This window comes from Agelaius tricolor, unplaced genomic scaffold (assembly GCF_023055355.1).
Source record: "Agelaius tricolor isolate 1412-34295 unplaced genomic scaffold, bAgeTri1.0.p SCAF_8, whole genome shotgun sequence".
Classification (NCBI taxonomy): domain Eukaryota; kingdom Metazoa; phylum Chordata; class Aves; order Passeriformes; family Icteridae; genus Agelaius; species Agelaius tricolor.
In genome coordinates, this window is record NW_027269268.1 from 6,029,012 (window position 1) to 6,317,369 (window position 288,358).

At 38.9% G+C, this 288,358-nt stretch overlaps 4 protein-coding genes across 11 annotated transcripts; 1 reads left to right on the forward strand and 3 right to left on the reverse strand.

Annotated features, from left to right (window-relative positions):
- Positions 1–548: 548 nt before the first annotated feature.
- ARHGAP10 (Rho GTPase activating protein 10) lies at positions 549–138,263 on the reverse strand. Of its 2 annotated transcripts, XR_011679894.1 has the most exons (24): positions 137,911–138,263; positions 97,157–97,252; positions 97,006–97,067; positions 84,886–84,957; positions 81,551–81,652; positions 78,496–78,606; positions 76,378–76,482; positions 72,630–72,759; positions 71,225–71,331; positions 69,451–69,545; positions 66,653–66,734; positions 65,551–65,593; positions 64,175–64,240; positions 57,825–57,899; positions 52,822–52,909; positions 51,572–51,630; positions 48,966–49,071; positions 48,180–48,339; positions 34,439–34,589; positions 19,542–19,704; positions 9,361–9,492; positions 8,352–8,443; positions 6,004–6,146; positions 549–814 (listed from the first exon to the last, which is right to left on the reverse strand). XR_011679894.1 is itself a non-coding variant. In XM_071431479.1 (23 exons), the coding sequence occupies exons 1-23, from the start codon at positions 138,062–138,064 to the stop codon at positions 726–728; spliced, it is 2,340 nt and encodes a 779-aa protein (XP_071287580.1). In that variant the 5' UTR covers positions 138,065–138,263; the 3' UTR covers positions 549–725. The 2 variants fall into 2 exon arrangements, 1 of the variants encoding a protein (XP_071287580.1); XM_071431479.1 differs by lacking the exon at positions 6,004–6,146.
- A 5,485-nt stretch (positions 138,264–143,748) lies between these two features.
- Positions 143,749–160,093, forward strand: PRMT9 (protein arginine methyltransferase 9). Of its 5 annotated transcripts, none has more exons than XM_071431475.1 (14): positions 143,749–143,905; positions 144,116–144,219; positions 144,771–144,983; positions 145,392–145,540; positions 146,415–146,651; positions 147,979–148,146; positions 149,156–149,258; positions 150,302–150,408; positions 152,338–152,530; positions 156,201–156,384; positions 157,521–158,232; positions 158,920–159,073; positions 159,482–159,604; positions 159,784–160,093. In XM_071431475.1, exons 3-14 carry the CDS (start codon positions 144,798–144,800, stop codon positions 159,997–159,999), a joined length of 2,532 nt encoding a protein of 843 aa, XP_071287576.1. In that variant the 5' UTR covers positions 143,749–143,905; positions 144,116–144,219; positions 144,771–144,797; the 3' UTR covers positions 160,000–160,093. The 5 variants fall into 5 exon arrangements, with proteins under 5 accessions (XP_071287576.1, XP_071287575.1, XP_071287577.1 ...); XM_071431474.1 differs by having other exon boundaries at positions 143,753–144,024; XM_071431476.1 differs by lacking the exon at positions 144,116–144,219 and having other exon boundaries at positions 143,753–144,024.
- Positions 160,094–162,411: 2,318 nt separating this feature from the next.
- TMEM184C (transmembrane protein 184C) lies at positions 162,412–172,135 on the reverse strand. Its single transcript, XM_071431481.1, has 10 exons — positions 171,839–172,135; positions 169,964–170,094; positions 169,830–169,866; positions 168,898–169,103; positions 167,923–167,997; positions 167,060–167,153; positions 165,995–166,107; positions 165,230–165,329; positions 164,614–164,785; positions 162,412–164,213 (listed from the first exon to the last, which is right to left on the reverse strand). Exons 1-10 carry the CDS (start codon positions 171,953–171,955, stop codon positions 163,921–163,923), a joined length of 1,338 nt encoding a protein of 445 aa, XP_071287582.1. The 5' UTR covers positions 171,956–172,135; the 3' UTR covers positions 162,412–163,920.
- Positions 172,136–188,339: 16,204 nt separating this feature from the next.
- EDNRA (endothelin receptor type A) lies at positions 188,340–221,199 on the reverse strand. 3 transcript variants are annotated; one of them, XM_071431483.1, is made up of 8 exons: positions 221,015–221,199; positions 217,713–218,201; positions 203,729–203,856; positions 198,079–198,277; positions 194,149–194,301; positions 192,204–192,337; positions 191,717–191,825; positions 188,340–190,375 (listed from the first exon to the last, which is right to left on the reverse strand). In XM_071431483.1, the coding sequence occupies exons 2-8, from the start codon at positions 218,112–218,114 to the stop codon at positions 190,235–190,237; spliced, it is 1,266 nt and encodes a 421-aa protein (XP_071287584.1). In that variant the 5' UTR covers positions 218,115–218,201; positions 221,015–221,199; the 3' UTR covers positions 188,340–190,234. The 3 variants fall into 3 exon arrangements, with proteins under 3 accessions (XP_071287584.1, XP_071287583.1, XP_071287585.1); XM_071431482.1 differs by having other exon boundaries at positions 217,713–218,214; XM_071431484.1 differs by having other exon boundaries at positions 221,094–221,191.
- Between the last annotated feature and the right edge of the window lie 67,159 nt (positions 221,200–288,358).

Below are 288,358 nucleotides of genomic sequence, written 5' to 3' on the forward strand. Positions count from 1 at the left end.
TGCTCTTTGAAGACATTTGAAAAATGTCATGTCTTGATAACTATTATTTTTACTTACTGATGTCTGTTCTGCACTGGCTATTCCACTCTGAAATATAATTTAATTGTCAGCATGATAGCTTTTTTTATCCATCAGTATTTTCCAAACCTAAAATGATCATAGAATCATAGAATGGATTGGGTAGGGAGGGACCTTAAAGACCATTTTGGTTTCAATCCCCTGCCATGGGCAGGGACACCTTCCACTAGACCAGGTTGCTCAGAGCCCCATCCAACCTGGCTTTGAACAGTTCCAGGGACGAAGCAGCCACAGCTTCTCTGGGCAACTTGTGCCTCACATTCTGTTAAAAATGGTGGCTATCAAAGCATGATCTCCAGGACACTAAGCTGAGTCACAGATCAACCAAGTACTTGACTTCAAAAGCTATTTATCTTGCAAACAAACATACTACTACTGCTCTTTACAACTGAAAAAAACAAGCCCCCTATTAAAAAATTAACCTATCCCTCCATCCCTATTCCCCCCCACCCCCCCATTCCAACCCTCAAAGAATCATTTTTTTCTAATTCATATTTGGCAACACTTAATGTCTTTATACAGATTAGGATCTTCAGTCCATAGTCCAGCTCTTCACTGATTAAAAGCAGTCACAAAAGTAGAGACAAGTGACTAGAACAAAAATCCATGGATACCATGTACACCTTCTTGGCGTTCAATGCACAAAGCTATAAAAACTGAACATAATTTTGTGGAATAAGTCCTCTCTTGCCATCTAACGTGCCTTCTAGCCATCCTGGCTCTCTGGAAAATTGCACTGCAAAAGAAAAGGAGAGAAAATTACTGCATCTTTTTATGTTTGAATTAGTACTTTTCAGCTTTAGCTCCATGACACCAGGCAAAGCATCCATAAAAACTTCCCTTCATCTGCAATCACCAGTTTAAGAATCTGGCTAGGAAAGATAAAGAGGATTATTAACTTGACTTAAATTCTTTACAATATACTTCTGCAAAGCCTACATGGTGAAATAGCTTTTAGGTGCAGGAGACTTCATTAAGGAAATGGTTAATGGAGCTTCGGACAGATTATAAAATAGAAAAATTTGTGCCTTAGGGAAAAAGTCTGAATTCATATCAAACAGTGGAAAACACTTTCAGTAGTTGGGGCAAAACAGGAGCAAAAACCTGTCTTGAGGAGAAGTGATGAATCTGGAAGCTCAGAACCACAGAAGCACAGCACAGGACCTTACTTGGCATGAAAAGTAAGCATGGAAAGGATTGTAGGGGAAATAGAAATGATCCAGATGTCACTCCAAGTATCATCTCTTCAGAATAGAGCAGCTATTAGAAGTGACCAGTGGACAAAATCTGAATCATTCTTCTGATTAAATCCTCTCTCTGAAATTCAAATACATAGTGCAAATCACAAAACACAAAGCAAAGGCTTGCAAGCTCCTTGTGCCATCCTAAGTGTTTACCACTGCGAATCCCAAAGTTCATGCAAGAGTATCCATTAATATAAAATAAGAAATATTTCAGCTTGGACTCTCAATGCCCCAGAAGTTACTCTGTGAGCAAGAGAACTAATGAAATCTGACTTCCTGAATATATGTATGTTGACCACATTTGACAGGAAGTTAAGAAAGAAGCATAAGCCTCCTTTCTTTGGAAAACAGACTAAAAAGGCCTCAAATTCCCCTCTGAGGTGTCTTTTAAGGATACAATACAGATACCTATTTACCTATGTAACTGTAAAATCCCACACTTTTTAGCAACCTACGGCACTCTCTCCCATCCTAATTTATCCTCACAGTGCTTCTGAGACAGACAGTATTTAGGGAAGACATCAGACAAATGCTGAAACGTGCTGCCAGCCATGTCAGTGCTTTATTTAAAACACATTAACACATGGGGAAATGTGATATTTGTAGCCTTCCACATATCAGGGAAATAACAGTTGAGAGAGAGCAACATGTTAAGTCTCACTTCCAAAAGCATTGTAAGGCTCTTAATTTGAGGACTTAAAAACATACTTTCCCTGGTTTTTTCCTTGTGTCCTATTATTGTTAGACAGCTGTGCTCAGAAATCACACTTTAAACAACAGCTGTAACTCCAAAGAACCCAGAAAACGAAACTGCTTTCAAATGATACTGATAGTTTAGATTCAGCACGAAATGCTGGGCTTATCTTTGTAATAAATGTGTTCAGCAAAAAGATTCCAAAGGAAAAACATGCATAGACAATTACCTTTTAGGATCTGTGCTCACACAGTAACTTACATTACTATTAGTAATTAGCAGGCCCTCCTCTCCCTTTGTCCTTTCTGTTCCACAATTACAGAGTACACAGGCATTTGAAACTGCATGGCTGACACCACCACAAACCTCCCTCCAGAAGCTGTAATTCTGCATTTCCAGCAAATGCACCAGCAGCCAAATCCCTCCTTGAGGTCTCCCATACCTACGGAGCACATCTGTATTACAGGAAACAAACTCCCCATAAAATGAGAGATTAGGAAGAAAAGCAACTAGAAAACCTAGAAGTAGGAAATTTCTACCTGTCCTCTGGTACTTAACCTTAATTTCCATTAGAAAGAGGGTAGGTACCACTGGCATGTGAGAGTCTATAAATCCAAGGCCTGTTCAAGCTGAGGGGAGCCCTCATCTGAGGGGATCACACTGAAATTATAATTTACCTAAAATTTACACAGAGGAGGAAATGCTCAAGCTAAGCTGAATCACATCACTCAACACAAGAGCAAACTTCCAAAGAAATATTTTCCAAGCAAGTTTGATAAGATGATGGTGAACTCTGCTCATTACAGCACCTTCATGGCCCAGCAGCTGGGTTTGAGTGGCAAACACCATTTTCACCCCAGCAGATGAGACCTAGCTGGAACAACTGAGCTCTGGGCTTAGGAAATGAAATATTGCCCATGTACATTACACAGCTCAGGGCCTCACTTGTTGGCAGACAGTTCTTTTAGACTCTAGGAAGACTGAAGAAGGAATTATCACTCAATTACACCTAAGGCCACCATTTCTAGAGATCTTTGCTTTAAAAAAAAAAGTAATAAAAACTAATAAAAAAAAAGTAAAGAAGCAAAAAGTAATTCTTAATGTTCAGCAGCTGCAGTGGCTGTCACAGCAGGGAAGGTTTCTGCCCCCACTCCAATCACCTTGTGCCAGAAGGGGTAAGATAGTTGTGTACATCACTGACTGCTTCTGTAGGCAAAAGATATTAATGAAGGTGCCATCCAAAAGTAAAGCTGCTTTAAGCTCCAGTGATCCTATTTACTTTGCTAATCCATTTCTGAAGTACAGTGTACAACAGCATGCATACCTTTAAAATCAAAACCACTTAACCACATAAACTCCATTCCTCTCTCATGCACAGCTCTTCTTAAACCCAGGACACAGCCTATTCCTGAAAAAATACCCCGCTCAACAGAAGACATCTGTAGTGGCCCCTTTCTGTCATTTCTTCTCAGTCAACAACAATTACAGTTCTTAGCACTTTCTCAGGCCTGCCTCATTTAAAAATACCTTGATGCAGAAACTACACACTTGGCCTTAAAACTCATTACTAGAGCAATCATCCCACAGGACTAAGGCTCATACTGGCACAGGACAGGAGGGGAAAACACTCATAGTATAAAGGATACAGAGCAGAGAACTAAACAGTAAATATTTTCAGCAAGGTGTAAGGAGTGTATAGCAAGGCTGCGCAACAAGATCAAGCACAGAACCACCACTAAAAACCCTTGCCTCTTAGGACAGTGCAAATAGCAGCCAAGCTGAGAGCTCAGAGGGGCACAGTGACCCCCTCAGTACCTGCTGCAAGGCCTTTTCAGCAGTCTCACTCATGCAGGCAAGGTGCAGGGAAGGAAGATGTCTGAGCATCAGTACGACAGCAAGGGCTATGGAACAATCACCCCAGCTCAAATGGGCCAGCAAAATCTACAGACTTGGAACTTGAAGTGAGATCTGATTTCTTCTAAACAAGAAACACCCTTAGGTCAACTTGGCATTTGCAGCATTGCCTCTTACTTTTCTATATTCTTCAGAGGAAATAGCTTTGATATTGCCAGTGTTATTATTTATTAGCAAATACATAAAATTCACAGGCAGCTCTTCCCAGAGACCCAATGCCATAAGCAGACTTTGCTTTGCTCTGGCAGCTCAAATGTTTCACAAGTCTCAACCACAATGAGAGCAGGACTTACTTCCTCAGCAGTATTAGTTCATTGGCTGGGTGCCACTAACTTCAGCAAGACTGAATCAGCCACTGATTCACACTGATTTCCATGTCTTTGTGGAAACTGGCTGTTTTGGGAGCAAATCTAACCTGCATGGTGTCTGGCAGAAGAGGGCCTCCCTTCCTCATGGACTGTCAGAGTAAAAACCTCAAAAAGCAACATAAATGAGGATTACTGAGAGCAACAGAAATCTCACTGCTAAAACCACTACAGCACTAGAACTCATTTCCATAGAACTCAATGATGCTGGCCAATTTTTCATCAGGAAATTCAATTTAAGCAACCAAATGTTCTTGCAAGCCCTCTGTGTTTAGAAAACCCTTTGGGTTTTTGAAACAATCCCTGTGGGTTGAGTTGATAGCAGAAATGCAGAAATATTTATCATGCTTAGGGTTAGCCTGGAATTTGAAATTTCAAAACTTGCTGTTTCCCTTAATGATGCTGTGAGAAGCAGAATTATCTTGTGGACAGAACACAGGACTAGGAGTCAGGGGTCTTCTCCCCATGAATGTTTCCAAGTGCTCTGAACTACACAGATGAAAGGTGCACCAAGAAGTAGCTCTATCTCCATTTTTACCCCAACAAAAGAACCATTTGCACATACAGTGCAATGCATTATTTTGGGAGCACCACTTCTCTTTGATGCAAATCCTGGATTGGTCAGGACCATGAAGACAGTCCACAAGCCACAGCGTGAATGAGAGGGCAGAGAGTGCCTTGGAGTCAAAACCAGGAACATTAACTGAGGCTGGCACTTTGTTACAGTGGGAGAGAGAGATGGGGATGACAAGGCCTGTGTGAATGTGGCTTTTTGTGCTCCTTTTATACTTGGTGGGGATGATGGGTGCCCCACTTTTCCTTAGGAAAAAAAAAAAAAAACACTCTCAGTTTTCCTCATGTTTTCTCTCCCCTAAAATCGGATTTTAAAAATTGTAAAAAGCCTTGATAAGAGCTATCTTGACAAGTTTTCAGGAAGCCTTCCTGCTAGCAGTTCTGCCAAGGAATTTTTATTGTGTAAACACCATTTAACCTATCTGAAACACTTCTCCAGAGTGAAATTCCCATTTACTGACTTTAAAGCAGTCTCTTTCAAGAACAAGAAATTTAATAACACTTGGCTCCAAGACTGGCAAAATTCCAGTGCCAGGCAGTCTGATTATTCTTCCCCTGATTATTGGGAATATCTGCCTCAACAACAACAGACATGCACAGCCAGCATATGTCTCTCAATCTCAGATTCTGCTCTGCTCCTTCCCTTATGTGCCCTTATCCAGCTGCAAACTCTCCAAGCTTTGCTTCCAACCACTTGAATTATATTGTTATGTGCTGTCAATAATATAGCCTGTAACAACTGGGAAATAAAAATATTGGCACAGCCTAAGGCAAATTGAATAGAAGATTTAAAAAAAAATCTAGTGGATATTGTTCAGATTACGTTATTCATTTTCCTACACAATTCAATTAAATAGAAAACTTTGCCTTTTCTTTTTAACTTACCAGATGGTGCCTTAGCATTTATATTCAATGGCACTTTAATGGAAAGACTGTGGGATTTGGGGAAGCACAATGTACATGCAGTACTGAAAACACCTGAATGTGAAAATGCCAAGGTTCTATACAGATTCCTATCAGGTGATGCAAAGCTTAACTTAGAATATTAGCAAATCTAACCTTGGCAGACTGAGACAGATTTTTTTTCCCCTGTTTAGAAACAGGAAATGGAGATGGGAGCAAAGGTTAAACTCACCTTCTTGCACCAATATTACATTTAGTAGCTATGACAGGTGCAAGACTGCTTCCCTAAATGCCATTATCCTGTCTGAGGCTGGAGCAGCCAGAAAGATTCATCCAGTGTAATGACAGGTGGGAGAGAACCTCTGCAATCAACATCTATGGACCAAGAGAGACAAACCAAGAACGGGGAAGAAAACAGGAAAAAGAAAACAAAGCAGAAAAGAGAGGAAAGAAAAAGGAAGAAAAAAAAAAAGAGGATTAGAAAGTGAGAGAGGCCGGGTGGAGAAAGGAGAGACTGATAAAACCTTCACTAATGGAAGCAGCACTTTTTAGTAGACATTAATTTAACAGTTACTTTAATGGTTGATACTAGCTGTATGTCAACTTGATTGATGCTTTGTCACTTTGATAGTTAAGGTTATTGGTAGAGCTGCAGAATTGATGTATTATTACTTTAATTCTTCATTTGGGGGCTTTATTAGGGCATATGGGAATTTAAATTGAGTAACTAAAGAACCTGAATTGATTCACTGCAATCTGATTTCAGCACAGACACAGGGGTGCCTGATACAGAAAGAAAAGGCCCATGTCGAGGCATTTCAGAGGTTTCAAATGTGGAGACAGGTCTGCACTTGGCAGGAAAGAGCCATCCATGACATAACATACTGGGAAAAGTTATGAAATTACCATTACATACAGTTACTGCCTTATTACTTGCATGCTCTCCCCATTTTTTCTGCCAATCCACAGCCTACCTGAGGGTGAGAGCCCTGCAGGGCAAGGACAACACCTGTGAAATAACCAGGATACAGCAGAACAAATTGAAACTAATGTGTTGAAGGAAATGTGAGCTTTGCCATCAGAAATCTGCAATTGGGTTTTCCAAATGCAATCCATGCAACCTTTTTTCCCAGTTTTGGACCTTATTTGTCTGGTGACGTGGAAAAAGTCACAGTTGAAACATTTCTCCACAGATGCCAGAGTCAAATTCCATACTTGTTTTGGGGCAATCCAACTCTCCAGTTGAAAAACTCAACCAAGGCTGCAATGCACCAAATCATGGGGGCTTTGTCACCACTTCCTGAGTTCTCATAGCAGGAGAGAATCTTAACATTGCTCTCACACAAAAACATGACACACAAGGAACTACTTCTTGGAAGACTTCCTTACCCCAAGCTAACACAACCCTTGCTGTTCTGCAGCAGAAATGCCTCTCCCAGACATCAAATCTTTTCCACCGTGCACTAGATTTTCTTTCCTGTACACAGTTTGATGTCTGCTGAAGAGCCCTATCAGTCATGTTTTAAAAAACTTAAATTAAAATAAGTGGTGTTAAGGACTTTAAAAAGAGCAATCACTCAGCTAATTCATCTTTAAAAGGTTTCCCACCTAACTTGATTCAGACATGATTTGCCTGCAAGGCAGCTCTAATAGGAAACATCAAAAATGATTTTGTAAAGTGGGTGCTGGTAGGGAAGAACCTAGTGGGGACCCCAGACCACTTTATGTTGAAAAAAAAAAAAAAAACAGAACTGAAGACTGGACCAGGCTTGCTGTTTACTTGTTTGGGGGGAGACAGAGGACAGGAATATCCTATTTTACATACCATTAAAAAAAAAATAAAATCCTGAGCTTCCCATTCTCCATTTTCAGAATTTGTATTACAGTAGTCACTAGCATAAGGTTTAAAAACTAAAACCTTTCCTATCAGTTTGAAGTTCCTTTGCATTTGCTGATGGGTAGATCCATGGAAGCTCACTGAGAACAGGAATCACCTTCTGGATGCTCACATGTAATGCTATATTTGGATCCATAGATATCATTAAACACAGGCCTTCATTCCACACCTCAGTGAATATTCCATTTTCTACCAGTACATGCACACGCTAATGCAGACCTTGATCTAAATCAGTAAAAACTCTCTTTTTTCCTTCATTGTTCACCTGATTTACCTGGCACTCTGCTTCAAAATCCTGAAACAGATTTTTTTTTTCTTTAAAGGAAAACCCCTGTGTTATTTTACAACAAGAGTTCACATTTTAAAAAATTCAGTTTCACAGACCAAGGTGTTCTCTTCTATTACTGAATAACCTTTTTTTTGGTACTACAACACATCTAAATGACGCTGGAAAATTATACCAGCTGGAAGAGTCTATTCACCCAAAAATCAAAAGCACTGCCTCACAGTGCTAAGGATATGTTAAGTAGCTTCTTCATACCAGAAAATATCTCCATCACCAACTGTGTGCCATCAGCAATGTTGGCAGAATAGCAGTCAGGCTTGTATTTTTATCCAAAGCCATTTTAGCAGTTTTGTCAATTTGTTTTTCATTGCTTTATATTTACTCAAGCAGTACTTACCATCTTCAAATATTGCTCCTATCTGAAATGACAATTCAGAGCTGTGTTCTGCTTCACATGGATAAACTGCTCTTGCTTTTCGGTGGGCAACACTGAAAAATGAAATGATGAATTATAGCAACTTTTTACTATTATGAAGACACTGTCTCAACCATTCTCTCTCCATTCACATTTGGAGATGACTAAAACTTTAAACACAATCTCACATGCATCATTACAGGGTTATAATTCATACACACAGCCAAAGCTGAAGCTTCACAGCTTACTGTTGGCATTTCTGAATACCATACTCCCAACTTTCTGCACACTATTTTTATGACAAACTCGACTTTCAACTACAGTTAAATTTTTTTCATGTGCTAGTCAGCAATGAACTCAATAGCAGGCAAAGTATAATATACTTAAAAAATTCCAGCAGAAGTAAGAAATAGGATTTTTTTTATCAAGGGTTGGGAAGAATTTGTGAATATACCTACTACTTGAACGACTTAATTAGAAAGACATATATTACTAAATTTGAAGGGAAAAGCTAAGATGGTGAAGACCTTCAAAGAAAAAACTCAAAATACTTCAAAACATGGAAAACAACATGGAAAGAAGCAGAAACAGGATGGAAGGAAAGCTGGACAAAAGAGTGAAAGAAAAGAATGAAACCAAAGAGAAAGGAAGAAAGTCTAGGATGAGAATCTTAAATCTGGCAAAGGTGGAAGAATCTGCATTTTAAAAGACTCTAAGAGAAACACTGCAGGAGAGAGACACTATGAATTGCCCACCCATTGTTAATACAGCCTTCCTGACCACTGGCTCAGGGGACTGTGTGGCACACCAAGGCAGGTGTTCAAAGGAAAAGTAAGATGAAGTAGACAGGTATTTCATTCTGTTAAAATTGCCGCCAGGTTGCATTTCCTGGTTTGAGATAATCATTCACATGCCACGGGAGACTGTTTTTTAAGGATACTGAAAAAGGAGGCAAATAAAGAGCCAGCAAAAGTTGAAGTGCATACCATACCTTTCCACTGCTCTGTCAGTGCCAGTGGCAGGGCTGGGGAAGATGAAATTGGGTAGTGCAGCATCTGTGGCAGCTGGGGTAGCAGATGGAATGTTCATCCATGAGACCATCGACGGGCGGCTTTGAGCAGGACTAAGAGGAAATACATTCAAGGCAGAATTAACAACATGAATAAAGTTTCTTATCCTACCAAAATATTTGAATCTTTATAACTGGACAACCTGTGAGATTTTCAAATTCAAACCAAATCATATTGTCAAGCTGATTTTGCAGAAATGGCCACCATATGATTCTGCACTCCTCCTTGGAATTCTTTTCCTACATGCCCTACATCCTAAGCTAAGGAGAATTACCTGAGATGCATGACATAAGCAATAAAAGGGCAAAATTCCCCATTCCTTATCTAATAAAGACAGACAAAGTGAAATTGCATCGAGCAGGCTATTATTTGAGCTGCCACTCTGCCTTTACAAGTTTTGATGAATCTATTTAAAAATCTCCTCAGTACTGTACAACTGAGAAGATTTCTAAAGAGGCTGCAGCTATTCCAGCACTGGGATCACGATGCTGGCTCTGGATTGAGATCTTCATGGAGCTGTGCAAACACTGTCTCAGTGGCTGCCCCCACCAATGTTATCAAGTTAATGGCTGAACACAAAGATGCCACAAGAGGAGAAGAAATAGCAGGCAAAATTTAAAAGTTGCATTAGTAAACACACAAAGTTGCCCCCAACAAAAAGAACATTTCTAATTTTACGCCTTAAAAGAACTCAAGTGTTCCAGCACTGGAAGGCTTTCCTTCATTGCATGGACAAAACAACAAATAGTCCAAAACCAGGCTGTCAGCATGTCTTTGGAACAACAAGCTGGACTCCAAGCAGTTTCAAAGCAGAAACAGTATTAAAATCATTTGCACACAGCAATTGTTCCCTCAGAAGCAGAGACTTCCCAATACAGCATTTATGACTTTGTCTTACTCCAAGATTAATCTCTTAGACAGCATTGATATGAAAAGCACCATCAAAATCTAAGAACTCAGTCAAGAAGGTTTTAGTAGGAGTCTAAATGCACACTGATCAAAATGGAGTGAACACAAGCAAAAAGAGGAATCAAGAATCAGCCCTGTTATAATTGTAGATTACTAGAAGAAAGCAGGAAATCTAACTTAGATAGCTAATTTTTATCTTATTGTACACTGGCATATTTAATTTCTAGAAGAAATTATCATTATTTGTTGGTTTGCATAGCATGATTTACAATCAAATTCAACTTTTACAAACTCATATATCATAGTCACTCTAGCAGTTACATAGTTAAGCAGGCATTTATTTTGAATATTTTTTTTTTAATTTAGTACATTATAATGTGAATTTCATATTCCTTATTACAAGACAATGGCTTTTCCTTTGGAAATGTATCAGATGGCATGTGAATAAAAACTGGAATTCACAGTTTATAAAACAGCATTCTATAGTTAATTCTACTAGTAAAAATGAAACTTAAATATGTTGGAATCATAACCAGAAGGGTTTATCAAAACATGCTCTGCTTTTAAAAATTATCACATTTACCAAATAAGGAAAGGAATCATGTGGATTAAACTGAATGATGAGCAGGATCATGGTGTCTAGAAACATATTTTATGCTTAACTTTGGGATGAGAATATCCAGTCATCTTTTCTGCCTCGGAATCTTCCACGGCACCATTTTTTACATCTTCCAACAATTACATACATTTAGGAGCAGCACCTATAGAATTTTAGGGTTTTCTTTTGCTTCAACTTGTCTCCTTCCTCCCATTTTTACCTAATAATGGAAAAATTTTCCTCAAATAAAAGAAAAACCTTCAGCTAAAAGTGACTTCATTCATACAAACCAAAAAAATGAACACCAGCATTTGGATCATTTTCTCTAAATACTGAGAATAAAGCAATTCTCAGTGGTACTGTAAAGTTTATAAAGTTTGTCAGAAAGTAAATAATTTCTTCATCATTCCTCACTCACAATGTCTACATGCAGAATTAATTTTAACTCAGCAGGTGAACACAACAACAACATTTTTCAAAAGTGAATTTAAAAGAAGTATCCTACTTGCACAGACTAAACTCTTCTACTTAAAACAGTCCTGAGACTTAGAGAAAAAATATTTTCCTTGCTATTTATTCAATTCAAATCAATCTCTTGGCAGGGGGGTTGGAAGGATATGATCTTTAAGGTCCCTTCCAACCTAAGCCATTCCCCGATTCTGTGATAAGGATTGGTGTTAGGCTCATTTCTGAAACCTGTAAAACTACTGAAAACAGAAAAATAACACTCCAAGTATATTGCCAAAGGAGTATTAAAATGTCTCTAATGCAAAGTATTCACAATTCAAGAATATTCTACCAAGTGGCCTTTTGTAGTGCAACCTCAGATGTGTGGTTTGATTTTCAACAAATGAATATTAAAACTTGCATTTATTAAATATTTCATTGATGGATGCATCATGTTAATCTCTGCAATTTACTCAATCAGCTCTAGAACAACACACACCACCTGCACCTCACACAGAATTAATGACTTCAAAGCAATGCTCAGAACAGAGAGAGCACAAAAGGAATCCTCTGACCTAGGGAAGCATTGGTCATTCATAAGAATACTTGGAATAAACACCAGATGGTTTCTTGCTGAGACTTGGAGAGGAAAGAAAGAGGGAGGGGAAAAAAAAAAAAAGAAAGAGGTGTGCACATAAAGGAACAGAAGATGAAATGAAATGTTCAGCTCCATGCTATGGCATGTTAATTTCTCAAGTTACAGAGACTCAACAAGAATTGCAATCTATCACCAAGTGAGACTACACTGTCCTTTACCAGACAGGATTATATAGAAGCATGTTAAAATTGGCAGGTTTTCTACAAATTCTGAGCCACTCCAACACTTGTAGTGGAAAAACACTCCAGAAGTACAGGTATGTGGAGTGCTGGGCTGCTCCCTCCCCCACTTTTTTGATGAATTCCCTTAATACTTTAGAGCTGTAGGGAAAACACTGCAGCAGAATTTGCCTGTCACTTCAGGCTCCTGGTTACCCGGCAAGAGATCATGCTCTACCATCCAGCAGGAGACAAAAAACCCCACACATTTTTCAATAGCAATAGCTTCACCACAGTAAGAAGAATGAAAGAAAGAAAAAAGAGAGTTGATAGCTTTAACTGTGAAGCACGTCCTAGAATTTACGGATTTGGTTGTGAGGTTGTTTTTTTTTTTTTATTTATTGTACTTGGTTACCTCAGGAACCACTTAATTCTTGTTACTGAAACAAGGTTTTACTCAATGAGAAAAATAATTTCCAATGTTGTGGTGTGTAAGCAACAAAAGGTTAGATTTTATTGTTTTTTCCTTGAAAAGGCTCTTGTCACAGCCTGGCTGCCTTGCTATAAAGATTTGCATACCTTGTTTATCAAGATGATGCTACATTAGAAAGTATTGCACGTGTTATCACACAGCATCTCAACTTTAAGAAGGTATGTGGAAGAAATCCTAAGGCTAAAATGAAGGCAATGCATTTTCTGTGGGTAGGAAAAAAACTCAAAAAGGCTGACATAACCATCTCTCTTTGAGGAAAAAATGCTATTGTCTAGCATAGTGAACGATGGGAAAAGGGAGGAGGGGGGAATGGCTTTACTGAAAATAAGCTAGAGATTTTGTACTGATATTCAGCAAGAAATTTCTGAAAACAAGATTTTATTGGATGTTTATCTGGCTGGTTCCTAAGGTAACACAGCTAAAGAGCAGCCTCTTATCTTGAGAGCAAGGAAGAGAGTCTGTGAAAAGAATCTACACTGCAACTCCTGAGAAAAAAAAGGGTTGTTTCAGACAAGTTTGGCAGCGCCACGGCTGTCGTATCACAGTGTCTGGCTGACAAACTCAATGAAAGCTTTCTGAAAGGTTTCATTACAAGATGACAGTGTGTATCAAAGGCTGTTGGCTATTGCTGATTCTTTATGCAATCCAGTAGTGACCACCACCACGTCTTCCTGCATCTTAAAATCCCCTGTGCCCTGGGGAGTGGGGAGCAGAAAAATATCTGGCCAAAATTCTAGAAATTGTCATTGCTGCAGCAAAGCTGGAGACAAACAGAAGGCCAGAATTTCCCCATCTGTGTTCCCCCTGGAAAGAAACTGCATCCTCAAAATTTCAAGTATGTGACATGCACACAGCTTTCCTGAACCCTCATTTATACAGAGCACATCAGTCAGCACTGAAATAGAGGGGTTTTTAACTTGGATTGTGAAGTCTCAGTGAGGCAGCTAACACATTAGTGAAATGATCTTTCACACCAGTCTGGTAAATCCAAAGCTAATGTCTACAGCAGCTGTCCCAAGTAAAAGCATTTTTAAATGATAATTCAGACAAAGCAAAAGTGAAATATGTACATCTATAGGCTTATAGCTCACCACTGCTCCTTTCAGGGAAAAAAACAATGAGGGGGCTGTGTTACCCTGGAGGAATGCAAAGAAAAGAAAATAATAATAAATTTTAAAAATTTAAAAAGGGAACTTTAGCTCATGTCAGTGATTGCATGCACACCCCTCCCTGCCCTGAGCACACACACCATTTACCCTGTGCTCACACAGCAGTGCTGCTGTCAAGCTCCCTGGCAGCCAAGGAGATGGCAAGGTCTGTTTTGTACGAGCCACATGACTAAGTTATATTATGCCTGTCTCAAAGAAGCTGCAAAATGAGGGCTCTTGCTCTGCTTGCATAACGAAAGGGTACAAAAAGAAGTGCCTGCTCCGCTAAACCCGCTCTCAAAGTGCTGAATCACTGAAGAGGTGGCAGCTGAAACAAAAACAAACTGCAGAATAAGCACAATGACCCAACAGCAGCTAGAGCACCTTCTTTCAGTAAAACAGGATGGTGACATTAGATATTATAAAAAGTTTTCAAGACAGTGAAACCGAAGTCACTCATCATTTGTGTAAAACTGCAAATTCACAGCACTGCCAGAAAGTACCAAAAAGAAAGTATTGCCATTTTAAGGGGACCAGACATGCCGTCTACTGATGTAGATATAACAAGGCTGATGGGAATTCACGCAGCAGTCAAACAAAATTAATAACTATCTCCAAGGCTTCTGTTATGTGCAGAACACCACTATCTCTGCCTGCCCTTGCCATCTGATGGCTCTTTTAACATCAGGTTGCTCACCAGCAATTTGAACAGCTTGAGATTTCATGAAGAATGAGTAACATCTTCCCAGCATGGTCAAAAAGACCCTCGATGCTGCACAGCACAGATCTTGTCACCATTTTGCATATTAAAAACCCCAAAACTAGATCCACAGTGTAGCACTTACATACCATTGAACTGGGTAACAGAATATTTTACTGTTGGGAGAACCAATTAAGAAAAATTCATAAGAAATGAGAAAAAAAAAAGACTTAATTATTTCATCTTCCATTAGTCCCTTGCACGTTCCTGAAAATCCATTTATATCGGTGCTTCCATTTCTCCTCTGGGCCTTGAACACTTTGGTATTTGGACTATCAGGACTGTACCTTGCATGCTCCTACAGAAGCATCCAAGGTGAGATTCAGTTTGGAAACCATGAATCTTAGCATTCTTAGCCCAGAAATGTAATTGCTTTAACAAGCCCTGCACCCACCTACACTACTGAAAATGTTTGAGGGACAGGAATGCTTTCCATCCCCTTGAACTGCAAAATCCCAAAGGCTTAGAGAGGGAAACAAAAACAAGCAAGGTAAACAGATGCTCAGTATCATCTTGAGGAAGGCTATTCCATATCCTGCATCATAACTCCATCCAGAACAACCATCAAAAGTCACCATGTTCCAGCCCCCTGGAAAACCCAGACACCCTGCAGTCTCAGATCCCAAGAATACACTCTCCAGCTGAGAAACAAGGCATTAGTTTTCATGATTTGAATGAAGAAGTGATCATGCAGTAAGTGTAGGATACTTCCAACAAAAAAAGGAAGACTGACCCAATTCTGAAAACCCAGCTCTGTGAGGGGTAAGTCTGTAAGGTCTGTAGATAAGCCCTGGCACAGGGCATTGTACTGTAAGCACAAAGAAATCTTGTGACAACAAGGGGCCAGTTACAGCAACAAATCTTTCCTTATCAGAAAAAGGTCCTCAGAAAGATTAATTACAACACCTAGCAAGTCCAGAGAATACCAAGTGTTCAGCTTCTTTGATCCATTCTGAGGTCAAGTGAAAAAAGACATAAGGCAGTCCACGGTATTTTAGGACATGACTTGTAATCCACCTTTTGACAAATCAGTCATTGCAATGAGGGAAACCTGTACTAATCCATCAGAGGTGAGCTGCCATTACAGCCAGAGCTCTGTAAAGGCTGAACAGGACAGGATCATCAATAAATGATTCTGTAAGTAAATTCTATGACCAAACCACAGCAGCTGCAAAAAAAGTTTCCCTCGCCCTGTTTTAATTTAATTACACCACTCCACATCTGATACTGAAACTTTGGCAATACCACCTCCTTCCCTATTAAGAGGACTTTAAATTTTTGGACTTTGTCTTTACTTGCTTAGGTATATTTATTAGACACTGAAGTGTATACCCAGTTTAGCTATCACTGTTATCTTCTGCATGTGCAAAGCCATAGTGCAATAGGGTGAAATTCAAATTTTGTATCACTAACTTTCAACTGCAGGTAAAAGGGAGGATTGACTACAGCTTCACAGTTCAAATGCAATTTAACAGCTACCCCTAACTACTTCTAATCCATATCTCCAAGCTCAAGACCATCACTACCATCAAAACAGTCTGGGGACTAGCTGAGAAAGGCTATCCAGCCCTTTAGTAGCTGAAATCCTGAACTCCTCTTAAGAAACTACATGTGTTGAACTATTAAAAAATTCACCACAGGAATAAAAATCTGAGTGATTAGGGTGCACTATTTTTCAGTGCCAATTAGGAAGGGTCACATCCTCCAGCAAGCCTCTTGAAGAAAAGATGTGGCAGATTTACTTACTTTTTGGGCAAATGCAATAGAAAAATCAGAAACTGTGTAGGAGAGTCTGTATGGACAGTTAGAGAGGAAAAAAGGAAGAGTGCAAATGCTGTTAATTAAACTGAGATTGCTGTTGCTGCTCTACCTTGAAGGGAAAAAATGTCCACACTAGTGGAGAGCAATCCTTTACTCAGCTCACAACTCTAATTATGAATTTATTATGTTTGAAATCACCATGTGCAAAGCATCCTTGGATAGAAGGTATTTTCAAACAGTACATGTTTATGACATAGTGCTCCATCAAGTAGAAGTGGTAATTCACCCATCCTAGCTATCTGGAGTTTGAATCCTGTGTCTACAAAAACCTCTGTGTAACTTGGTGATTGACGGGGAAAAAGAAACTCCTATGTTCTACCATAGAGTGTATGTAAAAATAAAACGTATTTATTTTTAGTATTTGGCTCTAGATGGAAGTGTGATGTTAAAAATAACTTCAGGAAAAAGGTTAAAGAAAGTTTAGGGTGCATGATAGTCTTAAAGCAGCAAACTCAGGTCTCCACTGAGAACCACCCCTGCCAAGCATCACCCAAGTCTCTACTCACCCCTGCAGGAGCACGTGACAACACAGGACATATGTCTGATCCACACAGAGCTTTCAGAGAAAATCTAGCATCAGGCAGACACACACACTTACAGACATGAAAACCAACAGCTTAACGGGGATTCAGAATGGCACATATGTGAAACATCACCTTCAAGTTACACCGTATGCACAGCACATCTCTAAATACTGATGTGACAATTGAGCAGTCGGGGCTTTGTGAGATATTTCACATTGGTGGCAAAGCCCTTGCTCTCTCAGCTTCTTTCACCACTCTGGACACAGAGCCCCTCCTAGAGCCCATCAAGAGGTGAGGGTAGCTCTTGCTTTGTTAGGTGGGACAAGGAAAGGGCATGCATCACAAAAATCTCTGCCCAGAAACATCATGGTGACAACAGCTATCATTCTGGAAAAAAAACCAAGCTTCTTCTTTGTTGAAAACAAATACCACAAAAAGTATTCTCGCTACCCATCACGTACTCTTGCTTAAAGCAAGCTACTGGCGTAAACCAGCTCTTGAAATATCTGACACATCTTGACCCACAATGCAACATGCCTCCCCTGGGAAAAGCTGCAAGCAACTCTTCTGCCACAAAGAAGTCACCATCACCTTGTTGACTGCATAACTCCGGAGTGATCGATCTCTGACACGGAACACCCATGTGTTACAAACATCAGCAGGAACCCGAGGAACTGGATCCTCTGGTATAATTCCATCTCCCCTAGACTCACTAGGGCATGTGCTGCAGCTCAGTGAACACCTGCAATACCATTTGAGAAATGATACTGTGGATTTAAGTAAGGGTTGATTTTGTCCCAGTTTGGCTCAAAATACAAAACATTTTGAAATCCTGCACAAACAGAAAGGTTTGCTCTTCACCTAACTCTAAGGGTTGGTCCATCTTATGAGAATAGTCTACAGCCAACAGCCAGTGCTACATTTCCTGGAGCTGTGAGAGCTACCAGAGCTACATATATTTTGGTTTGGGTTTTATTTATTAAGGCAGGGCCCTCTGAGTCATGTGAACTAGAAGGGGAAGAGAAGCCAATTTGAGGTGAGAAAGCAGAGGAAAGAAAGAATGTAACGTTCACAGACTATTCTGTCACTGTCCAGGCTTGTTACAGAGGTAGCTCTTAAGCAGACTTCACAGACAGGCGAGTGGAAGAAAGAAACTACTTTTGACAAATTATCTAAATGCACATACCATGCACCTTTATTTTTTTCCTTCCAAAGAGAACTCTAAGTACTGTTTCCAACTGAGAAGAAAACCTCAAGCCATCAAGTCAGGTTTCCAAAACACCAGTGCAATATAATTTTTGATGAAAATTAACAAACAAAAAAAAATTGCATTTTTTTTTGTTAATTTTCATCAAAAATTAACAAACACCTGAAGTTCCCAAATTCTCTGGATAAAACCAACACTCCCCCTTTTATTCTCTGAAGTGACATTATCAGTGTCCTGCTAAACCTGTGTTCCTTAATTAGCTTTCACTGACAGTCCACTTTTATACCAACTACAGCATCTTTTCCACACATGCACCTCTCTTTGGTAAGTACAATTTGTTGCTAACTCTACTCACTTCTAGAGGATAGTACAAGATTAAACCTCTACTGAAGAAACAATATTTATGGAAAATACCTATAAATCTGGAATTCTTTCAATACAGATGAGAGAAAAAAATTGTTCCAGTTAATAAACACTCAAGTCAGCAGTTTATAATTAATAATTACTCTATGACTATCTATATATTCTCATGTGTTATGTACATCTACACATACATTTTACTCTTGTTTCATCACCAGAGCTGGCTACTCAGAATGCCATTATGGAAAATATTTGTAAAAGATCTTTTCTCCAGACCTGCTCCTTCCACTGTTCTTGGCACTAAAGGCTGGAAAAGTTTGTCTTGATAGTGGTTAAAGTCTGAATGAATAACAAACCAGAGAATTCAATTCAAGTTCAACTCTGATTTAAAAACAAGTTATGGTCAGCTTTTTGTGTATCAAACCTGAACACGTATTAGAGAGTCAGAACTTACATTTCGACGTCAATTTTTGCTAAATTTAAGTCACGCTCAAAAACAGAACACTTACAGCATCCACTGACGTGACACACTGCACTTCCATTGGAAACCAGGCACTTAATTTGGTAAGAAGAGATTAAAAATAATAATGTTCTTAGACAATAGCATCTGAGCACACACTCATTGCAGTGTGTTTATCCAATCCCAAAGCTGGGCCCAAAATCTTAGCAGTATGGCATCTAAATGTATCTTAATATTTTCTTGAAATAAAACTAGGGTAAATATCATATAGAGGAATAAATTATATATTTACTGCTTAATTAAAAAAAATTAAAACCATTTAAAATGTTATAACAGGTAACAGGAAAATGAAGTAGATTTCAACAGAACATTTTTTCCTACAAGCATTCAAGTAGGCTCTAAGCTCCACCACAACACATAAACACATATTTTTGTAGCAGAAGAAAACAAACACAATTATATGCAATTTCTAAAAATCACTCCTCACCAAACTGCAAAGGAAAATGTGTTTCACAATCATACCAGTGGAAACATCCTTAACTAATATTCAGTTACTTACAGATTTGTTGTCCAGCCTGCAAGATCTCCACTGTCCATGATAAGGTGATTTTCATCCAAGAGCCCAAGGGGGCTGCTGGAGAATGCAGGTGTTGGAGACTGGGAAGAAAGAGAATCCATGCTCCCAGTTGGGGTGTCTTCTCTGGGAGAGCTGTGACTGTCAGCTAGGAAAGAGAGAACAAGTCAGGACAGTCAAAGAATTATCTCATAAAGCCAAATAGTCTGCCTTGGAGATAATGTCCTGAAATATGTAAGAGAAGAAACTTCTGTTCCATCTCCACTGGGTGTTTTGGAGGACAAGAAATCTCCCTGTATTTCCCCAAAAGGTATCATTGCACAATTTCCCCCACTATTCTCACCAGGCTTTCTTCACATACAACGTATTCCCAGTCCCTTTTCAGTTGTGTTTTATGTGAATGAAATGCTAAATTTTGGGGAGGTGTTTTTAGACAAAGGCAACACTTCTGATAAGAAAACAGTTTAGGCTATGTGCATTTGTCTCCCTAAAAACACAGTCTCTAAAGATAATTTAACACACATTTGAGGAAATGAGTGCTCTCAAATACAATAAGCACAGTCTTCTCAAACATGAAACAATGACATTTAGAAAGGTCAGAATAAGCAAGAGATCTCTAACAAACACCCAATACCCAAAAATGTTACTTTTATTACTCCTTTCTAATGGTGTTACTTTTAAGAGAGTTCACTGTATTCTGATCTATTTGTTTTCTTAGGCTACTCTTAGGATATCACTTGAGAGGCAACATATTCAAATATGATTGATTAGGAAAACATTAAAGGAATAGCATTCCTATCCCAAGGACCATGAGGTTAAGTTACTAATGTGTCACAGCGGTCACTGCAAACCATGCTGACACATCATGCCAAACAGCACATTCTTCACTGACAAACTAACCTTCACCCACATAGGCTTTTCCTTTCATTCTTTATTTTTTAACATCAGCGGGACATTTCAGAAATTCTAAAAGAGGTGCATGAAATGAGGATGTTTGCAAGCATTAAAGTATCCAGCACAGCTAAGCCAGCAGTCTCAAATGGGGCCTGTAGCTGTTTTCAATATATTAATATTTAACAGTAATAAGGATCAATTCCAGCCACTCTTTACAAGGCTCCCTGCATCCCTTCCTCCATCCATCCTACTCCCAGTAGCACTCATGAACACAACCCACAAGCCTGCCAAATAACACCAGCAGAAATGTCTAGAGTGGATTAGATACCATTGTCTTCACCATCTTTGTAAAAGAGTTCTGCTCTTTTGGGCCCAAAAGATTTTGGGGAAAAAAAATTAACAACTATGTCCTAACCCAGCATCAAAATAATACAATCAAAAGCTGTTCAAATATTGTGCTGTCTTGACAAGTTATATCTCCCATAAATAGTAATATACAAGATGAAGTCCTGTACAACATTACTTTCTATTTCTAAATTAACTAGCATCTGCTCAGGGAACAACTGAGCTTAACTCTATTTCATCAAGCTAAGCACTACTCTTGCAATGATTTCATTTATGATTTTTTTCTTAATTAATGAAAAGTGCAACATCACAACAATGAAATGTGGACAATGAAAAGCCACCCTTGATGGAAAAAAATCCTTCTCCTAACTCTATCACAGCCTCAATTTCTTCTGCTACAATAGCTCAGAGTTAGCAAAGCCCTCAGCTGCTTCCCCAGCCATCTCATCCTCACCCCCTCCCAGCAGCTCTGAGAGAACAACTTCCCTAGAGAGTAAAATGACATACAACTGAAAACAGTGAAATGATAAAAGTGATCATCTGGAAATTTCTCCCCAAGTAGCTGCTAATTTAAGGATCTAAATTAGCCTGTAGCACCAAAGTGTGATATGCTCTGAGGAGGAGAACATTACCTGGGAAAATGAGTCACTTGCACTGTGGCAATCCTGCTCACCTGGCACCTCCCCACTGCACCAAGGCCATGGTGCTGCTGCTTCACATTTACATAACATGAGAATCACAGGAGTGTCAGGTAAAATCTAATTAATTACATCTCATTTGCAGATGTATGTGTCACAGTGATAAACATCTGAGAGATCAGACATTGCAACCTTACTTCATGAATTCCTTAGAACTAGAGTTAAACCCTTTTAATCCATCCCAATTTCCTTTCAAAGCAGTAGTAGTAGCACAGTCTAGATTATCAAACCACATATACCTTATTAGAAGGTCACATTTACCTCAACCATTCACTCAGCATTACTAAAACACATTTGAAAGGAATATTAATCTGGTTCTTAATATTACAAATATGACCAGCTCACAGCACCTCCCTATAGAAAGCAGAGGATATCTGTTGAATTGTTTCCCAGAACACAAAGAAGTTAAACCCCAAAACACTGAACACTTGAGTCACGCACAACAGAGTCAACACTGGAGACTGTAGTATACAGGCAATTATGTTTGACATTATCTTAAATTAAACTATGTGTTAAATCTTTCCTCAAATTTTACTTCTTCCTTCCTGAGCCAGTATTTTCTCACAGTCTGTACTGCACTGAACTCCCAAAACTAAGACTGGGTTTTGCACAGTAAAAACAAATCAGGTATTTAAACAGGAAAACGCCTGCAAAATTCTATGGGATTAAGTAAAAACCCTCTAAAAACATGTTCAAAGACACTTTACATTTCTGATGTCTTCAGTTATCTCCTTTTGTAAAGTAAAACAATATTTTTATTCAGGAAGAGGCAATTCTGTATAACGGCAAATACAGATGACTAATGACCATCTAGCACATATTCATGATTAAAAACAATATATGCTCCAAACCTAAATCCTCAGAATATAGGGTCATTGCTATGATTGCAACAGCACAAAGACCTCACCCTGTATTGTCAGTGCCAGAAGTTCTGCTAACTTCAGAAATTATAGTACCTCCTGTGCATGGCAGAGGTAACAGAACTGTGCCTCATTATCTCTTCATTCAGCTTAATAACCTGCTTTTGATTAATGCCCATCTCACATTGGGGTCAAACTACATCTTTCAAATAGTCATTGTCCGAAAACATCAGCAGATGATAAAGGGAATGAAGAATCAATTGGTTACTAATTAACAGACTTGCCAATCAATGCATGCACCTTCACTTTGTTAGGCTTTATTTTCAGGCATGACAATAATAAGCACTACTAATTATTATATTACCTCTCATATCAGGTTTCTGTGCTGTGTATTTCAATGATCTCCTTTTTAAGTTTTACACCAAATCTCTTACTGGGAGGGATTTTGCAGCTCTGCAACCCCGTACCTGTTTTATAAAGCTGTTACAATTTCCCAGCAATCTCTCTGAAGAGGCTACATCAGATGTGATTCTATGGGGTTTTGCTGTGGTTCCATCAGAATGACATTAAGCATTAATTCCACTGCTTACCCCTACTCATCAGTCCTATTTGTACATCCAGGGCTGGCACTTGTTTTAGCCATTAATGTAAATTAATAATAGGATGAGTTGATTAGCCTCTGTGACCAACAGACTTAGCAAAGTCATTGTTTCTAAGGATGTGCTCCCTTCTGTAATTCTGGGCTACGTTTTCCCTCTAAAATCTGTACATTTGTTTCTCAATACAACCGCACTTATTTTGTTTGAATGGGTGCAGCTTAGCACACAACCACAACTCCTACTGCCTGTCATTATTTGCAATTCTCCTAACTTTGTCCCATGTGCAAATATATTGTCAAATATTTGTATTTACCTCTCTAAATACTGCTACATCAACAGCATTCCTCCAGTTGCTTCAAACATCTTCAGCAAGCTACAAGATGTTTTAAAAATTAACATTGCCAAGCTACAGAACCCCATGACCAGAGACCTTTTTTCAGACAACTTAGGTGACTTTGCATTATTCAAAATATTCACCTAGCAACAGACCTACCTGTGAACATCTCTGCTTGATTACACATTGATTATCATAACGAAGTTCTTCTTGACACTTCTTCAGAACTTGTAACATACATGGACTTCTAGCTATTTCCCCTTTTTCCACCCCCCTGCCCTTTTCCTGCAGTTTGTTTTGTAGAACCAGTAAAGACCCTAAGCTGCTGGAGATGTGTCTTTTAAGTTTTGACGTGTTTTGTTTCTTTAAGTGCATGTTAAGGACATTGCTGGAACTGAATCAGCTTTATGGGTTTCCTTTTACCTCAGAAGTCAGGGGCTCCTAATGTTGATAGTCCAGTATTTTTTACTATTTCTCTCCTCTCACTCCTCTTTACCTCCAGCATTGTTCTCCAGTGAGCAGCATTGTCAGGTCTCCCACTCCTATGAAAAAGCTGACTGCCACATTGGACTGACAGGTCCTTTCAAAGAGGAGCTCCAGAAACTTCCTACTCTTCTTTCCAACCACCTGAATTCTAATAAGCTCTTACCTTCTAAAACATGCAAGATGTGACTGCCTTTAAAGCTCATTTATATTATTCTTTGAGCATACAGTCTGGTGTTCTTGGTGCCTTCACCTTCTCCTTCTAAAAATGTCAATCCCCCTCCTTTTTCTCTCATATTACACTCATTTTTGGGTGCCAAAGAGAGCCTGAACAGATGAAGGACATGAGGGTTCTCAGTACAAAAGCAGTAAGTCTGTATGACATCTCACAAATTTCTGTCAACATTCCAGCCATCAACTCTTCACCTTCCCTTCGTCATATTTGTGGGAAGGCTCTGAGTGCCTTCAGCTTGGCCATTTTTCTAGAGCTGCCATCAAGCTGCTTCTACAATTCATGTCCCCATCCTACACAAATAGGTGTAAGATCCAATTTTACTATCAAGATAGTTAAAACTTGTTTCACATTCTCATCACCTTTTGCATACTATTTAAATTTTTTGACTGCCTGGATCCTTTTAAACTGTCATGTAAATGAATTTCTTGTTTCACTGATCTAATCACAACACTCATCCAAGCCTTTGAGCTTTCACTGTGCCTCTGCAACAGACACCCTCTGCTCTGCCTTTATGGCTGTTCATGGTTCAGACCAGCTCCATCCAGAAAATAATAAATATCTTAGGCTGATCCTAAAAATTTACTGGTGTGTCTAGCTGCTACTACTAATCCCTCAGTTTCTAACCCAAATATCCTTCCTCCTTCCCCCCTTCCCTGCCTCATGTCACCCTTTCTCATAATCACAGATACCCCCAAAGCACCAGCACAGACTAACACCTACCTCATATCCAGCAAATACATAAAACCCTCAATTCCTTCTGCTTTTTATCTGAAGGAGCCTCAGATAGTAAAAGCTCTCAGACCCTCCTTACCACAGATCTGAACTAAGCTTCTACCTAACTGAGCATGACATGTCTCCCCGCTGCCTTTTTTTCTCCTTTTTCCATCTGGCTAGTCTAAGAATATTTTTTGTTGGCATCCAAAGTTGAAAAAAAAACCCCGAAATACTTTGGCAGTGTCAATAATCAGATCCTTACTTTACTCTGAGAATTCTAAATAAGAAAAAAGCATTTGTATTAAGGACCATGAAAAGCAGAGTTAACACTATCAGTTACTTGCTTAAGAGACAGTTTGCTTCCAACTTCAGCTTAAGTAAACTGATGAATTACATGTTTTAATGTTAAAAGCAAGACTAATCTTTAATGTCAACAGTACAACCAATGTCTACAGTTTAAGGGTAACCAGAGAATGAATATAGTTTATGAAAGAGAATTTTTCTGGAGTAAATGAGGAATATGTAACTGTTTCTATTGAGATAGACAGAATACACCAAAAAGCACTGTCATATGTGTTTTAAGTGGTCATTGCATGGATAGATCATGGTAAAATAAGAGGATAAAATCTATCTCAACTTTGACACAAACAGAGTCATAGACAAGGGATGATGGGGACAATTACTGAGGAGATAGGTTAAAGATGAGGGAAAATCCCTGTTGCCACCTTCAAGTCTGCAATTTTCTGCATCAGGAGGTGGGGAAGCAGCAGCTGCACTGCTGTGCAGCCACCCGTCCCCCCCATCAGCACCACAGCTGCATCCCGCTCTGAGACAGCAAACATTCCTTCCCCATAAATAGCTCATGTCCCACAATAATCCAGAAGTTCAACCAAGTAGAAAGTAGTTTTGCTCTTACACTTATTTATGGGTATGTACCATATTTTCATTTTAATAGGAATCTCAGATCGGGGACAGAAAAAAATATTGGTATCATAAATATCCTTGATCAAGTAAGTACTTAATTCCAGGTGTTAGATCTTCAGCATCTACAGAAAACAGACACAAAAAGCATAACCAAAGTTTCTTCACACAGTTAATAAATCTTTAAATGATCCCATGAAATGATGTACCAACTAGTCTGGAAAGGATTCAGCCATTCCTGGAAAGCTAGAAGTAAGTCCATTGGAGAAAGTTTTCTGTGATAGTTATCAGAGGAATCTGCAGCCAAGAAGAGCCTTTTCTAGATGCAGGGCTGCCCCCTTTATTCACTGTTTACTGTACTGCTCATCCTGTAGTAAATCAAACCAAACACCAGGGGAACTCAGATATTCTTCTACTTCTTCAAACTTTAAAAAAGTTTTCAGAATTAATGAAGCCAAGTCATCTGTTTCTCAGTAAATTAAGAAGCTGTGTACTTTCATTTGTCATGTTACTAAAACTGGTCAATTGTTTAGTACCTCCAGACCACAGAATCTGCTTTTTCAAACAAGCAGTTTCCAAATTAAGGTGAAAGCGTGATTGCAAACTAATAGTGACCTACAATTTGGTTAAAAAAGTTATGGTTAAAACCATAGTGAATGCTAAAACTAAACAAGAGAATTATTTCAGCGCTCCTGAATAATGGCTATTTTGGAGGTCAGATTCCTGTAAAAACTCAGAAAAATAGATTTGTACTACCACATTCCATTATCCAAAAGTACCCATTAATAACCCCAGAGTGTAGCAAACCCTATACAATGCAGCCCTGCCCTGGTATGCAGTTAGTTCTTACATAAATTCAGACATCAGAGACTCATCCAGCCTCAAGCCAGCAGAGCAAATGGACAGCAGACAACCCACATTCCCATCAGTTTCATGCTGTCACACAGAGCACATGCAGCAAGAATCAGATCCCTGCTCCAGCTACTTTTTTCTCTCAGACAAAATAATTAACACAATTATTTGAACTGACTACAGTTTTTCCTAGATAAAGACCAACTTTGATATATTTTTCAAATGTGTGCATGTAGTAGCAGGCATATATTAGGCACAAAGTAGCTTTCCTACAGCAAGGTTGTTTTCCCCAACTCCATAATGGTTCAGATACATCAGGGAAAAGGAGGAAGCTGTGCTAGACAGAATTTGCCTCAAGACTGGATGATGCAACTCAAGAATTGCAGCCAAAAGGGCCACAAGGTGTTTGAGTTGGGGTTAGGAAAGGGAAAGAAATGTGCTCATCTGCAAGTTAATTAGAGGCAAGTGGAGTTTGGGGACCATCATCCTGTCCTGGCCTCCTCCTTTTTGATTTTTTTGTCCATTTTCAAAATGCAAAGTTCAATTTTTAACAAGCATCTTTCTAGAGATACACTTAACCGGTATCATTAAACAATTAACCTGTAAAAATTTAGCAATTATTTTAATGAATAACCCCCTTACTGCAGGCCATCTTTCAAAATCAGAAGAAATACTGCTTGAATTATTTTACCTCAATAAAATCCAAAGGACACATAGCCTTTCACTGAGCAAGCTAAAATTAAAATGGGTAAAGAATCCCCATTCATTCCTCAAGCTGTGGAAAAACAGTTCAAGACAGTCACAGATACAATGTTGGGATGTTAATTAATTCACATAATTAAATAGTGAAACAACAGAAATCAGATACAAGCCTGCAGAGGGGTTCCTCTTTTGATTTGTGCACACCATGATAACAAGAGCAGTATCTAAACTCAACAATTACTCATTTTTACCAGAGCTGGCTTGGCAGGAAACCACACATGATCTCCAGCCTTACCAGTCTGGCCAGATGCCAACCAATTTCATGGCTGAGGAATGCAACGATGAACTGAAGCTACTTCCCAAAAATTCTGACAAATAGTAAGATAAACAGACTGTCCCACTTCTTCCATAGCTTTTTTGGTAGCACTGAGTTTGGGTTTCCACCAGTCCAGGCAACATTTACCTATGGTGCAGGTCTGTACTGAAACATACAAGGGAACAGCTCTAGTTTAATCCATGAGAATGAGAACTGTGAAAAACCAGAGCAGCTCAAGAAGGGGTACAATCACCAGGCCAAAAAGTTCCCTAAGTCAGAAGCACTTCGTAAATACCATCAAAAACTCCAAGTCCATGAAAATATTACTCCATTTCCTTTTCTGTTTGGCACCAAGAAGCTGGAAGATGTGTCTGTAAGGGTGCTTCCACCCCCAAAAGGTAAGGTGTTCAAAAGCTCTTTCCCTGAGCTGTCAAACAGGGATAACATCATGCTGTTGTCTCCTTTTCTCTTGCTATTAAGCTTGCTTCACATGCAGTCACTTCCTATGACTTCTTAAAACAAGTTTCTCACCAATAATTCCACAACCTGGCCAATGACAAGGACTAACTCCTACCACATTGTGTCTCTCACAAGAAAGCCGTCACTGTGCTGCTGACACTTGGCTGTGCCTCCTTCCTCATCTCCTTTTGCCATAAGAGTGACTTCAGTAGAGGAATGGATCAAGCAGGATACCTATGGCTTGTTAAAAAAACTAGAGAAAACAAGATAAGCAGCCCTTAGGGGAAGTTTTGTCAGTTGTTTCAATTGAACATCCAGGTGACAGGTTTGTTGATCCCCCCTAAGAACACCTTCAATCTCCCTGTTGGTTCAGCAAAACAGCTGGGAAGGAAAGAAGTGACAGCAATGTAATTCACCTTGCACTAAGTGCAACTTTCAAAAGAAGAAAACAGAAAATTAGAGAGAAAAAGAAGAGCAAATAGGACAAAAACTTCCAGAAGCTAACAGGCAAACAAGAAGACATTTTTTTCTGACTGAATCAAAAACACTGATAGAGTGGGAGCAAAACAAGAAGAGGAATATTTTCTAACTTGCATATCAGCCCTATAAAAAGTTCACCAGCTCTCCCCTGCAAGATCTCTGCTATTCTTGTCACCAGTGAAGAGAAGCAAGAGCACATGAGGAAACCCCTAATTCAGTGCAATGCATGTTCTCATCCATGGGAAGGTGACTGAAGAGCTGAAGTCTTTGTTCTACTTACACTCTTGTGTGCTGGGTGAAAGAATTTACTTTTACCAATAGATGTTGGCCAGGGCACAGCTGGCATGTAGTAAAGATTTGTCAGTGACTTCCATGCCCAGGATTAATGGCTTTTAGCATGCCAAATTAGCCTTCTCACAGCATTATCTGCCCCTGTGTGTCTGTGTGCAGAAGGTAGAGAATTAAAGAGATGAAGGATTATTACAGGAGGTCAGAGATTTTTAATAATGTCTGGCCTCAAGGAAAGACTGACCCATTCTGCTGAACTCTCCCTGTTCCTTCTTTCAATTCAGATTGCAGTTTTAAGTCTATTCAAGTTCCCTTTCCCTGCCCCCTGAGTCCTGTTCTATGCATGTGTGTGAACACGTGGATGTGTTTACTTTGAACATTTCTACAGCCTCTAGATTTCATACACTGAAAACAGACAAGCACTGGCAATGAAACTAAGGCAATTCTCACACCAACCATGAAGATCTGATACACCTCATTCAACGAGATGAAAAAGTTAGGAGATGTTTACTACATCATGACACAAATTTGATTTTTGCTAGCAGCACAGCAAGTAGACTGCAGCAAAAAGATTACTCGAAGGGATAAAATGGCCAGTTAATGTATATTGTGCATGCAAAGTATGGACCAAAATTATTCTGTATCTCTTACAAACAAGAAAAAAAGAAAAAAAGACCTTCTATGGACCCAAAGCTCTCCAAGCAGAAGTCAACTCTCTGATAGGAAAGTAGGACCCACAATTACAAGAAAAAGGAAAAGCTTTACCTTCACTGGCAGTAGCTCAAAAAGACTTTTAAGTTTGTATAGCACACATCCTACTTGGAGCCATCAGGTGGGAAAAGCTGTGATGAATCACATAGAATTGCAGGAGCTACTCTTGCAGCAAGATGAAATACAAACTGTCAGAAATTCCACATGGCAAACAGCAGTCATCCTGATCTTCCCCTCATGACTAACATTGGTGCATTTATTTTGTGACAGCATAGCTGTGTTCTGCTCAGCTGTTAACAATAGCTTTGTAAGCAAGTGTTGCAGGGCCTTATGGCTTTTTGATATGCCTATGTAGCTGCTTTTCTTTCCATTTCCCCTACTATGTGCCAGGTTACAGAAACACTTCCAAGCAGCAAATTCAGAAATAGAAAGAGTTCAAGGTCAGGTTTCACACCTGCAACCTTGCAGTTCTGGGCTGTTTCAGCCCTGAAGACCAGTCTCATTGTAAAGTCCAAGGCTTCCTCTAACATACAGGTTTTCTGTTCAGTAATTCCAAATAAAGTTTATGATTTTTTACTTGTGTTTGGGATGGTGAGGGGGGGAAGTGTAGGGAGAGGGAATATTGCTATGTAGCCATTACACGTATCACATTTTATTCTGATAAAGTAATTTAATTGAATGACACAGTAATTCATGGAAATTAATTTATCACCCAAATTAAGACACTGTCTCACTCCAATCCCCAAAAACAAATCAAGACCAGCAACTTCTATTCAACACTAACATACCATTCATAACTGTGTCCTGAAATACTTCAAAGGGCAATATAAGTTAGCAAAAAGTTTTGAAGGGTTAAGTAGCAGTTCTAATTTCTATTTCTTTTCAAATTCTGCAGAAGTATCTGTTTTCTAAATCACTATAAATATAGTATTTAATTTACAGCAGCAGCAGGCTATCAAAAACACCCCATATGATTCCAGAGTGGGGGGATAGGACACAAATGCCCTAAAAAAAGAACAGTGCAGCCTACCTTTGACACTAATGTGCTATGTCCATGTATGTGCCAAGGAGAAATTTTGGCACCTAGAGAGTATTCAAAGAGAATAAGGCATCAGCAGGCCCTGTGGTTTAAGATGTATATTCAGATTCGTTTAGAAAAGAAGTTGTTCTGTTGTTGGACAAAGTGCCACGCATGACCCATTTCTTGACTCCAGGTGTGACTTATGCAACTTGTGCTGATTCTCTGCTCATCCTGGATGGACTGCATTACACAGTCTACTTAAACAGGTCTTTTCTTCCCATATTGCTCTAACAGCCCTGCAAAAATTGTTTAATAATCTCTAAGTCTCTGGCACTAAAAAAAACAAGAAAAAGAATGCAACAAACAAACAAGAGAAATCCCAAACCTGTTGCATTTGCTACAAGACAAGAAAGGTACATTAAAATTTAAATAAAATTGTAAGGGAACTAAATTTTAAATCTGCATTGCCCTCTAGGAGAAATGTAAACAGCAATCTCCTCTGATATATGCCGACTGCCCAAATGGAAAATAAAGACCCCATGACATGTTTAGAACAGGATAAACAACTTCCAGATCTAGCTAAGAGTCTTTCTCTGTCTGCATAGAGAGACAGAGGCAATGAAAAGTCATTTATACATAGCTGAGACTGTAAGTCACAGGAGTTTCTGCACTGCTATTCACTATAAAGTTTATTCAGATAGTGAGGGGGAAAGAAGAAAGCAATTTCCATAGATTAAAAAAACCAAACCCCAACAAAATAAAAAAAAAAATTAAAGAGCCATTAAAAACCCAAAACCAAACCAAACCAAACAAACCAAAACCAAAACCAACCCACCACCAAAAAACAAATCCCAAATCTTCATTTAGAAGGCTAAAAAACTCAGGAAATGGTCTTAATGTAAATCTCAGACAAATCTCCATTTTGCTGAAACAAGAACTTTGGGTCTGGGCCACATATGAAAGTAGCTCAGAGTTCCCCATTAGGTCAAGTTCTACTTAAGAAAAGAAACTAGGATGTCAAAAAACTTCAGAGTGAAAATTTAGTACATGGCTTACCACAGAGCAAAGAAGAAAGAAGTTGAAAGAAAAACAGACAGCATCATCTGTGATTCAAGTTGATCTTTCAGGAAACAAAGATCCTCATGGTAGTAAATATAATCCTTGAATTGTTTGCAAATGGGTTTAATCATCTAATTGCCATGTACAAGGAAGGAAAATCTATGCACTATCAGAATTCAGTACAGCTAATTACCAGAAGGCAAAATAAAGATTTTTATCAAACGGAGCGTGTGTTCTTCAGCTATTATATCTATCAATATTTATATATCTTACAGCCCTTTCTGGGTGGTTGCTGCATACATTTTCTGTGCAGTCAAGAAGCTTCTCGACTGCAAACGTGCTTTTAAAAAGAAACCTGGCCCGAACCCTGCATTTCCAATTCAAGCAGTGGATTCTGAAGCCTGTTAACTCCCTGGAGCAGCTGATAGCTAAAGACTTGTTTCCGCTTTTCTAACAATTTCCTGGTTTGCATAACAATCCTAAAAGAAACACACTCAAGAAGTTTTCCAGCACAGAGAGATTTTGTCTCCGACATAGCTCTAGTTTCAAGGCATAGAGAATATTTATATACAATTACCATAACTTTAGAGATATATTTGTCTACAAATATATTTACATATAAATATGTATCAGCTGCTTGTTTAAAACAAGATTATGATAATTTTGCCATATCCAGGAAATACAAAACACTGGCTTGTGCCTGGTGCTTAACTCATGCCATTGTGAATAAGGGGGGGCGGGGGGGAGGGAAGGGGTTTAATGTTTAATTTCCTGTTAAAAACACACACAGGATAAAATCTTCCAAAGAGCAGTTATAAAACATGCATTTGTTAGCCAAGAAACTAGGTAAATATGGAATGAAGCCCAGGATCACTTCTATTCCTTCACCCCCTCTCCAAAGAAGAAAGCAACCGAAGGCCACAGAGTGTGTTTGCAGGCACTGAGCTCTACTCAGGACTAGATAATTCATGAGCCTGGCTGATCCACAGAGCCTGCAGCCACTGGGGCAGTGGCTCAGAGTGTGCACAGCTGGGCTCCAGGCACTGCAGCACTGCATGTGCATGGCACACGTGCCCAAGAGCCATTGTCCCAACTACATTGTCCTGACACAGCGGGCTGGCTGAACAAGGAAAAGAGCCATTAGCACGTGACCAGCAGCTACCAACAGCCTGAGCATCCTGCTGCCTTTGGTAGTGGCTTTACAGACCACAGAGGGTATTTTTTCAGCAGTTACAAGGGGAAATATTATTGCCAGATGCCACTGAAATTTCACCTGCAGCAGTTCAGCCCTCACTATGGTTTTAATGTGTACCATGATGTATTAGGCTATTCTGCAGTTCACAGCCCACTACAACTCCCAGACAAGCACCGAGGTTCTGCATGAAATATAACTATTACAGCCTTTAACAATCCCAGCTCTTTGCCAAGATGCCCAAATTAGACAAGAATATGGACTGCATTTTGGCAAAATAGAATCTATATAACAGTTTTCAACAGTAACACTGCATTTTTGGCTCTCAGAATAAAAACAACCCACCAAGTGCTTTTTGTCTGCAGTGTTTGGGTCAAAGTCAACTCCTCGGTGTGCACCTTGCTCCATGGAGTTTGAGAAGCTGTGGTACTTCTTGGGTCCTGCTAGGATTCACATTCAAAATAAGATGTGAGCAGCTCTGTGAGTGGCTTCAGTTTACCTTTGTTTTTCAGATGAGGATAAATTTATTATTCCAGATGCAGCTCAAGTGTTTTCTTAGCTTTTGGGAGCATATTATTCAAATTAACACATCTTAAGCTTTTTAAGCAGATATCCCTAAATATCTTCTAGTCAAGGCATTTAGTTTCACATTTGATGCAAGAAGAGACAGACACAGATTTTGTATCTCTCTGGTGAATCAAATCTGATGGCAGGAATGCTGAATTTCTTGCTGACTCTTTGCAAAACTGGCTTTGAAACTATAAACAGTCCTGAGTTTATTTCTAAAAGTTGCACTTAACAGCTGTCATAAGTATTTGTCTTATCTTATGAAACCAACCACTGTTAAATACTAATTTAGTGACAGTTCACCAGTGAATCTCTTACTACTGCATGATTCCAAAACCTTCCTGTTTATTTTCACTTGTTGTAACTGGACTTTGTGCCCTGATCCCAGGGCTCTTCATGTGAAAAGACAATTGGCAAAAAACATTAGGAGAGAGAAAAGGAGTAGGGTGGAGGAACACTGTAATACAAAATGAGCCCTGACTTGCCTCCTCAGTACTGTACATACCCCCAAGCAATGAAATTTCAGGAAAATGATTTTGGTTCTGGCCAACAGTCAGAATACATAAGATGTTATTATACACCCTTTGCCTCACTGTATGTTGCTACTGCAGACTCCACACAAAAGGAAGACTTTTTTTTTTTTTTCATTGCTTTTTAGTGGTAAGGCAAGTTGACAAGTATTTACTGCTAGTTACAGCAAGGTATTAAAGATTCAAGTGAAGTAGTGGTATTCTCCAGTGCAGTGATGACCTGAGCCTTTAATCCAGATGAATTTAACTGTAAAGTGCATTAGCTCTTCTCATAAAAGATTTGCTTTAATTTTAGTTCTCTCTCCATTTATCTTATGGCTGTGTAATCTTCAGTAGAGGTCAAAGAGATTTCCCCAAAGAAACAGGAGCTGCTTCTTTTTTAGAGGAGAAAAGCATATTTAAGACAGTCCGTCCTACTTTTAACCAGAAGTCACAGGACAGTACTCCCTGCTGTCCTCTCTCTGTAGCTCTCCTTGCTGCTTTGCATGTTCCAAAGCAATTAAAGCAGCGTGCATGTGCATCCACACATGTATACAAATGAAACATGAAATGAAAACACCTCCTGGAGATAGGATACACAGCCCATCTGATGCAAGGACTGAAATTATTACTAACATCTTACCATCATCCAACTCCAGGCAGAGATTGTAAACAGCCAGAGGCCTCTTAATACGCTGTCCTTGTCTTCTTGACTGCCTTGGTGGGGCATTTGGAGGAGATACTGACATAGAGATTGGCTCAGGGAAAGAAGCATCAGGCAGGGTTTTGAAAATCTGCAATCAAGAACACAAAGGGTGTTAATTATTTATCATGACGAGCAACCTGTGCAATGCAACTGTAAACCATTATCAAACAACATTTGTTTTGGATTTCATTCAAAGCAGACAGGAGCCAAAAAATCCATTCCTTCAAGTTTGGGAGTATGCCGTGGGTTTTTAATGAGTGCTTTAAAAATAAATAAATAAATAAATAAATAGATAAATAGAATATGGAAATAACCAATAGCACTGTCTACCCATTAACCAAGCTGCCAATCAGTTAATTCAAACACAAAACATTTGCAGCCACACTTACCAGCTAGGATGGAGGGGAAGGAGAAAATGAAAGATACTAACTTAGGAACCAGTAACCAAAATGCTTTATAGCTTTAGCTAGAACCTGTAATTTTTCCAGAATACGATTTTAATTTTCAAAGCTTGTGATATCATTATATCAGCCATTTTAATTAAAGAAACACCACACTCTTGAAGAAAGCAAGGGGAAAATTTTGTGGGCAGGGGTTTTTAATGAGAAATACCATAGTAACAAACCACGTGAGAATTTATTCTGTTAACTATTACATATTGAGACAATTTTATATTAAATACTGACATTCACAAAGATGCATATAAAAAGGACTGCATTTGCTGTCATCCTTTTATCTTTTGAGTCACGACCATCAGCATATCCCCACTCCACACAGAACACCACGTCATTTCTCTCTGAATTAACTAACAACATAGATTCACTGTACCTGATAGCACTTCAACTGTCACACAAAGGGGACAGTCCAACAGTGCTGATTTACTACTAGAAATTATCACTGTGCTGGCATGCAATTTGCCAGCAGCCTTCTACAAGTGATCATGGCATGAACAAATTGGCTTCATATGTATTTTAGCAAAGACAAAGCAGCAGATAAACACAAACAGGAACTGTGTAAGAAAACTCCTGTGTCTGTTCAGTACACCTCACAGCAATGCAACACAGTGATATAACAAGATGTAATGAAACAGTGTATGATGTTCCTGTGCTCTGCAACTTTATAATATTTACTACAAGGACAAGTGGCAGAGGACAGCTGTAATCAATATTTCAGGGGAAGCTTTTTATAAAGTAGAAATTCATGCAGAAACTATAAAGGGACAACACAGATAACACATTTCTGGATAATAACAGCAGGTGTCAGGTTCAGGATGACACTAAAAGTCAGACAGGTGAGAAATAATGCCATAAGCATCCTGTAGTAAGGCACTCAAAACACCATGTTAAAAGTACTAAAGACCCTAAATGCCATCATATCCTGGCCTGCTAACCCTGAATATTAATGTGTGGGAAGAAGATGACCGAAGATCCCAGGTATGCATTGACTTACAGACATGTAATCATCACTTTTGTACTGGCAGGTAAAAGACTGTGCTGGTACAAAATAATCAAGAAAGGACACATTCCATGAAAACAGTGAAGAAATTATCATATTCCCAAAACTGGGCAGCAGTGCATGTATGGTGTGCACAGAAAACCTTCAGTGGAAACATTACCTTCCTTTCCAGTAAGTGAATGTTGCCATGGGGGAGGTAAAACTGCTCTAATTTGAAGTTCCCCATCTCAGCATAAGGAAAACTGTCTCCCCCTCCTTCACATGCCTACGAACAAGGGACTACGAGAGAGCGCCAAAACAGCACCTCTCTAAAAACAAAATGTTTACAAAGAAGAGAGGAAGCTGTCCAACCTGGTTCTCCCCAGTACAGACACAGCAGCACTCTCAGGCAGTGACAAAGCTCTAGTTGTGCTGAGTTCTAAAGCCATTTCTTAAAACATGATGCAATATATAATAGTGAAATCTGATGTGCACCTCCATGGCACTTGGCTAACAGTACCACACTGCCCCCTTATGTGTAAATACAGGGCTAGATTGAGCAGGTTTAGGGATAAATATTTGCTTCTGAAAAATTCAAAGGTACCAAAACTCGAAATGCCATCTTTTCCATGGACTAAGCATTGCATTTGGGCTCCCTGGCAAACAACTCTCTGCCAAGAGGTTTCAGCATGTTGTTTGCTATGCCACATTCCACAGCTGTGTTTATTTCTACAGCCGTATCCACGGATCTCTGCTGAAATTAGTGATGGTGAGAAGAACAAGTATTTCCCAGGAGTACTTCATAAGAGATGAACTTTCTCGTATGCTTCTAGGTGACTTGCTCTGGTGGCAGTGAATTTCTTCCTTGGTTTTTACTTGTCTCTCACAAATATTGTAATATACTCTTTTAAAACTATTATCATGAGAAATTAGGAGTCACAAAGGCAAAAGACAAAAAGACTTTTTGCTCTTTAAAGCAGCTCATAGTTGTGTTCATCCCTACTTTGGTCTCTTTAGGTCTTTTTATTAGGAAAACAAAATCCAGCCCAGCCCTAACTAGACATTTTTCAGCAGCAGCAATCTCTTTCTGTTGCAGGCCAAAGCCTCAGCTCATACTACAGTTTTGCAAAGGAGAGCATCTGAAAAGCAAGCAGAACATCAACCTCTGCTTTCAGAAGTGCACATACAGCATTCAGCTATCTTTCTTGCTTTATTTTCACTTAGATAGACAAGTGTCCTTCATCCTGGCTTGGACATTTGTCTGCTGCACTGACAGAAGCACTGCTAGGTCTGCCTGAGAATGAGGGGATGGAGAGCTGCTTTATTTAAGCTGTGGGGAGAAAAGTTGGTTTTGGTTTTATTCAAATTTGCTTCTAATCTTATTAACTATTTAAACATCACTGAAGATAAATGTTTCATGACTAATAAAAGATGCCAGCTCTGAGTGACCTGTTGTCAGACGCCCAATGCATGCACACAGAGGACTGAATTCAACATCACACATACACACACACAGTATGATGACCTGAAATGGCCCCAGCAGTGCTGTGTGCTGGCTGACTTGCACAAAGCAAGTCCTGGGACCACAGGTGAGCAAGTTTAGGAGTACTGTCCAAGCAGCTGCTATCAGATGCATGGCAAGGCAATCTGATATACAGTTGGAGGGAAACTCTCCCAAGGAAGAACAGATTGGACTTTGCTATTTAAGAGATTATTGTTTTGCTGCTCAAAAAACCACACCCTCTGAAGGTCAGATCTACCACTATCACTCATCTGGACTGCAGAAGTCACCACAGCTTAGACTAATTCCTGTAATAAAGACAAGAGTCAGGTGTGCTCATTGTATTACATCATTCTAGATGAGATAAAAATATACTAAGCCAACCTCAAAGTTTAAAGACTTCACAGTCACGTCCAGTGTTAACATGGTTTTTGACACTGTGGTCAAACTGCATGAGATTTATAGACTGTCAGTTCTCTACAATTTAGTTCTCAAAAGCACTGGCATCCTGCTATTGACCTACCTGGGAGTAAACTCTGAAGCTAAATGTAACAATTTACACTTGGGAGAAGACTAATATACGTAGCACTCAAAATTTTAATCCAGCAACAAATCCCTCTGTTAGCCAGTCCCAGTTAGCCCACTGTTGTAAATGCTTCTTTAGGTCTGATCTTATATGAAAGCAAAATTTCAAAGTGCACAACGAATGAACCAGAGGATGAATCTCCGAGCCTGCAGCGTAAAAGTTACAACAAAAAAGATGAAACTCTGGTGGATCAATTTAAAACTCTGGTAAGTCTGACCTATTTCTCTCTCTATGTAGGAGCATAAAATGGATGCTTTACAAGCCTAAACAAACCACAAACCATCTTGGGCATACAGCACTAATAACAGCTCTGTCTAGAGCAGTGAGCCCAAGATCATCCCTACATAGAACCATTCCAATTCCTAAATCTGTGTCCCACAGTGTCTATGGCAGCATTTCTTCAGAGTAATGAGCCAAATTCAACATATTATCATACTGTATTCTACCAGCAGATCCACATGGCAGCAGCCCAAGCAATTTTGCCAGATTCCCCTAATCTGCAACAACAGTGTTGGACTCTAGACCCTGAGCTCTTACGAGAGCTGATTTTAGATACTGAAAAAACCCACAACTTGGGAGGATTTACCTTGGCTTATTCCACAAGTTTATGACTAGATGTATAGCTGTACATGGAAATGTAGATTAGATTCTGCTGCTACAAGAGAATACTGATCTGTTCGTTCTGGTCTCAAGCAGAACTAATTAATGAATTTCAGTATGTTTGCCAGGAATTACTTGAGGAAAAGACCCAGACATCAGGTCATCTCTGTCTGCTTTGTTTCACTGGGGTAATTAAAATTTCCTCTAAAAATCAGTGGGAAGCAAACAGCAAGGACAGAGCGGGGTGAAAAAGAGCGGAGAAAAAACTAGAGGCTTAGTAATAGAATTAATGAAGATAAACTTATAAGAAATCAGTGAGATTTCTTATAAGAAAGCAGTCCCATGGTTTTGTTTCAAGAAAAAAACCCTATCAGTCTCATAACACCAAGCACCCAGAATATGCATCTATATCCTTTGAATACACAAAGACAAACCAGAGCATCAGAAGTCACTGTGTAATACAAAAGCTAGAACATTCAAGGTTATTCCAAATTCTTTGGAATTTCACTAGTGGAATTCATACATACATACATACATACATTCATATGTTGTGGAGAAGAGTATTGCTCATGACAAGAATAACATACGTTTCTATTTGGGCAATTTCCCTATGATACCAATTTGATTTGCCATTGTTAAATAAAAGATACAAACACAGACACTTCCACTAATGTTCATTGAATAATATAAAACATTATCTAGCTATGGCACATGTACTGCTCTCCCCTTACACATTTTATCCCTATGGTACTCCTTGCATTTCCATGACAACTGGCTATCATATATGCTGATCAAAGAATATTTTATACATTAGCAGTTAATGGGATAGTGCAAGAGGAGCTTATCACCATGGTCTTTCCTTGACTTAGCTTCTTTTCAATGTAAGGAAAGCCCAATTCAGGTTAAACCCAGCAATCTGCACAAAACCAAAAATCATATATTTATATTACAGACAAAAACACTAAAAAAATGGCAACTGTCTTTGTGGTTCACAGTGTGCTCTTACTCAGATTAATTTTCAACATTTTTTTCCTCTTAGGATAATGAAGACAGTGGTCATACCCTGCTTTTTGCCATTTTCTGAAACCAAAGCAATGATGTCTTTTATGTCAAATTACAATTTTACTGTAGATGTAAGCATTTCAGAAATTTCAAGGTGAAAATAAGCATCCTAAAACACTACTACAATAGTTCAGCCACTAATTATAACCACTAATTGCACACTAATTGTAATCCATTTTTTAACAGTAAAAACCACATTCAATAAAATGAAAAGTTCTAGGGTTTTTATTCCCTATTTGAAGGGATTACAGAAGCTAATTGGAGTTATTAAAAGTTTAATCGTAATAGAAGTTACAAAATATCAACTTCTAGAGTGCTAGGACAACAGTTTTATTTCAAAACTGATTTCTGCACCAATTCTAACAATTTGATAAAACTTCCAGAGTACTGAAATCTGGAAATCTGGAAATCTTTTAAAAAATATCCTTTGTTATTGTAGTTTCTTACTGGTTCATGTTTTTACTTTACTATGGACGATGTTAGATCAACATGTTACATTCCTGGTTTTGGTGAAAATATTTATTTCTTTTTCTTGTTCACAAACACAATTCAATAAATAAAAACTACATGCACTAGGAATTCTTGACATCAAAACAGAATATGTGTTCAGGGTGCAAAATGTCATTAAAGTTGATTACTTCTAAAATTCACTTTCAATATTTTTTAAATGTTTACAAAATTCTCCAAGAAAAATTATCAGCAGCTTCATCAGAATTCTTAAATAAGTTAGCTCCCAGATGTTACCATCATGTCCACTCCAATACAAGTGTGCCTGCCTCAAAATAGCTATCCTGTCTTTTGCACTTCAACACTTACATACTGTGAAGTATGATTTGCTGTGCACTGCTTTCTGTGAGATTGAAGAAGATGCAGGTTTTCTGAGGCTTTGGATTTGGAGGCTTGAACGCCACTACAAACCACAAAATACATTTATATATTATTCACAGCCATTATATTGGGAGGTGGGGGGGTAGAATCAGATCCAGAGCTGACAACTACCTGTGGCTCAGTCTCTAGAGGGCCACCAACAGAGACCATCAATAATGCCCTTGATGCTGCCTGGCACACACTGTTGAATTGCAGTGCAACAGTGGATGCAGCCTGGAAAGTAACCAGGTGTAAGTCAAAACAAGAAACAGGAATCATCCTTGGCTGTGAGCCAAACCACAAAGCTCTCTAAATAAATAAATTAAAATTGAATCCATCCAAGGCAAGCCTTTTCTTCATTGCAAAGATATCATTTGCTGAGCCCATCTGCCTGGCAGCTGGGCCACCCCTAACTAAATGAAACATTGCTTATAGGGATTTGTGGACACTCTGAACCTCAATCTCCTTCTGACTGGAGTACCTGCTATCTCCTCTTCTTATACAAAAACAACTATAGATCTGGACAATCTGCAGACTACAAGAGTGACAAAAGAACCTAGGGAAGTTTCAGACAGACTTGATGTATCAGTAGACTCTAACAGTCACTCATCTGCTGTGATTCCCTTGAACTGTGTAGTTCAAGTTTTGGGATGTAAGGAAGAACCCAAAAGGCCTGCAAACACAACATTACAGTCTAGAGGACAGCTGCAAAGGAAGGGGAAAAAAAAAAGAAACCCATACCAAGGTTAAGAACGCACGTCCTTTGATGGCTGGCGAATTCTGAGTTTGTTGAGTCAGCCTTTCTAAAAGTAGCACTCCTGATACAAAGACTGCAGCTCCACTGTATCACATCACACTCCACCTTTAACAATTCATGAGAAGAACGCTCTTGATGCAGCCCATTCACTGCTATCAACCACTCCATTTCAGCCATCAAGGGAAATGAGAGAGTTAAACACATACCAGGCTGGGAATACCTCCACATTTGTCCACTGCACCAGCAGGAACAGCAGGTTCACCTTCTCTTCTGTGCTCACCCTACTCTAACTCACACCAAGGAGAGTATTCTAAAAAGGTTATCTTTCCCTGTTACACATAATAGCTATGTGAGTCTTGTTTAGATACAGGAACTACTTAAAATAGCAGAGAAATGCCTTAAAATAAAAGATTGAATAGACAGTCTAATTACCTTGATTCCTAAAACATTAAAACATTACACACTTCTCAAAGGAAAATAATGCAGAAGGAGAATGTTCGCATGTATTTTCTTTTACAAAGAGTGTGAGAAGTCCTAAGAAGATGAAAGATGGCACTTGGAAACCTAAGTCAAGACCCAGCAAAAACAACTATGGCCAAACACAGCACAGGTATCTCCCCTTCATTTGTAATAAATATATGTATGTAAAAACATATATATACATGTGCATATACAAACAAAACCATCATATCTATATATACACATCTATTTTACTGCAGATTTTATGAACAGATAATTGAGTATAAAAACCCACATTTTACCCCCTACCACACTGTCACCAAGCAAATCATCAGAATGAAATGACAAGATCTTCAAGACTATTGCAAATGACACGGTTCCAACTGCAGCCAACCTTGCAGCCTCACCAGCATTTTCTTTTTCACAGATATCCTTGCTGCCATTACAAGGATTTTTACATCATTGCTTTTTCAAGTATTTTTTGCTCATTGTTTTTGTTAAAATACATTTTTTACCTTGCATTATGACTATAGGTTCTTTGGAGATAAAGAACGTGCTTTTCTATTGTATGTCCAAATGAAATATTGATGCTTTATTAGTGCAAGAAGCATGCACTTGAAAATATTGGAAATAAAAGTATTATCAGCTGACTGCCATGTACTTTCAATACAAAAATGTTTAATGGTTTGAAATACACTAATCCTTCTGGTAAGGCAAAAGCTTACTAGAATTCCAAAGAGTACATGCAAAACACATTATGTCACACAGTTTCTGCATAAGAATTTACTTTTTAAACTTTTCAGAAGCACAACAACTTTTCCCCTCTTCATGTCCCTTGCAATATTTTACAGAATATTTTCTTTTACTAACAAGATTTTATTTAAGAACATCCATTTTGGCAGTCTCCATAAGGACTTCTCCCTTGCTGCCTCCTCCATACATGCAAGTACAACACCCTGACCATCAAGACTGAAGTAAATATTAGTCACTTGAATTCCACTCCTTCATCATCCTGTCTCTTTACTTACTTAGGAACATTGCTTGTGGGCAGCACAAGATGACCTCTCTATCACTTTGAAATTCTGTATGAAGTAAAGGGACGTTCCCCCAAATTAACTGTAAATAAGGTAGGCAAAACAAGAAGTCAGAAATCTATATACTATTTCTATGTGCCATGTATTTGTAGTACAGCATTTCAGCAGGTCTCTTCGACCCCTGAGATCATGACTTTTGTTTTGATTTTCTTTATTAATATAATATGATTTCTCACAGTGCATGTTTTGTTTCTTTTGGACCAGTCTAGCAGCATACCAATCCAGGTATTGATCCAGACTGCCTCTAATATCATAAATTGCAGTCACAAACGTGAGTAGAGATTTGATAGTCAGTCTTCTTACTATGCATAGACCACATTTAGAAAACTGGAGTCTTTTAAACAACAACAACAAAAATATTTGCAGTCCATTAACCACCACACGTATGTGTCTTACATGGAAGGGCTTTATGCTATCTACAGGGCAGAGAAAGGATTTAAAGAGTTTGCTCACACTACAGTGGAACAAAAGAGCTGCTCTGATTCCTACTAGAACTTCTTTGTTGCGTCTGTTGCCCTTTCTGCTTGAGACTCAGCCAATGATTAAGGCATGCAATTAAAATTAAGTTCACTAACAGTTTCAATGACACTTCTGATGAGTTACATGCTTCAAGTTCAGCATGTGTTGAATACCCTCCTGAATACCCTCACGTGTTTTTACCACAAACTCTGTGCTAATGGAGATATTTTAATGTCATTTTTCCCCCCTCCAAGTCCAACGTTTGTTGACTTGAGAAACATTCAGCTTGTGGAGGTTTCAAATTGCTGCTCCACAGCGAACCACTATAATTGCACTGCATTGCTTCTTGGTCCCCCTTTGCAGCCAAAGCAACAGGAAAGCTGAAACAAACCTTCTTCAGTAACTCTCATGTGTCCCTTCAAAAGATCTGCTCTGTTCCAAAAAACAGTCTTAAGTTTATCTGGTGGCGTGGCATTCCACCCTGAAGCATTTACCTGCAACAGAGCTGCTGGATTGCCAAGGGGAGACTGTGCTGCTTCATGCTCTAAAACAAACTGACTTCACCGCTTCCATTCCTTCTGTCTCACGAATATTGCATGCATTATGCACTGTAATATGTTTTAAGACAAGATTTTTCAAGGATTACTACATGAAGTTGATGTTGGCTTAAGAGCTCAGTAGTATTAAATTCTTCTCTTCCTTTTCTAGTTTAAAAAAGAAATCATGAAAGTGCCCAAAGTATGAAAAAAAAAGCATTTCATTTAAAAAATTCACCTTAAAACTAATTTCAACATATCAAAGCTAAGCCAAAGACATTTTGTCTAAAATATGTAAAATCTTTCCCCTTTATAGAAAGATTGATAGAGAAAAGGTATCTGCCCTATATTTAGGAAATACTGAGCTTTTCAGCTTGAGTGTCTTGGAGATAATTGTGCCCATAGGTTGTTTGGATTTAAGAAAAAGGTATCTTTTACATAAGCCTATTCCCTTTCCTCAGATTCTGGTCTTCCAGTCTCCAGAAGGAGCTTCTAGGTCTAGCCCCTCGCTTTTTTCCTTCTAATTTTCTTTCACCGTAATCTTAATCTTCTTTCTGTTTTTATAATCTTGCTATTTGTACTCACTATTCTTTCCTCCCCCATATGCTGGTTTAAATATTCCAGTCCCACTGAGATTTTTATTCCAACCTCCTCCCTCATCTTCTTTCATTTCTTAGACTTTTTTTTATTCTGGTGCCTTTTTTGTCCTTCTTAAAATAATATTCAGGGAATTGAGAAACCAAAATGGTTCACATTACCACTGAGGCATCTCTAAATGGCAAATAAACAAGCCCTTTGAATAGTGACATTCACTCCAATAACATACACTATAAACTCTACAACAAACAGCAAGATAAATGTGTGCATGCTCTTCATGCTGCCATGGCATGGACCAACCTTCTTCCTCACCACAAGAAAGAGAAAAGACCAGAAGAACTAAAATGTCCAAAATTTCCAATCTGTTAAGCCCATGGGAAGAAAAACTAATTGAAACCCTAGAAACTCATTTGGAGGAGGCAAAGAGAAATCAAAACCATTTTTGGGGGCCAAGTTGACTAACTTTTCATTAGAAGATTACCTAAAGGCCAAGATTGCTCCAGGCACTGTACAAGCACAGCTGCAGTCAGCTCCTGAGCTTGTTACCTCAAAGCAAAACAAACATAATGATGGGACACAAACATGAATTCCTTGATGCTTCTTTAGTGAAGGGGAAAATACAGGACACAAAATCTGGCTGTCCTTCCCCTATAGCCTTAGGACAGAAGCAAAGCAAGATATTTTATGGGTCTAATTATCCTCTGGATTGTCCCTTGCTTCCACAGCAGGTGGTTCTGACAGTCCTGAGCAAAATATCTCAGCTTGGGTCTAGTTTTTGTCTTTTTCTTACAAAGCAGAGATCTGCTTGTGTAGCTCACCTTCTAAGTGGGCACTGTGAAATACTCTGCCTGACAGAGACCCGCCTAGAACTGACAAAAGCTAAACAGTTCCCTCCCTGATGCTCTTCTATCCCTTCCTACTCTTAATCATTGTGCAATTTAATGCCATTTAAGCAACACATCAGGCTGAATGGCCTAGCTTCAGTGTTCCAATCTCAGCATTTTGCAAAACATCCCCTCCTCAACACACTGTAACTGGTTCACAGACATGAATTGGATGTACATATGCAGCCTGTAAACAAGGGGGAAGTGGCACTGACTGGTTTCTAGCCAGGAGGATGCACATACCGACAAAGCTTAACAACAAAAAAGCAAAAAAACCCAAGCAAACAAACAAAACAAAACAAAAAAAAACCACCCAAAAAAACCCCACCAAAAAAAAAATTTAAAAAAATCCAAAAATAAACAACAAAACCAGCTTATACTCTTATCTTAGGGTAAGTGATTGTGTTCAGGTTTCCACACATTCATTGCACAGAAATTCTCTAATTAGAACAAAAAGTGATGATACTGGAATGACTGCACCAGGATTTCAAAGCCAGTAACCCAATTATGTCTCCTAAAAATGAACAGTGGTTCTCGTTCAATAAAGCTATCCACAGAACACATAATGGGAATTGATGGAATTTAAAAATCCTAACCATTTTTTACTGTTCTGCCTACCAGGTTTCCATATTTATATCAGAAACGCTGATGGCTCCTGCTTCTACAGTTGGAAAGTTTGTTGGTCATTTCCTTGGCTACAGGGGAAAAGAAATGCCTCTCTGCAGAGTACCAGAGCTGGAAATTACATGTGCACCGAGTGTGAAGGGTCAGTGCACCTCCATCTTGACTCCATCACTCTCCTACAATTCCAAACTTTGCTCCTGTCAGCAGAAGCTGCTAAAAGTTAGCTGAGTCGGAGTAGTGGCTGAACAAAATATTAAAATATTTTAACCCACAGCCAGTGACATTTCCTAGGACTTCACCTGGGCTATAAATAAAAATATTTAATGCAAGACTCTCAGAAAGTCTGAAATGCATAGAAATTTAAAATAACAACATAAAATGAACATTAGACTGGCAATGACCTTGCTTGCCTTTAAAAGTAGGTCCTTGGTCTGCCTTAAACGAAGAAATGTCACTTGTAAAATCAGTGTACTCAGTTTGACTATAAAATTTTTGTAATGCCTCAACACACCTCTCCATCGCCTTTGTTATAAACACACAGAGGTCACACTTGGGGCTGCTTTCCATTTTGGAAGCAGGTCTAGAATGGGAGAGGTTGCTGCAGGCAGACCACTGATGACAAGTTCACTGTTAGAATTGGCAGTGAAATGACAGAAATCCCTTAAAAAAATTATACCCTTCTAGTTCTAAAGAAGGCATAAAACCAAGAAATTATGGAAAATTATGCAGTATTATACTGATGTACTTTCCATTCCTCACTTCTCCACATTTTCAGAGGAGCAAGAAAGGCCACTAATGTTTCAAAAGTAAAACTAGTGTCCAGTTTTAAGAGACATGTGACTGAGCTGGCATAAGAATAGGATGGTGTTAATCTGTGGTGATTTGAATAAACACAACTCAACCTCCACATGTTATTAAAACATCCTGGCTCTGCTTGCTCTCTCTCAACTTCCTTTAATTTGTGTGGTCACCTCAATAGCATTAAAATCATGAGCTCAACTGCAAGGTTTACTTTCATTTCTAAGATCCAAAATTAATACCATGTCTTACAGCTCTTGGAATATTTATTGCTTAGAACTTGAGCCACATGTGCAGCCCAGTTTTTTCCAACAGAACAATGCCATATCTGCTCAGTGTGCGTGTGAGGACAGCATTACACTCCTAAGTCAACTAAGCCAACAAAAGCCACCATGTGGACACAGCTATGCCAACAGCAGCTTTGCCCAGCCTGTATCAATCAGGGAGGGAGCATAATTACATTGTCAGAAAAGCCTGAAACATATATTATTTAGAGTAGATAACACTTGACTTAAAGAGCCAATTTCAACACCGTTAACCTTTAAAGGAAATAACAATTTCAATGCTCCGAGTGCTTAAGAAAGGAGAGAGGAAGAAGCACATCTTGGGATTTTTCCAAAGCACTTTTGTTTTTTTTGACAGTAAGAATTAGGGAGATGCTGTCCATCTCTCAGTACAAAGTACCTTAAACATCCAGTTAGAGAAGTCAACCTAGACACAAGGGACTCCCAAAAGAGTACACAAATAAGGAGACAAGTGAATTACTTTCTTACTATTTTTATTTTTAATTTCCGATCCCAGATTACATGCAGTAATGTCCTGGACAGTACCTTGTACATGTGAGGCACTCTAGTAACTGGCAACTTTAGTAACAGCAGCAACAACAATTTCTATTTTCAGTACTACCTCAAATACAAAGGCTTAAAATAACACACATTCAGCTGAAAACAAAGGAAGTGTTAATACCTGGCTCTCTCGTGCTTTTTACATAAAATTTAGAGTACAGTAGTGTCTTCTTTTTTATTTTGAGGTAAAATGGAAACATAAAACAATGAACTCAGACCCTGGTCAAAGTACTTGATGGAAGAGCCAGAAACTGAACCCAGGCTCTTTTCTCATTTTGCATCACTTTTGCTCAGAAAAAAAGCAAATGCAAAAATCCCAATGCAAATCTACTGGTGTACTATGCACACAGAAGCACTACCACTGCCACGAAACATGCATTCTGAAATGTCAGTTCAGCTATGAACAGGAATGATTATCAAGGATAAATAACCAAAAGCGTACTGTGTATAGAGAATATTCTTTAGAAGTAAATTCTATTCACTTAATGGCATGCCTAATTCCATGCTTAACCCCATTAAGGCTAGCAGATTGTTTCAGACAATGCCCAGAAATATGAAAACATAGCAAAACTTACCTTCTCGTGATTTTCTATCAGGATTTCAACGACAATATTCTGAAACTTCAGGTCCATGATGGCTGCTACAGTTTCCTCCTGTGGCCTCATTAAGGTTGGTCCAAATACTACCCCTAGGTTTGCCACAGTCATTAGATTCTTCTTGGCATGCTTTGAAACACTTTTTGAAAAGAATTGAAGGAAAAAACAGGAAATGGGTTATGAAAAATTTCCATTACTGCTGGAAATGGCAGTCTACGAATGAAAACACTGCATTTCCTTAATCTATGTTTTAGAAGTTTGTTTTGTGCAAAGTTTCTTCAAATAAAGTCTTACTAAATTCTGGAAAACTGAAAAGCCCTTCTTCCAGTGGCAACTTAAAAACAAAACCAGTCTCTTACTGAACTTAAATATATAAAATGCGCTTAGCCTTGGACCAGGGCAAGTGTGAAACCAACTTAAATTTGCTAACAGATCTCCACTATTCCCTCTGCCAGAATTTGCGAAAAGAAAGTATAATGTTCCCTTTCTCACTTCAATCAAACCCTCAGCTGCTGGCAGGACTGCTAAAGTAAATACTTCTATGGCTTCATTAACGGCTTAGATTTCTGCCTTTCCCGCCAAAATATGCACAGCGTGAGTCAAATGTCTTGTCTGCTTTTGCACGTTTGGTTCTTGGGGCTGAGGATGACAGCATCAAAATGGGCTTTAGCTCCAGCCACACTTCACTAAAGCCCTTTGTAGTCAAAGAATAGTAAAGACAAGAATTCTGACAAGGTAGGTAGGAAAGCAGGTCATAGCACTCACTTTGCTAAATGTTTCACCAGAATTTCCAGCATCTCTTTGTTCTTTTCTGGGAGCTTGTGGACCAAGAAGTGAACAGCATTGACTCGAGATTCTGGACTCCCACTTTCTATGGGATACAGAAATAAATATCTCAAAAAAAATTAAAATAAAATAAGATCCACGGCAACATAAACCTTCTCCCACCCCTGCATGGAAACATACTGCACACACTTCACTTCACCACTTATGTATCTCCAAACATAGCAACACTGAACATATGTGCTTGTTTTCACAAGTAATATTGTTCTAGAATTATCATCTTATTTACTTATTTTGAGAACTTGTCTTTCACTCCACCTGCAAAAGGATGCCTTTGTCCATCTATTTTTAAAGTCTGACAGGTGCAGTTATTGTTTTGCTGCATTGGACCCATGTGCTTAGAAATACACTGCAAGGTGAGCAGCAATGTTACTGGGTGCCACAGAGAGGAACAGTGGAAGGCACTGCCTTCCACTTTAGCATCATTAACTGATTGTCCTCATGATTAGAATTCAGTTTTGTTGGTACTGTGCACCTAATGATACTGCATTTAGGCTACCTTGCATTGGAAACTGCAAGCAGATCCAAATCCTTAGAAAACTTAATGACCTCTGAAGACACAGAAGAATAAACATGCAAAAAAACCTACAGAGAATACTATGACAAAGGTTCTGAATAACAATGGCATCTCTAGTACAGTACAGAAATACAGATAAGCAAAGAGCTTTTATTTTTGTCTGTTGCGTGTCAAATCGAATAATTTCGGCCTCTACAGGTTTCATTGTACACAGATGAAAACAAGAACCTGTAAAAGATGAAAATAAACCATCTTCCTACTTCAAGTTGCATTAAATCACAAAATTACATCTCTGTAGTGGTTATAATGAGAGGAATGGAAGCATTTCTATTGCCTATAATAATACTTACTAGAAAGTGCAGGATGAGAAAAATTTAGACATTCTGAATGCAAGAAATTTTGACATGAGGACCACTGATCAGGTCCCATTTTTCTCTAAGGCAACTGTGATTGCTAAGTGTATTTTCCATAAAATACCACCATTTCTTCAGATTCATCCATGCATATTGCTTCAGATTTTAGGGCTGTATTTCATTCTTTTGCAGTGAATACACCTGCACAGATTGCAAGAAAAAAGGCTACCAAAAAGCAAAATCTTTAATTTCTAGTGAGCTACTCAAAATTCTCATGGAAAAATTAGGTCTTCTTTAAAGTGAGACTATTTTGTGTATATGTGAGATTACAAATTCTAATTAAAGAATGTCTAAACAATTTAATTACAAGATAGAGTCAAAGCTCATACAACTTCAATCTATACTGATATGCATAAAGAGAACAGAATTGAAGGAAAACCTTTTAATTTTGGCTCCTCCTGCAATAGTTTCAGGGAAAAGGACACTCCATGCTATTTCCAGTGTTGGTTTTTTTATAGCCAACCTAGGAAACAACACTGACTACCTATTTTTGAGCATACTGTAACTCAGATCTGCAATGTTGACCAAATTTCCCTCCCCAGAACCAACTCCTTTACTAAGCTGTTTACTACTTATGAACACTGTACTGTCTCAAACATGTAACTTAAACTGAATTCCTTTACTGAAGGAGACTATAATATAAAGAAAAATAAAGTGAGGAAACTTCTGGCAAAACTTCAGAAGGAGAGAAATTATTTTAACACTTTCCAATACAAACGTGAAGACTCACCACATAGGTAAGGATGTCAACTTTTGTTTAAGCACATGCCTGCTAGCATGTGCTTTGGCAATGAATTGCCTGAGCTAATTCTCATTTTGAATTAAGGACCAGAAGAAAACACATTCTGCAGTGCTGGAAAGTCATTATAGCAATCTGAAGATGATAAAGCAATTGTCTCAAAGTTTATTTTAATTTTGCTTTCCACAGTTTGCCAGACGTGCTACAGGCTGGAAAGAAAATCAGCTAAATATCTGTGTGATACTTTGCCAAAAATTTTCTTACACAGTTTCCCTCTATCCTCTTCCAAAAAAATTCCGTGTACACTAGATACCATACAACTGAGCTACAAATGCTGTTGTGTCTTCTCCAAGTCTGTATTTGAACTGCCACAGTGTAATCTGGCCCGCTCTTTCCTTTCTTCTAATACATGAGGAACATTCAAGCCAGCCTACACACAGAGCTAGCAAGGCACTGAAAACAAGGGTCAGGCAGCTGTGCTTTAAGGACTCCAATGAGCTCAAATGACGGTATTTTCTTTTGCTAAGCTTCATACTCTTTATAAATGGAAGGCAAAAAAAATCACAGATTAAGTAGATGCTTATCATTATGCAATTAAGATAATAAGAATAAATGTTTACACTGGCTATCCAAAAGTTTTTCCATAAAAGTAAAAACTGTGCTAGGCAGTCATATTATATGTGACACACACTGGAACTAAATACTGATTAGAACATATTCTTAAATCATTTATTATTTCCTGTTCCTGTATTTTTACTAGAATGAAGCATTTTTCTGGAATTGCATTTGCAGAGTGCTCCTGAGGTCACAACAGCACAACAACAAAAGATTTCTATTTGAACTACAGTCATGTATTTACTGGCAGGAACGATGAATTCTCCATGCAACTCGTATGTCATCAGTGGCTCTGGAAGGCTTCTGCAAAACAAGGATGATATAATAAATTTAACTGTATTTTCTTCCAGCTGCATTCACTCTAATCAGGAAGCCTTTTTAGCACTCAGTAGCATAATCCTCCTACTGGAAGCAACCATTGTTACAAAGGCCCTTGAATTCAGTGATTTCTAGAACAAAAGGAAAACTCGGTATTATAAGGAAAATAAGACTAAATGCATCCATTCACCTTCCATGAGCTGAAGTGATGCCTCTATCATAGGATACCTTTCCAGTTTCAAAACAAGATTGTGCACAAATACTGTGCAATTCATTCCTTATTAGCACTTTTCAAATGCTAAGAATGACAAGTCAGTGGCTTACTGGAAAGACACTAATGTCCTAACAACAAGCACCACCACTAGAGTTAAAACCATTTATTATATTGACTTTACTGATGCTCATGAAATATTGCATATCTGAGTAAACATTCAGATGGAAAATACTGTAGGGGAGAAATAATTTATTGTGTATGCTTCGGGGGTTTTTTTAATACTTTTCTATACTATGTAAGAGTTGTATCCTTAAGATACTTCTGCAGCACTCATACGTAGTGGTTGTAATAAAATTTTATTTAATAAAAATAGCAGATTAAAAGTACAGTGTGTTACACTGGAGATGCACAAAAGTGTGACATTTTATGTTCTTAGGCAATTTAGTAAAATAGCTTTATTAGGAATTGGCAAAGCCATTTGAATAGCAAACATATTTTAAATTCTTATTTAAAAATTTTGACACTCAAAATATTATTACTATTGCACACAGAACATCAGAGCAAGGGTCAGAGGAAAAGAGGAAAATTTTAAAAATTTTACAGCCTTCTCCCTTTTCATTCCACCACACAAACACAAAAAGGAAACAAATTTTAACAATCTTAGCCAACTTTCAGTAACGATTCTCAGCAAATTAGTAACACTTCAGGTTTCTGAACCATCAGTGAAATGCTTCTGTGTCTAACACCAAGTGTTTGGGGGCTAGTCTCATATGAACATGAGTATTAGTGCTGATGAAGTATTTTGCTTCCCCCAAAACAAATAACAAATATGGTATTTGTACAAAATGAGCTCCTATTCCAAAACATAGCAAAATTAACTAGTGCAGCTTAACATACTGCATAGGAGAACTAAAATAAGAACTTATAGTCTAAAAAACCAAATAAACAAGAGACAGCCTTACCGCAGATACTGCTTCATAGCACTAGTAATTGTCTTCACTTCCCAATCTACAGAGTTTTCCAGATCAACTTCATTGCAGGTTTTACAATCTAGAAAATAACCAGAAAGAGAAAAGGGACATGAAAAAAAGGAATTCTAAATCAGTATGAGTTACATGAACAGCAACACATTGACTTTCAACACTACGTGTTTGCTCACACGAGCATAGAAGCAACGTCCTTTTTATTAATATTCAGTGATATGAAGACGACCAAATATCCAAATCTGTTTATAAATTCCATTTTCATATTTCATTTTTTAAACTATTTACTGATTTTTTTTTCTTTAATGAAGGATTAAAAACCACCCTCATGTAAAAAGATCTCTATAGCAATTGAAATTTTCACACCTCTAATTAAACAGAGAGATGTTCACAAACACAGAAAGATGTACAAAAACAGTTTAGGGAAAAAAGAAGAAGAATTTCTCTTTTACTCTTTTTCTTTCTTATTTAAAGTGATAGTTTTTTTCCATAGTTTTTTTGTAAACTGTTGATGAGAACAGTTAAAGTGCAGCATGACCCTCGGCACTGTGCGAGAACATTTAAGAGGTGCTTCCAAAGTAGGAAAAAGAGTCTTTGCTGAATGTTTGCCTTACTTGATCCGTTTTAGCCACTGGACAAGAAATACTTGTTTGTTTGACCATTTGTCAGGACCACAGAACTCCCACCTTCTCCTAGGTTAGTTGGGAGAGCCTTGGAACAAGACAGATCAAACCAAAAGGTTTGTCTGATTGACCCATCCGGTTGAAGACTTTTTGACAGATTGAAAACAACACAGCACACTGGAATTTTCTGCAATCAAAAAAACTCCTTTTGGCCTCAAAACAGGAAGCCATAGCTAGCTGACACAAGAAGAGAGCACATGTATATGGCCAGCCTAGCCCTGTGTGTTTGCTGGCTTTCCTGTGATTATTTACTGCTACATGTTTCCCTCAGTCACTGCAGTGGCTGATGCAGATTATGTGTGGACCCGTTCATACAATTCAGAACTCATTTGTTACTTGGCTTGTCAGACAAATGACAGACACATTTAAAAAATCAAATTAGGATCCCTGATTAAAGGTGCAGTCCTTTTACTGGGACTAAATAATTTTGTTCTAAAAGCTGTGCCAAGCAATTATTTCTGTAACTGAATATTCTCCCTCATTATATCAATTATTTAAATCTCATTTTAAAATACAGGTCAGATAACATTTTCTAGCAAACTGTTACTAGCCAACCACCACCCAAAATACTCAGGATTGTCTCAAATATAAGGTTCTTTTTTTTTTTTTCATTTTACTATGCTAGCTGTTTCCATGTTCAAATCCTCTTTTTCAAGAAGAAAATGTGTCTCCTGAATTAATTAAATAAAAAACTGCCATCACATCAGAAGCTACAAAATCTATGGGGGTTTTGTTACTAAATCACTATGCAATATCCAGTTTTTAAATAGCTGCTTCATAATCATCAACCTCCTTTACATTCAAAGTATGCACTCTGTTCATTGAAATTTGTTGATGAATTTTGGGAGGAAAACAATGGGCGTCTGAATTCCAAAGCAAGCCTCTTAAAATAAAAAATAGAAAGTATTGTTGAAACATTTCATTATCTCTTGGAGAGAAAAAAAAAAAAAAAAAAAAGAAACAGCCCTGCTACAAACCCCTGGTTTGATAGTAGAAGCCATTAAGATTTAAAGACATTTTCTTCATTTTTGGTTTGGCATTTGCTTTACATTGCTCTGTGCCCTTCTACCCAATAGATTTTGCTATTCCTGCTCCATTCTCCCCCTCTACTTCAAACATCCCTTTTCAGTAAGAACTGGAACTTCAACCAGATTTTAAGAAATTATTAGTCTAGCTTTTTTCATGCTACTTGTTCATGTAACAGCCACGGTGCACTCAAGGGCAACTTTATGCTTGTAAAACTAACTGTGCATGTTTAAGGAACAGCTTTTGACAAATCAGCTCTAAATTTTATGCAAATCTTTCTGACAATAAGGGAGCCAGAGCTTATAAAAACTGTCCAGTTCACTAAGTTGTTTAGGAGGAGACTCTCTCTGCTTTCATATGCAATATGCCCACTGTAGTGCATGTATACTGTCATCTACTGTACAGAAATTAACAAGGAATTCCATGCCATTGTTTTGAAACCTGCTAGTCCTGGGAAGGCAGAAGTACCCAAAAGCTTCTTGCTACATGTAATATCTGGTATTTTTCACACCAGACAGCATCAGAAATCAAACCTGAACTCATCAGCAGAAACTGCAACTGCTCAGCAGTCCCCTCCCACAGGCAATGGTCCATGTGAAAGCTGATCCATGCAGTGGCTTGTACAAAATCTATGGAACAGCGTGTAGGGAATGAGGCACCTCAGATCTATAATGCTGATCATCGATGAAACAGGAACTGGGCCCTGATGCACTTCCAGAGCTGAGGTGTCTGACAACTCACACTGCAGTGCTTGGAACACATTTCCAGAATATTGGAAGTTCTAGCTTTCTGTTTACAGTGAGGTATTTGGTTAATTTAACGTTTTCCCTTAAAAGGTAGAAAAGTGCTTTCCTCACCAGATGCCTCCCTTTAAATTTAAACAAGATCATTGTTGCAAAATAGCACAGTACCAGTTACAGGTATCTTCATGGACAAAGTTAATTGTAATTTTTTTTTCTAAATAGAATTATGTATTTGATTGCTAAGCCTTATTTTGCAGAGACTTAGCTCCACTAGATTTTTGCATTACAGCTGAAAATCTGCACATTCATAGTACTAGAAAAGCCTATGTTGGTCTTCTCATACTCTTTTAACTCTCAGTCTACTTTCCAAAAATCTACAGAAAATAATATGAAAAAGAGACAAAACTACAAAAAAAAAAAAAAAAAAAACATCCCTGGCTACCATTTGGAAGACTTTTTTCACACAAGGCCTTTCCAACTGTGAACTTCATGGTCACTGATAGGTAGCTTAAAATACTTTGAAATCTTATCAAACATTTTAAAATACAGAAAGTTAATATGAGTTTTTTATGATTCTGAAAAATCTTTCATATAAAAGGGTATCTAAGAGTATGTCCAGAGACAAAGGATTAAAGATTAATCAGTCATTTTAAATTCTCTGTACCACTGTATATCAAAAAGGAACCCTCTTTGTTCTCCTCTGAGCACAGATAGATAAAGAGCAGAGATAGAATCACTTTCAACAAATCATCAGAAAAGAGCACCTGCTTGCACCCTAACTTTTTCCTGTTCAGTATTTTGCCTCATCTTGATACCACTGTATTCTTCCTTTGTCAAATAAATATATGAAACTTGGGAATGACAAAAAATGTTCCTGATTTTAAAAAGTAACTAAAAGCAGATGCTGGAATCCCCAGTAAACTCTTCCAGCTGCTACTGAGCCACTGGCAACCTGAGTCTATTTAATTTGGATACCAATAATGGCAGCAAGGAAAATCTGCCTGCCAGACCTGCACGCCCAAGCTAAGCCAGCAAGAACAAAACTGAAAAGCATCTTGTGATATCAAACACATTAAATTAAGGCTCTCTGAGTGACAGCACGTCATTCTTCCCATGGTCAATGGCTAAAGATGGCTATTGCTTACTGAGGCTAACTCCAACACAGATAAACAACTATGAAAATCTGTTATAGATCAGTCATTTTTATTAATCCCAGTTTGTATTTCCAAAAAGAGACTTTTTTCTGTAATACTTTAAAGGTTTACTAATGGAGTACTTCAGGGTGCTGTTAATATTGATTAAAGTAAGACATCATAAATTAATATTTAGCAAGGTCATTATGACAGATTGATATGACATGCAGGTCCTCAAGTCTCAAGATGCCTTATCGTTTTTGAGGAGACAGGCTGTTTGAAAAAATAAAGGAAGGAAAAGAAAAGTCTTACAGGTGGCACTGAACTGACAGCAGCATATAATATAAAAGCGCTTTGTCATTCACATAATGTCTGGGGTAATGAAATGAATTCACTTTCTGGCTTCCTTCAGTTTGCAGTGCCAAAGAACACTGTGTTATCAGCACAGATGGAGCATGCATGGTTCTGGAGAAAAGCCTGGTGCAAACTGCAAACAAGCTTCTTTGCATACCAATGAATCCCTGAGAATCAGACCTTTGCTGTCAAGTGACAGGTTTGGAAGCTCTATAAAAATGAACTAATCCCAGTGGTCTTGTCTGACTGCATGTACTGTCAGTGCTCAGGACAAGAAATGGGGGAACATGGCACATTTTGCAGTCATGGCTACTACTTTGGTGAGAGATGAGGGACTTCATCCAGGCGCCAATATTTCTCTCTTTTTCCCTCCCCCAGGGACAGCAGAGTGGCAAGAGAACTCCAGTCACTGGAATTAAAGATGCATCAAAATTTCCAGAAAGAAAAGGGAGAAAAAATTTTCTGCAAATTATTTTAGCTAACTGGGTATAAAAGAGCCTAAGATGTTTAAGTTTACAAAACCAAATCCTTTCTCCATCTGTCTCCTGCCCCAACACACAGTTATTATTAATACATATATCATATCCCTCCTCCTAAACCAAACAGCTCTTTAACAGTAGGCTTAAACTAACTGTCTTATTTTGCACAGTGATTAATTACAGATACATGGGTGTGTACACTGGTACGTTCCAGACATGGGAGAAGGAAGGTGGAAACTTCAAACAATGAAGCAACCAGCTTCAAACATCCCTGACTTTGGTATTTTGAATTTTTTGATCAGATCCTTCAACTTAGGCTGCTTTAATCCCACTTCCATCAACCTTGCACAAAGCACAATCTTTTCTCCTCATGTCTCATAGCAGTTCTTAATTTATTTATACCAACTAGTCCAGGTCTTTCTAAAGTAGGGAAATTTACAATGACGTGATGATTATTTGCATGGACTAGAGCAAACTACTGTAAGGTGCTTAAAAAACTAAATATTGACAGTAAAACAACATGAAATAAAATATTGAAAAAATATTTGTAAAATAGAGGCATACCCATCAACAAACTCAGAAGTCTCTGGACCTTTGAACTCACCCCCACAACTCTGTACAATCCTTGGTCATTTATACCTATTATGTAAAAAAAAAAAAAAAAATCATGAGATCAACCACAGTCAAATTTAGCATTAAAATTTTTGCCCCAGGCAAGAAATGATCTTCAAAGACAGAGAGACTACATAGTATTAACAGTTCCAAGAACAACATTGTAAATGAAGAATCCTTTTGTTACTCTGTTTTTAAGGTAACTTCATGTTATATTTCGATAAAGATTTCATGTACCTCAATTCTACTTCTGAAACTGAGAGGAGAAGCAAACAGGGACAAAGCTTTACTTGGAAATAAATAAATAAATAAACCACTGACTAATTTCAAATCTTTTCAATTGCATTTTGGGTACATCAACAGCCACATTGTAATAATGTAGGAACTGAACAAACAAATGCTAAATTAAGATTTCTTCAGTAACTTTAACATTTCTTTCCCCCCCCCCAGTATGTGGTGATTTAAACATGAAGAAAAACCTAAGCCTATTCCCAGTCCTCAAAATCAGCACTTTTTCAAGTTTATAAATGCTTTCCATTTAAGATACAAGGCCTCATTCCAACCCACTGTGGTCCAAATAGGAGTTACATCCAGAAGCACCACCAAAAGCTACTGAAGAGTTTTTCTTGGGATGAATAGAGGAGCCATAACCAACACAGTATTTTCAGTCCCCTACTCCCATTCTATATGGACACTGGACCCCTTTCCTGGCATTCCTCTGTGCCCTTCCATCATCTCACATACCATTCACTTCTCTACCCCTTTTCTTCCCCTGCTTTTGCTTTCCATTACATTAGCCAGTTTTATCCCCAGGGAAGTAAAATTGTGAATATAAATTGAAAAAAAAATGGGAGGGAGAGAAGGGGCAGGGAAGAAAAAGGGAAAAATAAGGTAGTCCATGTCTTCTGCATTGTTTCAGAGCCTAGACAGTGGGAGGTAAAATACTACAGTACACAGATGTTTGAGAGGCCTCATAATAAGCAGCCATCTACAAACACAATCTACCTTCATAATCACACTGGCCTGGAAGAGTAGAAATGCCACAAAATAGCTGTGTTTCTACTCCAAGGAAATCTTTTCAAACAACAGATTATGTGGTATTCTTATTCAAAATATGCTTCAACAAAGGAAGAATTGTGGAGAATTCCCAGCTTCAATACCAAGCTGTTCCAACAGAGAGAAGGAAAATTAAAACCAGTCATATGAGAAAAAGTTTCTTCCCAAATAAATATTAGATGAAGTATGTAAAAATCATTAGCCTTTTAATGAATTACTGTCAGACAGAGCCATAATACACAGCAATAATTCTCAATATGGTAGAGAGAACTTGGCATTTTCTACCTCCTCCTCCTCCTGCCCAGCCTTGCTGCATCTTTTCTCTCTTCTCTGACGCCTTCCTCTTCCTCACACAGTCTGCAGCCTCCTTGGCCATCCCAGATTCCTGAGCCTGCTGAACTCCTCCCTGCCAGCACTGCTCCTTCCCCTGTCCCAGGGCTGCAGCTGCTCCTTCCCTTGCTTGCTCCACCTGGGTAAAACTGGCCCTTTTCCCTCCCCAGGATGCAGGCACTGCTGGAATGGTGCTGAGCCTTAAGCTAGATGCCAGGTTCAGAACTGGTTCAAATTAGCAGAATAAGCTAGATCTCCTTTATTTTATCTGTGCTCATCCAAACACACAACTCAGGAGTATAGTTGCAGTTCCACTGTGCACAAGAGAATGACCTAAATAAAACCAAAAGAGCTATGGGGCCACAACACTGTTTTTCTCAAAATAGGAAGTTATCAACCCAACCAAGTTTTCCAATGATCCCTAGAACAAGTATGATAGCATGCTATGCACCACTTGAAGACACTAAAAAAAATCTCAACAATACAGTCCTTGATACACTCCAAACAAGAATGCACTACAAATCTGTCCTGAAAGCAGCAAATAGTTTTGCTTCCAACTTCTCAGAGGTGTCCAGGAAAATTCTGGTACCAAACTAACACCAAGCTTTGCCAAAATGCATCACACTTCTTTATATGTCTTCTTCTACTTTCAGTACCACAGAACAAGCCTTCTGCATCATATGCAAGATAAAAAAAGCTGAAGAAATACTATCACACTGAGCTTTTGCTTATCTCAGAAGTTGATTTGTGATTTCCTGTGGTTCTGACATTAAAACTGGGGGGAACCAACTGTGCTGACCCCAAACATACCTTTACAGGCTTCAGTATAATCAAGGTCAAACCACAAAACCTATTCCTCAGTATTAAAACAGACATGATAATGCAGAAGTCTCTGGAAAATGGCAGTATTGAAACTATGACAATCCTCCAGCAATAATCATGAGTCTATGATAGAGATTATCAGATAATTGATCAGTTTCAAATTCATCAACCTGAAAAAAGCATAGCTAATTGCTAGCAGACATCAAGGAGTGCAAAGAGGCATTAATATTTCAACATAGTTTGAGATGATACCTTTAACCATACTTTCAAATGATGTTTTATTTAAAATATACAAACCTGGTTTGAAACAGTCCTAGTTCTGATTTAATCTGCACATTTCAGATCTTCAGCACATCCAACACTGATAATGCTTGGCATTTACAGAACACAATTGACAGGATGACTCACTGCAAGGAACAGCTCCCCACTGCCTGAAAAGCTGAAGGGTTCAGACGCTGTGTCTGCCGGCTCAACCACTATTGGCAGCCTGGAACGGTAGAGCCCCGCAGCACAACTTCCTTCATATTTACATTATCTCAAGATGTTTGGCTGCCTGATACAGAATTTGGCACAGGGACACAGCTTGTGAGGCATGCTTAGAAATATAAGGTATTGAAAGCAAGATAGTAATTTATCCTATTGTAAGCAAGGTACAGTATAGGAAAGTTTATTTTGAGAGTGGCATTGTACATGAGGCTGACACAGACTTGCAATATAGCTGCAAATAATAATTTTTATACCAAAATCCATGGCACAGAAACAGCCATACAAGTGACACTCTAAATTCAAGGTAATGACAGAGGGTTTTATGTCACTTGCAAAGGTTTTCTACTCCCTCTTCACCATGTACTTTCTGCCTGAGGAGCAGCCAGCCTGGTCATGCAGCTCAATGCTGCCATCTCTCTCTGCAGCTCAGATTGGCAGCTCCACCAGTACTAAGCTCAAGACAAATACTGCTCTGGCAAACTTTACCCATCACATCCCCTCAGAAGGTACAACCAGCTACTCGCACACAAAAACATGCACAGAATCTTTACTAGTGGAGCATGCAGCTCTTTGATGTTTCAATAAACACCTAGCCCATTCTATCATTCTCAGTAGAGAATAATAAATGAAATACTCCAAAGAGAATCCCAAAACGCTCTCTCCAAGACAAAACACAGAGGCACATCCAACCAGCACGGTGCTCAGTATGTGAGAGATGGGATGCATATCCTGTTGCCTCAGCATGTCCTACCAGTGAAGCATAGCCAATCACTTGTAAGGCAATGCTGAATCAGAAGCTCACATGCATTTTAACCAAGACACTGATTTTTGTGCTTCTATTCATTCAGAGCAAATAATTCCCTTCTTGGCTTTATAAAAGGGAACATAACTGAGAAAAAAAAAATGATCCAGCCATTGACAAGTTTATGTTCAATATCTCCGTTATGCTCTTCTCTCTCTGAATACCAGACTACTTCTGCTGTGACATGACAAGACTATTCTCAGTTTCCACCCACACTAGACTGTCCTCTCTTCCCACCCACGCCAACCTCACACCCATTATGATTAAAAGAGATAAAAACATGGCACACAAGCACAGTCTCTGAAGAAGCATCTGTCCTGTTTTCTCCTGCTGAATATAACTTGCTTTTGATGTGTTATCATTAAAGTAAAATAACCAAGTAAAAATGGTTTTCAAGGAAAAGTACAGGTAGAAAATTCTGCCACTTGGAAGACGGATTTTCTTCATCATACAACTATTTGTCCAAACTCTTTTGAGACAAACAACTGAATGGTCTCCTGGCCCTCCATTTGTTTAGCTCAGCAGACATCAGCAGAAGGTCCTTTAGAGGTTTTTTTGTTTTGTTTTGGAGTTTTTACTTGTTTTGTTTTTTAAATGCAGTTGATGTTAAGTTCAGAATCAGCAAACAGATAATCATCAACGACTGCTTAAAATGTAATGGAAAAATCAAGTGGATTGAAACCAAACTAAGTGGATTGTTGAGTTCCTGGGAGGTAGCATCTCCCCTAAATATATCAGTGGAACCCCAAGACGAGAAATATTAATTGAAAACTGATTTATTTTCTTTCTTGAGTACTCTCTGAAACAAAATTAATAGACCCAAGTCTTTTTCATTGGTAGTAACTACCACAAAGCAGTGTACTGACTGCACATCTTAGAGAGGCTGTGTACATAGGACAGGAAAGGTGCAAAGTCTGCATAGACTTGGGGAACTTTACTTCTTCCCCAAGTATGTTTCAGGGCAGACCCCACTATGGGGAGAAATGCTGCTACCCCATGAAAGCTCATAATTTCTCTTGAACAAGCGAGTCACACAAATACTTTGCACCTTCTTACAAGGTGCATAAATCAAGGCATAAAGGACAGAGTGAACGTAAACCTCCATTCAGTTTAACCTATCCACCCACAGCCCTGAGGGGAAAAAAAAAAAGGCAACAAAAACCATTTTTCCAAATAGTCATTTCATGAAGAAAGTGTTCGCATCTTTTCCACAGTTGTGTTCTTGTTTCACTTTTCTTATAGGGTATCAAAAAAAGAAAAAAATAATCAGTCCACAACTTAAAGAAAACTATTTGAACACAGTTAGAAATAATAAATCAAAATATAGAAATATAGTATACTCCACACTGTTTATAGTAAGGAGAATTCATGAGGTATTGTAAGGTAGCCTGTAACTGTACTACAGGCCAAAACTAGTCTTTCATTACATGAGCACATGCCACCCTTCTTATTAAATCTGCTTCCTTTACTGTAAAGAGAAGATCCAGACTATATTGAGACAGGGTTTTGCAGTGAAGACAACTTATCTGTAGGATGCCAGCTTTATCTGCAGTGTTTCCCAGCTCAAATATTCAGATTGTAAATGCCAGTAACTGAAATTTAAAAGTGATGAGACAGGCAAACTTATCTGAAAAAATATTCAAAAGAACAGAATGAACAAATATAACACCAGATAGAATATGGCCTAATCTGGAATAACATCTTTAATGCATCAGACAGGACTGATACAAAAAGGTCTAAGAGAAAAAGGACTTCAGATACCTCTTGCTGTTTAAATGCAAAACTTTAAGTATCACAAAGGCTGCTTATGTTCCTAACAATATTGTATAGTAAGTGTATGCATGGAAGACACTGTTTTTCAGTAAGATGCTGCACTGACAGCAAGCATTAACCTGCTCTTCTGTTCATTTTATTTAAGCTGGACTGTGATACGCAGAAAAATGTAAGTATTTTGCCCTGTGCAATGTCAGACCTCCAGAAAAAAAGATCTAGTTTGCGAAAAATTCTAAATGTCTCCTTTGGGAGTAGGAGGGAAAGTCGACAATTTAAGAGAAACCCAAAATCCACATAGAAATTACAACATCTCTTTTAACAAACTGAGAAATATACTGTAACCTCACCTACTTTCAGGCCTTCACCTCTTTTCTTAAAAAAATACAACCAAACAAGCTGTTTCTCCACACCATGCCATGTACAACGCAGTGAGCCTCAGAGTGGCTGGTCAACACACACTTCAGCAGAGCGTCTCCAAAATCAATCCCAAATACCTCTTGAATACTGTCTGCACACTGACCTCTCCTCCATCTCCAATTCTGGAAGTACAACAATGAGCATATGCAACAATAAATCCTGACAGCATCTTTGTCCCTGGGGTGAAACTAACTCCATGAAAAGTACGTCAACACTTTTTGTTAATCACCTGCCTGCTCAGCTCCTCTTCTTCTGCCCTAAGAGACTGAACAGAAATGAAACACTGAAATAAATTACTCTGTTTGAACAGCAAAGCAAAGGTGCAGGCAACGCCTACAAAACACAACAGGTTTCTCTTAGGTTTTGTGCACAAAAACTGGCTCCCTTTGTCAAGAGAGGTGCCATTCCCCACTTGTGAGCACTTCTGGCAAACACATTTCTTGAAAGAAAGCCATGCATAAGGGACAGACTGGACAGACTCCTGTCTTGGTCAGTGTAATCAGTGAAATGTCTTCCATGGTAAAGTCTTTTCCAGAGATCTACAGGAGACTTTGCCACCTTCTTCAGCAGACCAGCTGCTTCACCCTCTTCACAAACAGGTTGGGCTGATCATTACCTCGTGTTTCAACAGCACTGATGCACTTTTTGATGATGGTGAACCCTATCTTATCCAACTGTGCACCTACAAAAAAAAATAAAAAGAGTTGAACAGTTTAAAAGCACCATTACAATTATGTCTTTCACTGAAAATAAGGCTGGACTTAATCATAAAGCTTGTACTTCTGAGGCAAAACTATAAATATTCTGAAACTGGAAGAATACATCACTTTTTATAGAGAAATGCTGCTTTTCTCCTTCACGAGCCTGCCTAGCTGAAGGAAAAGCTTGTTCTGGTGATAGTGGCTTCAGTGAATCTGTTCACAGCAGCATCCTTTGAAGAATGGGATCTCTGATTAGTTACACATGTTGGCAGATGCAAGATGGAATTTAACAGTACTTACTGCAACATCGACAACATCTGAGAGAGTTCACCAAATGGGACAAGGAAGTACTTATGATGAAAAAACATAATTATCAACAGCAGGGCTTTTACTGAGTCCTACCCTCAGCCAAAGAAATTCCCACACTAAAGATACAGGACACATGTATATCATTTCACAGCAGTTAATGATCTGACTACATGAAAGCAGATGCATGAACAGGACAACAGCTGAGCTCCAGCATTCCTTTGTTGTTCCTATCTTACTCTTTTTCTTCACATCAAAACTTCATTTAAAAGCTTATGTTGCAAAGCTGCCCTTCCCCCAAACATCTGGCCTTCTTGCTCCTGGGGACCTGGTCTTGTACCATGAAAAGACAAATCCGAGAAAAACTTTCTATTAATAACACCAGCATCCAGCTTGAATCAGCGATTTCAGGTTTTTAAAAAAGCAAGCATAAATTGCCTCATAATCAAAGAAGGATACCTGTTTTCACTCTTACACTTCACCAACATAAGAAAGCTCATGTTGTGTAAAGAGAGCCATCTCTTCTACTTCCAGATTTTAGTTTATATTTTAAATGCACAAATTCAGCTTTTTTGCTGATCTTGATCTTCAGCTGCAATTGCTTTTAAAACCATACCTTCACATTCTAACAGAAATGTACACACAATCTGGATTAAGAAATTGTGATGCATTTACATACAAATTCACACTTGAATCAATTTCAGGCATGAAGTAAACTGGCAAAAACAATCAAAAGACTGCTTCTCCAGCTTATGTCCAGTCCTATAAAATATGTACTGAGTTAGTATGAAAACCCATTAATTATAAAATTAATTAATTACTTGTAATTACAAAAATTACAAGTAATATTCAAACCTCAAGATTTAAAAGCAAAATAATTAAGGGGGAAAAAAGTTCCAGAGGGGAAAAAAAACCAAATTACCTTTGTCTTTCTCAATTTTAAAATATTAACAAAATCAGCCTTAATGCTAATTCAAATACTTACTTCCCTCTTGTTTTGCATTCGCTTTATTCAAGTTGATGAGAAGCTAACACAAAAAGAGTAAAAAGGACAAATTATTTTAAAGACTTTCATGAAACCAGAAAAAGAAGATACACTCACTCTTAATGCTCAGTAGGCACAAATGCAGGTGATTACAGCCAGAGCATAGCCCCACCAGCAGCTCCAACAGCAGGACCAGAGGTCTGTGCCCCCCAGAACAGATACAGCCACTGAACTGGCTGTAGCCAGTTAACAGGGATTTATGTGCTCCATGTTCCTATGTTTGTCTGCAGGTTAAATTACCGCAGTTTCAAGGTCATTTAAATTATTAAGAATGTGATGATTCCTGGGACTTATGTTCCAATTTAGGTTTCCCAGAAGTTTTCAACTTATTGGGGAGTCCAGCTCAGCCAACCTGTCATGGTAATAAACACCTCTGCAAATGAAACCAGATCAGTGTAACAATGAGGTCAATCAAACAACTACTGGGGCAGACACGTGACTGTGTCTTTGTCTAGAAAACCCCATCATTCCTGGCCCACAAGACCAATACATTTATCATTGTAAGAATAAATAGTGTGTTTCAATTCAACATTTCAAACCTGTTTCCTGATTAGAGGCAGAAATTAAGCAAATTCATGTACAACCTCAGTCCCATTAATAAGAACTTTTTGATCTGATTTTAAAGAATAAAATAATAACACCATAAATAATAACATAATAAAATAATAATAAAATAGTAACTCACTCATGCAAGTTTTGCCACTGGAATGCAGCATGTCAGCATAAGACTAAGTGAACATGCTTATACTAGACATTTTCTACAACACCAACATTATCATTGGCATGGGAAACCATTTATAAAAATTGATGCTGTCATTACAATGAAAAATTCTCATATCAGCATTAGCAGTTATCTACACTGAGCTTTACCAAGTTACTCATCTCTCCTGAGTTTTATTTCACTTTTATCCTTTATTCATTGAATCTATCATTTTGCAAACTACATAATGCCAGTTTATTAAAGTATAAATGGGATCAGAAAGCAGAGGGTGAGAGAATTCCCCACTACACTATAAAAGAATATTTTTAAAATTATGCTTACAGCTTCTTTTCCATCCAAGGCTTCCATCCACAGCCTCCTGTCTTCCTCAGAAAATGCCTGCATGGTGACAGGAACTCCAGGCCTGCAAATGTACCAACAACACAAGGTAACTGCATTCATCAACAAGTAAAAAATGCTTGTCAAATTCTATTTCCAACTACAAGCAAAAGCCCATTGTCCTAAAAGTCAGGGCTCATTTTCTTTTGCTTAATAACTGAACACCACTGATCTTGAAAATAAAAGATATAGAAGTGATACATGCAGTAAGAAATAGGGAAAACAGGAGGAAAAAGGAAAATTAATGTAAGTCAAACTATTTGAAATAGCTCATTGTTGATCACCTGCTGATTCCTACACTTGCTGGAGTTACTGAATTTTGTGAATTGTAAATAAACTTGGACTTGCACTGTTGTTAGATGAAAAATGGGATTTGTTAACTCAATATATAATCATCTTTAAAGCAGCAACAATGATCATAGTTTGCAACCATTCAGTTCTTTTCACTAAATTACAGTTGTCAAGGTATCAGAGGATCAACCTAGAAGCAATACATCAAACTCAATATGTGCTGCATGAAATATCATTTATATGTCTTCAAAATAAAGTCAAAGGAAACAAAAGCTTCTCTCATTGTCCTGTATTGGAAAAAAATTAAATCTAGGTAGTATTTCAGAAGGATAATGCTCTTTATCAATAAAGTAACTTTTTCCTATCCTAGAAGACCTCTGCTCTTTCCTTAAGATTTAAATTTCCCTACACTTGCTTCAAGTCAACATGATGGAGTACTAGAAACAGAAAAAAGTATCACTTCCCAGAGATTTAACCAGAATCTTAGCACCCTGAGAGCCATAAATATCAGAATTTAAAGAAAACACGGCCATCTCAGCATTCCTGTTGAAAGAAAAATGTGTAAATTTTAGCTAGCTCAAAATTATTTTAGCTAGCTCAAAGTTATGCTTAAGTCACACACAAGATTGAATGTTTGCTACTTAAAAGTCTTCCCTAAAATTTTACAACCTTGCCTCCTCTCAAAGCATAGTACTGGAGAAAATCCCATGCCCAGCTGTCAATCCCTGTGCTATTTTTTAACTTGGACAAGCTGAAGGATAAGTGTGCCCTGAACTGATACCAAGGAAACAAGCTAATGGCCTGCAGCACAGAACCAATCTCCATGGGAACATCTCAGCACTACACACATATATTATTAAAAGAAAAATGTCTGATATCAAGGTCACAGCAGATCAAATTGTGTCTATTATATCAAGAGAGAAAGAGGAACTAGATTTTTCCCCCTTTTACCAGAGAAGAGAATGAAAAAGTGTTTTGCAGGATCAAGGAAACCCAGCTCTCCATCCACCTCTGTATAAACTCCAGATACCCCACTGAGCAGATGACACACAGAGGCGGACAGACTGACATTTCTCACGCTACTTTTCAGCAGTTTTATCAGACTCAGTTTGAAATCTGTTATCCCTACTGACCAATCAATACACTGACCCAAGAGGAGCTGATGCCTGGAGTGTAAATCTTTATTTCATTTCATACTGTTGGGACACAGCGTTAGAATAGCTAAACCACATCCTCCTCAACTCAAAATGCAAGTTCAAACCATGCTGTAGAGTGACAAAAAACATCAACTGAGCTGTAAAAGAGCATCTTTGCATCTGCCATGTGGACTAGAAGTTTTCTGATGCAGTGGGAGTTTCACATCCCTTTACCCATTGCTTGTTGTAGGAATGAACATACCTCTGGCCAGTCTGACTGGTCACACAACCTCAGCACAGATGCTGATTAGAGTTTGAGCACATAATCACAAACATATCTGCAGACCATGAGCCATCACAGGACAGGGGGGCCTGAGAGCATTGACCCTGCTGCTTTTGAAGTGAAAAACACTAAGAATCTGATGCAAAAAAAAAACCCAAAAGCCAATAAAACTTGAAGACCTACTATATAATAAGTTAGCATGTAGTTAATTGGTGTAAAAAAGGAGCAAACATATAGATTAAAATCAGCTTAGAGGGGGTGGATGCAAAAACTCAGCAGCAATTCACTAATTTTTATCTAACATTTAATTCCAGATACAATCCATTTCTGCACCAAAAGAATGTAGCATTACCATGGCCTAATTTATTTGGAGTACCTTATGAAGCTGGATACCCTCACCTTCATAAATGAAGGAAGACTAGAACACTGTTGAAAGACAATGTTTATCAAATTTTGAGGTCCTTTAGAGAAAAAGATGAGCAAGTCTTTTCTTTAGAAATAGAGCAAACAAGTGATGCTTCAAAAAGACAGTGGCAACAACGTTCAAGATGCAGTGGATGATTATACCAGGCACAAGAAGCCTCAAAATCCAAATACCCTTATTTCAATCTGAAAATGCTGCATATCTCCTCAGCAGCCTATTATTTTGGAACACAGGAGTGACAATGTGGTCATGACTACGTAAATTATTACTGCAATCAGTCTTTCACCATAGCTGTATGTACTTCAATTTAAGCCATGTTTCTTCACTATGATAGCTCTTAACAGCTCCTCTTAACTCTGTCTGTGCTTTTCTTTAATGTGAGCTCAGGCAATGTCTACATTTCAGTTCAGTTCCTCTCTGCTTTTGCTACACACAGGTGAGGTAAAACCCAGTGAGCCATGGCAGTGCTTGCCTGCTCCTCAAGTGACCATTCCCATTGGATCTCTCACTGAGGATTGAAGAAATCAGAAGAAAAGACAACAGTAATTTTGCAGTAGTTTTAATTATACCTGAAAAGAGTTCTTCCTAGGGTGCTTCACAAGCTTACCTGTCTGAAGCTTCTAAGTCAAAACAGAATCGCCTGTCTATTGTATCTGCATTTCTTTTGGTACAATATGTAAGGACAAAGAGTTCTGCATCACCCTGTGAAAAGAAAGTTTTTATAAGCTTGACCCAGTTCTTGAAAGTTTTATAAGCTCCAGCAAGCCAGCTGTACAAGGCAAGTAAGGTAAATTCATATTGAATGGCAAAAGCTGTACTGAAAACTGACACTTGCAAAAGAATCCGCCCATGTTTGCAGTTCACTTTTCTACTCAATAACATAAATTCTATGGTCATTTCTGGGACATAAATCTAAAAATATTGAGTCCATTTCAGCTGGTACTTTACAGAATGACTCAACACCACAGTAAGTTAAACTAACAAAAATATTTTGCACTGGTTACAATATAAACACTCAAAGAGACTTCTCCCATTTTATGTCAGCCACAGTGATTTCCATAGTAAAGGCCATAGTAAAGGCTACACCAAAGAGAACAAAGGAAGTGTTCTTTACTGTCTGTAACATGTCTTACAGAACCAACTCTCCTTCTTCTAAACCAACACCAGGATCTTATTTTAGCCAGGAATCACAAACTCATCTGTGAATGCTGCCTGAGTTGTACCAGATTAAATCAGGATTAACTGCACATTTTAATTATTTCTTGTCTTATTCAGCATCTCCAGACATAGAAGGCTGTCACTGAAGGAGTAACTGCAGGAATTTCCAAGTAGGAGGTCTTTTAATACAGCAGAAATGGCTTCACAGGTGTTTTAGAATGCTGAATGCTCAGCCACATATACTATATACTCTACTAACTAAAATGGCTTATTACAACTAGAGCAAATTAAGATAAAAAATTCAGAGATGTACTGAAGTGATTAAGGAAATCAATTACTACTAATTTTCAGTACATCAGGTTTTCCAAAGCTTTTGAAAGATTCTTCCAAATTCAATATATTCGTAAATACACAGAGTCCTCAAAATTATGTAAGTCATCTCCCCTCTGCTGAAACTAATAGGATATAATAACTTGATAAAATTCCAACAACATGATCTCCTAACCAAATCTGAAGACAGGGCAGGGTGCTGCATTTACAGGCATATTGACTCAAGCCTCAGTTTCCAGATTCAGATATCCTTTTTCTTTGCAACAAAACACATTTTTTCCCATCAATATAGGGATACAATATAAAATTGTATCCCTACAAATACATTCATTTAATGTGTCATCTTTAAAGGTAATCAATTCTCAACTATTTCAGTAGTTTAGCCATTTAAACATAAACAAAGTCTTGGGTCTTGAATATTTCAGATGCTTTTAAAGATAGCTGAAATTACATTCAGTTATCAGTGCAAACTATATTCCTATCCACTTTTCTAGTTCCACTTCTAGCATTTAAATCTCCAAAGAAAACTCTGAATCATTTAAGAAAGAAATTTCAAGGTCTGTTATATTTTCCTGATTTATATTTTAGAAAGTTAAAGACCTCATAAACAAGATTCTAAATGGTGAAACATTGCATGTTATCTGTGCCAGGTCCTCTGCTCTCCTGAAAGGATGCAACTGCAAAGTCTGGAGAATTCTTATCTATTAATAACTTAATAGAAAGTTAATGTCCTTTGGGTTAATGTCCTTTAATGGCAAACTGAATTGCATAAGGAAAGATGAGAAAAGGGGCGAGGTGGGTAGAGGGGGAAAGTACTTGAGAAATCTTATCTGACACATTCTCTGATCTTAATACAGGACAAGTGTAAGAGTAGAATACATAAATATACATACAACTTTGCCTCCTGATCTGTGTTCAAATGGGATCATGGAAAACTTCTTTGTCTCTTTCCTGTACATGCAATAGTGCTTCACCCAACTGGAACCAAAGGGAGCAGGCCCTACATAACACAAAAGCAATAAATAGTATGTACTTTTTCCACTTTTTGCATTCTCCTCTCCTGCTTTCTAAAATGATACTTAAGAGTCCTAGTTAATTCCTAATAATGCAGTATTTAAAGCAAAGGTACAAATTAAGAATATTATACAACATCATACTAATGTTAACCACTGCTTATATTCTAAAACACAATCCATGTTGTACTTCACCCTTATGCTTAATGACAAATGGAAAGAATTATTAATGTATCTTTCTCTCTCTGTTACAGACAAAATAATTTTTCCCTATAAAGTAAATACCCCCTTGAGACTTTATTTAGAAGAACACAGAAAGCTAGGTTTATACTTGGTAATTTGGTTTATACTTGGTAATCTGAATAACCACAGATTACCACACCTCTGTTACAAGTTCTAAACAATCTCATGATTAAGGTCTGATCACACCAGAAGTCTCTCCTATTAATCAGTGCATACCCTAGACAGAAGACACTCCCTTTAGAGCCCAGCTTACTGCAAAGAGTATTGCTGAGATTTGCACCATAATGCCAAGTGTTCAAACTTGGATTCTGACCCTTTCTATCTCTGCACTTCTATTACTTAGCTTTTCCTAAAAAACAGGTCTGCAAATGAATCTTTTCACTCTATAAGGGCAAACATCTCAAAAACATGATTTATGCAAAATGTTTTAAAATAAATAATAAATTACAATAAATTGTCATTCCTTGAGCAACAAGAGCTCTGCATCTTGTTTGGCTTTTTTACTAGTGTGAGAAAGATTTATAATTGTTTGAAGTGTTGACAGGATATGATTTATGCAACATGCACCTTCACAGCAAGAATTTTAACACCAGCTACCTAACATATAGTCTGCTTTATTTGACCCTATCATCACAATTAGGTAATGAAAGTGTATCAATGAATCAAGGAAATGACACTCAATTTCATCATATTCAACAAGCCAAATTTTCAGAGGCTAACTTGACAACTCATCTTGCTGGCTGAGAACAAATGTTTGACAGTTCTAGAGGGGGTCATCAGTAAGGGATTAAAAATAAGATCAAATCCATTCTTTCGTCAAACAAAACTTCCCTGAATTCAGTCATTTTTACTAAAACCTGTCACATTCTCAGCTCAATATTCTTTTTATGAGCCAGAGTAACAATGCTGTTAAAAACTTTGAAAATATACTTAGATGACTCTTTAATCAACAGTAAATTCTTTGGATCATCGTGTTACCTGTAGAGACAAGACTTGCCCATATGCCCAATATGTGCACTGTGGAATACAAAATACACCTTACTTTTTTCCTGGACATAGAGGTAGCCTTCCATCGTGAAGTGATTTGCTCTTTTATGTTCCTGAGGATTTCTTCTGATCTTGTTCATGAGCTCCTCTACCTCTGACCTTGTTCCTTCAAAACGATTTCGTGTCTAAAACGAGACAGCAAAAACTCTTTGGTAAGGAGAGTGGAAGAAAGACTTTTCCTGGCTGATAGGAGTCATGTACTGGGTTTGCACAGCAAGGCTACAGAGAGGGCTTCTGTGAGAAGGTGATAGAAGCTTCCTCCCTGTCCCAGGGAGACAGTGCCAGACAGCTCCAAGACAGAGCAGCCATTGGCCAAGGCTGAGCCCATCAGTGACCATGGTAGAGCCTCTGGGATAATGTATTTAAGAGGGAAGAACCACACAATGCCAAATGCAGCCAGGGAATGGAGTGAGAGTATGTGAGAGGAACTCTCACATACTCTCACTCTGTCAGCTCTGCAGACCCCAAGGTCAGTGCAGAAGGAGGGGCAGGAGATGCTCCAGGTGCCAGAGCTGAGATTCCCCTTAAGTACCTGTGGACATTGGATAAGTCCATGGAGGGCTGTCTCAAGTGGGAGAGACCCCATGCTGGAGCAGGGGAAGAGTGTCAGGAGTCTTCCCCCTGAGGTGGAAGTAGCAGTAGAGGCATCGTGTGCTGAACTGACCATAATCCTCATTCTCCTGCACCACTGAGGGAGAAGGGAGGGCTGATACAAAGGTGTGTTTAAGATTTGGGTTTTCCTACTCCAATGTGGTAATGAATTAAACTGAATTCTCCCAGTCAAGTCTGTTTTGCCTCTAATAGGTCTGTAGTTGGTTACCCTGTCCTGTTCTTGATCCACAAACTCTCCAGCTAAGGAGGGCAGTGAAAGAGCAGGTTTAGAGAGGGCAGAGATAGAGCAGCAGGCCTCTGGCATCCAGCCAGGGCCAACCCACCACAAATAACTGCAAAAAGAGACAATGATACAGGCCATTTTAGGACATTTAGTCTTAAAGCATAATTCCCATATATGTGTTCACTCTCCAAGTTTTCTGATATTCTTCAAAAGTGAGGTTTAGATATCAGCTGCTGTGACTGTGGAAAACACACTAAGACTGACAGAGTAGGTTTTGAAACAATGCACTGACCTGTTCAGAGAGAAGTGAAATACTGAGTGCAAAATGAATTTGAATATTGAAATTTCCTTAGAAAAATATCACTACATATATTGGCTTAATTCGTGAGACTCCTACTTGTTGTCAGGAAGTAGAGGATTTTCTGTGGTAATTGAGGAAAAACTGTCAGGAAGGTCATCAACAGTGTATACAGACTGAGACTATATATGTGCCAAATGTTTGGACCACACATAAGCAGAAGCATGCAAAAACAACCTAAAAAAACTTGAAAGTCCAGTTGATTATTATTCCTGAATATTCCTGAATTATTCCAAAGTCTGCAAGCAGCAGGAAGAGAAATATTTATCAGAATATTAGCAAAAACAACCAGAAAGTAACCATGCCACCCACAAATTATATGACAGGACTACACGAAACAACAGAGTAGCTCACAATCTGACACAGGAAACTCTTTGGTTTGGTCTGAAAAACACTGGTAATTGGTAAATGAGCAAATAAAACAACAACAATCATGGTAATAAGTGGTTTTCTCTACATATGCATCTGTCCAAGCTGAAAACACTGAAAAACACTTTAAAATCCAAGCTGGTACACATGTTTTGAGGAAAGCACATAGTTCCAGATGCATGCTTATGTGCCTTTTTGCTTTCTGAAAGCATCTTTATTTTTCTGAAAATTCGGCCTCATCTGTTTTATCTTTTCCCCAGGACAAGCATACAAGATAGCACAACTTTTGGAAGAACCAGCTTTCTAGAGCTTGGGCTACAAGGCTGGGGTCAGTCTTTTACTTTCTTTCATTTGAGGGGAGGAGATGGGCAGAGAGGAAGGCAGGGTTTGTGGTAGGGTGGGGAGAGGAAATTCAAAGGATAATTCTCACATTAAAGACAACCTGAATAAAAGGAAAGGCAACTACTACAGCTATACTGGCAACTCTTTAATCACTTCCATATCCAGCTAGGCTGTCTGTACTGGATCTTGTACCCTTCAATTTCTAACCCATCAATCCAGTGTTCTGCCAGCAGCTCAGCTGTACCACAGACCCCAGTTCTTTTTTTCTTTGGGGTGTCTTGCTGGTCTTCAGCACAGAGGAGAACATGTCATCACCTTTTCAAATGCTTCCTTCTGTTCTCCTTTTACCTTGGATAGTTGTTGAGCCTTGTTCTGCCTTCTCTCTACAGCCTCTGTCTGTCCATAAAACTCGAGCTGCAAAGCCCAAGCTCTTCAGAATCTGGTGGGGCACAGTGTGCTGCCATTCAGTCAATTGAAAATGCAGCTGCTGAGATTAGCTTACTTTATTACTGCTCATCACTTCTTCAGATCACTCCACTGGCTCTTTTCCATCTGCATTCTGAAACCCAGCTCTTCAAAACTGTACCAGAGTTTCCCTCTCATGTTTCAGCTGGCATCAGTTCCCCTCTAAGCTGCTCCTCACTCTGTCAAGCACACAGAAGAAGCAAGTCTGGTCTGACATTTTCCCCACAAGCACTGACTTCTGCTACAAAAGTCTGCTTACAAAGTTACCACTAACCAGTTCTCTTTCTCAAACCAAACAACAGCTCAAAAGGAAACTTGAAACTTGAACATACAGGAAGAAAATGAAAGGAATGGTATGGACACTGGACACGTAAATCATGTCACTATGCATTACAACAGCTGTAATCCTCCCTTCCACCTCGCTGCTAGTTAAGCCATTTCTAAAAACAGACTGTCCTCTCCAAGAAGTAGTTTCTGTGTCTTAATTCCAGGTGCCCTCAGAGGTCAACAAAACAAATGCACCACCAGGAACTGATTGTTTGCAGTAAGGTGTGTGGTGTGCTTCCTACCAAGAGGCCTCTAGCACACCCAAGTTCCTCTGAGCAAGATTTATTCTTCATAAATCTCAAGGAAGCAAACAGACCATCTGACTAGTAACTTTCAGTCCCACTGCTCCAGCCTTCACCTTGTTTCCTGCTCTCCCAGTCCAGATCACACTGGGAGATTTGGGATGAGGGCACACTAAACTAGTGGTGGCCCCATTTGCCTGTCCTTGAAGGAACAGATCATTTTGTCAAATAGGCAATGGGTGCCAACACAAGTCTCCTTACACAGTTCTGCACCCCAAACCAACAGGGATGTTCTTGTTTGAAAGGGCTGCTGCAAGACAAACTCCACACTGCTGTGACCAGCTGGTTTTCTTCCCTTTTCTTAGTTATGGGTAATGTAACCCTACAGGGAAATGACTCTCAGGCATGACCACCACATACTCAATTTCAAAGCACACCCAAAACACTGAGAAGTTAATCTTTCATTAGCCATACTCTCAATTATCCAGTGTTTTATGCATTTTTAACAGACTTCATTCATTTTAAATAATCCTTGCATACTTTCTATCTCCAAAAAAAAGTAAAAAAGGAGTGGAGGCCTTTTACTTCATGCTTGTTTTTTACAGTATTACTAGAAATTACAAAGGACTCACTAGAATTAGTGTTGTTTTGTTCAGTGATGTGGTTGGTTATCCAGGAGATGGCACTATATCCCCAAAATTCACAGGCAATGCACTCACATGGAACTCTAAGGGTTGGCAATACAGAACTGCACATGCAGCAACTTCACCAAGTGATTTTACTCACAAAAGTAGACTCAACTTACATTTTGTATATTCATCTGCAAGGCCGTTTTGTAATGGCTGAAGTCTTTAGCAAGTTCATATCCCTGGTGATAGAAAGTGAACAAACCCTGAAAAAATGATAGCATCTGAAATAGAAAAAAAAAGGACTCGTTAGAACAAAAAACTCCATTTTCTTCAATACAATTGCTGCACATAGGCTTTTTTGAAGGACAAATTACAAAATTATTATTTTAAAATAAATTTCCACTAATGCCTATACATTATGATTATCTATGTATACAGACATTTTGGATGGTCCTGTCTTTGGAATTTCACAATTGATCTCTACTTTCCATTTGACCATAGGAAATGTATATCCCATGTTCCCAAACTTTCCTATGTAACTTTTTCCTCCAACTGCTCTGATACCAATGATGTCTGGAACACATATTTGTGCACAAGGAGGTAATGAGCATTCTGTCCTTTCGTCACCATTTCCCTGGTCATTCCTCTCTCTGCTCACAACCACTTGGAGATGACTGTCACATCAGTCATCTGTCACATCTGCTTTGCTGCAAGAAGGAAGCTTTGCCCATTGCTGCTTTTTGTGCACAGATCTGACCTTCTGTCGGAGCCAGCAAGTGACCCATTTAGCATATGCTGACTTTAGTATTTCAATTTAAAACAGCAAACAAGTTGTACTACACTGGAAGCAGCATGAGGTGTAGTCCTGCCTACCTCTCCTGTTTAGTCCAGGTTGCTGGAACAAAGCAAGTGAGACATTAAAGAACAACCCTCCAAAGAGAGCAAGCCAAAGAATGTATTTAATAAAAGTCTAAAGTCATATAGCAAAAAAAGTATTTTCAACAAATGCAAAAAAAAGCATAAATTTTAAGTATTAGGGGAAAGGGAAGTGAGAATTTGGTACAAAACTTTCTAGTGTAGTGTAAACTTCAATTAAAAATTAGGCAACATAAAGTACAGCCGCATCCAGAAGGAGCTTTCAGAAATGAGAAAGGGACACGTTGCAAGAACATAATTTGAAGATTCATTTTTCTAGTCTGGCTCTGAGGAAACTTCAAACAGTCTGAAACACAATAACCAAATGCAAAACTATTAAGGGTTAGAAATATATTTTTTAAAAAAAGAAAAAGCCAACATATCTACACCAGAAAAACGCCACACAACCTCTATTTTCACATCCTTTTGCCTTTCAATGCTAATAGAATTGCAGCAATTTATTCCCCCTTAAGTATTTTAGCTTTTTTTTTCATACAGGAATGATCTCTATTAGAATAGACAGTTCTTAATAACTGCATAATGACCAGCTATTTTGATTAGGGTCATTTGATATTTTTCTTTCATTATTACATTAAAGTAATTGTATCAGAATAAAAGGACAAACTTGGCCCAAAAGCACAGACTTCAGAGCATGAGAGAATGGAAGCTGCTTCCTCAATCCATCCTCCATTTATTCTCAGTTTATTACACTTACTGTTCTCCTGTTGTTTGATAAATTTGTATTTAAAATACCAAGCTACTGTACATTTCAGAAAACTTTTATAATAAGTTCTTCTCATAGATTTAAGAAAGTCTCATCAGGGCATGCAGCATTTCCACCAAAATTAAATTAAACTCCTTGATTTCTGCATAGATTCAACTGCAAGTGAAATTAAACATATCAGGCTACCCAGGAACAGGCAGCACCCTCCTAATTGATTTATATCTGCAATTCTTTACTAGCAGGACTCTGAGCCCAACCTTCATAATCAAAATTAGATTCCTTGTATTAGTCAGCAATAACATTTCATTGATAGAAAACTGAAGGCAAGAATCTTGACACCATCATCTTCTTGACTCCTCTATTCTATCTCACAATGTGCATTGAGGTTTTTAGAGTACCACAAAAGGTTTCACACATTTTCTGAAAATCAACATCAGTGGGGCCAAATCAGTTCTTATTACTGAGGTAAGATTTGACATGCCTGGTTAAATTTATCTGCACTAGGAATCTGTACAGATGTAACAGGTTAGTTCAAATTCTGTTAAGTCACTCAATTGGTTGTGTTTTCCAGAAAGCAAAGCTTGGCTTTTGCCCAAATGCATTCTTTCTCCATCCCCTATGAAAGGAAGAGTAGGCTGAATTCCCTGATACTCACAGGCTCCACACACTCAAATTTCTTCCGCTCCTGGATCTCCTGCAGCTTGCACACATACTCAAGGGACAGCTCATAGAAGTGTTTTCTGTTCTGCTCCACTTGGTTATCTGCCTGCACACAGAGCACACCTCATGAAGTTTCACAGACACTGTGCAGACAGCTTCAGGATAACACACACAAAGAAGTGGCAAGCAGATAATTTTTACCATATTTGAGGGATTTGTTACAACATAGATCATTCATTGACTTTTAAACAGCAGCAGCAATTCCCTTTCAGTAGGTAACATATGTTGCTTTGAATCATAAGGCTAGATTTTTTAGAAAAATTCCAGCAACACCTCTTTAAGCTTCTTTTCTAGGGAATCCAACTTTTAACAGCATTGCAAAGGTACCTGTCCAAACAGAGAGTGGGAGCTAAGAGCATTATCCATTGGAAAAGGGGGAAATCATCTCTCCAATCAAATTAAGGAAGAAAATGTTATTTTTGAAAACTACAGTGCTGGTGCTGTAAATTTTACCCTATAACCCAAATAACTGCTGTTAAATAGCCAGAATGCTGCTGTACCCATCCCACACCTGTGTTCACTCTCATTGGCAAGAAATGCAATAAAAAAAAAGTTCACTTATTGGTATAACACTCCACAAGTTTCCCCAGAGCATCCAGTGTCTAAAAATGCAGCCTTTCTACCTGCAGCTGATATTTAGCACAGCTTTGCAGAAATGCCAACACCACACTGATGCTGAATAGCTACATTTCAGCTAACATCCATCTGCATATAAATATTTCACTTTCTAGCATCTACCTATTTTTTAATGAAGTGGTTATTTAAGGTACATGTAAGATTCATTCAAATTAATCTTAAAATTTAGTAATAGAAACTGTTATTTTAATAACATTAAAGGAAAGGTAACTCTAAGTAACTAACACTTAGTCTTTGCCCACAAAGATAATACAAAATGCATCTACAGTGAATTGCCAAAGGAAGTGGAAAAAGGGTTAGGTGAAAGGACAAGACTTACTATCAGACTCTCTCTTAAATACTGGGACTACATCCTTCAGGCAGAACAGTGACTGCTGTGCTTTAAGAGGATAAACCAAATTAGCTTTAAGACAGTTTTGCCTTAAGACGTGCTTGGCTTTACTGCTCTGTGCTGGAGAACTCTCAGCAGTTAAAGGGGCATAACCACAAATGCCATTAAATAAATTAAGCCCTGATAAGTATTTCAGTAAGCAAATGTTTCAACAAGCCATGCCATTTTGATGCATCCCATAAACTGTGGAATTGTTTGAGTTGTCTGCCTACAAACACAGGACTTGTTTGAGTTGTCAGCTAAGCTTCTAATTATATACACATGAAGGGTACCACAACACCCTAGAAAGAGACTCTGAAGTGGATCTTTGAGGACATCTGGCCCACCACACAGTCCAGAATACTTTATCACACCTCTCAGTTTTTTGAGGCATGAGCCTCCCCATGCACCCAGCAAGCTGCATTGTAGTTTGTGTACTGCTGAAGGAAGACAGAAGTGAGAAACACACCGTGCCTCAGTAAAATTACAGGAATATCCCAGAACCAGGAGAATTAAAAATTGTGTTTCTGTTAAGACACACTCCACAACATGGCACTTTTTTCATCAAATTTTTGTCAAATTTATCCCTGCACTATTTACTCCAGTCAGGAACTGACACAACTAAACATGGATAAAACTAAATTATATACATTATAATGCAACTATATATACCTGTTCTCTAAGTTTGTGCAAGAAATTGGTTCCGATCTCCTCTGACAACATGCCCCAAGGGCCTTTTTTCTTATACAGTTGTACTCCAAAATTAAACACATAAATGTGAGAGCCTGATTGAAGAATTTCAGAATTTTTGCTCATGAAACTTTGAAGGACATTTAAAACAAATCTATTTGCTCATTCTAGATTTTACACATGCTCTAAAGCTTCAGGCTATATTTGAGACAGCTTCAAAATGCCTCTTAGAGTCATTATGTATTTTTCCATTGAAGTTAGGTCTCATTTCAGATTTGATATCAAGAACCCATATTTCATCAAGCGATCATAATCAGCCCTTTATCATTTTGTCTGCGTCAAGTTGTTTGGCAGCTGATCAATTTGACAAAAGTACAGGTCCTGACACATGAGCCATGCCCAATAACTTCACTGGGACAGCTCAACTCCCCAAAAGACATTTCTTTACACATTTGAGGGTCTATGTTGCAAGTGCAGCATGGTGAAGTGACATCTTAGTGAAACTCAAGAGTAGAGAAATTCCAGGGTAAATTTGCCAGTAATAGTAACCATTTTTATGAAAAATGGCATAGAATGTTTGGGGTGGGGTAGAGGGCAGGGACAGGAGTTACCTCTGAGGAAAACATTAAGGTTTTTTATAGTCTAAGCATTAATAATTCTGACATAATTACATTTATCTGGGAAAAAAAGTCCTTTTGGCTACAGCAAGTCTCTACAAGATTTCCCAGCAGTCTTCTCACATACTATTTGCCATTGCTCCAGAAATAAAAACTATTACAAATAAGTTGATGATGATAATAAACCCAGAGGGAACCAGAAGGAATGCCAGGCAAAACAAATCTATCAAATTGTCAACAAATTTTTTATAGCACTACTCAAAAAAACCCCAAAACAAATCTTCAAAACGTGAGAAAAAGCAACGGCACAAACCCACTTTATTTGGGAATAAAAGTCTTGCTGTCCTCTGCTGTAAGTGCTAGCACAGGACATTCAGTCAATACTCATAATGCAATGCAAATTACATGAATGGTAAAGCCTTGTAAGAAATTCAGTGTTTTTCACAGTATGTTTGCACTTCCCTCTTCCCCAATTATATATGAAAAATGACATGAGACTCAGTGCTTCATACACACAAAACCCTTGATTCAGAAAATGGTGGAGGTACTAAGTTCAGCAAATATTGGTTTTCTCACAAACCTTTCCAGATGAGAAAATTGGTTTGTTTTACCACTGAGAATGCTGTTTCTGCATTCCAAAGCCTTTGGCCTGCATTAAAAAAGAGAGGCAACAATACCTCTTGTAATTGTAGCTCTTTCTTCTTAGCTGATAAATTCAAATGTTTTTCTAACAAACTGTAGTTCTTCTCTGTCTCCTTATCAAACTTCTTCTTTTCCTCCTAGATACAGAAAAAAAGTAGCAACCATGTCAATACAGAAGTGTACTATTTTTCTTCTTTTAAAATTCTAGTTCATCAGGAACAAAGAGAAAAAAATCATAGCTCCAGAAAGCAGAGAAAAATACGCTTCATCTCATTTAAGAATTAATTTAAAGGCTAACTTGAAATGAAATCCCATTGCATCATTATGGTGTAGCTTATCACACAGATGCTTACATCTTCTAAGTCAAAAAAGAAAAAAATCTGGCCTCTTCGTGATTTATTGCATTTTTCATTACTTTCAGGCATCATCCACACCACCTTGTTTTTGAATAAAAGGCATTACATGGAAATATCAGTTTCACTGAAAAAATAACTTTTTAAAATTGACAAGGGAGAAGTTCCAACAGCTCGAAACCCAAAGGAAATACACCTCTATATTCCATAGGATTTCTTCATTTTAATGCTATACAACAACCCCAGTGCTGAATTCCTATTTCTACCAGAGTTTTATTGTGCCCATGACAAAAACTCAAGAAAAAATATCCATAAAACTTAATATCATAGTATGAAAAGAAAAACTCTCACTGACATGTAGGAATATCATTTGAACAATGCAAAACCGTTTCTCTGACCACCAAAAACAATGTATTAGAAGAAGGACAGTCATTACTTTTTTTAGGAAATCTAAGTTTCTGAATCTAATTTAGTAGAAGATATTGAAAAGCAAATTGATTCCTCAGTTCCACTGTATTAAGGCAAAAATCAGTATTCATGAATTCAACCAACCAGTTTTGAAGCTATTTTTAGCATATCTAATTGCAGTTGAAAATAACCTCAAATAAATAAAATCAAGTATTTAATTACATATTCAAGAACTGGCAGATTTAATAATCAGAAATATACTAGTTCAATTAAAATATTTTTCCTCATCCATAGATTTGAAATCACATTTAAATGTATTCTAACCAAACCCCTGGTTAAATTCTACAGACATAATTGCTCTTTTTTTCTCCTCTTAACCTTTCATTTTGAACACTACTATATGTACTGTATTAGAAGAGACATACATCTTTGCTCTCTGAACCATTCGATTCTGAAAATGGCATTACATTAAAAAGGCTGTTTAGGATTGCTTCTCAGCAAGGACTTCTACCAGAATTTTTTTCCCCCACTCTGACAGTCAAAATTTCCTTTAAAAAATGAGTCCTAAAAAATATTTGTTATCTACTGAGAAACATGAACATATGCATATAGTATCAGGGTGATTAGAGATAACATATTAGCAACATGGGTAATTATGACCAAAGTGCAGGGAAATAGGTGAATCTTTGTGTTTATATTAGTAAAATTTCCATTGATGTGGTGAACATTTGAGTGCTCCAAAAAAAAAAAAAAAAATAGAATTCTCTTAACTTCTTAACAGGCAAAGTCAGAAACTTTACACACATAGCTTGGGATTAGTGCAGCAACACTTTTCAATAAGGGGTAATTCAATAATTGTCTCAGCTTCCAGTTTTATGAAGGTAAACTTTCCTCCCCTTCCTTTTTTTAAGCTTAACTCAGACCATTTCATCAGCAAAGGGATGCAAGATGCAGAAAAAATCTGAGGCAGCAGATTCAACTTTTATTTTGTAATGGTAGAGAATAAATCTTTCCTGAAGCAAATACTACACAATGTTGCAGATATATTTCATCACTAGATGCCATAGGCTGGTTTTCAGAGCTAAGCAGAGTTATATTTCCAATGTCAGTGTTTAGATTATATTGAATAAATATTCAGTTAAGAATATTCCAAGAGCTAAATATTTTTAGAGGGTTTTTATTTAGACATTATATAGTTATGTAAGACTTCTATTTAAAGGTTTAAATGCCCTTTTTGACAAAATTCTGTAAAAAAAACTTTAGATCAGAAATAAAAGCTACAGCTTCACAGAAATAGTATGCAGGGACACAAGGAAAGAAACATCCATCCAAAAAAAAATGGGAGATGTAGGCTTTGTGAACATAGTTTGTGTTAGAAGCATCGGGAAGAGAATTCTAACTAGGAAATGAGTGAAGATATGAGATAACTCAAAGCATTAGGAGTTCTCACCCCAAAACCAGCAATATTTTTTAACAACAAAAATACTGCTGAAATAATGCATTCATTGCACAGCTGCTTCTATGACAATCAGTTACATTCAGAACAAATTCTCTCTTTCCTTGGAAGACTGGCTATATTACAGACCAAGTTTTTATTGTGCGTTGGTTGGGTCACCTAATATACTTCTCTCAAGTCCATAAAATTGCACAAAGCTCATTGTACCATTGAGCTGAAAGGATTTATGTTCAACAGAGCATTTTCAGTTCATGAACACTGAAATCATATGCAGACATATTAATCATGCCTGCCAAAGTCAAAATGCATAGTGCTCTCATAAGTGAAACATTGTCTTAGCATCACTAAATATCACTGGTGATGAAGACATGAAATTGTAAAATAACCCATATGAAGGTATTTTGAAAATGTATTGAGTTTTACAACAGTAAATTTTAATAAAATGCTAGTTTCTTTCTTTTCTACTTTTTTTAATAAACACTAAAATTTCTCTTCCTTCTGCAAGGAAGGCAGAGAGACACAAATTTGTCCTTGTTACTTTTATCCAAATCTAGTCTGTACTTAATACATGAATTTCACTTAGTTTTTTTAAAAAAAAATTCACAACTTAATGACAATCTTAAAAAAAAATGACGAAATGCTTTTATCAAAAATACTTTCTATGAGATCTTGCCCTCAGCCTCTTCATCCCTATTATTCCCATGCATCCAGAGCCAGTGAGTTATTTATTCAAAACAAAAAAATAAATAAAGGCAGTTCTCCCTTGCAGGTGGCAAAAATGTAGTTAAAAGCATATGGATGAGTGAGCTCCTTCAGGTAGTTAATATTTTTCAGCCCTTGATTGTGCAACTGCAGGCAAATACAAAGCAGAACAGGGTTACCCATTGGAAAGGGGGGGGCAGGCTGTTAGCAGAATTCTTGCTATTCCAGACAGAGGAGGTAAGGGTGGTGGAGAGAAGGAAGGGAGAGGACACATTATTCGCTTCTTGACACATTCCATTTGTTTCTGAAGCAAGTTCTCAAAGTAGAAACAAAAAAAGTGTGAACACAGGAAGCATAAACAATAATATGTTCCTGCCAATTACATGTCATTATTAAAATGCAATCCAAGTAGAGAAACAAAACAAACTTATAAAGGAAAAGAGAGACAAACCTTTACAGCTCCTAGCTGCTCTTTCCTAAATCTTTCCAAAGGTTTGATCAGAGTTTCAGTAACACTGAGTGCCTAAAGAAAACAAAGGATGAGTTAGGTTTCTGTAGCCAGATTGATGAGTCATGTCAGCATCCACAATAAAAAGTAAAAAGCAAGGAAGCTCTGGGGTAAAATAATAGAAGCATGCAAGTTAGAACTTCTAACTCAAAAAAAAAAATCACATCAGAGCTCATTCAAGCTTACAAAATTTCTTAATTCAATCCAATATCAGAAAAATTAAATTAAAACAAATGCAAAAATTTCAGAAATTTCCAGGTTGCACCCAAAATTGCAACTGCTTCATTTGTGGCACTCTTGCAGATCATGTTGAAGGCCTCAATGACTGAACACCAGGATGACACAGAGGACAAATGAGCTTCATTAGGGGGATGCAAAGATTTCTGCCACAAGAAGCACTACAGACAACTGTGTAATAGACCAGTGAGTAGCAAACAATAATCTTTTAAGACAGTTAAAGCCACTAGGCATTCATATAAATCTCCAAATATTAACACACTTAAGTACATTAATAAGACCTTAAGCTAAATTATAAAATCAAAGAGGTGCAAAGTCAATAAAGAAGAGGTTGAGATGACTGGGAGAGCGTCCACCTGTGCACGTATGATAAAAAGTCTCATGGTCATTGCAAAAAGAAAAAAAGGAGGACACAATATTCCATCATAAGACAGAAAACTGTAGCTTATTAAATCTGCACAGCTACTAATTCACATGAAATTTCCCTGAAGATAGAGCAGGGCTCCATTTGGGGCAAACAAGACTTCTAATTTTAAAAATATTTGAAATTTCAGGAAAGGCTGGATCTTCTTGAACACAGCAGCAGCATGGAAAAGATGGCAAGAGTATTGCAGGTGAAGGAGAGTGGGGGGAGCAGACCTTTTGGTCTGTCCTAAGGCAGATCCACAGAATAAATCATGCCCAGCACTGGGCTTAGCACAGCCACTGGTCTGGGAGGCCAAGAGTTCAGGCAGAGCTCCCTGGAATCCCCCTAACATAAAACAGAAACCTTTCTCTCTCTTTCCTCCCCTTTCCCCTCCCTTTATAGTGAAAATCTTCAGATAAAACATCACAGGCTTAAACCAGCCTCCTGGAACACTTCTGAAAATTGTTATCATAAAACACACACGGGATGTACCCGAGACCTGGCACAACACAAATCTGAGCTGCTCCCACCCATCCCCGCAGCCATGAGGGATTACTGTGGGAGTCATCCTGCCAATCCACTGTAACCACAGCAACCCACATTTCTGCAGGGCCAGCACAGCACACCAACCTGCAGCTAACTGGAAACCCAAAGGGCTGGCAAGTCTGGGCCAAACTGGGTGCTGCACAGTCATCCACATACCAGCTATATCCTAACTTCAGAGCACGTTTTCTCAGCACAAACCTTCCCTCTGCATCCAGTTCATGACTTTGCCAAAAACATCTTAAAGCACCCTTCAGTGCACCCTTGGGAGGAAGAACTCTCAAGTCAGAGTGGTGAGCCTGGAAACCTCACAATCAGTCCTTCTATAGTGGAAAACTTCAAATTGTTCTCTGTTCTAACAAAGTGAAGGAGAAAACTCAGAGAGGATGGCACAAGCTTCCACGAGGTAGAGCACCACACTTCCTGGAATCTTTTCAAAGCATTTAAAGGTAACAACTGAGAACTCACATGGTTAGAGGGTTAAAAATAATTAACAAATGACAAGTTGCTTATTAGTTTTTTGAACATTTACACAAAAAAGTGTAAGGTTAACATGCATTGAATGTATGCTGAACACAAAGTCCAAATCAAAGAAAACCATAGCACCTTGATGTAACAAATGAAAAAATACCAAAAAAAGGAAAACATATGCATAAAAGGCTGTGCTTCATTAAACAGCAGGGCTGTAAATCACTTGTCCTGCTACTCCTATGCAGTATTAACCATGGGAACCACTACAGGAATTTGTTTGAAGCAGAAAATAATCTTTAAATCAAAATGGGATGTTCTCCTCAGCGACTGCCAAGAAGCAGATTCCACTGCTGCCAGAGGGATGATATGCCAGTAATTCTTTCATTAAAAGAAAAACAAGCTTCCCCTCCTTCCAAAAAAGACATTTCTCATTTTGCACAACTTAAACTTTTGTTAACAGATGTATCCCCAGGTGCCTGCCATGAAGGTACTTTTGATTTGTCACCCTCTTTGCTTTCTGTGCCTGGGTTAAGTAACAGAACTCTTGATTACTTCTGGGTGGAGTGAGGTTTTGCAGAGCTTTGGTCATTCTCACAGAGCTTCATACCAGGCCATATATAAGAATGCAAGATGGTAAATTCAACAGTGAATTACAGAGATGTTCTTCTGACTGACCAAGCTCATAATTAAAATACCTCCAATACAAGATTAAATAGAGACTCATTCCTACTGTTTTCCAGTACGCAGAATCCAGTGCTTGTCATGAAAAATTACAAAAAGATGTATTATTATTTATAGAAAAAAATTATTTACACTGCTATTCATTCTTAGCTTATTTATAACTCGGAAACTTAAAACGACTCTTTAGATAACAAATTAGCATATAAACAAAGGATTACCTAAATATATTTGTAATTATCACTTGTACTTGTCTTCAGAACTAGAATCATGCTAAAATGGAAAATTTCCAGCAAAAGTTAAACTAGGCATTTAAGTTGATTAATATGAAACTAGATGTTCCTTCCTTTTTCAACTTCTGTCTTGACTCTTAGATTCATTTTCATCCCTCTTCTTCTCTAATCCTGACAGATTATGACAGAAATGTACTATTTGAAATGACATTTTAAAATCCCTTTTTTTACATCTCTCATCTATCCAAACCTACATGAAACAAATATATATTCAATTATATCTGGCAGGCAAACTGTGGCACGCAAGTCATAAGTGAACCAATCTAACAAGGTCATGTCTCAGGTAACAGAATTTTAACCAGTCTTGTGAATGTCAGACTCTCAGGAATGCCCAGAAATGTTTAACCCAACGTGCGCACGTGTCCCGGGCAGACAGTCCCAGACTGCTCACACTTGTCCTGCTCTGCTTACAGCACCTACAGAAACGTCAAAGAATTAACTGAACTTGAACATAAACCTGGCAACAGCAGCAATAAAGTCATCAGAGCCATCACCACCTCAGAAGATCACTCTATCCAACATTTCCCACATCCTGAAGCATGCTGTCAGCTTTGTGTGTATCTATTTCAGATGCCTTTACAGAACTCCAATTGCTCAGCAGAGAAATTGTACAGATCATAGATTATAGGGCCCCAACCTCTCTTTCCAACTGCAGCCCTCAAAGGCACAGGCTAAATCCATTAGCAAGCTCATTCACAGCTGCTGGATACTTCCTCATTCAGGTCAGCAGGACCCAACAGGTCACTGAGCAGCCAGTGGCACTCCACAAGATGACTCCATTTAGACTGTCACTTCTTCCCTTCCCAGAAAAGGCGGGAGTAGAGGTGTTTAAGGACAAATTACTTCCACCAACACCTCCTCCTGTGCACTGTTATCTGACAGAGAAGATCAGGCACCAGCATTCAATGCTCCTCTTGCCTTCTCCTGCAGTAGGCAGGAGCAGGTTTTCTAAGTTCCCACTCCCTTTCCAGGCACAACCAGGCTTATACTGCAGAGGAGGAAAGCTGCTTGCATGACCTGTGAAGGAGTAGCAACCCACAAGAGCTCTCCTCAAAGTTCAGTGGCTAAAAAGGTTAAACCAACCTAAGTTAATCCAAGTTTGTTATTAGACAAATGCAGCACTGGCCTCCCAGCCTTCATCCTAAAAACATTCTTAGAGCTCAGCCTTTACTGGAAGCACTGGAAATTGCACACTGCTCATCAACAACTCTAGTGGTGAGGTAAATACATATCCTGACTCTGCTCCAGTCTGAATTGACACATTCTTCCATAAAACAAAACAGGTTTACTGAGAAAGAAGAAAAATTAAGCCATAAACAAACACCTTCCTGCAGACTGTACTGCAACATAGGAGTGCTGAGTTCCCAATTCCATCTCAGGAACTGGAATGCAGATTGGATGCCTTGCATAAAGGAGGGGTTTTAGTTTCTGAGCATACCAACTCGACAGATTTATTTGTAGTCAGGAGCAGGATTGTTGGTTGTCCCTCAACAAAGCTATGAGGGAGGCCAACATGTCAGTAAGGCAAAGCCCATGAAACTGAGCAAGTGTCAATGAAACCAGATCTGGGAAGGAAGCTTTGCCTTAGTGAGTGCAACAGAGAAGGCAGAAAGGAAGACATACCTAGCAGTGACTGAATAACAAAATAGTTGACAGTGCTGCTAGATAAAGAAGTTCACTTTCCAATAAAGATATTTACCACTACAGCTCCTCTTCTACTTACAGAGGATACAGTTGCGTCTTTCCTAAGAAAATGCACAATTCAGCCTAATAAAAAAAAAAAAAAAAAGCCAATTCTGATACCTCCAATGTTGGAAGAGAGAGAAATATAAGGATTATTATTTTCCCCAAAAAGCTTTCCTACTTCATATAGTGATTTGCTACTGAAATTTCTCAAAGCATTAAGTCATATGTCTGAAACCCTGTACAATTAAAATTTGCAGATACAATTCCACTACTGAAAACATTAGATGTTATTTGCAAAGTCTGAATCTCTATTCTTTCTTTTTCCATAAGAATATGATTTGCTCTTACACATGCCCCCAGATAGCTGCACAGCCAACCCCCCTGCCAGCCCTACAGACAGAGGTCTCTCTCTATAACCACACCTCAGCACTGGTTTTGCATTTATCTGGAGCACTGATGACTGCAGACAGTGCAAACCACCCCCAAGGCTCATTATTTTGTTTTCAAATCAAGTTTTCTTCTAATAAACATGTCTGGATTTTCTCCCTGCTCTAGAGCTTTCCCTGTAGCTTTACAATCTTAGATACTGAAAGGGCCTCAGGCACACATTGAGAATACAAACATAGGAGTTTTTTGGTTTTTAGAAGGCCTGCAGTACATAGACTAAAGGATTTTTAAGGAGGTCTCACAGCACATTAATACTTGTGTGTCTTTGCATGTGTGCAGAGGCTATAAAAAAGAAGTGACATCCATTACTGTGGATTCATTTGCTGTGGAGGAAACCATCTGGTAACAAGAGAGCCAGGGGGACCAGTGACACACCTCACCTAGAGACAACATATTTTGTTGAAGCACCAGGAGGCATCTGTAACAAAACACATCACCTCCCTCTTAGGTGTTCCAGAGAAATACTCCTCAGGGTTTGGCAGGAAGACAAGAAGTTTCTCAAACTGTTCCAAGGGGAATTTCCTAGACCATTGAGCCACTGCCTCACAAGCCTCAATACAGGCAGAATCCTGTGCTCTGCACTTCCTAATTCCTTCACAAGCAGCAGCCTTGCCTTACAGGAAATGCAACTGCTGGACTCATGAGTTCACCCTTCAACAGAAAAGTTGTTTCCTGTTCATCTCCTGGAAGTTCATGACTCACCTTAAGGACAGACAGCTAAAAGGGCCTCCTATGATCCATCTGCTATGCTGTGCCCTACTCTGAAATGCTGCCCTCATTGATTCCCTTGTCATGAAACTGATGGCCTCTAAAATCAGATAGGTATCATAAGGAAACAATACATAATTTCCTTTTTAAAAAAAAATTAAATAGACAGTGGGTATTAGTAAAGATTATTTACTGAAAGCTATTTAATAGTCCTGTCTTCTGAGTAAGTTTATTCTTAGCAATACATTCCACTATAAAGCCATACAAAGCCATAATCATAACAAACAAGAAAACAAAATAACGAGAAACAGACTTTCACACACTGCAACAAATCAGCTTTCCCCATCTGCAGTGAAGGAAAGCTGGGGATAACTCCTCTAAGAAAGACCTCACCTTAGCAAACAGCAACACACCAGAATATGGTCTGGTTTCAATACCATAGACCTTGTATGTCCTGACCAAGCAAAGAAGGCTGCTCAGAAAAGAAAAATGCATAATTCCCAGTTTCTTGATGCATGGCAAAGCTCATCACTGAGCAAAAGGATGCCTCTGAAAGTCAAGGAATCCAGCAGCAAACAACGGCATCAGTATTCAGTCAAGAATGAATTGCTCAATTGTCAGCGCTTCCTCCAGAAGAAACAGTGCTGTTATTAACAACCAGCAAAATCCAAACTGGTGACAGCTTTACAATGCAAATTCCAAACATTTCCCAATGATGAACTAACAGAATGAAAATTCTCTAGTGAATGATATTGATGCATGTGAGACCACAGAGTTATCTGGAAGAGGAAGCCAGTGGTAACAGGACTTGTCAGCTGTGTTCACTCAGAGGTGGGAGGAACACACCCAGATCTGGTTTTGAACTTTTTTTCTATTGTACAGGCAAGTCATCTTTGGTTTATAGACTGATGTGGGCAACTTCATATGTAACCCACAAAACTATTTCAGAAGACTGTAAATGACATTCAAAACCCAACAAATAAATGAAACATTCAATGTCAATAGCCACCAAATCAGAGTAAGATGTGGCTGAAATACTCATAGTTGTACCTTCGTGTTCCATATTTTGATAATTACAGGATTGTCATCTGGTCTCATGCCCAGCAGAGGAAAAGGGGGAGGCTGGGCAATGAGATATGGCAGCAGTTTTTTTGCTTGTTTCTAAAACTGGAAAATGTTCTATTAAATTAAAAAAAAAATTGCACAGAAAAGACTGTAGATGCTTCAATTAAGGTACTCAAATGCTGTTCCTGAGACATGCTGTGCCTCTCTATCTGCATCTGAAATATTCAATGTACTGTTGGCAGCCTAATTTTTCAGAAGTGGTCAACAATTATGTCCTTTCCATTGTCTTGGCAGACATATTTAGCAGTTTGCACTGTCAGCAAACTTAAAAGCATCTGAACATATGGAGCACTACATAATGCCTTGAACTCCTGTTGAACAGATCTTGAATGCATCACACATCTAAGACTACTGGGTACTCTTTTACTCCAGATCAGTGAGTCAACTGATTGCTCCTTCACATAGATTTCTTCAGATTACTGTCAAGAGAGATTAAGATTTACAAACCCCTAAATACCACACGAAGAGTGCCAAAGAAAAGATTAGAAAAATTAATACCACCATCTTCACAGCAGAGTCAGCTGCTGAATGGGATCCAGATACAAAAGTCACAGACAAAAGGTAACAGAGTTAGCTATGCAGGAACACTGTGTGTTAAGTGAGCACTTCACCTATGAAATAAATACTCATGCACTTCCATATCTTATCACAAGAGGTAGTTTAAGTAAGAATAAATAAGTAAATGTACATACGTGTACAGATTATTTAAAGTATATCTTTAAACTTTTGAGTGTACACCTTTGAATGCTAACAACATCTTTTAATTTGTGAAAGCACTGAGAAACTGAGAAGCCCTCTCTCCTCCTTTTTTTTTTTAAGAAGTAATAAAAGAAAGACTAAAAGAGTGACTTCACGGGGATATTTCTTTAAAAATCCATAGAGAAACCATTTCTTGTGCTCCCGATATATACCAGGGAATAACTCTGCTTTCCAGAAATGTTAATCTGGATTTGATTCTGCCACTGGCAAAACTGACAAAGAATGCAAAAGAATTTTTTCAGAGGCCAAAATTGCAAAGATACCCATGGCAAAAGAACAAGCCCTTTTTTTGCTAAAAAAAATAAAAAGGAGGAAAAAGACTTTAAAATACAGCTGCATAGTACCTTTCCTCTCAGGACATCTGAAGGGATAGAAATGTGTGAAAAACGTAACAGGAAACAAAAGAGAATGTATCAAAGTAAAACAGCTTGCTTATATTGCCTTGGGAAATCACAGGGAATATAAGGTGAATATAGTTGTATCAGAAATCCTATACAAAGAGAAATGTAATGGAGTGAAAAGAAAATAGACAAGTTTGTAGGGGAAAAATTAGAAAGAAGGTAAAAAAAATTTTATTTGGCAACAGCAAAAAAAAAACTCTAAGGAAAAGACGTTCTTCCTATGTTTCTGAAAAAAGAGAGGAAGGAAGCTATAAAATAATTATTGAACTGAAATGAGTGTCAAATCAATGACGGTGTACAAGACAACAGATTTTAATTATCTCCAGAAAGGAAAAAACCCTCAGTTAAATTATATCTATCTAACAAAGGGGGGAAAACAGGTCTTAAGGGGAGAAAGCACTCCTTAAGAGCCATTAGATGTATTCCTACATTACACAACAGAAGTAGTAACTGCATTCAAGTCAGAAGGGGCTTTGCTTCAGAATAGTTTAGGAAATCAGCAAAGCAAACTAAAGGGAGAGGCAAGCAAGGTCCCAGAGGATAGTAGAAGAGCAAATATAGCAGCAACTTAAAAGCAAGAAGAGGAGGAGAAAGCAGTAATTCTAACATAAAAGACAGAAGGTCTAAACACAGTGTAATTAAATTGAACAAGGAAAAATACAGATGTAAAAGACCACTTAGAAAGGGTAACCATAAAAATACTACCATGAAGGAAAAGTGATCAGTTTTATTCCATGACTACTGCAGAAAAATTTTTAAAAATTTCCCAGCTTAACTTGTAGTAAAGGAGACTCAGTGTGAACATGAGGTGAAAGAAATGAAGACTAAATAGCAGAATAAAGAGAAATCCATGTTCCTGGAACTTTTTTAAGAACAGGTTAGACCAGCTCTTGACAAGAATCATGTGAACTCCAGAAGCAGGTAAACTCCAAGGAGGACAGAGGAACTCCAAGGAGGGAAAGCACTCAAAGCCAGCACACCAAGGTGACCACAGCAGGAGTGCCAAGCACTGCCAAGATAACTGAGGGAACAATACAAGAGCTATCACATTTGGTTATGACTTAGCAAGACTGGAACCAACAGGGAAAACTAATTAGGGGCAAGCTGGTTGTTTAGGAGTAGCCTGAAATGGAGAAAGGGAGGTGTGAAGGAAAGGACCAAGAGCCACAGGCTAACCAGGTAACGCTTCTCTGCTCACCACCACAGCTCAAATGGGGGCAGACAGTGAAACCTGCTGTTCTCAGTCCCTCACAAGAATCAAAGCTCCCTTCTGCTGCCAGGAAAAGTGGGGCTGGGAGGGAGGGTTTGGTGCTCTCCCTGGCAACCAGGGGAACAGCTGGGTACTGAGACAGAGCATCACCATGCTGGGCCTCGCTCACCCCACCTTTTCCTACCACCTTGCCAAGTTCCCTGTCATCCCTGAACTCCCACAGCACTTCTGCAGTGCCAAAGGAGCAGAATCTAAGTCCTACAACTCCATTCATCCTCAACATCTAAAAATAATTTCCAGAATATTCTCAGGGACAGTGATCCATTTCTGACCTGGGGAGTTTCACCAACCTACAGTGCTACGGAAAGATGTAATTTGGTTTTTTATTGACCACTCTGTAATAATTTCAGTGAAATGTTTGAATTGTTGCCAACTTCTCTTGTCATATCCAACTAAATCCTTTGACACCTGGGATGTAATTTCGGCAACCTTTGAAGGAGATGGGAGAAATGGTAAAACCATGAAGTACAAGATTCCATCTGAATGAAATTATATCCACCAAATAAATATGCACCAGATAAATTTACCTTTCTGGTCATCATTCATTGTAAACACTGACAGCAAGTTTTATGGACTCTGGATTCACTAAAATTTCAGAAAACCATGAGAAGAGGAGATGATGAGCATTTACTTTGAGTCTAGAATGTATTTTAAGTGCAGATTTGTTTCATTTACAAAGCAGTTCTGAAAAAAATAACCCTTTTCTCAAGTATCTAAAAAACCAAAATGCACAGCAGTGTCTGAAATGCCTTTTGTCCTGTAATTATTCATTGATTTCTTTAATATTACTTTATGGGCCTGAAATTTGCCTATCTATTCAACTATGCAATGCCACTGAAGACAGCAGTCCAAAATCCTCTGGTCATTTTCAAAATAGTAAGGGGGGAAATACTCAAAATAGTAAGGGGGGAAATACTCAACTCTTAACAAAGACTGAGTGCTTTTGAAAAAAAATGCTGCTATATACTTTGCATCTTAATGGAAAGTCTTTGGATCCCTGACCTCATTGCAAACATCTGTGAATGCAACATGTCCTAATATTCTCCATGGGAGTATCTCTAGAGCTCATGCCACTGTTAAAACATCCACTGAGAAGTCAAAAAAAAAAAAAAATAGCCAGAGGAGCAGATGCTGGAAATTATCTTTTCCAGTCACCATACAATCATCTTCTTAGAGACTTACAGCCATTGTTACATAAGCTCACTCCAGAAACGATACATAACATTTGCTAGACTACAGATGAAATAAAAAGGTCACACATCTGGTAACTCAGAGAATATATTCTGTTTCCATTTGGTAATAAATATTTTCCCCATTACAATTTATACTCCCTGTTTTTCATCAGTCACAGTTCTAACAAAAACTGCATTTCATCCTTTTCCTATCGAGAAACTGACACAAGTTAGCTTTCAGTATGATAGCACCTTCTGTGTAAGCATGGGCACCACACCAACAAAGTAAGTTAACACAGTTTCATGGCATTCAGTTTGAACAATGGAAGTGTTTCACAATCCAGACAGACAGCACTGGATTCTGCACAGCCTGCTGTGGTGGTGATCTATCCCTGCTGAAGAGCTGTTGATACAGTCACTGAAATGTGCCATGGAATTGTTAAGTCATCCCTCAAAAGCCTGACATCAAAATAATGTGGTAGCTCATTAAGTATTTTTCACTATAAAATTTCATTAAGATTTTCATTAATTAGATTTGTGCAATTCATTAAAATAAAATACAGTTATGGATGACAGGAAAAAGCAAAGTAAAGACTATACTGTAGTATTATGAAAAGCAAAAGAAGTATTGAAACATACTTGAGCCAATCTCTACGATTTGGCAAAACAGCTCAAAACACTGAAAAATTGTCTCTCCTATGCAAAGACTGTTTTTAGCAAAGTGTGAAGAACCACACTGACCCTAATTCAGACCTTAATGTGGTTCCAGATCAGAACAGCATACCAGAACAGAACACAACACTTACAAGGAACCATGAATATTACTGGGATCAGGACTGGAAAGAGAAACATGGAAAAAAAGAATTTTTCACAAGTTCTTTTATCACTTATTTACATATCCCTGCACTGCAGGCACAGCTTCTGGCAGAATGAAACAAGGAAGACAGCAGATTAGTCTCAGCTTCCTCTCAGTGATGCCAAGAGATCACTGATTTCCAGGAAGGCAAAGATATAACCACATGTCAAATACCAAGAAATGCAATTGCTATCATGTCAGATCTAAGGACATGTCCCAGATGGAGAGTCTGGCCTGACTCAGAAGAAAACTGGGTACACAGCAGCTGCTCTATGAATCACTGCTCTGAAACAAAAGCTGGGCACACAGCTGCTGAGAAGAACCAAAAAGAAACCATCCAGAAGGAAACCCCCATCTTCTGAAAAGTCAGGAAACCCAGGTAGCAAGGTGTTTGGCAGAGCTCTCAGGCCCTGCCCTGTGTGCAGCCAACATGAGCCATATTTCACTAATTACACCCCAAGCAATCACAGGCAACAGAACAGAGAACTTTTACACAACAGAGCAACTGTCTGCAGCTCCAACCTCTCACTGAAGCTCAAATACAAGGTAAAGGTTTCTAAGTCTGCTACTTCATAAATACAACAGATTGCATCCCAGATCCACATAAGCATTGAAGCCAGAGCTACAGAGATTCTGGATCCAAAGTTGGCCAATTGCCAGAACTTGAGTGTCCCCTGCTGCAGCATTAACTCTTTCATTTGGCTTTTTACTGGAACTGGTAAACAAACTTAGGGTGGTTCTCCCATTCACCCTAGCCATGATTAACCTGGGCATGACTATTTTAAACCAACTCATATTTATCCATCCCTACCATACAGATTTCTTCTTTAATGAGAAAAAGGTGTTGTCTGCACTCTAGACTACAGAACCAGAGGCTGCACAATGAGAGCTCCCACTTAAAAGTCAGTGATATCAACACCTTGGTGGTTAACAAAGCAATAAAAGCAATTTCACCTAATGTTGATCTCTTTGCTATGTGCACAGCTTTTTAAATCATTTATTTCAACTCACCAAAATTTCTCTTTGTTCTTCAAGATTTTTTAAAAAGTTTGAAAACTCATGAAATGATGCATCTGTAATATAAAATAATACAAAGAAAGTTTAATCATGTTGCAGGATGGCATTGACAAAATATATCCACTCATAGTCACTTCTTACCTACCTATGTATCTTTCATCATCAGTCTCTGCATCACCAATGAATTCAAATTTAAAGTCTCTCAGAGAATGGGCAAATTTTCTCTGGGCTGCTGAAAGGTCTGCAAGAAAAAGAGCACAGGCTGAAGGGTAAGCAGTCATTTTATGTAGGCCAGAAGATCTTTCTATACCTAGAATAACCAACTTTTACAAGAAACTCTTAACACAGGTCTGTCTAAGGACATTACAGGACATCCAGTGTTGCCTAACCCTCTTCTGATAAGGCATTTTTCACACAGATTTCTTGATGCAAAGCTATACAGTAGAAAGCACATGTGATCATGTGTATAGTGTTGTGTCTATCCTTACAGTGCACTTCAATTTAGGGCACATGAAAACAAATCTGTAATTACAGAAGTCAAGGGCACAACACTGTAAGTTGTACAAGTTGTCTTGCTCTGCTAACCTAAATTCACTCATATATTCATCAGCACAAATACACATCTTGGAATTTTCTAGGCACTATATATAGATAACTCTACTAGTGAAACCTTTATACATAAATATACATAAACCCAATACAATAGAATTGTTGCACTTGAACTAGAAATTCCATGGAGTTAAACTCTGCCAAAAGCTAAGTTAAATGCACAGCATTAAAATTAATTTTATATAATAACTGTTTTGCAATAGCTATAAAACATTCCCAGCAATCCAAATTTAACCCATTAACATTTGACAATTTCAGGTCAGAGGCTGCACTCTTGCACTTCTCAGGATGTAATTAGACTCCATATTCAGTCACAATACCACCATGATAAACCCTCCCTGAAATTCATAAAGCTGTAAATAAACACTGTGCACACACTTTTCTGTTGTGCTGACATGTGCATGTTGGGAATGTCACAAGTTCTGGAAGGATTCAATTGTTCAGGAGGGAAAAAAAAAAAAAAAAGGATGCATGTCCTGGTACACTTCTACCCAATTGTGAAGGTTTTACTCACATTTTTGTTGTCAGCCAAAGTTAAGGACAACCTAAAGTACTTAGTTAATCTATAATCTTTTTCTTATCACATGCAGTTCTGAAGGGTTAAGAAGAACTCTTTTAACAGGCCACCTAATCATTTTGTTCTTTAATATTAACAGGCACTAAAAGATTACCAGCTTGGTCTTTTTTGTTCTAGTTTTAGGAGGGAGGTAATTTGGTTTGGGTTTTTTTTCCTTTTAGTTTGGGGTTTTTTGTTTGTTTGTTTTACCAATAACAAACAAAAAATCGCCTAATTTTATTACCAGTCCTGCATCTGACACATCATGTATTTTATCACATGTCATAGTACAACCCCTTATACTGGACCACTTAAAATGTTAAGTCAAATACTCTAAAAACAGCAAAACAGTCTAAAATGAAAAAAAAAAAAAAAAAAAGCTTTTTGTTCCTTTTCCTTTCTTTTCACCCATTTCTCATTAGCCCTCTCCTCAGCCATTGTGTAACAGAGCTGTTCCCTCCTAAACCTGTGCATGTACCCTCCAACACATGATGTAGCAGGATGCTGCACAGGGTTGAAATAACAAGGATAAGAAGGTTGAAGGAAGCAGTAACCTAACTCCCATGAGAAAGGAAACATGGGTGTTTTAATTCAAATGTCTTGTGGGCTGAACAGCTGTTCATAAAGCAAACAGTGAAAGAAACAAGTTCTGTTGGCTGTGAAAGGCTTAAATACGGAAAATAACAAGGTTCTTAACCATCTAATATTACACTTATTTGTGAGCCAGGTCACAGCACAAGGCTGAAAAGAATTTATTTATGGGAGAATGGTTCCAACAACACTCACTCTCCCAAACTTATTAAATTTTCTTGAATCCAATAATCCCCTCCCAAAGCCCTGTCATATGAGAGTCAGTGCCACGCTAGAGGAAGGAATTGTTTATTATGTTTCTCCTACTTGTAGAGGTGAAGCATTCAAATCATGTTGAGCAAGGTAGATGCCAAGAGACTCATGCAGCACCACACACACACAGCACCCCCATTTCCCTTCATGGACTGAACAGGTACAATATTAGTGACTTTATGAGCCTTTCTCGACTGCTGTCAAACTTTCACCTCTCTCGTGACAGCGACAGCAAACAAAACTTATGGCCACACCCAGATTCTTTCAGTGCAAAGTCCAACATCTACAATCAGCCTGAGAATGGGCTGAATTAAAACATTCAGCTTCTCACAGGATCAGAAACCCACATTCCTGTATTCCTCATTACTGAACCTGCTCAGGGATTGGAAATTACTGACCCAAGGACTGACGACATTGTTGGAAGGAATAACCTTTTCACACATCAAAGCTATATTTGCAGAGTTCCTCATTAAAACCATGAAGATACATAAAATTTTTGTAACATATTTCCACAAATAATTTCTGAAATGTTTAAGAACCATTACAGAAAAATTTGGAAACCATCGGCGAGTGGGAGGGACTTGGGGATTTGGGTCACAGAATAACAGCCTGATGGGTCAAGAGAAGCTGCAGATACTTGACTATTGAATCAACACCTGGAAGAAAACAAGAAGAGATTTTCTGGATTTTAAGGACTTAGCACTTTCAACAAAAGAAGTCACTGGAGCAAAATCAAGTATCAAGTAGCAATGGAGGAAAACTTTCTCAGGTCAGAGCAAGAATACTGATTTCTTTTTTGTTAAGGCACAGGAAAAATTACAAGGATGGTGGCTGGAAACAAACAAAAAAGGAAGATAGCATAACTTTGTGGTGGATTTTCTTGCCACCTGACAAACCACAGCCAGAGTGAGATACCTGAGACTACTTGCAGTCAAGCCTTCCATTGTGGGACAAACACCATCAAACTGCTCTGATAAATTCCAAATGTCCTACAGTACACACACATAAGTTCACCCAACTATAAGCATTTATAAAAACAAACTAGATGCTGATATCACTGTAAGTACTATAGTGTCTGACTATTGTGCTACAATTTAAATGCTGAGCATTGTTGCTTGAATTAGAAATTTCATAAACATAACTTGGCCTTCTTCCATAATGTGTCAGAAGACCTTTACTAGAGCAAAATGATTTGTCTGGCACTGACAGATACATCCCAGCATTGTTGCAGACCGGCATGAGAGCCTGCAGGACCAGTGTGTGTTATTTAGCAGACTGTAAACCCGAATGGATTCCAGCTACAAACACTAGAATAAGACAGCAGTTGAGTACAATTAGGTATCAAACAGCATGAGCAGTTAACTGGTTATGTGAATATTGCTGTGGCCTACTGAAGAGTAACTACTTTTTCCCTTTAATCTCCATATTTACAAAGTAACACCAAACTGAAAGATAAAAGAAGCAGCAATGGGGTTGTTGCTTGTTACAAGCTGTGGTTATCACTGAAAAAGGAGGAACAGGGCATTAAAGATCAAAGAGTGCTTTAAATATCAACCAAACACTAACACTGCTGAATACAATGGAATCCCAGCAAACCCATAAGGCAGAGTCATTTCAAAGATTCACCTTCTAAAACACTAAAAGAAACTAAGCATCTGCTAAATGTTTTGACCAAAAGGCTGAAGACAGATTTCCAAGGAGAGAAGGGAGGGGACCCAAGGACACCAGGGCTTTTAATTTTTTTTTCTTTGGCATTATTCATATCAGTACAGCTTTTCATTTTTTCTTTGGCATTGTTCATATCACTACACTGTACTTCCTCATGTTCAATGCAACTATTTAAAAATAGAGCAGAAGAAACAGGAGCAGCTGCCTGCTTCCTCACCTTGCTCTGAAACACCTTGGTAACAAGTGTTCCTGTGAGTTTGTCCAGTGACAGATGCACTGCCAGTAGCCTACACAAAAACCTCGATATTTTTTCAATTTGGATTTGAAAGAAAATACTTTTGTTCCTTTTCTGAGTCGAGCTGAGCCAACATGACACCATTAGTTGCTGGGTGGTGGCCAAGCCTCACTTAACAGCACCAGAATCCAATGACTCCCTTTAAGATCAGTACTAATCTCAGTGCTAGCCACACAAACCAGAAGTCTTGCACAAAGCCTGACAATATTGCTTTCTAAAGCTATTCTGGATCTCTTTTGGAAAGCAGAAGAACTACACCCATTCATATGAGTGTTAATATTTTTCTACAACAATAGAATATTCTACATTCTATTCTACAACAATAGAACTACACCCATTCATATGAGTGTTAATATTTTTCTACAACATTTCTGCATCAAGCTTTTAAGAAGGACTGGAATTACATCACCATTCCTCAATCCTAACTTCAAGTTTCACTGACTCTTAACAGATACACTCTGGGAATGAGAGATCTCCAGCAGCTTTATTTAACATGGATTAAAACTGCTCTGGCTTCATTGAACAACATCCTCCCTAAAAAGCTAGAATGTTAACAAACATTTAGATTTAACTACCAAGATCATCTTCAAGCTATTTTAAGCTTAATTAAGCTAATATTAGATTTCTCAAGGTATTTTCTTTGCAGTAGGCCAAGATGAGGCAAGCCACACACCATTGTGAAAAAGGCAAGAACAAGCTGAGCTGAGCTGGCCTCTCCCCTCTTCTTCCCAGGCATCCATCTCCTACAAGAGCCAACAAAGCAGCTTCAGAGGAATAGAGCACTTAGAATAGTTTGTCCAATAGCTGCAGTACAGATTCATATGACATTTTATACAAAAAATGCACCATCTCAACACTTTAAAAGCAACTCTGTGTTCCTTTTCTGTGTCCCCTTTCACAAGGTGAAAAATGAATCTAATATAATCCATGACACTGAGAACATGAACAGGATTTAGTCACTACCTTAGCAAGGTGGATAAACAGGATTGATTTAGTAACTTAGCAGATGCAGGCCATGTGGCAGAATTCCTAAGAGCAGTGGCACATTCCAACTCCCTAAAACTAAATAAACTTTTTACTCCTCATTTTTATCTGATAAATATATTGAAAGAGCCATCAAAACAAGAAAATTTACAATGAAGCTAAAACACAAAGTTACTCATTCCCATCCAAAACCTGAATGGAAATCAAGTTCAAAGTCTAAGAGGTTTCTGGAGTCCCATTTTAATCATGTCACATCACCCATGGCAGCTCACAGGTTTCTGAAAGCTTAGCAATTTTGGCTATGAGGATTAAAAAGTAACGTATTACTGACTTGTCAAGTGACTCAACTTCCCTCCCCCCCTGCCTCCCCTGCATAATACAGTGCATTTGGTCAATCCCACACCTTTAAAACAAATAAGTAAAAGTTCAACCTCTCACCATTTCAGTTTAATCCAAGTAGCATCCTGCTCATGCTGGCCCCAAAGGCCCCTCTCCAGCTGTCAACAACTTCACACCCTCCTCATTCATATGCTCAGGTCTGAGGCAGCTCCACATTAAGTGTACCAAAGTTACAAATTGTTTTACTATTTTGGAAAATCCCGCAGAAATTTTTCCAGGCACGTAAGTGAGAGTTTAAATTTTCAAAATGCAACAAAAAAGAGGGATGGCAGCAGCAATGTTTTAGGAAAAGTCTTTCAAAGTTTAACTGGGAAAGGGTTTTTTCAAGGTGAAAAAAAAAAAAAAAAACAAAACAGATGCAACCAAACACTTTGCATCAAACAGAAAAAAAGAAATTGCAAGAGTAAAATGAAAAACAAACATCTCTAAGGTAATTTATATGTAAAAACTTGAGATCAATAAGAATTTGAGCAATCTTAATCACTAATGGAATTTTTCTTCTTGACATAGATAAGAACCAATGTCATTCTTCTACTACAGTAAAGTTCAGATTTTGTCACGACTCTCCAAACAACAACAAAGAAGCCAAAAACAAAACCATATTTTTAGTGTTCAATCTAATAAAAAGAGAACTACTAATATCATGGCAATGAATACCTTTCTTCCAAACAGTGCCTCATTTAGCAACCTACTGCTCCCCAATGTTTCTTCTACAGTGCTGAACATGCCCTATTACCAGTTTTACCGCATGCTGGGGTCATTAACTGTGGTGTAATTTTGGGACAAGTAAAATCAGGCTATTTAGTCTGAACAAGTCACATTGTGTAGCACAACTTTTATCAGTGAAAACAGACTTGACTCATTTCTCCTCTCTCTACCGTTCGAACTACAAGGGTACAAACTTCATAATCCTTCACATCACAAAACATGTAATTAACATGTTAATTACCACATATGAAATAAAGTAGCATCTTAGGAGAGTATGGGAAAAGTGCCAGGTCCTGCTGGTATTGTCCCTCAGCTGCACCACACCTTCTTGGGCTCTGGTTATTTGCCTTTTTAGTTGGATCTTTGAAATCTGCCAGCAGCCCTACTCTACCCTGCCAAGGGCATTTTCCTCTTTGCATCAGAGGCATTAGGCAAAAAAGCACATTTAGTATCTCAGCAATGATTAAGGTTTTTCTAAAGCATCTCCAAGAAGCTCTTACAAAAAAATCTTCCCACCCCTCTGCCAGCTCAGATGGTGACTACATCTTTCAGTTCTGCTTTTCAGGAACAGCATAAGTTACATTATGAAAGCAAAAGAGAAGCTCCATTCCTGGTCCTACAATCCTGCAGATAAATTCTCTGCTTCAGTGGTAAAGGAATATTCCTGCAATCACGTTGACATAAGACTTGTATCCCAAAGTCTATGCTGAAGAGCCTTACAACTCTGAGGGAAGTTCCTGTGAAGCACCACAAAGATAATCTGTCTTCAAAGGAATCAGAACCATCTTCCTGATCCCTACAAACTCTGAGCCTCTAACAATGAAATAGAATGAAAGAAATAATAAATTAGAAAGCAAAGAATAAGGAAAAACGGATTTGCAATGCACGAAACTATGAGAGCATTCCACCAAATTCACATGGTTCCTGAAGATAAAAACCAGGAGTTCAGGATTTGCTGCAAAGGTTTCACTTTGCCATACTGCACCAAATGGCAGCAAGAGGGACACCACTGTTCTACAGTCTGTTCCCAAGAGAAAACTCTTCATCCATCCAGAAGCAATGCTGGAACACACAATATCAAGTACTTATACAATCAAAAGTTTCCCTGGCAAAGCTTCCTACAATATCTGCAAGTCTTCAAGTAGCCCAGACCTGTAAATTGCGTTCCAAAAGTGACTGCATTAGACAATGTGAAATGAAAAAATTCTTTTCAGAGATCAAGATTTTACTGTTATTAATGTGAAGATATATGAATTCAGAATGTGAGATTACACCACTAGTAACAAATTCTGAAATGGAAATTTAAAACTGATAGAATTTATAAAACAACTCTGATCACTAAGTAGATCACAGATTTCCAGATGTTTTATTCTTCAATTTAAATTCTTGACAAACACCACAGATTTAAGGGCCTTCATGCATTACTGCTGTTCAGTAGGAAGTAAATCAGAAGACCAGACTACTTAAGGATGAAAAATTGTGCTAGTTAACTGAAAACATTTTCAACTGGGAAACTCCATAAAGCACTTAGAAGAAAAAAATTTGTTTATTCTACAGATACTTATCCAACATCAGCATTCTGAATGTTTAAATTCTGGATAATTGCTTTCATTCCCAGACTGAGTTCCCAGACAACGACAATGTTTACATAAAAAAGAATATATTGTGCTGAAATACTGTTTTGATTGCAAAAGAAAAACAGGAATTGACTGTTGGTCAGATGTTAAATTTTGCCATTATAGTCTGCAAATTATAAAAGAAGTTTGTGGTCCAGGAACAACCCCACATAATCCAATCCACACTGTGAAAATGGGCAACGAAGCATTAACCCCACACAACTCATCTTAAGTGAAATAATCACTGAATTCAAAGCACTTTTCTAAACCCAAATAACTGACAGGACACGTCTACTTTCTTCAGTCAGCAAAATTTGCTCATGGCAGTCAGGTCAAGTTGTGACATCAAACCAGCAGACATCCTGACCCACCACCAAGTCACAGAGATTCCTCCTTCCAAGAAACAGGACTGACTTCATTACTTGAAGTCTCTTCTTGTAGAAAGCACATGTGACCGAAACTTCATGTGGTTGGGAAAGCTGGAAGAGAAGTCCAGCTCAGCCTGGAACAGGAAGGTCACAACAAACACACCAGCTTGCAGGGTTTTCATGTGCCACATCTGCTGCCACTGGGCAGACATCATCTCAGAGTCCACATCCAAGAAATATTTCCAGCAAGACCTTTTTTTTGCAGAAATGTCAACATTAAATATTAAGTACCTTTGCAGGAAAAAATATCATTCATATGTTTTTCCCTCTAAAATGGCAGATATCTCAAAACTTTGTCACTTGTATGGAATTACTACCTAAATATTTGCATACGTAGAGAAAAACCAAGAAGGAGATCAAACTTGCATGATACTGTGATTTCTCCACAAGAAAACACGTCCAAACATGCATCCAGCACAACTGCACACCTATAATTAGGGTGTTAAATCAAATGGCTACCAAATACTTCATCATCAGTAAGCCCATACAAGGCTCAGAAAAGGAAAGTTCTATTTTCACCAATTCCTCTGCTTATGAGTCATGAACGTCTAGCAAAACTCTTCCAGTATGCAAAGACTTGAGACAACACAGCTTCATTTTCCCAAGTGTAACAGGATTCAAGTGGGAGAGGAGAGAGGAAAACACAACAAGAAATCAGATAAATTTGAGCAGCTGAGATCTATAATTCAACACATAATGACCAAGTGCCCAATCCTTGGGCTATTTATTTCCTTATTTATTAAAAGATTAATCTTCAGCATCAAGAAGGACAGAATGACCACAACAGACCCTCATGGTAGAGTTCAGGAATAACCTTGCTGCAGCTTGACACAGAAGTGAAATTAATCCAAGTTTAGACAGAGAAAACAGCTGGCAGCAACTGTGGTACAGAGGACAGCCTGTACTTCTGTCATATACAGTTTCCAGAAAAAGCAGCAGACAGCATAGCAATGGGTAACTTAACACGATTTTTTTAAAATTTGGGTAAATTAAAAGAAAAAAAAAAAAAAAAGCCTTATTCCACACCTTTCCAAAACTGTCAGATAGGGACTTAAAGTGCAAAGTGACACAACAGTTGTGTGTCAAAAAAAACTTTCCTGACAGCTCTAATATGAGCTGTTTCTGACTAAAACATACTAAAAATGAAGCTTCTGATTAGGTCAGACCAAAGCCTTACATGAACATAACAGAATATTTCAACATCTTTATTGTGAGTACAAGGTTCCTTTAAGTAAAAAAAAAGTTACAGGAAGCACCAAAATACATGAAACTTTACTTTAAAGGATGAGTTTTATATTCCCCTTTCCCTGCTCTCACTGTTGTTCTTTTAAAAAATTTATTGCTAGAGAAAGCCCAGATGTCCCAGTCTCATTTCACCTGCCAGCTTCTCCAATTATTGCAATTTATTTGTCTGAGCAAAGAATAAAATTATTGCTTCTACCACCAATAACTGCTAAGAAAGCTTAGCAGGAAATACTGATTTAAATAGTCAATAATGCAGTGTGTTACATGCCAAAGGAGAAACTTCACTCAGCTTTGGTCCAGATGGTTGTGTAAGAGTTGGATTCTGTGCAAAGAAATCCTGTAATCCTTCTGACACTTCCAGATTAGAAATTTTACAAGAGGCCAATGAATCAAATGTAGGCTGATAATGTGCATTTCAAAAGTGACACACAGTAAAACTCACTGACTCTGACTGGGAAAAAACTTTTGACCTTAAAGCTTCTGGCACACAAGCATGTGAAAGCCTCACGCTTTGGGTTTTCAGTACATTTCTCAAAAATGAGTTTCCAAGCCCAGATATCAGGGCACTTGGTTCCTGAATCAAAGATCACTAAATGATCAAAAAATAAAATAACTGAGCAAAAGCAATTAAAGATAGGCAAGAGCAACCACCACATCCTCATGAGAAGCACAAGGCATGAAAAAGAAACATCTTGCAATCCTACACAGTAGGAAGCAAAAAATGTTTCCATCTTCTAATGCAATTCCATATTTCATTCTGTTTTCAAACAAAAAGAACACTTACAGTATATAATACAGTGAGACTCTTTTTTATATTATTTATATGCTCCATGCTTTGACACAAGAATTACCTTAAGTCTACTATTATGGTTTTGGGGAAAAGTCAAGCTTTTTGTTTCTAAATAAGCATAACATACAAAATTTCTGAGTGAAAGCCCAAGCCTAAGTAACTTTTTGATTTTTCCCTCACTTAATTGTTCCAGCTGCATTACTAGGTACTGTGCATTTTGCCATAAGACGTTCTCATGAGAGCAGATAAAGCGGTTTCTTACCCAAGACAAGCAATACCATGAAAGAATTCACAACCTCCCTCAGAAACTCTAGTGTGTATCTCCTGCAGTGGATGTGACTATTCTCCCCACTCTGATGATATGAGGAAGACTTCCTAAAACAGAGTAGAAATACAGAAGTTCAGGACTTGGTTCAGTCATGTTGGAGTTGCATTGGTGGAAGCTGAGGGAAAAGGAGCGAGCCAGCATTTCCAAATAGAAAGATGTTTTCTAAAGTGCTTTCATTGCCATTTCTGGAGTTGAGGCATTATTAAGCTTGAGATAACTTGTTTATAAAACAGAAAGAATTTCTTTTTCCTTTGTCTCTCTTCTCTGCATCCTGTAAACAACAGTTCATATTCAAATACTGTTCCTGCTTATCATCACCTTAAGGATCCACAACCCTGCCCTTGTAGCCCAGACACACTTGAACACACTTGAAGCTTTAACTACACATCACAACAAGTGAGAAGCAGACAAAACCAGAGCAGAGACCAAAGCAACCCATGGCTTCCAACAAATGTTGTCAGCTTAATTTAGACATGTGGCCCTGTGGCACTTGTTAAAAGAAAGATGCAGGACACACTTTTTCATGGACCAAACCAGAAGATCACGGTTTATTCCCACATCTCTTTATCCAGAGTTTTTAAAGAACATCCCCTGTCTGTCCCAAACTGGTCAGTAACAAGTGGTTACCCTGTATAGATTGGTCACTCAATCCCCCGGTGTGTACATGCAGAATGGGCTGTTTGTGACATAACGTTTTAATTTTTCTACCTAATGGTGTAAAAACAGTTTCTACGGGTGCCTAGTGTTTCTCACAGTCCTAGAGTTCTTTCTCAGGGAAAGCAGGTTGTTTTCCACAGTCCTAGAGTTTCTCAAGGAAAACAAGTTGTTTTTCACTGCTGCAGGACTGTTCTCTACTGAGAGCTGTCAGTTTTCTCATGGCTTCTGTCAGCTCAAGTCAAGATTCAGTTTGTAAGGCCTCTGGCCTGCTATTTCAGCACCACATACGTGGGTTCCCTTCTCTAGAACGCGAAAAAAATGAAGAAAAAAAAACCCCAAAAACATTTTGCCAGGCTAAAAGTTGGAATGAGAAGCTGCTTGGATTGTGACAATATCATTTTGGTTGGAAAAGATTGAGTCCAACCTAACACTTCCAAGTCCACCACTCAACATGTTCCTGAGTGCCAAATCTACACAACTTTTAAATACCCCCAGGGATGGTGACTCCACCACTTCCCTGGGCAGCCTCTTCCAATGCTTGACAACCCTTTCAGTGAAGATTTTTTTCCTAATATCCAACCTACCCTTCCCCTGGCTCAACCTGAGCTTCTTCTTGCCCTGTTGTATGTTCCTTGGGTGAAGAGACCAATCCCTACCTGGCTATAGCCTCCTTTGAGAGAGTTATAACAAGGGACAAGCTCTCCCCTGAGCCTCCTTTTCTCTAGTCTAAAAAACCCCGGCTCCTCCTCATAGGTCTGAAGCAGAAATTCTTTCTCTTGCCCTTCTCTGGACATGCTCCAGCCCATCAATGTCCTTCTTGTCAGGAAGGGCCCCAAACTTAACAGAGGATTTGAGGTGCAGCCTCACCAGAACAGGGGGACAATCCCTGCCTGGGTCCCACTGGCCACACTACTGCTGGTCCAGGCCAGGCTGTCACCGGCCTTCTTGGCCACCTGGGCACACTGTTAAAGGTCCTATACTCACAGAAGTGCCCCAGATTCTGAATTTGGGAAATGATAAATATATCAAATTATCTATACAAAGACAGGACAATAAATTACACAACAATCTGAAGGAAAAGCTCCAGCTTTCAGCAGTGAGAGCACTGCATCTGTACAACCCAGGGAAGGGACATGTACATCTACCTACTCTGAACTGTCCTGCAAGGACAAACCCCTCTGCCTTCTGCACTCCAGCTGCACTGGCTCTATAGCTCAGCTTCAGCACTCTCCGGTACAAACTGTCCTGTCTGCTCACAGAACCTGAAATGCACATGCCTTTTCTATCTGATTATTTATTCACAGATCAAGCTTGGAAGCAAGCAGAAAACAATTGGGATGATGGAAGAAAACAAAGTATTTAAATAATACAAACACCAAACGAAACAAAAATTTGAACAAGTCATCACATGCCAATGATCATGACAACTGCAGGGTATAATTGCTTGACTAGGTCTAGATTTTATCAAATTGATAGGGAAGTTGTCCTCTGCTTGTCCCACCCTCTGCCACAACACACATTACCATAAAAAAAGAAAAACTTGAAAAGATTAGCAGTTAAAGTTATCATCCAACTTGTCCAACTGCCATGTGGTTAAGTTTATACATTTAGAGTACAAATCAACAAGAAAGCAATTTGCTTGGCTGACATTCCAGTGAAAAGGGTTCTTTTGTAAACTGCCCTTAAAATAATAACCAGACTTAACCAGGTTTCTGTGGATTGCATTAAAGAGGTGGTGCTTAAATACTGTCTGATCTCTGGTTTGGAGCTAAAGAAAGGACTCAGTCTCAAGTGACCAAGCCTGTGTCTTTGGGACAGAAGATGACAAGACTGCTACATGGAAACTCCTGATCTCTGAAGAAAAAAAAATCATAGGCTGTTAGGAAAAGTACGCTCTTAAGTTTCGTTTTTATAAATCTTTCTTCTGGAAACCACAGGCCTTTAGAAAAACAAACACTTTGTTTATTTGAAATAAACTAGGCATTACTCTGGACCCTTTCCTTTCTCCTTTTTTTAAAGCACTCTAACAGGTGACAGGAATGGTCACAGAAGAAAAGAAGGGTATTTTTCATCTATTCCTGAAAACATGCAAAAGTACTTTAGGAAGGCTGGGCAATATTGCACAGAGTTACTTACAAAAATTAAAAAGAACCTGACCTTGATGACTGGTAAGAGGGGAAGGGAGGATTTTATTTATTTTTTTTAGTCCTCTCCCTTCTCTTTGACCTTTTCCTTTAAGAAAACAAAGCCATGTCTTCCCTAATATAATACCTCTTGCTTTCTTACAAGTTTGACATTACATTTATTTCAGCTGCAAAACAGAAACCTTTAACAAATACTTATCAAAACATACAAATTAACTGTGAGATAAGAGTCACTCAAGCAGCAAAAAAACACCCTGAAAGTAACCTAAGTAATAAAATGGAGCTCCACATTTCAACAGATTTGGGAGTGGCAGAGTTGTTAGACAATGTAACATACATATTTCCCAAAATTACACCTTCCCATCTGGCTCCTTCAGCAGTCTGTTTCTTCCCACACTCAAGGGACAAAGAAAACCTATAGCTTAGGCTAACATGAAAGAGACACAAGCTTTCCATAAATTTGAAGTCATAAGCTGAAAGCAAGAGAGGGAAAGACAGACAGACTGACCGCCAGTGCAGTGATTACTCAGCTAAGGCAGTCACAGGACAGCATGGGTTTTACCTACAATTTAGTATTTACCTCCACTTAAGCACCTAAAATAGTATTAAGAGAGACATACTGTCAAAAGCATCTTGTTCTAGAGAACTGAAATAATTTTCTTCTCCTCCTTTCCTCCCTCAGAAAGATTAAAATCCAAGAGAAAGCATTACAAGAACTACTTGAACAAATTCTGTCCATAGCTAGGGAAACAGCAACAGTAACACCAGACATAAAAGTGTCCCCTCAGGTTTTGGTCTCTGGTCTCACCACAACCATGCTCAGTCTTGCTCAGCTACAGGGATTTAATCCCCCCCTGCCTTTCCAAGTGCCACTGTAATCTAAAGACCTTGGTTTTAAATACAGGAGAGACACACACGCTGATGTACAGCAGCACAGTTATTCTCCTTGGACATTCAGCCATGCTTTCTACATCAAAAACAAAGCCCAAAAGGAAAGCAAACAAACAAACAAACAAAACACTAGGAGAGCAAACATTTCACAGCTGGCTTCCTTAATGTGAGATATCCATCTATTGGCATACTTGAAAAGTCTCTTCTTTCCCCTGAAGAACCACCATGAATGATCACAGTATCCTTGGATCCAGCTGCAACTCATGGCAGGCTCTTTAACTGGCAAAGCCTGGTCCTGAAATTCTGCTACTGCTTCTCACAGGTAGCTTCCTATGGATAACTAGAAGAATCCATGGAGATTTTTTTAGTTTTGTGAACAGTTTACTTCGTGTATCTGGAGCACTACCTTTATGAGAAAACTTCCAAGCACCTGGAAAAACAGCTATACATTGTTGTTCCAGAGCAGTGACAGATGCTCTGACATGTCAAATTCAATCCTGCAACAACAGCATGCTCAAGAACTACTCAACACACAAGTATTTAGAAAGCAAACATAATTAGAGAGGTATTGTGAAGCAGTTATCATATGGTAAGCTTCTGAAAGGTTGTCAGTAGTTTTCTGATTAAAGAGAAGAGCCTGTCACAAGACAAATCAAGTATACTTTCATTTGCTCAAACCTTATTTTGGATAATTCCCAGCTCATCTGCCACACAGACCAGAAGGAAGGAGTCAGGAATCCCAGTCTTGTATCTCATTTGTGCTGCACTGCTGGTTTGTAATTGCAGGACTACAATATCAATGAAATATCCACAAAACAAACCCCAAACCTTAAATGTCAATAAAACCTCTCTACACCAAAGGAACTGGTCTCATTCAATCTACCACATCTGAAAATAAGGCAGCAAAACACTGGGAACCCTGAAGTGTTCAGTGAATGCATTGTCAATGACAGCTGGAAAAAACATTTGCTGATTTCTGTAGGACACAGGGGATTCTGAATGAGTCTAGTGATGTAAACCAGAACAGTTTCTAACAATTCTGGTCTGTGGCAGACTGCACAGACAAAAGTGGTCTGTCCACACGTGGTCCTCAGAACCACAGGGAATGAATGACCTAGTGAGTGTACTGTACTGGCACCAGCAACTCTCCTACCCATCTCATCATATAAACACAACATTTTTAGGTTGGGATTAGTGGCATAAGTATTGAAGACCAAGTGTCAGTTCAAATCTTCATGCTTTTTTTTCTGCTCCTCACAAGCAACAGCTCTTCAGGATTGTTGCAAAACTCTGCAAGATGTGTGAAAGATCCCTTGGCCAACTAAGGCATATGCCTTAAAATTCTTCCTTAATCTCATTTTCAAGTCCCAGTTAGCACCAATAGATAAGTCCTACACTGAAAGTTCCTAAATGCATTTCTTTCTTCATTTACATTTCTTCTCATGTCCCAGTTTAGAATAAAATTATTGCTGAAGCAGGTGAAAAGAAACCCCATTTTAACACATCAGCTCTGGTATTTTAAACTTAATTGGTTTTTTTAAGCATTAGTCTCTACATTGATGAGTCAAAATCAGGCTGTAATTTTCTACTTTGCCCATTTAAACCAGTGCTTTGCCGTGCTTTACAGGAAGATGCAAACATGCACACTACAAACTCAGTGAAAAGCAGCTGCTCAAGGCCCAGGCTGCTGTTCTGAGTATGTGCAGCACAAAACAGTATCAAAGTCACAGACCACAGCAATCAATTAGCACCTTCCAGACTCTGGGGAGGGAGGTGAGGAGGGAGGGAGAAGCAGATGAAGCAGCTCAGTGGTGCTCAGCTGCACAGGCCAGACCACAGGTACAGTCATGGTAGGTTTGTACTCCCTCCTACAATCACCATGATTTAGGACTACCTGCATGTTAAAAACATTGCAGTATCATGGCAGTATTGTTTCTTACTGCCCTGAACAGATGAAGGCCACACTGGCACAAAATCTCAGACAGGATCAGTCAGAAGCTACGTAACAAAGAACATTAAGCCTTTAAAGATGATTAGCTCCAACAAGTAAGGCTGCTGTACTTTTGAATTGGCACTTTCAGTCACAATTCACCCTGCTGCCAAAGCTTTAGAGCTCTATGTTTGTGACCCTCCAAATGCAGTCCCCTGGACTCTAGTAACCTGCAAAACCTGTTAAATGTGGTTCAATTGCAACTCCTCTGCCTTTCTACCCAAAAGACCCAAGTCCGTGAGAAACTTTGAGGGGTGACACCAGCCAAAACAAATGTGGGGAGGTTTTCAGTGGTTGCATATGGTACAAACACCACAGGAAAAAAAAATTAAAAAAAAATTTTAAAACCATGCACAGAAAAAAAATCTAACAAAGCAACTCAGCATGTGCAAACCTGTAAGTGCCACTTTATCTTATGACAGAGGTATTTGGCAATGCTAATTTAAGAGCAGGAATGCCCAACTAAGAGAAATGCAACAGACTCACTGACTTATTTATCTTTCTTCTTATTTTTGTTGACTGAGAGACAGACAAGAAAATCCAGAAAATCCACATGACTGCTGGAGAACAGATATCAAGGAACTTTGCTGGTCAGTAGTAACACTTCCCACACCAGCATTACAACTGTAACTCTCCATAAGTAATAGATTTATTGAGAAAAAAAGACTGTAAATCATTGTATTTGTTGGGTTTTTTACCAAATCTTTCTACCAATGCCAGCATACTTGCAACTACAGCAGAAATGTTAGTTGGATGCATAGCTAAGACACAGATATTTTGTTTACAATTTGCTTACATGGCCACAAGCATTTTCTAGTTATCAACAAAGAGAGTCAAGACAAAAGCCTTTCACTGAACAGAAAATTGGTCCTGTCTTTTTTGGACTACTGAAGAAATTTCAATTTAATACCAGAGGAATAGGGAAGAATAAGGAAAAGCAAAGGCAGGACACAAGCACAAATTGAGAGCACAGTGATCTGACTCCACATGTAGATGGCTAATTTTAATGATTTATAAAAATGTACTGCTGCATACACAGTGTAGTCTATTCAAAATATAAACATGCTCAAATCAGACCTTTAGGGCCAAGTTGAAATAATCAATTAGTAAACTCACTTCTTCCAATTCTATAATCTTTGTTTCATCATGTACTCTAGAGCATTGCAAGAAGTCATACTTTAGTCACTATCACATATTCCATAGAATGATAGAATGATTTGGGTTGGATGGGACCCTAAAGATCATCTAGTTCAAAACCCCTTCCACAGGCAGGAACACCTTCCAGTAGACCAGGTTGCTAAGAGCTCCATCCAGTCTGGCACTGAACATTTACAGGGATGGGGCATCTAAAACTTCTCTGGGCAACCTGTTCCATTGCCTCACCACCCCCACAGTAAAGAATTATTTTCTAAAATACAATCTAAACCTACTGTCTCTCCATTGGAAGCCATTCCCCCTTGTCCTGTCACTACATGCCCTTGTTAATGCTCTCTCCCCATCTCTCTCATAGGCTCCCTTCAGGTACTGGAAGGCTGCAATTAGGTCACCCTGAAGCCTTCACTCTTCCAGGCTGAATAATCCCAGTTCTCTCAGCTTTTCCTCATAGGAGAGATGCTCCATTCCTTTGATGATCTTGGCATCCCCCTCCTCTGGACTTGTTCCAACAGGTCCATGACCTTCCTGTGCTGGGAGCCCAGAGCTGGACGCAGCACTGCAGATGGGATCACACCAGAGCAGAGAGGCAGAATCCCCTTCCTCCCCTGCTGCCCATAGTGCTTCCAATGCCCAGGATACTCCAATAATAAGCACGCAGCCCAACAAAGTCCCTGTGACCCAAAGAAAGGAAACTTTATTTTTCCCTCTTATTTTCATGGCACTGGAAGATGCCACCTAGCCACGATACAAACATGAGAACCACTTACACAAGGCATCCAAAATTTACTGCACAGTGCTGCACTGAACAGCATCTTGAACTACACCTGCACCACTAAACATCAGAGACCACGAAGCTCCTCCCGACCTTCCTCCACCACTTCATCCAGCTGGAAGCAGCCCAGCAGTGTTGCAGCAACACAGCAGCTCTGAAGAAGAGCAGAACACAGAAGTCCAGGCAGATCCCTTGCTTCCACATTATGAAGAAACAGGAAATACACTTCCCCTCCCACAGCCAGTTTCCACTTCAGAAACCAACACTGATGACCTGTAGTTTCATTAAGTGTTGTCATGTTGATCCTGGAGCATTTATCACATCCAAAAGCCTGAACAAAGTTCAAACCAGGATGATAACCCCCACACATGTGACTGCTGGGTGTTTGAGCTGGGAAAAGGCCAACACACAGCCAACACTCTGCCCTGGTTCACCAAGTATTTCCAGAAGCAGATCAGGGAAAACAAAATAGTGCATTTAGTACAAACAAAAAAAAGCCAATTGGAAACACAGAATTCACTTCCCAAGGAGCAGAAATGCATGCAGAAGAGCTGATAGCAACTAAAGCTAATCTTTTCTAAGGCATCTCAAAGTTTCTGTATACATCACTTCCAACCCTGCAACCCTGATGGTGGGGGAAATACATTTTTAAAAGCCCAAAAGAACAACTTTTTTTATTTTTTGAAACACCAACTGAGACACTATTTTGGGACATAGTATCAGTCGGATTTATTTTCCAAGAAAGACCATGTATTAGAACCAGTGAGCTGGTAATTTGATCCAATTGCACGTTCAACAGACATCACTGAAATCCCTGATCAATAACAGCACTACCTTTATTTCTGCTACCCCAGCACGTGCAAATATAATTTCACAACTAAATGTGAGACCAAGATGAAAATACCCATTGCTGGGCTTGTGCAGATCCTGCAGCCATGGGAAAAGGACCACCAAGTACACTGAACACATGGAGGAAGCACATCACACATCACACTCATCTTTTTAAGAACCACAAGGACAAACTGATGGCCAGTATTGCAAGGAAAAGTGGATTCAAACATGAAGCAAGTCTGACCTGCTGCTGGCTGAAGCCAAGTCATGAACCCAGAGCAAGACACAGACAGAGCGTGACTCTGATGATATCATTTATAGCAGCCCAGCAGCTGGCAAATGCCACACACATCCGTGTTCTCTGCACACATCAGCCTGGCCACAGCACTGGAAACACACCTCCTTCCCAAATCAAACTGGCATCTGCATGTTTGCAAACTCCAAGCTGCAAACTATTTGCCTAGCTCCATATACCTGCCACTGTTTGAGCATCCCAAGCTCAAAACAGCTGTAGTTAGGCAGGAATTCTGAAGGAGCAGGGGGCAATGATTTCACACTAATGAAATGCCCTGAGAAAATAAACAAACAAACAAATAAATGTAATGTATGTCTGCCAGTACTCAAGTGACTTGGCATAAATTCTGTTTAAAAGTAGAAATAAATACATTGAATTAGGAAAACTGGCTTCATGCACAAAACAATAGAACCAGGCTCAAGAGACTTTGTTTCATGTTCCAGCCCATGAATAGACTTTGATAAAGTCACTGACTCATGCTGTGCCCCAGCTATTACACAGGAAGGTACCTCAGCCTCTTATCAGCAGGATAAAATCTATTAGTGAACAATACACTCAGCAATTCAGGTCACCACATCTCCCTCTCACCACTTCTGCTACAGGTGCACTGGTATTGAAACAGGGTACAGCTATATCACTAGAATACCTATGAATCTTAAAATACTTGGGTTTTAAAACAGTGGGCTGAACTTACACTGATTATATGTTAAAGGGAGCATTAGCTATTCTTCAGGAAAAAAAAGATGCATAAATCCACAATTAAAACCTTTGAAAAGACACCTGTATAATGAAAAACAGTACTTTTGGAACTGAGGAATCTATCTTTTCAGGCAAATCAATCTAGAGGCACTGTATATTTCCATCTTCAGGTTGCATAATCCCAATGCAACCTGAAGATGGAAATATAACAAATATTTAATCAAATCTTCCAATACATGAATAGACAGCCACTGTAAATCTTAACCTTGATGACTCTATCCAGCATGTCTAAAGAAGCAATAGCTTCAACTACATACAAAAAATTAGTATTCTCATCACTAGTCTTCACTCTTTTTAAAAGCTGAATGACCCAAACATAACCTCAGAGTAAGCCAAGCGTCTTCATGTAGAATTTTCCTTTCTTACCTTTCTTAGCTGTATTTCACAGTAATTTAAGTTCTCTTTAATACTACAAGCAAAGAAAAAGGGATGATGCTGCAACTTTACACTTGTACATAATGTTTGACAAATGCTGTAATTTACAGTGAAGGTCCACTGCAAGCTAATTGTCAACAAGTTGGGGGTTCATTATCCAGATCACCAGATTCATATCTGACCTAGATCACAAGCAACTAGATGGTTTAATCCTCTAGCTGCCAAATTCTTCATCATGCTATGAAGACATGCCCATCAAGTCACATTTCACACCGTCCAAGTATGCGAGACAAATCAGTAAATATTTATTAAAAACTTTAACAAGTTAGCAATTAAGGAGTTATTTTAGGAGCTTAGGACTCATGGAAGCTAGAAACAGTTTAATTTGCTTAGAGCCACACCTGAGCTTCCTCCAGCATTTCTAGGTGTTAGTCCCTAGCCAGAGACAGAAGTTGCCGCAGTTTGTCCCTTGCAGTACTGACACAATCCAGCTAATTGAGGGAAGGGAAATCTCACCAGGGATAAGGCAATAAGTTTCCCCATCCATTCTGCACACACACAGTTTAGCTAAGTATGAACTGAGAAACCCAGAAGGCATTATAGCACTTCTCAGGATATCTAGGCATCTTCAGGGAAAAAAAAAAAAAAAGGGTTGAAGTCTGTATAAATAATAGTCTAAGTTTTTTATAGCACTAATTCTCTCATGGATCATATCTTCATTTTCATAAAGTAGGAAACTCCTATCCTTGGTTAAAAAAAAGTCTAACAACACCACAGAAATCGGAGAGAAACAAAAGGACCACAAAAGGAAAAAACAAGAGAGCTAGTAATACACTGGTGGGGGCAAGGGGAATAACATCACTACCAACTCCAGTGACACAGCTTACCAACTCCAGTGATACAGCCAAACAGACCAAATAAGAATAAGATACAAACATTTGTTCCAGATTATCTTCTATTTATTTGAAAAAGCAATGGGGTTAATGACTCCATAAACTAGAATTATCACTTCTTCAGGGAAGCTCAGCTCTAACCTCCCATGGACTGGACCAAAGGACACTCTGGCTGCTGCACAGCACTGCACCAAAGCAATCCAGCAGCCGGATTTGTATAATAAAGAACAGGGTGTGACAAAGCCAGGCTATCAGCTGGAAATTGCTTTAGACAGCTGCAAACTTAGGTTTGCTTTGGCTTTCTTCATGCTTTCAAAGAGGCTTCAGTCACAGACACTCAAGTCCTCTCTGTGTCCAAGGCCTGACAGTGCTAGAGAAAATTGGAAACACAACCCCCCGCCAAAACCTACAGATAACACAAGCCACAAGCTCACCACATTGTTTTTATGCTCTGTATATTTGAAGTTTCATTTGATTCCAGGAATTTCATAATCCACTCTGTGGCTCCAAGCAAAACATCAATAGGCAAAGTTGTTTTGCTCAATTGGTGCAACTCCTGCTACCTGCAGAAACGCGCATTTCAGAAAAACACCACTAACTGCTCCAATTTATTCTTTCCTTGAATTGTGAACTTTCTTTTGGAGCTAGAAGAAAAAAATAAAAAGGTGCAGCCAACCAAATTAAGAAGCAGAGGAAAGAATTATGAAGGCAATTGAGCAACTGGCCACATTTCGTTGAAAGCAACCACAACTATTTCTGACTATAACCATTTAGCCTGTTTGCCGCAGTAACCCAGAAAGACTTTTCCTCTGATACTAGGAAATTGAAATTAAGAAAATCTTAAAGCTAGAAAGCAACAAAACACACTCATCCAAAGCTCTTTTAAGGGAAAGAAGAGAAGACCTTTTACTTCATGTTGCATCATGTCCTTACCTTCCCTGTCCCTCTCTTAGGAATTTGCCTATGATATGAATAATTTCTGAATTACTTTAAAGCAGCTCTCTTTCATTTATCAGCAAGCTAAATATATTTTCATTTCTTAATATAAATGAGCAAATTTTGATCTGAAGAACACAGAAAGGCATTAAGGGAACAGAAAATAATTGTTTATGCTTTTCCTTAAACTCAGGAGCCAGCATTTGCACTTTGTGTATTTATTCTGCAGAAAGAATGTCCATAGAGATCCCAGGTTGCTTAAAGGATTCTTCCAATAGTTAGATGATCTTGGTCATGTTATCTGCAATTTCAGCAATCAAAGGGACACTTCTGCACACTCATGTTTTAGTTGCTTTCTTTTTCTAAATTGCATCCCTCCCCAGTCATTAAAGAAAGCAACAGCAGCACCTAATACATTGCATGACAGCCTCACTTAATCCAACATTATAATCCATTAAAAAAAAGGGAGACAGGAGACGTGAGGTCAGTATTAAACTAAAGAGATAGATGGTTAAATGTTGCTGTTCCTCAGCACTAGGAAGGATTGACAAGCTCATCCTGGGACTTTCAGATACTCAGAATTACAACGTTTGAAGTGTTTCACAATGTCTGCACATCTCCCAATCTCCTCTTATCAAACAAGGAAAGTTTTTATCCTTTAATTAAATATATAATTTATACATTTGGCATAGCAAAACTATAGCCTTTTATTTTAGCACAGAATGGACGAAGCATCTACACATTTTTTTCTAGATGTTCTTTCTGCAATGCTCCCTTCCCAGAAAAAACACTGGCAAACCAAAACAAACACATTCACTGCTGACAGGCCATGATTTGGCCACATGACTGTCCTGCCTGTATTTCAGGTATTAGCTGTGTCAAATCTAATTATCAGAGACAGCTTGACAAGGTCTTTCAAATTATTCAGGAAAGGCTCACTAGCCAGAACCCTAGTGGAGGCCATGGCATATAAAAAAAATCTCACCCAGCTCAACTGAGGCTTGCAGTTCTGCCGACAGTTTTGCCCAATAAATCACTTCACATAAATAATCTCAGTCTAGCAATCCTCTGTGAGTACTGTGAGGAATTTAGTGACCCATAATGTGTAAGAAATACTGCCCTCAATGTTTACAGTCAAATGAATGAGGTTTTCTTCCTACATGATGACTGCAACAGAAATTACACTGGTATTAATTGTACAAATTATAAAAGCTTCTGCGTTAGTACGACAGAGTGCTTCAGGCTATTCTGCCCTCAACTTCAAATCCTGCAATTCAAATAACAACCCTGTCTAGCAAGGGACAGCATATCAAAGAAGGTGTAAGGACTGAATTACAAGTTTGTCTAGTTAGTGGGTGTTTCTTTCCTTCATTTCCTGTCATGGGTGAACAGTACACAGACACCAGGATGCCACACATGAGCACACATACAAGTATCTGGAGTTCATGGGAACACAACATAAACATAACCACGATTACCACGATTTTCCTGCAGAAATACCCATCCAAAGCAATTAAATGTTCAGGCAGTGTTTCAAGCAGAAATGTCTAACTTAGGAAGATAAGGAAAATTACCCAAAGGGAAGCATATTGGCACATCTGATTAAGGAAGTGTCCAGTATAGTGGAAAGCAAGAAAGGAAAGTACAATATCCACTTTCCTCAGAGACCCTACAATAAAAGTTCAGCAATAATTTATACTTCAACTCCTTCGGTTCTGTGTACAGAAATTATACAATTAATTGTTTAGATAGAAATGACAGCTCCATCTTCCAGGGGTAGAAGCAGAGCAGGCAGGGAAAGCAAATGCTCTGCAAGGGCACAGGAGAGCTAACAAGAGGGAGTTGCAGTGCCTGAGACTTTGCACCAAAAGCTCCAGCACAGGACAAAGTCTCTCACAGACAGCTTCTGGCCCTTACAGAAGTTGTATTAACCAGGGAGGGAGGTTGCACTGGCAGCAAGAGATAATATCAAACTCCAGCCCCAGTACTGCAAAGCATCAGTAGCTTCCCCTCTAGAAGCTCAGCAGGGCCTCTTTATTTTCTACCATCACAGCTTTGCACTGGGTGTGTGCAAGACCCTGAATATAAGCTTGCACCCAGGTGGACATGGGCCCTCAGTACTGTCAAGTATTTGTTTGTTTTTCATCTTCTTTAGAGGCACATTTAAATCTGGAAGTGCAATTTGTACTAACATATGTTATTGACCACAAGAATGCTCACCAAGTACTGTGTAATTGTGGGGTGATGCAAGAGAAAGAAGAGATGCCCTGGGATGTCAAGAGACAGAGTCTGATAAGAAGGGAACCTTTAAAGAAAAACAAAAACAAGATCAGATTCACTCCTTTCAGAAGACCTCTCTCTGCTCCTGCGGCCAAAACCCACAGCAAAACATTATGGCTTTCTTCCAGCCCAGTCCACTCTTTCAAAACTAGTGATTTGGTCTCAAACTTATTTAGAGTGTAGAGTTAGCAGTAACAGGCACTTAATAAAAACAAACATGAGTATCATAAGCTGATCCTCCCTATTTCTACATTGCAGCAACTTATACCAAAATAAAGTAAAACATACCAAAGACCAGTGTAGGATTCCCAGACAAAGATAGTACAGTAAGTTTTGAACGGTGCTCACAGTTGCACAGATTATATAGAATTGAGGGCAGAAAATGGATGATGATTTCCTAATTACAGCCCAGTAAATGAAGAGATTTTTCCCCAAAAAAATTAATTTCTCACAGTAAAAGATCTATAAAATCATCATTTAATCCTTCTGTATTTAAAACTTTATTTACAGTGTCATAAAGACAGATGAGACAAATGGTTCACATACAATCAGCTATATGGATACAAAGGGAAAGGAAAACCACTCATGTTTTCTTTCTCATGTATGGTTGTGGGAAGGAGGAGGGGAATCTTCCCCTGATATGTCTCAATCCCACAGCAGGCATCTGCAAATGGGAACCTCTGCTTAAACAGTCTTCTTGTATTCTTGGTCTGATGTCAACTCAAAGCACAACCATCCTCTTGCCCTTATTAGTAACAGAGATTAAGAAATACTTTATAAGGCAAGTAAAATTACTAATACAAAAATAGCTTAAAAATTGAAAACTTTATGACTATTGGCAATGTACAATTAAGCTGGCTTGCTGTTGCCCATTGAAACCCCAAATCCTGCCTGATTCTCAATTTGTTATCTTCTTTCCCATTGGTGGAAATAAAAGGCAGACTGGCTTTACATACATTCTATATCTTTACTCCTGGTTTCCAGAGATTCACACTACTCTAAGACACTTATCCATACATAATCAATATAAAACAATGGAACCAAGTAAGATTTAGTTCATGCCTCATTTAGCAGTTCAGTGGGAGCCACCTGCTTTGTGTTAGGGCAAGACTTGAGCTAGGATTCACTTGCAAGGCTCTCAGATTTTTTTTATTTTGTTATTAGTTACCACTGTCAACAGACAGACAGAGAAGGATCCAAAAATTCAGTCAATTACTCTTAGGGCTGGGTAGCAGCCAGCAGGAATGCTCATTGCTGGGTTCAGCAGAGGTTTGCCAGATGATGAGAGATGTTAGAATCAGCAGGGAAAATTTCCTTTCTTGGCTTGTATCTGCTAAAGGCTACAATCACCAAATTAGGACTAAGGATGGGTTCAGAAGAAAAAATTTAGAGCTAAATTTAGGACTGGTGTCAGTAGTAACCATCTGTAAGGGCAGAGACTACGTTGGGTAGGGTCACTGATAGGAAAAGGAGAAAACAGAGTCAAAACTGGCAGTGAGCTCCAAAGGCTCTGGCTCCGTGTAAGACAGACTGAAGCAAGGAGCAGCAGAGAGGCAGCACTGAGCCAAGGGACACTGCAGGGGCTCAGGGTGGCACAGCCAGCTGCACCTTCAGCCTGAGTGAGCTGCTCAAGGTGAGGTTTGGACAAGCCAAAGGCACTGTACTGTAACTAGTGCAGTGTGTGTAGATTGTTGCCTGACTGCATGTAGCTCTGGAACCAATTGCTGGAGTTGGGGTACATTTCCAACCAGCACAAGCCAAAACATTCAAAATTCTCTCAGAGCACCAAGGTAAGAACAGTCCCATGTCCTCCATATTCCAGAAAGTACCAAGAATCAGACAGATGGCTTCACCACCTCACTGGAACATTTAACATGACTGCACAATAAAACTGAGCATTTAAAATACAACACTCTCTTTGAATCTGCAAGAATCTACACCAAAACAGTTCTGATCACTGGTTAGGGAATTCAATGGGCAGTCCGAAACTCTCACAATTTACACCACAATCCCAATGTCTCCAGGCTGTCTGACAAAACAAAATATGCCAATGCATGGGTAAAAAGGTTAAATGTCAGGGCCTCCTAATAACTAACTCTATCTCCAGTGAGGGCTTGATGTGCAATCCTATCTAATCACTTGGCCTCTCCCTTCAGCCATGTGTAAACAGAGCCACAGCCCAACCTAGTGCACAGGATGTTGAAAGGTTCCCATCTAAAATGCTTTAAGCACTTTGGATTTTTAAGTGCTATATAGGTTAAGAGCTTTGTTTGTTTATTTTTAAGAATAAATCTCATATTAATGTGCTTTAATGTGTACATGCTTCACCTGACCAAAAAAAACACAGTACTACAAATAGAACACAGGAAGCCATTAGCAAGACTTTAAAACGGGTTGTGACTTGGCTGATCATAAGTAAATAAACTCACCTTTAATTCTTCTGATGACATTTTCTGCATATAAATCCTTCTACTGGGTTTTTCTAGTGGCACCCCCAAATAAGGAGCTTCATGCTATCAAGAATCCCAACCACACCAAGCTGCTCATTGCAGGAGTATAGGGCAAAGCAAGGAATTTCCCTCTGACTTGGATTCCTAAGTATCTGGTATCACTAAGAGTATGCAGAAGAATTAGTCTTTGCCAGACAGACGTGCTTCGTTTTGCTGGGACACAAAACAACAACTCTCAATTCCCTCTATTCACATTCATTACCCACTTACAGCTGTAACTATGTATCTTCTTGAAATGAAAACAAACATTAAACCAGCTCACAGACAAACATCATTATAACTTAAGAAAACAAACATTAATGGAACTGTTTACGACACCAAGGAATTCTCAGCTCCCTATACTGCACATACCACTAAAACATTCCCATGGGCTTTGATCCAAAAACCACGAGAAGTCCATGAAGTATCAAAAGGCAACTTGAGAAAAGTGACTGCCAGCAATCAAATTCAACATGTTTAAGCAAACAAAAAACACAAGGGAAAATGAAAACAAATTCACTCAATGATGCTCAATAAATGAATGCTATCATTCAATATTATTAAATATTATAATGTTATACAAAACAGTATCTTTTTTTACTTTTTCCCCCTGAAAAAGGTTAATCACCTGAAAAGGCTGAGGCAAAACTGCACTAGAAAGCAGTATAAAGGGTCCCTCTCTGGAAGCAAAGCAACTGGTTATAAGCAAGTGTCTTAAAGACAGCAAGTAAAAAAGAAACCCCACCACACCCCTCCCCAGAAGAGAACTGACGTGCTCTCTTCCTTTGACATTACTAAATACTGACATCAATTTTTAGAGAGCTACAAAAGAAATGTCCTTCCCCCTTTTAATTGTTCTGCTGTGACGAAAAATTCAGCTGTCATTGGCCACCCTGGTTTGAGGTTATCTTTTCCAAAGCCTAGCAAGGAACTAGAGGTACACTCTTCAAAGAAGATTTGATTCAGCCGTTGTTCTCTCCTACAGCTCTATCCCAAAACCTCTTAGGAAGCATGAGCATGTCTCCATGGTAGCATGTGCTAAATCCCATGCTATAGACCTTTGCTGCTCATCCCTAATACTTCAACTTGAACATTCACCAGAGTTTGCTCTATAAATGTTCACCAGAAAAGCAGCTAAAGACATCAAATGAGGTGAAGAAGGCAGCAATTTCTGCCAACTACAGAAGGAATCTGAAAAGTTACATTACTCAGACCTCTCAGAGGGAAGACACAGAAAGAAGAGACAGAATCACCAACCACTGAGATCATGTCTGTCAACTGTTTTCCAATCAAAATTCCTTCCTGGCATCCCCTAGTGCCTCTGCTTGTCACTGGGAATGCCTCCCCAACACACCCATCCAGGCACTCAGAACAAAACTCAGCAGCTGCTCCTATCTCTCTCAGCTACTACACTAATAATAGGGTCTAGGAAGCAATGTTCCAATAAGGCTGTTCAATAATGTCCTCATGATACATGAGATCACCTCCAGACCACTATTAAATATGGAAATATTCTATATTTAAAATAGAAACTGAGAGAAGGAATTTTCTTTTCCTGAAGCCCTATGAAAAACAGCATCCTTATTCAAAGATAACACTCCTTAAAGATAAATTCTCTTAGCAAGGCTTTGCTATCAAACCTGACACATCAAAAGCATACAATCCCTTTCATCTGCTCACAAGTCTTCAAGATCCTAAAAGCAAGCAAACCATAGCTATCACTACAGGAACAGAAAGCACATGCATAAAGCTTTATGTACAAAAGGACTGAAATTGAAATAAACGTTGATAGAATTATTTGGGAGTTATTTGACATTTTTGTGGTATCAGAAGCTTTTGTTTCAGGAGGGTCTTTGATTACTTGTTTCGGTTATGTGTGGCTTACAAACACAGTTAAGTTCCACTGAAAGAAACCTTTCTCTGTACCAGAGAGAAGTGGTGGAGGAGGCACTATCAGATTACTTGCCTGTGTGGTCCAGTTGCTTCCCCCATCCAAAAAAAAAAAATTGCTACTTTTCCTGCCTGACATCTTAGTTCCTAATTCCATTTTTAAATGCGTCGATGGTAATTATGCCAAGCTAATTTCCAAGAAGGTATTAAAGCCAGCTTCCTTCTAAACACTTTCATTTCAACAACAACAAAAAAACATACAAGAGGGAAAAAAACCCTCCTCAATGAAGCAAGCTTAGCAATAACTTTACCAACCTGAATTAGTACATCGATGAAGTGTTATAGCAAGGTTGGCATACCTGTTTTTCTTCACATCTGCATGCTTTCTATTTAAAAAAGTGAATGATTACATGCTAGAAACCTTAGAAAAGCCAAACTGCTGACTGAAATTTCCAGTGGAATAGTCTACACGGCAAGGGCAGAACAGCTGCCTCCTGAGCTCATACTGCCATGCCCTCTGTACTGAGATGTCCACCACATGACTCCTGGAGAATATGGAACATCCTCCTCTCAGATTCTGTATTAAGCTAATTTACTTGAAGAGGATAAAACCAGTTTATAACTACTGTTCAGTTCAAATCATGACTGCAGAAAAAGAGCAGCCTCCCTCCCCTAATGCAGAAAGGACTCATACACAACACTTCTTTGTGACATTTCAATATTCGTGAAATGCTTAGCAGATTAATAACCCTAAATTTGAAGCAATAGATTAAATAGTGATGAAAAGAAAGATATAAACAAGTGAGAGGTTTGTCCAAAGCTGCTCACAAAGTCACTCCTCTAGACACAGCTTGGTCTTTCATTTATAACAAAATTATTCATGTATATGAAAAGAGAACTAACTTTGCAGACATGAACCATGACCACTATAGAAAGATCCTCAAGACTAGCAGCAACCTATTTGCAGCAACTAAAAAAAAAAGAAAGTGCCCTATATACAAACTATGTTGCACCAAATTATTATGTTGCACCAAATTATAATTTATTTATAAATTATTTTGGTAAATTAATAAAGAGGAATTCATACCTAAGACACATTCTAATTACAGATATAATACAGTCGGTAATGGAGGCAGGAAGGGAAATTGAATTTCCAGGTAAGTGAAGACAAAGAATCATTTTTCTTGAGTCTCAGATACATTTTCCAAAGGAAATTTGCATCTTGGATATCGCATACTACATATACAGTGTAATATTTGTATATGCACAGTAAAATTTTGTTATGTTGTGTGTGACTGACCTTTCTCACAGAACTTCAGTCTGTTTGTTTTCAGGTCTCAGCCCTCTCCAAGGTCATTTCTAGTCATCAATATTCTCAGAGCTGATTGCACTACTTGGCTCACTAAGTTCCAATCTCCTTCAGTTTTGCTACAGGCCCCCAGAAAAGTTATCTAAATAGAGTGCCAAGTTCCTACATATGACATTCAAGGACACAACACATTAGACTAACTACACTTAGACTAACTAACAACACATTAGACTAACTAAAAACTTGAGCTGCATGTCTGGAGCTTAGAACTATTCCTCCACAAAACATTGCAAAAAATTGCAGCAAGAGGAGAGACACAATTGACAACAATAAATTTCCATGCTTGACTAGCTAGTTCCCTACCCCTCAGGATGGCAGCCTTCCCCCTCAGGGACAACCCTACAGAACCTCATGGTCCCATGAGCAGTAATGGTGTTGGAAGACACATAAATGTGTTTTGTGAAACAAAACAAAAATAGCCATGGGAGAGAGAAGCATTTCTTTCAACATTAGATTCTTCTACTTCTTTTGTTGGTTTTGGCTGGGATAGAGAAAATTTTCTGCATAGTGGCTGGTATGGGGCTGAGTTTTGGATTTGTGCTGAACACAGTGACAGTAATAGGGATGTTTTTGTTATTGCTGAGCAGGGCTTACACACAGCCAAACCTTTTCTAGTTTTTGTATAGCCCTGCTGGTGAGGAGACTGGGGGTGCATCACAGGTTAGGATGAGACCCAGCTGGAACAGGTGACCCCAACTGACTGAAGGGATATTACACACAATATGCTGAGTTGGAATGGACCCACAAAGATCACTGAGTCCAACTCCTGGCCCTGCACAGCACCATCCCCAAGAGTCACACCATGTGCCCAAGAGAATTGTCCAAGTGCTTCTTGAGCTCTGTCAGAGTTGGTGCTGTGACCACTTTCCTGGGGAGCCCATTCCAGTGCCCAACCATCCTCTGGGGAAAGAATTTTTTCCTGATATCCAAGTTAAGCCTCCCCTGACACAATTTCAGGCCACTCCCTCACATCCTGTCACTCAGCACCACACAGATGAGCTCAGTGTCTGCCCCTCCTCTTCCCCTCATGAGGAAGCTGTAACTGCAGTGAGGTCTCTCCTCAGTCCCCTCCAGGCTGAACAAGCCAAGTGACTTCAGCTACTTCTCATATGGCTTCCCCTCAAAACTCTTCACCACCTTTCTTGCCCTCCTTTGGATACTCTCTAATAGCTTAATATCTTGGTTACGCTGTGGCACCCAAAACTGTCCCCAGCACTCAAGGTGAGGCCAGAGCAGAGCAGGACAATCCCTTCCCTTGCCCAGCTGGCAATGCTGTGCCTGATGCCCCCCAGGACAGGGTTGGCCCTCCTGGCTGCCAGGGCACTGACTCACATTCAATTGACCAGCACCCCCAGGGCCCTTTGCAAGGTGCTGCTCTCCAGCCTCTCATTCCCCAGTCTGTCCATACATCCAGGGTTGCCCTGTCCCAGGTGCAGAATCCGGCACTTGCCCTGGCTGGACTTCACTTGGCTGGTGATTGCCCAGCCCTCTATTTTGTCAAGGTCTCTCTAAGGGCCTTCCTGCCTTCAGGGAATCAACTTTGTGTGATCTGCAAGCTTGTTTAGTATCCCTTTCAGTCCTGCATCCAAGTTTTAATGGGGATGTTGAAAAGCGCAGGGCTTAAGATGGAGCCCTACAGAACACCGCTAGTGACAGGTCTCCAGTGCAACCCTTCAGTCCAGCCCTTTGTGCCCAGCCTGTGAGCCAGCTGCACACCCATTGCATGGTCTGTTTGTACAGCCTGTGCAGATGGACCCTGTGAGAGACACCAGCCAAGCTTTGCTGAAACCCAAAACTTTTACATCAGCTGGCTTCCCTTGATCAAACAGCTGCATTACCTTGTTATAAAAGGAAATCAGGTTTGATAAGCAGGAATTTCTATACCTACGGTGTCATAAAGAAGGAAGTGGGGGAATGTTTGGAGTAGCAGCATTTGTCTTTCCAAGTAACCCTTATATATGATTGGGCCCTGCTTTCCTAGAAATGACTGAACACCTGGCTGCCCACCCATGGGAAGTGAATTCCTTGTTTTGCTTGATTGATGCTCATGGCTTTTGCTTTCCCTGTTGAACTCTCTTGATCTCAATCCAGGAGTTTTCTAGCTTTCGCTCTTCTAATTTTCTCCCCAATCCCACCAGCTGGGAGAATGAGCTAGTGGCTGTGTGATTCTCAGTTGTTAGCTGGGATTAAGCCATGACACTTCTAAAAATTAAAAATAAATAAATAAAGGCAATAATTCTAGGTAGTTTGTTTTCTTTTCACAAAGATGCTGAATCCCCTGGAACAAGGGAACAGCTACAACAGGCACAGCAGAAATTTGAAACTGTGCATTTTGGAATGACTGAAAGCATAAAATGAAGCACAATAAAAGAACAGTAATATTACCACAGAGCAAGTGTTTGAGAGCAGACTGGACAAAGTCAGCTTTGTTCCTGAAAAGCTTGCAGGCTGACGAGTTGAACAGGCAAAAAGCTTTGGAGAAACAGTCCTTTGGCTCATGACTGAGTTTGTCAGTCCGTCCTCTCCAACAGAGAGCTTACAGCCTGGGATTTTAAGAGGAAAAAGGCATGAACAAGTTACACTGCTTTGCTCTCAGAGCACTGATGTGTTCCAAAGGCAGTCTATGTTCTATGCAGTCACAGTCTGTTAATCTACATAAGCTGCAAGCTCAGCCCCGCGACCGATTTCTAAGAACTGGGACCCACTGTCAAAATGATATTTTGACAAGTTTGTGTCAGATCCTCTGAGACCTGGCAGCGTGCCCCCTCCACCTGTTTGCAAGACAACAGGGTTTCTTTTAAAGAAGCACATTCTAAGCAATTACACTTTTATGTAAAACTGCTACAAGTTTCCCTATACTTTTTTTTGTTCCAACACACAAACATTTAAATATTAGTAATATTTTTCAAAGCAAGCAACTCTAATGACTGACAAACTCACAGATTAAACCAAAACATTTACATCAGCTGGCTTCCCTTGATCAACTAGGTGCAAACAAAAATACAGTGTTCTCTCTCTGCTTGGGAAAACATCCCAATTTTTGAGATTTGATACAATAAGGGTTAAACACTTAATGTATGACAAACTTCATACTCCTCAACATTAATTATTTCATTATTTCTAAGCCCCCATGCCTAATGGAGGAAGCCTAATGGAGGAAATGGACACATTCAAATCTAAAAACCATTCACCAGCAACAAAGTGGCTGAGAACCTATTCCTGGACACCACACACACTACAATGTCCTTCAAGGCCTAGCTCTGGTACAGAGCCCTGCTCAGTTTCATCCTGGATACTCAATTTTCCCTGCCAAATTAAACAAAGCATTGTTTTTCCCCTTCAAGGACATGCAGTCCTAAGCAGCCAGGTGCACATACAAAAGCTGACAAGGACCCAGGGAAGCTGTAACAACCAGATCTACTGAGAGACAAAGCCCCTCTCTGACCTACCTATTGAGCCAATAACCTCCACCTGCCCAGTCCTCTCATTTAAAGAGGCAACAACAGGGGGTTTATTCAAAGGTCTGGACTGCAGTAAAACCACAATCTGTTTAATAACTGTGATTTTCCATCCCTGTAGATTATTCTTCCCCTCATGCTTCTCCTTTCCCACAAAAGACAAGCTTAGCATGAATGATTTACAGGAACTTCTGATTTGGCCTTGGCCTGTGATGGCCACATAGCTTCTGAGGGCCTGGATGTTTTCTCTCTATTTTTATCCTGAAAGATGAGCAAACACACAGGATGGAAAAGAACAACAAAGGGAGGAAACAAAAACAGAGCAGAAGGAGTAAAAGACAAAGAATATAGTATCTGCAAGAAGCTCCAGCTATAGTTACAATCAGGTATAGAAAAACAACATGACATTGAGGTCGCCTGTCAAATTTTGCCAAAATTATCTGTTTAGGAAAAGAATTGGAGGACAGTGTAAACCAGGCCACACACTTCCCTTTCCAGTATCTTATTTCCAGTGAGATAACAAGACACATGTTTTGGACAGAAGGCACACATTTATCCCAGCTCTATAATATGGGGATTCATAAATTACTGCCCTCTCTCCATCAAAGTCACACCCAGAGGAAAACAACCTCCACAGGAGCTGCTGGGATGGAGTACAAGTGCCTCCTTCAAGTCATTGCAAAACTGATGGCTGAGTTTAAATTTGGCAAGGAAGATGGCTTTGACTTAGCAACAAGGCAGATTTTAGATGCCGATTAAGATTGACAACTACAGTGGGTGGCAGCAAGCACCACCAGAGAAATGTTACATTCCCTTTTTTAAATTATTCTGCCAATATGTGCCCAAGTTTATCTGATCATATATTTTACACTCATTAGATACTCCAGAAAGCATTCAAGTGCTCCAAGTGTCTTAACTAGCCAACTCAGAAACTCGAAGACTTTTTAAAGATAACCAAAACACTGAGCATATTGTAATATCTAAAGGACAACGGTCATAGAACAGTAAATATGGTACTGAAACTCATAAAAGTGGCATTAGACACAAAAGGAAGCCCCATCAGACACGAGCAAATCATAAACATTATCTCAAGAAGCCACAACCCACACTATCAAAACATTAAGCATATTGCCAAGATTCACATGCTGTGAACTCTCTCTCTAAAACAGCCAAGCCCCTGGTTTTTAGGTTAATGTGCTAAGTGTTGCAGTAGTGACTGAGGCTGGCATTGTAAAACAAAAGCACTACGGTCAATGTAAACCTTAGACATTAATTACATCATGTTACAAAACAGCTGGGAAGGAGGAGACAAGCACTGGGATGCAGCTCTTCAGTGCCAGTCCAAACATGTTTGCTACTTCCCCCCCCCCCAAAAAAAAAAAAAAAAATCACCACAGCACTCTCTGCCCCCTTGGAAAAAACATCTGGGCCAGGCAGAAAGACATGTTCTGCCTCAATAAAACTGACCAAGTTATTTCAGACTGGACTTGAGAAGTGTTATCAGTGTCATAAGGTCAGCTTGCTAAAATTTGCAACATTTTTGCAATACAGAGCTGGAAGGCACAGGATAATTTTAGGAAGAGCATACACCTACAGCCTTAGCAGTGGGCCTATTGTTCTTAATTTCAAGCAGGTGTTGGCACTTTACAGACTGTAAGGCAAATCCACTCTTTTTTACAACTCCTTAAGATAAACTTAAGATAAACTGAGATTCCACAGAATTATAAAAGTACCTTTCTAAAAGTCTTGTCATTAAAAAAAAAATCAAGGAAAAAAACCTTCTCAACATGATCTACCAGACAACATCTCTAAAAATTATAAATTTATTTCTGTTTGTTTTGGCCTGAAGACTGACAATTACACCTATCAGTGATGCTCTCTTTAATGACCACTCACACATTTTATCTAAAGCTGAAAAATGATACTTTTCCCCAAATTATTAAAAGACAAAACAAGTTCATTTAATGAGAGTTTTTCCCATCTCTCAGAACTAAGAAAATCCATATAAATTCATGAATTTTCATATTTTCTGCTCTCACAGATGTTCAGTAGCACAACGCTCTGCTTTCAATACAGAAAAAAAATGAACAGTGGAACATCTACAGGACAAAGACAGTAATGGAGCTAGTTAGTAATTCAAGCTGAAGAGATGAGATTCAAGCTGACAAACTGGCATCCTCCACAGAATGAGCCTGACACTTTTTATAGCTACTGACACAGTAACGAATGCTCTACTTGGGGTGGAGCTAAACAAAATGTTCTTTAGAGTACTTTCTTAAATATAAGCATTTCCCTGGTCCTTGTACAGAAACAACTTTATCTACAAGGAGAAAAGAAAAAAAAATAAAGTGCTGTCATAGTCAATTAGGCCTCAGCTGTGGCAATTATCTTGAAGGGAAAGGAAAAGCAACATTTTATTACATTATAATCAGCAGCTCTTTCTTTAGGGAAATCTCTATTAGATGGGCCCCAAAGTACCTGTTTGCCTTAGTTCTCTAATGAGCTCAATAATGGAAACAATTCCAATAGAAAGTTGGAGATTTTTAAAGGTACATACAGCTCAGTAGCCTTTGCAATACTGCCCTTAAAGTAATTTTTATCTAGCGTGGCCCTAACAGAGTATATTTCAAATTTAAATCTCAGAGCATTCACATACAACATTGATTTGCTTATGGTTATCACACCTAAAGCATGCCTTACAATTGAAATAAAGCCCAGGAGTGAGTTACTAATCAAAAAATAAAACAGCTTTCTAAAATGCTAAACGTAAAGATCTATTAATTCAGAGATCTCATTGAATTCATGGCAAAATAATAAAATATAGAGCTCTAACTAACCTCAGCTGACTTAGGAAATTTTGCACACAAGCTCAACTAAGACCCTCTTGCAATATTCCCCCCTTCCCCATTAAGTATGAACGGCATTAAGTTTTTACTCAACCTTTGGGTTCTACCTAAATCTTTAGTGAATGCCCGTTTCTTGTCTAGCAGTTATTGATAAGCCCTATATAGTAGTGGTTTTGTCTTACTTCTTTGACATGTAGAACATTTTTGTTGCAAAAAAAAAAAAAAATTCCTAAGACTTTGAAAGCTGGCACATATTACACACGGTTTCATAACTGCAGATTATATTAAGGAAAGCTTTAAAAAATAGACAATTAGTGCTTAAGAAAAAAATGCACCACAGCTCAATGGTCTGAGAGGCTTTTATGTGGTGTTGTTATGTGGATTACCACAGCTTTTATATTTACATAGTAATACATACACCAAGTCAGGCCAAAATCTAACTAGACCAGTGTCTGGAAGGTCAACCACCACCACACACCAAGAGAACTGGCCAAGAAAAACCATAAGGGTTTGGACAATTCAGATACCAAACTGGGGCTTGGGACTGGATTAGGTTCTTCAGTCATCTTTGTTAGAACAAATACTCATCAGTAACTCTGTATATTCCGACAAACTCTTTCAACACATAAAATAAATTTGGTTGCCATTTTGTGTACTGTCTGGAAGAGTGCAAGAAATAACTCTTCCATGAAAAACACAAAAAGAAAATGGCAATAGAAACAGTCACTGAGTATGCTGGGCTGCACTGGATAGCCAGGATGCCCACTGCACCAAGTACATCCATCTTCTGTCTTCACCAGCCCATCACAAAGTCACTGTAGTTGGCTCAAACAGAATTCTGCTCCAATTTGAGCCTAAATCCAAGAATGAGGAGGCTCTGCTTTCAGGCACGTGGAACAGCTGTGAGCATGCACTCACAAGTATCCTTTGCAAAGGCCCTGAGAGACAGCCAAAACCTGTACTCATCCTGACTCTTCCTACTCCACTTGGCATCTCATTAGCAGTGACAGCTCCTGCTGCAGGTATACAAAAAAAAAATACCTTCAAAAAATATCTTCAAAAGCCCCTCAAGAATCTCACACTCATGAGAAGAGACCTAGAGTTGGATCAACACAGGGAGAAGAATTCAGACTAAATACACAGTATTTATCCAGTGCTGTATTCTTTAGCTTCCAACAAATTACACTGCAGCTTTTTAGGAGCTCAGAACTAAACCTCTTACATTCTTTTCATGATTCAGAATAAGGATTCTCTTATCAGGCACCTTTAAATTCACTTTCACTGAAGCACAACTTCCTCCATCCAGAAGTTATTTATAAACTCTATTGATCCTAACTTGTTTAACTGAATTGGAATCCCCCAAGAAATATTAAATTTCTATTTTAAAAAGCACAAGTGTATACCATTTGTATTTACTGATTAGTCACAGTAAGGAAAAATGGGTTTGTACTCCTTTTAAACGCATTTAACTGTTATAAGAAAAGGAAGAACCACCTATTGCTAACTCATCTTTCCAATATTTAGCTTGAACTAGACAACTTAGTGATTCAAAACCTTACACAGGAAACAGACAGCTTTGAGTCACTCTTGTTTATCTCTCTATCACACTACTGAAACTACTGAAACTTTAAAGTGTAAAGATACACTTGTAGTATGCTTGACTCTGGAAGTTCAACAATTTAACAACACAAATTCTTTTTTTTTTTTTTGTTCTCTTTTTTAAGTAGTACAGTCCTGTACTAACAAAAATCAATTCTTCTGAGTTTCAGGTAAAAATACCATCTCATACAACTGAGGAGGCTAAGGGAAAGGAGCCAGTGAGAGGATCCACATCTTGTTACTGTTGTGCCCTGCAAGACACTGAAGACACTGATAGTTCCTATGGATTAGAGGGAGTGGTAGCAGTATCTGCTATCACCTGTCAAGATGTAACCCAGTGCAGGCAGCATCAAAGCCACTGACAAGGCCGTCTGTCAGGCAGGAAGAGGGATCTAGTCAATTGCATCAGTTATTCACACCTAAAGAATCCCCATAACGTTTGCTGCCAGCTTTACAAGTGAAATAAGGAAATTGCTAAGGGAGGGAAATGCTGACAGTGTCTATTGCAGTCCCACAAATTAAAGAACAATAGTGCACTGACTATGTTTTATACTTTACACACCACTCAGAGCGGCTTATCACACCCACATATCAATTACACCAGGTGCAAATCTCATCTTTTACCTGGTTCTAGGAACAGGGAAATATTTTAGCTATTATCAAGATGGTATTTTTTTGTTCAAAAGACTAAAACAATTTTCTAAAAATTGTCAGCAACTGTTGTTTAAGAGGCAATCATCTAAACTCACTACACCCTGCTTTATTATCACATTCTCAAAATTGCAGCGAAACTCTTTGTGAAGAAAATGCAGTTTGGACACAAATGAATAGACCATTGTGTCTAAACCACTTCTGAAGCTGGGTTTTGGAACAAATACTAATCCCATTTGGTTTCCTCAAAGAATTTAGATGATAACATTTTCTTCTGAAAACACAAGGAGGGCCAATACGCTAACCACTGGGCTCCTTGTCTCCCTCTACTTTAATTTGTCTTTAAATGTCTGTTTAACAGTGGCACTCCTTCACCAGCACCAGCGGAAGGCAATTCAGCTTCAAACCTGTCACTCAGGGCACTCTAAAGAGGAGAGACAGCTGCAGAAACCTGAAATGTGGGAAGAAGGGTCTAACCTGTTAGTACTTTTTAAACAAGTATGCTGAAAATGGTTGTTGGAATAAGGTACAGCAACTAAATTCAAGAATAAACCTTCTGACTCTCATCTCAGAAAGGAAGGCAGTGCTTAGACCTGAACAGGCAGGATCTCAGACAGCCTCTCTAAATATTCCTCATGGGCTAGCCTGAAGTATTTAATGGAGCCCTCTCAGGCCAGGTGGCTCTGGGCAGCACACTTGGCTTCCACCACAGACAGAAAAGCACCCTGAGCAAGCACACAAAGCCAATTTAGCAGCACAGGATTCTGGTGTGCCATGGACAGCCAGCTGTGGACAGGATGCTCATCTGAGTTAGGGCTTTCCTCACCACAACCAGCCCAATGCTTTCAAATTAAGTTTTGTATACATTACTGTACACGAGCAACTGAGAGCTTGGGGCTGTTGCCAAAATAATGTCTAGATGCTTAAGGAAGAGAAATTGAATTATTTCTCTCTACTGTTCTTATCCAATTTTGGAGACACTTTTTTACTTTATACTCCAAGTTAAGATGATTTATACTGACACTTCAAGTCACAGATTTTGAATAATCCTCCAAGATCACAATGTGCAGTAACTGAATGTTGACTGGCCAAAGAATAACAGTTACAGAAAAGTGACATTTGATATGGCATTTTCTACCAGAGACAAAACCAGAAAACAGTGGTTTTTATTTACAGAAATGAGTTAATTCTGGTTTTAAAAACTTCACCATAACCAGGCAGCTACACTGATCAAACCACCAGCCAAAACCCTATCAGTTTAATGGAAACATCCTGACAGCATGATTTCCTGGCTTCAGAAGTTTATCATACCATAGGTGCTGTGCACTTCCGAGAACAAAGTGCCAGAGCACTATTAGTGGTTTATTTGAAAAATTGGTATAGCAAATTGTCCTACTAAATAATTAGGTGACTACACAACTGTGTCTTATGTAAAATGGAAAAAAAACATTAGCACAATAAAACAACATCAAAAAATACTAAGAACATGCATGAACATGGTTATTCAAGGCAAAAAACATGATTCCCACATAAGACACATTATAGCTAACTATTTATATACACTATGTATATACTCAACAATTAAACGCAAAATTAACAAAACACGACAGCATTTTAAGAGGCCAAAGGCATAGAACTGGTAACCAGCGCTGTCAGCACAAAACTAAGTCTGAAAATTCCTGAACACACTTCTTTTGACAGAGGTATTTTCCAGCAGCCTCTCCACAGGCGGCAATGCACAGGCACGCCATGGCTATGGTCAGCAGGCGATTTGCGGCCGCTCAGCTCGCAGCGCACCGGCAACACCTGGCACCGAGTGACCGAGTGCTACCGGCGGATTTCACACGGCTGCACCCGGGGCTGCTCCGGGCTCGGCACCGCCGAACACAGAAGCCAGGCCCGGCCCAGGAACCGGGCAGATGCAACAGGAGTCCCCCGGAGCTGCCACCGCCTCTATCCCTTACTCCCCTCCGCGGAGAAGGGCAGGAGAGGACCTGCATCTCCAAGCGGCTGATGGGGAGCCCAAGGGAGAGGCTGGAGAACGCCAGTGCAAAGCTCTGTGCCACAAAGGCGAGCGCCGCCGGCTAAAAGGCAAAGCTCCCGGCGCCGGGCAGCCGCCCCCGCAGCTCCCCGCGCTCCCCGCCACTCACTCTTGGTCGCGGCGATCAGGTTCTTCCCATCCTTCAGCAACTCCTTGATAAACTTATTGGTCTTCTCCAGCTCGGCCTCGTGGGCTCTCACCCGCTCCCTGAACCAGGGGCTGTCCAGGTAGCAGTCGCTGAACTCCAGGGGCTGCAGCCCCATGGTTGCCGCTGCTGCCGCCGCCGCGCCGGGCTCGGCTCCCCGCGAACCGCAGCACCGCCGCCCTCCGCAGCCGCGGCCACAAAGACGGAGCAGCCGCTCCCCCCGCACAGGGCTGGGCGCGGGCACAGACAGCCGAGCTGAGCGGAGCCGCCCTCCCGGCAGCCCCGCCGGGACACGCCCGGACGGGGCGGGCACAGCCCGCGGCCCGCCCCTTCCCAGCTCCCCGCGGCGGCCGCGGCTCCGGGCGGGGCGCTGGGGCCGCCCCGGTGCCCCCGGTGCCCGGGCAGGGCGGCTCAGCTGAGGCGCTGCGGGCGTCCCCGAGCGGAGAACGGGGGCAGGTACCGCTACCGAGAGAGCCCTGTGCTCCGCAGGGACACCTCGGCAAGTTACCGATGGACAATCACCAACCGCGCCAGGGGCAAGTGCGGGAGTCTGCACCTGGGACGGGACAGCCCTGGCTCCGTGTGTAACCTGGGGAACGGGAGAGCAGCGCTGTGCAAAGGACCTGGGGGTCTGGGTCCATGGAAAGTTGAATGTGAGTCAGTGCCCTGGCAACCAGGAGGGCCAACCCTGTCCTGGGGGGTATCAGGCACAGTATCGTCAGCCGAGCAAGGGAGGGGATTGTCCTGCTCTGCTCTGCACTGGGGCGGCCTCACCTTGAGTGCTGGGGACAGTTTTGGGTGCCACAGTATAAAAACGACATTAAGCTATTAGAGAGCATCCAAAGGAGGGCAAGAAAGGTGGTGAAGAGTTTTGAGGGGAAGCCATATGAGGAGCGGCTGAAGTCACTTGGTTTGTTCAGCCTGGAGGGGACTGATGAGAGATCTCATTGTGGTCTGCCACTTGTTCATGAGGGGAAGAGGAGGTGTGGGCACTGATCTCTGTGGTACCCAATGACAGGACTTGAGAAAACAGCATGAAGCTGAGTCATAGGTGGTTTACATTGTGTATCAGGAAAAGGTTTTTCACCCAGAGGGTGGTTGGGTACTTGAAAAGGCCTCCCAGGGAAGTGGTCACAGCCTCAAGCCTGAGGCTCAAGAAGCATTTGGACAGTGCTCTCAGGCACTTGGTGGGATTCTTGAGATGTCCTGTGTAGGGCCAGAGTGGGACTCAATGATTCTGATGGGTCCCTTCCCACTCAGCATATTCTATAGTTCTATGATTGTACCAGTCATTGGGTCCCCTGCACCTCATGGGAACCTCTGTGAGCTTTAGGAAAGGGGCTGAGCAGGCTCTCAGAGGCAGGATGCACAGAGCAGCACATGGGCTGCTTGATCCAAAATGGGCTGTGGTGGTGGTTGTCTGCCAGCTGAGAAGACTGGTGTTGCTCACCCTGTCCCACTTGTGTCTGAATGTGAAATACTCAGTAAAGGAGATACAGACTCAGCTTTATGTGTTCATTCAATAAACTACTACAGTCTTATGAACAGAACTGTGGCAACAGCAAGACCCTGAGAAGACCACTCAACGCTGAATTGTTTCAGTTAAGAATGTTAGGAAATTCATAAGGAAAACAGAAAAGGCTTATAGTTATATTTGTGTTTATAATTTAGCTATAATTCATGGTTTCAATGGTTTGACAGTAGTGCAATTCAGAGTGCTTTCATGGGACTTTCTCAGATGATTGGGAGGTGTATATATATATATTTTAGTCATGAGTGTCTATTTTGGGAGTCAATTCAATCTATTATTTTCTGTATTTTGGCAAATAGGTTCCCTCTCCATTTGAAGCAATGATCTTGGGTATTAATTAAATGTATTATTGTTGGGCCCACAGTAAAGCCCAAACTGCATCTCTGAGATGAAGATAAATGGTGGTGTAACTATCAAGCTTTTTCTGTATGACCCAATGCATTGACCTGGAGAAGTCAAGTATGGAAATAGGTGGACACTTTACAAATCTCATTTTTAATTACTCCTGTTCATGAAGCTGTATATTGGGAAGTATTCAATTTTGCAAACATTTGGGATTTTTAAAACCTGACCACTTCAGAGCCTGCTTCAGAAACCAGACTGAGGATCTGTGTTACTCATCTGGCAGCAATCACAGAGCTCAAGTGAGTAAACACAGAATTTCATGATCAAAGGGCAAGATAAAGTTCTCATTGTTCATGTAGATAAGGATGGTAAGAAAACACAATTATGTAAAGACAGGGGCAGGGAGAAGGGGCTTGACATGAAGGCTCATGGGTAAGTGTAGTTTCTGAAAGTAGTCTGAAAATGAGTGTGGCCCCTCCAAATGAGATGCTGCCTAAACGTGCAGATGATCTGCTGAAATCACAGCAGACCAGGAGGGGCTATTGAGAGCTGATCCTGAGTGTTCAGTTTTTCAGCCAAGAGTTCCACCTGCTAGATCACATTATCTGCTGATACTTATTTTCTAATATTACTTAGCTGAGAAGTTTCTATGCTATTCAAAAATCAGTTTAAAAAGAAAAAGAAAACCACCTTAAAAAACAAACAATCCTTATCTCTGTTTAGATTACTAGAGCAGCATTTCAAGTATAGGTATGCCTTACATGGTTAGTTGGTTTACTTTGTTCTGTAGTTGTCTTTAACATTAAAGTTTGAATAATATTTTTTATGGCTGTTTTTAGTTATTTTAATTTCCCTATTAAAATTTCACTGAAGTGTTGTAAAGTAGTGGAGCCCCATGCTTTGTGTGGAGTTGCCTGCACTGAAATAAAAACTACTTTAAAAATTGAATGTTTGTCTTAGTCCTGGGGATTTTTAGCTGGCAAAAAAACCCAGCAGGTCTGAAATTTAGATTTGTCCTACTATGACAGGCCCATCAGGAGAAATTGGTCCACCTGCCTCAAACATGTGAAGTAAAAATGTATTCCTTTTTAGTTGTAGCCAAGAATAGCATTCAGTCCAATTTATATACATAAAAAAAACCATATTTTTGCACAGAATAAAGAAAGTCAACTTCTATTTACATAATAAAACAGGAAAGCAAACTCACTACTAAATTGAAATTCTACACTCTTTATCCAGTTAATCAAAACAACACGCTAGACTCCTACCACCATAGTTATTAAATATATGGTTTCCTAAACTTGACCCACAAGTTCAAAATATTGTCACACTCTGAAAAGCAGAATTGTGATTTAAAACAAAAGATGGAACACTGAGGAGAAATAATAAGCTATTATTTATGCACAACAATTACCTATGTAATGAGCAATAAAAGGAGTTGCCCTTTTACCGCTAATTACCACTAATTAAGGGTCGAAGTGGCTTTGTATCAGAAAAATCTCTGCTTTTCTGCCACTCCCTACTCAAGGTCATCAAATTTTACAGTCTTCTTGTAGCCTCTTTTAAGAGACTATGACATAGATTGACTATGTGAAGCTGTATCAATATCCTGTCCATAAACTGTGTATTTATCTTTGCTTTGGTTGTTTTCCTTTGACATTCACTGCAAGCATGGTTTCAGGAAATACCCTCTTCAAGTCATTTTATACAAGGCATACACCAGCATATCATATGTTTTGTTCCATCTTACCTTCCTTATGTTCTTTTCAAATCACCATTCTGATTTTTGTGGAAGATGATATTCTGATGTGTGGCTGATTGTGTCTCCAGACTGCATGTTAAGGAGAGACAGTTTAGAAATTAGTGAATTTAACTTTCAGTTTTACTGATGTTTTGTTACAGAGAATTGATATCAGCTCCCACCATTTCCAACACAGAGCTGTGTTGTTCAAAACATCATTAGCAACAGCAGCCTCCCAAGGAATCATAATTTTTTTGTCTTTGTCTAAGCACTTTTACCTCTGTCATGGGTTTAATAGAGGGTTTAAAGAGTTTCCTTCTAATTCCCATTTTGCTTATGACTGTGTCATCACAGTTGACTTGCAGGACCTTAGGGGTCTGATGCACATGTGAGATACCTCGAGGCTGCATGCTCCCTCTCCTCTCATCCATCAGCAGTTCATATATAAAACCAGACTGGTCTGCAACCACCCACCATGCAGACCAACATTATTTATTCTATTGTCAGCCAATTTGATTATTATTATGGAAATCATATATCTCTGATGGGCATTCCTTTCTGTCACTCCTTTACAGCACAAGCTTTACCCAACGAATTATTTTATAAAGCAGCAGTTTTGTCAGTGTTACAAAGCATTGTATCCTGGAGCCATTTTTTCCTGAAGTGTTCCATCACAAAGTTGTGAGTATGAAATTAAAAAGTATCCTCCCCAGCCTTTGAAATGAATGGACTCTTGTGAATTTTAAGGTTTTTACTCTGCCATATTTTAGTAATCTTCACAAATGGGTCAAATTAGCACACAGTACTATTTCATTTATGCTTTAAAAGATGCCCTATAAAAAATTTATGCTACCCACTAGCATTTATTTGCTCTGACAAAAAATACAGCTGAATTAGTTTGGAGAACCACGGAGGGCCAGAGATAATTGCTCATTACAATATTTGGTGCAGTCCAGCTCTTGTTACACCTCACTGACCACAGGTGATAATTGCATTGTGTTTTTTCTCTCATTCTCGCTTGTGATGTCCCACAGGTGCTAACATTTTCTTTGCCTCATAGTATCCTTGTTCCTTGTCTAGCTGGAAAGCATAACTAAGCCAAAGTCCAAGAAGGTTGTTCCCTATCTGTAACTAATTTAAAGTTCACAGCTTTTTTTTTTTTTCTTTCAAAACTGAATGTAGGCTTGTTGATACCCATCAACAAGTTGATTTAATGAGGTATTATATTCTCCTTTGGAGCTCAGTCCTCATATGAAATATTTGATACTTTTTTGATACTGATACTTGCACATCCTCATGGACTTCATTCAGCTCAAGTTCTTTACCAGATATGTTTTTTTCTAGCACAGCTCACAGTTTAGCTGCTACAGCGTTCCATTGAGACTCATGCTCCCACTCTGTATGTGCTCTTTTCGTCTTGTTCAAAATGCTGGCCTGGCATTTTCACACAACGCTCATTTGTTTCTAAAAGGGTATGCACGCACAATATCCACAGCTGTAAAAGCGTGGAAGAGCTGCATTCATGCTTTAAAACGGGCAAGTAAAGATGAGCAGCTTCCAAACGCTTCATAATTAGTAAACAATGCCACGGCCTGTTCCTGTCCCAGAAGTAGGACGTGACCGAATGAACTCTGCCTTCTTAGAGCTGCACTCCAGGGCTCCGAAGGGGGCTGTTCCCGAAGGGGGCTGTTCCCCGGAGCAGACAGCTCCACAGGGAAGGTAAGTGGCGGCACAGGCATGGGAGGGAGCAGGACACGGCACTTGGGATGTGGAGCAAAGCTCTGGGTTTTGCTCCTCGCGATCTGCTGCTGCCGAGCAGAGCTCTCAATCAAAGGTCCAAGAAAAGCTTGTTTATGACTTAAAGCCGGTGTTGTTTTTCCCTGAGGTTCTCGGGAACTTACCAAGAGGGGAATTAGAGTCAGGAGCACCGTGACTACAGGGCAGTGGAGGGAGGCAGTGCGTACACAGCGCTGGGCAACATTTAAGGTGGTGGTTCTTCCGTGCTGGCCGAGCAGCCCTGAACAGCCCGGACTGCCAAGGGACCGCATCGGGCATGGCTGCGGGTCCCTTCCACAGCCCTGCGTAGGCACGAGCTGCACTGCCAGCTTCCAGAGGCTCGGATGCGGGCCGAGAAAGGACGTGGGTCATGGAAACACCTTTACCGCAGCACCGACTGCCGCCCGGCGCCTGCGCGATGGCTCGGGCCCGGCACCGCTATGGCCGCGGCCTGGGAGCGCCGCTGCGCGCACGGTCCCTGACGGATGGCCCTGGAGCCCGTGACGGATGGCCCTGGAGCCCGTGACGGATGATCCTGGAGCCCGTGACGGCTGGTCCCGAAGCAGGTGATGCCCGGGAGTAGGAGAAGCCCCCACCTCCCCTGCACCTGCCGGGGCAGCCCCTCGTGGGGCCCTCGGTGCCAGCGGCGAGGCCTCCCCGGCTCTGCGTGTCCCGGGGCGCTTTGGTCTGTGTTTTGTTATTTATTTCACTGTGTTTTTAAGAAAATTAAAAAAAAAAAAAAAAAAAAAGTCGTGATGGTGTTGTGTTTCTTGCAGTCCTTCTGCACGGAAACCTTCGTGGTGTTCGGCTTTGGGACCAGTCTCTACATAATATAGCCGTGCTCACCTGAGTACCTTAAAGAGTTACAGCGGTAACACGGGCAAGTATAAAAATATGCGTTTTGGTTCCGGTCGCTGTTTTTAATGTTTTCTTAAGGGGAAAAGTCGCCATGATGCCTTGTGTAAAATAAACTGTGAACTCATTAGCTCTGTGAGGCTTTGCTTATGAAGATGATGTTGTTCAAGGAGAAGAAATTTAACCTGCAGATTTTGTATTTGACTGTGAAATTTATTGAGTGCATAAACTGCCAGTGTGCCACGCTGTCTGGTCAGAGACGTGCTAAAATGACTGTTACGAAAATAAATTTTGCAAAGCCAGAAACGTAATCTGTTTCCAGAACACATGGTTTAACCTAGATGTGGTACACACTTGACTTTTGAATGGTGAACACTCAGAGCTGATGGAATTATGAGTAGCGCAAAGATTAGATGTTTTTAAATCTTTAGGACTTGGTGGGAGAAGAGATGTCTTTACTAAATGCTAGTGAAAACCGAAATGTTTTTTGATCTGTCAACTTTGTGTACAAACGTTTTAACGTACAGTATATAGTATGTGTGACCTTTTTCTTTTTTTTTTTTTTTTTTTTTTTAGAATAAGTGAATATTTACATCCTTCAGAATGCCCAACTCCAATGCCAAACTTCATTCTAACCACAGGGGTGGCCGAGAAGCCAGCAGACGGGAATTGGTTTCCAGGTCTTTGCAGAGTGCTCAGCATTGCCTGGAGAGCCAGGATTTTGGAACTGCATATGCTCACTATCTCCTGGTACTAAATCTAGCTCCTGAGTTAAAAACTACTGTCAAAGTAAGTGCTCTTTGAATTACTTGAAATTTTATTTATTCTAATTCTCTTGAGGTCTTTGTGACATGTTTTGTGATTTGTTACATGTCACTGGTTTCTGCTTTTATTGAAGACAGAATTGGAAAATCTGTAATAATTGGGATGGCCAATGGTTTCTTTAATAAGCTCTGTATGAAGGGAGTTCATAGAATCTTCTTTTATTCTCTGTGTGTCAATGGCATTTAATAAAAACAGGGACTTGTTAGTATTGGAGCATGCATTAACATATACATACTCAGTAAACACTGCTGGGTGCTGATCCTCGTGTGTGGGTGTCCAGGTGTATGTCAGGACACCTCCAGATGTTTTCAGGGCTCAGTTCCCTACTTCTGACAACTCCCAGCACCTCATGGTCTGTGCTTTATTTTCTAGGAGACATTTCAGTTTACTCTCTTTAAATGGGCAGAAGAACTGGATTCTCTGGCACGGATTCAAGATCTGTTTAACTGCTATGAACAAGCACTTGAGCTGTATCCCAATGATGAAGTGATCTGTAACAGTATGGGAGAGCATCTCTTCAGGTTTGCAGTGATGTTTATTCAGTTTTTGTAAGGGTCATGTTGTGAGTACAAACACATTCAAATCTGTTTGTCTTAAGTAGCTTAAAAAGAATAGCCAGTGCTAAAATAAATATTGTTAATCACAGCAAAAGTGGGGAAAAAAAGCCACCATGTTTTGTTGTTGCTCAGGTCTTCTAATGCTAGAATTTTAAGACTGAAATCATAGATCATAATCCAGGTGGTTTTAGTTAGGTTTCCTTTTTGTAATTTCTTTGTTTTAAAGGAACACCTCTCTGAGCATTGTATTAAAATGTATACAAATATTTGATAGATTTAGGGCTTTTCTCAGTGCTGTCTGATTTGGAATTATGCTGTAGGTATCATTAAAACTTGATTCAGATTCACAATTTGATTTCTTTTAATTTCTTTTTTCAAAATTGGCACTTAATGCAAAAGCTGGCAACTCAAAATTTGGGGGTTTTGCAGGATGTCCCAGTTAAAGAGAGTACCCACAGTTTTATAGCATTCTCTTGAGTTTATAACATTCTCTTGAGTTGAGTATCTGTGAAACTAGATTGCAGGGCTGCTGCTGTCATGTTGTTGCAGTGAGTTCTTGTAAATAAAACCTGTTTTACTTTGTCAAAAGATGCAGTAGTGTATGAAGGTTGGTGCACACAATGGTGTTTCTGAGCTGGCTTTGCATTTTACAGTGGCTTGATGTAAAGCTATAAATCATTATTTTTCATAAAGTAATGGCGCTGTTTCTAAAGATAATTTTTCAAACTAACACAAAATATTTCTGTTGTCTTTTAGCTGACATAAGACCTCTTTACAGACCCTCGGATGTTCACAGCTGCATGCATACTTTCCATTTGTTTGTCGCTTTTGCTCTTAGAATGGGTTTCAGAGACGAAGCAGCTGGCTATTTCCACAAAGCAGTGAAGCTCAACCCCAACTTTGCCGACGCCAAGGAGAATTTCTACCGTGTTGCAAACTGGCTGGTGGAGCGCTGGCACTTCATCATGCTCAACGATGCCAAGAGGAACCTCACCTACCTCAGGGCCATTCAGAACGCTGTGCACTCAGGGAGCAAATCTGTCCTGGATATCGGAACGGGAACAGGAATCCTGAGGTATGCCACAATGCAGGTTTCGCAGGAATTTAATAGGAAAGTATTGGTTGCTGTCTCGGTCCCTCTGCGAGCCTCTCAGGAGCCCTGGGCCAGTCCCGAGTCGGCAGACACCGTGGGCAGCCCCAACACGGCCGACAGCGGGGAGACACTGTCTGTGTGTGCCCCGAGGGTGCTGAGGGTACCTGGGCTGCAGGGAGACACTCTCTGTGCCCCGAGGGTACTGAGGGCACCTGGGCTGGCAGGGAGACACTCTCTGTGTGTGCCCCGAGGGTGCTGAGGGCACCTGGGCTGGCAGCAGGGAGACACTCTCTGTGTGTGCCCCGAGGGTGCTGAGGGCACCTGGGCTGGTCGCCTGTGCAGCACAAGAGACACCAGAGACATCGGTAGAAGAGAAGGGGCCAACTCTTAGCAGGGGTTAATCCAAGGTTTTATTAGGAGTCCCAAAGGAGCTCCTGCACCTCAGGGGGCTCCTGCCAAGAGCCTCGGGAGATGTGCCAAGGTCACATTTAAAGGGAGGTGGAAACCCAAAGTAGATAACATTTTACCAACCAATAAGTGACTCTAAGGGATGGGTACTGGGGGATAGACATATAGGACAGCGTATGGGGCAAGGCTTGGGGGGCTGACCCCTGGCCTCTGGCTCATCACTCAACGACTTGGACCAAAGCTTCTGGATGGAGGGGATGGGATGCTGAGTGATTGACAGAGAGCCAGGGTGGGGGTTTGGGGATGATCTCATCCCAGGAGAGGGATAACCCAGGTAAAGGGAGGGGGGTACAGTCTGGGATAAACCATTTGGGAAAAATATGGGAATACAAAACAAAATTACTTCAAAATATTACAAAATATAAAAATGCACTACAACAGGTTGCCTGACAAAATTGGGCTGAGAGTGGAAAATATAACTGCTTTGATCCTTTTATGGAGACAGAACTTAAAAAAGCAAGCAAAGCTTACAGAAGCCAGTGAGTCTGGAGTAGTATTTTTTCAACCATTTTTCGTTATTTGTTGCAAATGCTTTTTGTGCCAGTAAGTGCTGCTGAAATTGAATTACTCACATGGGTTTTGAAGTTGTAATGTTATTTGTCCTGTCTTTAAATATTGACTGTAAAGAGTAGATTCAGCATAGCTGAGGAAGTGTCCTTAGGCTAACTGTGGTGGTTTTTTTGCTGATAACATATCAAGAGGGTATCAACTTGTGCAATATCAGTGTTCACACAAGAGATACCGGTTAATCTAAGGATGGTTTTTAGACTTGAACTGGTAGAAATATGAAGCAGATGTGGAGGAGTGGAGGAGGGGAAAACCCCTGATTCTTGTTTTTCAGTATGTTTGCAAAAAAGGCAGGAGCATCTTTTGTCTATGCCTGTGAATTGTCCAAAACCATGTATGAACTTGCCCGTGATGTGGTGGCAGCAAATAATATGGAAAGAGAGATCAAACTTCTGCATTTGAAGTCACTTGATATAGAAATTCCAAAGCACATACCTGAAAGGTACGTTGTTGCTCTCTTTTCTGATGGTATTTTGAGTTTGCTCATCATTCCAGGAAAATAGGAAATGTCTTGTGACCTAAACAGGAAGTAACACTTCTGTGATATTGCTCAATATGTGAGAAAGTTCTCTGTATCTTTTATGTGTTTAAGAAGCATAAATGACAACATGTTCTTCAGATCATCCTAATTTTTATTGGTAGACCAACAGTGTCCTAAATTAAGGAGTTTAATTCTTTGATGGTGGGAGCTTTGGGGCATATGTAATGATACTGCAGAAACCGGGAAAAAATTACACTACTATGTCTTAAAAGTCATTTTAACACACTTTTATATTTCTAAGATCTTGTGGCTCATGATCTGAAATGATGAAGCTCCTGGTTTAGGCCAATCAAGCCTTGCCTAATTGGCTTGCCTAATCAGCTGAGCTACTGTAATACTTGTGTCCCTTTAGTGTATATAATGAGTTACTAGATGTCAGCTATTAATAAATAAATTACTGCTGTTCTGGAAGTGTCTCTTCTTATTATGCCATATGTTTTCTTGTTTAATTCCAGAGGACTTAAGATTTTAGAGTTGTTAGTCTGTGTCAGAATTTTTTTGTGCTTTGATTATAGTTTTGGGAGTTTTAATTCCTTTTTATACACATGCATGAGTGCATACTATTGCACAAAATATATATTCTGCAGTATCATTGGCTGTATGCCCAGGCTGAAACATCTTCCTGTTTTGGCTAGATTCTTCCCACACAACTTATTTATAAATGCTGAGCAAGAAGCTTTACAGTAAATTCTTGCTCAATATTTGCTCTCTTTTATCTGCATCTTCAATAATTTCTGACAACAATTCAAAACACATAATTTTTTGGAAGAATTAAATTGTCCACATGTACTGAAACTCCTGGTAAAAGTTTTGCTCTGAGCTCACACTGGTATGGTGGGGTTTTTTTCTTTAAAGGAATGATTGATTGTTGACAGGAGTGTTTGTTATACATCATATTTTTCTTGTCTAGAGTTTCCTTGGTTGTCACAGAAACAGTTGATGCTGGCTTATTTGGAGAAGGAATTGTGGAGAGCTTGATACATGCTTGGGAACATCTGCTTTTACAACCAAAGGTAGGTGATGTGGGTACCTGTGCATGTGCACACATTCCAGACATATGGGAATGAGAAACGTTTGTCTTCTAAACACTTCATTCCTTTTGGTATGCTAAAAATGAGTGATCTGGGCTGGCTCCATGAATTTGATTTTGGTGAGTGGCAGTGAGGCAGAACTTTCATTGTGCTTCTGTGAGCTCTGTGTTCTGAGTAAACATGTATTTGCAGAGCATGTTTCCCTGATGTAACCTTCCTTCATCACAGATGGTTCATCTTAATCACTGTTCATTCATTTGTTTTAAATCTTTTTTGAGCCCCATCTTTGTAAGTGACAGCAAAAGGGTTTGTGTGGATTTTAAATGTACAGCCAGTCTAGGCAGAAAATGCTGAATTATGGTAGAGTTATTTCTCATTGTAACATTTGGGAACACTCAGTTATAAGTCGGTAAATAAATTAATTTATTTTTGCTGATTTGAGCTTTTTTGGAAGACTGAGCAATTCCACTGGGTCTCAGATTTTACTTTATATTTTGTAGGTTTGCTAGTACATTAAGCAAAGTAATACAACAAGGAGTCTTACATAGCCTAATCTCTGTTTAGCTAATATTCATCCTAATAGAAGGACTTCTCTTTATTTTGTCCTTGCCTTGATTCCAGCTCATTTAAAAGAAAAAGTTTTAGCTGGCTGAAACCTTTTGTGTTGTACTGAGTTGAAACTGATGACCTCTAGTGTTAAGTACAGGAATGATGCATAAGGGAAAAGTCCTGGAATGTTTCAGTGTAGTCTAAGAGTGTTTTTCAATCTGCATTTTGTTAGAGTTACACACAGGAAGTAGTAGACTGAAGAGTAAAGCTGACGCCTGGTTCTATTGAGACACTGTGTTTAAAAAACTCCTTTAATGGCCAGCAGAATGCTAAAGAGTAGCGACTCTACCAGTCACTATGAACTTAGCCATGTTTTGACTGTCACTTGAATGCTTCTCTAATATGTAATTAGGCTTTTCAGTAATGGTAGAAATAATCCACTGTCTCATTGCATGTTGTTGTTCATGTTTTCACAGCCTAAAAACCAAGACATTAGTGCTGGAGATTATGGCAGAGTTATTCCTGCAAGTGCTACAATATTTGGGATGGCAGTGGAATGCAAAGAGATACGTAGACATCACAGGTGTGTTTAAACTCTAGCACAGCTTGAACCCACTTTTTTTTTTTTTGGGAAGAGAGACTGTTTTTATTGACCATTTCTCATTTACTTTGCTCTTTAATTTTTGAATGCCTGATTATCTGTTTAATGAAAAAGATTTCTGCTCTCACCATTCCCACCCCTTTTCTGGGCTTTTTTTTTTTTTTTGCCCCATCTCCCTACCCCTTTGAGGTTCAGATTTTCTGGACCTATTAATCATACAGTTTGGACCCATTAATCATACAGTTATGCTGAAATACCTGCCTCTAAAACATGCTAAAGAAATTTAATTCCGTCATAGTAAAATTACTTCTCAATTTCTGAATTGGAGATTCTTGGATTAATGCTTGGCCCTTATCCTCATTTTACCCTCTTTATGATCTGCTCCATACCTCACTTCTGGGTCTAACTCTGGATCTAACCCCTGTAAAGCCTAAGTGTTGATAACCCCAGCTGTCTTTATCTGTCTGAATGTCCTTTGCCTAATTCTGAACTGGCATACAGTAGAGTTTCTTTTCTGAGACCAGTTCTGACTATGTATCAATTACTTTCATATTTATTCCAATCTTTTAGAACATTATCATTGTATGGAGACAGTCTCTGTCTGAGAGGTTTGGACTTGGGGTATTTTGTTCAGGATTAATATTGTTGTAAATTAGAGAAAATATTAACTTCTAGAGGAGCTCCAGTGCAGGATGAAAAGCAGCTGGGCTGCATCAGTGCAGGATGAAAGGCAGCTGGGCTGCATCAGTGATTTCTCTAATGCAGTAGACCTGAACAGTGGCCAAAAGTTCCTGTAGTAGATGGTCACAAAATACTTTCTTTTATAAGTTAATTATTCATCAATTAGAAGAGGTTTTCCCTTGAAACTGGGCATTGACTGTTACTTACAAAATTTAAAAACAATGAAAGTTAATTTGCTGTTAACTTTGGATTGTTGAATTGATGTTCCATTTTAATAGCTTAAGGTCAGGTGATTAGCAGGACTGAAGTCATTGTCACAAATTAATTATATGCTGTAGGGAAAAAAGTCACTTTTAAATGCCTTGCCTTTATAGTTTGAGATCCCTTTTTGCTCTAGCAATAATATTTAAGATTATTTCAACAAGTCCTGTTTTTATGCCCGTTCTCAGATTTAAACTACGCAGATCTCTTTGAATTACTCTGATGTTCATGCCTTCACATTTCCTCAAATGTTTTCACAATCTGTAGGAGAGCTTTGGGGTTTGGATATTTTTTTCTGAACAGGAGGCCTAATGAAATAGCAGTGTAGAAGTATCTCTTTTCTCATGGTTTTTATATAGAACAATTAATACAGCTTTTCTTTGAGCTTTTCTTCATGTTTTAATTTTTTTGAGTGGTTAGAAGTAGACATAGAGTCCAGAATTGAATGAATACATGATTTTTTTTCCTGAAGTACATTTAAAAGTGTGTTTAATTTATCATCAAACATGGATTCATCTTGCTGAGAGAGAATCAGCAATTGTTGATAATTAGTCAGTTGTTGATCATCTTGCATATCACAGCCATTTCTCTGTGCCTGATGTGATCTTCTGTTTTGTATTCTGTCCCATTCTTTCAGCAATTCTAAGTTATGCTTCATTGCTTGTGCTCTGATTTGTATTGGGTTTTTTTCCCTAGGATATAGTGAAATTCTTAATATGTGTTGGGCTTTTTCTTAGTTTCTGGTGACAGCATTCAGTTCTGATTCTTGAAAGTGAGGTGCATTTTCTGCACTTAGAGCTGCTCTGAACATGACAAAAGCCCCACATAATTGTTTTAGTGTTTTTTAACTTCTCTATTCTAACATTCTGTACATTTAAAAATAATTAGTCAGCCTAGGGAGAATTTCCTTTACGTTTTTGGTCAAATTACTTGGAATTTAATTTCTCCTCTGTTTGCCTTTACTCCCAGAGTGGGAGTGCGAGAAGTTGCTGGTGTGTGCTTGTCCAATTCAGTGCAGTTCTTCAGTCCCACATACGCTGCTGCTGGCTCAGAGGAAACTGTGGAGCCCTACACCACCGAGAAGCTCAGTCGTATTCCTGGGGGTTACAGGGCCCTCACAGAGCCCTGTCAAGTCATGACAGTAGACTTCAACGATCTGCAGGTAATGATTTTTCTTACTCCCTTCTAAAGTAATCTTTTTGTGGTAGTGAAAGTCCCATATGTCATTTGGGTTTTGGGTTCAACTTCAGAACAGTTCACAAGAGCAAAGTTGGCAGGGCTGCTCTGAAATCCTCTGCTGGTTTTGATGCTTGTCTGGTTGTGTGGTGATGTGATGCCTCAGGTGACAGTCTGTGATTTTTTTGAAGGTGGAGTTTTTTTGTTTATTGGGCATAGCTTAGGGAACTTCATAAACTACCTCACTGTAAGATCAAACAGCTACCATCCTCAGCACAGGGAGGGGAAGGAAAGGATGCAAGAGATACATCCTAAATGATTTATACAGTTATGGAGATGACTTCATTTATTTCTCTAAAGTCAGTCTTCACAAAGACAGGAGAAAGGCTGTATTTTTCCATCTGGCATAAAAATGTAAATGTTAGTGGGTAAATGTAAAAGAGGAGATGAAGAAAAAATTCTAGTCAACCATTTGATTCCACACTTCAGCTCCTTTGTATCTTAGGGTATTTCTGTAATAGGGGATTCTAAAAGCTAGTAGCATAATTTTGTGTATTTAGCACAAAATACATTTGTATGTGTATGCTAAATAGGCCTGAACTGGAAAGCAGGGAGCTCAGCCCCTGCAGCTGAGCTTGCTAAAAAGATGATACAGCTGATCTCTGGTGTGCTTCTTGCTCATTGACCTGTGGTGAGGAGCTGGCATTGAGTCAGAGCTTAAAATAGATTCTGTTATATAAATGAAATTATTCTTGGCTGCTGCTTGGCCAGGAGTTGCAGTTTCTGAATCAATAGCTTTTCCTAGTTGGCTTGTCTGACATCCTGAGATGAAAAATGAAATAAGACAAGGCTCTTCAGTATACTATTGGGAGCAATCTCTGTGACCTAATGTTGCTTCTGCTTCCAGTGTCAATAAGAAACTATTGCTCTCATCTGAGAGATGTCTGCTCTTAAGCATCTGCCTGCTGGCAAACATGTAAAGATAATTTTAAAGAGTAAAAAACTGTGTTATTCTTTAAATCATGTTTCAGAAGTGCTCCTTTGAAGTTTTGGTTAGACTAATGGAGTGCTCCTGTCATGAAACGTTAAGATATTGTAAGTAAAAAGGAAGAAATGCCTCTGTTATGAATCACTGATGTGGTTAGGAATTCTTGGTTACTGTTTGTTGTTACTTTGTCACTGGGCAAATGTGGCAGTTCCAAACACTGGTAGGTTACTTTCAGCGTGGATTTTTCTTTTGGGTTTTTTTTTTTTTTTAATGTGTTGTGTCTTGGCCATACCTGGATGTTCAATCAATGCAGTTAAAAATGAGAAAAAAATTGTCATTGTTCCTATTGTAATAAGAAAAAAATCCTCCTAAACTTAAAACCAGTAGCAGAATTACCAACTAAGAACAGAAATTCAGGTAAGAAATCACTTAGCACTAGTAAGGTAATTTCTAAGACCTATTTTCTAAACTCCTATTTCAAAGAACTAGAGGGATGTTGCATTTATTCTGTTTATGCTAACTGTCCAGACCTAAACTGGCAGAACTGAGAAGAAGGCTTAAAATACAGTAAAACAATGTTTTTCAAACTGAGTTGTAGGAGATATCAAAGACATCAGTACAGATCAGTGAAACAGTAAGTCAAAATTCACAAATAATAATAATTTCAAAAAAGCAGCTGCTTTATGGTGATTACTTTATTACTGCTGTTATTAGCAGCAGCAGCAGCAGCAGCAGCTCAGTCCCTCCCAGGCAGGGGAATGAGGTGTGGCTGTAATTACACTTGCACCCAGCCAGGTGCTGCCTGTGTGCTGTTTGCTGGCAGCAGATCAGTGCCACTGGCAGGGGAAGTGTTTACCTCTGCAGCCAGTAATTAAAGCTCAGTCTCACTTTCAGGCCCTAAAGGGACTCTGCTTTTGCCAACAGTTACAGATTTTGGCTCTTCCTAATCTTTCATGAGAAGTTGGTGGTGTGGAATATGTGAGAAATTGTGGATCAAGACATAGGAAATTCAATTACTGCATTTTTGCTGTAGATTTTCCTTCTGTTTGTAGGTCTTTCTCATTCAGAGGACATGTGTCATTAAATCATTTTGGGGTTTTACTGCCTATTCCTGTGACATTGCTTTATTTCCTTTTCTCTCTCTTAATAAGACTACTTGATAAATTGCCATCCTGATGTGCTACAGTTAAATCTGTAATTGGCATAAAAATAGGAGAAGGTTTATAAAGTGGCAAATGTGAGAAATAAGTATGGGTTAAGCAGCATGGCAGAGAGCAGGAAAAGCTGAAATAAGCCTTCAAATGGGGTTTTAAGTGCTGGCAATGTAACACTGCAGTTACTAAAACCCACTGGACGAGAGCCTCGGGCCTGCTGCTGTTGAGGAATAACCAGGAAGAACACTTCTAATATCAAATACACTTCTGTACCTCTCCAACTCCCCAGAAACCAAGAACCAGATGCATGCTTGTGCTCTTGCTGTCTTATTTCAAGGGGCAAAGCTTCAACTGACTGCCTTTCCCTTCACTAGCTGAGGAGGTACCAAAAGGATGACTGGCAGCAAAGCACTTCTATTGAAGAGCAGTGACATCTTACTGTGAACTATGTTTGCATTCAGTAATTTTAACTTGCCCATTGCTCAGCCATCTCAGTAGTGGGAAGAGGGATAGACAAGCTCTTGGAGAACACAGAATGAAGAGGGAAGAGGGAAGAAACCCAGCATGTGACAGCTAGTCCTGTCCTCAGAGCAGGACATGAACTTTTCTTTTTCCATGTGTATTTTAAGATTGAAATGTAAAGAGAACAAGTGTTGACATGAGCAGATCAGGAAGTTGATAAGTGTTTTGGAAGGGCTGTTATTAGGCAGAATGACTGTGACTGAGAGAACCTTTGGTCCTTTGTGCTTGACCTCCTGTTCATTGGTTTATGCTGGAACTAAAACATTAGTGCTGGTCCTTTTGTGCTTGTGAATGTTGGTAGCAGAAGGTAATTCCTGAGAAAAATAAATTGTACATGGAAAAGAGTTAGTTCTTGTTACATATTCAAAACTTTGTAGGAGTATTGGAGAATTTATAAATGGATAGACCTTAGGGTCTTCCCTCTAGTGAGATTGTACATGCCTGAGCTTTTACACAAGGCCTACATAGCCCAGATAGCAGATAAAACATCCTCAAAGATGTTTGACTTCTGTTTTTATAATGACTCTGCAGGCCTGTGTTTGAGCAAATTCACAGCACACAGTATTTCTAGAACTGATTGAACACAGGTTTTAAGTGAAACACGTGCCTGAGCCCTGGCTTGAGTTCAGCCAAAGGCCTGGCTGTGGTTTTATTTTCTTGTAAGGCAAGCCCTGCCAGTCTGAAGTCTTTCTTGCAGTTTTCAGTGGGTTTAAATGTGTATTCTTAGATATTTGCATGCTTGCTTCTCACGGATGCAGGCTGTCCATGTGGGAAATGGCTCTTGCATGTGGGAAGACAGTTCCCATGCTAATGAGTACTAATGATGTATTGGTATTAATAATTGGTATTGTAGAGGCTTGGTAACTTCAAGTTTCTGTTGGGTGCCCTCATGGATTGGTGCAGAAATTTTGGACGATTTAGTTTAATGAAACCAATTTTTATTTATGGAAATAAACTCTCCCACTTTTTTTTTCTCTTTTTGCTTTCATCAGGAGCTGAAAAGCCTGGCAGATAGAAAGCCCTGGAAGCTCAGCCTGCCAGTCACTGAAGGAGGAATACTGGATGCTGTTGTGGTGTGGTTTGTACTGCAGCTTGATGAGGAGCATTCTCTCTCTACAAGTCCCAGTGAGGAAACTTGCTGGGAACAGGCTGTGTATCCTGTGCAGGGCCTCCTTGGTATGTCCTGTGGGTTTGCTTGTTGTGGTACATTAACTTGGTTTCATTTTGGGTTGTTTTTTTTTTTTTTTCATTCTGATAAGTTAGCTTATCTCAGAGATTAGGAGGTCTAAATAGACTGGAAGTTCAACAGCAAGTAGCTGAGAGGTGGTTCCTGATCATGTTTCTGGTCTGTAGAGCACAATCCCTTCATCAGGGCTTGTTTGTGGGACTTTGCTGTTAAGCAGTGAGATCTGGGAGAAAGCTTTTCATTAAGTTGGGGTTTTTTTCTGTATTGAATTTAATGCATTGTGGCACATCTCCAAAAAGTGGGGCTACTGACTGGCTCACTTGTGAGAGGAGAGGAAGGGGGGTAAGGTGAGGTAGGAATTGCTAGCTGCTACAGCCACAAAACCAAAACTAAACATTCCTAGCTATCCCTTGCCCCATGTGGGATTCAACTTGAATACCCTCCACATACAGGCATTGGCAGTGTAATTTTTAACAGTGTCTGCTCTATTCACCCACCTTTTATTTTCCTGTTTCCTAGAATCTTAGACTATCTCAAGCTGGAAGGGGACCCATAAGGATGATAGAGTCCAGCTCCCTGCTTCTTGCAGGACTACCTAAAATTAAATCACCTGTCTAAGAGCATTATGCAGGTGCTCCTTGCACTCTGGCAGGCTTGGTGCTGTGCCTGCTACCCTGAGGAACCCGTTCCAGTGACCGATAATCCTGGGGGTGAAGCACCTTTTCTGAATGCCCCATCTGAACTTCCCTGATGCAGCTTCATTCCATTTCCTCGTGTGCTGTGTGTCTGAGAGGGATCAGCACCTTCCCCTCCCCTGCCACCCTTGAGGGGGTTCTAGACTGTGATGAGATCTTCCCTCAGCCTGCTCCTCTCCAGGCTGAACAAAACAAGTGCCCTCAGCTGCTCTTCATAAGCCTTGCCCCTGAGGCCTTTCTCTCTCTTGGTCACCCTGCTCTGCACACACTGTGATGGTTTGATCTCCTCATACTGTGGCACAGATATGAACAAATGAGATATTGGGGTGGGTGGGTTGGTTTGTTTGTTTGTTTGCTTCAAGCACCATAAGGCTCTTCAGTGATGTGTCTGTAAAGTAACTGACTTGACTTTTTTATGCTCTTTTGCCAAGATTATTCTGTGAAGACTGGAGATACTGTGATGATGGAAGTTTGCTGCCAAGACTGCTACTTGAAGATCCAGAAGATTTCTTCCTTGCCTTCAGAGTGTGGGATGGATTTCAGTGACAGAGACGACACGCTGAGTTTGGGCAATGAGGCTGAATTATGTAATGCTCTGGCTGGACTTCAGACAAGCACCAAACAGGATGGCAGCACTCCAGTGTGTGTGCTGGAATCCACAGAAATAGCCCTGCTGAATGACATAGCTTACCATGAATGCTTTAAAGCTGCCATGAGCAAAGTGCTGCTGTCATTAAATCCAAGTAAGGACTTGCACTCCATGGATGTTGATGGACATGGCAGCGGGACAAACCTCCAAGAGAATCAAACCACGATCTCTCTAGGTGTGGATCCTGATGCTTTGTACATTTTAGATGTATCTGAAGGCTTCTCCATCCTGCCAATTATAGCTGGCAAGCTTGGGCCAGTTAGAGCCTACAGTTCTGTTGAGAAAGATCAGCATCAGGCAGCACTTCATGTCATTGCAGAAGCAAACCATTTCCCTAAGGAAACATTAGAGTTTTGGCTCAGCCACTTAGAAGAAGAAAGTGTGGTGCTACAGAGACCCAAATCAGACAAATTGTGGAGTATTATTATCTTGGATGTTATAGAGACATCAGGTTTAATCCAGCAGGAGGTGATGGAAAAGGCTGCAATATCCAGGTACAGTATAAAAGGACAAAAATATTCATAGGAATCTGTAATTACCTGAAAAATTTTGAGAATATTCCTTGTAACTATGTTATTACTGTTAGGTTTCTTCTGTAGAAAAAGGGTTTTTCCTTGGATTGAACCTCCCAGTGTTGCTGGCATGACCATTGTATACATTTTTTTTTTTTTTTAAAGCATCAAGATTTCACCATCTCAGATTCCTTTATTTTTTTTTTATGCAAGAATATGGATGATCATATTCCTTGGTCTGTCAGAAGTTTGCAGGATAACAAAGAATAACCAAGATAGCTTTTAGTGCAAGTTTAGAAAAGCCCAGATTCGTGTGCATGTCAAACGGTTGTCGGAACAAACTGGTCCTGCTAAAAGACAAACCCGTGGTGTGAGAGCAGCCAGGGAGGCAGCAGCAAAGCTGCTCTTCCTCACAGCAGGAGGAGGGGGAAGGAAGGCAGAGGAGAAGTAAAATAATGGAAATGGGTAACTAAGCATGAAATGGATTTATCCCCTTTTGTGGGCCTAGGGAAACCTTTCTGTTAACCTTTGTGTTTAGTGATGGCACATTATGCCTAGGAGCACTTGACTTCAGAGCAAGAACTAGCGTGCCTTTCTTAAATGTATTTACTGTTCTTTCATTACTGATGACTGATCAGCTTTACAGGTGAAATCCCTTTTATTTTACAGGTGTTTACTTCACAGTGGAGGGAAGATTTTCCCACAGTATGTGTTGGTATATGGGATGCTTGTAGAATCAGAGTCTCTGTTGCTGGAGAGTGCTGTTCAAGGAACAGAACCAACCCTGGGGTTTAATATAGCCCCTTTCATCAACCAGTTCAAGGTAGGAAGCTGGTGGGTGGCTTCCAGGCATGGTTTCAAAGCTGCAGCTGTTTAGCTCTTTAGATTTGGTTTAGATTTAGAACTATAAAAAAACACTGTTGAAATTCTCAAGAGAGGTTTTTGTGACCACACAGGGACCTTGAGATAAAATAAAATGGGTGATGTTTGTTTTAGAACTGGCATGGAAGTTTTGTGCCCGTTACTGTACAGAAGAATGACTGTGCAGTTACTGTTCCCAGGCAACTGTATTCCAGTGTTTCAAAAGGGATTAGAGGGCTGTATTTTGCCTTTTGTCTATCTCTGATAGCCATTCCAGTAATTCCTGGCAACTTCAGTGTTATGATTAAGTTTACTACCTTTTCCCTTTATAATAGCTGTTGCTGCCTGAAGTTCTGGTCTATTCTTTCAGGTACCTGTTCGTGTGTATTTGGATCTGTCTACGTTACCCTGTGTACCCTTGAGCAAGCCAGCAGAGCTTTTAAGGCTGGATCTCATGAGCCCTCTGCTGAACAGCCCCAGCAGAGAAGTGAAGGTGAGTTCTGGGGCCCAAAGTGCATTTAAATACTCTTCTGCAGAGCTGCTTCTGAATTGCTCCTGTGGGCTAAACGGGATTTGTCTGCAGCTGTCTCTGAAAAGCATTGAAATTATTTGAACTACTTTGTTTTCAAAGAGCAAAGTAGTATAACTGATCATTATTTTAAATATTTTTAGGTACAAATTTGTAAGTCTGGCCGGGTCACTGCCATTCCCTTCTGGTATCACATCCATCTCGATGAAGACCATAGCTTGGACACATCTGATGAGTCCTCACACTGGAAACAAGCTGCAGTTGTTCTGGATGAGCCCATCCCAGTTCAGGCTGGAGATGAACTTGTACTTGATGTCCAACACCATAAAAGCAATATCAGCATTACAGTTAAAAGGTGAAGAATGTCCTGTGTGATTTGTGCTTAATTACCTATGCATAAACTGAATGTTCAGAATAACACTGCTGTTACTTTGTAATAAAGTCTAAATTTTATTTACTGATCAAAAAAGCTGATTTGTTGCTGTAATAAGAGATACTTAGGTTCCAGTGGTGGACTAGAATTTGCACTGTAAGGGTATCCTACCAAGCTAGAGGAGGTATTGTCTTCACTGCAGCACAAACCTGATTGCTGGCTTGTGTAGTGACTGCAGCAGTGGGACAGAGTTCTGCTACCAGGTCAGCTGTAGAGGGGAACAAAGCACCTGGGTACCTGTACCAGCAATAAACAGCTGTGGCTGTTTGAGAAACAAGGACTCTGTCCCAAACTGTGATTCAACTTCTCAGTTGCCAGAGCCTCCTACATCAGTGTATTGAGATGTTTGTTCCCCTTGTGGGAGGACTGAACAGCATTCCAGCTGCAGTGTCACTAATTAGTGCTGCACACAGAGCATTCTAAAAAGCTGTAAAGGAGGGCTGTTGGGTAACTCAAGCTATATAATGGAAGGTAAAACTGGTAAACTTTTTAGGATGCCCCAGAATTGTTTTTCTGGGAGTACAATGGGAATTAACTTATCTGTAGGAAGTTGTATAAAATACATCTGTCACTGCAGTGCTCCCAGCCATCGTCTACAGCATTACATCTTGGTATAATGCAGGTAACCAGCTCCTTCTACTAAATTTGTACACAAGTGGAAGACTAATAAAAGCTTTGAACTCAGCACTGATACTACCTCTGCAGAGAGGAGGAAGACTGTTACCAAGATTTTTCTGTAGCTAAGCTTCTTTTTAATGTGCAGGCTGTTTAATGGAGAAGAGGCAATTCTGTGATCTTGCCTTAACAGCAGCCAGTATAAAGAGCCATCCAAAAATTATTCTTCTATAAGCTCTGGGCCTGCTGAAGTCATGATATACTCTTCATTAAGTCAAACATTTCAGATAGTTTAACTTATTTCTATATGTCAATTTCTGTAAAGTCCACTCAGTTTAACTTCAGGGACTGTTAGAGCTGGAGTTGTCTCAGCCTCAGCTGAACCTGCACCTGAGAAATTGCTATGATAAAGCTGCTTTTAGAAGGGTGGAGGAAACATGTCCATTTTATTTTTTTTCCAAAGCAGAGGCACAAAGTAATGTTTTCTGAAGATAAGGTAACTGGATACCATCCTTTATCCAAGGGGTACAATGTATAATGAAATGCAAGTGAGTGAGAGTAGGACAGAGGCTTTTGATACTACATCACAAAACCATGATCCATAAAATTTTAAGTTAGTCTGACACAACTAAACCTGGTATATAGTGATTTCACCAGAGTGCAGTTGTATAGAAAAGTGTTTAGGTTTCTTGTGCAAGAACACCTCTGATAAAAACAAAAACCTTACAGTGTAGGTTAGATGTATTTATTAAAATTTTTGTAATTAGGATGAAAGGCAAGTGACTCCAAGACAAATGAAAGACATTCTAGTCTCCTTGAGTAAGGCAAGAGCAATCCTCAAGACTTCTGATTAAAAAACTTGGGAGGAGATTTGGCATAAAACAGCAGAGGAATAAATACAGTTAAGAGGAAAATGAACAATTTGCAAATTAACTTTTTATGTAATTGTGATAGGTTTTGCTGTGGAATACTGGTAGTGGTTTTCAAAAGACAGGATAAGTATCATTGCAAGATTAGTATTTATTTTTTAAATTCAATAGCAGTTTTTAGGGAAAGGTACGATCCTATAAGCTGCTGCAATTAAAAAAATAACTTTTCTCCCAGAAAGAAACAAACAAGCAGGAATATTATATTGTGCAAATAGAATAACTGAATAATAATAACTTAGTAGCTTTCAAGAAATACCCTGAAAGAATTAACCAAGACACTTAAATAGCTGTTTTCCTATCAAGGTCCTCTCTGAACCTGTTTTATACCAAACAGACATAACTTCAAGTATTAAAAAAAAATTCTTGAGAGTGAGGTTTTTGAAGAGCTAGAGCAGAGTAGCTACTCTGCTTGCAGCAGCCCTGCTCCCTCAGATACTACTCCTACCCCTGCCCCTTTTTACCTGTATAGATGCAGGAAATCAGGTTATTTCTGGTAGTGGCTGCAGTGGGCACTGAGGTCCCAATGCACTGTGAACCTGTACAACTTGCTTCCTTTTAGAGCAAAGCTGGTACATGCATGAGGTGATACCTGGGATCAAGCATGGATTAGAAGATTCTGATTTTTCATAAACCCAAACAAGAATTCCCTTTACAGTAGAAGCCATGAAATACTGAAAGCACAAACTCTTGCAGTAGTTCTACTTAAGATCCTCTTCTTCTGTGAAGATGGTTGTAGTCATGTGTCATTCACACTCTTAAATTATTGTAAGAGTAAATCAAATTGCTGGAAGGTGAACCGTTTAAATAAAATCTTTAATTGCTTATTTACAACAAAGGCAATGAGTTGGCAAATTGGAAATCATGATTTTCACTTTCTCACTAACTTCAGATACAGCAAGTACATACTCAGCTATAAAATATGCAGCCTAGTGAGTAAGGCGCAATATTTACATCACACTAGTACTGCAAAAGAAGCACTTAAGATGAATTTACTGACAGCCAGAAGTTAAACATTTATCCTGGAAATGCTAACAATGCTGAAAAAGAAACTTAAGATCTTGTCATTTAAAAAGTAGTGCTCTACTGGTTTGGTTGTTTTTGTCAGATTGCAAACATGCAATAATAGTAAAAATCTGATAATGGGATAAAAACAAAAAACTGACATTGTCAGTTTTTGCAAAGTAACATTTTGATACAAGTGTACTGCTTCTTGGGCTGAAATCTAGTCCTAGTAACTCCAGTATTAAATTACTACATAGTTTTACCTCAGCAAAGGTCTTCTCTGGGGAAAAAAAAAAAACAACATTACATTTGAATCCAGGCTATCCTAGAAGCATAATACGATCACACACAGACACAAATTTAAGAACACAAATTACTACAGACACAAGATATCCCGCTTTAACAGCTTAAAAAAAAACTTAAGTGTTAAAGAACTTACTGCAGCCCAAAATAAAGAAATCAGTTTTGTTTTCTACTTCCTTTTCGATATCCTTCATTCCCCCTCCATGTATTTTAAGGTAAGTAACCATTATTCTTATTTTAGAAGGCTAGGGAAAAGAATAGTCAAGGTAAAGTATTAATCCAAACCTACCATCCTGGCTGTCTCTTCTGGATATAAAAGACTTACAAACTATGAGCCTCAAAGACAACAGATAACACCAACCATATGATCTGGGCATGATAGCAAGGCCTTCAGGGAATGTTTTCTTTGTAGAGATTCTTTACTAATGCTTGGTAGTAACTATCTTCATGAAGGGACTTTATTTAGCCATGTAGGAATGGGAAGAAGGTGGCATCTATACAGAAGCTATCATTTCACCCACATTCCATTCAGCACTGGCTATGGAAGCTAACCATCATTAAGACAAGCAAAGTTAACACAAACAGTTTTTGCTACTGCTCTCCTTAAAATACATTCTTGAAATTAGGCTTTCCCATTGCTAGCAGTATTTGCACTTTATTTTTATATGAGCAGAGGATTTTTTTAAAATGTTTCTTTTGCACTAATGAAATTCAGTGTAATTTTGATATGATGTGGAAGCATTTAGCAGTTTAAGGAAATGATGCTTAAATTTATGCAGAAACAGTGTGCGTGTTTCATATCCATGGGGTACTCACAGATGCTCCCATCCATTACAGATTCTGGATTCAGATGTCAGTTACAGCCATACCATATCCTCTTCCTGTCCATGCAGCAGCTTTCCCAAGCTTTTCAAATTCCATCCTTAACAGTACATGTTAACAGGACACGTGTGGCAAGTATGTAATGACTCCTTGACACATTCAAAGAAAAGGCAAGTTTAACTTTTATCCAGAGCTTTCTCTGCTAAGTTGTTCTCTAGTTCAGGTGATTCTTCAGCATCCTGACTGGCAGAAGGGTTAAAAATCCCATCCACTGCAGGGGCTGTCGTCGGTGTTGTGAGAGGGGTCACAGTGTGTCCAAACCCCTGATAGTGACCCATGGGTGAAGATGGCATTGAAGAAGCATCAGAAATTGGGTCTTGAGTAGATGAAGACAGTAAACTTGTATGCTCATTTTGTTCATGATCCTCAGCAAAAAACATTTTCCTTGGCTGGCCCAAAACTGTCCTCCCTAGAATTATGCAAAATGAAAAGGTTTTTTAATCCTTCCAACACTGGTCTTCGAACACATAAACTCTAAAACAGTCATGTTAAATTAGAAGTCTTTGTTTTGTATTAGTTTTACATGGGCATTATTAGTTTTAATAAAGAAAAGTATGTCTTTCCATTTTAGAGAAAAACAACTTACCTAACCTTTTCTTTTTAAAAGAAAAATTAAAAACTAGACTCTAAATCAGTCAGGAATTCTGGAAAGAAAAAAGTGCCAGATAAACCATGAAATCCTCTAGGCATGCAGTTGCCACTGATTTGGTAATAGAATGTTCTCAGGCTGCTATAAAGGTGGGCAATAGTGTGACATGAAGCTGGAAATACAGATGCTGTTGATAGATTGTACAAATCCTGTTACTTACCCACATTTCGAACCTGTTCGGAGATATCTGCCCTTAGATCAGAAATATCCCACATTGCAAGGAAGGAGTCAAAGCATGAGCCTTCTTCAGCTTCTTGAACATAAGGTTTATAGGAAAAACTGTAGTGATGTGCAATAGCAGCCAGAAACATCTCCACACAAATTATAAAATCCTGCAATGATAGAGATACTGACTTAATCATTTGTAACTGGAGAAAAATAGTTCTGGGTTTCTTCTACAACTGAAAGGCTGCAATTGCCCTGGGATACTGACATCAGCTACCTTTCCACCAAGATATTCATGGCAGCTTTCAGAGAGCCATACATACAGGACTTCACTTAAACAGATAATTTAACAAGCAGCAGCTCTACAATGAATACCTGCAAGAAGAAATGCAGACATATTTCACTGGGGCACATTCCTTCTGCCACGGATATAGAAGTGTTAAGCATAAAACTCACATGGGCTCACTGACTGAAATTTAGCCCAGCTTAGAATAAATCATTACTAATCAAGCCTGTGTTACTTCCTTGAGTATTTCCAAGTATTTCCTTGAGATCAGCTGTGTCATCTTACATATAACCATTTCTGCCCAGAAATAACCATCTGCTCCTACCTGTAGGCCTGTAGCCACAGCTTCCACACTTTGCCAATCCCAGGTGTGTTTCTCAGAAATAACACCAACTTTCACCAGCAATGCAATGAGCACAGCCTGCCTATAAAGGGAATTTATTATAAGAAGTATTTGTATTAGAATGTAACAGTAGTGCCAAAAATCTGCAAGCAAATCTAGTCATACGTGTACATAGGAAGAATCTTAAAAAAACTTTTTCTGTTCATATACTTAGATTTGAAGAGGAGGAAACAAACTTAACAAGAGATGTCATTCATCCCTCACCCTAAAGACCAACAGAACAGAGAACTAAAGAAGAGTTTCTTGCTCCAGTTAGTCATTAGAACAAGTTCCTTCTCTTTCAGAATGTTGCTGTAGCTCAGAAAGGAATGCTCTGATAGTCAAATCCACTCCCTCATTAGCAGCTCAGTGTGAGCAATGCTCAAACAGCAATTTTTATTTAACTTACAGTAACTTATTTTGAACAAGTAATTTTTTTACTTTTAAAAGGAAATTAGTTTTGAAATAACTGCAAGATTCTAAAGTTATGTTCTTGAGAATCACCTTACAAAAGAGCAAGTCTAAAAAATAATCTTAAGTGAACAAGACTGCTCTCTCCAACCAGTAGTACCCTCTTCCCCTCACTGCAGCTCACTAAGATCATGGGTAGACATTCTAAGCCATCTAACTTCATAACAAATCCAGCCTTTTTAGCTCTTCTACAATCTGCTCTGAGAGCAAGAAGTAACAAGTAAAAAATCCACTTACCAAAAAGAAACAAAAACTACCATCTTCACACAAAGGAACTTGCCAACAGGCTGGATAGGGTTCAGTTCCTCACGCAGTACTTTATAAAACAGCACCAGACAATACATGGCAAACTGACAAGGAAAAGAAAATTAATGAAAGCTTTCAAATCCATGTTTATTTTGTGAGGGACTTGTGTTACACCATTTCTACAGCTAAAATATGTATCATAGCACGAGACAACCTTAAAATGCTATCTGTTTTTTTAAAAAAGAGGCTTTGGTTTTATGGCATCTTTGCCTTTCTGTTTTAAAGCACTTTCTTTTCTTTTTCTTCCTGAAATTCCAATCATTTCAACCAGGACACAGAAGCTGGTGCTGCTGTTGGGACTGCTGTCACAGCAGAAAGCAATTACAGCTCCTTCTGTGACAGTGACCCATCAAACACAGGGGTGGCAGCAAGAGTAGGACAGAATTTCCAAATGATCCTAGTTGTTATGCTGTTCTGACTCCTGCTGCTGTTGCCAAGAGAAGTAAGAGCAACCCATGGACTCCAAAATGAAACTCTCAATTTTAGGGGCTAACATCTTACCCTGACATTATCTGACAGCTGACCCAACAAAAAAAAGATGTTGGGTAGGCCAGACTCTCAGCACTGCACACACCATTTTTATTTTTTTCCTGTGAATGTTATCACCATTTTCAACACAGAATTTTTAACATATTGATTCTTTGTATGAGTGCTGGGAGGAAGCTGTGGGGGTAAGTGGAGTCATCTCTTACCAGAGAGGGGCAGGTCTGCAGCTCTAATGCCTGGGCCAGACCACCTCACTCATCAAATAATTTGGGGTAGAAAGGTGCTTACTTAATGGAGCTTCATTGTAAAAATAACAAAGTTTTAGATTATCTGGTTTTCCAGTTTTTTCATACATAATATTTAACAGACAGCATTTTTGACTTAAAATAGAAAATATTCTACCTGTAAGAATTACCAGACATTTACACAATCACTGCCAACAGTTCCCATAGAAGATTCACATAATACTGATGAATTCCAAGAGCAGAAAAATGTACTCCTGATACTCACTAGCTGCGACATGTTGTTAAGTATAACTAGGTAAGTCCATGCATTGTTGAAGCTGAAGTTTCCTTCATCATACACCCCCACCAGTTCACAAATTCTGGAAGAATTTTTAGAATTAATCACTATGGAGTAACAGATCACTTCCCTCAAGTGCTACATCCTCACTGTATCAGTCAATCCTTAGAATTCAAAACCTCTTCTGGTACTCAAATATGGGCACTGGGGGCCTGCACAAGAATCACTTTCCAACAGCATGTGTATATATATATAAATATAAAAAACAGAAATATTTATATGGATATTCATTGTGAGTAGCAACTTTTTTCACAGTCTCACAGAATTAACAGTAATGACCATCAATGCAAAGCTCCTGAAATTAAGCTTTCAGCATCATCATGTCTGACTGTCTACTGTTCTTTTACAAACACAGGCTGTATGATATGAAGGCACACAGTCAAGCTTGTCACATGTGAAGTTTAAAAAAAATTCAGAAGTTACAAGAAATCTGCCTTTAAAACTTCTCAGTTGTTGAAGTCAATGAAAAAAAGGGAGGAGGAAAAAAGAATCTAAAAATTAAGAGATCATAAAAATGTTTTTCCCACCCCAACAGTACTTCACATTCTATCCCACTGATTACAGAAGCTGGCATTAAGTATTCATGATTTCAATTCTGCAAATAGTCATTTGCTATAGAAAAGCCATAAAGAAATCATAAGTTGATTCAAATTGTTGAGACCTATTTAGCATGCAACACAAGTCTGCTTTCAAACTGCCTTGATCCAACACAAAGGGCATGACAATTCTTTCCAGTGTAACTCAAAATCATATCCTGAAGATCAATATTAATTATTTATTAGTATACTTACAAAGCAATGATGGTAGTAAATGGTCTGACAACAGTGTACTGCAAAACACCCAGTTTACATCTAAACAATAAAACTCTGAAAGAGAAACAAAAAACTCATTGTGCAAGGATTTCAATACAATTCTCTTATGGATGAGTCCTACTCTCAATAGATTTACTAAGTTAAATTTTAATTTGATGGTAATTTCAACTTCTACAGCCAGGACTTAAGATGTTGCATCATACAGAGTGTATACACAAAATACACAAAAGAGCTGGATTTTTACAGACACATTACAGGAAATATTCAATGGTTCACTTATTTTAGCCATGAAAAGCTTCTGGCTGGGCTATACAAAGAGAATGCAATTTTTGCTGTGTTTGAAGATGTAAGAAAAACTTTGAGTCTAAATATAAGAGACTTAAAAATCATAATAATTGCCCTAAATGCTTAAGAGAACCAAAGCTCTTTGCCCACTATGGCAAACTCTATAAAGAAGCTGTGATCACTGAAGCCCACCTTCCCTTCCCCTCACCCCAAACAGCTTTATCAAAATCAAAATCTCCTAAGAGATTTTATCACTTTAAGCATTCAGATATAAACAGTACAGATGCATAAGGCCTTTCACCCTTCATCTGAAGTAAAAACAACAGGCTACCCAGTCTACTCCCAGCTCCACATGAGGTTTGTGGCAAAGAGCAAAGGAAGCAGATTCCAGGAGACCTTTTTTTAATATTTCTCAAAAATAAGAGTTTCCTTCAGCACCCCCTGAGTCAATCCATGCATATTAGTAACTAAGTCCAATTCAGAGGATGTTTTATAGCTTGATTGTCACTTGTCCACAGCTGCTTTCAGCAGAGGTTCACAGCTGATCAAACCCATACAAACCATAAACTCCCTCCATCAAGCAGCAATTGTTATGCTGCTAAGCATGAAAACAAAATGTTTGGATCTGCCTACACAGCCTAGAGCTTGAAGATGTCATGATATACTCACTCTCCCATAGCCCACGAGGGACAGCAACAGAGAGGGGGCAGATGTCTCTGCTGATCTTTCGCCTCTATTATTAACACCAGGTTTGGGTACCGGTTGGTTAAGTAATTTGAAAGAAAAACCATAAAGTTATAGATGACATAAGCTTCATAGCATTCTCGACATGTATCCACATATATTGCAATCTTGGGGTATTTCAAAGCTATCCACTGCAAGAAGAGAGGTACACAAAAGGTTATGTGCGAGAAAGACAAAAGGGATCCCAATGACAACACTGCTTCAGCAAGCTCTGGAGCCAGCAGGCACTGACCAAAGAGGGCTAAGGGGAGAGCACTGGGCTAAGGGGAGAGCAATGCTACAGCTACAAAATAACACACACGGGTGAGTTTCAGACCAAAACCCAACTTTTTACTTTTAGTGAAACTGTGGTTATGGATCAGCTGTCAGAGCTCTCAGTTTCTGACTATCACAATGCTGTTGTACTGCACAAAGGTTAATGTTATCCTTTGTCCCCCGAACCAAAAAGGAATCATTTTAGCACTCAGCATAACTCAGGAAAGAATTCTAGTAGTAAGCCTAACTCGGGTAAGGAAGGTACAGCACTGAATTTTGAGGCAGTTCTTGGATCAGTCCTGTTTCCACTTCTGCTATTAAGATGGAAGGGCAAAAGGCTCCTGTCATACCCCCTTCCACATCCATCATAAAGGATACTCATGGACAGGGCTAAGAAAGGTTATCAAAAGCAACCCCAAATCTCCAAAAGAAGAATGTGGTATGACTAGAGCTATGCTTCTGACATGCTCCATAAACAGGAATGCCTAGAAGTTTCTAGGACTACCCCCTAGATGCAGCACAGATTCTGCCTGACACTGTTTTCCCTCACTCCCACAACAAACAGAATTTGATTGAGCTGGTAACAGTAAGAGAACACTTACACTGTCTAAACTGTAAATTGGCACCATCCACAGAATCCTGTCACAACAACAAAAGAACATTTTACATTACTAAAGGTATTTTTAGTCTGAATTAAATCCAACATTTGTAGCATAGGTAAAACATGAAATATTACCTTATGATTGGTTTCTGTAATTCAGGTTGAGTATAATGGACTAAGTGTTGCAGTATCCCCCAGAGAGATATTGGAATAGTCATTAGCAGAAATATCCCAGCGATAAACCATGCCTTGGTATGAATTCCAACCTTGCAAGATCAAAGTTTCAGTCTTAATACTGTCGAGTTATTACAAGTACACAAAACATTCCACAAAAGCAGAGTAATGCCCAGTACTTAATTTACTGAAACCCACAACAGGTTCCTTGTTTTATGTGTGGAACTTGTCTTCATTCAGTGCTGCATTATAAAGTTTCTGAAAACCTGTGGATTTAAAGTCTTTGTAGCTTTAAAATCAAGTTCCAAATAGTAATCAATTAGTTTTCATATAACAAACTGAAATAGATATGGATGTAGATACATAAAACCACAATGTCTGCTAAAACACAGGGTTGAAATTTTAAATCATAGCTCTCTGAAAAACAACTAATAATCCTAAGTACCAAAACTTGAGAAACTTAGGACATTCTTGTCAGTTGCCTTTGATGAGAATCGTTTCTCTGATCCTCTATACATCAACATCCATGTCTCCTGTTGTTTTCTAGTTTTACTTCTGATCAGTTTCTCTACAAGTATCAGACTTAATGGTATAAACTTGGATATAAACACCTATTATGCTGAGCATGCATTATGCATCAGAACAGGAATTCAAACCCGAAAATTTTCAACACATTCAAGACAGATCTTACTGTCATTAAGTCCTGAAAATGCTTACCTCCAGGGCCACAGACCTGCATCACATTGAACAACACATATATGTTAAGGTTAAAATTTTACTTCTTGTTAGAGAAGCAATGTGATCGTATGTGTGTAATTCACACACCACAGTTACACTACCACCAGCATGAAACAGGAGCTTCTCTATCCATAGAGATGCTCTACTAAATTCTCCAAAAACAGACAGAAATACCTTTATGAATGCCAGCATTAGTACTAAGTTTCAAACTCTAAGTTCTGGGATGAACTTATGGAGAGAGCCAGACTCTTCTGGGTCCCAGCAATAGGACAAGAGGCAATGAAAGAGGCAGAAACTGATGCCCAGGAAGTTTCACCTGACCATGAAGATGAGCTTCCTTACTGTGCAGGGGCCACAGAGTGGGACAAACTGTCTAGTGAGGGTGGGGAGTCTCTTCTGTCAGAGATTTTCAAGAACAGCCTGGACACAATCCTGTGCCATGTGCTCTGGGACGACTCTGCAGGGAGGTTGGACCAGGTGATCCACTGTGGTCCCTTCCAACCTGACCTGTTATTGTCACTTTGAGATTCTTGGCTGACTTGAGTTTCTTCAGAATTGTACCAACTGTTCAAACACCAACTATTACAGAAACAGAAGGGGAAAGAAACACTGCTCTGTTCCTCTGAAGTTCACTAGGGCTTTAGCAACAGGACAAATGAGTCCAGCAGCACCATGGCACTTCTCCAGCCTGTCTTTTCACGGAATGTGTCAGGTTGGAAGGGACCACGGTGGGTCATCTGGTCCAACCTCCCTGCCCAAGCAGAGTCATCCCAGAGCACGTGGCACTGGATTGTGTCCAGATGGTTCCTGAATATCTCCAGGAGGACACTCCACAACCTCTCTGGGCAATCTGTTCCTGTGTGTGGTCACTGCACAGTAAAGAAGTTCTTCCTCGTATCCAGGTGGAACTTCCTGTGCATCAATTTCTGCTGTTGCCTCTTGTCCTATTGCTGGGCACCACCGAGCAAAACCTGGATCCATCCTGCTGGCACCCGTGATTTCGATACTTTTACACTTTTCCGATGAGGTGGCACATTTCCCCGCCGCCTCCCAGCCCGGGGCCGAGCCCGCTGCCCACGGCCCGGCCGCGCCGCTCACCTCCAGCTTCTGCAGCTCCCATACGCAGAGCGGCACCACCACCAGCAGCCCCACGATGTAGAGCAGCACCACGAGCGGCCGGATCCATCGCCGCCAGTTCCCGCAGGTGCACGGCATGGCCGCGCCGCCACCGCCGGCGCTCCTCGCACCGACCTCAGCGGGCCGGCAGCCCCTGCGGAGTGCGCATCACCGGCGGGGCCGCCGCCTCGGCTCCGTATCCCGGCTGCTCTCAGTATCCGGCTGGCGCTCCCTATCCCAGCCCGGCCCGGCCCGGTCCCGCCCCGGCGCTCCCAGCCCAGCCCAGCCCAGCCCTGCCCCGCTCACGCCCCCGCGGCGCTTCCGCCCGGCACCGCTTCCGGCTGCCTCGGCCCGCTGACCTCTCTGATTGGCTTCGCGCTCTGCCTATCACTTCTGCCCCGCCCACCGGGGGACAGACAGGAGGAAGCGCGCAGCCGTGGCCCCCCCTAGCTTTGGGAGGGTTGGTGTGTTCCAGCCCCCCCCCCCCCTCCGCCGGCGGCAGTGGGCTGTGCCGCGCTCCCGGAGCGGCTGGAGCTGAAGGAAGGAATGAACCTCAGGGAATGGCCGCGGGAATGGCTGCGGTGCCGGATAGCCCGGAGCCGCTGCTCCCGCTGCTTTGCCCGGCACGGGCCTGAGCAGTGCCTCCCTGGGAACCGCCCGGGGTGCGCAGTGCCCTGGAGAGCCGCACCTCGCTGTGCCAGCAGTGGGTTCGACATAGCCGAGGAGTGAAAGCTCCAGCGGGCGCACCAATACTGCAAAATCGCAGTAATTGCAAAATAATGCAAAATAGGTGTTAAACTTCAACTGTTGGTTGAACGTTTGTTTGGAAGTGCCGTGTAAAAGCTGCTGGCTCGCCGGCAGCTCAGTGGCAAACACAGGCCCTGAGGTGAGGAACTGAATTAGGCCGCAGGTGGTAACACTGCCTAATGGCCGAGGAACTGCAGCTCCCAATGCTCCAGGAGGCAAATGCCGATTTTACTTTGTGGTGTTACTAAAACGTGCTGGAAGAACTCCCATGAAGGAGGAGGAACAGGACCTGTTATTTCTGTGGAGAAGTTGTAGTTGACATCAAAGCGAAGGGGGCGCTTTCCCAAGCATTGTCTGGGCGGTCAGGGAGCAGCAGTGCATGGCACTGACTCCATCTCCAGAACATACATATTCTTCCTGGCTTTCAGAGAGAAACTGCTTGTGAAATATTGGGGAAAACCAAATGGACAGAGTTCACTATTAGGGCTTCTAACATTAGAGAAAGAGTAACAAAGCTACTCCCCAGAATTTGCAGATAACAGCTGTATTAGCAGCATTCCCTGTTACTGGAGAGACTGATGTGAATTATTTTTGGTGTCAATCATTATGTACATTCTGCTCTCATGAATTCCAAGTTTATTTTAAGGAGAGTTATGTCGAAATAAAATAAACTGGGATTATGGAACCCTATAAAAATTTTACTAAATTAAAATGGCAAAGGAAATAGACTGTTTTATAATTGTGGTTGGAAAACTATGTGGTACTTATTGTTCATTAATTATATTTTTATTTGTTTGCCATTTGTTTCATAGATTTCATAATCTTTTGTTCTTGTTTTGTGTTATGCAAGTGCAGATGCATGGTTATAACTGAGCTGTCTCTCTTGCCTGATCATAATTTCCCTGTGAGGTGGATACTAAGGATTAATTCTCATACAGTGAAAAATCACAGATTTTCCCTCAATTATTGTGGTCTTAATATCAGCTCTTTGATGTCATGTCCAACAACAAACACCTGATCAGTCTACACTCCTCTCTGGTGCTTACTCACACCACCAGCCTTTCCAGGGTGTTTTTATTTCATTTTATTAAATCTTAATGAGATTTAATTTCTTTTTTCCTTTCCATCATTATTTCTCCATCAGAGGGCTGTCACCAGTTATAAGAAATTGATCTTTGTTAGGGAAGTGCTGCCACCATATTCTGATTACTTCCTTGTTTCTTTTGGGGGTGATCATGGAAGAGAGTGACTGGCTTTGGATCTAGAAGCATCTGCAAGCAGCAGTTTGGGTGGTAACTTTAGATGCAGCTTCTTTGTTTTCTTGGTCACCCAGATTTGTGCATGTTAATTAGCTGGGGACTTTTTAGCTACCTCCATAGGTCCCTTCAAACCTCAACCATTTGGATTATGGCATTCATGGGAATAAGATTTCTGCCTTATAGTATGGTGACAAAATATGGTGGGAAAAGTTGCTGCTCAGCACCTCTGCAATAAAATTTTTCAGCTCTGACAAAGATGATAGAAACAAATCCCTCCCATACCCCACCATCTGAGAAGAAAGAAAACTGTCATGTGGACCATGACCAGAGGTCCCTTCCAACTAAAAATTCTTTCATTAAACATAAAAATATATTTATTTATAGCAAATAGTATTACCTGAAGAGCACCCTTTCTTCTCTACCTATTATGTGTCCTTCTGTTGAGAAGTTAATAGCTTTTTACTAAGAATTCCTTATGTTAACAGTTTATTTACAGCAAGGATTCCTGAACTCTGATTGGAAATTATTCCAGAAAATCTCTACTTCTGGTACAGAAGTGGGCAGTATTGTTCTTAGGCTGTACCTGCTCTAACAGCCACTATCAATGCTCATTTAGGAAATGTTTGGGGACTGACAAAAAACCCCTCTGTTATCTCTCACCTTGCAACTACAGCTTTAAAACACAGTTTTTGTATCCAGCTGGGGTTGCTAACAAAGCTGAGTGCTTCAGCCTCTCCCTTCTTTCACTCTCCTTCTCAGGAGAGAATTTTTGAGACCTGCACAGCGTTGGAGGGAATGATGGATTCGCCTGTAGGTGGGGCACAGGGACTATTTCTGGGCAGCTTTTCCTCTCAGCCAAATTAAGACGTTAGCACTGGCAGTAACACATCGAACGTGAGTCAGGCAGCAGCAGACCATGAACTAAAAAATGGGGATCCTCTCAACTGACTTCTGATTTTTGAGCTTTTGGAAAAGCCACATAATAGTAGCACAAAACCTGTTTCTCTCATATAATGATTTTAAACACTTATAACTATAAACAAACAACCAAAAATTTATCAGGTTATAAAATTGCCCTGGAACAACTGAAATTGATTCAAGTAGGGGAAAGAAATATGTGAATCCAAGTACAGGAGGGTCACTGCCTTCCTTCCTTCCTTCATGGTATCAGGTTTGCTGCAGAAGTGTGCTGCCTCCTGATTATTACAAGTAATCAGGCAAATGATGAATAGAATAGAATAGAATAGAATAGAATAGAATAGAATAGAATAGAATAGAATAGAATAGAATAGAATTATTTCAGGTGGAAGGGACCTACAACAATCATCTCTTTCACAACTTCAGTGCTGACCAAAAGTTAAAATATGTTATTAAAGGCCTTGTCCAGACACCTGTGAAAATACTGACAGGTCTGGGGCATCAACCCGCTGAGCAAGAATCCTGTTCCAGTGTTTCACTCCTCTCGTGGTAAAGAAATGCTTCCTGATATCCAGTCTAAACCTGCCCTGATGCAGCTTTGAACCATTCCCAGCTGTCCTCTCAGTGGATACCATGGAGAATAAATCAGCACCTCCCTTTCTACTTCCCCTCTTCAAGAAGCTGTGGAGATTAAGGGGGTCACCCTTCAGCCTCTGTTTCTCCAGACTACACAATCATGGGGTTCTTAAATGCTCTTCATAAAATGTCCCTCAAACCTTCTTTCACCAAAATTCAGCTTATGGAGCCTGTTAAGGATACAGCACTTCATTCACAGGCCTGTTTTTTTAAAAGACACACATGTCACCTCATCTTTCCTATGGAAAATATATGTTATGAATATGACAATACCAGAGAGTGAGAAATATGCTGAAAAGTTTTGCAGCTATGCAAAATTGTGAACTTACCTGGGAGAAAATATCTTGAAGATTTTCCATGTCCATATCCCCTACTTCACAACCCTTCCCATGTGAAGTCTGTTAAAAATATCTAAATGGGATTATTATAAAATGTGACAGAGTTAAACAGCATTTGCTTTCCATTTTCTCTTGATTTTTGTCTGTTTCAACAGAGAGCTCTCTGATTGTGCTGCATGCTTGAGTGGCAAAGCCACTCATTAAAATGCTGTAATAGATGCATTTTTGATGAGTAAATATATAATTTTATTGATTAGCCTAGTACTTAGTAATATGCACGTATTACTAAGCTCTTTTTTGCCAGGTAAAGCTGCCCCTATGAAACTTAAGTTGTTTTTTCCTATTGGCAAATTAAAAGAACAAACTACACTACTGTTCATTGCCTTAAATTGGTTAAAATTACACATATTCAAAAGCACATTTTTCCTTAAAAGATATATGGAACCAATTTTAAAGCCTTCTGTGTTCTTGAATTATCTCAGTTTTATTAATTGGCACACTCTTACAAAATTTTAACTTCATTCTTTGTTATTCCTTATAGGGAAGGAAGAAAAGTGCATGCACTGAAGGATGCTACAGGAATATTTATGCAGCTGTGACTGAAGTATAGTTTAAAATCCATGGAATAGTGTGAGTACCCACTAGGATGTGCTGTCGGCCTAAAATTGAAGCCCTGGTATTTAAGAAACAGAAATTTCAAAATTCTTAAGTGTGTTGTATACATAATCCCTGTAGTATTCTCATTTGAAGGTTTCAGAGAAGTACAAAATACAGGGTTTTGTAAGAAAAGGCATGGGGGGGTTGAATGATAGGCAGGCAAATTTTCCTATTGTGCAACTATCCTTAGCTGGCATACTTGAAGTGAGAGTTTCCCAAAGGAGTGTCACAGCCATGACCATATTAAACTTATTCAATATCTAACATTAGAACTTCTTCAGCTAGGAATTTTTGTGGGAAGGTGTGGTGGTAACTGTGCCAAGACCTCCTGTATATATCACATGGGCAATAAATGTAGCACCTTTACACACACACAAAAATGAAATGTGTTCTATACTGAATTACTTGTAGTTTTGGTCCTTTTGCCTGTTGTGAGTGTAAACATGTAGCAAACAGTGTACAGCTAAGATTTGTGGAATTCAACTGCTATATTGTGTTACTGGGTGTAAAACAATGTACATTTATCAAGATGTAGAGTTCTGAAAACTATTATGATGGAAATATTTGATGGATCATTGCTAAGGCTTGTGGTTTGTCATTTCAGTCATACTGAAATTTAGAAGTTTTGATACTTTAGCCTAGAAATGGTTTCCTATGTAAGAATTTTCCAGCACTTGCAACTTTACAGTGGCCAGCATACTCTTAAGTCATGTGTGTAGAAAGAGAGCTTAGGGAAGGGTCCTTTTGAACTGTTCAAACCTAGAATGTGATATGAAGGCCTTGGTAACTGACAGTACTTTCATGCCAGCAACAGTTTTTGCAGGCATCCAGAATTTTGGAATTCCTTCAGCAACAAAAGGAGAAAGAATCCTCCTATTAATTTTCTTCTGGATTTTCCATCTTAAAAAACAAAGCAGGGAGTGTAAAATGTTAAAGATTCCTAAAATACTTCAATGTCAGTGTAGTACAGACAGTGTTTCCAGTGGTAGTGATTAAGTGATCTAATGAGCCTTTTCTTTATTTTGAATGATTGTCTAACTGGTGCATCAGGCTGGCATAATATTAAATATAGTCTTTCCAGTCATTCCTTTCTAACTCCAGACAAAAAATGAGTTTTACTGAAAGTAAGTTTTGGTCATGTTTTCTCAGTTCTTTACCCATCAGTGTTGCTAATAGTCTACTAGAACTGAAAAGTAGTGCTGCAAAGTTTTGTGTAGAGTCTGAAAGGTGCCAAATCTGCAACATAAACCACTTTAAAAGAAAAAGGTCTCAGTCAATTAAAACCTGTCAACAGCACAACTCTTCTGTCTGGAGAGCAGGATTTTTCTCCTTCTGAGAGCCTTGAACTAAGTTCTAGTCTGAGAGCCAGGAATTCCTCCATTCTCATTCTGATACTGACTCTGTTGTAGCCTATGGCAATTTATCACAATTTTTTGAGTATGTAAAATGGAAATATTTGCCCAGGGGCTATATGAAGATTAATTACTTAATATTTATAAATTGTTCTGAAAATCAGCATTATGCAGATATTATGATTATTTCTGAGCTGTGGATTCTAATCTGGGATGAGGCCCAGAAAAGGACGTAAACAACTGGTGCTCAAGTCAGGTGGAATTTAGATGCCCTGGGTCAAAATTGCAGTCCTAAAAATGTTTACACATCTGCCACAAAACTCTGGAAGTTCATAAGGTTGAGTGGAAGCACCAGCATTTTTTATTATGAGGTGCATTTTGTACTCCAGCAGTGCTTAGTCGTGTTCTCAAAGGTACTTAAGGCCTAATAGGACTGAGCAGCTTTGTAATTAACTCAGGCTAATGCCCAGTAGGTGTCCAGAAATGAGGCATTCCTCTGCATGTCTCCCTGGAGAGTTCACTCCAGTAGGTGAGCTCTGAAAATGCTGGCCCCACAGTGGAAAAATATTTCCCTTCAGACTGTAGCTCCATGCTTAGTACAGACAGAAACATGGATGGGGTCCAGGTTCAATTCCCTTGACTGTCTCAAAGGATCCAACTCCTCTTTGGACCATGCTTTAGTCAGCAGGCAGAAGATGTTTTGGAACATAGGAAGGATTCTTTCCTCTTCAATTCCACTTTGCAAATAAAATACTCTCTAGTCACTGTCAGTATTTCAGTCTTGCTGTTATGGCACTATTGGTGAAAAAGAGGAATTTTTGTGAAAGTTAACAGAAAATAGAGAAATATTCAGTTCTGGAGAAGTACAAAAATAGTTGTAGGAGCTGGGACTAGAACCCAGCGCTCTTCAGTGAGTGCCTGCTTATATTAGTCTGCTCTCTGTACCACATGATGACTTTGTGGGTGCACCAAATGAAAAAAGTTTCCTCCATGCTCTGTATAAATTCCCTAATCTCTGGATTCAATTATGCAGATGACAATCAGATGGTGTGGTACTTGGCTGTGCAGTGCTTTGTCTTCTTCCAGATCTGTCCCAGGTTCAGCCATAGGGATCTGTCAAATATAGAAGGACCAGACTCTTCCTCCCTCTCTTGCCTTGTTTCTGTGTTTCTCTCCAGGCTTGTGGTCAGTCCTTAAAATGAACAGACAAGAAGAATAATCTGAGCCTGATCTTTTTCTCCAGAAGTCAAAGAAAAAACTCCTTGTGATGTTCATTAAATTAGAATAGGGCTCCAAGTATTAAAGGAAGAAGATTTTTTTGGAGAAGTTTCCTGTACAGCACCCATTATGTAAAACTCCTGCCTTTCTGCTCCGATTTTTCAAAACTGCTATTACCACCAAGTCAATGCCTGCCTGAATACTTTAAAACAATGTAATTAAAAAGCAGCTTTATAGTAAGTTAAACTCAAATGCTCTGAGATGTTGTCTGTTAAGTGACTGAAAAGACAGCTAAAAAGGAGGAAAGAGAAAAATAAATAGGCTTTTCTTTCCAGAATACATGCACGCTTGTGCTTTATCCTAGCAAGGATATGTTTAGCAAACATATTTGGAGCAGCTTTTGTCTATGATTAGGCAGTCATTGTGGCACAAAATTGTGAAGACAGAGTTTTTACTTTTTGAGAAATGTTGGTATAAAGAAACACAAAAAGAGTTAGAGATACAAATGGACTTTAATCCCTGCCAACATGTAAACAGTGATAGAAGAAAGTCTTCACACTAAATACATTTCTAAACATCTACAGATAGATAGATAACTATTAGTGAAAAAAACCCCCAGTTTTCCAATAGTCAGTAAAAACCGTAAACCCGAATATTTTCATTCTAAACCAGCATTTTTGTTTAAGCATGATTATTTTAGAGGCCTTTTTTCTGTGCTGCAGCCTAGAAAAATCCATGAAACAGACTGAAACCCCCTGAACTGGGCCCCTGGAAAAAAAAAAAAAAGGAGCTTTTCCATATTTCAAAGTGGCTTTTTAGGCCTCTCGAGTCTTTCTGGCACATCATTCTCAGACCCTTATGGACTGGGATGCTGCCAAACAGCTTTTTTCCCACAAAACTTTAATAAACTTTGAGTGCTGGACAGCAGAGTAGTGCAATTCCCAAAGAGAGATTTCACTACAGGATCCCAAAATGTGTACAATATAGAAGCTACCCTCTGAATGAACCCAGCAATACTTTTCCTTGGATTTCTTACAAATACAAGAAATGCAGTTCTGTGTCTTACACTGGTTTTAGCATTTTGCTTTTTTCTTACCACCAATATGATTCCTAGCACTGTTTTATAAATTAGACATGCTTATTCTAATGCAAGGATACTTTAACTTTGCCAGACATGAGGCCATACTTATATTTACCTACAACCACATGAAAATACTTCCAACTACAAAGTGTTTAGACACAGATGAAGAAATTTACATGAGGTGACAAAGAAAGAACTACAGCAAAAAGATTCCCATTAGTCACCTCAGACTCCTAGTCAGTGCTACAGCTGCTACTCCAGTTGTGGGCAAGAACACTGAACCTGATTGTTTTAGTTAATTTATAGAGTATTTATACATCAATACACATCGATCATTTATGCAGCAGGGGATCATTATCACGAGCTTGGTCCTGTTTTCTGAGCCAGCATTCCCAGGTGCATGTGAGCACTCCTGTGGATTTGGCTGTAAAGTTGCTTTCACATAATTCAGAAAAAAAAATTGAGTCAAATGATTAACTCAGTTCTGAAAGAAGACATTGACTCACCTTGTAATTTTCTGGTCCTTACCCTGCTCACTCAGGCAACGTTTCCACTGACCTCCAAGAATACAGTTTAGTGTGTAAAGCAGCAGTTAATTCCATTTCAGTGTGAGCTTTGCTAGAGTGAAGAGACATAATTACTTAGCCCCAAAAGATAAATTCATGGAGGAATACCCATCATTTACCAAAAATATACTGATTCTTACCTCAGTTTGGTGAAGGCTTGGGCACTCTACCAGGGAAGTGTTGTTGTATCCTTATATTGTCCTTACACCCTTCTCTAGAGGCCTGCTTTGGATCCTCATGGGTGACAGGAAGGTCTGGTCCAGAATATCTGCTTTAGGTTTTTCATCATTAACACAGAGACAGCACATACATGTACAAAACAGAGCTGGTCAGGAATGTCTCAATTTTACATGGAGAATAAAATGAATCTATTTTTATAGCATGAATTTTTTCCTGTATGATTTCTTAAACAATTACTTTTACTGTTGAAGGGGCTCTCAAGAAATGGGCTTGTTCACTCCTTAAACTGTATGCTACCAAAACAGAATGTTTTAAATCACAGTTGTGCAGTCTGAATGCAATTATTTCACATATAATCACACTACAGTCACAAATTAAATCCTTATCTTGTGACGCTTAATATCTCCATGTATTAATCCCAAACACTTCCCTTTCTCAATGCCATATTTCAATTGCAAGCACATCACATACTTGGTGATCACAGTCACCTGGAGGTCTCTTTCCATGATTCCATCTTCCCATTAGAGAGTAGCTTCTGATTATCTTTTTTAGATGCATTCTTATAATCTTCTACAAATTGATGCAATTTATCTTCTGTCTATATTTTTCTTTTTAAAGCTTTATTCTGTTCCATTATGTTATTATAAAATTAAATTTATTTACTTACTTGTTTATAACAAATCCTTTATTTTCTAAATCCCTTTGGGTTTTTTTTGAAGTAATACTTCTAAAAGGTGTCAGGCTGATTGTCCTAAAACATAAATTCTCCAGCTATTCTGGATCATAGACAAGAAAGACCCGTAAACTCCTATACTGTTAAATTTCACACATTTGTTTGTTAATACATTTCAAATTTGACTTGAAAGGGCTTTTTTAAGCAGTGTTTATATTAGTGAAATTTCTAATGCAACACTCCTGCCACTCCACAGATAAAAACTAATGGTTTAGGTTTGGGTTTTCCTTCCTTTTCTTGTAAGAATGCAGTTTTGGCACAAGAAGCTAGTTTGTGTTAGATTCCTCTTAAAGGATATGTTTTTTAATTGGACTCCAGAAGAGGCTTTGTGTTCTGGACCTTTGTTCCTTTCTTAAAATTCATAATGGAAATCATGACTGCCAAAGCTACACTTGATCTATTTCTGAATTAATTCATTTGGGTACCTGTAGCCATGAATTGCAGTTGCATGCAATATGCTTGCTGTGCTGCTGAGCAAAGTTTGGGCTCTCTAAGCTGAGTTTTTTGTCTGCATAGTGGGATTAAAAACACTGAATCTAGATTAAAATTTCTTTGGCTGTATCTCTTTCTATCTGTAGTTCAACAGCTCTGAAACAAATCTATTGCAAATTAGGCATCAAAATCTTCTATACCTTTTGCACCTAAAAGTTTAAAATGCTGTTTATTACTCTTAGTTTAGTGAAAAGGCTGCATAAAACCTTTTTCTTCCTTGACTGATTATGATTCTCAAGAATCTTTGAGAGAACAGTCGTGGAAAATTGATAGAAAGCTATTCCTAAAGATGGAAAGCTCATTTCAATGCAATCTTTAATTGTTTTTCCCTTGTTAATTTCTCGCTGTTTACTGTAATCACCTGCACTAAAACTGTCACATTTTGACCACTTCATCATCAGAAACTACCGGAACAATTCAAAGTATGTTCACATGGGAACTTTTGTTATAGGGCACTAATACTTAAGGCCAGTTTTAAGCTTGGGTAACACTAAAATCTGAAGAAATGGAAGCAGTCAAGAGTTGAGCACAAGTTAACTCTTCCTGCTTATTGGCAATGATAAGTCAACAATAAGGATCTCAGAGAGAAGGACAAGATAACAAAAAAGATTTCAAGGGCAAACTGTCGGCACCAAGTAATAGAAATTGGAATTTTCAATTTCCCATTTCTTTATCTTGTGCATTACATTATTTAGAAAAGATTTCTCTTAACTTTGAATTTGCAGAGTTCTCAGGGTTCTGTAGTTTGGATAAGGAAAATTAGTTAACACTGAAAATTTCTTGCAGATTACTGCTCACCATCAAACTTATAGGACTAAACATTATAAAGTTGCATTTTTGATGTTCCATAAAATTGTTATGCAGCCTATGTTGCCATGGGCTTGCAGAGCATAGTTTTGAAATAAAAAATTATTAAAGTATTTATACAACAGGCAGTTAAAGCAGCATTTGGAATGTATTTTCAGCTCCCTGATGAGCTCAAAATTGTTCTTGAGTTGAATTGTTTGTTTATTTGGGTTGGTCACTCCTTTCCATTTTCCATCTTGGCACTCACTGTAACAAATTGTTGCTAACACGTCTGGAACTGTTAACCAGTTCCATGGGTACCATGGCGAGTCAAAGTAGCCTCACTTGAACTAAGACATAAACAGTATTTTAAATGGATTGTCTGTGTTCAGTTTTGAGACTCAACGTGGAAAAAAGTAATCTACTATTACCAAGTGGATCTTTATAAGAAGTGTGTCAGGTTGGCTTAGTTAGAGAGCACTCCTTTTCTTGTGACATCTAATTATTTTTCATGTAATACATTTTCCATATTCTTTTACTTGATTGCATTTTTTTACATACAGAGCAATGTTTATGGAATCTCATCCCTGTGGCAAAAAAACTGCAAAGTGGAAATGGCTGTACATGAGAGTTCTTATACAGTGTTTCGTTAGAGCAAATTCTGTTTTCCCAAAGCTTAGAGAATACATCCCCTAGAACAGCTAAATATGTGATCAGGACATGATATCTTCTGAAAAGAGGCAGATCCCAAAGGCCTGAATATCAGGAGAATTGTAAGGGTTTTCAGTTTGACTCAGCAGGGTGAGCTCCCACAGAGATATTTTTGTACGTATGGAATTCTTCAGGAATACAGCATGCTACATCCCCTGCAGTAATAAATATTGATCCATGGTTCCTCTACATTTTTGAGACATATGTGCTCATGCTATAATATGTCCACATTGATTTCAGTGTAGGCCAGAATTGCTTCAGTAAAACTGATCTGCATAATTGCAGCAGGCATGTCAGGGATACATAGTGTGAGGGTATTCCAGCCAATGGTCCTTCCCAATATTTGCCTGAACAGGGAGGAGGACAAAGCAATAAGAACATTGGCATAGATTATTCCATTTATATCTGTGCAATAACTGTTTTAAGTAAGAGTCATATCTTGGAGGAAGGACAGGCTCAGGACAATACTCTGGATTTTCAGAATATCAGTATTCTACAATGAGGATTGCCCCTTGCAAGTAGACAATATTCCTTTTCTTCTATTCTGTCTCTGTTGGTGGAGTGGAGCAAGGGGAGAACATTGTTACTTCTGACTTCATTTATTAAGCTGATTTTATGGGAAACAAAGTGTGCTGAGGTTTCTTTGCTTAAGGCTTCTTTGTTTGAGGCCTGATAATTTCATAATTATTCATCCAAGCCCCACAGAGTCTTTTACTTCTCTCCTGCTTAGCTGCAGTGGGCTTAGTCATGTTGCCACAGTTACCATTCCAATGGGCTCCATCACAAATTCTGACTGAAATCCCAGTCCTACTGAAGTCAGTAGGTTCAGCACTTTATCCCAAGTTACTACTTGAAACTTGAGATTACTTTATTGTCTAGTTTTAGTTTTGATTGGGGTCTTATACTGCTAGAGTAAATGGAAGGGAAGATTTGGTTGGGGGGGGGGTAATATTAATAATGTACTTTATATGGAAGAACAACCACTGCTTAAGGTTCTGCCAACAAATTCTCAAATGATATGTATATACATATATATACTAATTTATACAAATGATCATAAAAAAGAACTAATTCAACACCAGATTCCTTGATTTTTGAGTAGTCCTTGGTATTGCCATTGTTGCAGTTCATTTGTGATCAGGAAAGTCATGCTAGATATTACGAAAAATGTTAGTCAAAGATTTTTTTGCAGTGCAAGAAGGCAAACTCAGTAAGCATCTCCCTTTCTTCGCTATTATCTCTGAGTATGAGGTGTGTCTTGAAATTAATACTTTAGAGAAACATTGCAGGGAAATCAAAGAATCTTGCATTGGAGAGTTATGTCTTCCTAATCCCCAGAATTTACATGTATTTTATATAATGGAGTGTGAAGATTTATTGCCCTTACAGTATTTTATTCCAGCTCATGAAATGTGGAGTTTCTCATTATTCTTGTAAATACCTGCTCTTTCCTGAATTAGCAAAAGTGGTATGGTTTCTTCTTTATCTATTAAAAAATCAATGTATTTTCCACTAGTAGTACTGAGCTATAATCATTTGTCCAAGAGTACTCTCTTAATTTTCTGCTTAAAACTTTACTGTAAAAATTTGTGACTTTTCTGGCAGTGTGGTTTAATTGTGCTTCTGTATTGGAATATACTGTGTATATTTATCTGAAGATGATTGCTTCATTAACACTGTGTAGATATTGGAAAGAAAGCTACTCCAAATGTTTACTTTATTCAGAGGCAATACCAAAAGAGACCACTGTACAACAATTTTAGAGGGGGAAAGACAAAAAAACTCAAGACACAGACATTTCAATAAATATGAAGAGTGGCTACAGGATAGTGTGGCTGTGTAATGATGGATTTCTATTCTTCCCCTCTGGTTAAAGCATGTAGCAGGAGATATGTTCTCTTGGAGAGCTTGGAAGTGCTTCTCATTAATTGTTCTGGATGCTTGATTCAGTAACATCTCAATCTTTTTGCTCCCAAGGACTGAGACAGTGGGATTGAAGTAAAGACCTTATTCTGAGATGCACCAAATCATTCATTTCAGAGCAGTTGGCGTACACTCAGTTACTCTCAAAAATGTGGGCAGAGTTCTCCTGAAGTTCAGATTGTTTTTTTTTCCTTACCACTTGTAACACTTACTCTGTTGAGCTTTATTGTTGTAACAAGAAGCTACTGTAACTAACAGGACGTCAGGGCTGTGACTCAAGTGTCAGCTCAGTTCAGAAGCAGTAGTGTTTGTACAGGGGAAAAGTGATTCGAGATGAGATAGTAGAGGTCAATTAATTTCATCTTCCTTTAGAGAAACTGGAGATGACCTACATTTTTTATTCAGTTCATATCTTCCTTTCCCACACTTGGACTAATGATAAGCTGTATTTCTTTTAGAGCCACGTTTTAAACATGCCTGGGTTTGGTGTCTTTTTTTTTTTTTCTGTGCAACTTGAGAGCTGTTTCTGGTCTGTAAACTTTTTATATTTTATGTCTTCTTTTACTCTGATTTTGGAGAATTGCCTTTATTTAGTCTTTGAAATAGTGAGGAGTGTAAATTAGGAATACTTTGCTGAGCCAATACTTTGCAACATTGATTGTGTGGAAGAAACTTTACAAGGCAATGTTAACATGCTGTCCCGGTGTTTCTTCTAATGAAAATGCGTGCTTTGCCTCAGGGACATTTGAGCAGGAATCTGGTCATACAAATGCAGCAGAATTTGAATTTGTACCATGTCTTCTCACACGCTGAAACCCATAAGGCTTCACAGAATCAAATGATATAGTAACAAGATTGCAGTAAATATGTAAGTGATGAAAGAGAGGCATATAAAAATAAAATATAAAATAAAAAGAAGCAGCAAGTAATTCCACAAGCAAGGGAACTTACAAATACAGGCTTCAAAGAATTTGTGGGTTGTGGTTTGATTCTCAGATGTCTTATAAGTTGCATGCTCTGATCAAGACTTTTTCTGCCTCTGTAATGTTTATAACATCTTTCTATCGAGTGAATTTATTGTTATGTACAAACTACATTTCAGAAATTTTCTGCATAGAGCACAAGTAGAATTTTGTTCATTCTGCAGTTCTGGTGAAATTCTCTGTAGCTTCATAAGGATGATAACTCTGTTCTGTAAAATTTCTTGAACTTGGACAGGGGTTGATAGTTGGTTTGGAAGGATGGAGGGACAGACAGGTAAACACCTTAAACTGACTGTATTAAAATCAAAAAAGAAGCATATTCAGATATGAGGGTAGCATAAGTATCCTTTCTTAGAACCAAGCTAATGGTTTTGTCAGGTGAGATTTATGATGTACGTTTTTTAATGCAGAGGAGCTGGCTAGGTCAGGTCTGAAGCACAGAGATTCATATGTAAATAAATAAATATAGACATAGATATAAGTGAAAAACCCATGTATGCTGTCTCCTTGAAGTAAATAAGTATAAAATATACCAAAGAGGAAATGTTTAGTGAGGGAGTTTGAAAAAAATGCATATTGAAAACAAAGAGAACAGCTGTATTCTAAAACTAAGTTAAGTTAAGAAGTGAGACTGCCAATGAAATTTTACACTGAGTGGTCTGACAAAAGTTGGGAATTCTGAAGGCTGCAAACAAAAAGATTAATATGTCAGTTAAATGGATTTTGATTATGATGAACAGACAAAAAGTTTATGAAGTTAATCTGAAGCTTGTGAATTAGACCCTGTTATCTGCAGAGAAAAGCTAGGCTTAGTTCAGTTGAGATTGATGCAAACAGCAGGATTAAAAAGTCTATAAAATAAGAAGAGAATGGAAGGATTCTTGTGGAAAGTTGTACTGATGTAAAAGAGAAAGCAGCTTCTATGTGACACCAGAATTGTGGAATACTTTTGTTGGCTCTTTTTGAAAGTCAGCTTTTTCAGAATTGAGGGTAGATACTGTACCAGGAGGAATATTTACTATTCTCAGTGTGAAGAAGAGGAGAGAATTAGAAAAGTACCTTGGGAAATTTTTCAGAAGCATTTTCCCCTCATCTCTGCTGCTGCCACGTCACAGCACCCTTTGTTCTTACAACTGGTTTGTGAGTTGAAGCAGCAGCCACCAGTAAAAATACAAAAAAGCAAACATGGCAAAAAAGAGTATGAGACCTCCCAGGACCTCACTTGTCACTGTTATTTGAACTCTCTCTGTCCTTCCACAGGCTGGAGAAATGGAATGAGGGTCACCAGTTAGTTTTTGCAGGCTCAGATCCCTAAGTAAGCTCACTAAAATAATTCTAAAGGGTTCTAAAAAGTACCTCTCAGTTCTTTTAGAAAATTTACCCTCTTCTTTCATTAGTTAAAAAGTTTTGTATTTTTTTATGCTGATGCTAAGGTCATTCAGCATTAAGAGGAGCAGGAAATTAGTTTTTCCATCTAGGCTGAGGTGGTTTAAAGGATATTCTGTGTGTCATGTATCTCTGCCACATAACAGAGTCAGCTCTTGGGTTTAAGGCAATAGATGTTGGAAATGTTAGTCTTGGAAGGAAAATTTTTAAATTTTTATGACTCACAGTTTGCATCAGTGCTTGTAGAGCGTAGAAGTGACCCATTTCACAGTCTGAAACTTTTGCAGGTAGATGGGGCTTTTTTTGGTAGAAGAACACTAAACTGACCTAGATTGTCTCAATTGCTTACTGTCTTTTGTAGACAAGTAGAAGCATTGTCTCTGAGCAATCACATTACTGGTTTGCAGGTGTATGAAATTTTTTTGTTCATCTAGCCATCAGGTAAACAGCAGAAAAGGGGAATGCACACAAACTTTCTCCTGCATTGAAATAAAGGAAGAGCAATTCACAACTTAAATCCATTCCTCATGTGTTTTTTATGTTTATGTTTATCACCTCCTCGATATGTTCAGTCAAAGCACTAGGGAAGATTTCAGGATGTAAAGAGATTCAGTAACTCAATTTTCTCAAAGGAGAGTCATTTACTATGACTGCTGGTACAGTTTGAGGATGAAATGTTCTAAGTAAAATTCAGCCAAGTCTCATTCCATACCATGCTCTTAGGCTCTACCACAGAGCACTGTCAGAAGACTGTATTTAGGTTTATAACATATGAACATAGATTTATATGTATTTATACAGGCATATATGTCACAGAGACAAAAGCACACAAAATATACACAAACCAATTTAAAGAACTTTTTTTAAATATACTTCAGAAGATTTGTGTGAATGTAAACATTGGGGAAACTTGTGCAGCAGAAGTCACTGTAGGCACTAGCATTTTGACCTCTTAAATAAAACTATGCAGGATTCCATCTTTCACTGGAAAGGAAACGGATGTTTAAAAATTTGTGGAATTTTGATTAGTGCTTCTTAGCCTAGCACAAAAGATGCTATAAATTGCCTAACAGATTTGTGCATGAGACATATTATATATGACACCACACTATTGAGTTCCACCATTTAATGAAAGGCTACCTATTAAAAATATTTATAGGCAAACTGGAATCTCTTGCCATGTAGCCTTAATGGATGGAAATAATAAGGAAAACATCAGTTTACATATATGCAAGCAATAGCTTCTATATATTTTTAATAGCATTTGTATGGTTAACAATGCTGATAACCTATTAAACCCCATTAAAATCTTTGACTGTTGTGTAAGACAGAGAACTCTGTAAGAAATAAGGCACAAAATATCCTTCTGCACATCCAACTCCTACGGGTTTCCACATTTCCACATTCACTCTGACTATAACATCACGTTCACAATGTGAAAACAGAGTGCATAGCTGCTCTGATAATAACCATATTCTCAGAATGCTGTGGACAGCTTTAATAATGTTTCACTATGTTCCACTGACCCTCATTTCAACTTAGATTTAATGCAGCTATAGTCTAAATAGATTAAAAGGTTCATATAGTTTAAGAATTAACATGTCAGGTTAATAAAAACACATTGTAAGGTGCCCATCTGTGAGCATCTTCCATTCTTTTTGCTGATACAGATTATGTTTATCTTGTACAGAGCATTAGAATAAATAACACAGTATAGTACTGTATTATTAATACCTCTTTTTTTGGTATTAATCTGTGCTTAAGTGCCAAATGTTGATGCTGTTTAAATGGTCTCTTCCTATATTTGAATACTGAAGTGCTACAAATGTGAACTGCCCAGCTAATGTCCTGATCCATTGTAACATAGGTAAAATGCTGGTGTGGACCAAAACATTTTCTAACATAAATCTGAAAAACAGCAACAACAACAACAACATGCGAAACAAACTGGTGTGTGGACTTTATCCACCACAGAAATAGAACTTAAAAGACAAATGGGTAGAGAGAAATATAGTCACAGATAGATTCCATTTTGATATCTTCTCAAAAGTTCCAGAGTGAATAATTCGAGGTGACAATCAGGTAAAAAGATTGCATTGTACCAGTCACAGACACTGGGCAGTTCCTGCCTGCTTCAGAACAGCAAAACCACCTGTATAGTTCAAGCCAGTTTTTTGTGTCATAATCACATCAATATCCTTTTCAGAGGCAGAATTACCATCCAGTGGATTTCAGTTCACAGGACATCACAGTTACACTCACTCCATCTACTCAGTCACCTCTAGAATTAGGTACAATGGTGCACGTGTCTGAAGTCATTACAAAACAGCCACTGGGCTTCCTGTTGTAAAAGCTTTGTAGTGACTTTTATTTTCCTGTTTCATTCTGAAATGGCGTGAGAGTCCTTAATTTTCAGTTTATGCTGTCTTTATGGCTGCTTCGGTCTGTATTGTGATTGTTTAGTTCTTGGTTTTTCCATTGAATGCTTGTTCCATTCATGGGCACTGAAGTCACCAAACTCTTAGACTGGGAGCAGCAACAGCAAAGACATGACTGAAAAGGAATAATAAGTAAACAAACAAACAAACAAACAAATAAATGTTAAGACAAATCTCTCAGTTCTATGCAGATTGCCAGTCATATTTTTCATTCAGAAATGACAGATAACAGATTCTAACTGAAAGGAGTGTTAGCTATATTCAGGGAAATTTTTATCCTGGAACATAAATGATTGTAGTGATTGAACATCACAAGTGCAGTAAATTAGGCCCAGCCTGTACCTCTTATTTACAAAAAACTTTCACAGTATGAAAAGGGAAATTTGTTTCACTAAGGTAAATAGAATGAGAACTTACAGAATTCAATACATATTGTTAGGTGCTGGTTTGATTGGTTTTTCCCCCTCTTTATCATTGTACTTGACAAACTTAGGGATCTGCATGCTGCTTAGCATGGAAGAGAAAAGAAGAAAAATTCCCTAGCCCGTGACTTAAGTCTCTTCTCACATCTTAGAAAAAGACAAAATTATTTTGGAAAAGGTTCAGTGAACATACTGAGGTGGAACATCTTGCACAGTTAGGAATAGAAGCTGATTTCTTACTTATCATGTGAAAATGCTCCCTTAAAATAGTTTGTAAATCTGAGCAATCTACAAAGACAAACAGGTATTCCCTAAGTGTAATAATTCTTCACATTTTTCTCAGTAGTTTGGATTCTGCCTATTCTCAGACTTAAAGTTTAGTGGTACAGTCCTATCATTCTTTGGTTTTCATTGCAGCTAAAGGTATTTCAGTCTTCCATTTCATTACTTTCTTTACTCTCTTTTTTTTTTTTTTTTGCTTCCTGTTGTTGCCCTTAATAGGTGGACAGGGACTTGCAGAGGCACATTGTCACAAGGAAATTATATTAGCCTTAAAATATGTTTGCATTTGTAGGAACTGGAAAATGCAGATAGAAGACATAATGCATATTTGACTGCCAAAGTAAACTCAGGTGCCTGATTTGGTGTTCAAGCCTGAAAATTTTAGTGATTAATGAGATTGTTTAATACAAGCAGCTTGGTGTCATCAAGAGTGGAAAATAAAATTGTTATCAAGCAAATTCTGTTTCATGTGCATGTCACGTGCAGATAAATAGTATTTACAAAAACATGTCTATCTCAGTTTACACATATGAGGACTACGTCAAACTTATTTATTGGTTTAGTATTTTAGATGAAATGGATAGTTTCATCTTGGTAGATGTGCTATGTGAACTGAACTGCCAGCTGGTAAACCAGACAATTTATATTCTTTCATTCCTTTGCAAGCCTCTTCTCCCAGCTGTTAAAAATAGATAACAGCCAAGTAGCTCAGTACAGTTAGTTAACATAAAATCTTATCAAGAGAAGCTTACCTGGAAACAGTTTTTAAACTTCTTGCTCACAAAATACAGAGCTATGGGGTTTATACAAGAGTTCATGGTTGCCAGGTTGATGCTGATGTAATCCAAGGGCAGCAAGAAACTAGACAAGAGGAAGACAAACATTTAAACAGTTCATATGATACAGAAGCATCCATTTTCCTTGTGTTTACAGCCTCTCCTGTCACACAAACTCATTCTCTCTTACCTAATTCCCTCAATCTAATCTTCTACCATGCCATGTCTATAATAACCTGTCTCACAGATGTTCAGAAAATCTAGAGCAAAGTGATTGAAATAACGACAAACAACATTTTTTGAGATTATGCTACCCCATTAAAACTGAAACTGCTAAAAATGGGTGCAGCTTAAAATTAATGAACACCGCAGTTGCATTGCACAGTGACATTCCTCATAGAAATTCTAAGCATATAGCATTATATTTTTTCAGTACAAAGTATTGACATGGAAAGTGAAGTACCTGAGCAGTTCACATCTGCTGGGATCTCTTTCATTGTATACCATTTTCTTCAAAATCCGGCTCAGATGGAGAGGGAACCAGCAAAGAGCAAAAATCACGACTAAACAGAAAACTGTCTTGGCAACTTCTCGGCGCTAGATAAAGGAGATAAGAGTGCATACTGAGTGCCCATTGCATCCTAGCAGGTGATTGTAGTTAGCAATGTCGGCAGCAAAGCCAGTAATATAGATAAATTTTAAAAGGATTCCCAAAGTGAAGCTTTCAGACTACCTGATGTACTACTCTTTTTTTATGGGGTTTGTCATGTTCTTGATCCTAGCCATCCTCAATAGAACCTGCTCATCACTGAGGCTGGGGCAGCTGGGCACACAGGTATTGGTACTGCAAGAATATTGTAGGATTCTCTCTGATATAGTGTTCTATAAAGGGATACTGCCCAGTATCTTGATTTTGCTATGTGATCCTTACTGTGAGATCTTGATGTTCTCAGGTAAATAGTTCCTCTACAAACATTTCAGAAATGTTACTATTACAGCTTAATCTTGTAATACTTAGGAAATAATTGCAATTTAATGGGGTTTTTTGTGTGGCTCTAGAGAGTTACAGATGTTTTAGTGGATTTTTGACAATGCATACCAGTGGTGTTTGGTAGGCATGGGTTTGATAAAGAGAAGCATATGAAGGGGTAAGGATTCCTCTGTAATATAATAGTGACAAGCACTGCTAGGCTCTGTCATGAAAGAATTTGAAGTCAAATAGTGATTACAGTCTTGTTAGGCTTCGAATATGACTTCTATAGTTTCCTCTTTTTTTATAACAGCAGCTTTTATCAAAATAATAAAATATTTGTGATTAGACATTAATGTGGACAAGGAAGGAAGGAAGGAAGGAAGGAAGGAAGGAAGGAAGGAAGGAAGGAAGGCAGGCAAAAGGTGAGGGTTAAAAAGATAAACATTTTAAAATTGTGGCATAAAGTCGTCCTGCAGCAGCCAGTCTGATAAGCTTAGTGGGCACTGCATTTTAGGGCGGTGGATTCCCCCTCCTCCTAGTACATACCATTCTAGTTCTACTGGGTGGAGTAGCCTGTGTGTGGCCCTAGGACACACTGTGTTGCAGTCCCAGGGCCTGATGAGGGAAAAAAAGTGGAGAATCTGCACAAGGGGAAGATTTTCCAGTCAGCCCTGATCTGGAATGAACCAGCAGAGGAGGAACCTCTGTGAGAACTCACTCAGATGCAGAGAGGACTGCTTTAGGGATTCACATCTGTGAACATGGAAGTTAAAAGAGTGGAATTTGAAGGGCTGATATTAATGCAGGGGAAAAGCTCCAGACTCTTTTTTTAAAGTTCAGTTAAGTGTTAAACATCAGCCAGTGCTGCCAAACCAGCAAAGAGACCTGACGGTTCCGTGAGCGACTGTGTTCTGTGATCATTTGTTTGCTCTGTTCTCCTGTTGCTCTTTTCAAAGCAGCTACAGCAGTGGTACTGCAGCAGTGCAATAACCCTGAGAAGCAAAATCCACTCTTTTCTAAACTAGGTTATTCTCCAATTGCTTTTCATATGAAACTACAGTTACATATCAAAGAGTGCCAAAAGGAGGGAGGATCCATGGAGTCCTATCTATATACAGAGAAAGAAACATTTTTGGCAAATCTTTGTAGTTAAATTTCAAAGCATTTAGCCAGTAGTGATTTGAGGTTAAAGAGAAGGAGGGCACAACTGTCAGAATAAGAAAAGAAATAAAAAGGTTAGTTTCCTGAGCATACTGTCTTCAATACCTCCTTATACAATGATTTAGTCTTTTGTTCCAGGTTCAAATAAATAACCCACATCCTCACTTTCCACTTCTGTAGTTTACTGTATTCAGGTACACTTTGAAATATTTCTAATGTAACCCACAGAGAGAAGAACAATATTTTCAAGCATTAGTGTTTCTAATATATTTACCTGCTTCAGGTGTTCACTGAGAGCAATTCTCAAGTTGCTGTTTCTTCTGTTTAACATTTCACAAGTCATTAGCGTATAAAAGATGGCAGTACATGCCAACGGCATGCAGAAATAGAAACCAAACAGCCACCAATCCTTTGCATCTTTGTAAAACTGTAGATAAGGAAAAGAAGAGAGCAGATATTTTCTTATGATTGAATGCAAAATACCACAGAAAGGCCTTGGAAGAGCATGACAGTTGGTACACTGGTGTCGTCTGCTTATTGTTGATCTCTTTTTGACCAACATCAAAATAGGAATTGTGGCAGTGTAAACATTTACAGAGAGCCTGCCTGTACCTTTGTTGCAATCTGTCTCAGGTTGGAATCAATTGTTTTTGTTGTACTTTCTGAACATTTATATTCATTCATGAAAACTGGAATACAGCTGCATGAAAAAGACCTGCCAAATTGTAGACAGTGTCAGTCCGAGATAATGAATCTTACTAAAAGCCTGTCTCAGGAAATACCATTTACCTCTAAAGCTTCTGTCCTGATGCCAAAAAAGGAAAATTCAAAATGTCCTGTAAGTTTAATCACCTTTTGTTATCAGTGAAAAGGTTGGCAGTTGGTTTGCTTATGTACTGGGCAGATAGGAGCCACTTCATAAGTGTTTGTCTGATATGTGTAAAGCTTAGGGATGGCTTCCAGTGGTACAGTTACTTTTAACCCCTTGACTGCCATTTCCACCATTTGCCTTTTGTGAGGGGACAGTGAGCTATTAAAAGAATAGCAATACTTTGCTCTGTGTAATTTTAAGTATTAGCTGTGATGTAAGCAGTGCTGTAAGTTAATACATTTCTGTATTGTGGGAAATATTACATTTGTGAAAACATTTAAAATAGCTCTTTTCTGTAGAGGGTCGTGTTTTCAGACTTCAGAAAATACTATATCTTGGTTTTTAACTGTTATGCTCAGCCAAAAGTATGTGCTGAAAAATAGCATTTCAAACACTTCCTGTGTCTAGGTTATTAGTATAAAAGGGATGTGTCACTCTTTCCCCCAGCTTGTTTGTTCCTAGAGGATGTGCTCTCGTAACATCACAGTTCCCACACCAAATGTCAAAATTCTTATGCCTGAGGATTTTATGAATCTTGTTTGAAAAACTCAAACTTTTGACGTCATGTTGACATTTAAAACCAAATAGCACTAAACTTCGAAAGATGAAAAAAAGTTGATACAATTCATATACTGGTATTTAATAATGTTACTTTAAAAATCTACTTCAGTTACATTAGGAAGTTGATTTATGAAGAAGAAGGGAATGCTTTTGATTTTTTTCCCTCTGCCCCAACACAGCTGCATACAGAATTTGCTAGTTTAGATTATGCTGGTGGTTTCTGGGCCGCAATCCGACCTCACTCTTGGACGCTGTGTTGTGTTGTTTCCTCCTCCTCATTAGCCTCCTCTCCTCCCTGAGAAGGGGCTGCAGTCTCCTGCATAGCTGCACTTTCCTTGGGGGCAGAATTTCCCCCTCTGGGAACAAAGCTTTTGCTAGCAGAAAACCGGGAAACAATATGACTGATATTTGAGGAGTGTGCACTGAGGGCAAATGTAATTACTGCTCCTTCTGCAGAGCAAAGGATTACAAATACATGGAGACAATTATCTTTTCCATGGCAAATTCCTCCAAGTCAGCCTGGAATCACGTTGGCTGGGCAGCACAACAAAATGTGTACTACGTGAATCCATTCCATGTTTACAAGGAAAACTTTGTGTCCTACCAGTGTTCCAGGCTCCATGAGCATTGCCTGTGGGTCAGGAAAATACATTAAAGGTCTGTGTCACAGCCCTGACCAATACTTCACTTCTGGATGAGGAGTTGGCCTTGTGGAGTTAGAAAACCTACTCTGAAATGTCTGTAAATGATTAATTGAGGAATCTGAGTTTCACAAAGCTTACATCAATGCACAAAAATGGGTTGATTGAAGAGAAGTAGACATTCTTTTGTTTGTCTTGAAAACCCACATGGAACTGGTTTTCTACAGGAAATGTGCATTTTAAACAAGTTTCCTAGTGCGCTCGACCTCTTGGGAATCATGGTCTAGCATGAATATTTTAAATCTTTCAAAGATAGCTTTAAACATGAATAAAGCTCCTATTAAAAACAGAAGTTAATAACAAATCCTTCCTGAAGTTTAGTAATTGTTTATTGTGGTGTTTGTGGTAGTAAATACTATAGTTAAGGTTAAAATGGTATTTCCACTGTAATCTCATGTTTGTACTTGCTTGCAACACATTGAAACACAAAGCTCTGCATTTTGACTGACACATCCAACATTTACTCTAAACTTGGACATAACTGCTGGTTTGTTTCCTTAAAAATCAAACTGCTGTGGGAAGATTGGCACTTCTGAATTATACTGAGCAAGTAAGAGTTACTACTTCCTGCTAGGAAAACAAACCAAGCTATTCTACTTAGAACATTAAGAACAGAACCGTAATCATTAAAGTCAGCATGCCTATAGAAGACCTGAACTATAATGTTTTTGAGAAAAGGGAAAACTATTCTTTTTCTTGGAGAAAAAGGAAGTGAAGGTTGTCCAGGCACATTTGAGGAGAAAAACAGCCATTAGAGAGGGAAATTTTGCTGCAGTGTGTAATTCATAAATCACAGTCTTATAACTACAGTATCTACCATCATATAGGCTGTGGAGTCAAGAAACAAAAACATAATAAACTCTGGGAAATTCCACTCCATCTTTACCTGCATTAATTAGTTGTATTAAGGAATTCCTTTTTTCTTCTCTTTCAATTATCTCATGCTCTTTTGGCCATCCCTATAGTCTGTGTAACCTACCACAGTTGGGGGTGTTCCTCTGAAAAAGTAATCATCCACGCTTTTTATTTTCTAAAATTCCTAGCTCCACTTTACCTTACCCTTCCCAATTCTAAGCCAAGTTCTGTTCTGGTCCAATAAAAGGAGAAGCACCAGGCATTCAAAAAAGAGAAACTTACACTGTATTATGAAAAATTCTAGTCCAGAAAAAAATACTGAGTTTTTCTCAAGACTGAAGACCTGGTGCTATCTGCCTTCTCTGCAACAGACCAGAATATTACTCTCTCTTTTTCATTACTGGATGAATGGTACCTGACCTTTCACTGTATTCAGAAATTTTAAAAAATTAAGATATTTTCTCATTGCAAGGCCATGTGGAAAACCACTATGCCCCTATGCAGTAATCTATTGATTCTGCAGTGACTTCTCACCTGAGCTGCTTTGCAGAAGTTGATGTGGGTATTGACAGCTGTTAATCTGCAGGAGCACAGAGGGTGAGGGGTAGGAAATGTGCCAAAGCAGCCTGCTGTGTCTCAGGCACTCCTCTTGCTCTTGAGCTGCTGCATCTAATGGCAGCTAACACTGCACAAGCACCTAGCTGGAGGTGTGGGACTGTCAGCTTTGTAGTCATGATTCCTTGTAAACTAAAGGAATTATTTTTTATTTGACTTTAATGCATGTAGCATGGCCCCACCCTTTTCTTTGTGTGCCAAGAGAGCTGACTACTGCATACAGAAGGATGACTAATCATGGTAAAACATGTGTTTTGACATTTACAAGCTCCAAGGTGTTGTACCTTGAAATTCAAAACTTTTCAAGGCTCTGGCTACCCTGATACATCTCTTGACTGTACTTTTAGCAGGTGTGAATTGCAAATGTCTGTAGTAAGAATCTTCAGTAGCAAAGAAATGAAAATGCAGTAAAGCCCCATTTAATCTCTCTGGCTGAAAGCAGAGACAAGTCACTGTGAACATAGGATCTTCTTTGCACCAATACACATTAGAATACATTTTGCAGTTTAATGCATGAATAAACTCTATTATCATCCAGTATCTTAATTGTCTAACCCACGTACTGTGGGTTCCAAGAAAGAGAAGACAGGATGTTACTTACCAACATGAAATCATTTGTAGGTTTGAGCATGCAGGTAACATAACTTGCATCCTTGTATTTAAAAGGTACCACGGCAAAGCCAATTGCTTCTGGGATGGCCAGTATGAAGGACAGAAGCCAAATGGAGAAAATTTCAATAGCAGTGATCATGGGGATTCCAATCCCCTGAACACGGCTCCAGGACGCAACTGCTCTGTACCTGAAAGAGACAGGTGTTACTTTCCAGACTGTGGTTTCCTTCTTAAAACTTCATGGTTCAGTGTCCTAGGGCAAGTGAATTCCTAAAGCTGACATCTGAGACTTTTATTAGTTGTTTTTTTCTGCCTATTCCAGGGCCTCTGCCAGCTATCAACTTACCTGGGCCATAACAGGGCACATCGAGGGGTGGAGAGCAGAGAGCTGGCTGCTCCTGTTCTGCTTGGGTGTGGGATTGTGTGGAATTCTGCTGGGTGGACTGCACTAATGATCTCTAATCAAAGTAGGCAAGGTTTGTGAGGACAGACTATATCTTTCACTAAATAACTGCCATAACAGAGGGAAAAAAGCTTCCAGGCACACAGCCATTCTAACAGATACAAAGCATCCATCTCTTCCAGCTACCTCAGCTGTAGCAGCCGTGCTACCCAAAGCTTTCAGCTTCCAGGCAATGAAACACGAGGAAAATACTCTTGATGAAGTGTAAATGCATTTGTTCTGTTTATACTGTTCAATGAACTGAGAGGATATTTCTTCTCTAGTTGTCTCTCAGTTTTCAATGAACTTGAAGAAATTTATTAACCTTGAGACCTCAATCTCTCTGTCAGCTCTGGTTAGAAGGTTGTAAAATTATTCAAAGACAGATACAAAGTGCAATCCAGTCCATAAACTAAATTTTCAGTAGTAGATTTAACTGTTGTCCTACAATTACTGCAGTAAACTACTTGCTTAGGATTTACAACAATTTAGCAAAGACAGAATCAGTGGAAAGAACCAATATTATTTTTGATCTTGTAATAATCTGAAATTCATTCTGGAGAGCCCTCTGTCATTAATGAAGTAACAGCTTCTGAACTGTTAATGATGTAACTGTTCTGAACTTATTTTTCTTCCTTAAAATAATAGCACCTTCCTGTTTGGAATGACAGTGCTGCATGGATATATCGTGGCATCCACTGATGATTAAATAGTCTTCTTTGGTTGAGGATAAAAAAAGTCAAGAAAGGTTGTTTGTTTGCTTAAAAGAAGTCATATTAAGAAGGGAAATACTGGATTTGGAATTTTTGAGATCACAGAATGAACTAGGTTGGAAAAGACATTTTGAGATCATCAAGTCCAACCAAGATGGAAGGAATGAGGAGCTTCCAATGAGAAAAATTTTTTGAGGGCTACAGGACCTAGGCTACAGAGATCAGGAAAAATTGGTTATTGAAAGGCTTTCTAAGCCTTCCTTTAACCAATACAGTAACACTGGATTCACACACAAATAATTTCTTCTGATTTCTTGTATCACAGCCTCTTTTTAGTTTGGAAGTGTGCTTATTAACTAGATGGAAGACTTGGGAATTCCATCCCCTGTGGCCTCAGTGTTGGGGGAATGACAATGCCTGAATGCAAATCCAGGCTTGAGCCCCTCACAAAAACTTCAGCAAGCAGTTACCCAATATCTGACACTGGGAAGTGCCAGGGCCTGCCATCACCCCTGCAGAAAACAGACTGGAAAGCTTTGCCTTGATATCTACAGCAGTGTCCTGCACAGCACAGTCACAGGTGAACTACAGACAGGCTCTCAGAGCATCATTTCTATAGAAATGTGGGTAGAAATACTTCCAGCATAAAAAAGCAAACTACAGCTTGGAATTGCACATTAAAAATAAAAACATCATCTAAAGGCATCCTTTTCTTCCAAGAATGGGGAAAAGGGGAGGAGGTCTCTGAGATTAGAATTCTGAGACTATGGAAACGAATTATACTGGGAGAACTAAAAAAGAAATATCCAGTATCGTATCTTCTCACAAATATTCATATTAAAATCCAAATTTAATTTTAAGTAATTTTTCATCCTGTCATATTTCTTTTTGCCACATATAAAGTTCTGGCTTTCATCACCAAATGGAATATTCATTGAAACTTAACCTTTCACACAAATGCTCAAGTATTTGTGAACTTTGGAAATTTAACAATCAATTCAAAATTTACTTTCTACAGACTGGCAATTTTACAATCATTTCTGTCAGCTGCACAAGGTACTATCTCATCCTTGACTGACTGGTGCTCTTAGAAAAGGGGCTTGTACACTGTATATATTTTTCAAGTAGCAAATGTAAAGCTTGTTTTATGTTACCTCTGTAAATATAAGAGTAACAAACAATGAATTGCAAATTGTGAATCCAGTTATTTGCTTTCTTGCATTTTTGTACCTGTTCTTTTGAGTTACATCTGTTTTGCACATGAGGAGATCACTATGCACAGCAGTAAGGATTTGGGTCCTGTATGTATTTTACTGATTTTTTTTCCCAGTTTAAAATTCAAATAATTCACAAATAAGGAGTTGTTAGCTGAATAATTTTATGAATATTTTCAGCTAAAACATAAGAAGCTCAGTAATTAGATCAGAGTTTGCTGAATGCATATTAAGCTGCAATTACTTGGTCTCTTTACTCACTGCTGTAGGAGTGATTTGAAAAATAGTGGTAGTAATAATAATTTTAGTAGTAATAACTTTTCAGGTGGGTGTTCTGTGGGTTATGTAATATAGAGGATCTTTGTCTAGCCACAAACCTCCCACAATCAAGAGTGAGAAAGTACTGCAGGGTTTATTTCCCTCATACTTGGAAAACATAGGATGTCTGCCAGGGACCTGACATAAAATACATGCATAATGCATTGCATTTAATTCCTCACTCTAAAATCTGTGTGAGATTTGGCTAGCTTTCCTTTTGTTCTGTTTATTTCCCTCTTGTCTCAAATCATGTCTAAAATGTTCGCTTTTTTTCCAGGTCACTTCCTGTCCTCTGCTTGATGTTGTGGCTCCTCTTCTCTCTCCCTTTTTCATTTTCAGCTGCTCATGCATGTGCTGTCAACTTGTACACATACACACAATTAAATATTTTGCACTCCTATCCAGTTATAACACGCTTAAAGCATTTCTTTCAGAAGGACATCTTGTCTGGATCTGAGAACATCAGTGGGTGCTTTTGTTCCCCTATTCCTTTTAACTCAGATCAGAAATTAGGTGTTAATTAGAAAACTAGGTGTTCAAATGTGCCCTGTAATATAACAAATTCTGTGAGTATCATCAGCCCTTTGTAAGAGTGAAAAGCAATGCAGGAAACATAAAGGACAGGATCAAGCATGTATGAAGCAGCCACTGTCAAGATGAGTGCCAGGACAGTTCCTAAATGTCCCTGCTGTTGCTGATACAGAACTGTTCTGCTCTGTTATTAGCAACCACAGCTGTTCTTCATTTTATGCAACTGTCTTAATACAATAAAGCTCTTGGGGTTTTCTTTTAGTGGCAAAATCTTGACTTGTCTCATACACTTACTGTGAGTTGGTCCAGATAAAAATATCTACTTTAGGATTATTGTTCTTTGCACTATGCTATGCAGAGGAGGCAAGAAGAGAGTGTATACACGTGAAGTGAGATCCAGATCTTCACTTTTCTACTTCAACCCATTTCTTCGTCAAAATCATTATGCCCAAGCCATAAGCAAGCGTAAAAACTCAGGCAGGGAAATATCCTCCCTCTCAGTCACACTCAGGCACTGTTTAGAAAAAGAGTCACACTATCGTCACCATCCACCATCGTGACCTAGAGTTTAAAAATGCCTGGGGGGCATCTGAGGCAACTTCGAAGTGAGCTTCCTCCGAAGTGTGAATGGCTGGCTTTCTGCCAGCCTCTTAAAACCCTCTCCACATGTGAGTGGCCATTGTTCCCCTTGGGCATGCACAGTTAAACCTTAATACACTGTCAGGGCAAGTCACTCCAGGGCTGTAGTAATGAGGGGAGTTTCACAATAGGACGTAGTTAGCACAGGGATTTTCCTGATAGGAAAAAAAAGAATCCTGTTCTAACTTAAGGCTGTAGTCTGCAACAGGGATAGAGTCAACAACGACTGAAAATATGGAGCTCTGGATTCACTCTACCGACTGACTCCATCTTTTATGTGCCATAGAATGCAAATCCAGGTTTATATAGAGGCAGTATATAGAGGCCCAAAATAATTATAAACACGATAACTTCCAGGAGCTTTTTTAAAGCAAGAATTAACTTTCCCATAGACCAGAAACAGTCCAGCTGTGACAGCACACTATTTCATATTTACTCATTGTCCGTTCTAGAAAGCAGCCATTAGCTAATATGGAATTCTGTGCCAAACTTCCAGTGTCCAACCTAAGTTATTGAAGGTGCTCTGAGCTCTCATGGTTATTGAAGCTAGACTCAGTTCTTGTTTGCCAATATCAGAATCTGGCTCTCTACATCTGTTTCCTAACACACATCCTCTGCAACCACTTACTAGAGCAGCAACAGATGATAAAGAATATGTCCTTGGCAAAGTGTCTAAGCTAAGGGAGGAAATTAAATAGTCTGAGTCTGATCCCATACCAGATTTTATACTCAAATGGAAACAGCATTTGGTTGTTGTGAGGATTAGCAAATCTGTCCTTGTAAAATATATGTATATATCTACAAAAAGGTAGCTTCAGCTGAGTTAGTTCCAATTTATAAAAATGTATATGACAGTGGAACTTCATCTAGTGAAACTGCAGTTGTCAGAATTTATCTAAAAAACTGTCTGTGCTTGATCTGTGATTTATTCCTTAGAGTGGTCCATGGGATTTTATTTAATGGTGGGCAGATATTGTTTGAGAAATAGAATTGTTTTTTTAGTTCTCAGACTTAAAAAATGGAAGTAGAACAGTTACGTGTATTACCTTTTTAATTTTTTTAATTTCTTTTTTTATTTATGGCTTTGGCTAATGAGGTACTAATGCAGTAAGGAACTGTATTTTAGGTATGGATACTACCAAGTGATTTATGCACTGCAAACCTTATACATTCACTTTTTCTGTAAAGCCAAACCAATATTAATTTTAAAGCTTCTTTGCATCCCTGTACTAATACACATACTGCATTTTATTTGACAGTATTTCCTGTATTTAGAGGTACTGATATTTTGGAGTGGAACATGATCAAGTAACTCAAGACATAAAACCAACTTTTACAGAAGTCAAGTGTTCATCTGCTATTGCATGTTATGTATTAAGAAAAAATAGCAGAGGCATTAATTTTCAAACTACGTATGTCAGAGTATCAAAGCAAGTTTCCAACATATTTTTCAGCAGAGCTCTGTTAGTTTTGAAAGTTATCAGAATAAACCCTTGTTTATTGTCCATAGGCAGTGAGTTGAAAAGCTAATTTTTAAGCCTAAAAAGCTTTACCAGAGCTTTTAAATACCTTTAAAAAACATCTAAATTTCATTAGCCCAAGGACTTAATATTATACTTTGAGCCCCAAATGTGATGCTTGGCATTAGCCAGAATATAAAAGACCAGAATCTAAGTTATATCTGTATTGTAATCTGCCTGCTAAAAAGACCATGCTTAGTGCTCCCAATTTAGGAAGTCTGCACGTGCAAGAACAGTGGCAAAAGAGTAAAACATACTGTACCTGTCCACACTAAGGGCACACAGGTTAAGGACTGTGATTCCCACTGATGCCTTCTGGATAAAGGGAAGGAATTTGCAAAGAAACTGTCCAAATTCTGTATTTCCAAAAGGCCACTTCTGGGCGAGGAGCTAAAGAGAAGATACAAAATAATCAGAATATTTAAACAGTAACCTAGCAAGTATGCCACAATTGTAGTTATTTCCTGTCTTAGACACAGCCAATGTAACCTTGAATTCTCCATAACTCAAGCATATCCTTGGTACTGAGTGGATCTGGGAACTAACTGCTACTGTGGAAGCAGAGAAGTTGGAAGTTTACATAAAATGTTGACCTCGTGGTGTCGCAATACTAAATTGCATTGTTGAAATTTCTTTTTTATTATTGTGAACCTGCCAGCAGTACTGAATAATGAAAATCCAACTCAAGCCTGTCACAAATGGTTGTGATTGCCGTGTCCCAGAACCAGGCAGTCACAACATAACTCGGGGTCCATAATGAAATACCTCAGAGCCAAGTCCTGGTGCTGCACGCAAGTAGATTCTTGTCATCATAAATGTACCATTGTGTAACTCATGGCAACATCCAGTGCCAGACTCTGAGGAGTGTGAAGAAAACACTGTGCAGGCATAATTTGTTCCATATCGCGTCTTAAAGGACAACCGTGCAAACGCGTGGGCTGTGCTTCAAGGCAGCAGAAAGGCATCCATTGGAAAGATGTGAGTGACTGAGGCTTAGAGCAGTATTTCCAAGGAGGCATTTGCTTAATAAATATTAGTACAGTGATTCATGGGCACAGTTGTGAAGAATTAGCATATAAGTAGTAATATTTCTAGCTATAACTGTTAAAGCTTTGAACTTGTATCGGAACCGGGCTTTGATAGCAATTGTACACACAAAATACAGGACACATAATTATTCAGGATAATCAAATCACCCTTCACATGTACTGAAAGGAAACTGGCAGATTACATTCAATGTAACTAAGTGTAATAAATGAAAAATTATTGTCCATACAAAGCACTGAGCCCTAATTTAGCTATTTTAACTCAAGTAAGGATATTTCAGCCCTCATGAATAGTTCTACTGAAAAACAAAGTCACTAAACCTCCTCACTCTTGCACTATCATTTTGTTCATCTTCTTCTCTAAGTCTCTGCTGCTGAAACTTAGCAGTAGGGTGTTCATGTTTTGAGAGTTAGCTTTGCAACCACAAGGACTAGAAATATTTTTTTAGTAGAAGCTTAGGTCCTGGAATACTTATCTGGTAAAAGTGGGTGTATTCTAGCTCTAGAATTAGAAAAGCAAATTCTGGTTGTAACTCAGGACTATAGTATTCAAAGCAAACATTTTATTTCTATTTAAATTAGTGTTAAATTGAAGTATGCTAATAATCACTACCTTTAGCAATACAAATGTTAATTGTGGGAAGTTCAAATTCTGTCTTTACCTCAGTTAAGGAAGGTGTTACCTTTTTGGTTTTTCATAGCATGAGTTTTTCAGAGAACTTTGCTGTAGTGTATAGATGTTTATCACAAAATTCTACCTTAGTAGGACTTAATCTTCTCCTTATAATCCTGATGTGGATTTTTTGCACCCCCTCTGTTTTATATTCATTCATCACAATGCTGAGTTACTTGTGATTTTGTCCCCCAAATGATACCTGAAAAATGCTGGAAGCAGCTATGCACTCCACATTGCCTGTGTCTCTCTAGTATTATATTAATGTCACTTGATTACTTGTATTTCAGGATACATTTTAGCAACTCACAGTTTTCAGCCAGCTGGGTGGAAACTGTGGATCAAACTTATGTTTGCAAGCACCTTTGTTATGTTATCCCAGTTTAGGATAGTCACATTTGGTGAAAAGCAATCCCCTTTTTCTTAAAAGGCTAGGAACTGAGTTGCTAGGATTGGTGATTTAACTACAGTCAGTACCTTCCGTAGCAAAAGTTTTGATGAGTTTATATCTGCAAGCTCTTGATTAGCTCCTCAGATGCTATCTGTATTTATAGACTGAATGAAATACATTTAAAACTCCAGCAGAATTGTTTTCAAGATAAGTTTGCAATAGCGTAACAAATGTTTGCAGAGAATATTCTGCATTTTCATTTTGCCTAGAACTCTCATATGAGATTTTAGTTTTTATCACAAAAAAAAAAAAAAGTTGAAAAAAGAAGGGATTGATTACCCATAGTAATTCAACCATGTTGTAGTCACATGGAATTTCACCTTCAAACTCTTGGCTGGGTTTGGGTAAAATCAGAGTAGTTCTCAGGCTGGGAAGGCTAAATTATAAATGGCACTGCCATGGAAAAGCAGCTCTAGCAGACTTCTGTCAATTCCCTGTGCCAACCAGAGCCCCAAGACCCATTTATCATTACAGATCACACTTGAAAAGGCAACTGAAAGGCACCTATTCATTTCAGCCCCTGACTGTGGCTGTAGCTACACCAGAAACGAACAAGCACTTTGTAGTGACTGCGAAACTCTGCTACTACAAGGCAAATATTAGCTTCAAAAAGAAAAGGGTTGTACTTGAAAAAGGTTCACTAACTCATTACTCCTCATGGGGAAGCTTTATCATGCTTCCAGCATGTATGCTTCAACCCCACACCCCAGGAAGCTCTCCTTTTTTGAGATTAAAAGTATTTTATTCCTTTTGTTTCTTACACTTTCCACTAATTGAAGTAATCTCAGTACCAAAGCATTAGACATTCTTTTCAAGTAGATTTTAATCAAAATCCCTGGGACCAGAAATAAGGTTTTTTGATTTCAAGATTCACTTTGCAATCATTTCTGGGGGTGTACTCCATTATCACTCCACATCAGCTATGCATTCATTACTTCCCCTTGGATCAGGTGCCAGTTTTTTTCTTCTGTAGATATTTTTAGTCAGCAAATCTGATCCTGTCTTTAGTTTTATTAATTTTTGTATCAAAATAAGTCCATTTCCCTCTGTCCTGCCCTAGCATGGTAGGAAATTTCAGAAGGAAATAATACATCTATTTTGTATTACAAAAAATGAACCCAAGAATTTAATTTAATTAATCCTGATTTACTTAGGGGCAATACAAGAACTGGAACTACTGGCTTTGCTCTTTAAGTGCTTTTGCATATTTTAATATCCAAACAAAATGATTATAAAATTCTAGAAAATTACATTTCATCTCAAGGCTCTAGGATAGAAGAAATCAGACCGATTGCTCCTACTTGTGTCCCAGTTCTCTGAGTTGTGGAAGTGGATTGTGCTTTTGCAAACCCACTTACAAAATCTCTGAGGTTTCAAAATAAGACATGTGGCAAAGGAAACGCACTTTTCCCTTGTGCAGTTTGCAACTTAAGAGTATTTCATACTGTGGTGCAATTCCTGAGAAAATAGTGTGGTCAACATGTATTTTTGCACTGAAATCAGAAATCAAGACTGCTCTTTAAAAACTCACAAAGTGACCAGACAGCCACAGCTTTCTTGAGCATCCTCCCTTCTCTGCTGCTTTATATGGCCTCTCTGCCCTGAGCTGCAGCTGAAGACAAACAAGACATCAGCACTGAGAACATTCCTTTGCAGTGATTTTTAAATGTCACTCCGTTGATTTTATTCTGCTGCTGCTGCTATTTTCCAACCCCCCCTCAGTATGGTAGCTGATGTACAAAACATCAAGTCCCACTGTGCATCCCAAGCAATTTATATATAGTCTGAAAGAGAGAATGTTGTAACCCCAGCACATGAGTGCTGCCCAGAGCATGCTCATGTGCAGCCACAGTGTTTATCCCATGCCAGGCTGGTACTGTGTGTGTTTGCAGGCAGATGGTGGCCCTGGAGCTCAGCCCAAAATAGATGGGCTTGGTTGGGTGCTGGATTGGAGCTGGCTCTGAGTTGCTCTATTCAAACTCCTTCAGCTCAACAAGTGCATGTCAGGAGGTCCCCTCTCTCTGGCATGTGGCATTGAGGATGGCAGCAAAGGTTTCCTACCTGCCCTTTCCTGCTCTGATTTCATCCTAGTGCTCTAGAGACTGCCTCTTCCTATATCCATGTGGGACCATTGTTGTGCTGACACAAAAGATGTTTTTCCCAGAAACTGTGGGAAGCTGTGTTCCTTACAAACAACACTTGCCCCTAATGCTGCTGCCATCTAGGACACTCTCCTGAGTTTCATGGCATTTAAATGTTCCATGGCATTTAAATGTTCCATGATACTGCTGGAACACAACCATGGAAGTCAGCTTCTATTCTGTCTTCAGGAAAAACAGAAATACCTTATTTATTCCACAACTGAAGTTATACTTGGGCAGTAATGGAGAAAGGGACCAAGCCAGCAGATTTCATCTGTATAGGTACAATCCAGTTGTGTAAGTGACCAACATCTCCTAACTGAGGAGCAGCAGTTACAAAAGCAGACTAGTCTGTGGTGATTTTCTTTCCTTGCCACATAGCCCGGAATGAAAGATAAGGGAAATTCTTTTGGTTTTGTTACATCAGCACATTTGGTGTTGCTGGCTTTTTTTTTTTCCATTTATTTTTTTTTAAGGCTAGTTTCCTCTAGGCAATAATGAGCTGTCTGGATAAAGCTTAAATTGTGTTCTACAATTATATATACCCTTGTCTGATTCAAGGCATGGGCCAGACAAGGTATCTGGTGTTTTGGGTGGAATCCAGGTGATATCTGGCTCAGCACAGAAGTGTCTAAGATCTGTACCACTGACTTGACTGCATTAAGTGACAAAAGATGATGGTTTTGACTGAAATGTCTCACCTATCTCTGATCTGTAAGACTGCTTAGTTAGGAATAAGGATGTATTGAGTCCTCAGCAGTGGTATTTTGATTGTGGTGACTGAACAGGACCCTTCTGTCCTCATAAAATATCATAGGGTAAGAATTCATTGTATGTTTTCAAGCATTTCCCTTCTTCCTAAAACCCATATTTACAGGAGAGAATTGCATTGCTGGACAAAGCTCATCCATTTCTTGCCTCACAAGTCACCTGTGCTCCACCACTTTGCAGGAAAGAGGGAGAGTTGTCAGGATGGAGAGGAACACAGTCTGTCTCTAAGTATTCCTTCCCACTGCTGAAGTGAAAAACCTCAGATTTTGAAAGGACAGTGACTAGAGGAAAACAAAGAGTAGAGGAAAACAAAGAACGAGGGTAGCCTTTATAATGCAGGGCATAAGATCAGTATGTATATATATATATATGTGTGTATATATATATATATATATGGTGAGGTGATTGTTCAAGCTTCTGCCAGCTTTGGGATAATTTGTTTATTTCCTTATACTTAGATTCACAGCCCCGACACGGTAGAGAAAACACACTGTATGTCTTCAACTCTTCTTTGCAGGAAATACATTCCTGATTTTGCTACAACCAAGAACTGTCTTTTTTCCACTTTGGGTGGATAAAAGACTGACTGGTTTTCTTCCTGGAAGGAAGAAAGGTTATGTGGGGATGCATGAGAACCATGAAAGACATTTTTTACTCTGAATTGCCCTGCCAGAGCTTTTTCTGCTATTTTGCTTATCTTAGCCTGGCTGAGTAAAGGTGAATGTAGCAAAGGATCTCATGCCATTCACTGAATGCCTACAGTGTTTTTCTCTTGCTTAGGCAGCTATGGAAGGGAATGTATAGTTTTTACACAAGGGAAAATAGATTATACTTCAAGAGATCCTGAAAAGTAAGGAAACAAATGCCCTGGTTTTGCAGCTGAACATTCTTTCTCAACTAACTGAAAGAAAAAGAAATCCTGTTTTAGGTTCTTGTTAAAACACTTATATTTATTACAAAATTCTACTTAGCAGTAAAGCATTCCTAACAACCCTAGGCATCTCCCCTGTGGTATTTTTGCTGTTTACAAAGCAGGATTACTTTCCATGGTGTTGGCTATCTTCCCATCCTGTTAGGTAAACTGTTTCTCAAGCTGAGCTGCTCTTCTTCAGGGAAATGAGGCTGCAAGGTGTGCTTATGTGCCTGGTGATTTGTTGAAAGGAATTTTTTCAATCCCTGGGCATATTTCTTTTGTTATTCTTCCAGCTGTGTTTTCTTTTGTGCGTTGCTAAAAAGAGTGACAGGATTTCTAAGAAGTTACTGCAGAACCCATAAGCCCTGACTATGCACAATCAAAACAATTCCTTGTTATCTGTAGAGTTCAGCTGGTTGAGAAATAAAGACAGAAAACACACTAAAATATTCTCTTAAACCTAATGTGTCTAAGTACTGTACACTATTTCAAATCCACAGGCCAGCAAGACAGGCATGAGATGAGGAGTTGAAGATGAGGGAGGAGCTGTGCATTGATGGGAACATATGTCCCACTCCCCAAAGAACAGCCATGAGTTAAAGGCAGTGTGGATCTTGAGCTAAGACCTAGAATATAAAATCTCTTCATTGGCTGCTACCCTGGTATGTGCATTAAACACACTATGCTGGGGAGCTGAAGTTTGTAAATAGAACAGATTCCTGATGGATTTCTGTTCCCTGCTCCATTTCGGGAAATGTTTGCCTTCAGGACTCAGTGATCAATTCTTGTGCTACCTCTGGGTTTCTGCTGTGTTTGGTCACTACATGGAGACATACACCTGAATAACAGGTCCTGTGTGGAGCAGGTTCTATGGATTTCTGCATCACACTGGGCTACCCATTCATTCCTTCTGGGAGTCCCTGGTAAGAATTTATTGAAAACCAGAATGTAGTTGTTCTGGGGAATTTCTCAGAATTTCCTACTTGTGTTGGTACTTCATTGAGACATACACATTATACATATGAAAACTTCTGCCTTTTAAGAAGTGGCACTTTCCTAAGTGCCCTTACCTTTTTGTGTGCTGTTGGCTTGCTTTGGCATGAAAGGTGCTGCTTGTTCTATCAGCTACAAGACCAGTGCCAATGTGGTTAATTAGCATCCCCATGTAGGTATAATTGTTAATTCTGTTGGTGAAGGTATTCAGATATGCCAAATAATTTTTGATTCAGAAGGGATTGCTCTGACACTTACACATGTGCTCTAATGCTGAAAAATGTCCATGACTAGAAATGCTTTAGCTGAGTCTTCCTTTACTGAAGACAGAATGGATGAACATGTTTGCTTGCTGTCAGGTACCTTCTATATTTAGATTTTTAATGTTCTGGGTGGACTACTCAGATTTAGATAGGGTTGCAACTAAAGGAAGCATGAGTACCAATTAACAAACCAAAAATCCCCCTGTTTTATTGAAGCAAACATCTCCTTGAGCTGTCTGAGCAGTGAACACTTGATTTTTTCCTGGGTAGATGTCTTCCACTTTGTAACAGTAAAATTATTAAGAAAATGTTATTAAAAACAGGTAAAAAGGGAGCAGCAGCAGGAACAGCCATAAGGGATTGCCAGAGCTCAGAGCAGCCAAGGCAACAGTGGTGCTGTGGCTATCCTGCTGCTGCCTTTGTACTGCCAATGTAAAGCCTTTATGGAAAGCAGCCCTCTAAGGAAGTTTTTTTGCCTTGCATCTGAATTTATTTGCTAAAAATGCACATGGCAGTGATGGGTAATGCAGGTGATCAGCAGCTTTCAGTTATGTGCTAATGCCACCTGATACAAGAAAAGGGCCCCTTCTCTTCTTCAATGCCTTTACCTCTACAGCTGTGTAAAATATGAAACTTTTGTTTTCTGCTTGTCTTTTCCCTGCAGAGAAATAATTCTTACTGATACGAGGCTTTAGGCTTTGACATCCTGAATGTCTGAGAAAGGTATGTTTTGGGCAAAAAGGAGACTATTTGGCTCCTGGTGGTATAAAAATGTGATTGAAAATTAAATTGTCTTAGTTTGGTCTATTAAGGTTGGATTCATTACAGTCACCATTCCTGTAAAACTCAATTTATTAAGATTTTTACTGCTGATTTGATACTTCAAGTGGATATATTGTGGTAATTAAGTGTAGTGTGGCTTTCACATATCCAGAATATCTTCAAAGGACAGTAAATATTACTCACATTGCAATCCAATTAACAATAAGGGGAATCCACTATATAATTACAGTAACTGGGCAAAGTAAGGAGTGAGTTTTTGAGCCTACTATACCACAAAGAAAGGTTAAAAACATCAAACACCTGAGACCACATCTTTAGTTGGCATAAAATACATAATTACTTTTTTCCCAGCATCATATCTTTGTTAATTGTGTAAACACATAACAGAATAAAGGACTCAATTCTCCTGGGATCTTACATTGCCAATTATTAAAATTTTATGGCTGCTTCTTTCTAAGGGTTTGAAAAATTGGATTTGAGTACCAGTAGCATTACCTACTTCTCTTTTGAAAGTAGTATCAAAATAGTTAAGGCTACATTATGTTTCAGGAAAGTGATTATAATTATTTCTGATATTCAATTATAATTACAGATATTATACATTTTTCTATACAATTAATTAATTAATTAATAATTAATTCCATATTTGTTATTTTAATATGCAGCTGAATGCTTGTTTACTCTGATTTCAGACCTGTTTTGTCCTAAAAATGAAGATCTGACCTGAAAGTTATGAAGTGTTTGAAACCACTTATATGTAGGATATGAATATATGGTTCAACATGAGGCTGACTCTGAAACTAAAAGAATCTTTTTAAATTAGGTTCAGAAGGATATTACTTTCTAACGAAAATTACTTTCTAACAAAAATTAAAACACATGAATTTTTTTCCTTAAAAACCTATCACTTCAATTATGCAATAATGCTATTTCCAGGGGCCACCTTTCACACTGTCACTCAACAAGAGGAGCTGAAAGGTGACACAGATTTTAGGATCCCTAGTGGTGCAAACAGGAATGGCATTTAACAAACTTTAAACCCAACTCCCAATGTAAGTATCCACATTACTGAATGGTTCATATGAAAAATGGACGATACTACTACTACTACTACTACTACTACTACTACTACTACTACTACTAATAATAATAATAATAATAATAATAATAATAATAATAATAATAATTTAATTTCTTATCAGATGTACCAGAGCCCCCTTATAAAGCCATAAATGCTTCCCTGTGTCACAATTCTTGCAGCAAACCTCAGACAACAAGGTGGTTGTATGTGGTAATTTATAAGTCATTTATTCCTCAAGTTAAATAACTGAAAAATAACTAAAAGCTAGAATTAAGCTTTAAAGTTTATTTTAATTCTGCCTTCTTACATGTGGAAATTGAAAGACATTGGTGTCAAGGGCTTGCAGTTTTGTTCATAGCCTTTATTTATCCAATACTTCTCTGCAGCACAAAAATAATTTCTCATGTAGGCTAAGGAAATTTCATTCATCAAATCAGAACCATAGTTCAGCTCATCATGTAAGATAGACCTAGACAAATACACCTATGGAATTCTAGAGAAGTGACAGAAAAATAATAGAAAAAATATATTGCAAAATAGTCAAGAGAATATAAAAAAAAGTTTGTTGCTTTCAACTAAACTTCCAAAGAAGTTTTCAGAAGATCATCAAAGGGCAACTTTGAAAGGCATAATTAATTCCATATTTCCATTCCTCTTTGCAAAAAAGAAGCAGAGCTCTTGAAAGGTTAGAAAAAATTGTGAAATAAAAATTCTTGTTCTGTCTCAAACTTAGCTCTGAAAAAAACTCATGCCATTTTTCCTTAAAATGTACTATCAGATATACCATGAGAAGTGAGAACACTGCCTTAGCAATTATCCATAAAGACATAAGGGTAATTTACCAGAGGGGAAACTGTAATACATCATGGGAGGTGCAGTCATGGAATCACTGAATGGTTTGTGTTGGAAGGGACCTTAAAGATCATCCAGTTCCAACCCTACAGCCATGGGACACGGATGGACAGGGACACCTCCTACTAGCCCAGGTTGCTCAGAGCCCCATCCAGCCTGGCCTTGTGTAGGCTCTGAGTCCAGCTAAGAGCCCCAGTCTGATGTCCCATAAGGCATTCACCCAGCTGTGGAAGACAGGAGAATCTCAAATCAGGCAGAAGCTAATCTTTCTCATCAATTTGTTAATCCAAAATACTCTACAGATATCTTATCCACAAATTCACACTTTAACTTCCCAGGTGGAGTATTGAAAAGTGTAAACTAGAATTTCCGTTAAATCACATCCATAACTATTTACAGTCATCCTAGTTTCAAATTCTTGTTCTATTGAACCCAGTTAAAGTTAAAAGACTCATCTGTAATATATACAACTGGAAGATCAGGACCAGGTGCTGCATTTCACCATAGATAATATCACAGAATCATGGAATCACTGGGCTGGAAGAGGCCTTCAAGATCATCAAGTTTAACCTGTTCCCTGACCCCTCAACTAAACCATGGCACCGAGTGCCACATCCACTCTTTTTTTAAACACATCCAGGGATGGTGCTTCCACCACCTCCCCATGCAGACAATTCCAGTACTTTATCACTCTTTCCATAAAAAACTTTTTCCTGATATCCAACCTATATTTCCCTTGATGCACCTTGAGACTGTGTCTTCTGGTTCTGTGAGATGATGCCTGGAGAAAGAGACCAACCCCCACCTGACTATAGCCACCTTTCAGGGAGTTATAGAGAGTGGTCAGATCAGCTCTGAGTCTCCTTTTCTCCAGGCTAAACACCCCCAGCTCCCTCAGTCATCCCTCACAGAGTTTGTGTCCCAAGCCCCTCACCAGCCTCGTTGCCTCCTCTGGACGCGCTCCAGCGTCTCAATGTCCTTCCCAAACTGAGGGGCCCAGAACTGGACACAGCACTCAAGGTGTGGCCTCACCAGTGCCAGGTGCAGAAGAAGAATGACCTTCCTGCTCCTGCTGGCCACACTATTCCTGATATAGGCAGGGATGCTGTTGGCCTTCTTGGCCACCTGGGCACACTGCTGGCTCATGTTCAGTTGGCTGTCACCAGTACCCCAGGTCCCTTTCCTCCTGAGCACTGTCCAGCCACACTGTCCCCAGCCTATAACGCTGCAGGGGGTTATTGTGGCCAAAATGCAGGACTTGGCACTTGGACTTATTAAACTTCATCTTATTGGACTCTGCCCATACATCCAACCATTCCAGATCTCTCTGCAGAGCCCTCCTGCCTTCCAACAGATCGAAACATGCTCCCAACTTGGTGTCATCTGCAAATTTACCAATGAAGGACTCAACACCCTCATCCATGTCGTCAATAAAGATATTGATTAGAGCTGGCCTCACCACAGACCCCTGAGGGACACCACTGGTGATTAGCCCCAGCCGGATGGAGCACTGCTCACTACCACCCTCTGGGCCCGGCCATCCAGCCAGTTCCTAACCCAGCAAAGAGTGCTCCTGTCCAAGCCATGGGCTGCAGCTTCTCCAGGAGTGTGCTCTGGGAGACAGTGTCAAAGGCCTTGCTGAAATCCAAATAAACATCATCTACAGCCTTTCCTGCATCCACCACGCAGGTCATCTGGTCATAAAAGGAGACCAGGTTGGTCCAACACGACCTACCCCTCCTAAAGCCCTGCTGGCTGGGTCTGATACCCTGGCCATCCTGTAAGTGCTGCGTGATGACACTCAGTATAAACTGCTCCATAACCTTACCAGGTACTGAGGTCAGGCTAACTGGCCTGTAATTACCAGGATCCTCTTTCCCACAATTTTTGTGAATGGGCATCACATTGGGCAGCTTCCAGTCCTCTGGAACCTCCCCAGTGAGCCAGGACTGCTGGTAAATGATGGAGAGTGGCTTCACAAGCTCACCTGCCAGCTCCCTCATCACCCTGGGCTGGATCCCATGTGTGCCATGGATTTATGAATATCCAAGCTGCTCAGCAGTTTTCTGACTGCCTCCTCCTGGATAACAAGGGGACCATTTTGTTCCCTGACACCATCTCCCAACCCAGGAGGACAGTTGTCCTGGGGACAAGATGTCTTCCCACTAAAGACCAAGGCAAAGAAAGAGTTAAGCACTTTCACCTTCTCCTCATCTGCAGTTACTGAGTTCCCTCCTGCATCCAGTAGAGAACAAAGGTTGATCTTACCCTTCCTTTTGCTGTTAATATATTTATAAAGACATTTTTTATTATCCTTTACAAAAGTTGCCAAATTAAGTTTGAACTGCATTTAACCTCCCTTAATTTTTTTCCTACATGCCCTAGCAAACCCCTTAAATACTTCCTTAGAGACCTGACCCTCCTTCCAAAGATGATACATCTTCTTTTTATTTCTAAGTTCCTTCAAATCCTCGTTGCCCATCCAGACTGGATGTTTGCCTTGTCAGCTCATCTTTGGGCACACATGGACAGTCTGTTCCTGTGCCCTCAAGATCTCTCTTTTGAAGCATGCCCACCTTTCCTGGACTCCTTTGTTTCTAAGGGCTGCTTCCCATGGAACTCTCTGAATAAGTCTCCTAAACAGGCCAAAGTCTGCCCTCCAGAAGTCCAATGTAAAAGCCTTATTGATGTTCCTCCTGATTTCACCAAATATCATGAACTCTATAATTTCATGATCACTGTGCCCAAGTGGCCTCCAACCACCACATCTCCCACCAGCCCATCTCTGTTTGTAACACAGTCCCTTCCCTGGTGGGCTCGCTCACCAGCTGTGACAAAAGTTGTCATCCACCCACTCCAAGAACTTCCTGGACTGCCTCTTTTCTGCTGTGTTAAGTTCCCAGCAGATGTCTGGTAGGTTCAAGTCACCCACAAGAACAAGGGCTGGTGTTCCTGTACATTCTCTGGCTGCTTATTAGAATATGTTGTCCACCTCTTCCTCCTGGTTGGGTGGACAATAACAGACTCCCAGTGCCTCTGTACAAATGTAATATATGCACATAGAGAGAATTTTTTCCATTCATTAATTCAAACTTTATGATCTTGTCCTAGGAATACCTATGTTATAATGCAGTTATGATGTCAGTGTTATAAAGATGCAAAATGCATGTTTTAAAATCATTGTTTCCTTAATTTTAAAATCCAGTTTGAAACCACAGGGCACCAGTTATTATAAAACCATGCATTAAAATGTTTCGTTTAAAACACATGTAAATAAAATCATTAGAATCCTTATGGCTGAAATTGTGAAGAACATTTTTTCTTAATTATATGACATATATATTATATTACTTAGTGTTTTATTTACAAACAGAAACACTTAATGTTTCTACTGAAAAAAGAAAAAAAAAGTCAGATATCCTATCAGCTATGTACCTGTGTACAGTCCACAAAGGGACAGGTACAAGCTTACAAAATTCTTTGATGATTTTCTAAGATGATTTTCTAAGATGATTCTAAGTTAGTATCAATGAAATATATTAAAAAAAGAGCTCAGTTCTGTTCATTCAAGCATGTTCTGGCTTGAATTATATTAGTAAATATAAATTGCATCAGAAAAAGCACTGCTTTATGGCTTTGTTTAATTAAATTGGAAAATCAAAGCATTGGGACGAGATAACTTTATACCAGATAAAAGAATTGCTGAGGAGCCTTTTTACACTTTGACAAATCCAGATGAAATTTAGTATTTCAGAAATGGTCTGTGATATAATTAGAATAATTTTGAGACTCTGCTATTAATGAATATTAAATGAAAACCTTAAGGCTCAACTTAACTGATGTAATATCTCCCTTCAAAGTCATAATATGAAGCCTGCGTATCACAGGGAGTATTTTCTGTAAAAATATAAAGTAAGGATTGGATAATATAAAAATAGTAGCTAGTTCATCAAGGAGGAGAACAGTTTATAAAAAGTCTTCCCTCATAAATTCTTTTGCTAGCTGTAGCAGCGATGAGAAATGAAGAGCTCCTGTGAAATGCCCAAGGCCACACTTTGGTTAGGAGCTAAGAGCTACATCATCTTTAATGGGAGATACACTTGTTATTGATGGAGGTGAGACCTGAGAGCAAGGGGTTTGTTGCAGAACAAACAGGAGTTATATTGTTTCCTTAATTGCACAATTCACTGACAAAAGAGCACTAAATAGAGGAGGAAGCCCAGAGAACAGCCAGGGAAGTGGTAAGGAACTGCAGCTGGAATGGGTGGTGGTGTCCTACCTTGTACACGATGATGGGGATATCAATGACAATGTAGATAAGGTCTCCCAGTGCCAGGCTGGCTATCAGCGCGTTCGGGCCGTTCCTCATACACTTGTTCTGGTAAATGATCCTCAGCAGAGTGGCATTCCCAACCATCCCAATGATGAAAATAGCACAGGATACCACGGTGTTAATGTATTTGAAAGTTTCAGCAATCTTAGTCTGCTGGGAGCATTTGACAGTCTGGTTGGACACCGGGGGCTGCATGGTGGTGAGGAGAATGCTGGATTCCGTCCCTGAGAAGGTGGAAAGGGGATTTCCCGAGTCGCTCCGATTGGAAATGTCTCTGTCAGAGCTGTCACTGAGGACAAATCCCGGGACCAGCAGCAGCAAGGAAACTCTTAAACACAAGGCTTCCATCCTCAAGTCACCAGTGAGCAAATTCAGTGAGACAAGACCTTCGCTTTTTTCTTCAGTATTTGAGTGAGATACTTCTCATTTTTTCACCTGCGGAGAGAAACTGTAAGCAAGAAAAGAAAAGGAAAAAAAACCCCACATAATCAGTACAACAGATAGTCTAACACATCTGTTTCTCACTTAGGGAAGATATCTGAGTGTTCAGCCTCTGCAGCACATATGTAGCAACACCTGTTTATACTTACTGTGCTGCTCTGAAATCTAGATTACCCCCATTACTTGTCTTACAAAAGGCAAACACAAAAATTTCTTAAGTAAGTGATAGCTTATGCAAATAAGACCCCACAAAACCCTGCTGAGACAGAATTTGTATAGGGATGGAAAAAATAAGGGGGATGAAATTCTGTTTTAAAATATAGTCTTGCAGTCGACCTGTCTTGGAGACTTCTGAATGGTATTTTAGCTAAAAGAAGAGCTTATTATTTTTTCTTTGAAAAAAAGTGGTAAAAGCACTACATTAAAAATTAAAGGTAGTAAATTAATCAATTTTCTGAGTATTTTTGAGGTACTGCAACAATTAGACTTTATATGATTTTTGTCTGACTTATTACCTGGATTTCAAATGAGAACTGATAAGACATGTATTTCAAATCAAAATCTGGACCAAATCCAAAATCCCTAAATAACAGGAGGAAGATTTTATAGTCCTAGGATAGGCCTCCAGCCAGGAAAATACCTTCAAACTCTGTCATCTGGTTCTGAATGTAATTGCCATGCAACTCATGCTCAGTACTCAGCTACAGTGAAGTTAATAATAAAAAATTAAGCTCTTTAAGGATAAAAAAAATACTTGGTTTAGTATTCTAAACAACAACACATGACATTTCCAAGTACAGAAGAAAGCATCACAGAGTCCTGCCCTAGTAAGTGTGACTGCCTGTGTGTAAGCACTGCCACAGGGTTTGTAGATACCAAACCTCCAGTGAAACCAGGGATGCCATTTAAGTCCATTTTCTTGAAACCTTGGTTTAATTTAAGATTAAATTTTTTTACATGGTTTATATCTGCAAAACAAGACAAAGTACTTCAGTGTTGACAAAAGAAGAGTAGCAAATAAAGTATTTATAACTTTCTGATTTCCAGGGACTCGCCTGAAGTATTTGGGAGGATCCTTTTAAATAAATTAATCCTAATTTCATTCCCTGTGGGGCTGTTAAGTCAGAGTTTATAGCAAGACATTTACCAGAGAAGGAGGGAGAAAATTTACTGATAGTACTTCTGGAGGAGGCAGAGTATAAATATTTACTAGTATTGCAGGCTCCTGTTGTATGTGGTCTGTGGAAGTGTGTGTGTACCTCTGTGGAGCAGCAGATGCGATATTAACCTGAATATTCCTGTCTGGCATGCAGGGTGCTGTCCCTCACAGACCAGTGATCCACCTTTCAATCCTTGTACTGCTGTATTTGAGATCAGCAACTGGCCAACTGCGAGTTCCCATGGACTTAATTTCAAAGTTTAACATAGTAAATCCTTCTTTATTTAATGAAATTAAATGCTGGTTATGACAGTATCTCAGGGCACTTAGCAACAGCATGATGCAAGTGTTTTCACTTTAGGTTTCTAAATCTTACTAGAAAAAACAGAGATGTTTGACTGTAACTCTTTTCAGGCAAGGATTAATACTTGTATTATTTTCTATGGTTATGGTTTCTCAATTTACAGATGGGAAGCATGTATCACTATTAATGGTTTTCCCAAGTAAATGTGATAAAGCTATGAACAGAACCCACAGCCCTGTGTTTTAGTAGTTATATTAGTTTCCTCCTTGCTTTGTGACCCTTTTTGTGAAAATCAGATGTATGTATCATATAAACATGGTGGCAGCATGGCAGTCATGCCGCCAGCATGCAAAGCTGGAAACAAAATTGCCAATTACCATCTCTTCCCTCTCCCGGGAGAAACTTTTCCCTGAGAAGCAAAACGAGAAAGTTTTTAATAGGCTAACTTCTAAGGGTACTTTTTTATAGATTCCTGACAGCCCTTCATTCCTCTGTGCGTATTTTTAAAGTATTTATCTTGTTGCAGAATATAACATGCAGCCTGCCTCGTATGAGTAGCACACTGGCATCCCTGATAACTTTCTGTGATAAGGTAATCTAGGATTATCCTTCACACACGCAGCCTGGGTACCTGGAGGGTGTGAGGGTGCTCTGTTAGTTCAGGAGCCTCCCGCCTGTGTTGTGCCTGTGGATGCGGGGAACTGAATTCCTGACTTGCCTGGAGTATCAAGCCAGAAGAATTCCCATCCCGAGGTTCGCAAGAAGAGACTGTACTAGTGGAAATGAAATTGTTCCAAAGACCAGCTAAAACGTTAACAGTGCTTAATGAGTGTAAGGCAGCTGAGATGTGAACAGGAGCAAATGAAGCGGAGCAGGGCAGGAAGGCACTGAAGGGAACAACGCCGGCAAGGGGGATTTTCTGGGCTGTTCCCAGCGAGAGCTGCCGGGGAAGCCGCCCGCTGCTCCTTCTCCAAGGCGAGAGGAAACACGCTCCTTGCTCCACCAGCGAAGGATCAATTCCAGCATGCACTGGCAAACCAGCGCTGCCTGCCCTGCAGCCTATATGGAGAGCCTCTGGCCAGATCCATACATTGTTAAACTTTATGCAATAACAGTTCCCCCAAGCTGCCTTGTGCCCGTCTCTTGTTCTCTCTCCCTTCCTGTCTCTCACACGCTCACAGCCGCACACAGAGGCGCACCGAGTCCCCGTCCGGGGGTTCCCAGCGGTGCGGGAGGTGCCCGCGGCTCGAGCCGGGCTGTTCCCGTCCCGGGATGGCTTCGGGGCTCCCGCAGCATCCCGCACATTTCCTTCCCCCGCCGCGCCCGCCTCCCCGCCCGGCTCACCCTCATGCTGCTGCCGCCGCCGCCGCCGCCGCCGCCTCGGAGAATTTCTCCGGAGTGGCTTTTCCTGGGATAGTCTTACCAGACCCTCCTGCCTGCGTCTGACTGGGTGGAATTGAGAATCTCCACCTCCGCTACAACAGTGAACGAAAGAGACAGACTGGAGAAGTCGGAGCGTCCCCTCTTCACTGCCCCCTCCCCCAATTAAAACAAACCTCCAGCCCGAACTGAGCCCCTGCCAATGTTAAACACAAAGGCTGCCTCCCGGGCACAGGGGAACACGGAGCTCCTTAACTCCTTCCTCGCTGAAACCGAGCGCAGCTCCTTCGCTGGGCTCATCTAAACCACACCGGGAACCCACTGCTGTAGCTGCCTGCTAATGGCACGCAGGATTCTCAGCAAGGGTCTCTACCTGATCCCACCAGACGGCAGAAGATCCATGAGCAAAAACTGATCCTTGAGCAAAATCAGATTTCCGTGGGAAATCTGATGAAATAAACCTCTTCTGCTTTGCATTTGCCCCCGGGCTGGCGGGGATCAGTCTCTGAAACAATCAGTAAAATTCTGTGTGAGAGAGTTTCAAAAATGCTGGATCCGTAAACGGAAACTGCTCCTGAGTGAAAATTTCTTTGATCCATCCAGGACACATCTTGATAATACATTTTAGTTGTTGCATTTACAAGGATAGTAAGAGTGTCATTCCTATGTTTCCTATTACTATTCTTCTGTCAAGACAGAGGTGCAAAAAAATCTGTGCAGAAAAAGTGGAAAGTTCACTTATACCTAATGATATTTTCTCACAATGAGAAAAAAAAAAGGTGTATCAGAGGGAGCAGCTTGTACAGGAAAGAGTTTCAAAATCCCTTCTATCATGCCAGCAAGTTTATGAAATTTTGAGTCCTTTGTTGAATCATTTCAGGTTCCTCATTTCCTGGCAAGTTTTCATCTGGTTGTACCACAGAAATTATTTTCTAAACATATATATGGGCGTCTTCTGAATAGAAAAGGCAACCTTCCTAAATAAGATGTTAAAATATGTTGTCCTAAAACTGCAAAAGCAGACTGAAAATATCAATAGAAAATGTGATGCTAGTGGCCTGAAGAATTAAAATATCTGGCACTAAATCATGTAGGAATTTTTTTGAACTTTTTCAGTTTTGCATAGATAAAAGTATGTTTCTGTAATATGTTTGAAATCATCTGACAAATCTTGAACAGGAAAAACCAGCAACTGGATCGACTGGATTAGCAGTATTTTATCACTTGTAGAAAGTCATCTCAGTTAAATGAAGTGTCAAAGCACAGGATCTTTGAAGGAACATACATGTTCAGCTGAGAATCACAAGGAGCCTACTGTTTGCAAATCAGGTAGAAAGTTTAATTCAAAATCTCAGGTTCCTGTGAAGTTCAATAAATGCTGATAAGCCACTAAATTATCCATATACTACTAAAACAATTCTTTACAGTTTGGTCATAGATGCTTAGTATTAATTATTTGCTTTGTCAAGAATCATCTTCATGGTAAGTTGGAAAAATCATTGAAGAGCTGGAAAGGCTGTTATTAAAGACCGTGTGCACTTTATGGAGTGCTTTATTGAATGCAACTCTTATATCTCTTGTGTGTTCTCTAAACATTGTTAATACCCAATTCCTTTCCTGGGATCCTTTGACCTTTATGTCTAAACAATTAGAGCTGTAACAAAAAAAAAAAAAAAAAGAAAAAGCAAAACAAACCAAAAAAGCATATTTCTGATCTCATTCAAGCACACATTTTTTTTTATTCCAATTCATAATAACATGATTCCATGCATAACTGTATTTACTATTACATGAAATAAATGTAATGAAATTATCAAATTTAGTATGCTGTAAAAGATCTATTTCTAGACAGCCTTTATGACTGCTTCTTTACGGACAACCCACATAAGTAGTATTAGCTATTAGAAATTACTGATCCATGTTTTTTGTTATTTTTACTGTTGCTGATTTTTTAAATGAACCTTTGTTTTGTCTTTAATCTTCTAGGTGTCTAAAGCTCAGTTGATATCTTGTCTTAAACTAAGATAAATTTGAAAATTATATTTAGTGGTTCCTGCTTTTATGGTGTTCAGGAAATTTACATGGAATAGGAAGTTTTCACATAGGAATTATGAAAAAACTGTAGTTGCAAATGCAGCTGACCTCAGCTACTGGGGAAAGTGATAAAATGCAGTTCTTTACACTAAGACGTTTTCATCTCTTGGGGACACTTTCACCATCATTGTAGGACTGCTGTCCTGTGCAGGGAAGAGTTGACTGAGGACTCTGTGTACCAGTTTCAGCACAGTGAAAGCGTTTCCTCTGACCTCTTCTGTTTTGTGTCTTCAACAAACTGCTTAGCTTGTCTCACATAACTCCAGAGATTCAGAGTAAGGGCAACATATCAATCTCATTAGAAAAAAATCAGATTGCATTTGCAGCTGGAGTTGAGAAGACTATCAGCAAATATCAGCTTTTATAGAGCTATTGATTTCTGTGAAGCCTTCAGGTATTAGAAAGAAATACTTTCATTTTATTGGATTGAAAGGTGTGTTAGCAAATGTATTACCTGTTAAACCACTTACCTCCCCAGATTTGATATGAAATAGGAGCATATGATCATCAAGTTGTGGAGTCCTAAATCGAATTGCTGAGATTCAAAAGACCATAATCAAAACCAGGCATTGTCTATAATTGGCATTTCCATGAGCAGTCAGTTAGTGGCTTTATAACCTGTAGCATTTTCAGAAAATTGGAAGTTATTAATGACAAAGGTTGCAAATATCTAATTATTCTGAATTCTTTCACTAGATTTCTGACCCAGTTTTTATCAGAAACAATACAAACAATAATAAATAGGAACCATTTGGAGAATTTGGAAAAATGCACCTAAATACTTTGGTTACAATGCTGGACAACTCTTTCACTTTGAATTCAATATCTAGGTCTAATGAACAAGAACTCAGCAAATTCAAAACTTCTCATGGAATCATGCTGATTTCAAAAACACTTGCTGGGCAGGTTTCTCAACTTTTATTACACCAGTTCAGTCAGAAGTTGCACCTCACTGAACAAAAAGAAATATCATCCAAACCATAGAGAGTATTTCTATCTTGTGTAGATTATCTGTTCTTTGACAAGAGATGCACCTATGCAGCTGCTTTAGAAGAATTCAGTTTAAAATGGGACCCTCTAGAAAATCTAAATATGTTGAAACTCAGGGCTCATTAATTCCAGTGATCACTGAACCAGTTATTTGCTTCCGTTGTATAACATTTCTGTTTCCCAGCAGCTGATTTATTTAAATTGTATCTCTACTAATTCCATATCTGTAACTCTATTTATGGGCTTAGCACAAATAAATCCTTTTTCTGGCAAGGCTGTCTTGCTCCTCCCTCTCTTCTTGCCTTCTCCTTTCCTCCCTCCATCTTCCCCCTTTCTCCGTCTCTCTTGTTTGTTTCCTTCATGTCAATAGAAATTTTGGCAATTTACAACAGGAATTTATAATTCAAAGAGAATTGTAGCCAGAATACTATTGTATTAGTTTATTCTTATAACTAGAAAGTTGTTTGTATTAGAACCACTGAAATGTTCCTGCCCTTAGACTATAGGAGCCTGAAGCTGTAAAAGAATCAAAAGGGATAAAGGATTGAAGTGTAAAGGACAAAATTGACCATGGATCCAAACAATTAATACAGGAACAACTGCAGGAGCTACTGCACCCCAAAAAGGAATATTAGTCAGGAACTGTGGGTTGGGTGTATCTAAATTTTGCAGAATCTTGATGGAAATTTTGAGTAAGAAGTGAGCTTCCTGGGTCTTTATTGTGCAGATTGGAGAAGTAATAATATGTGCTGTTAATTCCCTTCAATTGCTGAGCATTTCAGATTCCTCTGGCGAGCATTTACCTACTGTGTTAAATGCAATGGACTAAGAACATTTCAGAAAAGACTTACTGGGAGAGGCAATGCTGTTGGTCTTCATTTCCATAGATGGAAGCCCTAATTTTCAAGGTCTGGATCTTATAAATCTATTTCTTGGCAGGTAGTAAAGAAGAGAGAACCAGACTCTTCTTCCTGGTGCTCAGTGATGGAAGAGGAGGCAAAGGACACACAAGAAATGTGTTCTTGAAATACAAGAAATTAAATTTGAATGTAGGAAAAACCACTTTCACTCTAAGGATCATCAAACAGTGGCACAGGGTGCCAAGAGAGGCTGGAGAATCTCTATCCTTGAAGATATTCAAACCCCAGCTGGACATAGTCCTGAGTAACCTGCTTTAGGTGGCTGGGCTTTGAGCAGGGGCATGGGACAGATGATTTCTAAGGGTCTCTTCTAATCTCAAAAGTCTGCAAATCTGTGATTCAGGTGAGACTTCCATTATGTCAAGAGTATTTTGGCTCAAGCTCTGGAATGATGATGTTCAAAATTCTTCAAGTTATGTTGTTTGTATTGGGAACTGATGTGGTGTTGAATAGAGCACTAGCTACACACACACACACTCACACACCACACACACAAGAGTGCTTGTAAGTTGCTGTCCTGTGGCAAGTTGGATACTGTCCAAATAATGGGTGATGGTAACTGAAATATTTAACAAAGAGTCTACTTTTAAAATATTAGTTCTATAAAATTAAGAAATTGTTTTCTTCTTCACTTTTGAGGCCAACGCAGCAAAATGAGTGACCGTAGGGAGCATTTGGGGATCTTCATCCCCATTGTTTCAGGCAACCCTGAAGGTAGCTGTGAGCTGAGGAGCCTGCTCACAACTTCAATGTCTTCAATGGTGACAGATAAAAATATTTCTACATGAGAAATATTCACAGAGAAATATGTTCACATGAGAAATATGGAATTAGTAGAGATACAATTTAAATAAATCACAGCATAGTCTTCAATGGTGACAGATAAAAATATTTCTACATGAGCCCCTCAGTATGCAGTAAAATATATATACATGAAGAAGAATAAAATAGCAATATGCCACAGAAGATGCCTGTTATGTAATCATGCAATGAGTGAAATTATGCAATGATTATAAACACACAAAAGAAAAAAAAACCAGAAGCAATGAAAACCAGATATAAACTAAAATTTGATTTAAAGAACAGCAAGAGGAAGAGAATGTCTTAGATTAGAAAATCTTCCATAATTTACAAAAGCGTCAATCTGCATTTGCAGATGTGAGCCTGTGCAGATCACAAATTCTGCGATAGAGGAATGCTGTTCTGCTGCCAGATGCATCTTTTATTATTTTAAACACTAATAAAATTATCTAGATAAGATAGTCAGATATTAGAGTGCCATTTTATCTTAATCTAAATAAGGTTAAAATTATTTCTATTGGCTACTCTGCAGTGAAGCTGTTTTTCATGGAAAACCCTGACTCATCTCACTTCTTTCTAATGTTTCTACATTACCTAATTTTTTTGTTAGTTTTTTAGGTAACTAAAGCTGAGTTGAAATAAGCTGCTTGTACATTTACTTTGATTCAGTAAAGTCTCTTTTTTATATTATTTAACATTAAATGGCTAGCATAAACTATTCTACATTTTATCTTACTGTAAGCTACATATATAGGCCTATTTACAGACTTATTGAGTGATAGATTAATTATAAACTTTCGAGTGTTTTTATAGATGTAAGGAATTCTCTGCAACACAATTTTGATATAAATGATCAAGGTTTCTGAAAAAAGATTCAACATTCTTTTCTGCTATCTAGAAAATATTGTTGTAGGGGGATGCAGTATGGGTAAATGAAGGTGACATAGAATGTAATCTTATCCCCCAATGAGTTGCAGCTGAACCAATAACTAAAGATCAGGAGCAGGCCTGATGTTAACAGGCCACACCTGTAGCCAATAAGAACAGTGTTATAAAAGAGTGGATTGGTGGGGTCTGGAGTCAGATGGCTGCTGTAAGGACCAGGAAGAGTCAGTGCTTAGAGGAGCTGCCTATGAGAAACATCGAGGGGGTATGAAACTCTGGTGCTATGGAATCCTTGCACTATAATGATAATAGAACTCTGGATATATGAGACAACATGGTGTTTATTGGAAACCAAAGCTCACCTTTAGGTGACTAATGCAGCATTAAGACAGTGTGAATGGAAAAATCTAGATATGTAATACTTGAGACAGAAGGAGCTGACAGTTCTTTAGATTTTGGTGCTAAAATCTCAATCCTTTAACAGTGCAGCTGGCTCCATCTCAAGTTTGGAAAGGCTGCGTTGGGATATGACTGTATTCCTGGCTATAGGATTGGTATGATGTGCTGTTTCATGTTGTCATGGCCTTATTGTGACCTGGATTTCCACTGCAATGACTTTTACCTGGTGTGTGGATGATGTGCTTTTATGGTGTTTGGCTGTGTTAATGCAGTTCAGTCATACTAAATTTCAGAATGGTCAAGAAATCTGAATTTTTTTCTTGAGGATTCAGAGGGTTGGGAAGAAATTAACCTTAGCTTCCTTCATTCCTCTTCTACCCTGGCCTCTTCGTAGAGAGCCTTGTCTTTTCTTCTGTGTTCTGTCTAATAAAAACCTCTCCCTTCTTCTCATGTGCCTGGTAGTCCTCAGCCACTGACACCAGTGATCATCAGCTGTCTTCCTCTTCCTGATCCTTGTCCTACTGATGACCCAGTGTGGCTCCTCCAGCAGCTGGGATTGTGCCCATTTCTTCATACACTGAACAGGAAATGGTTGGATTTTGCTGTTTTACCCTTAATCCCAGTCACAGTGCTGGGGCCTAGTGGGGTGAGGACAGACAGACAAGCAAAGTGGGAGGACTGTGGCATCCCCCTTGGCTGCTGGCCATCTCTTGCTGCTCCCTGACAGAGGGAGAGTCTACGGGGAAGAGGGAGCAATTTCATGTGTCTAAGTCCAAGTATCCCAGAGGAAAGGTCCAACTCACTTCTGCAATCTTTGGACAAATATTTTTTTTCTCTGGTAACAGCAATTTTATTTGGTCTTATAAAATAACTCGAAACTGAAATGCTTTCCATGTGTCAAGCCACTATGTCCTCTCAAATAAAGGGAACTGATGAAAAGGTAAACTAATGATTCTGTCGTGATATACCAGCATATAATAATAGATGTGTATTGTTTAATTTTATTTTTATTCTTGTGACAGTCACTACTCATAGACTGTTCAGATTATGAAATGGAAAGGAACAAGAGCTATTGTTGCCAGTTTCCCTTTCCTGGCTGATATTCCACTACAGTTATAAGGACTTTCATTTTATGACATTGGATTTTTGTCATAAATAACATACAGAAGCAAGTATAAAATAAGTCCTTTGTATCAAGCTGTAACACAAGACTATTCTGTTTGTATAGACCAAAAAAATTAAATTTGAAACCGATGCAATTCCTGGGCACGGTGAGGTCAAAAATGATAGTAGTTTTCTATGTTAATTCTTATGAATATAGGTAAAAGCAAACTATTGTCAATAATTAAAATCACATGTTTTAGGTATCAAGTAACAGTAAGCTCAGGCTTTGGATTTTTAACTAACAATTATCCTAGTCACAAAATTTCATCTCCTCTTAATTGATTTAGTGTGCTATTTAATTAAACTATTTATGAAGGAGGTTAAAAAATACAGCAAATAAATGCATGCAAATAGAAGTTTATGTACTCTTTGAACTAGCAAGTTTATTATTTGCATCATACTTTCCTGGGGAAGAACATCTGGAAAAGTGTTTTCCACTTACTTTCAGATGTAAAACTCATGTTTTCTAACCCATGAATAAATGGTGTCTGCTCAACTGAACTCGGTCAGATCTAAGATGGTGGGAATGTAATGTTCTGTTTTCCCCACGAAACCTCTGTAATTATTTAGAATACTGGATTATGATTATACTAAACCCCAGGAATATTGTTGTGAAAGAGGTGCTGAAAGCATACATATTAAGCTTGTGGTCATGTGTTATTTCCTGTAGACCCCTGAAGTCAAAGATTTCTTTGACTGTGGGGTTCTTACAGCACCGTTGGATTGGATTTTCAGCTGGTATAATCAAGTGTAAATCTCTTGTTGGGAATGAAAGTACATTTATTTGTATAATAAAATATGATCATGGGAATGATCATAGATAGTGTAATTATTTTCAAGTCACATTAGTGGATGTTGAAAGGAACAATGAAATCATGTGCATGTTTCTCAAAATATACCTGAAACAGAGCAGCTGCTGTAATTTTCTACAAAAGCTGATCCTGTTTTGTAAGAATTTTGATTGATTTGGATATTTTTTAGTACTTCCTGAATTTTTAATGATTATTCATTTCCTAGTGGCAATAATAATCTAGATAGGCAAGTTTTCAATAATTGTTGAAAAAAAGTTGAAAATCAAATTTGGATTCTGAAGTAATCTCTATTTTGAAACATTCACCTGAGAATAAAAATATTTAAAGAAATCTGCATCCAAACAGACTTTAAACTGAAATAAAACTACTTTGTATTGTATTCTGAATGGGCCCTACAGCTTGACTGAAGGCATTTTAAAAATTAATTTGAAAAAATGTATATGCATGAGGTTATATTGATCACATCAAGTTTATAAGCACAGATAAAGTTATTTTTAAAATGTAAACAAATTATTTATACAGGCATATGAAAATGAAACGAGTGGGCAAGGCTGTGTTCTTGAAAATAAAATAGTTTAGCTGTTTGGCCTATAGTCATAGTGAAATATCTGGATCAAAGCATCAGCAACTGCCTGTGGTTGATTTATAGTACACAAGTAGTTATCTCTTTTTCTTTGTTTCCAGCAGGTGATATTTAGATCTCACCTATACTATTACTTTTGAAGTGATAACAAAGAAGAGCAGGATTATGAACAGTATAGGAGAGAAATACCTTTTAGATTTAGATCCAGAATACAGTAACAGTCAAGCAAAATGCAAGAGCTTAAATTAGAACCTTTATTTTACAACTTAGACAACTTATTTTACAACTTTATTTGGGTCAGGACCTGTATGATGACTTCTGGAAAAATAGGGAAAGCCATACCAAAAGCCTCAATATTATTTGTTGTAATTTTGTAATGTTTTTTTGGAATTTTGCAATATACTGAAATACTTAAGGGAGTTGCTTGTGGAAAACTCCTGGTGAGATATTTTGGTATCTGCAAACTTTTGAAGTTCAGGTCAAAAAACAAATCTATGAAAACTTGAGGAATTCCACCTCTGAGGAATGTTTGTTAGCTCCACTTTGTGTTTGTTAGCACCTTTATTCCTAGATAGATGCCCTCAGATTAATGAAATTTACCCACCTTTGTGGTTCTTTGAATGCACATGCCTGTACTTATATATCAGGTACAGAACACTAGATTTCATGTACTGTCAAAATTCACAAATGCAAAGAAGTCTTTCAAGTTATTCAGAAGTAGGAAGAAAAATTTTTGCTGCTAGAATTTGGCGAGGTTGAAGGGAAATGAAACAAACAGATGTCCTAGGAGCTGTCAAGACCTAATAGGTCTGGTATTAATAGACATGTCTGGGCCAAGCCCTCTCTAGAGATAGTAACAATAATTGTTGCCTCCAGATAGTCACATGCCTCGTCTCTTCAGTTTAGAAAAGTGTTCAAATTCTCAATTGGTGTGTGTTTTTATTTTTTCTTTTAGTTAATCATTACTTATTATAATGCTGTGTCTGTAGATTTAACTTCCCACCCTTAATGAGGTGTCTCAACATGTAACAGATTTTAAGGGTTTTCTTGGTGGTGAGTAGGAACTGATAGTTTAATTCCTTCTGCCCTGGAGGGCTGGTATGATTTGCAATATTAAGAAATTCTAGTTTGAGGAGATGTGTTTGGCAATTTGTATCAGGGTCAGGCTGTCTCCTTCTAGAAGTTTTTCCCATGATAGTGCCCCTTGCCTTCCATTGTCACCTGAAGGTTCTGTCAACTATAACTGACAGAGCATCTCCCATGCTCAGTAAGGTGGGTGAATAACACACAGAGAGTCTCCTCTTCACTTAGGATTTTGGATGTGTAATGATGTCAAATCAACTGTTTTAAAATTTTATTTTTTCTGGTAGACTACAGCAATTTTTGGTCTCTTATTTAACCAGTGTTAAACCACTTATGTGAAAGCACATTGACCTAGTGGGGGACATCAGTTTTGTATCACAATGCTCCTTTGTGGAATACATGCTCAGAACAGCTGCAAATGCAGGTGAGGAGAGGGAGTGACACTGAGTATTACTGTTCTTTGATATTGTCCCTGGCTGAGCTTCCTTGCTGAACCAGTGATGGCATCACTTGGTCACCATCTTAAGAAGGTTCTTCTTCAAAGAACTCTTTCTTGTGCTTTCTTCTCTAATTTGCTTGTGCATTCTTAGGTTTATCATGTTTTCTTTACTTCACTTGATTATGTCCCCTATCATGACCGACAGTATTCTACAGGCTAGACACTGTCTTTCCAGATCTGTACTGAGCAGTGTATCCCTCCACCCTGTTTGCTGAGGCACTGCTGCAGAAGATATCCCTGCAGTGTATTATTGTCTGCTTTGATTAAGCTCTGCTTCTTAGAGGCCATGCACTTGTGAAAAAAATGTTCTGTTACTGTATTCATTACAGACATTCCTTGCAACTTACCAACAGTGTCTTGTTCAGTCACCTATTTCTAGAGGACTTTACTTATTGATAATGTTTTATGCTTATGTTTCAAAAATGTACTTCTTGAGATTAACTTTGAGTAATGGAGAGCAGAGATACATCCAAGCCTCTAATGAAAACCACTACTCTTCTTGGAAGGCACCACATATCATGATATGCATTGCATTTATCTGAGAGGCTCAGGGTTCATTGCCATTTGCTTTATTTATGCATACACAAGAAACCTCAGAGAAATATTCATGGACTGTGTTGATCCTGGAAAGCATTCAAAAGACTGAATTGTCAGTTTAACCAGATCTTTCATTAAACATATCTAATTCTCTCCTCCCTGTACTCACAAACATCCAAGGAAATAAAGCTATCAATATTTTTAAAAAATACACTTTCTGTATATAACATCACTGTAGATGTATGTGAAATTCTCTGTGACAGTCCTGTGGGTTTTTTTTAAAAAAGAAAGAATTTTAGGGTTTTTTGATTTCAAAATGATTGAGTCAAATTTTTTCAACCACTTAATGAAAACAAGCTGGTACTAAGCTTTTAAAATGGCTGGCACTAGGAAAAAAATATCTTTGTGCAGAAATTAGAATATTTCTGCAAGTCTGTGGTATTCTTCTGGGGCATCAATAGGACAAACCAGTATACAGAATCTTTCTCACTGCTTTGAAATAAAATAGCTCCTCTCTTCCAGTTCAAAGTAGGCCAAGAACAGGCATCCTCTGAATGTAGTTATCCAAATTTCATGTGGTGCTGCCCATCCATTGCTTGTCATCAATCAGAAGCTAAACAGGTCCATCTCCTAAAGCTCTGTTTTGGGAAGAAAGATTATGGGTATTTCTAATTCTCTTCAAGCCAGCTCCACCCGATGCTAATCCCTGCTTGCACTTGGGCATTAAATCATCACAGCTGAGTTGGTCTGAAACAAATCAAGAGAACTTTGGCCAGGCCCTCTGTCTGCAAGAGTGAGCAGTGAGGAACAGGTAACACTGTGCAAAAGAGATACCAGTTTGTGGCTCTGACTCTGGAGGTTGTCATAAAACTCAGGAGCATTCCTCAATTATTTTCATGTCAAGACTGTGGAGCTCTTGGGAAGAGCTGGTTAGCTAGTGTGTGATGGCAGTTGCTTAAGCTTTATAGAGAGGAGGAAAAGTTTAAATAAACTGATGTTTTAGTCAAGTGCTTTCAGCTTCCTGTTTTGCACAGTTTGACTTTTCCTTATATTTTTATTTCCTATTAGCTTGTGAGTATTGTTCTGATGAGCCTGAATTAGTTGTGCTTTGCTGATACTATATGAGTTTGCTGACACTTCTCACCTTTGCGCTTCTCACTTTTATGTTGAGATTAATTAGTTGAAAAAGTTCTTCAAGTGTGGAAGACCAACTTCTAAGCAGAGGGAGAAGCTTTAACTTTTTTTTTTTGGTTCTTGTTATTTGTATTTGTTCTTTTATTGTACTACTGTTTACTTATGCTTATATTTACTTAATTCCTTCAGTGTGCTATCTGATGGGTACTGAAGATTCATACCTCATCACCAGGCCTGATTTTCAGCTTTTAAGTCAGTCTATAAAATATTGAATTTATTTTATTTATGGCTGTGATGCATGTGACTCTTTGGTGGGAGGCAAATTTAATTTCTGTTTCTTGAAAGGAACATAATAGTTGCTCAGCCACAATCTGTGATTAGAAAGCTATCCACCAAATACGCAAAAATTGCCCCTACTAAAAATCACAGAGAGATTATAAAAACAACTTCACAAGTTGTAGGTTTAACATCTGCCTAGACTAAAATGTCTAAGTTATTTGAATAATTACTGGTGAGCAAAGAGATAATCTTTTGCTCTTGCATATGTGTTTTACATAGGAAAAAAACCCTACTTTGGATGAGATTGGAAAGATTTTTCTCTTTCCACTAATCTGTGCCAGAATCCAATTATAGAACACATCCCAGTAATGGCAACAAATAATAGTTATAAGAGGAGAATGCATGCTACAATTTGTTGTTGCCAAATAGGACCCTTTAATAAGCCTGGGTTTTCTCTTTAAAGTGACATTTTAAAAGGTTTTCTTCCTCATTTACAACTAAGGAATTGGTGCACTTCCAGCATCTTGGTGCATTTGAAAGCTAACTAAAGCAAGCCTATTTTTTATACTTCAACAGCTTCTTCCTCCTCTGAATAAAATATCTGAAGCATATTAGGAATGAAATCCTGACCACTTTGAAGTCACTTGGAAAATTCTTTTTGTCCCTCAGTAAAGCTAGAATTTCGCCCCAAGTGACTCGAGTATTACGTTATTCTAAATTGCATTGTGGAGGAGGTTGGATTGCCATTTTATACCATTTTCCTGTTTCAGACTTTAAGTAAATTCCAACTGGCATCCTGCTTGAAGCCCTTAAGAGATTATTCTCTCCAGTTTCTCTGCCTTGTGACAGAGGTCTGAGATCCAATATGGGTTTTTTGACATTTGCATACTGAAAAACAGAAGGCCCCATAAGTATTCATGCTCCTCTGACTGTACACCAAAGAATTTCTACAGAAAGACTGGTTCTGGAGAATTGGGAGTGTTTTCTGCAACGAAAAAGCAGAAAGTCCAACAGTTATGATTCCTGGAGAGTCAGGGCTCCTATTTCACTAACATTGCATTAGAAACTTTAGGATTTCTCACCATTGATTACAGACCTATTGCAGAGGAGGGATTGGGCACATGAAGAGTTTTGGTTTGTGCATGTCAGGTAGATTAGCTTCTTTCCATTTATTTGCTACTGGTTCATTGATAGTCTGTAAATATTGTGCTTGTTTTCTGATGACTATCACCACAGCATTCAAGGTTTTGGGGGTTAACAGTAATTCAGCAGACATAAAGAGCTCTGTGTTGGAAGGGACCCTTAGTGGGTCACAGCTGTCAAAGTGATGACTTTAGAGACCTGCTATCAGTAGGACTTAAAAATCTCAACAATTTTAATGGAGCTTTTTTAGAGCCTTTTAGTTCTAAACCCCTTTCCCTCTTCTGTGTCCGAAATAGAATATTCTGTGGATACACAACTGGTAGCCTGTCCAGGAGAGATGTAAATCATGACAATGTTACTGACTATATATATTTTTTATGACCAGGGAAGTAAATGGTAGCACTTCTGAAAGTACATGGGATAAAATATTGGGCTGAACACAGATTAAGAGAAATGATAGTAGACATCTCAAGAAAGAGGGTGAAAAGCTCAGGATATGTCTTGCCAAGAAAAATTGTTTGTGTTTCCAGAGCTACAAGAAGCATAGTATGCTTTTTCCTATAAAGCCAGTTCAAATTCCTTTCAATAGAGCGACATCCTGTAGAGGGTATCCAGTAATACAGTCCATAAATAAGCATGGCTGGAGAAAGTAAAGTTGATGAATAAGAAATGATAGCTTGTAATCTATAGAACAAGTTGATATTTGAATGTTTATAGGGCATGGGAAAAATGTAAACTCCCCCTCCCCCCATGGAGATGAACAGGGTTTTTTGGTCCCTATACCTGGGTTATTAGCTGCCAGCCATTATATATTTTCCTTTGCTTCCTGTTCCTTGACAGATGATGTAATTAAATTGCAAATTTATACTTTAAAATATATACATATAATGACTATATCACTGCATATATCCCATGTGTATGAAGTTTATATAACTGGATAAAGAAAAAAAAAGTCAATTTTTCTCTAGGCCATAAAATTGGTGTCATAGAAAATCAGTTTGAGTCCAGGATGAATAAGTTTTCAGTGATTTAGAGTCATATCTGAGGTTGGTTCAGGATGTAGTGGCATTGCCCTAAATAAGATTGTACTATGTGACTTGTCAGAAAAATTGTTAGTAAAGATCTCAGTTCACAAAACTCTGCCTTGCAGGTTGCATTCATATGAGGGCACCCTCTTTTTTAACCCTGATGAATTCCATGGATTTCAACTAATTTCATTGCCTGACTTTGCAGGTATTTTGTCAATTCTCTCAACATTGATGTTAATCGTCTTGCTGTAGATTTTGACAGAAATAGGAGAGGGATAATTTTTACAAATTTTTCAGTTTTTTAAATTTCTTTCATTTTTGAGAATCATCTGGGCTTCCGAGAAAGCCACGGAATTCTCCTATGGTTATGTGGTGCTTCTCAAGAATGTGTTGCCCCCTTTCGAAATGAACAAAACTGGTCTGGAAGCCTCAGGGGACCAGGCTTTCCTGAAATTGTTCTGTCTTGGATGGAAATACCCTTCAGACCATCTTTCCCACAGCATTTTGGTGCTGCAAGCCTTGGCTTTGTCTAAAGAAGCTTCATGAACAATCAAAAACATAACAATTCTCAGACTGAGCTGATGTTAAGAGTCAGTGAAATTGGTTTAATTTACATTCACAGAAATACTTTTAAATTATGTTTTCTTGAGGAGGAGAACACTTCTGAATCCAAAGCATAGACCTTGTTCTATCCGTAAATTGGAGCGTTTCAGTAGTTCCCTGTTTATCTAATGTGTGTAGTTTGTGTTCTTGCATTTCTACAATTTTTGGATTTTTTAGCAGGTGCTGTATTCTCCACATAGAATCTTGCCTCCCACTGGAGAACTTGGGTTTTTTTTGTAAATGAAGACAGTCAGAAAGGACAAAAGTAAAAAGACAACAGCATTTAGTCAATGTTTGAGTACAAACCATCAATATAAAACAGATCACAGACTTGCAGAAGAGCTGGGGTTGGATGGAGCTTTAAAGATCAGTGCAGGAAATGCGGTATTTAGATGCAGTGGCATGTAGGAGCATTTCCCACGGATTCAGTGAAGTTCTGCAGAGCTCTGGTGAAATCCCATGTGTTCTGTTTGAGAGTGCATGTTCCTGCTGTGCCTATTGCATTTAAATTTTATTTGCTTGCCTCTGTAAGTAAAGGTTATCTGTTCTCCTTCAGAGATGATATCTATGATGATGATATACCTAATGTCCTGATTTGCATGATCAGGGAGTGTTTTCACAACATTTAAATGTTGGCAATGAACACACAGAGGTGTCTGCACTCATCCCACCCAATTGATGCACCTAAGCTAGAAGGGTCATCTGTCTGGAATCTTTCCTAATCACGGGGAGAGAGATCTTTCTTTGCTATAAAGGCAAACCCCAAATCCCTGCTCATATAGGCACCTACATGTGATGCTTTAAATACCCTCCTTTCTGCCTTCAGCCATCTTTATTAACATATTCCTGCTTTGTCTAACAATTTATTTGTTCAGTGTCCAACTTGGTGTGAGAAGACTTAGCTATGTGTGTTTACTAACTCACAAAGAGTGCTGATCCTAGGGCCAAAAGACTTGGAATGTTTAAGGAAAGGGGAAGAGATACAAAATGATTTACACATGGTATTACCTACTTAGAGGTAGTGTCAGATTTACAAGTGCCTCAGTCTTGCTATGTTTAGGGAGATGACCTTTGACGTTTTTGTCACTGTGCAGCTGAAATTAGGCACGTGCAGCTGTTAATAAGTTATGTGCACAGATGGATGTTGGCCAGGCTTTAACTTATGAGTGGTTTTTTTGCATAGTACCCTTGTAGGAGTGGATCTTGATCAGATGCTGGGAGAGTTCTGGAGAGAGTAGGCTGAATATAGAGAAACTGGGCAACTATAAAGAAAATATTGTTCAACTGATAGTACACTCTTTTTGGTTTTTGGGGTATTTTTGAAAAGAAACTTCAGTGTATGTGTATGAGTTAGAGAGTTTATTTGCAATAATTTGTGTCTATGTGCAAAATGTGATTTTTCACTTTGCCACTCCTCGTGCAATATTTCAATGATGTATGATTTTCACATTCTGCCTGTCATCTTAATGTTCCTAATTTGCTGAGAAGCCCCTTTGTGTCTTTAATACATGGACTCTCAAAGAGTGGCATCCTCAAAATATTAAATTCCTAAACTAAATATATCTCTTTATCTATATCATATATCTGTATCTACTTCTGCACACACGGATTGACAGAATTGCCAAGCCATGGAATGGTTGAGGTTGGAATCTAACTCTGGAGGTCATTTGGTCCAACCCTCTGCTCATGCAGAGCCACCTGAAGTGGCTTGCTCAGGGTTGTGTGACAACATCATAGTCAGGTGTATTTTCTGACAATCATTAGCATTTATATTTCAAACTGTGTTTGTTGTGAGTAGTGCTCAGAATTTTAAACAGCAGCTTATTACTGCATTACTTTTGTATTTTGAACCTATAAAAACCACAAAACCACACTTGGGAATATTAACAATATCTTATTCTTGTAATTTACTAAATATTAAATTATTGGATCTTGGAAAAATGGGTTTTAAGTATTCAATTCGCAAATGTAAACTGAAAGAACTAGAAAATCAGGTTGAAATAAGTAATTGGTTCCTTCTCTCTGATGGCAGTAATAGCTTCTGTAAGATGCCTCCAGGTCATATTTAAACAACTGCAATATAGATCCTGTCGTTCACCTCAGGAATCAGTCCAGAGTTGGTTGTCCCATGGAGGCATTTCAGTTCCAGGACATCCTTTTGCCCCCACAGAACTGTTAACAGCTGCTTCATGTATTTTCTGAAAATGTGGACACTCCAAAGAAGTTGAAGTTCAGGCTTGCTGTGCATAGCAGTAGGTGTAAAGTTAAAAGGTGAATTGTGAATTTTGTTACCAATTCCCTTTGTGACTGACTTTTCCAGAGAAAAAATTGCAAATACAGACCAAAAAAAATTGAGCTCAAGTTGGCACATGTTCCTGTGGTTTTTCATGGTAATGTGAGCAGTACTTACTGGTAAAGAGATTTGTCTTTCTCTGAGCTCCATGCTTTGTTCACAGATTCTATATTTTTAAGTGTTCTTGGAGGAGAGTGGCACTTCAGGTGTATCTCTACAAGAGGGTCACAGTTATTCTCATTCATCCACAGCAGCTTTAAAGGGTAAAAGCTTTGTTGGAATCTTCAGTGTAAGCATACCAAACTGAATGTGTGTTTGCAAACTCCACACTTCTGCCCATGTAATTATTGCTCTTCTCATATATAAAATGTTAGTTGGAAGTCCAACAGCCTTATTCAAGTACTTCTGAAATTAAATGGGTTCTAGTCCTTGACACAAACTTTGGACGATGTTGTATCATTTTCCAACTTCAGTAGTAGTGTTTGGACTTCCATTGAATTTGAGTTGACTTATGTGCTATGTAAAAATATTGGTATAAATCATTGCTTTCTGACTTTTCTTCCTTGTTGAATAAATCCAGTATTAGGAGAACTCGCAGCTGTATGAGACACAGTGAGTATGAATATGTGTCTGTGGCCAAAGAGTGGGAACTGAAATGTGACAGAAACAGAGGAGTGCAGCTCCAAATGTGCAGCAATCCATGGATCAGATTCTGGTTGCAATCCATTGTAGGGGGACACAGTATGGGTAAATGAAGGTGGCATAGAATGTAATCTTATCCCCTAAAGAGTTGCAGCTGAACCAATTACTAAAGATCAGGAGCAGGCCTGATGTTAACAGGCCACACCTGTAGCCAATAAGAACAGTGTTCTAAAAGAGTGGATTGGTGGGATCTGGAGTCAGATGGCTGCTGCAAGGACCAGGAAGAGTCAGTGCTTAGAGGAGCTGCCTGTGAGAAACATTGAGGGGGTACAAAACTCTGGTGATATGGAATCCTTGCACTATGGTGATAATAGAACTCTGGATATATAAGACAACAATCCATGAGTGCAGACTGTGTCAGTAGCACCAGCTCTGGATTTACAGTGATGTCCAATAGATTTGAATTGAAGCTGGTGTGAATTAGGTCAGAATTTCAGAAATATTCAGTTAAAATTCAACTTAAAATTTAATACTGGACATCTTGATTAAATGACCTAATATCAGCTGGGATGAACTCAGAATTACACTGGAGCTTTAAATGATCTATGCTCAGCCTGTTTAAAACTTAGGACATAGTATTAGGATTTTTAGACTGGCTTGGAGAACACATGGGAATTACCATGAAACTTGGCCTTATGGATCAGAGCAAAATATGACTATGCTGGTGAATAGCATGGACTATGCGTACATTTGATTTATTAAAATATGCCAAGGCTTCTATAACAGTTCTACAAAAGTCATGTTTTCATTATTTAATTTCTTTAACTTTATTAGCAGGTGGTAGAATGGGTTTTTTTCCATAATAAAAGCCCAAGGGTTTTACAGTGACACAAATGCCTACATCAGGTGCTGTTAAGACGTTGTTTAGCTCCATGTCCTCTAGATCATAAGCACAGATATGTATAGAACATCCATTTATTTTCTTAGGAGATATAAAGGCTTGGCATGTGTAGTAGATTGTCAGTTAAGGTATGTTACAAACATCCTGCACTTCTGAAATTCCCACTTCCTATGTCCTCTTCTCCAGACACTGTTGATTTGGTTTGAAATATATCACATTGCTCACTTTCATTTGTATAGCAAAAGTTCCACTTTTTAAAATTGCCTGTGTATTGATAACATTATCTGACAATTCTAATAATACTGAAACTGCAAAGCAAACACTGTGTTTGAGTAGGCAGTACTGTATAAATCTGTTTATTACAAATGGGAAGGGTTTAACTCTTCCTGTGATGGTTTGGGTAGCATTTTTTAGTTGGCTTTGGTATCCAGAATTGTTCTAGCTTTTGATGTTTTCTTACTGTTCTTACTCTGATCAGGCTACCCCAAAACCCACTGGGAAATGTATGAATTTTTGTAAATACTGCACAAATACCTTTGGTTACAAAGAAATGGGGCACTGGGGGACAACAGATGTCAAGGTTGAGTCAGCTTTGGCTAGATATCCCGATGATTTTGTCCTGGAAATTGAGCAAGAACTGTTGCCTTATGAATTTTTATTACCTCTGTGTCAGCCAGATCAAAAGTACTATAAGAGTAACCTCTCTCGCGATCTTTGTCTCAATTTTTTTTCCCCTCTTATTTCTTTGACTTAATCTTTTGCTTCTTTCTTAAAGGGGACAGTTCAGACTGAACAATCTATTATTTTGAAACATGTATAATATATGGATTTGGCTGTCATTTTAAAGGAGACCTTGTATGATGTAGTTTTCCTGTTTATGAAATTCTTCTGTTACAATGTGGACTTGGGTCAAAACTCATTTCAGGTATCTGAATTCCAGGAGGATGTAAGCATCTCACTACTTTATCTTTCTGAAAGCTGAACTCAGTGGTGATCCAGAGGCAGGAGCAAGATATGGGACATGTTGAAGAAGGGCAGCTTGAAACAGCAGCTTTAGGTAGTGAGAGTGGTGATAGAATGGAGAAGGGATATAGAGACATTCTTGAAGGGCATGTAAAGATGGGTCTTGGGTGTTTGCTTTTAGTGCAATTGGATGCTAATGAACACTTTTGTTGTAAAAGATGGAGCAGGAGAACATGAGGGAAATTAAAGAAGAATAGCTTTTATAAAACTTCATATTAAAAAGTTAATTGCTCTACTGAGGCTACAGAGAACAGCTTTTAAGAATGTTCTTGTAAAAACTGGTTATCCCTTAAATTCTTGAAATAATGCATCTCTGAAATATTTGAGGCTTTCTAACTGATATTTATCCAGTGAATGAGATTCCTTTACTACATGTTATCAGCTATGTTGCCACTTCTTCTGCCTCTTTATATTCATGCTGCCTGGATGAAGGACAATTCCATTCATAACTCTTCCAGTTCAGAAAGTGTTCACTGAATTCTCAACTCATAAAGGACTGATGCCAGACTTCTTGTCAACTACTAACCTCCATTCGTCCTGGTGGTTAAAAGTTTGAGTGCTCAATCAAAGTTTGGTTTTTTAAACTTCCTGTTACTCATGGTAACTCTGGGGCTGCACTTTTGATGACGAAACATGAAATGTTTGCCAGCTTTCAGATGAGAAATCCTCCTGTATTACAGTAATGTTGAACTGATTTTATATAAAATTGCTGTTAGGCAATCATATAAAGTAATTATTGAGAAATGTCTCAGTCTATAAAACAAAAATCCTGTGGTTCAGTAATGTTCTGTAACTGATGTCCTAGTTCTCCAGTCCTTGTCTTTTCCCTTCCCTATTCCTTATTCTTTAAAAGGAAATTGAGTATCCATTTAGGAACAGTAACTTATTTCTCTTTTAGGAAAAGTAGAACAGGGTGAATGAGCAATTAGTTCCTTGGCAATATATATTAGTCTTAAAACAATATTTTTTTTCAAAAAGAAAACTGCCTGCATTTGACTGGGCTGATTACTGTTAGTTTCCAAACATTGCTACTCCTTTTTTTTTCCTTCATATTATTTTCCCAGCACAAACATCTTCATACCTACTGGGATATTTTTAAGAATGAAATTCTGTCATATCCTTTTCTTCTGGATACCTGGTAAAGGCTTTTAAAAATCAGTGACTCATGAAACTTAAGTGATTTATTCTCAGTGTTTTCATGGCAAGCAGCATCCAGCATTGGGCCCAGGTTTTGCAGTTTGGGAGGCTCTTACATTGTAAGCAAGGCACTCAAATGAAAATACTTTATTTCTTTTCTTGCTTAATAACTAGGTCCAGATGCATTTTCCTCTTCTGTGCAACTTCTTGTGAATTTAATGAAGAAAAAGAACACCAGTGCAAATGAAATCACAAGTTTTCAGCAGCATTTGCCAACTGCTGCTTGTCTTGTACTGTGTTAAACACACACAATGTTCTCTGAAGAGCTGGGTTCAAACTTTTGTTGAAATAAGAACACTGATAAGTCATTAGGAACTCTGGATGAAAAGAAAAGTCAGGACATTGTGTTTTATGTTACCCATTACAAAAATATGGGCTGTGGTTGTATTTGAAGCAATGCCATTGTAAAAGAGGTACTGTGTAGGCAGGGTGACCAGTCTGTGGTTATGCAGTAGGTCAGGTACTAGAAGGCTGAATTTTCCATTGGAGATGCTCACACAGGAGTTTTTGGTCCAACGGTGTGCTGTGCTTAGCCCTCAGGGAGTCCTACTGTAGGTGCTGCTCATGTAGAAAAGTGATTTGGCTGGTGGGTAAATACACAGGTCACAGGAGTCCTTTGAGAAGTGTGTTCCTGCCCTTGTGTGTAGTTGGTACAGAGCATGGCCAAAAGAATGGGAAAGAGGAGAACCTATGTTCTGCCTTGATTCTCCACAGATGTATTTGAACAAAAAAAATCATATCAAGGTTTCCAACTGTGCTTTGGAATGGGGTTTCTTTAGGGAAAGATGAAAAATTGGTGGTGTCCTGGGCAGGTAGGAAGATCTGAACTGTTCATATAACTAAAAACACTGAAAAAGAAACGAGGCCTTGGTCTCTGTGAACAGATTTGGGGTTTTTGAATTGGATCACTTCTTCATCCTGTTGACATGAAATTCATCTGGCAGCAAAATTAGACATGCAGGCTTGCACTAAGAGAAATCCCCCAATTTTCTGTGTTAGGGAAGGAGAAGAAGCAGTGGCCAAAGTGGAAGGACCATCTTTGGTCGATCAGATTTGTGCTTTTGCATTGCAACAAGGCATGAGAAGGCTGTTGGATTATCTTGGAAAGATGGCAAAGGGGAGGCGCACATGATGTAGCTCACATCCCTGTTATGGGAACTTTTTAGGCTCCTGGCCAGTTTATCTTCTGCTCCATGTTTTCTCCCAAGTTAAATTCAGAGGGAAGGTGATCACAAAGCTTTAAAAAGGATTAGTTTTATTGAGTGGGGAATAGGAACCCAGAATTAAACAAAGAACAAAGTGAATGCAGCTGAACCTTAAATGCATTGAAATCCCCCATGGGGACTCTGACATGGTCTTTCTCCCTTCTTTCAGCCATCTCTGATTTCCTGGAAGCTGCTCCATATTTATGCAGACCACTTAAGCCTTTCCAAAGATTGTAAATTAAGGAGCACTTTCCATGAATTGTCACCTACTGTTCATCTTGTAGTGTTGGCAGATCCTGGCAGAACTGTTCACTGCTGCTCAATGTGAAGGGTTGGTGGTTCATTTTTACATCAAGCAAACCAAAGGAATTTTTCCTCCTGTTTCACTTCCAGCAGAAACCTAGGAAAAGGAAAAACAAAATGTGTGCAGAACTAACTTTCTCATGTTTTCATCCAAGTAACTTTGTCCTACATTATTTAATATTATTCAAGTGGATGAAGGGTCTGACCACATTATATGGTCTCATCATCAAGAATGAGAAGTATCACATATGTTACAGGGATGCAGCAATGGGGGAATCATCCAGAAGAGTGGAAGAAAGTGACATTGTACACCCTGCTGAGATATATAACCCCCTTCAGCCACAGTGATGGAACTGTCTTGCATGGTCAGGGCTGGATAATTTCATACCCTGTGTGTGAGCCTATACTTGAATAATATTTTATTCATTATAGGCTCATGAACTTATGGGTTTATTTTTTTAAAAGCTGTTCTGTCTACTTCTATTTTGTCCTTCAGAAATCTGACTTGCTTTGCCTTAAGTTCAGATACCAGTAGTTTTGATGGTTTTGTTTTGGGTTTTTTGGGGTTTTTTTGGGTTTTGTTTTGGAGGTTTTGTCTTGGGGTGGTTTTTTGTTTGTTTTAATGGATTCCTCACAGTTTTATATCAAGAAAGATTTAAATGTCTGAAGCTTACAGTTCAAATTACGAAAGCTACAGTTAATTTTGGTTTTGTGCATTGCCACTTGTGGTTGCTTTTTTATAAGAATATGGCTTTTAGGCTGCCTTTTTCAAGTGCCTTTCTCTTATTTTCACAGTGATAAAAACAGGGTGCCAAATTATGCTCCCCTGCATTCACAACTGTCAGAAATCAGTCAGGTATTACAAATGTGACTGAGTGAGAATTTGGCCTAGATTGTGTAAAGCCCCAGGGAAATCCTATAGCTGTGTGGGAAACATCCAGCTTTTCTTGTGTTTTCCCATTCATTGCTCCTCCTCTTTCCTGTTTGGCTTCTGGGATTCTCCCCAAAGGAGCCCAAGACGTGTCTCTCTCAATACAAGTAGACAGAGCATAGAAACAATCTTGGATTTTGTGCCTCTTGAAAGAACAAATGAGTGTAAGTTCACATTATTTCCAGTTCATGTGGTGGCATTAGCTGAGTTGCCTGTTTTTATGACAATAAAAGAAAAATCATTCAAACAGATTGTGATTTAGCCTCTATAATTTTTGGCTGGTTAAAAGATCAAAAGTAAGATGGTGTGGGATTTAAAATAAACTAGAAAATGAAACACCAGATTTTATTCTTTTATTCATCTGGAAGTTGTGAATTTTCTCCAAGAAAGTCAGTGTTAGCTCAAGTTAATGCTTTGCTCTCTGCTCTTACTTGGACATGCTGTACTTCACATTATTAAACTATTTTGACTCGTGATCAAAGTTCATGCTACCACAAATCACCAGCTGGCTGGAAGGATCTGTGCAGGGGCTGTGGGATCGACAGGCTGCAGCCCACATACATTTCCTCAGACTTTGGAAATTCCTTGCTGTCCTTGTTCTGGAAATACAGAGAAAACAGAAGAGATGGTTGTGTTACCTGTTTCTAATGAATATTAAAAGACATAGAAACAGTCTATAGTAATCTGAAGCTGGACATATGAAATGAATTCAGCTTTAAAGTGCGTAGTTTATTTCAAATCTGCTGATTTCTCTCTGTCTTTAGCCCTCGTGGTCCATTTTTCAGTTTGCTGTGTTAAGGCAGGGGTGCATTTCATACAATGACAACAAGATAAGAGAAAACAACTTCAGATCCTACTATTTAAATCTGATGATTTCTCCCAAATGATGATATTTCTCATCCCACTGCAAAAAAGTAGCTCAAGTAGGCTATGTCTATATATATACATGCATACACTTTTTTTAATTTTGGTTTTGGGACTTTGTGATCTGATTTATTTGTGGAGATTCTTGTTCCCATGCTGATTTTTGTTCTCTCTATATTTTCAATCTACGGTTTCTTCCCCTCTCTGCTATATCCACTCTGAACAAATTACCATATGTATAAAATTCAGCTGCAAGATTTCTGGCTTGCCCTGGGTCCTGGGAACATACCACCCTCATTTTGATCTCTCTAAATTAGCTTCCTGTACAATTTCCTGTCAAACATGACTTTCATGAGATTTGTCCTTGAATGTGTGTGATCATCCCTTCTCCCTGTAATGAAATTTTGGCTTCCCAGCTAGCTGGGATGTTTTCACCAAGCCTGTTTTTATACAAGCCAATACTAATGAGATTTATTTTTATTTTTTTGAAGTAATGACTCTTGGAAATAGATCTGCAGAGATAATTCAGGTTAACTATCATGTAAGAATATTAAGCAGAAGGATCTGATAGTTGTGTGAAAGAATCTACCCCCCAGCACGTTGTAAATTACTTTTCTTATTATTCTTCATGATCTTAATTTCATGAATTTTCTCCTATCTAGATAAAGTGAAATGAAATGCAGGAAGAAAGCATTGTCTGCTACGTAACACTATTGCAGGAAGAGTTTTTATTGCAACTTGATATATGACTAAGATGACCTTAATAAGCATTCTCAAATGCAAATGTTATTTCCTGAGACATAAATCCTGAGGATGTTTTGTGTCTCACTGAGTCAGCTTCTGCTGGAGGATGCATTTATCCCATGTGAGAAATCAGAAAAATACTACTTTCTTTGAGTCTAGAATCAGTAGATGCTTTCAAAACCTTCTCAGATCTGTTCTTTACTACTTTCTTTTGGGTGTTATAAGATTTAATTCTCTGTGTGGTGCAGGATTAAAAGTGTAGACACAGCACTTGTAAAAATCTCACTCCTGACTTCCCAATTTGTTTCACAACTGAATTATCTTAGGAGTGTATTCTCAAATTGAAGATTTGCAGGGCACAAGGCTAATTATAGCTCTGCTTCTGGCATGGGATGCTTTTTCTGCTGACTGACATAAGAAAAAGTTCAAAGCAACATTTCCAGGTAAACCTGGAATTGGCGTAGTTGATTTGTTGTAGTTTGCTGAAAACACCAATTGAGGAAAGAAGCAAAAAAGTATGTTTTGCTTTCATGCTTTTTTTTGTAGGATAACATTAAAAAACTCAAGAGAAAAAAATTTGAACATCGGGATTTTCATGAAATTATTTCATGTTAAGAATTGGTGACTGCTGCACAGTTTTTTCAGTATTAATTTTGCTCTGACTTCATAGTCAAGCAAGAATACTTTCCACCCACAGCTGGGAAACATCAGGACAAACATGAGTTAAAGGAACAGCTCCTTCTGCTGAAGAACACTTCTTTTTGTAATCTGATTATTTATGTGGGCTGTTTACATATACTCCAATTTGTCACTTTTTTTTTTGGGATACTGGATTGAAGCTTTAGTGGAGTGCTACCATGTGAATGATTGAGCAAGTCTGATCTTCTCCTTTAAGTTCTAGTTAAAGATGTGAAAGCATTATGTTTTCAAGCTTTTTGCTTGAGACCATTCCTTTTGAATATTGTTCTGCCCATGATGTCTCTTATTGACATCATTTAGGACAAGAAAAATTGTGGACTTTTTTGTAGGTGTTAGGGATAAAAGCATAGAAGAATTATGTGCCCTGTTAGGGATAAAAGCATAAAAAAATCATGATGTGCCCTCTGGCACTTTGGGTGTGCGTTTTGAGATGAACAGCAGCTTTTTTGCTCTTTAGAGTGGCTGCCAGTATATGGGGTCTTGATGCTGCAAGCCTTAGGTACAGAGACACCAAGATTGATGAGACAAGAGCTAGGGGTGAGGTAAGAATTGCCATTCAGACCTGTGTTCAGATACACAGTGGATGATAAAGTATGCTGACTTCTGACTTTGGATGTACCTTGGCAAGGGCAGGACATTCCTGACTGCAGAAATGTGGGTCTGCTGGGATGGGGGAACCAGGCATTGTTCCCATTGTTCCCTAGGGTTGACCTCAACACCAGATATTTGGTCCCTGACAGTTGAACTCAACTTTAGTTTTAAAACAGGCCTGCCTGAGGGGAAGTAGCCCTGAAATAGCTGCAGAACCTGTGGAGGTGCTGCCTTACACCTACCCAGACACATCATTTAAGTTTTGCCACCCACCCAGTCCCTATGATCTGACATCAATACTCAGTCTAAGCCTGAACAGTGTGCAGCCTGGTTCCAGGCATGCAATCAGCAACTGCTACTGGCCAGGAAATAGTAAGAAATCTTGTTCTTATGGCACAGCTCCTCCACTCGACCCTTTGCCAAAATCTAATCAATCCTTGCTGCCCCTACTAGCCTGAACCCTACGTCTAATAGTCAACATCACCACAACTCTATAAGCAAGAAACAATCAGAGGAATTTTGCAACCCCCCCCAAATCCAGTTTAGCAGCTCCCAGGAAGTCCTCTTGTACCAGCAGAGTGGCAGGGAAGTTAAGGGTGAATGAGCATTTCCTGGTCTTGTCAAATCTGGGTGAGAATCTAAAACCTAGCTGAAATTCTGGGATGGTGATTTGACTTTCACCTAAAAATGGTTGGAGATTATTTCAACCTTCTTTCTCTTAAGAATTCAATATGCTAGAAGACTGTGTGGGATTATTTTTGAGTTTGAGGTTGTGAGACGGTCATTCAGTCATGGCTTGTGAAAGGAAAGAGGATGGCACAAGTAGCTTGTAGAGTTTGATATTCAGCCTGGTTGGGGATAAGATTAAGGTATGTGTGGGGTTATGAACAGGTTTTTCATGTGAATGCATGACCACATTGTAGGAGGATACTGCACTTCATGTAAGAAGAGAAAGTAGGGCTACATATGGAATTTTGCCCTTTTTTTTTTTAATGAAGACTTGTCTTCAGAGCAGTTTTTGATCCATCTGTCTGGCTAGGGCTGCTTGCCTCAATAGGGCTGCTCATCAAGGAATGCACTTGAAAGAAATAAATAGTTTCTGATGGTTTTGTTGACCAGACCTGGGTGATTCTCCAGGCTGTTTTGGGAACCTGGCTGAAGTTTTTGATGTGTGAGTTGGAAGGAGGAGGGAGATAATCAAATTTTCAAAATGAATGGCAGACCAAATCAATGGCTGATGCCACGATAGGTCAGCTGTGAGAGACTTTTTGAAACCTGAGAGAAGCTTGGTTTAGGGCTAGTTAGAAATGGGATAGATTTAAGGTACAGGAGTAAGGAGTTCTGTCTGGTTGTGAGTTGTGACCCACAAAAATTGAAGAACTGAGGAGTGGGGTCACTTTACTTGATGCCTCCAGTGTATGTAGCCACAGGCCTTACTCATGTCTGTGATGGAAAGCTGCCAACAGGTCTCCCTCTGTGCTAGGAATAGAAAGCCTTGCAATGTGAGATTTGTCTTATACCATCATCACACTCTGGCCCCCTTCCCTTCTCTGTGCCCCACAAAAAGCTAAAATTTACCTCTTTTGTAGTAGAGGAGAAATAGCAGCAGCCATGGAGAGAGAGAGGATTTTGGTAGGTATCAAGAACAGAAAAGCAGATGAATGGAGGAAAGGATAAGGAATAAAGTGAATACAAAATAATTTCCAACTGTAGATAATTTTCTGAAGGTGGATGGATGGACTTGGGCCCAATTAGTTGTGGAAAATTCATATATCAAAGTGCATTTTGAGAGAGAGCAGCTTTACCCTCTTATCTTTTCTCTTTGAAGTATCCCTTTGTCCCACTCTATATATAGCAGATGCACTGTGGCGAATGTTAGATGAGCAGTTGCTTATCAATGTAAGCCCAGGACATGCATGAGCCCTGATATGGGCATGTGTCCAAGTACCTGGAAATGTACCACAGAGAGCTCTTCCCACTTACTCCTACCTATTCTTAGAGGACAGAAATTTTCCTCAGATATCATTCATCACTGACTTACGAATAATGATAGCTCATTTTTTAAAAAAAGACTCGTTATAATTGCAGTGTGTGACACTTGTGCATTCTGAGTATGCACAAGTATCACTGTATTATCTGGTAATTTTAGGTAAGTAATGAATGTGGAATGGCTGATATTCCAGAGTTTTTGAACAAAGCAAATATGTTTTTATGCCCTAATTATTTTCTAATTTGCCTCCATATAGCCCAGGATTTGGTTGTGATTTACCTCCACTTTACAGGTGCAATGAGCAACATGCAGACAACAGGGATTTAGAAGGTTGATTTTCAGTATGGCTCATTATTTGATTCAACATTACTGTTATAATTCATACATTATTATGTCTCTGTTGCACTTGCATATGTCCATTATCATATGTTTTACTCTTGATCTATGCTAATTTAAGCAGAATGATAACTGAGGTCACAAGCTGAACTATATGGTTGAGCCTTACTGTTAAAGTTTATTTTTGATTCAACAATAAGGGAGCTTTCACAATGCTAACTTTTTTGTTGTTGTCCTTGCTGATCCCTACTTTTAATTATCATTCAGGAATATAGTTTTCATGCTGGTTTCCCCAGAATGCTCTTTTTTATATTGCTGACTGCTGTACTCTGAACCTTTCTGCTAGACTGTTGTTTTTGTCATTGGGTAGAGATCCTGAATTTTACACTTCTTGAGGATTGAGAGTGCTATTCAAATATGGAAGCTGTTCAAGACTCTGGACATGCACCTAATTAAGAATACTAGGAAACCATAGGTGCATACCAGTGCTTACATTTTCTGTGTGACAAAGCCTGCTGTAGTTTGCCCTCAGTTTAACTGTCTACTTTCGGCTTAAATCACCTCTTAGGTACCCAGATCTTCTCTTTGAATCTGTCTTTCAACCAATTTTTACCACATTGGGTCAGTGAAAGTAGTAATTTTTTTTTTACAGGACAATTTGTGTTTGTTTAATCTTCAGGTAGTCTGCTAAGACAGGTCATATGAATGCTTTGACAGCTAATAAGGCCAGAAATGTGATTTTATGCCAGAACAGACAAGGCTGGGGAGGTGAAGAGTCCAGACAAAAATTGCTCAGGGTGTTTGTGTGACACTGAAGATAGTTCTATGTGTTTGCACACCTTTTTATTATTTTCAAATTGTAATAAGAAAAATGCTTGTTTATTTTTTTGCCATGACTAGTGGGAGCATCAGTAAACGTTTTTGTTTTCCTGAAGACTATTGCATCATTTAGCATAGGAAACTGGTTCAAATACACTAAAGTTTGGCTACCAGCCCAAACATTGCAGGAAACAATTATCACTTAAGGAACATATTTCATTCTGATTTGCAGAACAAAATTGCTTCCCAAGTATATCCTACTCAGGAAACAATACCAGGTAGCTCAAATGAATTGCTGTTTCCTTTGAAGATAAAAATTAAATTATTCATAGCAAACCTCATCAGTCTCATGTATTTTTTTACAGCCAGTTATTTAAATCCATTTTAGAAGAAAGAAAACTGTAGTAAAGTTGACTTGGAAAAGCAGAAGCTAATGTTAAGTAATGGCATTATTTACTCTGATTACTCCTATTTATAATATGAACATCAGTACATGGTACTCTTCTTTAGTTCTTAGTTCTCTTGTCTTTTTCTCTTTCTGTTTTACTATAGTTCAGAAAGGAACTTAAATGCACTTTTTTTGTTAAAGCACCATGTTTCTTTTAAATTCAAGATTGTCTACTCATTCACTACATCACAATGAAATCTCATGGTCTTATTTGCAAATAAGTGCAATGAGAAAGAAAAGCAAACTGCTTTTCTGAGAACTGGAACATGAAATCCATATGAGCTCATGATGGATACCTCTAATCTCAGGAGATGCTCTGTGCTTTAGTGGGAACCCATGACTTCTTTCCTAGAGGTTGGCCAAGGGCCCAGTAGGAAAATCAACTTTTAACTGTTATGTGCTGTATTCATTTCTAAGTCAGCAAAATATTTAATCTTAAATTTGGAGTAAGAGAGAAACTGCTGCAAATAGTGCTGCAGATAGAGACTTAATAGTTCTTTAAGAGAAATCATGTTCAACTATTATTTTTCCACACCCTTATTGTAATAAAAGCTTCTTGGAAAAGAAAAAAGGGAAGAATGTTTTGTGAGAAAACATAGTAGTCAGAAAATGCAGAGAAAACCCTGGAAGTTCCTACTGAAAATTATCCAGACAGGCAAAATAATCCGTCTGTAAGACATTTGGATTTCAAAATTTATAAAAATATATTGTCCCTCTTTCTAAAGTCTACTTTGTCACTCTGTTCTTTTGAAATGGTCAGCACCAGCTTGCAGAACAGGAGCTTTGATTGTTGCTCAAGAGAAGTGCAGCCAGTGGCTCTAATGAGTTGCTTCAGTGACCCTTCACTAATGTGGTCTGATTTGATCTCAGAGATCAAAAAGTTCCATTGCTTCCAGAAGACTGAAAGCCATTTGCTCTTGCAGAGGCAGCCTTCTATGCAACTTGGAGCAAGTTCATTTGACTTTAGCCTCAGGTCTGGCACCTCAGAGTCCCTGTCCCTTGCCATCGTGGTGGCCTGCAGCTCTGGCCGGGCTCCGGCTCCCTTCTTGGCCGGCTGGCACCCGAGCAGCTGCTCAGCCCAGGCCCTGTACCTGCCAGCCATTCTCCTTGCTTCTCTTTCTGCCCATGGGATCTCTCTTCTCTGGGTCAAACCTTTCCTTACCCTTCCTTTAAGTTTTGTAACTGCAGAGGAGCAGTTAACTTCAGTCTTGTTATCTTTTGCTTTGCATGTTTGTTAAGTCAGGCTTGGAGAAGATAATTTTCTAAAGTGACACTGCAGCAAATCCCAAACTGCTGTGCTTAGTGGCCATTATCACTTGTTTAATCTTTGACTGTTTTTTAAATAGTAAAACCATCTGAGCCTCTGATTTATGAGCATGTTTTGATATGAGTAAGAGTCCCTTCCCCCTTCCCCCTTCCCTCTAGAGAGAAGTTTTTCCTATCATACAATACAGAGCAAGGTAGAAAAGGCCCTGACTTGTGTTTGTGGTGTCATTCCCATCTTAAGCTGCGTAAATAATGGATTTATGGGCTTGATACCTTGAAACATCCCACTTAATTATACTGACTGTTGTTTTAAAATAAATTATCTTTGGAGGGAAAGGGAAGAGATGGTAGAAGTGTTTTGTGTTGCCAGAGGTGCCTGCAGGGTGGAACAGGCTGTCCTGTAACATGGTTCTCTGAGTACCAGTCAGCTTTGCTGGTTCCACGCTGTTCCCAACTCAGTTTGGGCTGTTGTGTGCATCTAAATCTAATCCTGTCCTTTAAATTCCCCTAGGTTTTGAAATAAGGGTCAATTTTTGGCAAGAGCCACTCTTGGCAATTTAACAACAGCCCAGGAGCAGCATCTAGTCAGTTCTGGGTCTACTGGGTTATGCAGAAGAGCACAGTCAGAGCTGCTCTGAGAATTTTCAGATGCATCTTTTAAGACTTTTTTTTCCAGAATTTATTTAAACACAGTTAAAGACTGGACAGCAGTATTGCAGCTACATTCTGAAAATATTCAGTGAAGCCCATTACTTGACATTCTCTTGAAATCAATGTGGAGAGCGAAGAGACTTTGTTTACTGTTTTCCTTGTCTGATGCAGAAATGGAGTCCAGCTGCCAGTGCTGAGGTCTGGCCACATCTGCTGAAAGATAGTGATCATTTTTCAGAAGGGAAAATTTCCTGGTATCCAGGACATTAAACTCCTCTTCTGTCTTATGTTTATAAGGAGTTTATGTTCTGGTACTTTTCACATTTATGAGTGAACCAGGTTAATAGAAACTAATTCCATATTCAAATGGAGTGTGTGTCTTTCAGAAAATTATTACATTTGATTAAAAAAAACCCAGATTATTCTAAGAGAAGCTGGTCCTAACTGTTTAAGAAAGAACCAACCAAAGCATGTTTTATTTTTTGCCTTGAAATTGTCCTTTTTGAGTCCTATTCATAGTATCTCCTTAGACCTTTGATGTTGAACTACTTTCTAGCATATTTCTACTTCCTGGCCAATATTCCCAGGATGGACTAAGTTGCTCCTTTAATTAGTTTTGATTAGACTAGATTAGTAGTTACTCCTATTCCTCTGTTCAAAGTTGTATTTGTGGTATTTGGACCTTCCTTAGAGCCTAGACATGAGATCTGAACATGGTATTGCCTTGGCATGAATCCTCTGCCAAATATTGGGCCTTAATTGTTCCCTGTTGATGTTCTGGATTCCCTTCTATAGGTACCCATTGATTCCATTTGTCCTTTTGGATTCCTCTGGCACAGCAGAAGCTTTATGGCTACCTCTTACCCTCTAAACTTTCTAGTCTAATCCACTGTCACGATTTTCCTGGAAAACATTTAATTTTGTGTATTTATCCCTTTTTCCCCTTAGATAGCTGACTTAACACACAACTTCAAAAAAGCCACGTGCTGCTTGCAACATCCAAAGTACTGAGCAATCCTGAGAAATCCAAATCAGCAAACTGCTCTTTTTACCATTCCTCTACTCTTCCTGGAATGATGGAACTAAATCATTTTGTCTCTTCCTGATCAGCAAAAGGATTGAGAGGCTAACAGCACAGCACCAAGCAATGGTTATATGATTTTGTGCCTTTTCTATGTGCTGGGGAATGCAAAAATTTGGGTATGTGTGCAAGTTGTATCCTTATGCCAGCACATCTAGCATTTCTTCCTAGACACTGCCTGGTGTGCAGGCTGGGAGCCCTGACATACTCAGGCTCAATTCCCAAGTGGGTTAAAAACAGGACTGCACAATGGTGTTTGAGGCACACTGGCCACGAGGTTGTGTAGAGCCCAGATGGAAATGTGCCTGTTCAGTGAGGACTTCTCTTTGCAGCTCTACTTGGAGAGCAACCTCTGGTATTTTGAGCCCCTCAAATGTGTGCCATGTTGTTCTTAGGTTGTTCTCTCTTCTAAATACAAATGGCTACATCAACACCAAGCTGAGCTTCCTTTGTTGCTCCCAAAAGAGGCTGAAGCTGCTTCCTCTCCAAATGCACAATTATCCAACTGTCCTAGATCTGTGCTCAGCCTCTGATTCACTTTGATTTTTAGGCAGTTCTCAATAGCAAAAGCTTTGCAGAAGAAAGTTTGAGTAGGACTTGGATTTCAAGCAGGAGAATTGCATTAAAAAAATTAGACATGCAACACTACAGTTATTTTTCTAACCCCTTTTGAGGACCATGCTTTTTGCCCATGATTTTGTTGGAGCAAAGTGGGAAGTTAGCTGGAACAGCAAGAAAAAGTCCCTCATATTCATCTGCAGAGAGGTCTGTTTGAGAGGCAATTGCAGAACATTTCCATTTACCCAGGTCACAGCATCATTCTTGCTGTTTTCACTTGTTTCTTGTAGTCTCTTTTAAAATAAATAGCTGCCTTTAAAGCAAATGACTTTACTGAATTGCTTGGGATCTCAGTGTTTTTCCATGACTCTTTGAAAACAGAATTCTCCCTTGCTGTTTTGATTTTTTTTTCTTCTTTAATGAGCAGATTTCTGTCTCCCTGCCTTCCCCTCCTCCTTCCTGCCTTTTGGCAGAACTTGATGTGTGAATTGTGATGTTTGCCACTGTATGACCAAAATGCTCTGAACTGTGCTCTACAAAGCAGCAGTGAACTTGACAGAGAAAAACATCAGCTTGTTTATAAGACAGAAACAAGGACTTCACGCTTTTCTTCTGATGTTTGTTTGTTCTTATCTGCTGTGCAAATTCATTTGGTTTTGGTTACGAGCCACTTGGATATTTTTGACTGCTAACTTTTTTAAACTGAATTTATGCAAAATATTTGCAAAAGCAATCTTCCATTGCAGTTATGGAGTTTTTCAATGGGAGCAAAAGTAGAACAAAGTAACTAAAATTCACTTTGTCACCCAGACTGGTGGTGAGATAGGACAACTTTTATTAAGCAAAGCTCAAATGTTGCAAAGTGTGTGGTTTTGAAGTTTAACTGTAAAAAAAAAAATGCAGTGCAGAAAGGATAGCAGCAGCTACTCCAACTACTGAATTAATGCTAGAGCATATTATACAAGTGTAGTTATGTCATATAGGTTTTAAATGTCTCACACAAAGACAGCTGAGTTTTCCCTTTCAAGTAGTTTTAAAATCTTCTGATAGCCACCCAAATTTATTCTTGAAAATAAGCAACTATATTTTCAGGATTTTTCCTTCAGAGATCATTTCTGTATGTACCAAATGCTTACAAAGGCTTAGTGAGAATGAGGTACTGATGACTAGGCTGTGTCTAAGACTAAATAGGTGTTTCTGATACTGTATTTTAACATGTTGTTGTTGGTAATCCAAGGCTGAAATTCTGAAACAAGTTCTTAGAGAATTTACAATCAAATCCCACTGACAAGCAGTTGCTGAAGTGAAACTAAAGTGAAGGTGCCTTTCTGAATTTCTTTATCTGTGTTCATCAAAATATTTTAAAACAACTCTATTTCTAAAAAACAATTCTTCAGGTTTTCTAAATTGCTTTTCCAAGATGCTAAAGAAAGCATTTATTGGGTCCTCACTCTACACATGACTTTCCTCTATTTCTGGTGTGTCTCTTGCCACTCTTTTCCCAACAGGCAGCTTATTATTTGCAAGCTGCTTGTAGAGATGCTGTGCAAGCAGAGAGGGCTCAACAGGAAAAGTAACCAAGGAGGATTTTGCTAATGCTTCTGTCCATGTGACACAGATGCTCAAGTTACTCATGTGCACACATCCAGAATCTTTTCCCAGGCTATTGCAGCAAAAAAATATACAGATTGTCCAACTTCCTTTTTGTTTTATCAGTGAATTTGTTTTGATTTTGTTTGTTTGTATTTTCTGGGAGTCATATGATAACTATGCGTTTTCCTCTCTGGTAGCATTTGTCTCTGATCAGATTACAACTCTATACTATTGTAAAATGTACATGTGTTGTTTGTTGCTTCATAATAAGATCACAGAAGACAGAATTTTAAAGAATTTAAGTGGAATAAAAGTATGTGTGCGCATGTGTCAAATGAATGGTGACTTTTTTAGCTGTATCTCAAGGAACTACTATTACCCTGGATGTTTCCATGTGATTTTTCTGGATTTCTTTGGTTATTTAGATTAGACCTATTTTCACATTGATGTCTATCTAAAGTTATTGATAAAAAAGGAATTGTACTTAAGTCAAATATTTTTCAATTTAAACTCTAATGGTTACTTGGTTTTGTGATATATATCAAATTCTTCCATTTTAAGTGTTTGAGTTTAAGGTATTATAATACAATAATGATGATTGGTAAGATATATTGTGACTATTCAGGTTGTCAGACTGAACAAAACTGGTGTGATTAAAATGTTGCAATATTTTAGAATACTTGCTTCCCCTAACAGATTGCTTCTGGAATGAACTACCAATGGTGTAAGATCTTCAGTGAATGAAAAACTCAAATCCAAGGACTTCATGTTGATTCATGTATTCAGCAGAGTTGAAACTAAACTATTTGTCTTAAATATGGCCATATCTGTTTTTCATCCGACCTGTATTAGTAATATTAATCTCTTTTCTAGTATCTTCCTAGGGAATGTGAAATGTAATTTTTTATGCCAGGCCATCTGAGGTTGAAATGTCTTTGATCTTTCCCATAACTTCTGAAGAGAAGTAGTCATCACAGGCATGCCCATGGCGCTGAGGTACCAGTGTACACATTTGTGCAGGAACAAAATTTCCCCCGTAGTGGAGGAGCACTCTGGACTCTGTGCTGTGCATCAAACACCCCACGTGTACTGTGTTATACACAGCCTCAGATACCCACCTCAGATTTTCCCTGGGATCATTCCAAACCCCAGCTGACTCACTGTAGTGCTTTCAACCAAGATGTTTTTCCTTCTGGTGGTGGTTTGTTCTTCTTGGATGCAACACATGTGAATCTCAGTGTCTGTTGCTTTGTTCTGGGACTGACCCCATGGTTATAGTTCTGTTCAGAGCACTTTTGCTGAATTAGGCTGTTCCTTTAGTACAGCTGTGTCCTGCTTTTTGCTTGGGCTGATTTCAGTCTCTGGATTTTTATTTTTTTTTACTCCCTTTAAAATTCCTTTTTTTTTTTTCCTAGGATTGGTTGCAACAGAAGGGCTAGGACTATGTCTCAACTTGTGTGTGGCAAAACTTCTCTGGAGGACCTAGGTCAACTAACAAGAATTTGGTGGGATATTTTCTCCCAACCATCTCAAGCATGACTCTGGATCAATTACCCAGAGGTCCACAGTCATGGACTGCTGCATTGTCCTCTCAGTACTGTTGTACATGGAAGTATGGGGCTTCAGATGTTTCCTGCTTTCTGTTTCAACTCTTTTCCCATGCTGGTAAACATTTTTAGTTGGCCTTTGGGAGAAAAGAAAGTGCTGTGATAACAGAAGAAAAAGTGCTAAAAGCATGTGGCTAAACCCATCTTGTGCATGCAGGGCTCAAATACCAGTGTGTCCCCCATGTTCCTCTGGAGCTACTGAAATGCAGCTGGTGAAAACAGAGCTCAGGAAGATCTGAAATCATGGTGTGGAAAAAAGTGATTTTCATAACTTGCTTGTACTTCATTTCTTTCCTCTGTTTATGACAACTGATTTCATACTACTCTGGACTCTAGTTTTTATTTATTTGGAGACTTGTCAGTGGTTCCAGAAGCTCAATAGTTTCAGTGGTAGTACAGTTCCATCTGTGATGTTAGTTCCATCTGTGATGAGTGAGAGGAAGGTTCTAAGTTCAGTGAAACACATCACAGCAATGATCCACACATGACCCTCAGGTTTGGCTACCACAGCAGGGATTTCTGCTGAAGGCTTGTGCAGGTATTATCAGTAAGTGACTCAGTGTATTTCAAATGCTGGGCAGCTTTATGACCACCAGCAGACTCTTGTTTATTTAGGGGGGAAGGGGAGATTTGTTTTGAGAAGTCTGAAATGGAAATACCTACATGGACTTCAGTTGTTGAATTACTGATGTTATTATTCAAGTCTGTTTTGTATACAATGATATATTGTCATGAGTATACACAGATACCTAATCTTCCTTTTTTCTGATTTTGAGTGAGGTAACTTGTATGTGTTTCTTAGCTGGGATTTTATTTGGCTTATTTGTTCAATCCTTTTTCAAACCTTGGAAAAGCTGTAAGTGTGAAGGTGCATGGCATAATTTAAAACAAGGCAGGAATGTGATACAGTGATCCTTTTTTGTTGGTTGTAGAGTAAGAGTAGCTCTTTGTGACACACCACAAAGGTATATGTACTGAGTCTCAAGGAGCTTTATAGCTGAATAGCAACTGGCTTTCAAAGGTTTAACATTTGTTTTTCTGTGCCAAGTGTGTATGGGAGAAGCCTAGAAGGTCAAGAGAAAATAAGCAGAAGTCAAAGACAGATTTTAAGACAAATAGCAACATCTGGTAAATGACTTTCTTCCACATTTGTAGAGCCCTTGTTTACTGCAGTGAATGTGAAATGTTTTTCTTGGCAGGGTTATAACATTAAAGTCCACCAGTCTGGGAATAAAGTTCATACAGGTTTATAACATCACTAATACACAGTAAAAAGCATAAAATATAGTTGCATTTAAAACCTGCATGTCGTAAAAAATAATCATCATCAGTGATGCTAAAAAGTTAGAAAATACATAGATTTTATGGCCTTCTGTCATTTTTGAGAGGCGTTTTGAATATTTCTGCTGGTTCATATGCATGTATAAAGTACTTGGACTGTGCCCTCTGTCAACTGTCTGTAAATCCATCTTTGTGCTCATCAAAGGCCTGTTTCAGAGAAACAATGGAGCCAAGTAGCTAAAAACTGCTAGTGGTCTAGGCTGAGGACATCACACAAATGAATGTTTGTGTCTCTCATATGTGGGACCTCTAAAAGGGAAAAAAATATGCTGAAGAAAGGTAATAAAAGAGGCAGAGCAGATCTGCTTTGGTGAATCTCTGAGAGTTTCCAGCTGATCCCACACTGCTATTCCCTCCTGACAGACTATTCAGGGAGAAATGATCATGCAAACAGAGCTTGATTTCTGTGGGAACTGTCTTCCCAGATAAATGTTGTCCTTCTATGAGGGGGAAAAAAAAGGGAGTACAGATTGTATAATTTTTTATAGCATGGTATAGCGAACAAACAACTTGCCCCTTCTTCAGTTCCCCATCTTCCTTCTTTGTAAGACTCAAATTCTGCAGAGGTTACAAAAAAGATCAGGGCCAGCTGGACTCATCAAACAGAAGTTGAAGAGGTTTATTCAGTTGTGGGAGTACTTCACTTTGTATTATCATTAAAAGTTTTATTCTCTTAAAATTCATGTTCCTGTGGTGTTTTGCATTGCTTGGACTTTGTTCAATGAGAAATAGTTTAACTGGAACAACAGCAGTGATGTCTTCTGAGATCAAGACACTTGGATAAAAGAGAAATGAAAAAAAAATCCATGGGGCTTGCTGATTGAAAGAATAAAATCAGTGGTGTGGTTAAATCTCAAATGCATTGTGGAAACTCCTTTGTAGCTCTTAAAAGTTTTAGCTGTAATACTGACTGGAGTCCCTAAGGCTAGGGAAATGAAGATTTCTTCATGTTTGCGGGAACCAGAATGTTGAAAGAGAAAAGAGTTGTTCATGTAAAGCTCTTTGTGTAGGATTTGGTATAGGCACATTTCTAAACAATTCCAAAAGCCATGATTGTGATTTGGCACTATATGTGTATCTGGTATTGAAGCATGCTTGCATTACTTGAGAAGTCATGCCAGTTTCTAGAGAACAAAATGTGTCAGTGTCAAAATTCTTGTTTGTTGCCTACAGATGATTTGCTAGTTGGTTTTCATGCCAATCTACCAGCTTGGCTGCATCAACTTGAACAGAGTCTCTCCTGATTTAAACTTGTGTTGTGGAGCCTGGCCCTTTGCATTTATATTTATGAAGAAGTCTGTTTATTGTCTTTGATAAAAGCAGAAGAAGCCAGTCTGTTTGAAAAGCACTGTGAATTGTTCAGTTGTCCTTGTAAAGAGGGACAGTTGTATTTTGCTGATATCTTTTGATTAATGTGCTCTTCAGCACTACATGTCTTCCCTGCAGATTTCCCCAGCCACATGTCAGCAAGTGTAAAAGCCAATTTCTTGCCCTTTGTAAGTCAGACCAAGGGGAGGTCTTGGGAGCAGAGAGCCATAATGGACCATGCAAGTCTGAGAGCAATTATTTCTAGATAATCAAACACAAGAAATAGCAGGAAGCAAAGTTTATTTATGGAAGAGATGTCTACTAAGAAACCTACAGTTTTTATTTACTACTTCCCTAGAAGATGACTAGAAAAATGAAAATAAAAGCAGTGCAATATTTGAAAATAAAAACAGTTTTAAAATTAGTCAGAGGGAAAAATCTCATGTATTCAAAAGATCCAAGTTTATTTTTTTTGTATCTGCTTTCAAAATAATGATTTTATTTCTTTTTAGGTGATAATGTTGTGAGTGATGAGGACAAGAGAAAGTGGATGTTTCAAGGTGAAATAAGCTTATTTTCTTTTGGAAAGTAATGGTTAAGAAAGTTTAAGATACAGACTAAGGCAAGTTATTTATAGTCTGGATTCAGGCCAGTGCAGTGGTACATCAGCCCCCGGGTAGCTTAGGGGCAAATTTCACCTTAAGCAGCAAAAAACTTGATTTCACTGTATTGTAAAAAGCAGCCCAAAGCTACCCCACTTCAGGGAATAATCGACTACCAACTTCCAAGGTACTCTTGTTCTTTCCCACTGTGCAACCATATTTTTCTCTTTGGGGGTGCTGGAGGGGACAATTCCCCCTTGATGGTGCAGTAGAAGGAGTGTCCCCTGCACTTGTCCCCAGGCAGGTTCTGTGTGGGCTGTCCTTGGTACCCACCTGTCCCTTACGACTGTCACGGTCTGCATCTGCTGTCAGCTGGAAATCAGATGGAGGCTACTTAGGTTGGCAGCAGACTGCTATCACAAAGAGCAAAACCTGCTTATTTTCTTCTTGGGAATTGTGTCCTACTTACCTTCATGATGATGTAGTTGATGTACATTTTGTGATTTTTTTTTTTTTTTTTTTTTTTTTTTTTTTTTTTTTTTTTTTTTTTTTGGTGGGCTGCCTTAGGAGGAGCATGGTGATGCTTCCTCTCTACTCGCCCTCTGTCAGGCCACCCTTGGAGTGCTGTGTGCAGCTCTCCAGCATGAGAAAGAGATGGAATTACTGCAGAGAGCCTAGCAATGGGCCACTAAGGTGATTGAGGGACTCTCACATGGCAGCTGGGACTGTGCAGCTCAGAGAATGCCCGGGGGGAGTCTCATCCATGTGCATGAATGTCTGGAAGCAGGGTGCAAAATTAAGAGCTGGTTTTCTCATCTCTCCTGTTTACCATCTGGTCACATTAGACAAGCCATTTGAATACAGACTTAACTCTGAAAATATTTGACAAAAATTTCCACCAACCAGTGAATAATAGCCCGAACTAAATATTGAAAAGGACTAGAATGTCTTGGCCCAGCTACCAGGCACATCTGGATGCACTGCACTATTGTTCAAAGGTTCATTGTGTATAACTGTGATTCTGACATATGAACAGTCTGCCAAGATTATTAAAGAAAATAAGAATAAAGCCATCTGTTTATTATATTTGCAGGTCATTTCCTGCATATGCACTTCTTTGAGATAGATGTTGTAAAGTATGAAACAATGCTTCTTATACATTAAATTAATCCAAGAAGGCACAGTGGTATTTATGACATGGTAATTACATGCAAAGGAAAAGAGGGAAAATCATGCCTTCAGGTGAAGAAAAGCTGACCAAGAAAAAAAACTGTATGTGAGCACTTGAAATGGCCTTATAAATTAAAAAAAAACCCCAAAGCCAAACAAAAAACCCCAATAAAATAGAGCTTCAGAAAAACATGCATGGGTTGCTAAATTGAAGCTTTTTCTTTATCCCAGTAACAGGATCTGAATGGAAAGACTCTGAGCCTTTTCTGCATATCTGTTTGGTAAAATTTCTGGTATGCTTTGGCTGTGTGAATTTCCCTGATAAATGCATCAGAGATTCTTCCCTGTCACTGATACACTGGGACAGTGAAAGCAATTCCAATTGCTCTGTGGTGGCACAGGATGTTCTGCCTCTGTCTGTGGTGTGTGTTAGATGGACAGAGTGCTGCTCTGGTGACACTCTGTAGTGTGTGTTTGTATTTGAGAACTTGCCTATGAGCTTCTGGAATCTACTGGATTAGATCCTCAGAAAACAGGGAAAATTACAATTTTATTTGATTTGGCCTGTGGGAAGCCATTTTTTTACCTGCACTCACAATTATCAAGGTTTAACAGTTTCTTTTTAGTTCCATTTATACAGACCTTAGTAAAATATTTACCTGGAGGACTATGTGTAAGCTGCATAGGAAATCAACATATGTCAATCTATTCTTCTTTGGACAACGTCTTACTTTTTTACAATGCAACAAAGACTGTATTTGTAAAAAGTAATTGCACAAATAATCCAAAAGAGGTGTCCATGACATGCCACTGCTTTTCCAGAGGAATGGAGCCTAGGTGCATTAATATTGTCTACATTAAGAAAGGTTAATGTCTTTTTTTTTTGAAATTATTCAATTATAAATTGTCCTGGACCCTAAATAGCCTTGACACTCTCTAGCCATAATAATTACAACTTTTGTAGCCCTGGGAAATACACTCATGCAGAGGTAGTACAGGGTTTTGCCAATTGATTTCTTTGTTTCTGGCAGACAAAAAGATAAATTAATGTTGCAACCTGCCTTTCCTTTTCCTTTTTTAAGTGTTTGCTTTAAGGACTAAGACTAAGATCAAGAGCTTTGCAGATGTGTCAAGAATTAATGACTCTTGTGTAAGTCACACATTCTGTGCCAAAAAATCTACATCCCAGCTGAGGTGATGAGTACAGAGACAAACTCTGACAGGGAATATGTCATGGGAGTAGCAACTGTACAGGAACAAGTATTGGGAATGACTTCTTACAGGGAAAACAAAAGAAGATTATAGATTCAGAAAAAAGACATGACCAAGATGTCCATAAAAATGAAAGCTGACTAGTCTGACAAGTCTTGAATTTCAAAGTTTTGTTAAGTGTATATCTAGACCCTAATGGGTCTGATTTTTTTCCTTAGTGTCTTTTATGGCTTTCCTTTGTTTTACTGTGAAATAGAGGTACCCTCCTTTGCAGTGACTCCCTAGAGCTTCTGCTACTTATCTGTCTTTTAATCATAGTGAAGAATACAGGCCTTTTGATATGGTCCCCTATCTCAGAGGGGGATTACTCAGGGTTGAGGGGAATTGCCCACTCCATAGTAGGCAAGGTTGCAATACATTTCAAGGAAAGCTCTGTCACAGAACACTTTATTTTAGCTTTTTTATTCCATGTGCTAGAGACCTTTTGTGGAGAGAAGAACTAATGCATTCTCCTGGGGAAGCAATTCAGAGTTACTCCTCAGCCAGTGTCAAATTCAGTGTGGCCTCAGGGAGTTGCAGCCTGTAGGGACAACCTTGAACTTCTGGGCTGTGACAGATGGGATCATCACAAGGAAGAGAGGTATTAAGCCTTGATGTAGTCTGTAAAACTGTTCTAAGGTGTATTTAAGCTTCTCATGGCAGAAATTATACAGTAGTCTTATATTTTTTGTCTGTGCAGAAGTGCTGGGCCAGATGGAAGACCTGTCCCTGGACCCTTCTTGTGGCACCTTCTGCATCAGGCCTGGGATCAAAACCACATGGGTCATGCCTGTCTATGCCCTGGAATAAGAACAACCAGTGCTGCAGTATAACAGAGTCCTTGCTAATGTGATTTAAGTATTTAAGAAAGAAAAGCCAAGACCAGATGTGAGTGTTATTGTTGTAAGGCAGCCCCTGCAAATAGCAAAATGATTGTCAAAAAGGGTTAGTTAGGGCTGTACCATCACAAGGAGACACTGATGAGTCTGGGACTCTCTCAGCCTTCTTCTCATTCTTGAGAGATGGAATTGATTTTTACAAAGCTATGAAAAAGATAGTTCAAATGCAACCTATTATTGACCAAAGCCTGAATTAATAACAAAATTTCTTTGGCTATAAATCAATCATCTTCTGGTTTCATAACTATGCAGCGTGCAAAGTAAATTTCTGATATGTGCTGCCAGACAGGAAACTGTGGAAGCAGACAATATCAACAGATCAAAAAGAAAAAAATTAGACAGAACCATGGACTGGAGGTCCATAAAGAAATACTGAAGGAATTAGGCAGGAGGATTCTACAGAAGACCCATACAGCTTTTGAAGGAGAGAGAACATTTGGCTATCTGAAACCCAGTAGGGTTTTTTATGTTTTTATGGATGTCATATGTGGTGTCTGGTGAAATCAAATGCTTAAAGATGCAGGTGAATTCTCTTCAGCAGAATTGAAAGCTTTTTCTCTTTTGGGTAGGCTATCCCACCTTATGCACTGTAATACATCAGTCTGTAGGGAAGTTCTGTTCTTTGTTCTGTTGTCTGTAAATGTTGTCAGAATTTCAGCCTAGTGGAAGAGAAAGTTATAGTTCATTCTTTTTCTTATTTTTTTATTTATTAGATAAGATTTCAACCAATTCTTGTAGTTAAATACAGTTACATATTGTGTAGGGAGAGGTGGTAAAATTGTGCAATTATTTTATTCTTGGAACATAGTTTGCCATTACACCTAATGTTGAAAATAATCTATAAAAATCTGGGGAAATGTGGTTTTACAGCTTAATATAATTGTGTGATATTGAGAAATGGCTAATTTAGTTAACTTTGCTGTTCTCAGCTAGTATGCTTTACTTTTTATCATCTTTGATGGGATGACCTGATAGATCTGACTAAAATTGGCAGACTTGATCCCTTTTTGGTATCAAGTCACTTTGTTCTAGATTTGAGTTCTTTACTCTGAAAGAAGTTTGTAATTATACCATTTCTGCTGAAAGAAAAGGTTATTTCTTCCAATTTTTTCCTTTGAGTAGTATGTGGCTGTCATGTTTAAGAGCATGGAGTTTATTTCTGTGCATGTAAATGACATGAATCTGTCAATGCAGTTATGTTGAGCAACCTTTTGGATCCATCTTTTGACTTTGAACAGTCATGCCTTTACTCTGCTCCCTTTGAGGTGGCTTAAGAGAAGACTAAACTATTTTGTACAATTTATGCACTCCACCAAGAGTTTTTCTGCTAAGCTTTTGAGTTTTAGGGGTCAATAAACACTTTATTTGCTCTCTAAACACCAGCTTAAAACCAATGTGGCAAAAAAACATAACAGTATCAGAATGGCTGCAACTCTGTTTTGGTGTTAGTTCTTTCAGCACAAGTTACAGGACTGTGCAGAGTCTTAAGGACACCCTGGAATGGCCAGTTTGATTCTGCTGTTTCCTATTTCTCTGTCTATTATCCTCCCCTGGAAGCAGGACAGGCCTTTCCACACCAGCATGGCAGAGGAATAGGCAGGAAGAATATACTCATTTCTTCAGTGTCAAACATTATCTCTTTATCTTTTTCCCCATAAAATGCCAGAATATTTCATCCAAGATAAGCAGATCCCAAATAGTGAGCAGATGGTGAGCAAATGAGCCTGTGCAGAGCTGCAGGACCTGGCAGCACAGGAGGGGATGAAGAGTGGGTCTCTATCCCTGTGGTGCTTCCCACATCCTCTGCAGTCAAATCCTTCTGCAGAGGTCACAGACCCTTTTGCAGCCATTCCCAGTAAGATCAAATTCTTTCAAGCAGGAGGCTTGTGAAGAGAAGAGGCCCTCACCTATCAGCAGATACCCAAACTGTTTTGCACTTGCTGTTTTTGTGAGTGCCACAATAGTTGGTGTTAGCACAGGACAGCCATCTTTTGTGTCGGTGACACCGAAGATTCCTGTGGAGTCACCCCTGCCACTGCCATTATCACTGAGGCAGTTTCCCAGCCAAGCTGAGCTCATTCCTCAGGAGTTTGGGGGGAGGTGGGAGCCAGAGCTGGTGTTTGACATCCTGCACCTGGAACAGTACATGCACCCTTTCATAACTTACCACAGGGCTGTGCCAGTCAAGTCCTTTGTGTGGCAGGAGAAGCTGCAGTGACAGGGGCAGGCTGCCAGTGTCCAACTAGAGTGGTGCAGGGACAGAACTGAATGTGTAGCTGCAAGTGAGATGTTTAAAGCTGTATTTTTATGGTATTTATACCATAAATGATTTTTAATATTTATTTATAGATTTATATACTTTTTATAAACAAATGTGACTATGATGAAAGAATCAGTGACCTTTGCAGCGCTGCTAATGGATCATCAGGGCAAGTGATACAAAGTGAGGTTGTAGCTCTTCTTACATTGAAGAGATTTTTGAAGGTTAATGTTTGGAAGGGGGAAAATTGTAGAAATATATTTTCAAAAGTCCTGTTAGTTCTTTGTTAGCTCTCAAAAACAACTTTTAGAGACTTGGAGCAGTGTCCTTTTATTTTCTTGTTTTTCTTATTTTTTTCTTTTTTTTTATTTTTTGATTTTCACCAAACTTGTATGATAAGGCAAATGACCCTGCAGTCCTTTAGTCTCTTTTTTTTCATGCTCACTGGTGGCCAGGCTCTCTTACTCTTAGAGTGATGGGGCTTGACATGATTTAGGGCTGCCTCAGTTATTAGCTTCCCAAACAAGTTAGCTTTGCTGTAACTTCAATGCCAGAAAATAAACACACATACACTGAAAATCCAGTGAAAGTCAGGCAAAGTCTTTCCAGGGTTTTTTATTTTTATCCCTACAGCCCTTCTCAGCTAGGGAGCCTGGAGAACAACTAAAGAGTAGAAGGAAGAGTCCTGCCTGCCTTTCATGTGGAAAAACCTGGCTTCTTCATCCTTTTCAAGGCAACAGAATGTCAAGTCAGGTTGTGTTGCCTAAGGCTGCTATGCAGTAAGGGGATTTAAATGGAACCTCTGCATACAGAAAAAGGAAGTCCTGTAATTCATTCAATATTTTATTAGAAATCTCTTAATGTTGGTCTTATTCCTAAAGGTAAACATCTCAGAGGCTTTTCAAAGCCTGTATTTCATTATTTAATAATCTGTTTTCACTAACACAATTCCCTAGCTCTGAGCCTGTAACCAAGTCCACAAGCTGGAAATATCAGCAGTCCAGGAACTGTTAAATAATTAAGCCATTGGTGCCTGTAAGTGTTAGGGCTTGAATCACTCATATTTTATTTTCACAAACTGCTGGGAAAAAGGGTGTCATTGCAAAAAGATTGCTTACTGGCTGTCTTTAAGGACAAGATGACTTTTTTTCTGCAGTGGTATGGCTTAAAACTGTATGAATGTTTGTTTAGAAAGTAGGATTTCTAGGATAACATTTAATAGTGAGCCTGTACAGACCTGGTTCTTTGTTTTTCAGCTTGTATCTGCAGTTATCCCATCTTCTGGACTCACTGGAAATCCTTATCTCCATTCAGAGCTTTTTATAGGACTTGCATTTTTACCTTTTTTTTTTTTAAGAATTCCCAGGAATAGCCCTTGACTGGGCAATAGTGTTTGGCTGCATGTGTGCACATGTAAACATGAGCACAGATTTGCATATGTCCCATCTCTCAAAGCAGGGCAATGTCTCTGAAGGTAATTGAAGGGCAAATATTCAGGCTGCTCCTTATGGCATCTCAGGCTGAGAGCCACTGAGATGGATGTGGGCTCCTTTTGGACCCAGACTGCTCTCTAACTTCAAGCAGATGGAGACAGGTCAGTCCACTGAGGGAGTTCCTCATCCATGAATGATATATGTCAGGATTTTTCTCCATCAGAGAAAATGGGATTGGTTTTATCAGAGAACCATTTACTCTGGAGAAGGACAAAGTAGTACAGTCACAGATATAGTGTAAGAGAAGAGGACTTCAGGGATTGCAGCAGGCTTTTGAGAGCACTAATAACATGCTCTCCCTAATTTAGTCCAGACAGAAAACATGTGAGTGCCATAATTTCTTGTGGCACCAGATTACTTTCTTCTGTAGACAGTTTGAATCCAGTTGCTATGTGGAGTGAGATGGCTGGGTGGGGAAGGGAGAGACAATGAGATTTTGATTACATGTAGGACATGAGAATATTTTCCTTGCTCTAAGTGGAATTCTGCAGTTAGCAGTGCAAAAACCAATTTAGTGTAAGGCAGGAAATACTTATGGACTGTCTTGAGTACTGGGATTTCTATTGTTCTGTTGCACATGGTGATATGACAATATTACTTTTCTGTGTCCATCATCAAACATACTTACTGAGCTGAGATCTGAGAAATAAGTACCTAGAGTTAATATTCTTCTTTTTTTTTTTCATTGACTCTTTGTTTACTTTGGCTTTTTGAAATACCTTGTGACTTGCTCTTGTCATCTCTAATGGGAAATCTGTCTGCATTCCCTTCAGAGTTTATTTGTTGTATTTACAAGCTTTGACAGTATTGACATAGTTACTAAGGAGAAGCTGGGTTTTGGCAATGCTGGAAACTTTAGCAACTTTATATACACACAGAAAATTTAAATACGCAAACATTAAAGTAAAAAAACAAATTTTAAATTATTTAATTTCAAAGTACTCATAAATTAGGAAATACTGGCATCAAGCTCACATCTATGACTTCTGTAATACCCCTCTGTCTTCTGTATGTTCAGGATAAAATTGTTGGTAATTTTGGCTAGCAGTATGAAAATATTTTTCTGGTAACTTTGAGAAGAACAAATTGCCTCAAACATGTAAATTACCAAAAATGCAAAGCTTGTTTTTCAGGTGACTAAATATTTTAAAATGACTTTCTTCCTGCTTAGGATTGAGTGGATTTATTTGCAGCCCTGATTTAAACATCGTATTGACATGTTGTTGTGGTTAGACTCAAAAAGAAATGTGGAGATATTCCATTATTACCTTTATGATATCCTGTGTTCTAAGCAGGCTGTGGACTCTTCTGTAATTGAGACATGGTGAACAGAGGATTAAACACCTCTTTGGGGGGGTGGATGACTGTTGCAAGTCAGTCAAAAAGAGTTGGTTATTATGAAGACATTCCATTTCTTTAATAGCTCCACTTTAATTACAAAGGACTTTTTTTCCCAAGCAGTTAGGGATTATTTGAAACTATGAGTACTGAAACTAAAGAATTCCCTCCCATCGTATCCTTTTGAGGCTTTTTTAGAAACCAAGGCCTTACCTTACACTTTATCAAAGTTGAGGATTATATTCACTAGTAAAAAATAATAATTTATGCAAAATTTTTCACAAAAAAATTTTAAGTAATCTTTTATCCCCTTACATTTCTGTTTGTTTTCTAGCATGTGATGTATCTTTCCTGGTGGTCGTGCTTACCCTTCCTGTGCAGGAAAGGGAAACAAGGGAAGTTTCTAAAAAGTGGCTTAAATCTCACAAACTAATGAAGTGTCTTCTGCTGTCACCTCTTGCTGACCCAAGACAATTTTCCTCTAGTTCTCATGTTTCTCCTAAATCTTCTTATTTTTCTCTTTGCAACTAGGATTTGAGAAAATTGCTGTAATATTCTTTAATGTAGCAAGTTCAGTGCCACTGCTTTTTTGAGTCACTACACTTGCTGAAGTGGGCAGGTGTGATCCTTTCAGTGCTAAAACTTGCTGATTTGTCTTAATGAAATAATTCAGTACTGTAGTAGCAATATAAGATAAAACCAACTGCAAGACATAACAAGTTAGCTTTTGTTTCTGGAAGGACCTAATTTTTTAATAGGAGTGTACATGTATGGTATTTACCTCAAACCAAGAGGATTCTGGGTCTAATACAATGTTGTGTTGTATTACATCAGGAGTTTAGAGTGCAGGATTGTTTTTTTTCTTCTGGAATATTTTAGTCTGATGCAATGGCAGTTTATTTTTTAGTTCTTCAGATGACCTATGTGAACTTATAGAGCATGTTTTAAAATACCAACTGGACAAAAGACAGGATGGACACTTTTGACATTGTGATTTCTTTTGAGTACTGCAACATTTTGCTCTTTAAATGACACAAATATTTTCTTTTACTTTTTTAATAGTTGCCCACAAGTTGCATCCCCAGGCACCTCACAAAAATATCCAGTTCCTTGTATTCCCTCCATGAAAACCACAGCAGATGATTTATTTTAAAGATATTTTATCTTTTTTTTTTTAGCAGAGCAGAAGCATTAGTGTGAAGGATGAAAGATTGCTTAAAATAGTAATAAGATACTTAATTCAAGATAAGCAACCTCAAATCACCTCAGATTTGCAAGAAGGAAAGCACACATTCAGTTGGCACAGAGCTGCTGAAATGAGGTAGCTTGTCAAATTTTCTGCCATGCCCTTGTTCACTCTGTGGAACATATGACTCAACTTGTCTCTCTTTTTTTCTTCACTTTGGGGATAAAAGAAGAGCAATATAAGAGGCTTCTGATAGTTTTTATTCAATAGGTAAATTCAGTATTATCTGGGGAATTTGTCCCTGAGGAACAGAGAGAAGAACAAACTAGCTCATCTTGAATGAATATTCTTTCAATAAACACTTGTGTAAATAGGAGTGATTTAGTGCACGTTATTCTTTAGAATTAAGATGTCCCTTTGGAATTAGCAGGCAATTAAGTGTCAAATTCAAGGCAGAAATCGAACCAAGATGCTAATGGATTTTTTTTATCTGTTGTAACAACTGTCATTTCCTTTTTAAAATCTGGCTTATTAAGCTGTTTCACATGTCACAAAAGGGCATGGACAAATAGCTTTAGATGGCTGCATTAATCTTGATAACTTTAGTACTGTTGGATTGCTGTAAACCACAAAAAGCCATGCTGTTGTGTGTCTGCCCACAAAATTAATCTCAACACCACACTTCAGCTTACTTTAGAAGCCTCTCCAAACAAAAATAAGTTTAAGGAATCCATCAGTTGTAGCTAAATTTTAGTGTATCTCTAAAGAAATGGGAGTGAAAGTCAAATGCAGCTTTTTAATACCTGTTGAATTCACAACTTACTGGAATTCATTATTCAGGTCTTTGTTTTAAACTCTTTATTAATGAATTGATTGTTATATAATTATTTCATTTATAATCTATTATTTAAATATGTAATTATTTTATTTAATTAATCTATCATACAGTTATAATTTATTTTCTACATGCCAAATAATTGCCAATTAATATTAAATATTCTGTATTAATATATAAATTATTCAGTTCTTGATCATTAACTTTTAAGATGTTATGAACCTCCAACAACAGCTGTTTATTTTCAGTACTCTACACTTTATTGGTAACAGATCTGGCATTTTTCTTCAATAACAATTTTTTATACCACTCGGGAATTTTTATTGTTTATGCATGAAAAAGTTTTCCTGCTGTAGCATTTGTAAACACTTTCTCTGCAATGGTTTCAGTGTCTCAGCCCTTGCTGCCATAAATGCTGCCATATTACCTCTCCTCTGAAATCCAAGTGGTGGTACAGTGAATAATTTCAGGAAAGTTTAACCCCAGTAACAACTTGCTCAGAATAAATATGTCTTGGGAAAAGACTTCAGGAAATTAAAAAATTTTTTGTTTATGTCTCTCTTAAAACTTTTGCTTTTACAACTTTTTTAAGGAACAGAGTTAATTTTAAACTTAGTTCAATGGCAGATCATTGGAAGATGATTCACAGAGATCTAATTTAATTGTTCTTTACAGTAACAGCTTTATGGATAATGTATTCTTTCTGGTTTTATGCTCTGGGTGGCCAAATTTCATTTTAAGGTTTCATGGAGCCATAGAATGAATGAATTTAGGACTGTTTTCTCCATTTTGAATTCTCTTGCATGTTGACCAGGTCAATAGTTTCTGTTTGTTAAAGCTTTTATTCATTTGTTCTTTGTTGTCCAGAATAACCAGTAAAGGGCTAGAACACGTTTAAGTGAACAGTGTTTGAAAATGAGAGGAAACTAAAATAAAATATAGCAATAATCATTGTAAGGAAAAGGGAGATGACAAAAAGAGAGAGGAATGAAACTGAAGAAAAACAAGTGATGCACAATACAACTGCTCAGCACACGCTGACCAGTGCTCAGCCCATCCCTGAGCAGCAACCAGCACTTCCCAGTTTGTATACTGGGAATGATGCTCTGTGCTATGGAATATCCCTTTGGCCCATCTGGGCCAGCTGTCCTGGCCGTGCTCCCCCCCAGCTTCCCTCCCTCTTGTGCTTCCTCACTGACAGAGCAGCAGACACTGAACAAGACTCATCTTAGGGTAAGCACTACTTAGCAACAACCAAAACACCAATGTGTTATGAACAATCTTCTCCTGCTAAATCCAAACCACAGCACTGCAGCAGCTACGAAGAAGAAAATTAACCCAGCTGTAACCAGGATGAAAGGAAATAAGTAAGTGGACAATGTAAACAGGAAAAAAAAGGTCTATCTCAAGCTGGGTGCATTGTCCTTAACTGAGTGCAAGAGTATTTTGACCTTTATCCTCCATTTGGTGTCCTAATTAGGTCTAAGCAATCTAATAGGATTATTGTGCTAGAAATGTAGCATTGGAGATTTTTTTTTCAATTAGGCATTTTAGCTCTGATACCATATTCCAGGACAAATGCAAATCCTGTCAGCCTCTCTATGGCACATATACTTCTGTTCAGTTGACACATTTGTGTATTCTGGAAAAGAAACCAAATTATAAATGACAGCCCACAGAATTCCCCTTTGCATTAGTTTGAGGGAATTGAGTAGGTTACAGAACTAAGTTTTTTTACAGCTTTTTGGTTGAAAATTATTGATTTTGCCAGATCCTTGGCTTCCTTTGTCTCAGGCAAGGGTTTTCTGCAAATCCACATTACCTTAAGGAGCGTTTAAAGAATTCACCAGTTCCTAGAGGGTCTGTTGCTGGATTAGTTCAATGCAAGACATAACAGGAATGCAAATTATTTCCATTATACAATTTTAATAAATATGATTCAAAGACAACTGTTCCTGCGGCTTGTCCAACAGAAAAAAAAGCCAAACCAATGGCTGAACAATAATGCCAGTAGCTGTGAGGAATTAGAATTAATTTTGGAGAGGAAACCATAAATATATGACCAAAAGGAAAGAAAAAGAACAACTTCAGGCAATGTAATTAGGGTGGGGAAGTCCCATTAGGAGTATGAACTATGGGCTGAGCAGGAAACTCTCAAGTGGTAGGAATGGGGTTCTAAAACTGTAATTGTTCAATACCAACTGGAAATGTATATAAGAAGGATGCAGCAACTCTTGCAAAAGGTGAGGGACAGCTTCTAAATCCTTATCCAGGGAAAATTCAGAAGTATTTTATTTCACATACAGCCCTAGTAATAGCACAGTCATTTCCCTGTTAATGTTCTTGCCTACAGATGGCTTGACAGGTTCTGCCTTCTCATGCTTGAGGAGCATTTTCAGTTTGAGACCTGTTCATTTGTTCTGCAGGGTGATTTGCTTAGCCTGCTGCCTTTTCCTGTGTTTCTTCTGCTCTCTCCTCTTTTGCTTGTATAATGTCATTCCTCTTCTTGTTTTCCTTCTTAACAGGTATTTCTTACCCTCTAAGTGAAATTCTTCCTCTTCACTGCCTTTTTTCTGCTATAGGAGAAATCCTATGTCTGTGACATGAAACTTACTGTCATCAAGTTCAAATCATGGATCACCATCAATTGCTACAGATCCATTCACTAAGAAATTCTTTCTTCAGTGCTACAGTGTATTTTCTCTTTTCCTCTCCATGTTCAGACCATTCCACTTTCCATGGCATTAAGAATGGTTGTGGGTCCCTCTTTTAGGGCTTCAGTTGACAGCTACGGTGCCGTGCAAGGAAGCATAGGGTGTGTGCCATTCCTCTGCTGGCTTCAGATCCTAGAATAAAAAGAGTATTCAAAGATGGATCCCTGAATGTTGAGAGGTAAAAATGCTTTAAAAGTTAATTTTGTTACTTGCAGTTTCTCTATTCTTAATCTCATAAATGTTTGTTTGTTTAATTATGGAAGATAAGGCATGTTATCATGGATTTATTTAATTATGGAAGATAGGTCATGTTATCATGGCTTCTGGTAAAATTACTACTATCTGATGGATTCAAACCAGTCTTAACTGTCCACTGTCAGTGAGACCTTCCTCTGTGGATGTGTACTATTGAAACCAGTAACAGGCTGCAGAATGGAATGATGTTCCATGCCATTATTTCAGATGTACATAGAATGCAGTTTCAAGTGGTTGTGTTGGTTTTTACCAAATGTTTCTCACATTGCAGTATAAAGACTGAAATTCAGAGGGGACATGCAGCAACCAAGACAATGTGTATTGCACACAGTTCTAGGGTCATGGCTTTGTCTCTAAGCAGTGACTGAGGTGGAGTGTGCAGAGGCTGGAGCTGCAGGACTCTCTCCATGCGTGGGAGCGGGGCTGTGCTGCCGTGCCCAGACACGTAGCAACAAAAGCACACCAAATATTGCAGCACAGTGACAGCAGAGGGGTGACCTTTGCTCTGCTGGCTGCCAAGCCCAGGCTCTTGGGGACTGATGATAGGAATGCTCTCCAGAGATGAGGCCATGCTGAGTGAGTGAGCTCCTCTATGGTGCCTGTGGAGAGACAGAGAGCATGTACAGGCTCCGTGTGATGTTTTTTCCTGGAACTGTGCAATAGAAGTCTATGCCTAGGAGCTGAGGTGGTGTCGATGGGTTTGTGTGATCCTTCTCCACACCAGTGTATTCCAGCAGCCATTTTCATCACTTACCAATTGTGTTTTAACATACAAGGCCTTTTGAAGTGCAACTGAAGTGTGGAGGAACAATACCAGTGAGTGTGTGCAGAAGTGAGTATAATGTTTGGGAGGAATTCAGCTCTGTGAGAGCCAGGCTGACCTGAGGCATCCTTCATTGGCAGTCCATGACTGACTCCTGGTGTATCCATGAACTGTTATCCACCTCCTGCTGCTCTCATTCCTTCCTTAGCAGATGTGGAGCACTCCACTGGGCAGCTGTATCCCTACTTGTGGCAGGAGGATTGCAGTAGCTGCTCTGCCATCTCCAGTGTTTAGCCCAGGAGCCCAGTTAGAGGTGATTACTGATATCTGCTGAGTCTGATACTCAGACTGGCACAAACAAAGAGGTGGCATCTGAGTGACATCTGAAATTCCATCTATATGACTCCAGAGCCAAAAACTCTCTTGTTCTCACCCAGTCAGAAGGGTTTTCTATTTAAATGTTCAATGTTAAATTAAATATTAAAGGCCTGATTCTTCATTGCATTGCACTCATTGCAGAATCAGTATTCAGACTGCATCTTTAAATACTGAATTTCTCCTGACAGGATGGAAGGTGATATGCAGCTTCTGACACTGGGCTCCCATGCTGTTTCTTATGTCACAGGTGATGACAATTGCCAGAAACAGTGACTAGCAGCAAGAGACTGCAATATCCACCTTAATTGCATTCTATATTTTCAGACATAATTTACAGTTTTAAAGTGTTGAAGAATGAGCGTCCTGACATGAGTGCTCAGTATCCTGTAGTAAGCCACTGGGAACAGGAAAGTTTTCCTTTCAAGATTCAACAAAAACAGTCCCTTACTGTGTGACAGCAACAAGCTGCACCAAACCTGCCAGTGATTCAGCATATTTTTCTAAATTCAAACTGGGCTGCAGCCTAAAGTTTGCAGTAGAGATTCAAACCCTGCAGGGAAGCACCAGAGGCTCAGGCCTTCTTCCCAGCATCCGTCATGGTGCCAGGTGGGGAACCAAATGAGTAGCAAAACAGTCTCTGTACTAAAATAGCACAACAAATGGCTCCAGGGCACACAGAGAGGGGCCAATACACAGCATTAATTAGCTTAAAACTAATTAGCAAAATATTGCTAAAAAATCTTAAGTGGCACAATTGAGAGCTGGATGAGAGTTTGAACTCAGGAATATTAAAACCCTTGTGCAGTAGCTGTGAATTTGATGCACATTGGGAGGTTTCAGTGACAAGCAGACCAGTTTTGACTGGAAGAGGAATACAGTATAAAATATAGCTTGCTGTGGAATTAAAGGTTTTGAATGAAATGTAAATTTTTCCAGTAGATTCTGACCTAGGCCAGACAGGGAAGAAGCAATTACCCTTTACTAGAATTTATCCCTTTAATTGCAGTGAACTTTTTTTTCTGAATTTAGCTGTGTTTTTTTAGATGGAAACTGTCTTGAAGTGAATGATTCATCTTTTGAATATTTTCATTATTCAAAAGTTTTGGACAAATATTTATTAGATTAGATTTCAGCACATGGATCATGCATGAATTATTCTTAGTTTTACTTACCACATTCAATATTTAGTATGACATCCTTGAGCTATGTGATGCCTCCCATAAATCTCAAGTTTTAAAATATTTTCCCATTTTTCACTGTACTTCTGCTCTTGACCAGTCAGAAAGGAAGAATATGTTTATCATACTTGGCTAAACACGAGAATCTGTTTAGCTTTCTCTGTTTAGTCTGAGCACTAAGTAGAAATTGCATGTGCCAGAAATGAAACCAGGTTGAAAATCACAGAACAACCTGGGGAGGGATACATTTGTATGCCTTAAAATGGCCTAGGCAGCATGCAGAAGAATTTATTACCAATATAAATTATGTAAGTGGAAATTCAATTATAGTGATCGTGTAGACATAAGTAGTTAGAGTGTGTCCATATCAATCACTGCAAAAGGTCTTTAGGAGGAGACAGTACAAAAGTTTAAAGATGGACACAAACAGTATCCAGTGGAGATGTCTAATCTAGGTCCTGCAGAGGGAGTAGTGGGTGAACAGATTCCTCTGCTCAGCCAGCCCTGCCCACAGCCTCTGGAACCAGACAGGGGGTTGGGAATGTTTAATTCAGGGGAGTTTGTTTGTTCCATGGGCTGGCTGCCTTGGAGTCTGCTATGTCAGGTAGTCCTCGCACTTCTGGAACACCATTATCAATTAAATTATGAATCAATATGTATTTTATGCATTTATGTAAAAATTAACGAAGCAACCTTCTTGCCCCCCAACAGCAGCCACTTTTCTCAAATGTTCTTATTGCCATAAGAGTGGTCATATACCTTCAACCAAGCAAGTGCTACTTGCTGTCCAGTGTTGATGGGTCTTCCTGAAAGCACTTTTATTTACAGGTTTTTGTTTTTCTGGGAAGTAGTGGAATTCCTCAAGGAGTACTGCTTCCTTTCTATGCAAAATCTGGAAAGCTATGAGCTACTCAAGTGCTTTGACTTTGTTACATGTTATAAATGCCCAAATGATGAGATCTGAAACAGTATTTACAGTGGAATTTACTGAGAGCCAGGATATTTAGATTCAAGAGCTTCATTTTATTTCTGTTGAAACATAGAGAGCAACAGCTGTTTATACAGTTTGTATAAGGGTAACACTTGGTTTAAAATTACCTTCATTATTTGTACATTGGGTTTTCAGTTTACACTTAATCCTAAAAATTCCAAATAAATATTTTTCTGTACAAGTGTTATTTATTTAAATGTGAGATTTATCAAGTCCTCTGTGATAATGATGCAGAATTTTTTTGTTATTTGGTAATTAAGTAACATGATTTAAAATACATAGGTTAGTAATTGTTCTTTAAGCCTTAGGTTACGTTTTTAACGTATGAAATCCCCCCCTGTGTTGTTCATGAGAACAGGCAAAGTATCTACCTAGTCCTACCACTGCCTGTCCCCTGTGACCTAAAAATTTTCTGAAAAAGGTAAGTGAAAAAAAAATTTGCCAAAATAAACAAAATAGTTGGCATTGACAAAGGCTGGGGTTTGCTTTTCTCCAAAGACTGTAAATCTCTTTACAAATAGAGCTGAAAATTTTGACCTCAAAGCATTTCTCCTTCAGAAGCCAAGCAGAGGTGTTTTTTCATTTGGAAAACATTGGATGTATCTGTCAAATTACTGGAAAAAGTGAACAGATTGTGTTAATTGATGTTGATTCATGTTTCCCTCTGCAGACTTTCCAGATCTCTAGGACAAAAGCTTCCTGGCAAGTCTGAAGTCTCATCCTTCTTTTTGAAGACCTTCAGTGGTCTGATCCCAGTTGTATTCAAGACCAAAACCATCTCTCATTTAGAGACCTGAGATAATGACAGGAGTTGGTAATTCTGCTCCTTCTGTAGAATTGCCTTTTAATTTTTGTAGTTTTTGTTCTTTCTGCTCACTCTAGACACCTCAAGTGTCAGAAAAGTGACCATCTTCATTCAGGAAAAATTCTTGTCTCTGGCACTACTTAAGCAAAAGCTGGTGTGTAAGGGACTAGTAAGAGTATAGTAACCTCCTTGGAACTTTGTCCATCCCCTGAACAAATGTGGGATTAATACCCTGCTGAATTGTAAGTGGCAAAATGGGATTGGTTGCACTTTCTTAAAATATCCCATCAAGTTCATTTCAAAAAGCAATTGAAGTAAATTTGAAGTGTATACATGCTCTTGCTTCAAGTAGTGAGGGACTAACAAAGGAAGGGGATGCTGCTAAAGTCATCTCATGAGAACATCTTTGTGTGAGACTCAGCTGGAGGTATGTGTCTTTGGCTAAAATGAAGCCAATTCCAAAGGTTAGATTTAGGATTAAGGATGTCAGAGAAACAAAGCCTAGCATTCCAGTTGGGGTGGGACTGCAAGAAATCTGCCAAAGGAAAGAACAGTCTGCAGGGAGACTTCTCCCTGCAGAAATTCATCATGTGAGGCAGAGATGGGGACCTTGGGCTTGGACCCAGCCTCTACTTTGACCCCTAAAATCAAGGATTATGTTTAGAATTGGAGATGGCAGAGAAACTAAGTTCTGGGATCACTTGGAGTGAGGGTGCCAAAAGCGTTGTCTGCCAAGGATTTCATGTGGAACTAGACCTCGCTTCACTGGCTTGACCTAAGGTTTAGTTGATGCTAATGCCTAGGGTTAGGCTGATGAACTGAGGAGAGAGAAGGCTTAGGGCTGCAGGTCAACTCAATCTGGCTGTAAATGGGTTGATAAAGTGCACAAACTGCACTTTAAAGTTGATAAAGTGGACAAACTGCAAAGAAAAGTTATCCTCTGGTAAATTCTTCATGCAGGACTATGCTGTGGAGCTTGGGCTAAGGCTCAGGACCTGCACAGGCCTAAGGCTGGGTTTGGGTGAGAGACCAAGTGTAGAGCTGTAGCTGAAGTGGGGATGGAAAGGTGCTGCCAAAGAAATAGGCAGTCTACAAGCAGACTTTTCCCTTTGGAAGTTTTTCTTATGGAGGAGGGCTGTGGGGCTTTCCATGTGGCTCAGTCAATGCCTAGGGTTGCTGTTGGGGTTGGTAGAGAGGCAGAGCCTAGAGCTGCAGTGCACTGGGACTACAAAGGGGCTATCAAAGGAAGGAGCATTCTGGAGAAGGATTGCTCCTGCAAGAACTTCATATGAGACTTTGTGTGGGTTTCACATCTAGAGTTCCGTTCCAACCTATATTATTCTGTGATTATGTATTTACTCTGGGAAACAATGCAAAACGAAAACCAAAAAATCTCTGTGGCTTCAAGTTTCAACACCAGAAAATTCAGGATTATTCTCCCATGGTCTTCTCAACATGAAAGAGTCAGATGCAGCAGTGCATTGGCTGCTCTCCAGTCTAGTTGGGAGGTAAATTTTAATCCTCCTCCTGGAATCCAGCCGTCACCGCCAATGCCCCCGACCCCTCTTCTCCTGAGAGCTGAAGTCAGCCAAGAGGAACCGCAAACCCTGCAAGAAACTGACATTCACAAACCAGCTCTCCCACTTCTACTCTTCAACATTTCCCTCGTTTGCTGAATTTCCTTCTCAGCCTAGACAACTCCAGGCTAGACAAGTCTTTGCTGTGGCCAACCCTTGAACCCCTTTGGGTGCAGAGAAGACAAAGAGTATTTCCTGGCTCCAGCTTGCAAACAGCTGAACCTTCATCACACCAAAAATTCAGCTGTTGATGCTGAGCATGTGATGCTTCCAGCACGTGTGGGAGAGACTGCCTGGGAACTGGGAATGCCATGTCTTGAATGGCTGAGCCACCCCTCCTTGGGAAGGCTTTTGGGAGTCAGCTGACAGGTAGTTTTGAGGGACCATTCAAGAAGTCAGTCTGGCATTTCAGACCTGTAAAACATTGATTTGTCAGCCAAATTTACTGTTCTCTTTCTGCAAGAATGCTTTGTTAGCCCTTAGAAAGCATCTTCTCTCATCTGTTTGCAGCTCTCTGTATAAATCAAGGAGTTGTAGAGATAAGGTCCAGACCATAGAATAAAATATTGCATTAAGTACTTAGTGCAAAATTTTAAGTGTTGACCATTTCAAGGGCCAATTTAAACAAGGCAGGATTAAGCTGAGCTGTTTACCTTCCTAACACTGCTCACTATAGCATTATAAATGATGGGGCTGTAAGCCAAGGAAGGCGACTACAAGAATGTTTTGTTTAGACTACTACAATAGCCAATTCAACATCATGAGAGGAATGCAGGATGTTAGGAGTGATCTGAACTAGCAGAGCTACCATAAAAGTGATGAGTTACTGAAATGTCTGAAGACATTGAATCTCTGTATTATAAAAAAGTTTTGGAACTGGGGAAGACATTATCTTTGTCTTCATTTTACTCTAGTTTTAACATTTCTTTTACATGGGTATTTACTTAACTGTTTCCAGTTTTACCACTGGCTAAGTGCTTTTTGAGAAGATTCATTCTCCATACCACTGTTTTTCTTTCTGTAAAACAGCAACAGAGCTTTCTTCTGTCCCTGGAGTTTCTAGCTGTCTAACATCTCTAGAGAGCCTTCATTATATTCTTGTTTTATTGGCAGCAGGGTCAGCAACTTCAGAAGCACATAGAACAAAGCAAATTTAGCTTATGAAAATGCTCCTATCCAATACAGTGAGAAAAATTCTCCAGGATTCATTTTGCTGCAGGCCTAAGGAGAGCCTTGTGACTGGGGAGGTGGGATGAGAAAAGGAGAAGCACCCTTTTGCTGCACAAAGAAGTCCACCCTTCTAGCAGAACCTGCCTACCTCCTCCATCATGTCAGAAGATCGCTTTCGTACTATGTTCAAGCCCTTTCTTATTCTTTGATCTGATTAATATTAATTGACCAAATTGAATTTACTTCCTATTTCTGATTTTTTCCCCCTACTTTTAACTCCTACTCTGAAAGCAGGAATGGGGTGGGGAGGGGGGGGGGAATGGAAATTAGAACTATAGAACTTAACAGAGGTTTGATATAACTCTGTGTATTAACAATTGAGAGTATTTGGTCATAGCCTGTAAAAAAAATCAATTCTAGTTCAAATAACCTATGTCTAATAACTGATGATGGGTCGGCTAAAATGAGTATAAAAAGATTGCTTATTTACACAGAACAGTTTTGAAGACCAAGGTAGTTTAGGTCTAATCCTTAAAAATCTATTATTTCTTTAGAATATCACTGAGCATCTCAGCTAAATGTACTGCTTTTTTTTTTTTTTGGGAGGGGGGTGGGGAGGAGAAATACAGAAATACTGGAGGCACTGAAGACTTTCAATGAGACTGAGATTCTGAAGAAAATAAAGGCCAAGTCTTTAAGATTATTTGGTACTTTCCATTAATTTCTCTAAGATGTAGGCTAGAAGAATTTTTGAAATTTGAGCTATAAGAATAATCAAAAGTTTTATTCTTGATGTCAAAATCTTCCTTTGACATCATTCTTGATGTCAAAATCCTCCTTCCTCCTACTTTTTTTGGAGGTAGAAGCGAAAACTGGTGCATTCACAAATCTCTGGTTGCATATTCTTATTGGTGATACTGCAGGGGAGACCTGCCCAGTGGTAATTTTACTCTTTGCTTCATTTAGCGTTTCTTGTAAAGCTTGTTCTCAATCGTGCCTACAAATGGAAAATAAAATAGTTGTAGTGGTTCAAGATTTACTTAAAGGTTAAAAAGTTGGTTTAATGGTATTTTAGGATTTTAGTAACAGTTTCTCATGTTTCACTTTTTCACCACAGATGTAACCAATTTATCCCTTTTCTACTTCTCAGACTAAAATCCAACCACCAAAAAAAAAAAAAAGCCCCAACAAAACAAAAACCCCAAACCATGTTTACTGTGCTGAACAACACCTTTAAACAGTGTCACTGATTACTTACCACTTCTAAAGCAAAATAAAATTAGAGTAACTCTTCTTATGGTATGATTGTTTTTTATGTCCATGGAAACTATGGAAGCATGAGGAGTTTCACCCTTGGCTGAGAGCTTGGTCTTTACAAAGAGCCATTTTCTGCTTTTATGGGGATGTGTGTGTTGATAGATCTCTGAGAAGGTCATACAAGCAACATATTGGATATGCATTTTTATGGTGCCTTAAATGTTAAAAAAATCAGAGAAATTTGCATAATGTTTGGAAGTATTGTTTAAAAATCTTCTGTGATCTCTTTGTCATGGCTAAATTCTAAGTGTTCTGATTTGGTTTTAGAAGGCTTTCTGTCTGGTATTAATTGTCATTCAACTTCCTAAAATGTTCCAATGTTTATCTTCTGTACTGATGACAGAAATCTGACATTTCATACAAAGCTGGGCTAATAAGCAGCTTTTGAAATTATTAGACAAGCAGTACCACTGCAAGTAGTGAACAATATGAAATGGTGACTCAAATCAGCTTGCTCTGAGCCCTTTGAAATGAACAAGCACAGTGTTTCATCAGGTCTCTGTCCTTATCATAAATATTCATCTGTTCTAAGAGGCATTGTTTGAAGTGCTTTTAAACCATGTTTAGTATTCTAATAAAGGATACTCAGATAAGGTTCACACTGTGTTGTGCTGCTGCTCTACAAACCCATTGGAAGAGTGGGAGTCAATTCAAAGATGAGTTCACCATTTAAACAGACTAGAATGAAATAAGAAGATAAAAAGTGGGTACAGGGGACCATAGTTTGGTTGATCTCCATCAGATGTAACTGGGAATAAAATTCAGGCAGGACTTCCTCTGAAACAAGACCATATATTTGTGAACCATAAGAACCTGAAATTAAGAAGGAACACCACAGTTCTCTGGGACATATCTTGAGTTATTCCATTAGTTTGAGTGACTACAAATGGTGAGTTCTATTAAGGGTATTTCTCTTTGTTTAAAGACTTTGTAGCATTACAGCAAGCCTTTTTATTTTCTACAACAGTGTAATGGCATAAAACTGTGTGCAAAGCAGTTATTTTATTATTTTAGTGTTTGAAACGCAAAAGATTTAGTTGGTGAAGGTCAGTGCTTTCTCTAAGGCTGAATTCCTAGTATGCTTTTCTATCCTAAAATTATTGTCTTAGTCTTAATCTCTTTGGTATCTGTTTAGAATATTTGGCTAGCACCATTTATTTGTGGAAATAGTGAGGAGCCTGTTCCCATAGACTGGTTTAATGTCTTAGCTACTTTGAGGGGCCTTCAAGAAATTTAAATTTGGTTACATATGTAGTACTTGTATATAATGCAAAGAAAATATTATAGTCTTATTTTTCTCAGCCTGATGGATTAATATCACTCTAGGAATATTTCATCCCACAATAGCCTTCTCCCTCTGGGCTGCAGCTGAGCTGAAATTGCTGGGACTCATTCAGCCTGAAATGGTGACTTTGCCCACTGAAGAATTTAAAGCACATGAGAAGAGCTGCACCATTTAACTGAGCAACAGTCTGGGCCAGAGAGTGCAGGAAGGTCTGATACCCTGAAGGTCTCTAAATTTGTACATGTCCATAGGTAATGTTCATTCCTGTCCTGTTAGCTGGCATACTGGTGTGGACTCATGGGAGATCAGGTATGTAGTAATTCCAGTCCTTCTTGGCAAGAGCAGAAGTATTTTTACCTCCAAAAGAAAAAAGAAAGTTCAGGTGCTGTGCAGGATCTTACACAATATTGGTGGTTCCAAGTTTGCAGCCTAAGACAGGAACCCAGTGCAAATAATAAATCCATCCTGCTGTTGGTTCATACTCTGTTACAAGTCAGACACAAATATGGATTTTATTTCAGAATCAAGAAAATGGAACAGGGAAGGCATTGTTCTGGAAATAATTACAAACAAAAGGAGGCCTGGCTTTTGCAGAAGAAAAACACGTTTCTGTTTGAATTAATGATTTCTTGAGTTAAGAGTGTGTTTCTTATGGCCAAGATATAGAAAACCTGGAATTTTTTTGCTATTTAAGTGCCAATTGCCAAGGATGGCTGTAAGCTGCTGTAACTTGCACAGCTAACTTTTAGTAAATGATGTCTTTGTTCTCATAAATCAATGCAGTTTTTTATCTCTTGTAAATCTTATTCTGTCTCTCTTCTTTATCTTGTGGTTTTCTCATTTACCACCCATGACTCTGGCAATTCAACAGTTTTTAGTGTGTCAGATTAATATAAACTTGCAGAGTTTTTGTGGATTTCTAATTCTACTCCAGCTGCATCTGGTTTTATGCTGTACTTACATACTTTGTTACCTGAGTACCAGTGCACGTCTATCGCAATCAATGATCTTGCAGAAGTGTTAAGGCCTTTACCTCTCCTCCTTAAATGCTAGTTTGCCTTTTTTTCCATTTGTCTTCTGGTTTCAAACTTCAGTTTGCTGAAAGGGACTTTCATTTCAAATGAAAGAGGATGCTCCTGGGTATTCATTTGACTGCAAGAGCTGTGGTGTTTATGGGAGGAATTTTATAAATCTGGATGGACATGTGAGATTTGGCAGCTCTGATCAGAGGCAGAAAGGATCCCTGAAGTAAAGAATCAAATGCTGGTTAGCTGTGTCTCCACTCCCTCTACTTTTCTTTTGCTTTTCTGAAACTGTCTAGACACTTACTGGAAGAAACTCTCATGGGGCAAATAAACTGTAAGTTCAGTGAACTATGGTGGGAAATTAATTTGGAATTCATCAGTAGAAATGCTGGTGTATTTCCATGAGAAACCTGGCTGTAAGAGTTAGTAATTTAATAAGTAAATCATCACATTACCATGTGGTTTGCATCAATCTAACCAATGTAGCACAAATTTGAAAGCCTCTAGTTTAGCTGTTGATAAATTATAAATCAATTGTTGGTAGACATCATTGTGAAACTAATTGTTACAGAATTAAGAAAATCAATAATGGTTTATGCTACTCACAGGATAAAAGGCTGCCTTTGCTGAATCAGTTACTGTATGGAATTTGCTATTCTCATGTATGGAAGTATTTTAAAATACAAATGCTTAATACAACAAAAACCTTCACGTCCAGTTGCCACATTTACTTCATGAAAGAGAAGAGAGCTGGAAAATTGCATGAGCTAAAGCTGGTTCCTGTATTCCTGGGGATACTTTCATTGATGCCAAATATTGATTGGATTACAAAGCAGAATTCTTCCTGCAGCCCTAAGGGATCCCTGGGACTTCTCTTCGTTTCATTTTAGGTTTGTTTCCTTTCATACCAGCCCATGAGCATGGACACAGAACCTTTTATTGCCTTCTTTTCCTTGCATCCAACCTGATGGTCCAGAAGTGGTTGGCTGCTTTTCTACCCTCCACTCACACCATTCTTTGCAGTAGTGGTTCACTGGTTTTATGCTTTTAGATATTGACTAGAAATTGATCCATTATTGATTTCAAGTAACTGTCCTTTTACAGCATGATGTGCACCTTGACACAGGAGGAAGAAGAATGTACTGCAGGAAAAAAAGCTGTTTTGTGGAACAAATCAGAAGGTATTTCTATGATAGGATAAAAATGCTGAAGATGGTAAGTTCTCATGGATATGTCATCTCATGAAGCACGTGAAATTACACCAAACATTGCCAATTTTTTGTTGATGTGTACGATCTTAAATTATTAAGGTCTTATTAAGAGAACACAGTAAATGGTTTTTTTTGTTTGTCCTCATGTAAGAATGATTTTATATTGCTTTGATGAAAAAGGGAAAGAAACAGAAAAGGGTGGTGTAACGTGACTCCATCCAGGTGCTGGAGTCATGGGGTAACAAATTATGTTTCTGTATGATACTATGTGATTTATATCTTTGAAATTTCCATTATAATGGATTATGAGTTTGCCATGAACACTATAGTCTTTCTAACTTATTCTTACTGAGTGATAAATCTGCTCATAAATTTCTGAGATTTTTGCTTGACACTTTCTATGCCTGACATCAGTTACAATGTCCAGTCTTCAGAAACCTGAGGCAAATAACATTCAGGTGTTTTCACGGCAAAATTCGAGGCAAAGTTAGAGTTTTCATGTACTTCCAGTGACAATTCTGTGCTTTTGTAACTTGCACAGCTGCTGTTATAAATCTTGAAGCAGGATTGTTTCATCGTTCTCAAGCTGGAGTGAAAAACAAGCTGAGATTCAGAAATGTGGGTTCATTATTTCAAAAGCTGACATTTGCAAATGCACAATAGAATGTCCTTTCTCTTCTTTCTGTCTGGTTAAAAGAATAATTTAAGGTCTTACACATCAACAAATAGTGTAGTAATTAAGACCATCTGAGGTATACAGGCAGATTCAAGCAGTGTTTCCTCAAGACTTTAATTCAACATTCTCAAAGTATGTGCTTTAACTTAGGGTATGTTGATTGAAAATGTGTTGTTCAAAAGATAGTTTATTTTAAAATTCACATGCTTCATTTTTATTTCTTTAAGCCAAATATATTTTTTCAGTATTAGAACTTAAGAAAACCAAATGCAATTATAGGGATTAATGCTGTGACTGAAGTACGCTGTACGTATTCAGAAATAAAATACATGCATTCCGTTTATCTTAATTCTCTTCCACAATTAATTATGATAAATAGATATGTGCTGGGCTGTTTAAAGTCATTCTACAAATCTATTTCAGAACTTTATTGAGATTATTTTTCAGAGTGTATACATACAAATATATCTTAATTTGAAAAGAGCTAGATAACTAGATAACTATATGAAGCAATTAACCTCTTTTGTACTTTCATTGTTTTGTCTATGTGGTAACATGAAGTTTAATTGGTGTATCTGCTTCTTTGTTTAAACTTATTGCTCTTTTTGGTAATGTGTATCTTACCAGTATCAGCAGAAGAAAATTTTTTATAAAACTACAAAAATCAGAAAAGAGCCCAAGCATATACTTTACCAAAAAAAAAGAGTTGTCTCATCTTTCATAATAGATAACATTTACATTGCTTATGTGTTCTTAGGTTTTATTTATCAAATATTTCAGGAGCATGAAGATACTTTGTGTGGGTCCTGTAGTTTTCTTAAAAGTTAGAGAGCATAACTTTTAAAACTACTTTTTTTACAAGATGCAGCCAAAATCTGAACAATCTGGAACCAGGTCTGTCTATCAGAAAAGTTTTCTGCCATCCACCACTATATACATTTTTATATATCCATTTTCACTAACAAATCTAAGCCTTGGCTGCTTTTACATACTTATAAAAATAGCATGGAGATGGGTAATACTAATTTTCCTCTTCTCCATGTAGAATGGAGGCACTATAATATTTGGAACCCCCTTGAGTGCATGGTTTGACACTGCTTGACATTAATGTTTTGTTTCAGCACTGTAACATAATAAAACGGAAGCCAAGACCAGCAATAACGTTTCTCCAGACCTGTTTTAAAATCAACTGTATTTGGGACTATTTTTCTTTTATAAAAATATTTTACAATAATTTTGCTTTCCTCTCTTCCATGCCTCTCTGTATGCATGCCCATGATACATGGCAGTCTTCTGCTGTGAAAAAATTAAAATCTAAGATAGATCAGGTGGTGTATAAGGGAATTTTTCACTTTAGGTTTACCACTATCACTGGGAAAGACAATTTCATTATGGAGACAGCTGCAGGGAAAGCCGACAACGGGATAGCATTGATCACTCTCTTAGGTTTGGGAATACTGTGGATAAGAATATATTCTCAACCATCAGCCAGCCTTGATTCAAAGCATTCTAGCTAAATAGCACTGGTTCATCTGTCCTTGTAAGGACATTGTAACAGCCTCACCTGTGGTGTTTATTCCTCCT

Bases quoted from the DNA above. Each gene is read 5' to 3' on its own strand.
- PRMT9 (XM_071431475.1), top strand. From the start codon at position 144,798: ATGCCCAACTCCAATGCCAAACTTCATTCTAACCACAGGGGTGGCCGA. The intron at 145,541-146,414 runs GTTTGCAGTGAT...TTTTGCTCTTAG, and splicing joins ATGGGAGAGCATCTCTTCAG to AATGGGTTTCAGAGACGAAG. The intron at 159,605-159,783 runs GTGAGTTCTGGG...AAATATTTTTAG, and splicing joins GCCCCAGCAGAGAAGTGAAG to GTACAAATTTGTAAGTCTGG.
- ARHGAP10 (XM_071431479.1), bottom strand. From the start codon at position 138,064: ATGGGGCTGCAGCCCCTGGAGTTCAGCGACTGCTACCTGGACAGCCCC. The intron at 52,910-57,824 runs GTATGCCTCTAT...GTTATTTTCTAG, and splicing joins ACTTCTGAGTTTGTTGATGG to ATTGTAAAACCTGCAATGAA. The intron at 48,340-48,965 runs GTGAGTGCTATG...CTTTTCAAAAAG, and splicing joins CTGGTGAAACATTTAGCAAA to TGTTTCAAAGCATGCCAAGA.
- EDNRA (XM_071431483.1), bottom strand. From the start codon at position 218,114: ATGGAAGCCTTGTGTTTAAGAGTTTCCTTGCTGCTGCTGGTCCCGGGA. The intron at 198,278-203,728 runs GTACAGTATGTT...TGTCTCTTTCAG, and splicing joins TGTGCCCTTAGTGTGGACAG to GTACAGAGCAGTTGCGTCCT. The intron at 192,338-194,148 runs GTAAATATATTA...TCCTTTATCTAG, and splicing joins TCAGTGAACACCTGAAGCAG to CGCCGAGAAGTTGCCAAGAC.
- TMEM184C (XM_071431481.1), bottom strand. From the start codon at position 171,955: ATGCCGTGCACCTGCGGGAACTGGCGGCGATGGATCCGGCCGCTCGTG. The intron at 169,867-169,963 runs GTAATATTTCAT...TTGTTGTGACAG, and splicing joins TTACAGAAACCAATCATAAG to GATTCTGTGGATGGTGCCAA. The intron at 164,786-165,229 runs GTAGGAGCAGAT...CTATCATTGCAG, and splicing joins CTGTGGCTACAGGCCTACAG to GATTTTATAATTTGTGTGGA.